Below are 273,923 nucleotides of genomic sequence, written 5' to 3' on the forward strand. Positions count from 1 at the left end.
AGTACAGAAACACTCCACCCTGAATCTCCTAGCTCAAAGACAGCAAAACTTTTGTCTGCTTTGCTCCCTGTTTTACCAGCAGCATCCAAAATAGAGTGACACACAGTGAGCACCTGCTATGTGTCAAATGCTGTGATATGTATGCTGATACAATTTTAAATAAAACTAACAAAGTCCCTGCCCTCATAGCAGGCCCTGTATAGTCTACTGGGAGAGACAGAGAGTAAACAAATAAGCCAATATAAAACTCTAAATTGTGATAAGCACAAAAGTATTATCATTAAAGCAAAAATTTTTTTAAAGATTTATTTATTTATTCATACAAGCACTGGGTACAGTCAGAAGCACGGGAGGGCGAGAGAATTCACCAGAGACGGAGGACACTGCTGAGGGGAGCAGCGGGCGTGGCAGGAGAGGTCTGCCTTGTTGGTGGCCGGGGATCAAACCGGCGCTGCAGAGGCTGCGGGCAGCCTCGCAGCCCAGCGCTCAACCCCCGAGCCACCAGGGAAGCCCAAAGCAAAGTTTTTAAGAATCATGGTTGATGTTTATTGTGGACCCTTGTTAATGGTGCTTCACACTAAGTAAGTGTCATCAGCGAGTCTACTTTGCACAAAGGGATTAAGTAGCTCACCGTCATCTCAAGTAGGATTTGAGCCAGGGGTTCTTATTTTAAAGTCTGTGTTCTTGAACTTTACACATGCTGTTCCTGATAAACAGGAGGAGATAAGATTGAGCCAGGTTTATATATGGACAGCAATATCAGAGGGAAGACTGGACATTACATGATAGGTCATGGAGATTCCAGGGCAGGAGGATATTTGATGAAAATGGAATTTTAAAATAATCTCTCTGCAGTATGAAGGCCTTTTGGGACATGTACTTATTTAGAAGATCTGTGTTGGGAGCCTGATGCCCTAAAGGGATCTGGACCAGGTTTTTGGAGAATACCTGTTTACTCTTCATACGGAGTTCCAGGACGTTGAAGTTCTGCAAACAGAACTTCTTCCCAGAATTGACTCCTGTTCTCTGAGGACATGCTGGCTTGTGCGCATGTTCCCCACTAACCAGGAAAACTTGTTTTCAGCAGTAACTTACTAATCTGAATAAGCAAAAACACAATTGTGTGCTGTTTTCTTGTTCCTTTGTTCATATCTTCAAAAAAAGCTTGGGCTGGGAGAGTGAAAGGCAGAGCTGCTCTTGATGGTTCTCCCCAGCCTCCACCTATTGCAAATGCATTTAGACTCGAGTCTTTGTTAATAGCAGAGAACTTCATCGGCTGGCCTGACCATGACAGATGTGCACATCGAACAATATTCAAAAGGTACACAAGGATATATACGAAAAATGAAGCCCATCCCACCAACCTCCTAACTGCCACGATGCATACACAGACATACACATACATAAATAAATAAATCTACAAAGAGCAGTAAACTACAGCAAAAGCGTCTTAAAAAAAAGACTATAGTCCCTCAAGATTATTTGATGTCAGTATATTTGGAGCCATCTAAATTCTGTTAACCAATTGCATTCTATTCACTTGGATGAAAATAGCATGTAATTTTAAAACAAATCCTCTAGTGATGGACTTTTGTTTCCAGTCTTTTGTGAAGCTAACAAAACAACAATGAATATCCTTGTATATTTGTTATTTGCATATGAGCAAATTATCTACAGGGAAATGTTCTAGCAATATAATAGCTGGTTCAAAAGGCATGTACATGTTAACTGTTAGTAAATTGCCATATATTTCTCAACACAAGTGACTACACAATCTCAGCGTGAATCAAATAGTTCATTATGAGTTTTGCTTTTCTATTCCTATCACATATATCAAAGGTGCCCGCAGTTCTGAATGCAAGCCCCTCAAAAGAAAGCCCCCCAAAAGAAAGGTGTTTCAAATATATTTCACAAGAAAAAGAAGCTCATGCTTTAGCATTTCTGCCAATAGTTGCACATGTCACTGCCTCAACTTTTGGGGTATTCCCCCAGGAGGAGAAATCACCACCACTTCCTCAATTTTAGAGCTTATTTGGTCCCATCACCACATTAGAGATGAAGAGGGGATTTGCCCAAGGTCACAAGGCTGCCTCTAATTGCCCACTTAATGGAACAAAACCTCTTTCCTTTGCAGCCTCCTCACTGATCCCCAAGATCTTTCTCTTCTAGAAAATTCAGTCTCAAGAAGGCCCACCAAATTCCTTTGTTAAGGCTTATTGCCAAATATGACAAAATTATAAGAATCTAGCTCCCTCTGCTGGTCACACACAAGGCCTAAAACTGCTGGGAGGGCGAATGCATTTGTGGAAAAACTAGGCACACCTAAGAGTGAGATTTAGGGGAGGTCTGATAGCCTCAATCACCATTCTGCAACTAAGACTCAGAGAATGGGCTTGAAGAAGAATGTATGCACAGTAAATATAATTAGAGATTTAACAAGAAAAAAATCCTTCATTAGTTGTATTTCAGAAAAAGAATTTGAGCGGCCAGTGAAAGATCCATGTGGAGATGCCAATTAAAAACCTAACTGTATGAATTGGAGACACCAGGATATCTCAGGGCTGGAAAACAACTTTGGAAGCCTTTAGTGTCCAGTGAGTGGTTTTCACATGCGCATATAGATACAAACAGTGGACTGTGGACAGACCTAGAGATGATCTATAGGACAGGAAGTCAGAGAATTGGTAAGCATATCACTTTACTTCCTAAAGACGTAATTTTTAACGCATGCCTACATTTATAATAATAATTAGGGATACAAATTTCAAAATTCCAGGAAACTGTTACTTTAGAAAAAATAATGGCATGCCAAAAATTTGAGGGGAAAAAACCCACATTTGGTCAGGTAACTTGATTATAGCAGCCAAATGCAACACTACAAATGACATGCTTTTAATATTGAACATGCTCATGAGAATAAAAGCACATGGTGTTTGCTTTTCCCCCTCTTTTTGTGTTTTGGGGAAGTAAGGATTAGAGAGGTGAGAATTATAAATCTTTTAATTTAGGCAAGACATCCCAAAATAATAGCAAATCCTTTGAACTCTTATTATGGGCCAACCACTGTTTCACGATTTTCAGCATAGCAATTCGCTTAATCCTTATAACCTACCTTTGTAATAGCTATTATCTTTCTTCATTATTGGGAACACTGAGGCACAGAAACTTTAAGTAACTTACATAAGATCATACAGTTGTTCAAGTTGGAAGTGTCTGGAGTCCAAGACACTTGTATATTGGAGAGGAAAAATCAAAAAGGAACACTGTTTAGGAAGGCAAATAAGTAAGTTTCTCAGTTAATGCTAATATATTTATCCGTCGATAAAGACTCACGAGAACTTCAGTTGTCCAGCTCAAGTGCAAAACTGTTCACTAATGGTAACGTTTTTACCTCACGATCAAGGAAATAAAGTGGTGTTCATAGATGCTTGGAATATCTTTGTAAGTAGTAAATACTGTGATCATTTTCACCCTAACATAAATAATGTTTGCGCATTAGAGGCTATTTCTCATCTTTTGTTGAGATACAGAGGTTTTCAGAATCTTGAAAACTTCAGTTACTTAAAAAAAAGTTCTCCGTAATTGCCTGACCTTAGAAAAGATGGTTCCAAAGAACACACTTTCCGTACTCAAAAGGATGACTTCACACGGACTTCCTCCCATTCAGCAAGAGAAATAACACTTTACCCTTAAGAAAAATGGCAACTTCCTAATTCTTCTGCCCTCTTCAAAGATGGCCTCCTCTACGCTTAAGGGCCAGGGCCTCTCTCCACTTCCGGACTCGACAGTGGGCGGGGTCCATTGAGTAAAGCCTTGCGTGCGGGCGCCCGCGACGGAGGCGCGCTTCAGGGCGCAGGCGCGAGGAGGGGTGGGGGGGAGGAGGGAAAGCGGCGAGTAAGATGGAAGATGAGGAGGTCGCTGAGAGCTGGGAGGAGGCGGCAGACAGCGGGGTAAGGAGGAGCCGCCGCCCCGGGGCAGGGCCGGGCGGGACCTGGCGAGAGGGGAGCCTTCGGGGAGCAGGTCTGGGGATGGTTCTCCCCGAGGAAGGGCCCCACACTCCGGGCCGGAGGTGGAGGAGAGGCCCCCGATCCGTGAACGCCGTGAAGGCCTCTTAAAGGGGCCGCGTTCCATTTCTCCCTCCACCTTTGCCCGGTGCGCCTCCCTCCCTTCCCCTGACGTGCGCGTCACCGGGGCACCCCACCCGCCGCCCGAGGTCTCCTTTCTTGGCCTCCAGGCCCGCTTGCTCGCCCCGGGCCCCCGTGACCCTTCCTTTCACGTCGGACTCTCCCGCCCGAGGCACCATTTTAAAGTTCATGTGCTCCGATGGGCGACACCCCAAGTCGGGGAGCGGGGGGGGCGAAGTTGCGCCGGCCGGGGCGGCATGCCCGGCCCCGCGGGAGAGCTGGAGGGGACGTTGGGGTCTCTGGGGCCCTACACTCTGCTAAAATCCCCCACCGCTCTGCGCCATCCGCCACGGTGGGCCGGGCTGGGGATTTTTCTCGCAGTTTTACTCCGAGCCCTGCGCGGGCGGTCTCCGGGGGACCCCAGCAGAAGTACCCAGAGCCCCTCGGGGAGCCCCTCTCCCCGGGGACCCACCCAACGATCTGAGCCCCGGGGGCGGGTCTCGGGGTGTGTTCGCCGGGGTCGAGGGGGGAGGGGTGCGATATGTAAAGTAGCCGCATTCCTGGAAGGGGAGGGGGAAAGGACCATCGACTGGCTTTGGGGTCTGGTTTACCTCCAGCAGCGGTAGGAAAAGTCTGTCCCAAGCCGAACAGCCAGGTCTATGAGGTTCGTGATTAAGGTGGTCTTTTTAGGGGTCGTGGTTCTGTGGCGAGCCTTGTGAAGATGAGATGGCTCTTGGCCTCCAGGCGCTCGTGTGTGTGCTGTGTCTGGGGAGGAGTAGGGCGTGCAGAGCCGAGGGTACCGAGGCAGAAGAGTTGGGTTTGCCTTCCCCGAGCGCCTTCGGGGGAGTGTTTGTCGGCGCTGGAAGACGCCAAGGAATTAATCCTGGCAGAAGTGGGTCTATCTCTACAGGAATGCAGAGATTTGGCTTTGAGGGTTTTTTCCCGGTGGTTCAGCATGTCTTTCACGGTTTTCATGTTTTCCTTAGCACAATTGAGAATTTGAAGAACTCGCTCAGAAAGGTATTTAGTGCAGTTCCTGTGTGCCTGCCATCTTTCCTGGATTTTGACTTTGAGGGTAAGGAGAGCAGTTTGAAGATTTTATAGGCAGCAACAGGTGTCAGCTGGATATTTATTCATTCAGCAGACATTTTTGAGTGTCTGCTATGTGCTAGGCAGTGTGTTTAGCAGTGACTTTGTGGCAGAGAATGCAAAATTTCCAGTAGAGGCGTACCTGAGTGAATCATTCAGACACCCCTCGTGCCACCCGAAAAAACTTGGCCTGCGATTTGAATGTGACTCAAGTACTGTTTCTTGAGCATTTTGATCTTTGTTTTTCCTCACCCATTTTCGAAGGGACTTGAGTTTCTCATGCCAAAGAAGTAAGAAGAAAATGAAAAGAACAAAAATGAATGTATGATTCAGAAACTAGGGGTTGCTTTTTTAGTTTTTTCAGAATGGGTAAGTCACTTCCATATCAGCTAGCCCTGTCCTGCATTTTACAGCTGTATAAACCCAGAGATGTAGGCTATAACTTAGCTTATTCTAATGTTTGTCCGGTGTTCTTTCTACCATCCTTTAATTTAGTAAAACCGTTTAAAAATGCCAGGAACAGGTATGGAACCCAAATCTTACCTCGCTGTCATGAGCAGTAACTGCCAAAATGCAAGTTCCCTTGTAGATTTTTTTAATTTAATTGACCCATTGAAATAACTGGCTGAGCCATTATCCACCTTTTACATAAAACAAGGAAACTGAGGTCTAAGGGGTTAAACTATCTTGTTCTGGGTCACACAGATAAGTGGGGAATAAGCTGGGATTTGACTCACTCCTGTTTGACTCCAAAGCTGGGTTCTTTCTCTAGCATTTTGCTGCTTCCCTCCCTGGCAACCTGTGGAAATTTGGGGAGTTGAACATTAACTTTCATTTTTTATTTTTTTATTTTATTTTTTTCAAAGATTATTTATTTATACAAGCTCTGGGTACAGTCAGAAGCGCAGGAGGGTGAGAGGTTTCACCAGAGCCAGAGCGGGGAACAAGAACAGGCAGACTGACTGAAATACACTGCTGAGGGGAGCAGCGTGCGCTGCAGGAGAGGTCTGTGCGCCTTGTGGGACTCTCGCCGGGTGGCCGGGGATCGAACTGGCGCTGCAGAGGCTGCAGGCAGCTTCGCAGCCCAGCGCTCAACCGCTGCGCCACCAGGGGAGGCCCCTTAACTTTCATTTTTAATATGTCTCCTCCAGACTTATATTTAAAGACTCTTGAATTTGACTTTTCTAAATTTTACAAGAGTTTTGTAAATGTGCACTTTTGAAAGATGGGAACTGGAAGAGGATGAAGTTCTAGGTTCACTTTGCTGGGAAACCAATCGACTATGTGTCTTTCAGATGTCGGCAGATGCCTATGTAAAAGTCTTATCAGCATCTTCAGGTTACCCTGTTTACAGCTGATACACGGTAATGAGTGTTAGACCACCATCTTCTCCCCCTTTGCAAAAGAGAAAAAACTGGAGAAAAGACTAGGGAATGGGGATCGATTCATTCTTTTTTTTTTTTTTTAATAGAGGCATGTTTTTTTTGTTTGTTTGTTTGTTTGTTTGTTTGTTTTGTTTACACATGCACTGGGTACAGTCAGAAGCTCAGGAGGGTGAGAGAATTCACCAGAGCCAGAGCCGGGAGCAGACCCGGAGTACACTGCTGAGGGGAGCAGTGGGCGGCAGGAGAGGTCTGCGCGCCATGTGGGACCCTCCTCTGGTGGCCGGGAAGCAGCCGGGGATCGAACCGGCGCCGCAGAGGCTGCGGGCAGCTTCGCAACCCAGCGCTCAACCGCTGCGCCACAGGGGAGGCCCTCTATTCATTCTTAAAGTGAACATTCCGACTTTATATAATCCAGAAACAGTTCTAATCCTTGGAAGTAGAGGCTTTTGGTGATCCTGTCCTCTGATAGAACAAAAACATTTTAACATCATGCTAGAAGTCGTACGTGTCAGTACTTCTAAGGTCCCTGTTTTCTTGCATATTTCAGCACACTACTCAATATTGATTCCTCTTGTATCGTTCAGGGGAAGGCTGACTTTGAGAAATACCTCAAATAGGCTGCTTTTTTCTTTTAATTGGAATAGGTGAATATTTATCTCATATAAAATTATTCCTCACCTGTTTCCTCCCAAGGAGCTATGTCCTCTGTGGACAGTTCAAGAAATGTAATTTACCTTCCATTAAGGAAATGCTTCTTTAAAAGTTCTCTACCTTGGGACAAGGGGGGTTGGGTGGCATGGGGAATACATTGCTTTGAGAGAAATGAAAATGTAAAATTGAATTAATGTTCATTCAAATTCTGAATTGTGTCCTTTGTCTCAAGCACATGTCAAGAGACAGAGCATTTTGCAATTAGACGATAACTTTGTGCCCCAAAAGTAGTCAGATCAACAATTGGCTCAATTTCTGATGATTTGAGGTTTTACACTCACTTGTTTAGATAAAAAAACAAAGAAAGAAAAGTTATGGCATGGTCTGTTTTGTTGATAATGAACTAATCAAATCCTAGGGGAAGGCAGGAGGTAACTCTTTGCATATCAAAAGTTATCTTTTTTTCTTTTTCACAAGGGCAGGTTATGTAGCTAGTGGGGAAGAAGTAAGAACAACAACTTGGTCTTCTGGATGAGGAATTCAAAGTCATGTTTACTTTGTATCCTCACCGAATCAGTCCTCTAAGCATTACTGGTGTTTGTGTCTCTAGGAAGGAGTCAGTAAACATTGACTGTCACCTACTGTGCACCAGGCACTGGGCACAGCCCAGTGGAGGAGCCAGCCCCGCCAAGACAGCATTTTCTTTGGAAGAGGTATAGAGGGGGTCTGGGGTCGGTGGTAGCCATATACAGGAGGTGATGCCGAAATTAAGGTTTGAAGGACCAGCTGTCTTGAGTGGTGGGAAGTCAGGGAAAGGAAGGGGGGCCAAGGGGAGGTAGGTATTTGCCATCACAGGATAGGAGGCAGCAAGAAAAAGAGTATGCAGCATTGGAAGAGCTGCAAGTATTTGCTTCTGGCTGGAGGGTAGGGGGTTGGCAGCACTGAGTGGAAAGAGATGAAGCCCGAGAGGTATGCAGGGGCCTCCTCGGACTCCGTGCTGTGGAGCTTGGACTTTGTCCTGGAGGCAGAGGAGAGCTTTGTGGGAATTTTTTTAGCAGAGGAATGACATAATTAGATTTTAATTTAAGAGATAAGAGCTTTGATTTACTTGCCTTTCTCTAACTGTCCTCCCTGAACCGTGGCTGCCACACCTCACTTTGGGGTCCTCAGCGCTTCCTGTAACTGCTGTCATTGTGTAATGTGTATAGTTGGCTGTGGGTGGTGGGCAAATGACAGGTAGTTATTTCAGGACTACCCGATGCTGGTTTCCTTATATCTGTATCAAAAAGCACAAATACAAGTGTGTTGTTCCTGACGGGGCCCTTTCTAAGCTATTCCTGGTCTTTTGGGGGGAGGTGGAGGCTAGGAACTAGGATGTCTCAGAGTGCGTCTGCAAAGCAGTTGGCCAGTTTAGGCATGATTATGCTGAGCAGTCTGTCCCTGGGACTCTGGAAAAAGATCTGTTTCACTGTGGTTTCAAAGAAAGGAGGATAATGAGCTTTTCACCAGTAACTTCTCAGCTCTTTTCATTGAGGTTGATGGGAGGCCTGTTCCCAGCGTGCTCTGGACTTTCAAGAGAGCTGCCATGGTTGCCGAGAGCTGGAAAACCAGGCAATCACAAGCCTCTTGCGTTTCCTTCTACAACAGAAGAGAGCTTAATGTATCTTTCTAAAAGCTTTTGGTAAAATCCTGCCAGAGAAAAGTCACTGTTGGTGAGATCTGAAGACGCAGACGTTCTTGGGCCAGCCCTGTTCTTTCCAGTGTGCGCCGGTCTCTCAGTATTTGGTCTTCACAAGGTGGAGTGTGTTCTCTCCCCCAGGATGATGTGCTTTTTCCTCAGGACAGTTACCGACCTGGTTTTCTGTAAGAAGGTTGAGTGTAGATACATAAACCTATGGCCAAAATACAGAATGAAATGATTTTTTTTTTTAAAGATTTATTTATTTTTATACAAGAGCTGGGGTACAGGCCAGATGTGTGGGAGGGCGAGAGGACCCACCAGAGACAGAGCGGGGAACAGAACAGGCAGACTGACGAAACACTGATGAAACACTGCTGAGAGGAGTAGCGGGCGAGACTGGAGAGGTCTGCTGTGCCATGTGGGACTCTCGCCGGCGGCCGGGATCGAACCTGCGCTGCAGAGGCTGTGGACAACCGCCTGCTCAACCGCCTGCGCCACCAGGGAGGCCCATGAAATGATTTTTTAAAAGTAGTAACCACAGAGGTTTCTTTTCCCGAACAGTTTTAGCTGTATAAGCTTCTGCCAAGCAACCTTCTTTAACATCCAGCTCTATGCAAGATGTTGATGGGAGATGAACCGCCACACAAATTACCAACAAATCCCAACAGAGAATCTTATCCCCCAATGGTAAGACATTTAAAAATGCCCCTCTCAGAAAGTCTACCCCCCCTTGAACTTTTTCCCTTATAAAATGGATGCAGGAAATTACAGTCATTCCTTTCTAAAAGGAATAATAAATATGTGCAGTTAAAGTTGCATCTTCGGGGGCTGTGATGTGATCCTTAGATGAAATTGTGTAGGGCGGTTGTGACGAGTCTGGAAAGGTCAGGACTGTCACCACTCTGCATAGACCCTGAGAGTCACATTTCCAGCCATCGTCCTCCAGTTTTCTTGGCTCCAGCTGTCCATTCTGTTTCTGCTACTAGTTGCATGTCTCACTGGTGGGTGGGCACTGCCCTAAGCCTTCCAGCTCCCAAATTGCACACCTCCTTTTTGGAAGGGCTTCCTAACGTCAGCCCGGGGGGAGTCCATTTCACATTCATTGCCTCACTCCGTCTCTGTGACCTAGAAAGATGAAGCTAGCACTATCCCCAGCTTCCAAAAGAGGAAATCACATGTGCCATTTAGCCCAGACAATTGGCATCCTCAGCCCACGCACTTAGGGTCCTTTTTTTTTTTTTTTTTTTTTTGATAGCTTGTTTACCTTTGTTTCAGCAGATAGTTAACTAGTTATGTACTTTAGGGTACTTAGTTGCCAGTTCCTTTAAAGTATTGTCACTGCTTTCACCTGGGACTGACCTGTAGGTTGTCTCTGAGGAGCCCAGGACCCAAAAGGACAGTGTCGCCACCACTTGTAATACTGAGACCACGACTGGGAGAGGCGGGTTGCCCTCTTGATCGTAAATGGGAAATGACTGTTCAACATCTGGCCAAGTAAAGAAAGTATTTCTGCTCCGCTGTCTTGAGAAATGTAGCCACTCCGGTCTCATAGGACCCTCGCGTATTCAGCCTCTAGATTCTTTAGGGGGTGCACATCACTTTTTAAATATTGAGTGTGAAGGCTTTTGCCTGGGTCTTGGCTACTCTCCGCAGTCCCCAAACCACCTGTTGTGTTACCTGAGGTTGCCCTGCCTGCTTTAACCAGTTATTTTATTGCTTTGGTCCTGCCTTGTGTCACGGTTCTAACTGGCCTTTGGTACCAGCACCCTTGGGTGCATGACTGAACCCTGGTGTGGGGGTGCTAATAGTGACTTTGTTCCATTTCCCAGTTCGTGCGTCCAGCATCCCCTTTGAGAGACAGGCCTTGCCACCTTCACCCACGGCAGCGGAAGTCAGGGACCTGTGTTTAAGTGCTGGGTTGACTTCTGAGTAGATTGCTATCTTCACAGCTTCATCTTTCTTCTCACAGCTTCATCTTTCTTCTCACAGCTTCATCTTCCTCATTTGTAAAATTGGATTTAAAGATCTGCTTTGACTGGTGGGGAGAGCTAAATGAACGTTTTAATAAAGCGTCTCTCAGAAGTGGATGTTGGAGCAGAGAGCGCTGTTGCCCTGGCTCTCCAGTCCTGCCAGTGTGGCCTCTGTCCGGTGACAGTGCTGAGCTCCTAAGACTGGCTGAGGGGCCTCTTTCTAATAAAATGTCTCTTCTGTGAGTTGTTTTGCTTAGTGATATGTGAAACTGAAAGGGAGAAGCAGCAAGGAACGTGAAGAAAGAGGAGCTGGCTAGACTCTACCCCCTTTTATTCCAGGGATAAGGGCTCACCACCTCAACTTCCACCCCAGACTCCTCTGCTCCTTCAAGGTAAAGGACTGAGGGGTACCCTCCGCTGGGGAGCCCATTGAAGAGCACTCAGAGCAGAACAATACTTTGTCCCCAGGTGGTGATGTTTCCTAGGCCTTAAATCTAAGTGGCTGGGCCTGTTCTCTGCTGCAGAATTATTTGTTTTGGGTACTTCTACTGAGATTTAAGATCAGTACCCTGGGACTCAGCCCTGATGTGGTCTGTACTGCTCTGGTCTCTCCTCACAAACCTTGGGCTGGCACTCACCTGGGCTGCGGGCAGGTTGGTGTTCCCTGTCAGCCTGTATCCTCCCTTGGAGCTCCTGCGCCCCCAGCAGCCACTCTTTTGAGCCTTCTTGCTTCCTCCTTGAGGCTTAGGGTTCAGTCCTTTCACTTTAGCACTGAGCATGTAGCAAGGCTGCTGTACAGTCCAGGGGCGGCGGTGACACTTGGAGGTGGCAGAGAAGCACCTAGAGCCTTCTTTGCACATACTGTGTCAGGCACGTGGAGAAGGCTGCTGCCACCACCGCTGGTGAGACGCCCAAGGCGGCCTGAGCTCCTGTTCTGAATATAGGTAGTGCCTTTCTGCAGAGACCCAGTTCACCTTCCGGCCCCACCCCATGCTTGCTTTGAAAACGTGGTTACATTACATAAAAAGACATACATAACCTCTCTATAAGGTGGGGTAAACAGCTCTAAAATACTGCTTAGTGAGATTGTTCATTAATTCATGTGTTGCATACTATTTTATGCCTCCAGACAATTGCAGTGAATGAAGTTCCTGCTCGCATAAAGCTTACTTTCATGTGGAGAAAAAATGGACAGTACATAATGATAAAGTAAAATACACACAATGAAGACAAATAAAACAGATTAGGGGCCATTTTGTAAAAAATGGTCAGAGAGACCTGAAGGAAGAGAGGGAGCCAGCTGTGGGGGGTGGGGGGCGCATTCCAAGCAGAGGCCTTGAAGCTGGATCATGCTTGTTTTCTCTCAAGAACAGTGGGAACCAATGTGGTAGGAGTGGATGAAGGGGAAAGTGGTAGATGAAGTTAGGGCCAGATCCAAAAAAAAGGCTAGTAACCTGTGGTGGATAGCACCTTGAAATAGGGAGCTTTAGGAACTCTGGGTGGAGAGAGTGTTGAGCAGAGGCCTGAGCCATTAGACGACTGGACTTGCTGAGATGCGGTGGATACTCGGAAGGTGGGAGAAGCTGGCGTGGGGGGAGTGGGTAGGATCAAGATTTTGGTTTTGAACATGATAGGTCGAGGTAGCTTTTGAAATCCAAGTGGGTGTGTTTAGTCGGCAGTTATATATCAATGTTTATACAACAGTGGACGTAGATGCGATGACTTAGTCTGCTGTCACAGCTACAGAAGAAGAGAGGTGCAGATTCTCCAGCCTGGAGGGGACAGGAAGGGAAGAAGAGCCTGTCCTGTTATAGAAGTCAAATGCAAAACGTGAGAAGCAGCCACCAGGGAGGTAGAAGGAGACCAGGAGAGTGGTGTCTGGGAGGTCAAGTAAAGAAGATGGTTTAAGGAAGGAGCTTTGAGTAATGGATGCTGCTGAGTGGTTGACTGAAATAAAGATTTGGAACTGTTACTGAATTTGGCATCAGTGAAGGTCATTGGCGACTTTGACAAGAATGGTTTCAGTGGACAGTCGGGCTTAGAGAGCTGGGATGAAGTGAGGCGGCAGATGTTACTCAGAGCATACATTGGACAATAGGTAAGTGCTAGTTGCTGTTGTGCCTGTGAGACAACTAGGACCCACCAGAGTAGCTTTTGCCCATAAACAGCAAGGGCCTTGGGTCCTAAGGTACTCAACTGCTAGCTACTGAGAAATCTACAGGGATCCATCCGTTATGCTAGAGATACACTAATATTAAAGCAGTGTAGTGCACGTAAGCAGTGCATGCCAGCCACACATGTCATCTAAACTTTATTAGAAGTCATATTTTAAAAAGTATAAAACAGGTGGAGTTAATTTTAATATATATATTTTTTGCCTCATAAACAGTTTAAACAATTTATTTCTCACCATTCCGGAGGCTGGAAGTCTGAGTTCTGTCAGCATAGTCAGGTTCTGGTGCAGGCCCTCTTCTGGATTGAAAACTTCAACATTTTTAGCTTAACTCAATATCTGAAATTATGTCATGCCAACATGTAATCAGTGTTGAAAACATCATGCTAACGAGATACCTTACACTCTTCTTGTACTAAGTCTGGGAAATCTGTGTGTCTGGCACTTAGAGCGTAGCATGCCTTGGTTCTGCCTGACCACGTGGCAGGTGCTCACCGTCCACTTTCGGTGTTGGCCACTGTATGGGATGGCGCAGCTAGGGCCAGCTCAGAGGAGTGTGTGCCCGAAGGATTGCCTGTTCCTGGGCAATGTGGCCAGATCCTGAAAGCTGCCGTGAACTTGGGAAAGAAAGCAGGAGGCATTTCCTCTTATAAGCAAGAGGGAACTGTTTGGTCTTCACTCATAGCACTCCAAAGTTCTTTGTGGGGTTCTGGTGTCTTCAATTTCTTCATATTTTGCTGGCCCTAGGAACTAATTCTCTGTAGCAGCTTTTTTTTGAGTATTGAGACCAGCTAATTAATAAAAAACCATTGCTGACTGCAGCTGAGGTAATCTCAGGTGGTTTTCCAGACAACAATTGAAAAAGATGGGTTCAGTGTAAGAGAACTTTCTTATACTAAACACTTCTCAGTTTAGGAAGTCTGTTATTTTGGGTCCCTTCTTTTCTCTTACGCTTTTTTTCTGTGTATGTATTTTCATCTTTCTGCCAGCTTTTTTTTTTTTTTTTTAATTTATTTTATTTTATTTTTTATAGAGGCATGTTTTATTTATTTATTTATTTGTTTGTTTTGTTTATACAAGCACTGGGTACAGTCAGAAGCGTGGGAGGGTGAGAGAATTCACCAGAGCCAGAGCGGGGAGCAGAGCAGGCAGAAGGACCGAAGTACACTGCTGAGGGGAGCAGCGGGCGGCAGGAGAGGTCTGCGCGCCATGTGGGACCCTCCTCCGGTGGCCGGGGAGCAGCTGGGGATCGAACCGGCGCCTCAGAGGCCGTGGGCAGCTTCGCAACCCAGCGCTCAACCGCTGCGCCACCGGGGAGGCCCAGCTTTTTTTTTTTTATGCACCTTGTTTTCTTCTTGAAACTGTAGTTCTTTAAATCTCTGCAGCCTTCCCTGACTTCTTGCGGCAGGATTGCTCCCTTTCTGTTTCTCCTTCCAACTGCATAGCAACTGCATCACATCTGCACTGTTCTAAGCTATCTTCTCCCCCTGCCTGGGCTCTCCTGTTCTCAGGAGGGCCTTCCTCACCTCTGGGTCTCCAGGACCTAGCACCTCTCCTGTTTTAAAGCAGTTCTTCATAAGTGCTTATCAACAGCAGTTTGCTTTTAAAACAGTGTAGCAAAAAGAAAATGGGCTTTGAGATACATTAACAAAGCATAGACTTCCTCTAGGAGGGAATTTTAGAACTATATCCTGTGCCCTCAGTGACCCACTTAATTAAAGTGGAATGTTTTTCCTTGCAGTGGGAGTAGCAGAGGAAGGAGGAATGTTTTGTGGGAAGTGGAACCTTTAAGCCAATTACCTAAATCTGTATTAAAAGGACAATGATGAATTCATGGCTTGGATGTGTACCCTCCCCCAGTTTGTTGTCTCCCAGCTTCTGAATCCTGGCATTTGCTGTGCGTGCACACGTGTGTGTGTGCATTTACCCTATCATGTTTGCCCAGGAGTCACATTAATTATTTGAACCTGACAGTGATCCTGAAGCATCACTGGAGAACCACACCTGGGGGGATAGGGCTTTGGGGACTTCCTTCCATGGTGAGCCAGAGGAGGAATGAGCAGATGCATTGGAGACAGGAAACCCTATTGTGGGGGGACAGTCCCTGCCAGACCACCGAGGCAGAGGAAGAAGGCAGGGATCGCAGAGAGTGATGTGAATGTTGTTTGGAGAAGTCTCTGTGGCTAGTGTACTTCTGAACCTGAAATGGCCGGTGATGCATCCAAACACATATAAGCCTTTTTATACAGCAGTTTCCAGATTTTGCTACTGCTGCCTGTGAATTCTTTGCTTTACTCTTGAGTGACTTTGGGGCCCATATGGGAAGAGTCAGAATTCCATGTGGTATGGGAAACCCAGATGCCTTGCTGGGGAGACTGCTGTCGCAGGATACCCTGACACAGACGACCTCGTAGCCAGGGGAGTGGGTGCCAACACCCTGCCCAAGACTGAAAGATACTAGGCCCAGCATGGCGCTGGCTGCTGTGACGGCGATGCGGGGTCAGAACATGTTGAAAGGTAGTCCTGCTGTCTACTCCTTCGCGGCATCTTTCTCTCTTTGCTTTTTTTCTAAAATGGCATTCTTGTGTTCATCAGGACCTGTCAGGGGCCTCCCCGGTGGCGCAGCAGGTTGAGCGCAGCACTGTGGAGCTGTCCGCAGCCTCTGCAGCACAGGTTGGATCCCAGCTGGCCAGGGAGAATCCCACGTGGCATAGCAGACCTCTCCTGCCTCGCCCGCTGTTCCCCACTCTGTCTCTGGTGAATCCTCTCACTCTCCCACGCTTCTGGCCTGTACCCCAGTTCTTGTATAAAAATAAATCTTTCAAAAAAAAAAAAAAAAAGACCTGTCAGGCTCTGGTCTGAGAGAGACGCTAGCATTTGCAGGGTTCCTGCCTATTCTACTGGTCCTACTAACTGTCCACTTGCAGATGCAAATTCCTCCACTTGGGGTAACTGCACAAGCCGAGCCACGCGCGTAGTGGTTCACAGGGAGCCCAAAGTCAATCATTATACCTTGAATTTGAGAAGAAAGTCAGAAAATGTCATCTTTAGAAATGGAAACTTTGGGGCCTCCCCAGTGGCGCAGCGGTTGAGCGCTGGGCTGCGAAGCTGCCCGCAGCTGCTGCAGCACTGGTTCGATCCACGGATGCTGGCGAGGGTCCCATATGGCGCGCAGACCTCTCCTGCCACGCCCGCTGCTCCCCTCAGCAGTGTATTTCAGTCAGTCTGCCTGTTCTTGTTCCCCGCTCTGGCTCTGGTGAATTCTCTCACCCTCCTGCGCTTCTGACTGTACCCAGTGCTTGTGTAAATAAAAAAAAAAAGAAAAGAAATGGAAACTTTGACAAAGGCAAGTTATCTGAGAAAATTCACTTAAATAGTAACTCTTGCTTATAAAAGGAGGATCTTGAGCCTCCCCTGGTGGCGCAGGCGGTTGAGCGCTGGGCTGCGAAGCTGCTGCAGCCTCTGCAGCGCTGGTTCGATCCCCGGCTGCTCCCCGGCCACTGGAGGAGGGTCCTGCATGGCGCGCAGACCTTTCCTGCCGCCCGCTGCTCCCCTCAGCAGTGTACTTCGGTCCTTCTGCCTGCTCTGCTCCCCGCTCTGGCTCTGGTGAATCCTCTCACCCTCCCACACTTCTGACTGTACCCAGTGCTTGTATAAATAAATAAATAAATCTTTTAAAAATACATAAATAAAATGAGATGAAATAATTTAAAAAATAAATAAATAAAAGTAGGGTCTTTCCTAACTCGGAACCAGGAACCAGGAGCTCCTCTCTGACCTTCTTTTAATCCGTGATGATTGGGATTCTTACAAGTTGTATTGGTGCTCGGAGTCTGGTTATGAGAGTGGGTGCAGTGGTGGAGTGGGACAGTTTGCTGCTTTGGCACCTGGGGGAAAGCCTCTGGGAAGCAGCAGCAGGAGGTGGACACCAGCATGGGCGAGACACCCTCCTCTTGTCCCTGCAGTGTGATCGATGAGGGTCTGGGTGTATTCACTCTCTTGTGTGTGGACAGTTTGCGTCAGTCTACCAGGCTTCACCATCCCCAGGCCACCAATAGTCTGTTCAGATCCAAGACAGTACGGCGGTCATGATGCTGTCCTTGCTGTGCTTTGCACAAAAGCCGCGAATAGCCTGCTTATTTCTCTCCTGGGCCTTTCTTCTTCACCTCTCCCCTTCTCACCTCCTGTTTTCTTTTCTTGTCCGCCTCTTAGTTACAGGAGTGAACCTGTCGTCACCCTCCTCCCCTTGCAGATACATTCCTGTCCTCTTTGTCTCCTTGGTTCTTTTTGGAGACCGGGCCTGTGTGTCACACTGGGCTAGTTGCGGTGTCCCCTTTCCTCCTCTTCGCCTGTGTGCTTCCATCCCCAGCTGTTTGCTGCAGGCACACGCAAGCATAACGATCTCAAGGGAAGGGCATCGGCAGTCAGTGCAGCAGTGCTTCCTCCTCGGTGAGTTGAATTTGCAGACGTTGACATCTGATTTCATTCACCTTGTGGCTGGGGCCTCTCCACAGGCCATAAAGGACCATCCCTGTCCAGAACCACTTGCTTCCCACTGTGCTTCTCATGACATCTGCGTCCACCCTCCTGGATTTGCTTGTTTTCTCAGACCAAGAGCTGTGTGCCTTGTTTTTATGGAGGTGTAGCCTCACAGGGCAAGGGAGGCATGTGCTTGGTAACTGCCGGTCTCTTGCATAGGATTTTGACCCAGAGAGAGGAGGCCACCCCATTTAGGAGAGCATAGAGTGTGTTTTTTTTGATGTCTTCTCAGTGCCACTTGATAAAAAGTAAAGAACCTTTCCAGGAGATTCCATAGGAGAGTAGACTCTTTAGTGTCTTGCCTGTGCTGAGCTTATGTGCTGAAGTTTGCTCCTGCCCTGGTGACCCTTCCTCGTTCAGAGCAGAGGCAGTGTCTGTGAGCTCATAGGCTGCTTTTACTCGCCATGGAGGTTGGGCCTCGGCTTTGGACCAGGGCTTGTGCATCCTTGTAAAAAGAAGGTGCCTTAGGTGATATGGTTCCTTGTTTAGGCCCACATCGAGATGCTTCCACCAACAGCACTTTTAAGACCTGTTTAATTCCACTGGGCTGTTGCATCTCTGGAGGAAGTGCGCATTCTCCTTGTAGCACAACACCCTGTAGGAAAGTTTTGACTGATCCAGCTCATCAGAACATGAGTCTGAGAGTAGATTGGTTGTAAGGCCCTGTCCAAGGAGAGAATGGACTGACTCACGCTGCCTGGACGGACTCCAGAGCGAGCTGCAGTGTCCTCTCCAGCTGCTGGCAGGCCCGCCCTCTCCTGCTTGGACGGCCCTGAGCTTGCTGGTATCCAGCTGACCATCTGGAGGTGCCCAGGATCAACTTTCCAGCTAAGCTGTTGGGTTTCTAGCCCATGCTCTAATCTGATGGAAGAGTTTCTCCTCTGATAAGTCATCCTGCCTGGTGCAGTGGGGTTTGATGGGAATGTTAATTATTGGGACTTCTGGGAGCAGTGTGGGGTTCAGGGGAGATGAGGAGGAGAGGGTCAACATCTAATGCCTTTACAAGCATTTCAGGGAGTTGAGCTATTGGCATGTAGCCTCATGGGGTACGACCTCAAAAGGTCTTGGTCCTACTACCACTGTGTGTGAGTTACTTCTTTGTGACCTTGGCTAAGTCCCCTCCCCTACCTGAGTCCGGTGACCCTCATCTGACAAGAGGGAAAAAAGCAACTTTGTCTATCAGACAGGGTGGGGGTGAGCAGAAAATGAGCATCTGGGAGTGTGTGGACAGCCATAAAGCGTTATATTGATGTAAGGCATTATTTTTTAAAGCCAGTAGTTTTGTATTAATGCCAACTATGCTGTTCATGTTCTAGTTTGCGACAGAGGCACATTCTCAGACACAGCCTGTTGCCCTCTTGAAGGCCTTTTCTCTACCCAGACCCCACTTGTTGGCATTGAGCAGATCTCCTGTCTACCCTAAGACCCTAAGAAAGGAGGAGTAGTGTGTGCTCCCAAGGGGAACCGTGGATGATCAGCCACCTCATGTGTACTTTACCACAGTTTAAAAAAATAAATCAGCTACTGTGTTAGGCCTGTTTGACTTTATGTTTCAAGGCACACACAGTGATGTGAAAGCATGCGTTCGTGTAATAAAGTTTAAAAATTCAGAGCTTTCGCATTGAAATCTTGAACTCGGCTTCTCCGAAAATAGCAGCCCTTGCACTGCCAGCCGAGACCCAGCTGCCTGTCTGCAGGCGGGCATGTGCTAGGTGCTCGCAGCCCACCCTCCACACAGTGCTCCTGAGTGGGGAGGAGCCTGGGACTGGCCTGGCCTGTGGAGATATTTGGTCTGAGTTTGTTTGAAGGGATCTAAACCCCAGTTGGCCTTCTTAATGGGGAAACTTGAATAGGTGGTGGTCTGATTCTCAGATTGGAGCAAAATTACAGTGTGGAAGTTTATAACCATATGTTATTTGTGAAAAGCCCATAAAAGGTAATGAAAGTTAGACGAGTGCAAGACAAGCATTAATCCAGACAATAACACTGGTATTAATCAAAAGAATTTCGAGGAATTACAGTTCTGACACAGATTATGCTATGGGCATAGCTTAGTCTGTCATTCTCAGGAAACAAGCAAATATCCGGGTCATTCACTGCACCTTTTCCCCGTTAGTCATTAAACAGTCATTGGGCACCACCCATGCATGTTCCAACCAGGAGTGAAAGGCTTTTGTTGTAGTGACTTCCTAGCCCCTCCAGGTACCCTCATAATACAGTCTGTTTTGCTCACCTAACTATATGTTGGGTCTTCCATAAAAGCAAAAACTTTAAACACAGCTCAGCACCAATCAGAATGAGTGTCAGACTGGATTTAAATCTAGTTTCATGTCTTTGTCTAGCTTCATAGTGTTCATAAAAGACAAAAATAGGGACATGAAAGGTGAGCAGGAAAAGACAGAGAAGCACATGCCCTAGGGAACATCAACTAAAAGAAAGATGGCAAGACTTTATTAATACTGAACTGTAGATTTTAAGGCAAAACGATCACTTCAAAAGGGTAGTGTTTCATTTACCAGAAAGAAAGATTCTTTTAGTAGGCATAGAGCAAACAAATCAGCAGGAGTTTAGGAGATTTGAGCAGTGTAGTTAATTGGCTTGAGCTGTAGCTATCAACCAGACAAGCACCAGACAGGACACTTGTGAAAGCTGCCCGCACCATGGGCTGTGAAGTGGGTCTCTGCAGTGGTGCTTAACGTTTTGTAAGTAGTGGAAACCCTGTGTATCTCATCAGTCAGAGCTTCTCAGCCTCAGGACTGCTGACATTTGGGACTAGATAATTTAGTTGCAGAGACTTATTCTGGGCAGTGCAGGGTTTTTAGCAGCACCTCCAACTCTACCCAGTAGGTTCTGGTAGCATCTACCTTCTGGTAATCACAACCAGAAGTTTCCAGACCTTGCCGAGTGTCCCCTTGGGGGTCAAGATCCTCCCTAGCTGAGAACCACTGTTCTCAGCTGATCTTCTCTTCAGAGAAATAAATAATTTTGCATAGTTTATTTCCTGCTCCAGCAGCTAGTTGGTCTTGCCCTTGCTAAGACCACTTGAGTGAGTGGGATGTTTTCTAAGGAACAGCAGCAGGAAAGCCATGTTTGGCATTTGCTCTGTGCCCCGCCTTCCCCCGTGGGTGTGTGGACACTCTGCACATGAGTGTGTGCTGGCATCATGGCATCCGGGAGCTGAGGGCCTAGGGGCTCGCACTGCCATCTGGTTCCCTAGCTGTTGCACTTCTGCTCTAGTCTTAAGCCTTTTGCTGGGTGCTTGTCAGAGAGTTCAGCTCATACCAGTAAAAAGTAGACTCTAAAATAAGTGCTCACGAAGGAATGTGAAAGCGAGCACTTATCTCTGTAGAGCAGGCACTAACCGTGTGAGGGGTCAGGGAACACCACGGAGGAGGTGGACATCCAGGCTGGGCTCTGTCGGTTAAATGGGAGCTTGCGGGAGAGGGCTTGGCTGGCGAGTGGAACAGCGTGCAGGCGGGGCTGCCGTGCAAAGCAGAGAGCGAAGGTAAAGGAAGGAATGGGCAAGTCGCGCTGGGGGCTTGGACTTGAAGGAATGCTGTCAGACTTAGTTTAGGACCATGATTGGAGTGGTTCTGCCAGGCAATTTGGAGATCCAGAGGCTAGTTGGAGGCAATGCAATGAACCAGCTGGTGATGGTGAGGTCTCGAACTGTCCCCGCGGCCCTGGGAATGGAGGGAGAGGAACCCGCAAGGCAGTCAGGTCCCCGGCCCCAGAGTATTGTAAAGGCAGGTCCACTTCCTTACCTTGAAGGACACGGTCACGTCCCTGGCCAGAGAGAGAACACTGCCCTTAGCTCCGAAAATAAAGGCGTTAAGTTTTTATTTGAGAGAGATTTTTTTCCACTTTTTATATACATTTTTTTCCTCTAGGAAATAGACAGACGGTTGGAAAAAAAACTGAAGATCACACAAAAGGAGAGGTAAGGCTGCTGTCTGGTCTGAGGTCTCCTGCTCTCGCTGCTCGAGAGCTGCGCAGTCAGTGGTAGCGCCAGCTGGCCGTTAGGTTGAGCAGGTCAGGCCCTGGGGCAGTGAGCCGTCCCTCCAAGGCGGAGACCAGCACTTGGTGACCTGAGGCTTTGGGAGAGAGACTGGGGTGTTGCACCTGCTTCCTGCCTAACACCCTGTGTTAGGTGGTTGGATGGAAAGGGGGGCAGTGACATGTCAGAAGATTTGGATTCTAGGCCTGGTGCTGCTCCTGATTGCTCTGAGGTGTGACACAAGTTGTTTCCCTCTTAGGACATCAGTTTCTTTATTTGTGGCACAAGGAGGTTGGACAGAGGAGTTTTCTGGGCCCTCCATGACTTGGTGGCTTGGGCATTTTGGGGGTGTCCTGGAAAAAAGGATTCTAGGAAATTCTTGAAAGACCTTTAAAGATAGCTTTGTTTCCCACCCAGGCAGCGGAGGGACATGGGTTTCCACAGTAGGTAAAAGTTGACTCTGGCAGTCTGTGGGCTTATGTAACATGTCGGCTCCCCATGGGGACAGGCAGCTGGTAGGGAGAGAGCTCTGGGGTGCCCTGCCCGCCCGCTGGCTTTTCTGGCTCCCTGCCTCTTTGATCAGATTGCTGGCTCCTTGTCTGTCTGCTCGCCTCAGCAACTACACAAACCTGGCTCCAGCCCCCTTGCCATGCCAATCTTGTCCTGCCCAGGACTGGTTCCAGTCCACCCTGACAGCAGCTGAGTTCCTGTAGGCCCTGCCTCTCCCAGCAACCAAGGCTGTGAAAACTGGCTCCTGTGGGCCTATTTGGTTCTGAAGACAAGCTGGTTGACTGCTGTGAGGCGGGTCTTCACGGCTGTCATGGGATGGTCACTCCTGCCTACACCCGTTCTCCTGTGGCTCTTCTCTGTTCTCCTCCTGTGGACGCATCACCCGATGTGCAAACCCACCAGCCTTGGACAATGCTGCTTCTCTGAACATTGCCAAGCACTGTTTCTAGGGCCGTCCCTCGCCTGAGCCCCGCCGTGTGCAACATACTGGAGAGCCCTGGTGATGGAGGTGTGTCTGCTCGGAAGCTTTTTTGAAGGGGTGATCCTGTTGTCTGGTGTTGCTCGTCTCTGGGAGGCATGGGTCACTCCCTCAGAGACTGAGGCAGTTTGGTAAATCCTGTCTTGATGCCAGGCAGTGATGGTGGAGCTGGCTCCTCGGTAGCATTGACTGGTTTGAGCACGTGTGGTGGAAGGCCTTGACGGGAGGGAACACTTCGCTGACCCACAAGCTCAGGGGTCAGCCTATTATTAAACTCTGGTCTGTATAGGGAAGCTGGGTTTTAACTGAAGTCACTGGATTCTGGACATGAAATGTTTTGCCACAGAGGCCAAACAGTGGAAATCACAGAATGAGGTGGTTTTCCAGCCCACTTTGCTGGGGGTTGTTAGGTCTGAGGAGCAGACCTGTGGAGTGCGTGAGCTTGTGGCAAGGTTGCTCTTTTGAGAAAAACTCTTCTTGAGGAGTGAGGGTTTTGATGTCTGGTCAGAGACCAGAGAATAATAACTAGAGTTAGCAAGGGGGAGAGGGGTGACAAGAGGTGGATGTGGGGCATGGATGGGACATCTGGTCAAGGGTAGGACTTGTAAAGCCATGTTTGCTCTTTGTCAGCAGGAAATCCAAATCTCCTCCCAAAGTGCCCATTGTGATTCAGGACGATAGCCTTCCCACGGGGCCCCCTCCACAGATCCGCATCCTCAAGAGGCCTACCAGCAACGGTGTGGTCAGCAGCCCCAACTCCACCAGCAGGCCAGCCCTTCCTGTCAAGTCCCTAGCACAGCGAGAGGCAGAGTACGCTGAAGCCCGGAAGCGGATCCTGGGCAGTGCCAGCCCCGAGGAGGAGCAGGAAAAACCCATCCTCGACAGGTGAGTGCAGCTGGCCGGGTGGCTGCCTTGAGGAGAGTCTGTGGGGAGTTGTGAGGTGCAGGGTCCGGTCTGCTTCACTCTACTGCATTCCCAGTGGCTCTGAAAGCTTTGAGGAGGTTGTGGTTTGGCCTTTGCAGGCACCAGGGGGCAGTATTTAACCTTTTAAATAAAGGTTTAGATTTATTTATGCATAGAAGAACTGGGGTGTAGGCCTGAGGTGCAGGGGCTGAGAGGATCCACCAGAAACAGAGTGGGGAGCAGAACAGGAGGACCTACTGAAATCCACTGCTGAGGGGTGCAGTGGGCAAGACGAGAGGTCTGCACCATGTGGGTCAACCCTCGGCTGGGCGCAGTGGTGAGAGCGTGATAGCACTGAGACTTAGCTCCTATGCCACCAGGGAGCCCCCCTTAAATAAAGGTTTAAAGGTGTGCACTTTGAGTCAAAACCTGCTACAGTTTGAGCCCATTGCTGCTCCTTAACTCCTGTGCCTTCATAGCCTAATCTGAAAAGGTCCAGTGGTAGCACCTGCCTCGTCGAGGCATGCAGTAATGAGCGGACCCTTGCCCAGCACAAGGAAGAGGGCCAGCTCTGTGCTCAGATGTTACCTTCTGGCCTCACAATAGCCCACTGTGATGCGTTTATATATTTTCTAAAAATTTTTTTGCTCCTGACACTGTTTTCCTCCGAAGTCCTAGCGGCTGTATTATGCAAGTTTGTCATCTTCTGGTAAAACTGTTTCAAAGCCTTTTTCTAACTTTGAGGGTTCCCCTTGGGCTTGATGTGCTGGGACTTGAAGAGCTAATCTGTGTTCTTCCTGTCCTTCTCTACTTTTTTCCTGTAATTTCTTTTTTCCTCCACCACACCACCCCATAATCCTTCTGCTTCCCTCCCCCATCCCTACCACCCCCTCCCCTAGTCCCTCTGGTAGCCATTGTCTTCTTTTTGCTGAGTTCAGGGTGTTTTTCCCTTCCCCTTTTGATGGGCATCCATCATCTGACCTCCAAGTCTTTGCTTGGCAGAGCGGGGAAGGTCCTTTTTCTTTCCATCTTCCATAGCACTGTGAGTCAGCGCCAGTCACATGGTTTGGAGCGAAGCGGGAGGGCAGCAAGGCAAGTCCCCTGTTATTTCGTGGAGCTTAGTTCGGGGTCTTCACCTTGGGCTGATGCTGGCGAGTCTGTGCCCATAGCTGTGGAGGGAGCACTCGTGGGCCCTGCCTCTGGGTGGTGAGCCGCTGGCGGGGCTGAGGGTGAATGAGGACCCCGGCCCACAGTGGCCCCCGCAGCGTGAAGGTGCCCTGACTCTTCTCGCCAAAGCAGCAGCTGGTGGGGGTGGCCAGAGTCGCTTGGTAGCTGCCCTGGCTTCTGCCCTGGGTTGCAGTGGCGGTTGGTTTTACGACTTGGAGACATCTGTATTCTTTCTCAGGCCTCCCTCTGATCTTTCTCAGGCCAACCAGGATCTCCCAACCCGAAGACAGCAGGCAGCCCAACAATGTGATCAGACAGCCTTTGGGTCCTGATGGGTCGCAAGGCTTCAAACAGCGCAGATAAACGCGGACGAGAAAGGATGCCGCCGCTGCCACCATCACGCCTCCTGGGTCGTCCGCCACGGGTCGCACTGCCGTGGCTGACAGCTGGACTTGAGCAGAGGGAAAGACCTGACTTACTTGCACTGTGATCCCCTTTGCTCCGCCCACTGTGACCTTGAACCCCATGCACTGTGACCTCCCCCCTTCCCCCCCTTCCTACTGTGATTGGCACGTCTACAAGGGCTGTCCCAAGTCAATGGAAAGGGAAAGGGTGGGGGTTAGGGGAGGGTTGGGGGGACCCACCTAGGACTCAGAGTAGAGAGTCAGGCAGTGCCACTTGGCCACTTGGGGTAAAGCCAGTGCCAGCAATAACAGTTTATCATGCTCATTAATTTGGGATTTCAAAACACAAATGAGAACTCCCACCCACCCACCCCCAAGTGCATGTCTTCATCACTTAGAAGCAAGTTCCATTTGAAAATATCCTTTCTTTTTTTTTTTCCTTCCTATTTTTGTTTGTTTATAGAAATATCTGATTTGCAAGAAAAAGTGCATGGGAGGGGTTTTAGCAGTTTAATGAATTTTTAATTGAGAAAGGGTAGTTTGATAGCCTACTTAAAAATGTTTCTGGGAAATTCACAAGAAACATTAACCAATAGGATTTTGGTGAGCTTAGCTTCTGTATTCCCACTGCCGCCCAAAAAAGGGGCGGGGCTTTGCAGCCCCCAGGACAGATGAGCACCCCATGCCTATATCTCCCTCTCCCAGCTCAGGCCCAGGACATCTTGGCTCTACCTGGAGACTGGGCTAGCTCTGTGGGCTCCAAGAGCCTGGGGAGGGTGCCAACCCCACCTCTAGTATTTTTGGGAGATAGGGAAAGTGAACAGATTTCCCTTCCCATACCCCTCAGGGTAGTTCCCTACCAGCCAGGCTTGCTACTTCTAGAAGAGGGCAGGGAGTGAGACCGCACTCCTGGCTGAGAAGTCAGGGATACGGGATATGTTCAGTATTTTGCTGTCAGCACAAGGGAAACCGCGAGTCTGGTTCCAGGAGGCGGAGCCTTCTGCCTCATGTGGCCAGAAGGTGGCTGGACCTCCCACTCCAGCGGGGCGTGGACTCTCAAGGGTGTGTGGTCATTATTCCTGGTACATTTCCTTTGTGAAATCACTCCTGTGGGAGCAGACCATTCTGAATACATGAGGGAGAAGAAAAGCTTGTGTGTTGCAAGGATTGGTGGCGACAGACTGATTTCCCCATAGGCCTAGGCTGCCCTTCACCCCTTTTTCCAGAGCGAGGCCCTGGAATGAAGGCCGTTTCCCCTCTGTCCCTGGAGCCTGCAGTTTGCTTTGCCTCCTGGAGGCGAAGAGGCTACAAGGGCAGCCACACAGAGCAGCTCTGTGTGTGTACAATCTGGGGCCTCCCAGACTTTCTGGACTCTTCCGTTGCACTGCGCCTTATCCCTCAGCCAGCCAGCCTCCCCACTCAATGGTGGATTTTGGAGTGGTTGGTGTGACGTTTTGTAACTATAGCAGCTCCCAGTGGCCCAGGGGCAAGCTAGGGTTTGCAGGCTCCCTCACCTTTGGTTTGCCTGGCCCTCAGCCTCGCCCCATGGGAAGGAAGGCCAGGCCCGACAAGCCATGTCCCAGTACATCTTCCCTGTGGGAGGAAGGGCAGCTGCCAGTGGAGCGAGCGACTAGTCCACGGCACAGCCTTTGACTGTGCGAACCCAGGAAACTCTGCGAGCAGAGCTGGAACGGGGCTTCAGTCGTTGGGAACCCACAGGGTGTGGAGTTGTCCTAGGGGGAATGACCTCCAGGAGGGGGCAAGGGAGAGGCTGGCTGCTGTCACTCTAGTCCCCTGCCCTGACCAAGTCTCTGCATTCTAAATGTATAGATCTGTCCCTCACCGAACAGTGGTTTCTGGCCGGAAGCGAGACTCCTTGCAGTTGAGAAGGGCGCGAGGTAGGCCAGGTGGGAAGGCCAGAGGTGCTGATAGCTCAGCCATTGGGACCACCTGTTCTTGCCCCCCCTCTAGTGGGAGCGAAGGGAAGGCTGGCTGATGGGTGTCTGGAGTGAGGATGTAGCGGGGTTGGTGTTTCCACCGCCCTGCGGCCAAAGATGGGGCTTTGCCCGCCGTGTGCCTGTCATCACCCACCAGCAGTCACACCCCTAGCCTCCCCGATGGAGAGGCGGCAGGCAAAATAAAAGAAATGAAAACAGGAAACTGTATTGTGTTGGGGGAGGTGGGAGGGAAGGTGGGAGAACGGTTTGCATTGTGTGTGTGTGTGTGTGTGTGTGTGTGGTTTTTCTTTTTGTGTGTGTGTGTTTTTCAGTAGTTGTCTGTAACTTTCCTTAAGTGCGCTTTTTTTTTTTTTTTTTTAAAGTAAGCTGCAGGCTTTGGCTTGGAAACCCCCAGGGGGATGGAAGGCAGAAACCTGAGGCTGCTGCCCCTTTATCTGCCTTCATGGTACTGTCTCCTTCCCCCAGCTCCTCCCTGACCCCGTGAGCCAGGCCTCAGACCTTCCAGCTAACCGCTTCCCATGAGCCACTATTCTGATGTCAGCCTATAACCAAAGGAGCTGGGGGTCCGGACCTGGTGACCAACCCTTCTCAGCCCACTCAATCAGGGTGCTCCCCACCTGCAGGCAGGAGGCAACACCCTATCTGCTACCATCAGCCCCTTCCAGAGCCCACTGCCCCGCTCTGCCCTGACCAGCCCAGCCATACCCTGCTCTGCCCCATCTGGGGATGCTCTGCTCAGGGATGGGCCGGCAGGGTTGCCCCCAGCCTCCCTAGTAAGCAGAGATTCTGGAAACCTCTGGGGTCCTGTTTTCCGGCTGTGTGATCCTATGGGTGCACATGGGCCCCTTGGGTGTCTGAACAGAGGGCATGGGAGGGAGGGCCGCACCCCTGCAGTCTGCTCTGCTGGTCTGGCGGGCAGCTGCCCACCCTACCCCGCACCGCGGGCTCCTGAGTCGGCAGATTAAGCATTTTATAAATTGTATTTTAAATACATGTTTTAAACTTGTCAGAGCCTTGTCCTTATTTCAGTCCCTGACCTCCTAACCTCTTGTGGCTGCTTGTTTGACTGCTGGGGGGCTACCTCTGCTCAGTCCCAGGGAGGTGCTCTCTCTCTGTTAGAGAAGTAGGGCCAAGGTGGTGTGCGGGTTGGGGGGACAAGGACCCACACCCTTAAGCTCCAAGAAGAGAGTACCCCTGGGTCCTGGAGGCTTTATGGTGAGAGCATGGCGGAGACCTCTGCGCTGTGTCTGCCCCTCTCAGGCAAGGTCTTTACCCCAGAACTTCCCTTGTGATCACCACTCCCTTTGAGCAAGTGGGGAGAGAGAGAATTGCTGCCCTGGAGGGGTTCCTACTCCAGAGAGAAACTCACCCATGCTTTGAGTGCACAGGTCAAGACTTGGCACCAGGGCCACCTCTACCGGGAGCCCCCATCCTGGGCAGGGAGGGGTTTGAGATGAGTCTTGCTTCAGGAGCTCCCCAGCCGCAGGGAGGCTGGGGTCCCGCACTCAGAGCCCCTGGAGGGGTGGGGATCTGGGGGGCCTTCCCCGGCACCAGGCAGAGGCTGAGGTTCTTGGTGTTTATTGGCTTACCAGGCCACGAAAGCAAAATCCAGCCGTAGCCCCTGCCCGATGACCCATCTGCAGGCCCGAACCACTGCCCAGGGGCAGGATCTGCAGCAGGCTCAGTGTGTTCGAGCCAGCACAGAGCTGAGCCACTTGCGGCTGTCAGAGCTGTGTTCCCTAGGGAGAGAGGAGGGAAGGGTGGGGGGAAGTGAGCCATGCTCCCTTGCCCAAGGGAAGGGGAGGCCCGACCTGGGAATTGATGGCACATGATGGCAATCAGTGCCCTTTTATCCCAAGGTGCCTGGAAGGGCAACTGCCGCCAACTCTGTTTCCTGCTAGTCCTAACAGGGAGTGAGACTTGGACATGGGAGTTGAGCGTTAAACCCCCTGCGTGGGAAGGCAATTGGTACCAGCCCAAGAGAAGGACAATAGGTGCTTCCGAGGTCTGGGTTCAAGAAGGCGTAAGTACTCTGCCTCAGTCTACCTGGGACACAGGCCCTCAAAGGTGAGTCCCCCCTTCATCCTTTTCCATTTCTCCCTGGAGCAACATCCCAGGCACCATCTCCTGGAAGGATGGATTCCCCTGGGGTTGCACCAGGGGCCTCATGAGAAAAGAGATGCATGAGCCTGGGCTGGGGCACCCACCTGCTTCCTTGAGATCCTGACTGAAAGAGGAAGCTCCGAATGTCAGGCTCCAGGCAGACCGGGGTGAACTGATCCAGAACGTAGTGGCTGCCATGCTTCCGGCGGACCGTCTTCTTTTCCAGCCGTGGGCACAGCGGGATGCAGGGCACCTGGGCATAGGGGCTCTGCAGGTTGGCAGCTGTCAAGGGAAGAGGAGGCAGGAGTGGGGAGGTGTTGCAGCACGCCCAGCCCTGGGAGGCAGGCGGACCAGGAGAAATCCCAGCTTTGCCACATAGTTGCTTCAGCTGGCTGGGTGTGGCCAGTCTCTTCACCTCTCGGTCTGTGAGCTGGAGGTGATTGTGATACACACCTCACAGAGCTAGTGGTGAACTCAAAGGGCTACTCTCAAAGCGCTGGGCTGAATGTTGGGCTGATATTGTCTTCAAAAGGAACAGTTATCTTTGTAATGGGTTTTGGCAAAGTATGGTAGGTGCTACGGACTCTGGAAAGCTCCTAACCCATCACTTGGCACATGCAGGCACCTAATAAATGGGACGATCTTGGGGAGGCACCTTGCTGTGTGAAGGGAGCACAGGTTTTGCAGTGGATCAGAGTATAAACTTAGACACACTAGCGGTGGGGCCTCGGGCAAGTTGCTACAACTTCAGGTTCTCATCTGTAAAGTGGGGTATATATGTGATTTTCAGGATTAAATTCTAGCAGTCTAGACAGTGACTAGACTGCTCTCAGTAAATAATGAGCTAAGATTGCTAATCTCTCTCTTAGTCCAGGCTCTCGGCACAGGCAGGTGGAAAGAGTCTGTGCAGAAGGCCTTTGGCCAGAGACTGCAGCTGGGTGGTGATCAGCCCCTGGGGTTGGCCGTGTGAGGCTTTGGAAAGAGGCCAGGTAGGCTGGAGAGCAGGGCCCCCACCGTGCTCAGGGCCCTCACCATAGTTCTGTTGCTTCAGCCGACTCAAGATCCTGAGGACCCTTCGTTCTGGGACTTCAAAGTTGTCTGCCTGCTGTGGGGTGTAGGGATGCTTCTTCCGGGACCGCAGTTGGCATATGGCTGCTTCCATCTCTCGGGCCTTATAAGTGCCTTCTTTCAGCTTCTTCTGGTAATAGCTGGGGAAGCAGTGCCCACTCAGCTCAGCCTGCTGTGTTTAACTTAGCCACCTCCTCCCTCACCCTTCCTGAGCCCCTGTTCTGTCTGACCAGCTCTGGAACAGGGACACAAGCCCGGGAGTTGGGGGCCTGGGTTTGGTCCCTGCTCTGCCATTTATCTGCTTCCTGTAACCACAGGCAAATCACTGCCCAGCTCTGGGCCTCAGCTACCCCTCTGTGAAAAGGGAGGAAATGGTTATCTGCACCACAAGTCACTGGACTCCTTTGAACTTCAGGCCTCCCCTGGATCAAATGGATAACACCGTTCATGTGCTACAGAGTTAAATACAAATGTTAAATGACAAGACTCATCAATCACTCAGCATGTCTTGGCCGTGGAAAGTGCTTGGTGAATAGTACCTGATTTCTATCACTGATTTTTACTTAGATGTGCAAGAGCTTTGTGAATCATCAGGGCAAGAGCTCCTCATCTTGTAGATTTCGGCTTAAAGGCCACCCCTCCAGGAAGTCGTCTTCTGTAGACTACCTTGGTTATCACTACAGGCCCCCTGAAGGCCTGTTCTTACCCCCATTGTCAACTTATTTTCTTAGCTCATCATTAATCCCCATTAGACTGCATTACCATTCATTCATTCATTCATCTTCAACAAGTACTCAGTGAAAAAAACCACAAGTACTCACTGAGTGTATACTGTGTATATATTCAATTTTCTAATCCCTTGGAAAAGACAGGTGCAGGAGGTACCCATAGAGGGCTCCTGAACCCCCATTTTCCCACCCCCGCTCACTCCAGCCACTGCCCATGGCAACCACTTTGCAGACTTCAGCCTCTTGCCCAGGGACAGCCAGATACAGCCTCACTTAAGCCTGAGCATCTTGACCTGGAGCTACTCTGACATGTAACCCAGAAGTGCAGGGGAATTAGCCACCTGTGGAAGCCACCATTGGCCAAAAGAGGCAGCAGCTGAAGTCCACAGGCTTCTTTCTTCCCCTCCCTTCCCCTTCCCTCTTCCCCTGCTCCTTCCTAAAATTCCGTTTTTTAAATTTTTTAAAAAAGATTTATTTATTTTTATACAAAACCAGGGTACAGGTCAGAGGCACGGGAGGGTGAGAGGATTCACCAGAGACAGGGCGGGGAGCAGAACAGGCAGATGGACCGAAGACACTGCTGACGGGAGCAGTGGGTGAGACAGGAGAGGTCTGCCGCGCCATGTGGGTGTCTCCCTGGCCGGCCGGGAATCGAACCCATGATGCAGAGGCTGCGGACAGCTCCACAGCGCTGCACTCAACCCACAGCACCACCAGGGAGGCCCCCTAAAATTCCTCTTTAAACCAATGACCTAGGGCCTCCCTTGTGGCGCAGGGGTTAAACTCAGCACTATTAAGCTATCGCCAGCCACTGAAGCACAAGTTTGATCCCCGGCCAAGGAGCTGACCCACATGGTGAGCAGACCTCTCTTGTCTCGCCTGCTGGTCCCCTCAGCAGTGTATTTTGGTAAATCTGCCTGTTCTGCACCCCGCTCTGTTTCTGGTGAATCCTCTCACACACCCCCCACCTCTGGCCTACATCCCAGTTCTTCTATGCATAAATAGATAAAATCTTAAAAAAAAAAAAAAAACCTGCTTTGAAGAAGCTTGTCCACCACAGGGATTTTCTCACTGCCTACCACAGCTGGAAACCGAATCCAACCCTGATGTCTATAAGCAGAATGAATATATAGTGAATAATATCTGAATAAATAATAATAGAAAAATAAATATATTATCATACTGCACAATAAATAACATACAACAGTAAAAATGATTCATGATTTCCCACACAAAAACATGCATGAATCACAAAAACTGAAGACTTACAACATGATTCCACTCAATGTTCAAAAATATGGAAACAAAACAAAATAGTCAGGAATACAAACCAATGTAAGTAAAAATGAAAAAGGACCACCACAATAATGAAAATTAAAAAGACCGGCAGTACTAAATTTGCACAAGATGTGGAACGTGTAGAACGCTTACACCGTCGGCGAGAGTGTAAAGTGTACAACAGTTGGAAAAAGAGCTGGTGGTTCCTTCTAAATAAAATACATCTATGCTATGTCCCAGCAATCCCTTTTCTGGATATTTACCCATCAAAAATTAAAATGTGTCCATGAAAAGACTTGTACGAGAATGTGAATAGCGACACCGTTCATTATAACCCAAATTGGGCACAGCCCAGAAGTCCATCAATAAAAGAGTGGATGAATAAATGATGGTCTATTCAGACACTGGTCATGTTATGGCAGAATCCCATCAGGCAAGCAGGCATCACTCAGAGAGGAGGGGGGAAGTTCTTTATTAACATCCGTGGGCTCAGAGATCCTTCTCCAAAGCCTGAGCAATTAGGCAACTGAATATTTATTGCCTAAAGCCGGGTCAGGGGGAGGGAGTTTAAATCATCACTAAAGCCAGCTGAGATACAGAAGCAGGAGATTTCTAAGCGGATGATCTGGGGTGTATGAGTCAGGCGTGTGGCCTAGAGACCTTTTATCAGTAACTCTGGAACTTTCAGTCTACAGTGAGGCTTTGTTTCAACATCACTTCAGACATTTTCCACTTCAGTCACACATTCTTAACGACATTCTGGTCGACCACGGACCCCCCACGTACACGGTGGAGGTCCCAGTGGGCTGGACCATGTCGCCTAGGTGTGCGGTATTACACCCTACGACATCTGAACAGCTTCTCAGAATGTGCCCCCGCTGTGACGCGACACGTGACTACATTCAGCGTGAACTACTGGCGCCCACACCAAGGAGCAACACCAGAAGCATCACGCTGAGTGAGAGAAGCCGGACACCAAAGACACACACTGCATGCGGCAATTTGTCTGAAGCTGTAACACAGACGAAACCAATCTGTGATGGATAAATATTAGAAAAGTGATTGGCTCTGGAGGGGTGGGTACTGGGGAGGATCAGGAGGGCATTTTCTGGGTCATGGTGAAGTTCAATATGTAGAGAAGGGTTCAGGCTGCCTGGTGTGAGCATTTGCTGAGATCTGTGCAGTGATACACTTGACACTTGTGCGCTTCACCAAGGGCAAGCTGCATGTCCAAAGGTGAAAAGAAAAATGCCTTCACTAATAATGGCCATCAATGAATGAGAGGTGTGCTGAAGTGTTAGGAGGGAAATGACTATGGTTTCCTTTGAAATGAATAAAGATAATATGAATTGATGGATAGAGAGAGTTGGCTAAGGGAGGGATAGAGGAAGGCAAAATGAGTGTGGCAAAATGGCAATGATAGAATCTGGATGGTGTGTATACGTGTAAGTGTGCACTGTAACTTTTTTAACCTTTGCCTGTATGTTTGAAAATTTCAAAAAAACAAGGGGAAAGATAAACAATGAAATTTTAAAACAAGAAGGGAATAATGGATAGTTCTTCTTTGGGGAAAGTGTATTGTGATTGGGGTGAGCCAACCAGGGGCTTCAAGATTATTGGAAATAGGTCCTCCCCGGCGGCGCAGCAGTTGGGCGCTGGGTTGCGGGGCTGCCCGCAGCCTCTGCAGTGCCGGTTCGATCCCCGGCTGCTCCCCGGAGGAGGGTCCCCCAGTGTGCGCAGACCTCTCCTGCCGCCCGCTGCTCCCCTCAGCAGTGTCCTTCGGTCCTTCTGCCTGCTCTGCTCCCCGCTCTGGCTCTGGTGAATTCTCTCACCCTCCTGCACTTCTGACTGTACCCAGTGCTTGTATAAATAAATAAAAATAAATCTTTTAAAAAAAAAAAGATTATTGGAAATAATCTATCATTAAACTGGGCACATGGATACCTGGGAACTCGCTTTATTCATTTTCAAATGACACACTTAGGTGATTCAGAGTTGTAGAGAGAGTGATTTATAGCTGCTGGGAGGAGAAAAGATCCCTTGTCTTTGAGGTTGCCAAATGGGCGCTGTCAAAGCAACCTGCAGCCTCTCCTCCCACCCCCTGACCTCAGGCTGAAAGATGAATACGGTAGGAAAAGATGAATTCATCTTCCCAAGCAACAAAACAAGCCTTGGTGTGATGCACAGACAGAGCGGATGGGCCGCTTGCCTTCTGCCTTTTCTTCCGGCCTTGAGTGTTCACGCTGTTTTGAAAACAGCCATCTCTTCCTGAGATAAACACTTGCCTCGCTGGCCCACCTCGAATTATGGAAGGCTTCTGACTCTAGTGTTCTCAGACCCAGGTAAGCTCCATATCACATTCCTTTTCTTTTTTTTCTTTTTATAAAGATTTATTTTATTTATTTATGCATATGAGAACTGGGGTACAGGCCAGAGGTGTGGGGGGGTGAGAGGATTCACCAGAGACAGAGAGGGGATCAGAACAGGCAGACTGACTGAAATCCAGTCCGGGGGGGGGAGCAGCGGGCAAGACAGGAGCGGTCTGCTGCACCGTGTAGGTAGCTCCCTGGCTGGGGATCAAACTCGTGCTGCAGAGGCTGCGAATAGCTTCATGGTGCTGTGCTTAACCCCTTGTGCCACCAGGGAGGCCCCACATTCCTTTTCTGAGCTATAGGTACTGTGAGAAAGAATTTCTTTTGCTCCCAAGGAAACGAAACTAGGGGGGTGTGAGTGTGGGGCCCCCCCGGTTGCCATTCTTTCCACTAGGAAGAGCCCAGCTGAGCTTGAGGCCAAGGTAGAGATGAGCAGGGGAGATAAAGGCTCCATGATGTCACCTGGTCCCAATCCAAGCATTCCTGGGGCCCTGACTAGTTACATTTAGCCCCTTTGGCTAAATCCGGTTTCGCCTGGATTTCTTTCACTTGCAACTAAGCATCCTGACTACCAAGAGTCCTTGGGTGCCAAAACGCTGAGGGTCACGTCTCTGTCCACAGCCTCCCAGGCCAGCCCCACTCACTTGGTGATCTCCTCCAAGGCTGCCTCGGGGAAGGCCAGCATCTCCACCAGCAGGGACAGGATCTCAAAGAGCAGAGTGTGGGGGTTGGACGGAGCCATGTCCATCAGGGCGTTCTGTTCTGGGGACATGGGAGGGTGGCTGCCATTACCACATGGCAGCCCTGGAAGCCCACACTGCCCCCAGCCCCCTGCCCCCGGCTCCAGCTGTGACTTCCCTGGGCTCGGCTCTGCTCACCCACAGAACAGAAGAAGCGCTTGGTGTCTGTCATCACAGCCAGGAAGTCTTTGAAGGTCACACGACCATCTCCTGAGGAGGCAAAGGAATAACAGGTGGGCAGGGGCCTTCCAGAACAGGTCCAAGCATGGCAACCCGGGCAGGGTTAGTAGCACTATTCATTGGGTCTGATTATAAAAGTGACATCTATATATTGCAGAGATTGTGGCAGGAACAAAGAAGGAAATGAAAATGAAAATATCTTGGGTTAGAAGTGGCCGGAACTGGGGCCTCCCTGGTGGCGCAAAGGGTTAAGTCTCAGCACTGTGAAGCTATCCACAGCCACTGCAGCACGAGTTTGATCCCTGCCAGGGAGCTACCCACATGGCGCACCAGACCTTTCCTGACTCACCCGCTGCTCCCCTCAGCAGTGTATTTCAGTGGATCTGCCTGTTCTGCTCCCCACTCTGTCTCTGGTGAATCCTCTCACCCCCCTGCACCTCTGGCCTGTATCCCAGCTCTTGTATGCATAAATAAATCTTTAAAAAAAAAAAAGTTTCCAGAAATTGGGTCCTGGTGGTAACAATCCAGGTCATAGCTCAGGTCCGCTACTTACTCTCCCTACAACCTCAGCAAAGTTTCCTAACCCCACTAAGCCTTAATAATCTCACCTTTATGGTGAGGGTGACCCTGATGCCTTTCTCCCTAGAGGTAAAAAGCGGGAAAGTGCTTAGAAGAGGGTCATGGATATAACTCATGCTCACTAAATGTCAGCAGTTGCTATTAATACTGTGCGCTCACAAGACTCCCACCTAGACGCTGAGGCCCTGCAGGACCTGCCTATTACCTGTCTCCAAGCTCCCCCAGCACCTTCTCCCTGTGCAGAACTTTTGCACGTGTTGCTCTCTCTTCCTAGAATTCTTGTCACTTTGGCCAAACCCTTCCTTGGAGAAATCAGGCCAGCCCAGGTCAGATGCCCCATCCAACATGCTCACAAAGCCCTTGTCCTTTACATACTCATAAGGTCTGGAATTTAATCAAGATGTGGGAGGCAGGGACTGGGTCTGTTTGGTCTGTGTTTTGTCCTCAGGGTGTAAGACCAGAAGATCTTAGCCAATGTTCTGTAGCCAATGAACTACCTGACAGAGGAATGAATAGTTTCTAATCCTTGAAACACACTCCAGGGAGCTTAATTCTCTAGCGCCAAGATGAGGCATGAAGCTCAGAGAAAAAGAAGGCTATTGCCTTAGGGTCGTGGAGGGGCAAACTGGGCTCAATTCCTGGCTTGCATGTGAGGATTCCTATTTGTGCAGTGATGGAGGACGTGGAGGCCGAGTTTTGGAGAACAGGAACCCGGTCCCCCAAAGCCTGCTGCTCCCCATGCTGTGTGTCTAGCCAACCAAACCAGTAAGTGTCCACTCACCCTGCACCCTCTTCCCTTTGTTTTGGTAATTTCTACCCCCGGGGAGGAACACCCTCCATCCTCTCTCCCTGCCTAACTCCTGATTAATCTTTCACAATGTGACTCAGGCATCACCTACTCCAGGAAGCCTTCCTTCCTGCTCCCTTTCTTCAAGCCACTTTAAGCACTGCCTCCTTTGGTGCACCTGTGTCTCTTCTGTAGTTTCTTTATCACTGTCACTGTGAGTACCTCAAGGGCAGGTTTCATGGGCCCCTACACATCTCTTTATTCTTGGTATTCAGGACAGGGATGGGCACACAATAGGCATTTAATAAATGCTTAGTGGATGATTAATACTAGCAGCCAATGTCTCCTGGGTACATTCTGTGCACCAGGCACTGTGGTCCACACTTTGCCTGGAGTATCTCAGTTAATCTTTGTAGGTGCCTGTGAGATGGGGAAACCGAAGCTTGATGAGCTTCACTGCCTTGTTCAATGCGATAGAGCTGGCAAAAGGGTGACCAAGTCAGGGAGAAAAACTCAGTGACTCAGGAACAAGGACATGGTCTCAGAGGTCACCTACATCTTGGGGTCAGGCGTAGATCTTGTTATCTCTGGATCCCAACAGCCTGGCACTCAGTAAGTGCTTCCAGGGGCCTAGGATCAGCTATTTAACTTGTGGGATCCCCATAGAAAGTGAAAATGCAGGACAGAGCCCCTCATTCACAAAATATTAAAAATCTCTAGACTGTGACAGCAGAGCATTCAACCAAGGCCAGGGCCCTTTAAGTGAGGTGCCACGGTGACTGCGCAGGTCCCCTTTGAAGCTGGCCTGCTCGGGGCTCAGAATGAAGCCCCCCCACTCACCATCAACATCAGCACTTATCAGGGCAGCCTCCACCTGGCCCCGTGTCAGGGAGATGCCCACGAGCAGCAGGATCTTCTCCAGGCTCTGCGCATCCACATGGCCATGGCCACTGAAGAGCTCAAAATAGCTGCGGAAGGCTGGAGTGGATGGCAGGGCGCCGTCAGGTGCGACATCTCATTTCTACTATTTAGTTTATCTCCCCACCGTCCTCCTCCCCAGAATTCTCTGCCAGCCTGGCCTGGTGGAGCAGCAAAGGTTAAGCAAAAGAACAAAAGTAATGTCCCATGAGCTCTTCAGCTCTCTGCTATGAGTCAGGCTCAGGGCTCAGCCACGTAGCAAAATCTAAGCCACTTGGCAACCTTCTCCCAATGCAGCGGGAGCGCCCCCTTGCAGGCACCCCACGTGTATGTGCCAGGGCGGGTGCTAAGCTCTCTCTGGCCAGGTTCTCCTTTAATCCTTACAAGAGCTTGTTAAGAGCAGAATGCTTAGCCCCTCTGTGAGAATGGGGAAACTGAGGCGCAGAGTCTGATGACCAGATAGGTCTTCCTGACTCTAAGTTGTGCCCTTGACTTTGGTGCTCTGTGATCTTTAATCTGGATGGACATGGCTTCTAGCTCAAGTTATATGGACCAGAGCAGAAGGCCAGGGAAGATGCTGGAAAGTCCCAGAGTGGTGTGTGTGGATGCAGAAGCTGCATCCTGGTCTTCATGTGGGTGGGGGCTGGTTTTTCACCCCTCAGCAAAACCCAGGTCATCCACTGACCTAGTCAGACACCAACCGTGCCATTGAATTAGCTGGTTGGCTGTTATGGGGCTGAATTATGTTCCCCGCAAATTCATAGGTGGAAGCCCTAATCCCCCTGTACCTTAGAATGTGACTGTCCTTGGAGACAGGGCCTTCAAAGCAGTGATTAAGCCAAAATGAGGCCATAAGGGTGGCCCCTAATCCAGCCTGACCAGTGTCCTTGTAAGAGGAGGAAATGTGCACACACAGAGGCCCCAGCGAAGAGTGCATGGGGGAGAGGCCGTGTGAGGACAGTGACCTGCCCGCCAGGGAGAGGCCTTGGCAGAGAACTGTTCACACCTGGATCTCGGCCTCTGGCCTCCAGAACTCAGAAAATGTGAAGCCACCCACTTTGTTGTGCTTTGTTATGGCAGCCTGGGCCAGCCCAGCGGGGGGCAGTTGCTGGGGTAATCACTGGGCTCCCCAGCTGTGATTTCTTATCTGAAAGGGGGTGTGACAGTGTGAGCCCTCCGAGAGTGGTCGTATGAAGTCGCTGCCTGGCACCGACCCTACGTCACTGACACGTGGAGCTGAGGTGTGGGGAGGTGGAGGGCTGGGATTAGAACTCAGGAATGGGTGGATACCCTAAAGGCAGGGAAATAAAACCACTTTCAAAAGCAGATGGCATCACCCAAAGTGCATAGTGGCTGGACCCATGGGAGCAGGGCAGCCAGCTCTTTCCCCACGAGAGCAGGCTGAGCATCGTGGTGGGGACCCCAAGTCTCCAAGCCCACGATGCTTGTTGTGCATAGGCTCTGCTCAGGTGGGGGTGGTGAGGGCTGGGTTTGGAGAAGCCCCTTCAAAACTGGCTGGAGAATTTAGATGTTAAAGGGGTAAGCTTCAAGGGTGGAATCATAGAGAGCGGGGTTCGGGGAAGCAGGAAGAGTCACTGTGGCCAAGCAGGTCATGGGTTTGAGAAAATGTTAAGTCACCCAGGGAGGAGGGGATGGGAGGAGACGTCACGCACGCTCCCTTCCCCTGGCCCAAGGGGCAGCTGACTGGGGGGCTCTGGAGCACACAGGGAAGCTGCAGATCGCTCCCCCTCCTTCCCCTCCTGTTCCCCCTGCTCGGGACAAGTGTTCCGAACTTTGCAAATTTTTTGGAGGGGTGAAGGCAGAGGAAGAGGAGCTGTCCAGGACTAGCGGTCATGTGAAATGGTGGGGGGCTCTGGCCAGAGAATGACCCACGAGTGGGCTGGGCTGGGGGAGGCAGAAATGCCTCTAAAACCTGCAGCCCTTTGCAGGACTCGCTCCTTCATTCAGAGAGGTGGTTCTGGAACCAGGAGGAGGACTGGATCCAAAGGGAGGGGCGCCAGCGTGGGCTCTGCTCCCCTACCCCAAGGGGCACGAGCTTGTGTCAGCCTCTACTCTGCACGGTTCCCCTGTCAGACTCCCGTCAGGGCACCCCCACCGGCCTGTGGCAGCACCAGGGCAATGGGGCAATCTGTGAACCCCACAGAACCTAACGGACTGTGGGTCCTGCTGCGGGGGGGTGGGGGGCTTCCCGCCAGCTCTGACCCCACCTTCCTCTTGCTTCAGGGTGAGGTGCTCCTCTGTCCTGTTCTCCCAGTTCTGAAACAACTGCAGCAGGCTGCGCTCCTCCAGCTGGGGCCTGCGGAGGGGAGACCCCACGTCCAGCCTCCCACCTCTGCCCGGGCCACTGCGAGCTGGGGGGAGGGGGAGGCGGGAGACGGAGCCCGTCATGGTAGGGACCCCGGGGGAGGCTCCCTCGGTGGGGTCAGAAAGAGAAAAGGGGTCAGAAATGTGAAGATCAGATGCAGGAGACAGGCGGGAAAGCAGAGGGAGTGGGGACAGCGCCTCCCGGAGAGGGGCCGACGGGCCGGGCCGGGCTCTGGCCTCTGAAGCCTTTCCGGGGCGGCTCCTACCGTGTCTTGCTGTAGCTCAGGGTCCTCTCGCAGGCCGGGTGCAAGAGCTCTGTCCTCCTCCAGCCCAGGTCCGGGGCAGGGCCCGGCAGGCCGGGGACGGGCATTGAGGCCGGGACTGAGGCTCCCACGGGGACAGGAGCCGGCCCAGAGGTCATCGGCCGGATCCAGGACGGGGCCGTGGCAGGGGCCGAGGGAGGGGCCTGAGGCAGGGCCGGAGGCAGGCTTGGCGCTGAGCTGCCCCCGGGGGCTGAGCTGGGCACGGGTGTCAGCGATCTGGGGGACTTCCTGTTTGGCAGGCCTCGGGTCTTGGGGGCCCTCCGAAGCGTGGCCTCCTCCTCCTCCACCGCCAGCAAGCACTTCATGAAGCCCTGCCGGTGACTCCCCAGGTTCTGGGCCCCTGCGGCCAGGGCGGGCTTCTGAGGCTGTTTCTGTGCTTGGTCCGGGTCCCTCCTCTCTCCAATGTCCCTCACCCCCTGGGGACGGGACGGGGGCTCTGGGAGGTCTCTGGACAGCCAGAGTATTCCGCAAAGCTTCTCCCTGTCAGCCGCTCTCTAGGGGCGCCTCACATTGCCCTTTGCTCTTCGGGCCCCTGGGAGATGTCCCCCAAATCTCACACATGGCTCCTACCGCATGCCCTCCCTGCACTAGACCCAAGCTCTGCCACCTCCCAGGTCTCGGAACTCCGATCTTGCTTGAATTACTCGGGGCCCCGGCACTTGTTTATTTCCTTCACTGCAATCAGCGCGGCCTGCAGTGGACTTATCCATGCCTGTGGTTAGTCCACCTGCCCAGAGGTAAGCTCTGTGAGGCAGGACCTGCCTCTTCTGTCCATCTCCATCCAACAACCAGCATGTGATAGGCGTCATAACCTCCCTCTCGCTCACCAGCCGGTCCAGCACTCCTGCATGTGTCCTGCCCCTTAGACGGATGAGCACCCAGAGTCCACCCCGTGGTAGACTAACCGCCTAACCATCCACGCCCAGCCCTTTCTCCCAGCCGCAGAGGTAGCTCCTGCCACACCCCCTCTTCCTAGTATCAGCTCCACTGTCTCCACCAGATTATTCCCACCTGCTCGATGATCTTCCTTTTGAAAAAACACAAAAAGCTCTTTGCCCAACACGACAAAACCCTCCAACCACCACCCCAGTTCTCTGCTCCTTCGAGCAAAATTCCTCGTAAGAATTGACTGCTCCTGGGGGCCTCCCTGGTGGCGCAGGGGTTAAGTCTCACCACCATGAAGATATCGCCAGCCACTGTGGCCTGAGTTCCATCCCCAACCAGGTTGCTGACACACAGGGCACAGCAGACCTCTCCTGTCCAGTTACTGCTCCCCTCAGCAGTGTATTTCAATAGATCTGCCTGTTCTGCTCCCCACTCTGTCTCTGGTGAATCCTCTCACCCCCCCCCACTTCTGGCCTGTACCCCAGTTCTTGCATGCATGCATAAATAAAATAAATCTTAAAAAAAAATTTGACTGCTCCATTTTTAATTTCCTCCCCCCTCCTACCAGGCTTCTGCCAGCTCGTCCCCAGCCAGGCTCTGCCCTCCTAGAATCCACCGCTGAGCAGAGGCAGACACAAGATCATTCCGTGCTTTCGGAATGCTTTCTTCTCCAGATCCTGCTCTCACTGGCTGCTCCCCCCAGCATCCTTCATTGGCCCTTCCTCGCTGTTGCTCCATTTCTAAATGTTGCCTCCTTCCCCAGGGGTCCCACTTGGCTGTTGATACCACCTGGGGCTCAGGACCCAGACTTGGAGGCACTTTTGTTTCTCTAACCAACCTTACCCCCATGCAGCCTATCAGGGAGTCGTGTTGGCATCACCTCAAAGATCTTATGTCAACGCCGTGCACTCACCCCATCTCTTGTGCAGTGCCCTGCCCCGTCTTCCACCCTCCACCCTGCCCAAGTTCATTATTCACCCATCGTGTTTCCAACTTACATCAGCTAGAGGCCCTCTCTTCACTGACTTCAGTTTGACTTAGAATTCATTCCAAACCCCTCACCCTGGCCACCAAGGCCACGTGTGATCTGCCCCCCACTCCTCATGCCTCAGATCTTATAGCCCATCCTCTCCCTGCCCTTCTTCCTTCCTTCAACCTCGGCCTTCTAGCTGGGCCTGGTTCTAACAAGCTCGTTACCAAGGCCTGGCTGCTGCCACTGCTGTCACCTCCTGACAGGTGCTCAGCTGGTGGGTGAAGGGTGATGCCAAGGTCCTGACATCTTTCCTTGAAGTATTTCAGCCCTTCTACATCTGGATTTCTCCTTCTGCCTTTCTTGTGACCCCTTCCACCTCTACCACATGTCCTGTGCATGTTACTGGACTAGCCACTACGTAGCTCTTTTTGGCCACTGTCCTACTAATCCTGAACTTGCAGTGGCTCCCTATGACCATCAGGCCCACCCCTACAATGCATGCTCAGACAGACAGATACAGGATGCCAATCCCCATCCTCGGGGTGCTCCCAGTCCACTATCTATCTTAAGTCTTGTCTGTGCAAAGTATTGCAGGACGTTGGGGTGCCAAGTCCAAGCACCTCTCTCGAGTACTGGAGGCTTATTTTATCAAGACCCACCTAGCTTTCCATCATCTACTCCACTATACCCAACACGCTTGTCCCACATGGTCACCCACGGTCACCCCGAGCTCCAGGGTCATTCCTGTCTCTGCACTTTGCTTGTGCTGGACCTGCTGCCTTGGTGCCTTTTCTCCTCCCTGGTTCTGTCCAAATTCCATCCACCCTGTGTCATCTAACATCAGCCCTCCTCCTCCAAGAAAGCTCCAGGATGACGCCAGGGCTCTTTCCTGAACACCTGCAGTATTTCCTGCTTCCTACAGCTGCTCAGCTGGGGGAGCCACAATTGTCTGGAGCCAGGTGCAGCCCCCTGCTTTCCTGGCCCGTTCCCTCCAAGGGCCAGGGCCTGGCAGCCAAAGACACTCAGGACACACTGCGGGATGGAAATGTACACTCCTCTCCTCTCTGCAGGTGCTGGCCCCTGCTGTGAGTGTGGGAGGGAGGCCAAGAGGACAAAAATGCACCCACAAGGCAGGTTTCCAGTTGTGATCTGACCTCTCACCTTTTCAGAGAGGTACCTCTTATTATCCCCATCCATTTACTGACCCCACTAAGGCATGCCCCGGGCCAGACCTTCTCTCAGTCACAAAGAATAGAAGTGAACCACAGTGGTTGATCTCTTGGGGCTTATGTCCAGACAAAAATGAATTCTCAAACATATGAGATCATGTCAGTTAGAGAAAATAAACAAAACAGAGTGATATGTGAGAGTGACAGGCTGCTGAGATTGTGTGGCCAGGGAAGGCCTTCCGAGAAAGTGATATTGAAGTTGAAACTTAAATCACTCCATGGAGTCAGCCATGAGAATGTCCATGTGGAGAATTACAAGCACAGGGGATAGCAAAGACCCTCATGTAAACTTGGCATAACCCAGGGTGGGAAATGAGACCAGGTGACTGGACCCAGGGCTTGCTGGTGGTGGCATTTGGTTTTTAATATTGTGGGCACTGGGCCTCCAAGGTGGTGCAAAGGGTTAAGACACTGCAGCATGAATTCAATCCCCAGCCAGGGAACTGACCCACATAGCGCAGCAGACCTCTCCTGTCTTGCCCGCTGCTCCCCTCAGCAGTGTATTTCAGTAGATCTGCCTGTTCTGCTCCCCACTCTGTCTCTGGTAAAGCCTCTCACCCCCCACATCTCTGACCTGCACCCCTGCTCTTGTATGCATAAATAAATAAATCTTTAAAAAAATATTGTAGACACTAGCCCACCTCCATATGCTGATGCATGATCATGAAGGAGAGAGGAGGAGGGGGTGACACCTAGTGAATAAGGTGGGGGGACAGCAGTTATGGGGGCAGAAACTACATGGCTTCCATTTTAACCAGGTAAAGGCAAGGGAGGATGGTAGATTTGAGGGCGGGGAAAGGTGGTGTTTCTCTCCTTTCGATGACACGTGAGGACAGACTATCAGTCGAGTTGTAGGGTATGGAGGGGACTCTTGTGACATGACACCTAGAGCAGAGGGGGTGGGTGGCATGGTCCACAGGATATCCAGGAACACCTGACATTAGTGGCCATTGCTTGAAAGTGACCTCATTAGCAGGACAGAGTTTTCCTCCAACAACATTGAACTGGGGAGAGTGATTGGTTTTAGACAGGGCTGGGATTTTGCAGCAAATACAGCAGAAAGCGACAGGGAGGATGATGACTGTGTGTTCACAGGTAGCTCAGTCAAGTCCAAGAACTAGGGTGTGGCAGTGCTGGTGGAGCTGGGAGGGGGTTAGGGCAGCCTCCTGGGTGTCCAAGGAAGCTTTGGGTGATGTCGATGAGGACAAATGGACAGAAGAAAATCATGCACCTCCCTGGTGGTGCAAAGGTTAAGCACAGCACTATGAAGCTGTCCCCAGCCTCTGCAGCATGAGTTTGATCCCCAGCCGGCCAGGGAGCTGACCCACATGGTGCAGCAGACCTCTCCTGCCTTGCCTGCTCCTCCCCTCAGCAGTGCATTTCAGTCAATCCACTGTTCTGCTCCCCACTCTGTCTCTGGTGAATCCTCTCAACCCCCGCACCTCTGGCCTGTACCCCAGTTCTTGTGTGCATAAGTAAATATTGAAAAAAAAAGAAAAAGAAAATCATACTGCTGTGGAAAAGCCACAACCTGGGGTGAACACCTGGAATGTAAGTGCAGCCTTGACTGCCACCCATGGTGCACACAGGCACAGTCACACTTGTAAGCACACCCATGCACACTCACACATGGGAACAGACTCATGCCTTCCCTAGTTTGACTCCAAATAATGTCCCATTTCTGGGTCTGCCCCTTGTTCCTCCTGATTCTCCCCCACATCCCATCCCCCTCCCCACTTATGGCCCAACTTACTGGTGGAGGAACAGACCCCGGTGCTGCCTGGGTCTCCACAGCTGTGCCCCTAAACAATGGAGAAATCCGGGTGGGAGGAGGGTGGCTCAGCTCAAAGCTTGTCCCTTCTACCTGCCTTCTCGAAGCCCTCCAGACTCAGGCTCACCACCCCCAGGGGGTTCCTCATTCCTTTACATCCCCATGTGGGTACATGGTCCTTAAAATATTGATTGACAGAACTAGGAATTTTGGTGTTAAGCGTTATTATACAGATGGGGAAACTGAGGCCGCAAGGGGCATGACTTTGGCCCAAGGTCTTATATCAGGGCAGGCACAGTCAGGACTAGAATTTACCCCATTCATAATTCAGTGGAAGAGCAATGTTGGTGGGTCAGGGAGTGGGGTGGAGTGCCACCAGAGCATAATTTACCTTTCTTGGGGTGATTTAGGTCCTGGTATGGATGGCAGGAGGGGGTTGACTGTCTTTTCCTTCAGTGTTGCCTTGGGCGTTAGGGGCGTTGCTTCCTGGAAACTGTTCTCAAGCTCCCCTGGCTGAGGTGCTAGCAGAGCCTTCTGTGGCCTGATGTGTGGGGTGCCCACCTCCTTGGGGGGCTTGTCTTCCAGTTGCTGTCCACAGCTGTCCAAGGTGCAACAAGGCTCTGCTGGTTGCAAAATGTCTGCCTCATCTGTTGCCTGGTGACCTGGGGTTGGCTTACACTCTTGGTCCTGCTAAGGATAAGGACACCAAGATGGGGACCCCATCCTGTCTCTCCAGTGAACCTCAGCACCCACCTAGACACTAGTGATCACCCATTCTGGTCCACACACTGCAGGCGTCACTTGCTGAGTCTCTCCCAACACTCCTAGTGGGCAGCCCAGTTTCAGCCATTTTGAGGGTTGAGGAAATTAAGCCCAGAGAGTGCTTGGCCCACCCAAGGTCACAATCTGTGCTTCTCTGCAGAGGTACGTGGGAGCCTGGAGAGTGTGAGATGATGCCCTTTAAATGGGATTTCCCGTGGAATGTCTCAGAGAACAAGATTATTCACGGTGTTCCCTAAAAAGCATGTGTGTACACTAGTTGATTTCTTATTACGAAGTTATTATAACATAGTGTGGTGTTAAAATAGGGTAGATAAATAGATGAATGGAATAGAGTGGGGGGTCCAGAAGTAGACTCCCACCTATGTGGTCCATTGATTTTCAACAAAAGTGCAAATCCTGCAGAGAAAGGATAGTCCTCAACAAATAATGCTGGAATGATTTAATAGCCATATGTGAAAAGAAATAAACCTTGATCCCACCATATACAATACTTAATTTGTTTTGGTTTTGCATAGAAGAACTGGGGTGCAGGCCAGAGATGTGGGGGGAGGTGAGAGGATTCACCAGAGACAGAGTGGGGAGCAGATGAGGCAGATCTACTGAAATACGCTGCTGAGGGGAGCAGCAGGCAAGACAAGAGAGGTCTGCTGCGCCATGTGGGTCAGCTCCCTGGCTGAGGGATCGAACTCAGGCCGGAGTGGCGACAGTGCTGAGACTTAACCCCTAGGCCACTAGGGAGGCCCAAAACTTAACTCAATTTGGATCATAAACTTAAATGTTAAGCCTAAAACTCTAAAATTTCTTGAAAAAAACATATGAGAAAATCCTATATGATCATGGATTAAGTAAATATTTGTAAGAAGCCAAAGCACAAAGAGAAAACTGATAAATTGGACTTCATCAAAATTAAGAACATACTGATGTATTATTTGAAAGTCATTGTTAAGAGAATAAAAAAGACAACTCATGAACGGGGAAAAAAACTGCAAATTACATATATGACAAAGGACTAGAATTCAGATCTAGCAAAACTCAATAATAAGAAAACAACATAGTCCAAGTTCTTGCAAGGTCCCTCACGGTACAGTAGCTAACAAAGAGTTTCTAGGCTATTCTAATATAAAGAAACCTGTTTGAACTTTGTTGAACCCTGCATGTCCCAATTTTATTTGTATACAGAAGGCCCTATCTCCTCCTGCTTCCTCGACACACTGTGGGATCACTCTAGAACAAGTTGTAAAGACTGACTGTGCACAAGTAAGAATATCCAGAATATGCTCTGACCCACATGGACTGGGCACTTGACACCCGCAGGACATAGAGAGGACTGGATGTGAGTGAACGGGAATGGGAGGGACAGCAAGAAGGTCTCGCCTCTCTTGTGGGTTCATCGTTGCATCCCCTCCTGCCCAGGTCTCCGTGGACATTACCTGGCAGCTCTTGGGGGCCTGGCCCTCCACCACCTGTCGGTCCTGCTGTCTTCCCTGGTGGTCCTTGGTCTCCCCTGAGTCCTGCTGCTGCAGCCCTTCATATGCTGCAGGGACCTGGGGAGACAGCACCCTCAGCTCACTGGCTGGCTCAACCTGATGCTGGTCTGCTTGCTGCTCCCCAGGCTCCTTTTGGGGTGCCCAAGATGACTGCTTCTTCCTGGGGAAAACAGAAAAAGGAATATCTCAGCTCCTGGCCTGGGCCCCATAGTTTTATATTCTTATATTCTGTGGTTCCCAAGATACTTGCACCATAGGTGCCTACTTAATGTCTAGGCGAATGAATGAAGGACTGATGTGACTTCCCCAAATCACAGACACTTCGATGTCAATGTGTAGGGGAGTTAGGATTTAGTATTTTTTAATTGTGTGTTGTTTTCTAGAAAAGCAAGAAAAATCAGAGAGGACAGAGATTCAGAGAGGTTGAGAGACTCCAGGCTTGGGTTTTAAAGTCGATACAGACAGCTCAGCATTTGATTCTGTGTGAGCCTGAGATTACTTTATATCTGAAACATGTCCTCTAAGCTTCTTCCTATGGATATACATTCTTATTTTGTTTTTTTTTTTTAAGATTTATTTATTTATGCATACAAGAACTGGGGCGCAGGCCAGAGGTGTGTGGGGTGAGAGGATTCACCAGAGACAGAGTAGGGAGCAGAACAGGTGGATCAACTGAAATACACTGCTGAGGGGAGCAGCAGGGGAAACAGGAGAGGTCTGTTGTACCATGTGGGTCACCTCCCTAGCTGAGGATCGAACTCATGCTTCAGTGGCTGGTGATAGCTGAGACTTAACACCTTGTGCCACCAGGGAAGCCCTGTTCCTATTTCGAATGGAAATTTTATAATTACCATCTTCAAATAATTTCCTAATTTCTCATAGTTATATTGAGTATGCAATTTTGTAGTCTTTTTTTTCAAATAACATGATAGCCTAAATTTTTTCTATATCCCAAATCTTTCACAAATGGTCCCTTTTTAACAAAAGCATAAAATTCCATATTTTATAGAGAATCATAATTGATATAACTACTCACCTATTGTGGGCATTTGAGACACATTGACATTTCTAATTTTTTTAGTGTTTAAAATAATGCAGCAGTGAAAATCTTTGAATGTAAAACTTTGCCTGAACCTCCAATTATTCCCTTAAGGCACAGATCAAGCAAGCTGTCAAGTTGTGAAAGCAGATATGTTGGAAATGTTTCCATTTCTGCCCCCAGGCATAGTCCCAGACACTAGGGATTTGAGGTGGAAGAAGAGACACCAATGTCCCTTGAACAAGAAAGACACGTACAAAAAAATTTGCTGCACAGCAGGGGGAGGACAGACAAAAGGTTAACACAGGAAACCAGTGTGATCGCTCTGTGACAGACAAGTGTAGGGCTGTGGTTGGGAGGATCTGGACTCAGATCCGTGTGGGAGTTTTCTCTCCTCTGCCCACTCCCCAGAGCCCGGAAGGTCCTCTGCTGAACTTATTCTCCAGAAGCCCCCAGCTCACGTCTGCTCTGGAGACCTCTGCTCCTGGGTCCTCAGCTCCGGAGACCTCTGCTCTGTTGCATCTCCATGCGCAGCCTCCATCTCTGGTTCTCCTGAGTTGGTTGAGGGCTGCTCCCCATGGCCCACCTCTGCTGCATCTGGAAACCCCACCTGCAACAGCGATGCCTGTGGTCCCTTTGGGGGGACTGGCCCACTCGGCCTGGCTATTCCTGGCCTCAGGGAGAGAGAGGTCCTGTGCCTAACTGGGGAAGGTGTTGGAGAGAGGTAAGGAGGAGATTAGAGGTCTAGAGAGGGAGCGCAGGGCCCAGTCCAGCAGGGAGGCCGTCAGTCAGCATGAACTGGAGTCTGGAAGGGTCCCTGAGTCCAGATGGCCAGGCCAAGGACAGAATGACAGAGCACCCTGGGGACTTGACAACCTCACAGGTCGAGAGAGGCCTTCCTCCATTTCCACAACTTCAGAGCACATGCTCTGGACCTGGGGTGTGGTTACCTGGAGCTGGGTGACCTCAAGTCCCTGAAAAGGGACAACACCAAGCCTCACCTGTGGCAGCAAACACTGAATGATCTGGTTCAACTGATGGAGAATAATTACTGTGACCCAGATGACCTGGCTCAGTTGATTGGTGATAATTACTATAATCCAAGATTCTGACAGGAGCCACACTCCAGGGCACCCACCACCAGGCAAATCTGGGCCAAGTGCCTCCAGGGACTTAACACAGTAGGTCCCCCTGCCAAGACACATGAAACATTGAGGCTCTGGGGGTGGGGCAGGGACGTACCCAAGGTCACGAAGCTGGTTAAGTCACCGGACTGGGAACATAACTATGCTTTTTGATAAAAATGAATGGGTGGTTGAAGGGAGCTCTGAATGTTTGCCCAAGTCTGAAAAACCCCTCCTCACCAGGCTCTCTCCCTGGCCCCAGGGGAAGCCATGATTTATAACAGGCTGCGGGGAGAAGGCAAGGCTTAAGCCAAGGAAATATTGACCTTTTTTTTTTTTAAAGGTGACATCTTTTGGCCCTGGGAAAACTAGACGGGGAGGATGGCCTTCTTTATGCTCTTCAGTTCACACCTTTTCACACTTAAAAAAAAATCGGTGGGAAGAAGCTAAGAGGTGTGATGAAACTGAGAATGCAGACTGGGGCTGAAGGGGGGGAGGCATGGATGGAAACCTGGAGCAACTGTCATGGGAATAAAGGTTATAAAGGGGCCAGAAGGCCACAGAAGGCCCCAGGTAGAGTAAGCAGGAAATTCTTGTTTCGCTCACCTAACATCTATTCTGGGTCAGAAGCCTGACTTCTTTTCATGGAAACCTTCCCTTTTCCATTCAGCATATCAGACTCAGGAGACAACTGAGAAACCACCTTTAGTGCATTGTACCAGGAGATCTAGGCCACTCTGCTGTGCCATGCTGACTGACTCAGGAATGAGCATGTGAGCATAGTGTGGGTCAATGACAGTGAGCCCACAGACTCACTTCAACTATTGCAAAGAGGTTCTCTTCGTACTGGGGATACTGAACCAGGGGGTGAAGAGCCTGGAGTGACCTTGCCAGGAGAACCTGCCTGAGACTGGCACAAAGGAGGGCAGAGCTAAAATATATTCATTTGGCACCTTGATCCAGCCATACCTGAAGTCTCCTTGCAGACTTGTCAGTTACCCAAGCTGATGTGTTCTCATGTCCTACTTCATTCAGTTTGTTTTTCTTTTTTTAAGACTTATTTTATTTATTTATGCATACAAGAGATGGGGTACAGGCCAGAGGTGCAGGGGGTGAGAAGATTCACCAGAGACAGAGTGGGGAGCAGAACAGGCAGATTGACTGAAATACACTGCTGAGGGGAGCAGCAGGCAAGACAGGAGAGGTCTGCTGTGCCATGTGGGTCAGCTCCCTGGCTGGGAATTGAACTTGTGCTGCAGTGGCTGCTGATAGCTCCACAGTGCGGAGACTTAACCCCTTGCACCACCAGGGAGGCCCCCTTTCATTCACTTTGAATTGAGTTTTGTGTCACTTATGATTGAAAGATCTTACTCAAAGCAATTGGGGAGGGAATTAAAGCCTGGGCAAGGAAGCAAAGGTGCCAGCTAGGTGTGGAGTCAGAACAGAAGGTGCAGATCCTACCTGGCTGACTCCTGAGAGAGTGGGGTCAGTACCAGTCTCCTGGGTGGTGGTCCTCAGGTCAGGGCTTGGCTGGGCCTCTGGAGTCTTGATCCTACCCTCCATGGACATCTGGATGCTTCTGTTGTCCATTGTGCTAGGGCCAATGAGGGTACCAAATGAGGAGCATCAGCCCCTGTGCTCCCCCAGGAGAAATCCAATCAAAGCACCACCGTGCCAATTACCTAACGGTCACAGCAGCAGCACACAGAGCCTGTAATGTGAGGAGCCTGGCTCAGGAGGAGGCAGGGCAGGCCCAGCACAGGCAGGGCAGGCAGCAAAACCAGAGAGCAAGTCCCCTGCGACTTACCCACATACTTTCTTAATTCTCACCCGTCTGAGGAGCAGCTATCGGAAGCCAAGTGACTTGCCCGTGCGCCAGCACAGTCTAGGCACAGAGCAGGAACTGAACCAGAGCCTGTTGGAGCCACAAACCCACACACTTTCACCCATGGCAGCATGTCCTAAAAGGTGTTCTTTACAATATGGGTCCCATGAGGTGCACCCCACAAAACACTTTGGGAAGTGCTGAGTTCAGTGAAAGTCTCCCGCGGGATTTCTCAGCATCTTTAACAGATGCCCGAGTATTTTAGAGAGAGCGTAAGAGGTCAGGCTGCTGCTGCATTAGGTGGAAACTCCAAAATCTTCGATGGGGCTAAGGAATGGGACTCGGAGACCTCGAGTGGGCCATATGTACTTCACCAAAGCACCTCAACCTGCCCACGCCACAACCCTTTGTAAAGCCTTTCTCAGTCTCTCCTGAACCCCACCAATCCCCCTTAGCTGCACACCCCCTGCACTCATGCTCTGTTTTAATCTGGGCAAATTCCTGCAACCTGAATCCACAGACCCGCTTTCTGACACCCCCTTCTCTACCCCTCACTCTTCTTCTCCAAGCTGCCAACCACCTCAGCCCTCACTCCAGCTTCTGAATTCTCTGAGGCCACCTCAGCTCCATTCTATGGGTACCTCATGTTAACTAGTTTCTAGTGGTAAATCCCACCCCCCAGAGAGACCATGTGACCTTGAAGATCTTGATGATGCTTCTTCCTTTTAAATGATGGCGGGCCAGCCAACACTCATGGAGGAAACTTCTACTTGCTGGGCACATTAGCAAACAGTATTACTACCCTCTAATGCCAGTGGGTTCAGCCTGATAAGGAAACCGAGGTTCAAAGTAGCCCAGAGTCTTGTCCAATAGCACAGTTAGTCTGCAGAGGAAATGGATCCAGACTTGGGTTTGTCTGACTCCGGGGCTGGCTTGTCTCCCCCTCTTATCTTGCCTCCAAAAATGCTGGAGCCATTCATTCAGTTACACATGCAATCAATTGTTGAACAGACATGGGCCCGTGCTTGGCGCAGTGGTCGGGGCTCGGGGTACACTGGCTGGTCTGGTGGCTCCTGCAGTTTACCATGGGCACAGAGCAAGTGTCCCTAACAGCTGCTGACGCCTCCTTTCTTCCCAACCTTGCTTACCCTCCATCTGTGTCCTTCCTGCAGGTAAGACCACATGCTCACAAGCAAGACCTCAGCTCCCAGGAGGCCCACCACCCCCCAGATGCAACTCCAGTTCCCCAAAGGGCCTGGGCTCTCACTTGGCATGGAGAAGTCAGCGCTGTGGCCAAGTTCCTTTCTCTCAGCTTGGAGCTCCTCTCTTCTCCCTGCTCTCCCCTGAGGGGACCCTACGCATCTCCCTTTCCCTTGAGCCTTCTTGTCCCAGGGTAGAACCCACCCCATCCCTTCAAACACGCCCCCCATTGTCTACTATCTCTGCTTCAGAATTCTCAGGTCCCAATATTCCACAAGTTGAAGTTTGGAGGGAGCAGAGGGCCCAGAGGGGCTCCAGCCCCAGCTTCCTTTTCCATCCCTGTCTGCAGTTTGCAAACTCTGAGAGTCTGGCAAGGAGGGGCAGTCCTGATCCTTGAGGAAGGACAAGGAATCTGAAGACAGAATTGGTGATGGGGCACAAATATATCTTTCAGAGCGCTTTGTCCTTTTTTGATTAACAGTTTCATTAAGATAGGAGATGGAAACAATCCAAAGGTCTCTCAGCAGATGAATGGATAAACAAAATGTGGTCTAGCCATACAGTGGAATATTAGTCAGTCGTTAAAAGGAGTGACCTTTTGATCCATGCTACAACATGAATGAACATAAAAAGCATTATAGTAAGGGCCTCCCTGGTGGCGCAGCGGTTGAGCGCTGGGTTGCGAAGCTGCCCGCAGCCTCTGCAGCGTCAGTTCGATCCCCGGCTGCTCCCTGGCCACCGGAGGAGGGTCCCACATGGCACACAGACCTCTCCTGCCACCCGCTGCTCCCCTCAGCAGCGTACTTCGGTCCTTCTGCCTGCTCTGCTCCCTGCTCTGGCTCTGGTGAATTCTCTCAGCCTCCAGCGCTTCTGACTGTACCCAGTGCTTGTATGTATAAATAAATAAATAAATAAATCTTAAAAAAAAAAAAAGCATTATAGTAAGTGAAAGAAAATAGACCCAAATGAAAATATTGTTAAGATTCCGCTTAAATGAGATATCTAGACTAGATGAATTCACAGGAAGAATAGAGGTTACTAGAAGGTGGGGGGAGTGGGGATTGGGGTATTAAGGCTTATTAGTTATAGAGTTTCGGTTTGGGATGATGAAATGTTCTGAAAATAGTGGTTGTAGCAAATAGCAAATTGTACTTACTTCACTGAATGGGACATTTAAAAATGGTTAAAATGGTAAATTTGGCGCAAGGGGTTAAGCACAGCACTATGAAGCAATCCACAGCCTCTGCAGCACGAGTTCTATCCCAGGCTAGGGAGGTGACCCACATGGTGCAGCAGACCTCTCCTGACTCGCCCGCTGCTCCCCTCGGCAGTGTGTTTCAGTCAGTCGGCCTGCTCTGTCTCTGGTGAATCCGCTCACTCCCTGCACCTCTGGCCTGCACCCCAGTTCTTGTATGCATAAATAAATCTTTTTAAAAAATGATAAATTTTGTTGTGTATACCTTGCCATAAACAGTAAACATTAAGAGTTTATGCTACTGGGAACAGGTCTGGATTCTGCTGCCTGTCACTACCAAGAAGCCAGTAAGTACAGACAGGAATTGAATCTATAAGCACTTTTATTTTTCAGATCTTTGGCCACGGAGCTGAGAGAAGGGCAGGCATAGCACCCTAAGGAAATCGTTTTCCCACCTCCATTGATCTGGGAGAACAGAAGGAACATCTACCATCTCATCTCGAGTTGGCTTTTTTTTTTTTTTAAAGATTTATTTTATGTATACAAGAGCTGGGCTATAGGCCAGATGCGCGGGAGGGTGAGAGGATTCACCGCTGACAGAGCGGGGAACAGAACAGGCAGACTGAGGAAATACACTGCTGAGGGGAGCAGCGGGCGAGACAGGAGAGGTCTGCTGTGCCATGTGGGATTCTCGCCAGCCAGCTGGGATCGAGCCAGCACTGCAGAGGCTGCGGACAGCTTCACAGCGCAGCGCTCAACCACCTGCACCACTAGGGAGGCCCTCGAGTTGGCCTTTTTATAAACAAAAACAATTACTCATAGGCAAACAGTCCATCAGAAGAGCCGGTCGTAGTTGAATCAGTTTATCAGAACAGTCTGTCATAGTTGATGCTCTTGATATTCATCACATTCAGTCCCCAGAGTTTGTCATCAGCTTCTTGGTTATCTTGACCCTGGTACATCTGATGGCGTCAATGTCCACTCATTTGGGCATCATTGGGGTAGGAATCTCAGTTTTATTATTTGTTTAAAGATTTATTTATTTATGCATACAAGAGTTGGGGTACAGGCCAGAGGTGTGGTGGGTGAGAGGACTCACCAGAGACAGAGTGCAGAACAAAACAGGTGGATTGACTGAAATACACTGCTGAGGGGAGCAGTGGGCGAGTCAGGAGAGGTCTGCTGTGCCACGTAGGTAGCTCCCTGGCTGGCCGGGGATCGAACTCGTGCTGCAGAGGTTGCAGACAGCTCCATAGGTTGTGTCTTAACACCTTGTGCCACCAAGGAGGCCCCAGGAGTCTCAGATTTTTTTTTTTAAGATTTATTTATTTATACAAGCACTGGGTACAGTCAGAAGTGCGGGAGGGTGAGAGAATTCACCAGAGCCAGAGCAGGGAACAGAACAGGCAGACTGACGAAATACACTGCTGAGGGGAGCAGCGGGTGCAGCAGGAGAGGTCTGTTGCACCATGTGGGACCCTCACCGGAGGCCGGGGATCGAACCACTGCTGCAGAGGCTGCTGGCAGCTTCACAGCCCAGCGCTCAACCACTACGCCACCAGGGAGGCCCAGGAGTCTCAGTTTTAAATCAAGTTTTAGCTTAAAGAAAACAGATGATTAGTCATATAATATGTATGCAGATTCCTAAGCTAGGCCTGGTGCCCTTCCCTTTCCCCCGCGGCCCCATCACTTAGAGCAATTCTGTGATATGAAGTTTACACACAGTGAGTGAGCACAAGGAGAGAGAGGCGGAGAGCGGGCAGGACAGGGGGTAGAGAAAGTCTGGAGCTGCCAGTAACTTGGAGATTTGGGATCAGCTGAATCTCACGGGGGCCTGGAGGGCATGACGATGGGAGAGGAGAGGGGACTTTGGGAATCAAACTATGATTGGAAATGTCCCCACTAACATTCTGTGAGAAACCCAAGCTCAGACAAAATTCTTTTAAAATTACTTATGTTGCTAAGCTTCGTTTCTTTGAATACAACTCCCCGTGGAGCCGAGGCCACCTGGGTCCTGGGCGAAGGGGGCGAGGTGAGCCTGGCCCTGCAGGGCAGCCCCTTGTCCTGGAGGGTGAGGTGGGGGCTTCTCCAGGAGAGGCCAGGTCCAGTCAGGGGAGTCAGGAGAAGGGAGGCCAAGGAAGGGAGGCAGAGCTGAAGGAGAGACTTCAGGGTGAGCTGCGCACAAGCTAACCACAGTTTTGAAGTTGAGCCAACTGGCCCTTTTAGAGGGAAAAGGCTGTCCTAAAGCTAATTCCATACAGGCTTTGTGGACTCCACCCCCACCCCAGGCCAAAGCCAAAGACACTGGGAACTCCAAATCCCATCACCACCCAAGGGAAGGTGGCTGGGACCTGAGGGAGGGGTTCAGCAGCCAGGGTGGTATAAAGCCAGACACGTGGGCTTTGGGGATCCCCCATTTTGGCTCTCCACCAGCTCACAGCGTCCGGCCAGCTCTGAGAGTGACTTTGGGTTTCCAGGTCGGCGGATCGGGTAGGACGCATTACAGACTTTATTTCCCTATTTTCTCCCTGAGTTGTACATTTTCCTTATTTCCTTGTCCCTTGTCAATAAACCTTTTATGAACCTTTTGTGTGTGTCTGTAGTGGAGTATTCATAAGTCCCTTGTAAGCGCGCGGGTGAGGACCCACAGCCAGGAACCCGTTCAAAATCGGGGCTGCTCTTTAACAGCCCCAGCATAAGAGGCCAAGGGGGTGACCCCGAGGAGAGCCGCCTCAGCGGGGTCTGTTGTGAAGTTTTCTCTGCGGCCCACGACGGCTTGCGGGCGAGAGCGCCCCCTAGCGGCCGCTGGTCCTCAACTCGGCCCCGGGTCCTCCGGCCGCCTGTCTTGAGCCAGAACTTCCAGCAGAGGGCGCGCGGGCAACGAGGCCCCCAGGCCCGCGAGCCGCCGCTCTAGCCCGACCCTCGGGTCATAGAGTCGCGCGGTTTCCGGCCCCGCGGCGGGGGAAGAAACCGGAAGTCCGGCGGGCCCCGGGCGTCGAGATGGAGGAGGGCGAGTACGAGTCGGTGCTGTGTGTCAAACCCGAGGTCCACGTCTACCGCATCCCGCCGCGGGCCACCAACCGCGGCTACAGGTGACCGCCGGCCGCGGGGCCGGGCCAGCCCCAACTTAACCCCTTCCCCGCCGCCGACACACCCACTGTGGCCGCTGAAGACCACCCCGGCGAGTTTCGGGGCGTGGGGGGGGGGCGGGGTCATGCTTCGACTTCTCGGGTTCGAGGTCCGAGCAGGAGGAGACCCAGACTCTCGGCCCTCTCCGCCGGGCGCACGGGGCTCCCAGCGGCGGGAAAGGTTAAAACCACGTCTCGGGTTTGGGGAGCCCCGAGGGCTGCGGGGCGTCCTGACCGGGGTCGGGGCTGGTGGTGGCACAGGCCTTTGCTTGGAGCGCTGCCTGGAAGGGATTCCTGAGAAACCCCAAGGGGAAGGGCCCTGTCACCGGCGGACTCCCCGGGGGGAAGGAAGGCCGTTCAGAACAGGCTCAAAGGATCCCTCCCGGGAGCTTTAAGCAACCCACGTATGCTTGTAAATGGGTCGAGTGTCAGGAAGGCAGCATAAGAGACTGCCCTGAGGGAGGGAGCAGAGGAAGAAGACTTACCGTTCGCCTTTTTGTACTGTCTGTATGTTATTACCATGTGTACGCATTACTAAGCAGAAGGAAACACAAAGTGTTAAAAAGAGATGTACCTAATTCAGACAACCTGGCCTGTGGCTGTCTTGTGCCACTGGGTGGTGGGGGTAGGGTGGGGGTGGCTCTTGAAGACAGTATCTGCCCTAGTTATTTGGAAATACAGGATTGGCATACACCCCAAGAACGATGGCATGCCTGCCTATCTGTCCTTACTTTCCAGTTGTGTTAGCGTGGGCTCACGGTGGATTGTGTAGTGAACAAGTATTTTATCGAAAACCTGTGATGTATTTTAAAGTTGTGAGAGAGCAACAGTACTAATGATAACAAAAACTCAGTTGCTTTCTGTTCATCAGACTGGAGCGAGGCCAGCAAGCCAGGGATGGTCACCTGGGATACAGTGGGGTGGGTTTGGTCCCTTTTGGGCCTCTGAAAGTGAAGTTACAGTTTCAGCACTGGCATTGAGGAAACTGCTGACCCCTGCACTCAGTTTTCTGAGCTCTGCTTAGCTTCAGTCTAAGGCCCGTTGACCCAGTATGAGGAACTGAAACGGAGCCTTCTGACTTGTAAACTGGGAATCTGCGTTTGTGTGGCCTTCAAAATAACCGGCATCCTGGGCCTCCCCTGGTGGCACAGCGGTTGAGCACTGGGCTGCGAAGCTGCCCGTCAGCCACTGCAGCGCCGGTTCAATCCCCGGCTGCTGGTGAGGGTCCCACATGGCGCGCAGACCTCTCCTGCCCTGCCTGCTGCTCCCCTCAACAGTGTACTTCGGTCCTTATGCCTGTTCTGCTCCCGACTCTGGCTCTGGTGAATTCTCTCGCCCTCCCGCGCTTCTGACTGTACCCAGTGCTTGCATAAATAAATAAATAAATCTCTAAAAAAAAAAAAAAAAAAAAAAAAAAAAACCGGCATCCACAGTGGCAGTATCTCTCAGAGTTCTTGAGAGCTGACGTTTATTTAGGGACTTCCAAGAGAGGCCTTCTGGAAACATCCAAGGTTCTTGCTGTTTGGGGTTTTACTGAGCTGCTTCGTTGGACTCAAATGTCAAGTTCGAGCTTTGAAGGAGCCCAGCCAAGCCATTGTTCTAGGTCCATGGTTTCCTGGGTTTCTTTCTACCCAGGCTGCCTTTGCAAATGTATTTCTTAGTCCCCCATTCATTTTTCTCACACGTGCTACGCTCTCTTCTCTTTCTACCACCAGTTGCTCCTTCTGTCCTTTTCCTCCAGGATGGTCTCAGTAAACCCAAACAGTCACTCTGACTGCCACTGCCCAGCAATGTCAACAGGCCCAGCAGCTGATTCCTCTACAGAAACCTGGAAGTCCTACTGCAGAGAAGCCTCTGTAGTCTAGAACTGGGGTTGCAGGCCAATCCACTGTATTTTTGTATAGCTCACAAGCTAAGAATGGCTTTTTTGTTTTTTTCTTAAAGATATATTTATTTATGCATACAAGAACTGGGGTACAAGCCAGAGGTTTTGGGGGGTAAGAGGATTCACCAGAGACAGAGTGGGGAACAGAACAGGAGGAATGACTGAAATACACTGCTGAGAGGAGCAGTGGGCGAGTCTGGAGAGGTCTGCTGTGCCATGTGGGTTGCTCCCTGGCTGAGGATTGAACTCATGCTGCAGTGGCTGCTCATAGCTTCATGGGCTGCATCTTAACCCCTTGCGCCACCAGGGAGGCCCAGTTTCTATGTGTGTGTGTGTGTGTGTGTGTTTTTTTAAAGATTTATTTATTTATGGGCCTCCCCTGTGGCGCAGTGGTTGAGCGCTGGGTTGCGAAGCTGCCCGCTGCCTCTGCGGCGCCGGTTCGATCCCCGGCTGCTCCCCGGCCACCGGAGGAGGGTCCCACATGGTGCGCAGACCTCTCCTGCCGCCCGCTGCTCCCCTCAGCAGTGTACTTCGGTCCTTCTGCCTGCTCTGCTCCCCGCTCTGGCTCTGGTGAATTCTCTCACCCTCCCGCGCTTCTGACTGTACCCAGTGCTTGTATAAACAAAACAAACAAATAAAATAAATAAATAAAGCATGCCTCTATAAAATTAAAAAAAAAAGATTGATTTATTGATACAAGAACTGGGGTACAGGCCAGATTCGCGGGAGGGTGAGAGGATTCACCAGAGACAGAGCGGGGAACAGAACAGGCAGACTGACGAAATACAGAGCAGCGGGGGAGACAGGAGAGGTCTGCCACGCCATATGGGACCCTCACCGGCTGGCCGGGATCCTGCAGAGGCCGTGGACAGCTTCACAGCATGGCACTCAATCACCTGCGCCACGAGGGGAGGCCCACTGGTTTCTATGTTTTTTAATAGGGAAAAATTTAAAGAATATTTCATGCTATGAAAATTATATGGAATTCAAATTTCAGTGTCCACAAAGTTTTACTGAAATGTAGCCATGCTCAGTGGAAAATGCCAAAGTCACTAACACATGTACTGTCTCTGACTGCTTTTGCCCTAGAATGGCAGAGAAGCTGTGACAGGTCAGAAAAAGTTTGCCAGTCCTTGGTCTAGAGCAGACAGCTGGCACGTCCTTCCAATCCTGTCCCTGGCATAGGGTCACATTCCTGCTCTGGGCTGAGGCTCAATGGTTTTGTCCCCGCAGGGCTGCAGAGTGGCAGCTGGACCAGCCATCATGGAGTGGTCGGCTGCGCATCACTGCGAAAGGGCAGGTGGCCTACATCAAGCTGGAGGACAGGACGTCAGGTAAGGCCAGAGAGCCCTGGGTGGGGCTCACTGCATGAAGGCAAGGCCTGGCCAGGCCGGAACCTACCCCAGAAATCAGAGACCAGTTGAATACTGCCTCCATCACCCCCACAGCACATGTAGGAACTGCTGTCCCTGGTGTGGAGTATTCCTGTCAAGGGATCCTTCCTCTTGTGGATGCTTAAGAAGGTACTAATGTTGGAGGCCAAGGGGAGGAGACCTGCAGGCTGGTCCCAAGTAGGAGGCCCAGAGCTTGCCTTGAAGATAAGCTGGTGAAGACGCACAGCCACTGTCGCTGGGCTCCTGTTCTTACCCAGGAATTGTTTATCAGCTAAATGGTGACTCCCCAGAGCTGACCGCGCCCAAAACTGAAAGAGCTAGAAGCGGTCCTACTCAGCAGTTCCTGTAGTGGGAGGATAAGCCAAACCGGACCTTGTGATCAGTTGGCAGACATCTCCTTGAGGAAATCTCCTGAATCCTGTGCTACCAGTGCCTTGGGTGAACTGTGGAGGGCAACACAAGCAGCCCTAGCCCCAGCCCCCAGAGCGGGGATCCGGCACACCTGCTTTGTCAGGTGCTATGGCATCTGGTCGCTTATTTTTTTCTAGGATGTAGAGATTTTCTTTTGTGGGGCGGAACAAAGTGTGAGGATTTGTAGGCAGCATTGGTTGCCCCTTCTCAGAACTGGGTCACTTGAGTCTGAGCTGGGGACCCTGGGCAAGCCACGTAATCTCTGGGGCCTTGGCCTCCTTTTTCTTAAATGGGGATACATGGGCTCCTACTTAATATGATTGTCAGAAATACAAAATGAACAGATGTTGATCCAGTTGCCTTGTGAACTGTAAGGTCTCCCCAAGCTTTGGTTTGTTTGGGAGCCTGGGGTTGCAGGCTGAGTTTTGACTGAGGAGTAGCTGGAGACAGCAGCCCGGGCTAGGTCAGAGGATACTGGCTGTGAGATTGGCTGGGGTGTCCCAGGGAATAACAGCCCCTATTCTTGGGGCGGGGGGCTTCGCAACTGGCTAAGGTGACCACCTAGTGTAACAGCCGCTCTCAAGGTTGAGCCTCATCTGCAGGACTCACCCTAGATCTCAGCCCGTGGGCAGTTCCACTGGGTTGTGTTCGTCTCACTTTTCAGTCACTCTAGGCCAGGGCTTCCTCACCTCAGCACTGGTGACATGTGCGCCCAGGTGAAGACTGTGGGTTGTTGAGTCAAGTTTAGGATATTTAGCAACATCCCTGGCCTCTGCCTACTAGATGCCAGTAGCAACCTCCAAGTTGTAATAACCAAAGTGTCTCCAGACATCACCGGATGTCCCTTGAGAGAAAGGGAAACAAAATCACCCCCCGTTGAGAACCGCTGTTCTAGGCTAAAGGCATCCAGGTGAGTCTCCCATATCACCAGGTACCAAACCAAGGGGCCAGAGAAATGAACAGGAAGCAACAAACTGGGGCCGCTGCTCCTGATTTAGCTCAGCCTTGATTGTGTATTCACCTCTGAGCCACATGAGTCAGTAGAAAATATTGGGTTTAATACTTGAAAGCACCAGTCGAGATCAGCACATGTAAAAATGATGCCAGTCACAGGTGCCCACAAAGCGTGTGTGGCACCACACCATGGAGAGCCACGGCTGGCCATGGGGTGCGTTTCCCGGCGCTCCTTTTACAGCCAGTGACTCTTTGGCCCTGACTTGGGGGTTAAATTAAGTTAGTCTGTTTCGATTCTTCTGTGGGTACAAACACCTCCCTCATCCTTTCCCCAGGGTCACCGGCTCCTCCATGCTGCTGCCTCAGGTGGCAGAGGTGAAGGTGCACTTTACCTGGGCCAGGGCTGGCCTGCCCCAGGGCCCTCAGGGTTCAGGCAGTGGGAATGGGCCCATCCTCGTGGGAGTGGAGCCCCCAGCACTGCCAGTATTTTTCAGTTTTAAGAGCAGTTGGACATTGGATTATTTTCCATGTAATTTGATTTTGAAATGTTCGGCAGTAAACTGAGAGGGATCTGACCTGCAGGCCAGCTCTGACTTACCTTGCCTCGGTTCTTCCCTGTGTCTTCCTTTAGCCAGAGTGGATTTGCCTTGACTCCCAGAGTACGGTCTGCCTGGGTGCCCGGCCGCCTGGCAGGAGAGGCCCCGGTGGGCTGGTGGGCGCCTCAGGCTGCACGGGCTCAGGCTTACTCTCACTTGTGCTTTCAGGGGAGCTTTTTGCCCAGGCCCCGGTGGATCAGTTTCCTGGCACGGCCGTGGAGAGCGTGACGGATTCCAGTCGGTACTTCGTCGTCCGCATCGAGGATGGAAATGGTACGCTCGGGTCTGGGCGCTGTCTCCCCGCGAGAAAGGTCTCCTCCGCCTCGGGAGAGAGGGACTGATGATGTGTTGTCCCCAGGGCGACGGGCGTTTATTGGCATTGGCTTCGGGGACCGAGGAGATGCCTTTGACTTCAACGTTGCTTTGCAGGACCATTTCAAGTGAGTGGCTCCGGGAGCCGTGTGCCCATGTCTCCTCCTGCCTCCGCCCTTCTTGCCCGGGCAGGGTGGTTCCCAGGCGCAGACTCCCAGGCGGTTGTGTGTGATGTGTCTGCCGGCAGAGCCCCGGGAGCACTCGGTTGTCCTTTGGGGCAAGCAGCTCTGTCTTGACTCTGGATTCCCTGCCCCCCAGGGATGCCCTGATGAGCCTTTTCCTCCCTCCGTCCCTTCCTCCCTTTCCTTTCTTCCCTCCTTCCTTCCTTTATTTCATACAAGAGCTGGGGTACAGGCCAGAGGTGCAGGGGGTGAGAGGATTCACCAGAGACAGAGTGGGGAGCAGAACAGGCAGACTGACTGAAATACACAGCGAGGGGAGCAGCGGGCGAGTCAGGGAGGTCTGCTGCGCCATGTAGGTCACCTCCCTGGCCAGGGATCGAACTTGTGCTGCAGTGGCTGTGGACAGCGTCATAGTGCTGCGTCTTAACCCCTTGCACCACCCGGAGGCCCCTGATGGTCCTTTCTTACAGACAGGGCAGGACAGACTGCTCTCCTGCTGTCTCTCTGCCTCCACCTCGGCTGGGCCGCTGTTCACATGGGCGCACCCGACTCGTCCCCGACCTGCTGCCCCTGTGCCGGGTGGTTGCTGGATGGATGTCCTGTGGAGGGCCGGGGGGACCTTTGTGTTTTTTACTTTCTGGGCATCTCTCTTGTCTCACCATCTATCCTATGGACCTTAAGGGTATGTGTGGAGATTGTCTTAGTCCTCATGCCAGATGCCAGGAAGGAGAGCGCCAGGTTCTCAGATTTCCTGAAGACCATTATTACGTCCCTTTACATAAGGGAGCTTGTTGAGTTTTCATAGCATTCTTTAAGATGTCTAGATGGTCATCCCATTTTGCTGATAAGAAAAATGCGCACACAGCTGCTCACGTGTCAGTCAGGATTTGAATTCTGGCCTCACCCCCAAGCCTGCATTCTTTCTTACCATCCCTCCTAAATAAAAACCACGACTTGGACTGGTGATAGGTGGGAATGAAGTGAGCAGATCAGGGCAGCTGGTCTGCTTCCTTACCTTTTTCTTCCTACTCTCCCAGGTGGGTGAAACAGCAGTGTGAATTTGAAAAACAAGCCCAGAACCCAGACCAAGGCCCCAAATTGGACCTAGGCTTCAAGGAGGGCCAGACCATCAAGCTCAACATCGCGGTGAGTTCCACCTTCGTTTAGCTCTACTGACCAGAGTCAGGTCACACTTGTGGCCACCACACCAGGCCAGCCCCGACCAGGCGATCATTTTTCATAATTCAGTTCTGTCAGTTGAGCAGATGTTTGTTCATCAAGCAGCTGCCCTGGGCCAGGTAGTTTGTGGGGCATGAATGAGAAGGCTCTGCTGTGAGGGAGCTCAGAACTGAGCTGAGGTGGTGATTACAGCGTGGCAAGAGGGATTCTATGACCTACAGAGCCCTAGGGAATCTGAAAACCCTGGGAAGAGGGGTCGGAAGATGGCTCAAGCCAAGGGAACACCGTGTGCAGAGGCCTCTGAGATGAGAAGCCGCATCGGCCCACGGCCCGAGCTGGCCTCTGTCCTGTTAGGGTGGGGGCCAGCCTAAGGCCTTGCGCTTTGAGTCAGGAAGATTTGGGATGGCTCTGGGCAGGAAGGCCTGGAGCAGGTCCAGGGCATCATAGGCAGCTTCTGCTGATGGCTGTGTTCTGGCTCCTTGTGGCTTTGTCCTAATGTCCTCCCCTGCCCCACAGCCAGCTCCTGCTGAGACAGAAGATTGGACTGGGTGCCAGGACTTGGCTTTTCGCCTGCCTGCAGGGGTGGTGCTGGAACAACTGGTTGTTTGAAGAAACTTTGTAACACTGAAATAATGCTCTTGCTCATTATTTACTGTCTCTTTCTCCTCTTTTCTGCTTCATGCTGGTGGTGATTCGGGACAACTAGCCTTGACGTTGGCCAGCTGGCCCTTAAGAGAGAACGCAGGTCATGTCCAGTGGACTGGTTGGGATGTGATTCTTCCTCTTGCTTGGAAGAAACTAACATTTAAGACCATCAGCTGTGTGCCAGGTAGTGTTTGTAGGCATTTTCTCATATGAATTAAACATCCTCCTTTGACAGACAGGAAGGAAATCAAGGCTTAGAGAGGTTAGGGAACGCGCCCCGGGTCACAGCGCTAGAAATAGTCGGCCCAGCTGCACTCACACTGAGGTCTTGGAGGATTTTAGCTTCAGGGTGTGGCCTTGGCATTTGATGAAGCTGCTGCTCTCCTCACAAGCAGGGAACCGTGTTGTCTTCATTTTTGTAACTGCTGGTTCCTGGCTCAGCTTTTTCTTCCTTTTTTTGTGTTGGTTCATGTTTTGTCGTAGTATAATATGCATGTGAGAAGTGTACAAATTATAAATGCAGATCTCAATGGATAAAAAAAATCAAACTTACCCACATAAATGACCATGAAATCAAGAAGCAGAGCATCAACACTCTGGAAGCCCCTCTCACTCCTGTTAGTAACTTCCCAGTTCAAGTCACCTCCTCGCGGTCTACCCCGGAGACTCTTCTGTGCGTGACCTCTTTCTTTCACTAATGTAGGACTTGTGAGAGCGTCCATACTGTCGCAGGTCATTTGTGCATCCTTGTTTGGTGGCATGTTCCGTGATGAGACTGTCCCTGTTTAACTGACGGTGGACGTGGCCCCTGGGGCTCTCTTGGTACCATTGCTGTGAGTGGCTGAGTGCCTGTCTTCGCTGCACACATCTGAGTTTCTGTGGGTCTGTATGTGGGAGTGGAATCGAGGGTCATCTGATCATATGGTCAGTTTCAATTGACCTTTCAAACCAGTGTTCAAAGCAGTCCCCAGTCTGGTTGTTCCTGCCCTTGTCAGTGCCCAGTAACCGTTTTAGCGATTCTGGCGGGTGTGTAATCATGGTGTGCCACTGTTTTAATTCACACCTCCCTGATGATTAACGAAGTCAGGTGCTGGGTTTTAAAATTAATTGTATATGTGATTGCTTAACAATCATCACGGTTGAGTAGAGCGCATGATGATGAAAGTGCTGAACAGCTCTCGACCAGCTTGTGGTCATACAGCGTTTGTAACCCAGGCATCACCTTGCAGTAGCAGCACTGACTGGTTTGCATTCCTCTCCTCCCTTTAGAACATAAAGAAGAAGGAAGGAGTACCTGGGACTCCCCGAGCCCGTCCTGCCAGCACAGGAGGACTGAGTCTGCTTCCCCCTCCCCCCGGGGGGAAGACCTCCACCCTGATCCCTCCCCCTGGAGAGCAGTCATCTGGGGGGGCCTCCTGTGTCCAGCCAGCAGTTGCTCCCAGCTCAGGTCAGTGCTTGGTAACTGTACTTCCTAAATCTTCCCCTGTGGCTTGCCCCTTCCCCTTGGCAGCTGGAGCCTCTTGGCCCTCCCACCTTCCCTCACACTGATCCATCTAGATGTGACAGACTGGGAGGTGAGCACCACACAGTTGGTCCTGCCCTTGCTAGCTAGCAGGTTGCTGTCTGCTGACTCCCGCTACCAAGCCCTCGAGGGTGTCTGTCTTCCCCTGACAGGCTGGGGCCATGACTGTTTGTCACTGTGAAATCATCAGCATGAGGGTGCCAGGTTCTTGGAGGCTGCTCAGTGAGGGAGTGGGAGACGTGGGCGCTGCTCACAGGGAGCGTGTGTCTAGTAAGACAGAGGAGTTACAGTCACAAGACCAAATATATGGGGACCGGCCACCGTGCTCTGGGGAGACTTCATGGAAAGGTGGCATTGAACTGGGCTTTAAAGGAAGGAGATTGAGACAGGAGATGCTTGACATTCCAGGGAGGAGAAGAGCACGAAGAAGACTCAGATTTTTTTCATTTCCTTTTATTTCTTTTTTTACATCAAATTTTAATGATTTGCTGCGTGTTTACATAACTGTAATTTTGGAATACAGCTTCACACTTCAGCATGAGTACATTCCTCACCTTCCACCAAAGTGCCAGTGCCAACTCCCTGTCACATCACCCCCTCTTCCCCAGTGGTACCCAGTATATTTTTCACAGAGTCTGAGAGTTATTTTTATGCCAGTTTGTTATTTTTTGGTTATTTATATTCCACAAATGAATGAAACCATCCAGTCATTTTCTTTCATGTTCTGGCTTACTTCAGTTAAAGGCTCAGACTTTTAAATTCCCTATTTAGGGAGTGGGATACAGCCTAAGATATACCAGGGTGAGTGGGAGAAAATAGAGCTGGAGATTTAGTTTGGAGGAAACTCCCCACTGAGAGCATCAGCTTGCTGAGAAGCTGACGGGCACCTCTCCCAGCTGGTATTTGTTTTAGGATATATGAAATGTCTTTTGAAGACTGGGATTCTAGGAGATAGTGCCTCATGATGGCCTCTGTCCATGCTGGGGTGCCACCCCATCCTCTTGATCTCCCTACCCTGCCATCCAGCTGGATGCCCTAGCCTTCCCCAGGTGGGGGATTGTCACCAGCCCACTTTCCCCACACTGCTCTCATGGGGTTCTTAGGGGCAGGATCCAGTCAGGAAACCTGCTTTCTTTCCCTTTTACGAGGCCCTAGACAGTGACTTCCCTATTTGGAGATTGGGCTTCAAACCTCGACCCAATGGGGAGTTCCCAGCCCAGGAGAGCAGTAGGAGAACCAGTCAGCCAACCTGCCCCAGCACCAGGGATCGTTCTTTGGGCTTGGTTTCTCACAATGGGGTCAGGACAGGAACCTGTGCTCTTAGCATTATTTGTAGTCACTGAGGTCTGAGCTTCTGCCTTGGGCCTTCTCTTAGTTGCTGGCACAATTTGAACAGCTGCCGTGGAGCACTTGCTGTGTGCCACGTAGTGGTGTAGGCACCGGGGGGACGGCAATTCCAGCACCAAGTCCATACTCTCAAGGGCTCACGCTCCACCGTGCAAGATGCAGTTAGCATGTCTGCCAACAAGGTGGAGTCCAGTGATAGGAACCAGGACTAGCTGACGTTTACTGAGCACTGACTGCTTGCTCCAAAACCAGACTGGCTGAGGGCAAATTCTGACTTACAGTTGTGTGCTGTTCAGAAGAGCGCCTACCTCTCTGTGCCTCGTGTTCGCGTCTCTTGACTGTGGGCAGCGCCATACCTGCAGCCTAGGTTTCCAGTGAGTGTCCGACAGGCTAGGCTGTGTCCAGCACCTAGAAGTATGCCTGGGACATTGTCTGCACTCCCTGGGCATGAGCTTGTTTTATTAACAGTCTCATCTCTGTGCTCTGGGGCTGTCCTAAGCATTTTGCATTTATTAAGTCTTTTAATCCTCAGACCAGACCTCTGAAACAATTGTTGTGATTGTCCCCATTTTAGAGAGAAGGAAACAGACTTAAGTGACCTGCATAAAGTCACTCAGCTAATCCCAGCCTGTCACCCCCCCAGGGACTGTACAGAGATCATGTACAATGTGTGCTTGAGAAAGTGAAAGACTTAAGCCTTGAGGCTCCAGTTTTATCTGCCTCCCAGGCCAGAGAAGATTAGAAAGAACAAATTGGTAGGAAGGCAAGTGGGTGGCAGGCACAGGGCCTTCAGAAGGGACAGTGGGAGTACAAGGGGAGGTGCCAGAGAAACACAGAAGCAGGTGTGGCAGCCCACTTGTCCCACCCACGTTAGTGAAGAGATGTGCATAGATGCCAGCTTCTGGAAGGTTCCCAGTTTGGCCCCCTGGGCAAGGCACCTCTCTAGCACGTAATTTTCTAAGCTGGTGATCCAGATGCTGGTCTGAGGGCATTTTACGAAGATAACCTTGCTGTCTGGGTGGGTGTTCTCTATTCCAGAAGCCAGGGCAGGAGGTAATAAGAAGTAAACAGATTTGTAACGTAAGTGGTTGAAAACAAGGATGACTTCAGGTGTGAGTGACAGAGACATGGGGCTCCCCTCAGCAGCCCCCTCCCCTCCACCATGAGTGTGACACTGCTTTTTTTCCAAGCGCCCCCAGGGCCCATGAAATGACTGTGGAAATGCAACAGCTCATTAGGGCTTTGTTGCCAGAAACGCGTGCTGGTGCGTGTATGCATGTGTGTCCGTCCTCCTCCTCCACCACCTGGGATCCTGGGAGTCCACTGAGACAACCATAAAATGGTCTCTAACTCCTTCTTCCCTCTCTTCTCTCCCTTCTGTTGGACTTGATGACATCAGCGGGAGGTGCCACTGTATCCTGGCCACAGCCCAAGCCTGCCACTCCTGTGACCGCTGACATCTGGGGAGACTTTACCAAATCCATGGGGTGAGGAGGGTCATGTTCTCTGTGGTGGGGCTGGGATGAGGACTAGTGTCTAAAAACCTGGGGGTGCACCACATGCCTGCCTTGTGACTTTTGGGCAGTGGCTCTATTTGGCCATTTTCAGGCTAACCAGAAGACAGCACCCGAGTGTCTGCTTTGGGTGGCCCCTTCCTCTCTGACAGTTTTCTGCCACTCTCCACTGCTGGGGGCCACTTATACAAGTCTCTGGTTTTTAAACCACTTCACCAAGTGCTTTCACTTGTTCCTCCTCCAAACCTCCCTGTACTCCCCCAAACCTCCCTGTACTGGGTTCAGACTTGACCTGGGTTCCAGCGTTGGCCTGTCCTCACGGGATCTCTGAGGAAGCCCCTTCCCTTCTCCAACTCCATCAAATTTCAAGCTTCTACTTGGGGTCAAGGTGACAAGACTCTTTAAGTGACTCGTGCCCCATTGTGTAGGTGGAGAGGCTGTAGGACAGGGGTCAGCACACATTTGCTATGAAGGAACACACTTTGCAGGCTTTGTGGTCTCTGTTCCAACCACACAGTTCTGCTTTTATTTTTTATTTGTATTTTTAAAAGATTCATTTATTTATACAAGCACTGGCGTATAAGCCAGAGGTGCGGGAGGGTGAGAGAATTCACCAGAGACAGAGTAGGGAAGCAGAACAGGCAGAAAGGAAGGACCAAAATACACTGCTGAGGGGAGCAGTGGGCAACACAGGAGAGGTCTGCCGCGCCATGTGGGAATCTCCCTGGCTGGCTGGGAATCCAACCCACGCTGCAGAAGCTGCGGACAGCTTCACAGCGTTCTGCTCAATCCTCTGCGCCACCAGGGAGGCTCACAGTTCTGCTTTTAAAGCTCATAAGCAGCCACAGATGATATGTAAGTCAGTGAGTATGGCTGTTGACTGTGTACCAATAAAACTTTATTTACAGGGCCTCCCCGGTGGCGCAGAGGTTGAGCGCTGGGTTGCGAAGCTGTCCGCAGCCTCTGCAGCTCTGGTTCGATCCCCTGCTGCTCCCCGGCCACCGGAGGAGGGTCCCACATGGCGCGCAGACCTCTCCTGCCGCCCGCTGCTCCCCTCAGCAGTGTACTTCGGTCCTTCTGCCTGCTCTGCTCCCCGCTCTGACTCTGGTGAATTCTCTCACCCTCCCGCGCTTCTGACTGTACCCAGTGCTTGTATAAATGAATAAATAAATCTTTAAAAAAAAAAAAAAAAACTTTATTAACAAAAGCAGGCAAATGCCTAGATTTGGTCCCTGGGCTGTACTTTGCTGACCCCTGCTCTAGAATGTTCAGGGAGTGACTTCATAGGGCTCTTTCTGCCCAGAGAGATGCCACCTTTTATCTGCTCTGTATTTCCAAACACCTGAACTCTCCCATCCCTCATCTTCCTTTTACAGGTCCACTTCCAGCCAGACTCAGCCCGGCACAGGCTGGGTCCAATTCTGACCTAGTTCCACGCTCCTTTTCCTGTACAACTTCTGGAAAGGAGCTACCTCATCTGGGCCCAACGAAGGAGGATGCAGTCCTCCCTGGCCAGCCTCTGTTTGGGGCATGACTCTCTCTCTCTCCTCCTCGCCTGACTCTTGACAGCCTGGGCATGTTAGGCAGCAAGTTGGCACCATGTCACACTGTCCTGGGATTCAGATTGCCTCCGGAACACAGAGGAAGAAAAGCTCCAGGATCCCCAGTCCTGTCTGTCCTCTTGACATCAGAGAGACTCTGAGGCTGCTTCTGCCATCACCATGACCCGTATTAAATACAAGCCCCCGCTCCTGGAGTGTGCTGCCTGGATTCAGATGAGCCCTTCTCAGGGGTGACAGGTGTCGTGGGGTCACTGTCTGGAAGGGGGGCTTTCTACATTCCCGTTGGCTGGAGCAACTTCAAAGAAGGGATTCCTTCCTGATTTCTAGCAGGTTTATAGGCTTCAGCTTGAACAGACAAGCAGGAGGGGAGTTGGAACTATTAGCCAGCTTCTAAAAAATGTTAATACTTGCTTTGCTAATGAGCTGACCCGCACTAACTCCTCTCTGCAAGGAGGCTGTTCCTGCAATCTGCCCATAGGGGCCTCTGCGAGGTGTCTTGCCATCAGCCCTAGGAGCAGCCCTGAGCTTCAGAAAGTAGTGTTCATCTTGTCCTAGTAGCCTGGAGTCTGCATCTGCCAGGCCAGGTAGGCAGTGCAGGCCTGAGGCAGGAAGCCAGGTGAAAGTGTGGGCGGGGAGTAGAAACTTCTCCCTGGAGGCTTGGGCCTGCCCTCCCGTCCACTGGCAGCTCTCGGGTTCACAGGCTCACAGCGCAGTTCCTGGTGGACCTGGTTTTCTCCATGGTGGTTCCTGAAGTGCCTTGTCTGCAGACAACCTTGACTTTGCTTCTCCTTCCTTCAGAGACTGTACATGACAGACAGAAGGAGCGCAGAGCAAACAGGAAGTCCAAGGTTGCCTGCATTACTGGTTTATCAGAAATGGTATCTGAGCACGCCTCTGAAACTGCTTTCACCGACTGACTTTACCTCTTACTGAGAAATGTCTTTTGTGAAGGGTCAAGACAATGGACTGAAAAGTGTTGGCCTTTTTTTGTGGGACCAGACTTTTAAGATAAAAATAAATATTTTTACTTTCTGTCAGCGTCTGCCGGAGATGAGCATGTTTTTGACACATGACTGCTTAGCCCTCTAGGAGCTGCAGCTGGGTCGGAGGCCGCCTCTCACCACTTGTCACATGACTCATGAAAAGTCCTGGGCCAGGGTGTGAGGGTGGCTGAAAAAAGGGAATTTGGCCCTGTTGCCCTAGGCCACCAGACTCTTCTCTCCTGTGCATGTGGGAGAGGACAATCTCGCTGCCGCTGGGGCCGTTGTGAAAGTGGTTGTTCACATCACTCTGGGGGACTCAGTTCTCCCGTGGAACCTGGGGTGGAAGAGGCTGTGCTGCTGTGCTTGGCCCCCTGCCTCCATCCAAGACCTCTCTGGAAGTTTCTTATAAGACAGGGTGTGCGGGCGTGCAGAGGCCAAAAGATAAAGGTCACAGCGCTTCTCACACCTGAGCGTTCTGTAAGAAAGGACCCCTTCTTGCAGTTTATATCATGGACATAGTCACGCTGGCTAATAAACAGCGTAAAGGGTGGTGGGGAGAAAAAAATTGCAATTGAGCCTTTGCCCACTGAACAAGGATAAGGAAATTGCATCAAAGGAGCCTCAAGAGGAGTAAACATTTTTGTGTCTGTTTCCCATGACTTCCCATGCGTCGAGGAAGCTTCAGCTTAGAGGAACCCCTTAATTAGAAGTGTGAACCTTCAAAGATAAGCGCTGGAATTTTGGAGATAGACCTGAGCTTTGGGTCGCCTGCCTTTTGGTTAGCCGTGTGGCACGGCTCCTTCCTTAGCCCAGATAAGGGATATAAAGCATCAGCAGGTGCCCGTCCTATAGTTTGACTTTAATTACCTTTGTCTGGAATCTAGCACCTAGAATTCATAATGGTGATGAGGAAATAACCTGGAAAGCACCTTCAGGAGGGGTGTCTGGGAAAGCAAGGGAAAGGTTGGTGTGCTCTGTCACCAAGTGGGGTCCCAGCTGCATCTGAGTCCCCAGGGAGAGCCCTGGTACCAAACCAGGAACAGGGAGATACCATGTCCTGTGGGCAGAGTGGGCTGCAGTAGGAGACCAGCTTTTCCTCACTGTAGCTTCAATGTGGATGATTTCATGTTTTCTTCTTGATCAGAGAAAACAAAATATTAATAATCTGTATTAAATTTTAAAGGATTGGGGATAGCTTGATGTCTACATTATCAATTGCTGTGTCACAGTCACCCCAAAATTCAGCAGCTTAAAACAGCACATATGGTCTCAGGTTCTGTGGGTCCAGAATCCAGGTACAGCTTAGCTTATCAGTGTCTCCCACAGCCTCAGCGCATGACAGTGGAACCACAGTGTCACCTGAAGGCTCAGCGGGGTCCACTCACCATTGTTCTTATTGGCTATTGGACACAGGTCACTCCCTTTCCCTCCACAGTCCACAGCTTGGCGGTGCGCCTCATCGCCGGGAAGGGTGAGTGCAGGTGTGAAGGCAGCCCCGGGCTTCATCTGGGACAGTCCGTCACCTTGCTGGGCAAAAGCAAGTCTACTCAGGGCAGGGTGCACAGGGTGTGCACTGGACGCAGGGGTCTCTGTCGGCCCTCTTGGGAGGCTACATCTCGTTTCTAGGGCTACCGTAACCTACCACAAATTGGGGGGCTTAAAACCACAAAATTTTCTCCCGTTCTGGAGGCCACAAGCCTGAAGTGAAGATGTCAGCAGGGCCCTGCTCCTCCCAGAGACTCTGACAAGAGCCTTGCCTCTGCAGCTTCCGGTGACCCGACAGCATTCCCTGGCTTGAAGGAGCGGAACTTCAGTCTCTGTCCCGCCACACTCCCTTCTCCCTGCCCCGGGGTGTGTGCTCGTTCCTGAGAGGACTCCAGTGCTTGGATTATTCTAAATACTGGATGGTTTCATCTCAAAAATTTTAATTACCTCTACAAAGGTCCTAGTTCCAAATAAAGTCACATTCACAGGTATTGGGGATTAGAACTTGAATGCAAATTTGGGGGAGACATAATTCTGCCCAGTACAGTCTATCCACTACCATGACTGTCAGAAGGGGGTGGGTGGCTGATACGAGCGTAGGTGCCTCCATACCTGGAGTATTAGCTCCTTACTGTCTGATAAGGGGTGACAGCGAGGTCCAGCCACAGTGAGAACACAGTGTGTTCTCGTAGCTTCTGTGGCCCTAACATGTTCTCTTTCATAAAAATATGAGGGGAAATATTTTGTGTGCATGGAATATCCCTAGAATGATACACAGGACACAGCTCTCCTGTGACTGCAGGACGAGATTGAGTGACTAGGAGACAGGATGGGGCCAGCTACTTTGACTGTATTAACTGTCTGGACTCTTTGAATTTGAGCCAAGTGAGTGAACCATCTCTTCATAGAAAATTGCGTTCAAAAGGTTGTACCGACACCCAAAGATACGGAGGAGGATGGTTAACAGTTTAGTGTTTTCTTTTTTCCCATTAAGCCTACCTATAAGGAATATCTTCCTTTTTTTTTTTCATAAATATGGTTTATTCCGTCCCGGTCTGAAACCTCTAATATCTTGTAAACATCTCTTCAGTCACGGAATGTTCTGTAACATTTGGAATGACTTCACAGCATTCCACTGACTGCAAAGCCCTGGTTGCTGGACATTTAAGTCTTTCTAAATTTTCTAAATTTAAAGTCAGGCATTATATGGCCTCCTTGGTGGCACAAGGGGTTAAGCACCGCACTATAAAGCAATCCGCAGCCTCTGCAGCACAAGTTCGATCCCTGGCTGGTCAGAGAGCAACCTACATGGTGAAGCAGACCTCTCCTGACTTGCCCGCTGCTCCCCTCAGCAGTGTATTTCAGTCAGTCTGCCTGTTCTGCTCCCCACTCTGTCTCTGGTGAATCCTCTCACCCCCCGCATCTCTGGCCTGTACCCCAGCTCTAGTATGCATAGATAAATAAATCTTTAAAAAAAAAAAAGTCAGGCATTATAGACAGACTGCAAATTAGCTTTGAGTTATCCAGTAAATCCTGTTAACCGGAACAGCCATTCTCTAGCCTCCTGGTTAATGTGGTTTTGCTTAGTGGTGGGCAGAGTCCAACCCAGCCCTGTGCTCAGATTTGGCAGACACTTGGTCCTAGCAACCTGGGGGTGGCAACTCCAGTCACTTGTTTCCCAGTTACCTGAGTTGCTTATTTAGAACCCTCCGCAGTGAGCAGGTGAGTACCTGGCACAGTACCCTTCTGGTGGCTGGTCCTGGGGTCTCTGGTCTGGGCACCACAGTTATGGGATAGAGCGACTGGTGGGCGGCAGCCCTGGGGATTCAAATAACCCAAAAGCCAGGCTGAGCTGAGCAGAGCCACTGAGTCAGCAGGTAAGGACCCAGTTTCCTTCACAGAGAGAGGAGGTTGAGACCTGCAGCAGATCTTGTGGGCTCTGGTGGCAAGAGGGTCATGGAGAGAGGAGCTGCTGTCCTCAATTCACAAGAGGAGGCACCGTGTAGAGAAAAGGGCATGGGGATAAAAGCCACTGAACTAATGCTGTGTGTCCTGGGGCAAATGACTGTACCTCTCTGAGCCTCAGTTTCATTTATAGCAATCTGTAAAATGGAAATAATCCTAGAGGCTGCTTCACAGAAGTGTTCAGAGGGGACAGGACAGAATGAGAAAACATAAGAGGAAGCAGCCAGCACAGTGTGGTTTACAGCCCGTGTGGGCGGCCTGCGAGGTACCAGAACTGGCAACCAAGGGAGAGCTGGTCGAGAGGACCTGGGCAGGGAAGGTCACAGAAGGGGACATGAACCCAGACCCTGGTGCTGTGAGAGGCTCTGGAGTGAGGGCTCCAAGGGGCAGGCAGGATGAGAAATGTACTGGTGGGGCCGTGAGCCTGCCAGGGTAGGGACCCCCCTTTGGAGTAGGGACCCCGCAGGTCTGGGTGATAGGGTTTCACACCCAGGCCATGCTGGGCATCTCAGGGCAGCTGTGTTTACTGGCAGGGGTGAGGCACCCCTCCCTTGGCTGTAACAGGGTCACCTCAGCAAAACTGTTTCCTTCCAGTTTTGCACCTCTTCCAGCCCCAGCCCAGGGGTTGACTGAAATCTCCGTCGATCAATAACCCTCTGCCCTGGTCGGGTCCCAGCCCTGCCTGTGGGATCCCTGGGTCAGCCTGAAGGGCAGGCTGTCAGCCTGGAGGGCGTTTCAGATGTTAAAACCAGGCTCCCCTTGGACAAAGCACCTACTCATCCCCTCCAAATGGAGGGGAGCACAGAACTGTTCTCCAAATAGAAAATCGTAAAATGAAACATGCTTTTTCTAACAAGGCACCCCCCCCCCCACCCCTAGATTCAGACCTGCCTGAATCCAGTGCCTTCCAGACGGGAAGGCTGAGAGCGGGGAATGGACCCAAGGGATTCGTAAGGGACAGAGGACCTTTCCTCTGTGGTCTGACCGCTTCCCGTCTGGGGCATGAGCAGAAGGAACCGGCAGCAGACGGGCTCGGGGTGTCACCATCTCACACACCCCGAGCCCTGTGTCAGGACATCAGGAAAGGACGTTCCCTCACCTGCCAGCCCCCTGCAGCCCAGTCTCGCTACTCAGCCTGCCGGGGCGATGTGAGGCCGGAGCTTAGTAGTTAAGGACCTTTAAGGCCGGGCCGGGGAGGACGAGCCGAGACCTCAGGGGGACCCTTCGATTCTGCCTCTTAGCAGCGGCGACTCCGCGCGACCTGCGCAATCTGCAGTTTCCCGTTTATGCAAGAAGCGAATAATCCCCTTTGCTGGGCTGCCCGGAGCAGTGAGTGCGAGCGTGTGTCCAGCGTGGGCCCGGCACTCGCTCCACAGGCCCGTTCCACGCCCCGCGGCGCCGCCCGGGCCGCCGGGCCCGGCTCCTGGGGTGCGGCCTCCGCCCCCCACCCCCGGCGACGCGGGCACGCGGGCGGGTCGGGCGCGGGCCCCGCCCCTCGCCCCGCCCCCAGCCCAGGCCCCGCCCCGCCCGCCCAGACCCCGCCTCCGGCCCAGGCCCCGCCCCCGGCCCCGCCCAGCCCGGCCCGCTCGGCCCGGGCGGCGGCGGCGCGCAAAGGTAGGGGGCCGGCGGCGCGCGCTCCCGCGGGCGGGGGACTCGGGTGCGCGGGGCGCGCTCCGGCGGAGGAGGCCGCGGGGACGCCCCGGCGCCGGTGGCCGGGCTGGTGTGGCGGCGCGGGCGGCGGGCGGCGGGCGGCGGGCGGCGGGAAGGCGGGCGCCGTCCGGGGTCCTGGGGCCGCCGTCCGGGGTCCCGGGGGCGCTCGGGCGCCCGGCTGCGCCCCGCGGCCGCCTGGCCTGGCCTGGCCGCAGGAGCGCGCGCCCCGGGCCCCGCGGACGTCCTGCCGGCCGCCCCGCCCGCGTCCTCCGGGGTCCGCGCGGGCCGGCGTGGGCGCGGCGAGGCGCGGGCCGGCGGGGTGCAGCGGCCTGCAGGCGCCCCACGGCGCCCCCCACCCGGGCCGAGCTGGGGGGAGGCCCTTCCCCGCAGCCACCGCAGAGAGCCGGCGCCTCACGGTGGCTGCATGCGGGCCCGGCGCGCGCCCTGCCCCTGGGGGAGGCCATTTCGTCTCCCAGCGACCCTGCGCAGTTGCAAGAGGCTCCACTGTCCCGGGGAGAGAATTGGCGCCCAGAGCGGGCAGTTGAGTTGCCTGAGATGGCACAGCCTGTGCAGGGATGTGGGGCCTCCTGGCGCTCCTCAAACCCGGCCCGAGGCTCCCTGGCCCAGTCTCGGGTTGGCATGAATGGGCTCCCTCGTGATTTTTCTGCAAATCCTGGAGGATTCTGGCGGACTCTGCTCCCTTGATGACCGGTCTCCCCAGCTCCCGGGGGAGCCCAGATTTGCCTGGGGGAGGGGCTGTGAGGGTAACTTGTCTGTTGTCATCTGAGATTTCCTTAGCTGAGTTCACAGCAGGTGCTTTAAAATAAATCCTGTGGCAGGAGCAGACCGGAGTCTAGGGGCCAGGTGGGGCTCCTGGGTCAGAAAATGGTTCAGGAATGACCTCAGGAGTCACTGGGGGCTTCCCTGTCTGATCTCGGCTCTCCTGTCTTTCTCTCCAGCCCTGGAGACTAGGCACCCCTCCCACCCTGGAGTCCTTTTTGGGCGATGCTGCCTGCTTTTCGGCAGGGCTGGGTGTGTGTTCACCCTCCATCCTTCTAGCACCTCAGTCTGTGGGTTTGCCCAATGTGACATATACCCTCCCAAAGCCCAGGGCAATGATTTCCCCTTTCTTCCCGTTTTTTTCCCACTTAGTTTCCGCTGTCATTACCTGTCTCTCAGCATGCATTCATTCGGTCAACAGCTGTCCATGATGCTTTGGGCCTTAGGTACTGTGGAGACAGCAGTGAGTAAGGCCAGCTGGGCCCCTGACCTTGGAGGAGATGCAGCGTACATGTTGGAGCAAACAGTGAATGCCTCCTGGCAGGACCACTTTAGTGGAGAGGTCAGGGCTAACTCTCAGAAGGTGATGTTTTTGAATCAAGATCTGATTGACAAGGAGGAGTCAGCTATTCGAACGAAGGGAGAAGAAAAATGGCAGGTGCAAAGGCCCTGGGGTAGGAGCAAGCCTGGTATGTTTGAAACGAATCAAGCCAGCACAGCGTGGCTGGAGCAGGAACAAGGAGGAGACTGGGGGCAAGGCTGGGCAGGACTTTGAATTTGCTTAGGGTGTGATAGGAGCCAGTGGGGTTTGAGCAGAGGAGAGCAGTGGCTTATATAGCACACGCCATCATTGTCGGAGCTTGCGGGCACAGCAAGCGCTGCCTGATGATGGCCGTGTGGTTTCAAACTTTGGCACCAGGCATACCTGGGTCTCAGCATTGGCTTCAACTCTTGGTGGCCGGGCAACTGAGCATGTTGTCACCTGTAAAGTGGGCAGATCAGTATCGGCATCACAGGGCTATAAGGTGAGAACAGATTAGGTACAGATACAGAGTCCTGGTTCGTGATTGCTACAGTCATTTTATTATAATTTTTAGTCAAGCAATCAGACAACAATGAAGGGGTATGCGGTAAAAGCAGCTGGTATGTTTCAGACGGAAGAGTCATCTTTGGGGGACTTTCTAGCTATTCCTACAGCTCAACCTGGCAAATAGCAGGTTTCGAGGGTGGGCACTGGCCAAGCAGGGGTGGGGAAGGAATGGGTTCAAAGGGTGTCTCCTCTGTATTTATTCACTGAACAGCAGCCTCAGGTCTCCTGTGCCAGCTACAAGGTTCTAGATTGGATATTGAGAACCAACGAGACTAATGCTATTAGTGGTAACAGTAATAACAGCCTACACTTATCCACTATTTAATGACGTGCAGTAATTAATACTAGCTGTGTGATAGTGGAACCTGAGTTCTCAGAGACTTGGCACATCAGGTTTATTTCTCAATCGTGAAATATCCTGTGGGGTATTTGGCAGGTGACTTTCTATGCAGTGGCCCACAAACCCCAACTCCCATCTTGTGGTTCTGGCGTCCCCTAGAACTCAGCGTTATTTCCTTCTGGCTGGGGGGCAGGGAAGGAGAGCGACCTAGGAGAACCTTCATGGGAGTGTTGATGGTCTGAAGCTGCACACATTCTTTCTGCCTTAATTCCACTGGCAGCAACTTGATCACATGACCAGATCTGTCTGCAAGGGCATCTGGGGAATAGCTAGGAACCTTTTTCCTAAGAAGAATCAGAAATATTTTATGGTGGACGCATAGGCGTTTCGGCCACACCATATCCAGGCACACAGCTAGGCATGGATCATTTAATTCTGTGTGTAGAAGCATGTACAATTATGATCCCATTTTACAGACGAGGAAGCCAAGGGTCACAGAAGTCACTGGCCCAGGGTCACGCAGCTGGTAGGGAGAAATGGCCAACATTGTGAAAGGTTCAGCGCGGTAAAGGAGAGGAGAGCCAGGCTACATTTCTCAAAGGGAGGGAAAGTTTATTGCGCCCCGGGCGGACCTCACAGACCCAAGGTGGGGGGTCAGTGAAGTCGCGCACGTTGTTGGGGGGAAGCAGGGTTTTATAGGGTGAGGGGAGGTCAGGTGGGTAGTTGGGCTCCTACGGCGGGAAAAGTTTGTAGGGCAGGTAGAGGTTCTTTGTCTGAGACGAGACGGGTAGGGGGAGGGGGAAGGCTCATTGTCTGAGTCCTCCAGGCAGGTATCTGCATTCCTGCCCCCCAGGTGGGCTTCCTGGTTGGCTCCTGCATTCCGGCCTGCTGCATGGACCTTTCACATTGGAGTCCCAGCAGTCAGACACTGACCCTATAACGTCAGAATTTTCCTATGCGCATTTCCATCATTTTTGAGGGTTCGATGGGAGCTGCAGATGTTGGAGAACTCAAGAAGACTCAGGATGTATATGTGGTTTCTTGGGATCTGCAGAGGCCAGTAGGGCTTGGTGGAGAAATATCTGTGGGCAAAACCAAGTGTTGGTATTGTTATAGAGCAGCCCCGATATTAAACGGGTTCCTGGCTGTGGGTCCTCACCCGCGCGCTTTAAAGAGACTTATGAATACTCTACTACAGACACACACAAAAGGGTTAATAAAAGGTTTATTTACAAGAGAAAAAGAAAATAAGGAAAAGGTACAACTCAGGGAGAAAATAGGGAAATAAAGTCTTTAATGCGTCCTACCCGATCCGACGACCTGGAAACCCAAAGTCACTCTCAGAGCTGACCGGACGCTGCAAGCTGGCCGAGAGCCCAAAATGGAGAGCCCCCCAAAGCCCACGTGTCTGCCTTTTGTATCCACCTGGCTGCTTAACCCCACCCTCAGGTCCCAGCCACCTTCCCTTTGGTGGTGATGGGATTTGGAGTTCCCAGTGTCTTTGGCTTTGACCTGGGGTGGGGGTGGAGTCCACAAAGCCTGTATGGAATTTGCTTTGGGACATCCTTTTCCCCCTAACAGTATCACCCATCAGGGTTCTGATGTCCCACCCCCTCCACCCTCACCATCCCTCAGGGCACAGAACAGTTTCAATTCAGTTCACCAAGCACATCGGGATCCCCCTCTCTGCCAACCTGGGCACATAGGGTGGGAGATCTTGGCCTAGGAGTGTTTATTTATACATACGGGAATTGGGATGAAGACCAGAGGTGGGGGGAGGGGGGGTCTGGTGAGATGATCCACCACAGACAGAGTGGGGAGCAGAACAGGAGGATCCACTGAAATACACTGCCAAGGGGAGCTGCACCATGTGGGTAACTCCCCAGCCTGGGATGAACTCATGCCTTTATAGCACCGAGACTTTAACCCCTGCACCACCAGGGAGACCCTATAGCCGGGATTCCTGAAGGCTGCCTGGGGGTAGCCAAAGGGGGTTCCCAGGGCTTGTAGTGGCAGCTCTCTGCCCCTTGCCAAGTTTAGTTTTGTCTGAATCTGGCCTTGGTTGTCATGGCAACTTTGTGATGCTTATCTTTCCAACTTGGTGCACCCTGTTTCCTGGTTTTCCATTTGCAGAACAGATTTCCTACTTGGAGGTGAGGGGCCCAGCACCTGCTGCATTCCTGGGTGGGACCTGGACACCTTGGCGGAGCCTTGAATGGCAGCTGCCCCGACCTTGCCCAAGAGGCACTGTGTGCGGGGTGGTCAGACCCAATGCAGGGAGCTTTAGGTTTCCCGCTCCTGCTGCCTGCCACTTTGGCCTGCTGGGCCTCTGCTTCCTCGCTGAGCCTCCGCTTCCTCATCTGGAAATGGGTGGGGAGTTAATAAGAGAGCATAAATGTGCCTCTTAGGGGACAGGCACTCAGAGCAGAGGGCACCCAGAGGTCGGGGGTGGGGGGGTGGGGGAAGGCGGCAGGAGCCCAGACACATGCCACTGGTGCCATGTGCTACCCACTCCCGGCCACTGTGGTTCTAAGCCACTTCCACCTTTCACCCCATTTAATCCTTGCAGTCACTGTGGGGTCCCTGCAATTGGCCCACATTACAGATGAGGAAACTGAGGCTCGGAAAGAGAACTTGTTCAAGGCCATATTGTCAACAAGTGGCAGAGCTGGGACTCCGGTGCTGACTCCAGAGCTGCGGCCCCAGCCACCAGGCGGGGAAGGAATAGTGCAGGCGGGTGGGCCTTGGAGCCCAGGGCCCTGGGGTGAGGGACTGGCCATTTGTATTCACTGAGTGCCCGCTCAGGGCGTGAGTCACACAGGGTGTTTTGTTTAATCCCTTGGACAACCTCAAACAGGGGGACATTGAGGATCAGGGAGGCAGAGTTGCTTTCCAGGGGCCACAGAGCCAGCGTGGGAGTGAGGATGAGGGGGCGGCTCCCTTTCCAGTCTGGGTGACTCAGCTGGTGTTCTTCTCACCTGAGGTGAGCAAAGGTCATCCCAGCACCCACTAAATACATTCTTAGCCAACCATGTCACCCCCATGTGGGCCAGCAAAGGCGGCCTGGAAGACTGGCCTTCCCAGCTTCCTGGATGCGGACCCACCGCCGGGGTTTGGAGGGCTCTAGGACCCAGCAGCTGGGGAGGGTGGAGAGAGTGCTGGGGGAGGGGTAGACTGGGGGGCTGGAGTGGGGGTGCCTCCTTGCCCCACCCCCCCTTCAGACCTCTTCTCGCCTCAGTTCGCTCCTGCCTTTGCCCCCCCCCCTTTCTTCTCACTCCCCGCTGGTCCCTCGGCCCCTCCCACCTCTGTGGTCACATGGGGGCACCGCCGGATTTAAGCCTAATCTGCCTAGTGCTCTGCACTGAGGTCTGGCGGTGGGGTGGGCGGCTGAGCTGCTCTCTGGAACCCTGGAAAAGGGGCCTTAGGGTTGCCCACAACCTCCCCTCCATGAGCTTGGGGCTAGAGGGGTCGTTGGAGGCCCAGCTGGCACTGGAGACTGTTGTCCAGGTGGGTCCTGGGGACCGTGCCCACTGGCCAGGATGGGCATCCTAGGCCTAGCTGGAAAGTGAGGGGTGGGTGCATCTTGGGGGTCAAAGGGTGGGAGAGGTGTGATGGTGGGGTGCACAAGGGCCTCAGCTTTCAGCTCCCAGTCAGACTGGGGGTAGAGGGGCGCTCAGGGCTCAATTTCTATGGTTCCCTTATCCTAATGCCCTGTGTGGGGAAGGTGGTCCCCACTCCCAGATTTTAGGGTTGGGGTGAACTGCTGGCACAGTGGGATCCTCACTAGAGGTTGGAACCCCCAATAATCTGCTGCTCTGATGGGGTTTGTGAGGAGGCCATTGGGGTTTGGTTCTCTTCTCTGCCCCTGAGCGGGGGGGACCCCATTCCCTGGGCAGGGGGCACCCAAGAGTGACCTTCCAGGGGACTTTTTGTAACACTAGATTCTAGTTCCCAGGCTTCCCTCCCTTACAGGGACTTCCTGAGGGCCTCCTGGGCACCCACATCTTGGGTGGCTGGACTTTGCTCCTCTCCCACCCAGGCTAGGGTGCCCAATGTCCCAGGTCCCCCACAGACCCTCTGTCTTAACCCCCAGACACTGCAAAGCAGCATCCTGGGGTCGGGCCAGGAGAAGGGCCTGGGTGTGCGGGACCCGGCCCAGGACTCTCTGCCTGCCCGCATCAGGGAGATCGTCACCCGCAACCTCTCCCAGCCTGAGAGTCCAGGTACCAACCCCCCCACCCCCCACAAGGGCACTGCCCACAGCTCTCAGCTTGCTTCTCACACCTCGACAGACGTAGCGATGAGTGTGCCCACAGCTTTCCATGTTTGTTCTCGCCGTGAGGCAGGCGCAGCCCTACAGTGGAGGAACCCATCTTACCCATGAGGGATGGAGGCTCAGAGGGGTAACCTGCCCAGACTGGTCTCCCCGTGGGATTCAGCTAGAAGGTGCTAGAAGGTGGTGCTGCAAATCCCCTCCTTGCTTGCCTGTGGCCCGCTGCAGAGACTTAAACTCCAAACCCATATTCCTTCCCAGGGAAGGTGTGAGCTGACTGACCCCGAAGTTACCGCGGGAGGCAGCTCAGCTGAGCCCAGGGCTTTGCAGAGCCTGAGTGCTGGCGCTGCCCATTCCCCTTCTAGTCAGGGAGGCTGAGGGGTCTCTGCCCATCCTGGTGGGCCAGACCACAAAAAGGCCATGTGGCTGAGGGGCGGGGAAGGGCATACTCCATTGCAGCTGGCACGTTTGCAGCTCTCCGTGGTGTTTCTGGTGCTCCTGCTGCAGTACGTGTCCAGCGTCAGTCTCCTTGGAGGACTAGCAATATTGGGGCCCCTGGCAACCCCAGACAGGGAGAGACTTAGAGAATCTTTACCCCAAGCTGGAAGAGCCTAGAGACTTGTGGTGGGTCCAGTTCTCGGCATGGGAGGGGAGCCCAGAAGACAGGGCGACCCTTCCACTTCTGCCTTTATTTCCCTCCTCCTCCTCCTCCTCACTTGGCCTGTGCTGTCTTGAGCCCTTCTGGCTTCAGAAGTTACATGAAGCTCTTCCCTTAAGCGAGGCTCTCGGTCCCTCCTGGCAGGGTTTGTTCCGTCCATTTTAAGGTCAGCAAAACTGAGACCCAGAGAAAAGTAGCAATTAGAGACGAGAGAGCAGGAACTTGGGGCCTGGTCTTCTGATTCCCGGACCAAGCCTCCCTGCTGCACCTCTCGGGCCTCCCTGCTGCACCTCTCGGGCCTCCCCCACTTCAGCATCCTGGTGCCCCCTCTAAGGCTGCTCACCTTTTTGTCCTTTGGCTCTGTTTGTGTGGTCTGGCACCCTCTCCACTCCCACCGGGCCACCTGGGGTCTGGTCCATGCTCCGGCCTGCAGGAACGGGTAGGGCATCTGTACGGGAGGACGTCCGCCTGGATCCAGGTGGAGCCAAGCGTGTGTCCACTCCCTCTGCAGCCCCGCTGCCGGCCCCAGAGATGGCATCGATGCTGTCGCTGCAGGAGGAGAACCAGCTGCTGCAGCAGGAGCTGTCCCGCGTAGAGGACCTGCTGGCCCAGAGCCGAGCCGAGCGCGACGAGCTGGCCATCAAGTACAACGCGGTCAGCGAGAGGGTGGGTGCTGCCTGCGGGATCAGCCCGGACGCCCCTGCTGCAGAGCCCTGGGCTAAGCTGAGCTGCCACGCTGGGCAGTGTGGGCCCTGGTGTCAGGCACCTGGGTTTAAATTGGGGCTCAGCCACCTGAACGGCCTTGAGCAAATGGCTCCACTCTCCTGTCCTGTTTTCTGTCCTGCTAATGTGACGTGGTGTGTGAGGAATCAGTGAGGAAATGGAATAAGATGCTTCCAACCAGAGGTGGTTCATTTCTGGTTGCTCCAGGCCTGCTCGGGGGTATGGGACACAGAAAACGAGAGGACCCTCAAGTCTTTGGGCACCTCCCTATGCTCCCATTTACATGGCTCTTGGGGTTCACCCCAACTGGGGCAGCCTGGGGAGGCACTGGTCCCACTGGATCTGCCTTCACTGTTGTGAGGCTCAGCCAAGGGAGGAAGGAAGAGCCAGGCCTGCCTTTAAGTCCAGCCAGGATTCAGTGCCTTGCCCCACCCCACCCCCACCCCACCTGTACTGCAAACGTCGGAGTCCAGGGTCTAGGGCAGGAGGTGCTGGTTGTTCTCTGTGCACTCTTGCCCTTTGGAGCTCCGGGAGTCGATGGTAGCTGAAAGTTGGTGGGAGAGGTGCGTGAGGGTGGGGTGTGAGTGCAGATGGAAGGTGTGGGGTGGTTGTAACAGTCAGAATAGTGACTGCGGGTTGAGTGCCTACTGCGTGCCAGACACGTGCTGGGTGCTTGACATGTAATGCACCGAGGTCAGGCTCACTGTGACGCTCATTTAACAGAAGAGATATAACAGCTTCAGAGAGGGAAGGTGCTGTTGGGGTCACACAGCCAGTTAAGGCCGGGTATCTTGACCCCAGCCCACTCTGCTGCAATGTCGTTGCCTGGGCTCAGAAGACACTGGTGCTGGGAGTTCCAGGTGGGTGACTCCTGGAATGCTGGAATGACCTCAGACATGACCCTGTGATGTGAGAGAGGGGGTGCTGAGCCCTGGAGATGGAGGCTGACCCAGGGTCCCCGTGTGGTCCTGCAGAGCCTGTGTTATCCGAGGCCCCCTGAACAGGCCTGTCTACCCTGGGTCTTGCCACCGTGTTGGGAAGAGGACTGTGCATTCCTGTGTGTGGTTGTGGGGTGGCCTGTGTCCTGGTATCCGTCCTGGTATCCGCCCCCGACTTGTTGGGACTTGCAGAGAGCCAGGGTGGGGGGCTCTGGTGACCCTTAAGCATTGGGGAGTATACAGAGCTAGTTTTCTCAGGCCTGCAGGGGTGTGAAGGGCGGACTGGCCCCAGTCCCACATTGTCAGTAGTGTTAGGGCCTTGAGCCAGCTCCTCCCTTTAAACCTTTCTTCTCCTGGCCCCGGCACAATGCCAGGCCCCCAGGGTCTGCCTCATAAGTGCCAGCTTCTGACCGTGTGTGTCTCTCTCTCTCTCTCTCTCTCTCTCTCTCACACACACACACACACACACACACACACACACACACACACACTCACACTCCAGGTGGGGAAGGGAAGAAGAGGTGGGAACCGTTTTGTGGTGGGACATAGCTTGTGTGGCTGCACAACATGGGGTCCTGTGTTAGTCTAGAAAATTCTCTTACATGGATCACTGAATAACATGTGGAGGGGGGAGGGATCCCCTGAGATGCGTGAGTGAGGCCCCACCTGGAGATAGGGATTGGACAAGTATGACCTGGACACCTTTCCTGGGTGGGTGGGGTTGGGGACATCACCTTATTACAGATGGAGAAACTGAGGCCCAGAGAGGGCCAGGGTCAGTGGTGGAGCTGGAATGAGCCTCCCGGCCCGGGGCTCAGCAGGCTCTGAGGGCTGTGTCACCGCCACTGCTCACTTGTCCCTGTGGCTGTGAGTGGCAGGGCCTGCCCCTGTGGCCCTGACTGCTCATGGTGGGCTGGCTGGGGGCAGTCAGCGAGGTGGTTCTGACTCTTTCAACCCGTAGCAGCCCTGGGGTGGGGAGTGATGTGGGGTTGGGATCTGTGTCATGTTAATGCCATGAGGGGAAACTGAGGCCGAGGCTCGCAGTGGCTTCCTCTCAGGTCAGAGGGAGGACCTCAGGTGCCTGAGGAGGCCCCCTTCTTCCTGTCCCCGGGAGCAAGTGTGGGGGAGGCAGCAGGGATGGGAGGGAGGGGTGGCCACGCCTGCTCAGCTCCACAGGTCAGACCCCCTGGGCTCCTCCAGTGTCCATGGCAACCTGGACAGAGAATTGAAAAGCGGGTGCTAGGGCTGCCGTTGCTAGGGGAGACAGTAAACTCCTTTCATCCCCAGCAGGGTGGCGGCCTCCTTCTTTTTTGAATTACAAGAAAAATTGAAAGGCTGTTTTGTGAGGGGCCAACTTTGTAGAAAGGGGTGCTGTATGGCCGGGAGCCACTAGATCTGGCTGTGAGCTTGGGGAAGCAGGGGAGCACCTGAAGACCCCCTAAACCCCTAGATCACAGAAGCCAACAGCACCTGGCTCACATAGGTGTAGAACACACACAACACAGGTCACGGCCTGCCGACACCCATGCACGCATGCACGCACATGGTGCAGAAAGCCAGGCCACCGCTGGCTCATGGGCTGGGCACAGAGCAGGATGTGCCCAGGCTGGACACCACACCGTCGACCAGGCACAAAATGTGTCACCCAGGTGCAGTCACCCCACCACGACATACCCACACCACACACCTCACGACACATCTCATACGCACCGCCGGACAAAGATACAACATGCCGGGCACATGGAGTCACTGACACCCCCCAGACACCCCAGGCGCAGAGCCCAGACGCTTGCAGACCAGCCCCTGAATTCGTGCACATGGACACACAACACATGAGCGCACAGGTGCCCCTGACCCACCCTGCACTGTACCACACGTAGAACTGGGGCCACAGATGCCACCCCACCTGGGCAGGTTCCTGTGGCCGGGAAGTCCCCACCACACAGACAGTCTGGGTCCCACGTGGTGGAGACAGATGACAAAACTTCCCCCACCTGCCCCACATGGGCCCCTGCATCCATGCATGTCTCGCGGCCACCACCGCACACACACAGACCAGCCTGCACCCGACTCGGGGACCCAGGCCCATGCTGGCCACAGGCCCTGCATATTTATTGCCTCCTCCCACACCCTAGGACTGTGCCCCCCCACCCCCCGCCACAGCCATCCTGACCCACTGCTGTCCCCAGGAAGCAGGGCGGGGTGCCTGGTGATGTGGTTTTTAGCCTCCAGGCTGCCCTGGCCTGGTTATTAGAGGGTCATGTGTGAATGCCCCCCTCTGCTGCTGGGCTGAGGCTAGGGAGGTGGAGGGTTCCCTGTCTGCTCATCGGCCCAGCTGCCTCCTCCCTCCCCGACAGCTGGAGGAGGCTGAGGCCCCCTGGGACCAGGAGGCGCCTGAGGGGGGTAGGGCATTCCACAGCTGGTGGGGACAGCTAGAGCCCACCTGTGCCCACAGGATCTGATGATGAAGGGGCTGCCAGTTTACTGGGGTGGAGGAAGGGGGTGGCAGCAGAGGCTTCCCATGAGTCAGGGGCTGGTGGGAGTCTGAGGCCAGACTGGAACTGCCAGGGCATTAACCAGGGGGGAGCAGGGGGTGATGTGTGTGTGTGTGTGTGTGTGTGCACCTCGTACAAATCTGAGCACTGTGTGTTTGGGGCGTGGGAGGGGCAGGGAATTCATCTCGTCACCTGGGTATGTTTGAGACCAGCTGCGTCTCCAAGCTCATGTGCATGTACGTATTGAAGCCTGTGTTTTGAATGTATTCATTTGTGCTCATGCCATTAATTCGGGGTAGCAACAAGCACAATGGAGTGGGGAACAGAGCCAGGCTTCCTGAGCTCACGCAGGGTGGGGGATGGGCAGGGATCTGCTAATCACTAACCACAGCAGGCTAGGCTCTGGAGGGGAGCCTCACAGAGCACCCAGGGGCTCTTAGGTTTACCCCCAGGTGCATCTTTGTTTTGCTTGCACCTATTTGTGGGCCCACCTGCACGTGTCCTTGCATGCTGGTCTGTGTGTCCATGCATGCGCTCTGTGGCCATGCATGCCTACCTGTGTCCTTGCTTGGTTGCATTAGCCCATGCACAAGTGCTTTGCATCCTGGGTTTGCCCACATGTGCCTGCAAAGCATTGTGGGTCCTGGTTCTGCCTGGCGCCCCCTGCAGAGGCATGTGTCTGCCTTCCTTGGAGGCCCAGGACTCTCATCCAGGGCTCTTCCCTGCAGCTGGAGCAGGCTGTACGGCTGGAGTCTGGGGAGCTGGCAACGCAGGAGCCCAGGGGGCTGGTGCGGCAGAGCGTGGAGCTGCGGAGGCAGCTGCAGGAGGAGCAGGCCTCCTACCGGCGCAAGCTGCAGGCCTACCAGGAAGGCCAGCAGCGGCAGGCCCAGCTTGTGCAGCGGCTGCAGGCCAAGGTCAGGGCCTCCCACTCCTGCTTCTGCCCACCCTTGTGCTTGCTTTGCCCTGCCCCCGCCTTCCTGGGCTAACCCTCGGCTCCCACCCCCGCCCCCCAGATCCTCCAGTACAAGAAAAAGTGCACGGAGATGGAGCAGCAGGTGCTGGAAAGATCCACAGAGCTGGAACAGCAGCAGCTGAGGGTGGGTGCCAGCGTGGGCAGGGGCGGGTCCTTCCCTCCTCGTGCCCAGCCTGATGCCCTCACGTCTCTCACCCAGGACACAGAGCACAGCCAAGACCTGGAGAGCGCCCTCATCCGCCTGGAGGAGGAGCAGCAGAGGTGGGGCGTGGCGGGGAGAGTGTGTGGTGGGCAGGGCGGTACACCTCTCAGGCACGTGCCCACTGTTCCCTTCTGCTCCCCCAGGAGTGCCAGCTTGGTCCAGGTGAACGCCATGCTCCGAGAACAGCTGGACCAGGCAAACTCAGCTAATCAGGCACTGAGTGAAGACATCCGCAAGGTGACCAGTGACTGGACACACAGCCGCAAGGAACTGGAGCAGCGGGAAGCAGCATGGAGGCGTGAGGAGGAGGTGGGCCCGGGGCCTGGGTGGTCAGCAAGGCCTGTGGGCACAGCCCGACCTGAGGGGAAGGATCCTTGAGAGGCCAGAAGTCAGCTTTGGGGACAGGGGGCACACCCTTTAGGAGGGGTAAGTGGTCGTCCTCGATGGGCACCACATGCCAGGCCTGTGTTTTCTCCCGCATCCTCATGAGAGCTTTGTGGTGGCACCAGTGTCCCCAGCGAAGCAGCCCTCCCACCACTGGGCACAGACAGGTGGCGGGCAGCTGGGGAGCAAACCTCAGCCTCCAGCACTTCCTTGCTGCCTTTTGCAACGAGTGGATCCTGTTCCCTGTGCGAGAGGGAGGCTGGGGAGGCGTAATCATGGCGGTTCCCTGGGCAAGCCCTGGGCTGACCCCTGGGAGCTTACTCCCTGTACAGCAGTGCCCCTGGGCGGTCAGAGCCGGGCAAACTCATCCAGCCCCTCACGCTGCTCATCTTCCCCCCAGTCCTTCAACACCTACTTCAGCAACGAGCACAGTCGCCTGCTCCTCCTCTGGAGGCAGGTGGTGGGGGTGCGACGGCTGGTCAGCGAGGTGAAGATGTCCACTGAGAGGTGAGGCCTGCCTGGTGGAGGGTGTGGCTCGGGGGCAGCAGGAGACACCCCTTTTTAAGTTGAACTCAACTCAGTTGAACTTCAGTCCAACCCAACAGACCTACTGTGTGCCAGGCCCTGTGGAGATGCAGAGGCAACTGGTAACAATGAACTCCTCCCCACCTGTGCAATCAGCATTCACCACCCTAGACTCTCCGTTGTGTTTCATCGACTATCCACAGCATCCCTGTGAAATAGGAACTGTGATAATCGCCATTTTACAGATAAGAACACTGACATTCAGAGAGGTAGAGTGACCATCCCAAGGTCACACAGTAAATGACTGAGTCGGGATTTAAAGCTTTATTTATTGATGCATACAAGAGCTGGGGTACAGGCCAGAGATGTAGGGGGTGAGAGGACTCACCAGAGACAGAGTTGGGAACAGAACAGGCAGACTGACTGAAATACACTGCTGAGGGGAGCAGCGGGCGAGACAGGAGAGGTCTGCTGTGCCATGTGGGTTTCTCTCTGGCTGGTCAGGGATCGAACCCATGCTGCAGAGGCTGAGGATTGCTTCACAGTGCGGTGCTTACCGCCTTGCGCCACCAGGGAGGCCCCCATCTTGGTAGTTCTTGAAGAAGTTTTCTAATTGTTATAATTGGGAGGTGGCTTCATATTGACCCCCCATTCATTTTTCTTGGCTACACAGTATTCCATTGAATGGATGTACCATGATTTATTTTGAAACTGCCCCCTTTAGACAGTCATTAAGGTTGTTACAGGATTTCTGACATCAGCAGTGCTGCACAGGATCACCTTATACACCTTGCCTTGGGGATTTCTGTAGGATAAATTCTTAGTGGTGGAGTTGGTGGATATAAGGGCCCATCCATTTATAATATTCAGAGCTCTTCTTAATTGCTCTTCCTTGTGGTTTCACCCACTTACCCACCCGCCCATAGTGTGAAGAGCCTGTTTCCCTCAGCCTCACCACCTAATGTACCTTTTGGGGCCTACCCCCTTAGCCCATCCACATCTGGTGTTCTCTCCATCAGGGACCTGCTGCAGGTGGGAGGGGAGCTGGCCCGGACCTCCCGAGCTGTCCAGGAGGCGGGCCTGGGGCTGAGCGCAGGCCTGCGGCTAGCTGAGAGCCGGACCCAGGTGGCCCTTGAGAAGCAGGCCCTGCTGCAGGCCCAGGTGGAGGAGCAGCTGCGGGACAAGTTGCTCCAGGAGAAGGACCTGGCCCAGCTACAGGTGCAGAGCAACCTGGACAAGGCTGACCTGAGTGACAGGTGGGTGCCTAGGAAGCTCCATGCAAGGCAGGTGTCCCTGCAGAGTGCCCCTGAGATGCAGGGAGGACGAGTGTTCACCAGGGATGGACCCTCCCCACCATGAGCTCAACCAGCCTTCCCAGGTACTCCCATTTGGCATAGGGAGAGACTGAGGGTCAGAGGGCTCTTCAGGGAATATCACAAGCAGCTCATCCTGTGATGTCAGCTCTTTTGATCCCACTTCCTGTGACCTAGGCAAGTCCCAGATACTTCCCCATGAGATAAAGGGGGTGGTCATCTCGTGGTGGTCATCTCGAGAAGTCCCTGCACAGAGAAGTGTGATTTGCCCAGGGTCACACAGCTAGGGAGATGGATCCTCGGGTCCCTGCCGCAGGTTTGGGGACAGATGAAGGCCACAGGAGCTGCTGGGTTTGAGATGTTGGGGTGGGTCACCCATTCAACTCAGTTTTTACCCCCACCCCCACCCCCACCCCCAGAGTGACAGAGCTGGCCCTGACAGTGGAGCGCCTTCAGAACCAGAATCTGGAGAAGGATCGAGTCAACAAAGCCCTCGTGGAGAAGCTTGAAGCTCTGGTGAGATAGAGTTGCTTGAGATGTGGTCTGGACACAGGCTGGGAGCTGGGCTGCTGGGGCCACCCCCCTCCCATCCCCAAGCGGTATGCTCAGGCTGTCTCACCCTCATTTGTTAAACACCTAGTGTGTGCCAGCCTTAGCAGGAAGCACACTCACCTCCTTTACGCAGGCATCCTCTGCACAGCCCTGCAGCACGAGCCCCATTATATAAACGAGGTAACTGACTGTTAAGGGAAAACACTCATCCAGGGCCCCAGTGAATAAATGGGGGAGACAGGACTTGAATTTGTGTCTGTACCCAGGCTCTTTCTCTTGGAACTCAGCTGCCTGCCCACCAGCAGGACACTCCTCCAGGATACTCCTGGGCTGGCCACCTTCTGTGCGGGCCTTGGCCCAGATTCTATGTCTAGTTCTCCAAAGGCTGTGTGACCCCTGGCAGGACACTGCACTTCTCTGGGCCGAGTCTGTTCAGTGAAGGCACTGGGGCTGCCGTGGGACCCCCCAAGCTGCTGACTGATGCTCACGGTCTTAGAGGCCATCTGATGGGGCCAGGTTTCAGACCAGGGCAGAGACCCTGACCACCTTGTCTTTGTCTTCCCAACATGCGTCCAGGAATCCCTGCGTCTCCGGGAGCAGGTGGCCTTGGAGAACGAGGATGGGGATGGGCTGCAGCAGACCCTGAGGGACCTGGCGCAGGTGTGAGGCGGGAGCCCTGGGCAGGGTCAGGCCAGGCCATCCTGGGCCACCGCGCACTCTGGTACCCTGAGCTGAACTGCAAGTGGGTGGGGTACCTCCCTATCCCACTCTCAGGCCGTCCTGTCAGACGTGGAGAGCGGTGTCCAGCTAAGCAGCTCTGAGCAGACGGCGGATGCATTAGATGGCAGCCTGCGGGGACTCTCGGGCCCTCGGACCCCATCCCCGACGCAGCGGCCCTCCCCGGGACGTGGACGTTCCCCCCGCAGAGGCCCGTCTCCCACCTGTTCGGACTCCTCCACACTTGTGCTGATCCATTCTGCCCTGCACAAGCGCCAGCTGCAGGTTCAGGTATGAAGGGACCGAGATATGGGGGTGGAGCTAGGGTTTGGGGGGAGCTTGGGGACAGAGCCAGGGCCCTAAGGGCAGAGCCGGGTTTCCAGAGGTTGGGGCCTGAGCTTACTAGGGTGGGGAACTGGCCATGGAGAGTCAGGACTCTGGGAGGTGGCTGAGATCTCAGAGGCCTGAATCTGAGCCCGAGGGAGGGGCTTGGGCAACTGGGGGCGGGGCTAGAGTCCTGGTACAGAAAGGGAGTGGAGATTTCTGGATGAACCAGGACTCTGGGAAAGTCCTGGGGGCAGAAATAGGCCTGGAATGGGAAGAGCTGGGGAACTGGGACAGAGAGGACAACTAGGATACAAAGAGGAGGAACTGGGGAGAGGAAGGGGGAGCGTGGGGCTTTGTCTGGCATCTTGGGGGCTTAGGTCTGGGTTGCTGGGGACCCAGAGAGATGGAGGGGGCTCAGAAGGGTGGTGAGGAACAGTGTGGTGGTGGGAGGCCCAGAAATCCCCTGTGGGGAGCTTAGCCTCACTTTCCCGCCCCAGGCCTGGGCCCATAGAGGTGTCTAGTGTGTGTCCCGGGAACCTGTAGGCGGCTCTGGGAGCTTCCTAGGGTTCCCCCAGGCTCACTGATTCCCATGCCCAGGACATGCGTGGGCGCTACGAGGCCAGCCAGGACCTCCTGGGCACTCTGCGGAAGCAGCTTGGTGACAGCGAGGGTGAACGCCGCGCCCTGGAGGGGCAGCTGCAGCGCCTGCGGGACAAAGCCGAGGGGGCGGCCCAGGCCCAGGAGGATGCCCAGCGCGAGGCCCAGCGTCTGCGGAGTGCCCTCGACCTCCTGAGCAGGTGCCCGGGAGGCTGGAGGTGGGGCCTGAGGATGCCAGTGTCTGGATGCTATGCCAGCCCGGGCCGGTACTGTGCATTTGTGCTGATGCGGTGGCCGCTAGCCACGTGGCTCTCTAACACTGAAATTATTTGGAATGTTTAAAAAGTGAAAATGGAGTCCCGCAGTTGCACCAGCCACATTCAAGTGCTCAGTAGCCACAGCGGCTGTTAGAACATTTCTGTCATCTCGAAGAGTTCTGTGTATTGTTTTTCTCTTTGAAAGTGTGATTCATCATAAAAGCTTGAAAAATGGAGGGAAATGAAAGGCAGGCCCTCCTGACCTCCTGCCCTGGCCCTACTGCTTTGCTCCCCAGCAGCACTGAGGCAGCCAGCGTTCCTGGGCTGCTGCCCCGGGTCACGCTCATCGCCACGTTTTTGCAACCCTGTCCCTCCCCTCCCCTGGTGGCCATAATGGCCTGCGGAGCAGGAAGCTGTGGGATCTGGGCAGATGCAGCCGTACTGGGTCTGCTGGAATTGAGGAGCACGGGGTGGTGCTGTATCACATGATCTCGCAGAGCTGGCTGCACAACTGCCCTGGTGTCCCAGGAGCCTGGCTTGGCCTCTTTAATCTGGTGGGGTGTTGGAGAAAATCCCTGTGTCTCCATCCATTCCACTGGGTTTCAGGTTGGGGAAAGAAAGAAGGAAAGGAAAGGAACTGCATTTTCCTCTGTCAGGAAGAATCCACTCTCAGGAGATGTGGCTAAAATGAGGTGGTCATGGGCAGGATCAGGGAAGGCTTCCTGGAGGCAGGTGCCTTAGAGCACCAGGGATGTGGCTTATGGCGAGGCAGCAGCCCCGCAGCCCTTCCAGCCCTTGCTCCTCTCGCCCCCCAGGGAGAAGGACAGCCTGGCCCTCAGCCTAAAGGTGGCCCAGCAGCAGGCTGAGGAGCTGCGGCAGGAGCGGGAGAAGCAGCAGGCGGCACAGGAGGAGCTGCGGCGCCAGCGGGACCAGCTGCGGGAAGAGCGCGAGGACTCGGCGCAGGACAGCGCGCGGACGCGCAGGGAGCTCGAGCGCAGGTGAGGTGCCTTCCTGCCAGGGCCACTCTGGTGGGCCTGGGGGCTCCCGGGTGGGAACTGTGGAACACCTGCTGTGCTCCCCCTACAGTCCTCCTACATTGAGTGCTCCCAGCACCCCTCTGAGGTAGAGTGTTCTAACCCACCTTTTTTGGGAAACTGAGGCTCAGGGAGGTATAATCACCTACTTGGGACAGGGAGCTGGTAGGAGGTAGAATGTGAGTGATAGTAATTAAAATCCCAATCGTGGGCCTCCCTGGTGGTGCAAGGGGTTAAGCACTGCACTATGAAGCAATCCGCAGCCTCTGCAGCATGGGTTCGATCCCCGGCCAGGGAGTAACCCACATGGCGCAGCAGACCTCTCCTGTCTTGCCTGCTGCTCCCCTCAGCAGTGTGTTTCAGTAAATCCACCTGTTATGCTCCCCACTCTGTCTCTGGTGAATCCTTTCACCCTCTGCAACTCTGGCCTATACCCAGCTCTTCTGTGCAAAAATAAATTAAAAATTAATAAACGTAGAGCAATGATATTCATATTACTAAATGCCAGCTGCTGTTTGAAGCAATTAGAGTCTCTTATTTAGCCCTAATGATAACTCTCTGATGTAGGAGGTACCAATGTCCCCATTTTATAGATGGTGAAGCACAGAGAGTTTGTGTAACTTGCCTAAGGTCACACAGCTAGTTAGTGGAAAAGCCATTACTTGAACCCCAGCATTCTGCCTGGGTGAACCTCTTAATCACTGCACTGTTGTCTCTTTTGATAAGTAAATAAGTAAATGGTGGTCCATCTAGGTAGTGGGTATTCTTTATGAAGGCCCTTGGGGAGCTAGGTCAGGGACTATTTTAAGCACTTCAAGTGCAGAAAGTCATGTATCCTTATCGTGACTTCACGATGCAGGTGTTACCCCGTTTTACAGTGAAAAGAGTCACAGAGGCAGGCAGCTCTGGGCCTGGCTGTCCTTGTGGGCGGGGCTCCTGCCTCCAGCCCCCAGCCTGCTCCAGGCCATCTGACTTCGGGGCGCTCTGGGCTGGGAAGTGACATGGGGCCCCGGCCTGCCCTCTGTCCCACAGCCACAGACAGCTCGAGCAGCTGGAAGCCAAGCGCTCGGGACTGGCGAAGGAGCTGGTGGAGGTGAGGGAGGCACTGAGCTGTGCCACGCTGCAGCGGGACATGCTTCAGGCTGAGAAGGCCGAGGTGGCCGAGGCGCTCACCAAGGTGGGTCCCCATTGGCTGCCCCACCATAAACTTACTTCTGCCCTCAGCCCCAGGCCTTCCCACACGGGCCACAGACCGACCCCTGTTTCAGGCTGACTTCTGACCACAGACTTGACCTCTGGCCCCAGCCATAAGTGAATTGACCTCTTCAGTGGTCACATCCCTGTTTTTCCAGATGCTGGGGCCGTGTCTGTAGTATAGGGTCATGCAATCCCAGCTCTGGGATCAGGCTGGCGTCTCTAAAGTTGGGAGACAGTCCTTGGTGGGGCTCTACCCCACTCCCGTAGTCTGGGTCCTGAGTGATACCAGCCCTAGACCCTGTTCTGGGGGACCCCTGTCCTCTGGCCTGCCCTTCAGCATGAGCCAGCGAGATGAGGGCTGCTCTCGCGTGAATCTGCGGCGTGTGCCTTGTAAACAGTTTCACAGGCAGCAGGCTCGCCACAGCGGTTACTTTCTCTCTCATGTTGTGTCTCTGTGTCCCCCCCTCCTCTGAGGGGCCTGTCTCCCTGCTTCCCACCTTCCTACCCTCCGGCCCTGGCCCCATCTCTCCTGTCTTCTCACCACACATCTTTTTCTGTCTCTGTGTCTCCTGCCCTACGTCTCTGGCTCCCCGGTTCCAACCCTGCAGGCTGAGGCCGGCCGCGTCGAACTGGAGCTCTCAACGACCAAGCTGAGGGCAGAGGAGGCCTCTCTGCGGGACTCCTTGTCCAAGTTGGGTGCCCTCAACGAGAGCCTCGCCCAGGACAAGCTGAGCCTGAACCGCCTGGTGGCCCAGGTATGTGCCAGCGGCCACCTGCCGCTCTGACCCATCCTCCCCACTCAGAGACTTCACTGAAGTGTCCAGCCAGTCTCGATCCACACGCCCCACGCCCTGAACCCCTCTGTCCCTGTCCTTGCCCGCCTTGGTGCCTGGCTCTCTTTCTGTCTCTCGTTCTCTCCCTGACTCTGTCTTCTCTCTCGTGGTCGCAGAGAAGAGATGGCTTCCCTTCTCCCCACTTCCCACTACCCCCCCAGGGAGCCTCCCCTGGGCTGGTGGCGATGGGTGGGTGCAGGGCCGGGCTGCTCTCACTCACCCCCAGCCCCGCGCCCCCACAGCTGGAGGAGGAAAGGGCAGCCCTGCTGGGCCGGCAGCGGCAGGTGGAGCAGGCGGCTACCTTGGCGCGGGAGGAGCAGGTGCGGCTGGAGGAGCTGAGGCTGGAGCAGGAGGTGGAGCAGCAGGGCCTGCAGGGCTCCCTGCGGGTGGCCGAGCAGGCGCGGGAGGCCCTGGAGCACCAGCTCCCCGCACTGCGCCAGGAGCGCTGCCGGCTGCAGGAACAGCTGGATCAGGTGGGTGTGGGGTGTGGGGTGTGGGAGGGGCCCAGGTAACTCACAGGCTCAGGAGCCTGATTCTGGGTTCCAGTCTAGCCTGGTCTCTGCTGGCTGGGGACCCTGGGCAAGCTCTCCGACCCTGCTGGCCTGTCTGCTTGTCTGTAACATGGGGCTGCGAGTTGTCATCACGAGGGGTTGCTCCAAAGAGCACGCCTGGGTCTCTAGCTGACAGATCAGCACCTGGTAAAGAGGAAAGATGGGATAATAGGTAGGGGTTTTAGCCCTGGAGCCTGAGCTGGAGGGGACCACAGGCGTCCAGATGGTGTCTGTCCTGGGAGGACAGACGGTTCCCAGGCCCCAAGGCAGAGAGTAGGACTCTGGGTCCCCACTCTGAAGCCCTCAGAGTGGCTCTCCTTTGGTCTGTTTCTCTGTAAGTTTTAGGGTGCATAAAACGTCATTACTCCCCACGCTGAGGACCCTCAGGTTTGCATGCATGTGCGTTACAGGCCCAGAGAAGGCTTTGCTTTGCCCAAGTACACACAGCACATCAGGGCAGAACCTGGGCTCCAACCCAGGTCTTTGTGTGGCAGACCAGGGCTGGGTGAGGTCCAGGGCTGGGGTGCTGCATGATGAGCAGGCTGGGGGGTGGGGGGGTGCTCACGGTGTCCGGGTGGGGGCCAGCTCTCCCGGCAGCTGAGCGGGCGGGAGCAGGAACTGGAACAGGCTCGACGGGAGACGCAACGGCAGGTGGAGGCGTTGGAGCGGTCTGCGCGGGAAAAGGAGGCGCTGGCCAAGGAGCGGGCGGGCCTGGCGGTGCAGCTGGCAGCAGCTGAGCGTGAAGGCCGGGCTCTGTCGGAGGAGGCCACACGGATGCGGTAAGGCCTTGGCTCTGCCCAGCCCACTCTGGGGGGTCTGCTTGGGGCCACCCTGGGACCAGCCATGCCCCCACGTTGGCCCACAGGCCAGTTACTTAGGAGCCGGACTTGCCAACCTAGCTATGCTCAGGTTCCCTAGGGAGCGTGGCCCTGCAGGGCAGGGAGGCTGGCACCCAGCCCACGACTGGCCACGCCCTGGGATCCACAGTTTCCTGGGGCCCAGGAGACTGAGTCCCCAGCCTCAAGGATCGTGTGTGCTGCAGCTTGGAGAAGGAAACCCTGGAGGGCAGCCTGTTTGAGGCGCAGCGGCAGCTAGTACAGCTCGAGGCTCGTCGGGAGCATCTAGAAGCTGAGGCACAGGCTCTGCTGCTGGCCAAGGAGACTCTGACTGGTATGGGGGGACCAAGGGTGGGAGTGGGGAGCACTGGGTTCCAGTCCAGACTCTAAACTGTCAAGTTCTGTTGGGAGCTTTGTATTTGGAGTGTAGAAGACCCAGGTTCGAATCCTCCTGCTGCTGTTTGGATCTGGGCTACCCAGAATGAGCCCCTACCCTGCCTCCCCTGACCGTTAACGGTGGCTGTGCCCACCTTCTGAGGCTGTTGCCAGGCTGAGGCAAGGAGCTCATGTAGCGGTGTTGGCACAGCGCCTGGCTCAGCCCACGGTGCCTATTGTTTATCCTCTTGGGAGCTGGGAGTTCTGAGTTCTCTGCAGAGCCACCGTTGCTTTTTCAGCCCCTCTTCCCCCAACTTGCCCCACCCAAAACCTGGGATTCTTCTCCCTCAGCATGTACTAAGCACCTGCCTGGGTCATAAATTAATTTTCCTGTCACATCTATCTTGGGCGGACAGAATCAGGAGTAGAAAGGCTGGCAGAGTCTCTGGAGGGCTTCTACCCCAGGAGAAGGTTTTGAGGTTGCCCAAGTGGGGTATACCCTCCCCATGCTTACCTCCATCAGTGCTGCCAGCTAATAGTCTTCCAAGTATGTTCATGGCCATCAGTCATTGAAGGGGAGACTGGGGAGCTGTGTACCTCTGGGGGCCACCTCTCTCCCCTGAACCTCATCTTTAAATTGGGGTGAGATCAGCTACCTAGGCATGTTGTGAAGCTGTGATGACAGGAGACCTCCCCTCATCTGTAGATCCCACTCCACCTCTAGGTCTGGCCCAAAGTGAGCACTAATGCTGGTTATAGTTTTGCTGTCATCCCCATTGGGTGCTCTCCTCATCTGTCATGTCATCCCTTGGATTTCCTTCCAGGTGGGGGGAGGGGGACAGGGCTAGTGGGCCTGTGCTGCAGACAGAGAGGGAGTGAAGCTTCTCCAAGGGGACCCAGCCTCAATGCCAGGGGGGCCCTCTCCCCTCTGGGATTTTGACTACCTGGCTCTCTTTGCCTGAGTCTGCTGACCCCCAAAGTCCTAACCTAGCCCCCCTCTCCTCCTGTGCAGGGGAGCTGGCAGGCCTGCGGCAGCAGATAACAACTACAGAGGAGAAGGCAGCTCTGGACAAGGAGCTGATGGCCCAGAAGTTGGTGCAGGCTGAACGGGAGGCCCAGGCCTCGCTACGGGAGCAGAGGGCAGCCCACGAGGAGGACTTGCAGCGGCTCCAGCGTGAGAAGGTTCAGGCAGCTGGTTTGGGATGGGCGGGAGTCTGAGCCACTGTCCTTTGTGACCGCAGATGACTTACCTTTTTCTGCCTCAGTCTTCACGTCTGTGAACTAGAACTTTGTCTCTGTTCTAGAGGCTCTGGGGGAAGCTGGAAGGAACCAGTGGGGATATTTTATCAAAGATACAGATTCCTAAACCCCAAGTGATCCTGGTGATCAGCCCTGGTGATCCTGATATGGGGAGGGATCCACTACCACATTTTGGAAATAATAATGGGATGTATATTAGGAAAGCACTTTCATTGGCTAAAAAGTGCTATTTGCATATGAAGGATCACTGGGACCTAAACACTAGAAGACAGAGCAGAGGTGTCCAAGAGCAATGACCCTGAAGTTATAGTGCCTGGGTTTACAACTAATCTTGGTCACATACTGGTTATGTTACCTGAGGTTTCTGTGCCTTCATTTCCCCATCTGAAACAATGGAGATATTGATAGATATAAGGTATCGTGAGGATGAGGTGAGAAAACTCCTGTAAGGAGTAGAGCAGAGTGACTGGCACTTAGTTGGTGCTCCACAGATGCTAGATATTATCTTACTGGGGACTCTAGAGTGGGCCTCAGCCCAGGGACCTGAGTCACCCATCCTGAATCCTGCTGCCTCCAAAGGACGTTCAGTGGCTGCACAATGGCCGTTCACACTCTTCTCCAGCAGGTGGCACTGAAGCATCTGGCGTGTCCCACAGTTTCTAGAGACCTGCTGGGGCCAGGCACTGTCCCAAGTGGACCCTTCTTTGCCTGTGGGTTCTACTCACCTACTCAGTCCCCAGGGACTCCTTTGCCCTGCCTTTCTCTCCCGGCACTGCCTGACTTGGCCTCTCTTAATGCCATCAAATTTGTGCTCCTTCCTTTAGCTACTCTGCCTGTCCAGCCCCCCCCCGCCCTGCCCCCCGCCCCAAGTCATTCCTCATGGCTGGTCCTTGTCCCCTCGACTCCAACACCCAATCCTAGTTTTGCTTTCCAAGCTTTTAGACAATTCAAAATTGCTCTCCATTGCCCTAAGTCAGGCCCACCCCTCTCCACAGCCCACAGGGCCTCGTCTGGCCTGACCATATCACTCATTATATCCCAATCATATTCCAGGCTCCGGTGACCCTAAATGCAGTGGTTCCCTGGACGTCATGCTTCCTCTTTCCTCCAGGCTCCGCTCTTAGCCTGGCTTCACTTTCTTTTCTCTCTTTACCTGACTGACTGGTGCGCCTCTGACCCCCAGGCCAGGTGGCCGCTGCTCCGGGCTCACAGCCCAGCCCTGGTGTGCCCCCCACCGCCCTCTCATCCACTCCACCTTGTTTGTGGTGCCCCAGCCACCTGGCCTGCTCTCGGGGTCTGGAGCACATGTGGTTCTTGTTGCCCTGGGGTTGGTGAGGGGCTTCCTGGGCCCACTGGGTCACACATACCCGGGCCTGACCCCTAGGAGGTGGCCTGGCGGGAGCTGGAGGTAGAGCGAGCCCAGCTGCAGAGCCAGCTGCAGCGAGAGCGGGAGGAGCTGCTGGCCCGCCTGGAGGCCGAGAAGGAGGAGCTGAGCGAGGAGATCGCTGCCCTGCAGCAGGAGCGGGACGAGGGCCTCCTGCTGGCTGAGAGTGAAAAGCAGCAGGTTTGTGAGCGCTGGTGCGGCCTGAGCCCTTTTCTAGGCTTGTCCTGTTCAACCCTCCGTAGCTGAGACCTAGATGTCCCTGTCTGGACCACAGTTTCCTCACTGCAGGATGGGAGAGTTATGGGGTGTCTGTGAAGTGTCACTGAGACCCACATTCAGGGAGCCCCAGCCTGGCACACAGTGGGAGCTGGCTGGGGGACAGCTACCTTGTGACCCCATGCACTTCAGGAGAGCCGACCACATTCTCCCAACTCTCCTCTCCTCCCGTCCTTCCCCAGGCTGGGCATGGGGTTCCCCTGACTGCCTCTGAGCAGTCCTCACGAGGCCCTCTGCAAAAACAATCAGCTCCTGGCTTTCCCACTGTGTACTGAGAAGGGCAGACTGCCCAGTCTCCCCTCCTTACCAGCTGTGGCAACGTGGGCAAGTCGCTTACCTCTCTGAGCCTCAGTCTCCCTGCCTGTCAAATGGAATGCTGAGGGCGGCTGCTGCAGGGCTGCCGGGGCGCTCAGTGAGATCGGCGAGCTGTATCCATGTCGGGTCCTTTTTGGAGGCTGCAGAGGGAGGGGATGAGCCCAGGGTCTACCTGTGGTGGACCAGTCACACCCCCAGTGGGCACATTTCCCAGGGTGGGGGTGAAAGAAAGACCCCAGCATGCCCTCAGAACCAGCCAACGCCCCAGGCCCCTGGCTCCTGCTCTGCCCAGGCCCTGTCCCTGAAGGAGTCGGAGAAGACGGCGCTGTCAGAGAAGCTGATGGGCACGCGGCACAGCCTGGCCGCCGTCTCCCTGGAGATGGAGAGGCAGAAGCGAGACGCTCAGAACCGCCAGGAGCAGGACCGGGTAGGGTGGGCCTCAGCCTTGCCTGGGGGAGCTCCTCTCTAGGGCGAGGGCTGGCTGTGCCCTGGAGAAGCCTCTAGGCTGCTGGGTAGTTCACGCTTCCCTGGGAGTCCCCATCTGAGGTGGTGGCGCAGCTGGGCCCAACTCTGACAGAATCACCAAATGCGTGGGCAGCCGAGGGTCAGATGTGCCAGCAGGAAGGGGCGGTGGAGTGGACCATTCAGCCAACCCAGTTGGGAGCAGCAGGGCCAGGGCCTGGCAGGCAGGCCTAAGGAGTCTCTCTGCCCCAGAGCACCGTGAATGCCCTGACATCTGAGCTGCGGGACCTGCGGGCCCAGCTTGAGGAGGCTGCTGCGGCTCATGCCCAGGAGGTGAAGAGGCTGCAGGAGCAGGTCCGAGACCTGGCCAGGCAACGGGAGTCCTGCCTCCGTGAGGTGAGATGCTCCCTGGTCTCCACTCAGGAGAGTGTAAGATTTGTCCCTGCACTGGAGGACGTGAGAACAGCCAGCTTAGAAAGGAGGCAGCAAGGATTTCTTAAACCCATGTGGGACTCAGGGCACTCAAAGGGGGCTGGGCAGGGGTTCTGCCCTCTTGGGGACCTCCAGGGGATGATTCTGACTGATGATTAGTTCAGGCTGTTGCCCCACAGACCCCAGCATGCTCACACCCTCAGTGTGAGTCACTGCGCCAGGCTGGCGGCTGTACCCTGTTGCCAGAGCTGTGGGGAAGGGCTGGTTTCCGCCAAGGCCGGCTTGAGTGGGGCCATCCCACCTGTCCACACAGGCAGAGGAGCTCCGGACGCAGCAGCGCCTGCTGGAGGATGCCCGAGATACGCTGCGGCGGGAGCTGCTGGAGGCCCAGCGCAAGGTGCGTGAGGGCCAGGACAGCCGGGAGGCCCAGAGGCAGGAGGCTGCCGAGCTGAGGCGCAGCCTGGGTGAGGGCGCCAAGGAGCGTGAGGCCCTGCGGAGGTCCAATGAGGAGCTGCGGGCTGCCGTGAAGAAGGCTGAGAGCGAGCGCATCAGGTGGGGTGATTTGGGGGCCGTCTCTGTCCTTCACCAGGCCCTGCCCTTCCCAATAAATGTTAGCCCTGGAATCTGACTTAACTGCCAAGATCCTGGGGACATCACACATTTGGGGAGTTTCTGTCTTTAAACCACAGCCTGGCACTTGGGTCATTTTAGGTGAGGGGGCAGTGGGCCAGGCTGGGTGCAGACCCTGTACCCCCAATCTTGCCATCACTCTGCAAACTAATGCACATGATCTCCCCACGCCCACCCCTACTACTCTCCACCTCTCTGAGCTGAGGGCCCCATCTAGGCCTGGTGGCTCAGCTCAGAGGGGCCACATGGCCAGGCAGCCCTTGGAGTAACACCAGGCCAAGCACTGGCCAGATGTGTGCCAGGAATTCAGGGAAGGGGTGTAGCGCCGCACACTGTACTCCGCCCAGGACTTGGGTCTCCCTCTGAACTCTGCTCTCCACCTAATGCCCCCACCCCCTCCAGCCTGAAGCTTGCCAATGAAGACAAGGAGCAGAAGCTGGCACTCCTCGAGGAGGCCCGGGTGGCCGTGGGCAAGGAGGCTGGGGAGCTACGGACAGGGCTGCAGGAGGTCGAGCGTTCACGGCTGGAGGCTCGGAGGGAGCTGCAGGAGCTCCGGAGACAGGTACTCTCCCCAGCCCTGCACCCTCCCCGCGCGGGGCTGCAGGCCCCTGGACCAGTAGCACCCCCGACCATGTAAAACCAGGGGCAGGAACTATAAGAAGCTAACTCTTAGTTAGCTTCGATATTAATCGATGAGCTTTGGGGAGTCCTTGAACCCCTGAAACTATGTACAAAAGTGTGTGTGTGTTTGTGTGCATCCACATTCACTGTTCTCCAAGGAGAAGGTCTGGAGTGCTTGTCCAGTTTTTAAAATTCTGAACAAAAGGTTGAACTAAATTAGGAGCTGCCAAGCCTTTTTGGGAAAAAGCCCAAGAGTAAATATTGCAGCTTTCTGGGCTCTGCAGCCTCTGTTGCAGCTACCCAACTCTGGCGTCGCGACAGGAAAGCTGTCCTCTGTAATTGAGGGGGCGTTCCATGACAACTTGGCTAATGGACACGGAAACTAGATTTTTATATCATTTTTATGTGTTAAGAAACAGAGTTCCTTTGACTTTCTGTCAACCATTTAAAAATGAACCATTTTCAACTCTTTAAAAATGTAAAAAGCCCACAACACGTGCTGGAGAAGATGTGGAGGAGAAGGACCCCCATTACACTGTTCGTAGGAATGTGAAACGGTGCAGCCATTTTGGAAAGCAGTTTGAACTTATCTTAAAAAGCTAAAAATGAGACTACCGTATGACCTAGCAATCCCACGCTTGGGCATCTAGCCAAAGAACATGAGACCATCAACTTGAAAAACCATATATTTTACAGTGTTTATGGCGGCGTTATCTACAACGGCTGGGAAAGGGAAACAACCTAAGTGCCCACCGATAGAGGACTGGATCAAGAAGGAGTGGCATGCTACACAATGGAATACTATTCAGCCATAAAAAATTTACAGCGAATTGGAAGGCATTGGAGGGAATTATGTATAGTAGAGCAAGTCAGTGTGACAGACAGATTTTCAGCATTTACGTAGTTGATGATTTAACAAAGCAAAATGCTTATAAATACGAGGGGCCTGTGTGGGCGATCTGGCTGTGACATCTGGCCCCCCACTGATTATCAGGGTGGGTTTGGCAGATCTGGCTGGTTAGGCAAATGCCCCCTCTGCCCTCAGCACTCTATGGGCTTCCCTCTTGAAGCTGTGTGCTCCGTCGAAGAGCATAGCCGTCCTCAGATAAAAAACTGTTCTCTTGTCAAGGGTTTGCCAGCAGCTGAGCTCCCCTGCTGGACCTCCAAACAAGTTCTCAAGGACCATTTGTAGGTAGTCAGGCTCCCAACGGTCCAGAGGTATCCAAATGAGGCACTGCCTGTGGTCGTCTGCCTTCCAAAAGCCCTCAGTGGACACTAATAAATGAAATGAGGCTTTTGAGGCTAAGAAGGGGGAAGAGAGGGAGCTTTAAAAATAATTTTTAAAAAAGCAAAAAAAAAAAAAAAAAGAGTAGAAGTCATCCTTAGCGCCAAGTCTTATAGAAACAAACAGAAATTGACCTGTGGGCACTAATTTGCCACCCCTGAACTAGATGATTTCCCAAACTCCACAACTGCAAGCGTTTCCTAAGTTTCTGCTGGAATCGAGGCACTGTCCCGGACCCTGGCCTCTGGCTTTCCCATTCCGGAAGCCCTGAAGAGCAAGAAACAGCCCCATTTGGCTCCCAGGTTCTGCTTCACCCAGAATTATCTCAGCCTGAATAGCAGATCCTCTCTACCTCCCACCTCGGGCCCCGTGACCCAGGCCCCGTCCTGATGGGTTGACGTCTTGGGGAATCACAGGAGTCCCTGAGAGGTACTCACGTGTGTGCCAGGTTCATCCCGGGTGCTCTGGATGCTCTGGCATAGTCTCGTGTTCCCATCGCTATAAATAGGGGCTTAGAACACACTGTTAGGTTCCACTTGTCTGAGATCAACTCTCAGTCAGCTGCTTGTGGGCTGTGTGACTTTGGACAAGTCACTTTACCTCTCTGAGCTTCAGTGTTCTCGTCTATTAAGTAGAGATGCTATGAATCCTTACCCCATTTAGAATTGTGTGCAGAGGAAATGAGTGAATATGAGTGAAGTACTAAGAACAGGGCAGGATGCAGGGTAAGCACTCCGTACAAGTGACTCATCATGGGGGAGGTGGGGGTGCAAGGCAACCTAGGGAGTGTGGTTCTTGCCCTCGCAGAGCTTCTGGTTTACTTGGGGTTCAGCCCTTGCGCCCCCTCCCCCCCGCCACCTCCCCAGGACAGAGTTAGGATTAGGCGGTAAACTGAGGTCCTTGGTGCCCAGGTGCCTGGCCTGGCTTAACCTCAGCGGAGTTGTCCGGGGCAGGAGCCCAGAGGGTTTGGGTGGTGCTTGATGCAGGTGTCCCTAGAGCAGTGGGGCCTGAGTGCCCTCTGGGCCAGGCCTAGACTGGGCAGGGTATGGAGCAGACTGAATAGGCTGCCTGAGGGCATTCAAACACCACCCCGGGCTAGAAGGCTGAAGGTACCAAGAATGTGTCTCAAGCCCTCTCTGTGTCCATTCTCTCCCCCAGATGAAGATGCTGGACAGTGAGAATGCCAGGCTGGGCCGGGAGCTGGTGGAACTGCAGGGCCACCTGGCACTGGGCGAGCGGACAGAAAAGGAGAGCCGACGGGAGGCCCTGGGACTCCGACAGAAGTTGCTGAAGGGCGAGGCCAGCCTGGAGGCTGCGAGGCAGGAGGTAACAAAGCTGGGTGGGCAGGCTGTCTGGAGGGGGCGGGTGCTAGGGGGCAGTCAGGCCACTCTGTGCCTCTCTCCTCCCTCCACAAGAGACAGGTGGGGCGTCCAGTGGTGGACTCATCTGAGGAACCACTCCTGGGACTTTTCCCTGTCCCCTGCTCCTTGAGAGTCTTCCTCAGATATAACAGTAACAACAACTACAAGAACTGTGGCAGGGTGCGGTAGGGGGACATCTGTACATATAACTCTGATTTTCCCAACAGCTTATGACGTAGGTACAATTAACTGCATTTTAGGCACTAAAATTAGGCACACACTGAAGCTCAGAGAGGGCAAGGTATCCACCCAAGGTCACACAGCCATGTAGGTCTTTCTGACTCCAATGCCTACTTTCCACCTTGCTTTCTCGTACCATTTCATGGCGTTGGCTCTACTGTGTGACCTTGATGAAGTTACTTAACCTCTCTGTGCTTCAGAGCACTCATGGGATAGGGGATGTGTGCAGGTCCTGTTGCTCGATAGGTGGTGGTTTCCAGTGAAAGGGATGTGTATGAGGATGCTGACGCTAAACCAAAGAGCTGTGTGAGAGAGGAAGCTACACTCCCTCGGTAAATCATTCTTGTTACAAGCCCCTATCATGTGATCCCTTGATAATCATGTGTACCAAGAGGCAGTGTGGCCAAATGTTGAAGAGAACAGCCTCAGGAGCCAGTGTCTGACTTTGAATCCTAGCTCTCAGCTGTGTGGCCTTCCCTTAGGTTGCTTAACTGCTCTGAGCCTCGGCTTCCTCATTTGTAAAATGGAGATGATTCCCAGTGGTAAGGAGAGTTGATATTTTTTGGAAAGTACTTAGTGCCTGGCACTGACAGGTCCTCTCTGTGTTAGCTGTTAGTTCATTATTAACACACGATGTATTGCAAGGCATATACACAGAAGGAAGGGATTAAAAACAGCCTCCTCCCGCACCCCTGGATGTTCCTGCCTCTCCTGCTTGGGTGGGCCCCACATTTGGGCCAGTGGACTCCACACTGGGCCAGGGAGGAGGCGTGCCTGGTTTGCGGGGCCGGGGGCTGACTGCATCTCGGGGCTCCCCTTTCCCCCACCCACGCCCCCCACCAGCTCCAGGGAGCCCAGAGGAAGCTGCAGGAGCAGGAGAGCGAGTTCAGGACCCGCGAGCGAGGCCTCCTGGGGTCCCTGGAGGAGGCGCGCGGCGCCGAGAAGCAGCAGCTGGACCAGACCCACAGCCTGGAGCTGAAGCTGGAGGCGGCGCGGGCCGAGGCTGCGGAGCTGGGCGTGCGGCTGAGCGCGGCCGAGGGCCGGGCGCACGGCCTGGAGGCGGAGCTGGCCCGCGTGGAGGCGCAGCGGCGCGCGGCCGAGGCCCAGCTGGGCGGCCTGCGCTCCGCCCTGCGCCGGGGCCTGGGTCTCGGCCGCACGCCCAGCCCAGGGCCGCTGCCCGCGCCCGGATCCCCCGCGCGCGGCGCGCCCTCCGGAGGTGAGCCCGGCGGCCCCGGGGAGGGAGGCGCGGGGGGCGCCCTGGGCTCGGCTCGGCGGAGAGCGCGCCCGGCGCCTGGCCACGCCCCGCCTTTGATGAGCAGCCGAAGGCCCCGCCCCTTGGCCTAGTCCCGCCCATCAAAGAGACCCGCCCCTCGCCGGGCCACGCCCCTCACGGACCACGCCCCTCTTGAGGCCTCGGCCCCGCCCCCCGCCGAGGCTTCTCCTTGATCTTGCTTTTATTTATTTGTATTTAGTACTGTTTTTTAATTGACGCAGCTTGATGTACATGGTTCCGCGCCCCTCCCTTCGCTTCCTTTTAGTGGAGTAGAGTGCGCTGCTCAATGCCCCTGACTCCGCTGAGTCTTTGAACTTCTATCCTGCCCTCTCTGCTCCAGCCCCCTGTCCCCCTCAGCCCCCTGTCCCCAGCTGCAGATCAGGCATGTGACCCCAACATCTTTCCCGGGCGGATCTATACAGCCCGAGATTCTCCCAGTTTTCCTGCCCCGTAGCCAGGAGAATGAGGCAGGGAAGACCAGGGAGTGAGGATGACCTTTGGGGCCACAATTTCCTGATTCATAGGGCCTAGAAAATAACCCATTCAATGGTAGAACTGGGGAAAATTCACTCTAGAATACTGAGCTGTGGCCTCTTCAGATCTACAGGTTTAACCTCAGGATCCCATTTCTTCATTCAGTTACTCAATGAAGCACCTACTATGTGCTAATTAAGTGCCTACTATGTGCCATAAACAAAACTGATAAAACTGCTTTATGGAGTTGGTAGTTTAGGCATGGGAGTAGTAGACAATATAAATTAAATATAGAATGTCGTGGGTGGTAGTTAGGCATGAAACATTAAGGGAAAGCTAGGTCAAGGGACTTTGCTGGCAGAATGTAAAATGCTATAGCCACTGTGGAAAATAGTTTAGTTCCTCAAAAAGCTAAATTTAGAATTACCATATAAGCCAGCAGCTCCACCCCCAGGAATATGCCCCAAAGAACGGAAAGCTGGGATTCAAAACAGTTTATACCCATGTAAAGTAGTAGTTGTAGTAGGAGTGGTAGAGGTAGTGCTAGTAATCTTCATTCACTGTAAATGTGGAAGCAACCCTGGTGTCCTGGGGGAGATGACTGGCCGAACAAAACGTAGTGTGTGGGTCCCAAAGAAAGACCATCATCTTTATTAGAAAGGGTTTTTTTTTTTTTTTTTTTTAATAGAGGCATGCTTTATTTATTTGTTTGCTGGTTTGTTTGTTTGTTTTGTTTATACATGCACTGGGTACAGTCAGAAGCGCGGGAGGGAGGGTGAGAGAATTCACCAGAGCCAGAGCGGGGAGCAGAGCAGGCAGAAGGACCGAAGTACACTGCTGAGGGGAGCAGCGGGCGGCAGGAGAGGTCTGCGCGCCATGTGGGACCCTCCTCCGGTGGCCGGGGAGCAGCCGGGGATTGAACCGGCGCCGCAGAGGCCACGCGCAGTTTCGCAACCCAGCGCTCAACCGCTGCGCCACCGGGGAGGCCCAAGACCATCATCTTTAAACTGATACATGCTACAAAGAAAAACATAGCCTGCCGCCTTGGCAGAGTGGCAGTGCTGGGAGTGGCATGGGGTGAGGGAAAGATTACTTTAAGTCCAAGCGGGTTGGCGCAATGAGAAGCCTAGAGGGGCTACACCGGAAGTAACGCACAGCCCTATCCGGAGGCATTTCGTATTTATCGGAATCATGTACAAAAGTGGGACAAGCGTGGATGGAGTGTACGTGCTGGGAGTATGCATGCGTGGGGGTGCAGTTATCGGGAGGTGAGTTAGGGTGGAGTGACCAGGGCCTATTGCCTGGGGGGCTCCCTTGTTCCTGCTCATCAAAGCATATTATCTCTAGTCTCTACTCTTACCTAACTTTCTGCTAATCCTTACAAATAAGGAGCTTCAGCTGATCCTGCTAATCTGGCCATAATATCTGCCAGCTGTTTTCAGCAGCTACCGGCTTCCCGGTATGTTCCTCAGACCGGGGCTTTTGTCTTTGGTGAGAGGCCTCCTGCCTGAGTATGCCTAGCTGACCAGCAGGAACTCTGGGTATCAAGACAATAGCCCCGAGAACAAGGAGGGCCGGGGATCCCACAATAAGACAACATTACATGAAGTGAAATAACTCATCACGAAAGGACAAATAGAGTCTGAGTCCACTTAGGAAATATCTAGAATTGACAAACTCAGAGACAGAATGCAGATTAGAAGTGACCCCGGTCTGGGATGGGACCTACTACTTCATAGTTAAGAGTTTCTGTTTGAGTTGTAGTAGTTTGCTAGGCTGCTGTAAGGAAATACCACCGAGTTGTTTAGACAACAGAAATTTATATCTCATGATTGTGGAGGCCTCCCAGAGAGATTGAGGTGTCGACAGGATCTTGCTTCCCCTGAAGGCGCCGGGCAAGGCTGTTCCAGGCTCTCTCCCAGCTTCTGGTGGCTCTTTGGCTGATGGCAGCATAACTCCAGTCTTCACACGGCTGTGTCCAAATCTCCCCTCTTCCTGGGACCCAGTCATGTTGGAGACGGGCCCTGCTCCAGGGTGGCCTCTTAACCACCTGCTTCTGTGGGGACCCTGTTTCCAGATAAGGCTGTATTCTGAGATACCAGGCATTAGGATGTCACCGTGTGAATTTTGAGAGCCAAGCTGGCCTACATTGGAGGTGATGGAAAAGATCGACCTATATCGGGCGGTGATGGAAAATCTCGAGAAGCAGATGGTAGTGATAGCCCATAACAGCGAGGCTGCCATCAGTGCCCCTGAACTGTGCACTTGAAGGTGTTAGAGAGGTCTGTTTTATGTTTTACATGTTTTATCACAATAAAAAAAAAAGTGAAGGTAAGGCAGGGGTGGAGGCTAGGGATATTTGTGTGGGAGTTGGCGAGATCGTCCCTGAGGAGGGGGTAATAAATTAGGGGAGAATGAGATGGTGGAGGGAGCAGCTGGGAAAAGAGGATCTGGGGGCAGGTCCTGACCAAGATGAAGCAAGGTGGAGAGGCATGGGAGGTGACGTGGGGACAAGGGGCCTGCTCAGGTAGTGCTTGACGGCCACTCTGAGGGTGCTGGCTTTCCCTCCAGGGACTGGAGGCCCCGGGCAGTGGGTAGAGATCCTTGTAAGGGCAGGAATGGCTACAGTGCAGGTTTTCTGATCCAGCAGACCGGGTAAAGGAGGAGTCAGAGTCCTCAGTGGCTTTTGCAGGTCTTTTACCAGGCATATGGCAGGCAGGGGTCCTGGGGGGCCGGGAGGCTGGCAGGCCTCCCATCTCCCAGTAAATCCTCACTCTATCTGGGCTCTCTGGCCTTCTCTCTGCTGCTCTTCTTTTCTCCGCTTCCGTTCATTCTTGGCTTCTGCTGGCGTCCCCGTGACGCCGCCCTTATAAACTCAGTCTCTCAGCCCAGGTGTACCCACTCCAGGTGCCCGCCATCAGGCATGCATTCAGGACCACAGGGTTCCCTCATCTATCCTAATGGCGGGAGGGCAGAAAAGCCTGATACCTTTTCCATACCCTACAATCCTGTTCTGGGGACCAGAGCTCAGGCCAGTTTAGGTGTCACTGGCAGAGGCGGGACGGGGCTTGCAGCAGGCTGGCCCCCTGCAGTTCCAGTGTTGACCTCTAGGTGTCGTCCTGTCTGCCCTCTCTCCACCCCCAACCCCAACTCCTCCCATCGTGGGTCTTCCTAGCTGAGTTCAAGGTTATCTGCCAAGAAATCCGGCTAATTGGGTTCACATTCCAGCCCTGAAACTTCCCAGCTTGGAGACCAAGCAAATCGTTAAGCCAGCCCAGCCTCTGAGGGTAATTCCCTCGCTCTTAAGGAATTATCATGGGGGCCTCTGAGGAGATGTGGAAAGCGTCGGTCCAGTTCCCAGCACACAGTGAGCGCTCAGAATGGAGATAGTGACATGATGGGGTGTCCTGGGACTGGGCCCTGGGGACGAAGCCCTCCTGGCACTTGGGCAGGGAGCAGACATCAGAGACCCCTGAGGGACGGATAAGTCCACCTCAGTGTAGCCCAGGGTCAGAGGCCTCTGGGGAGTGAGCTTTACATTTATTTATTTATTTTTTTAAGATTTATTTATTTATACAAGCACTGGGTACAGTCAGAAGCGCGGGAGGGTGAGAGAATTCACCAGAGCCAGAGCGGGGAGCAGAGCAGGCAGAAGGACCGAAGTACACTGCTGAGGGGAGCAGCGGGTGGCAGGAGAGGTCTGTGCGCCATGTGGGACCCTCCTCCGGTGGCCGGGGAGCAGCTGGGGATCGAACTGGCGCTGCAGAGGCTGCGGGCAGCTTCGCAACCCAGCGCTCAACCGCTGCGCCACCGGGGAGGCCCGAGCTTTACATTTAGCCCTAGGTCAGGTAAAGAAAGCCGCTGGGAGAAAAGTGAACCAGTGAAAGCCTGGAACATGGGAGTTGAGGGTGATGTGGAGTGACCAGTTCCAGGGAGGAACAGGGCTTCTGAGCCACACCAGGCAAGGGCGTGACTGAGGGCTGGGGGGCTTGTGATGGTTAAGCTGTGTGCTGTGGGCGCTCACATGGGCGGCCAGGTACAGCAGGGACGAGAGAGGTGTTTGAGGAGCCTGCCCATGCCAGCCGGGCCACAGAGGCCAGTGGCCCCCACGTCCCTGAGCTCCCTCGTCCTTTAGGAAGCAGAGAAGTGCTCGGCAGTCCCAGCCCCTTGGAGCGCAGCCCTGTGTCCGAGCCCTCCTCCCCAGGACCTGCCACCTCCCCGGCACCTCCAGACCTGGACCCAGAGGTGGTGCGGGGGGCCCTCCGGGACTTCCTGCAGGAGCTGCGGAGCGCCCAGAGAGAACGGGTGAGGCGGGTGTGAGTGGCTGGGTGGGGATGAGGTGGCCGAGGGCTGCAGGTTGTCAGAGCAGGGTCTTTTCCCCTACCCTCCCCGCCATGTTGGGGCTACAGGATGAGCTTCGAGTCCAGACAAGTACTCTGAGTCGCCAGCTGGCTGAGATGGAGGCCGAGAGGGACAGTGCAGCCTCGAGGGCAAGGCAGCTGCAGAAGGCTGTGGCCGAGAGTGAGGAAGGTGAGCCTGGCATGCTCACGCTTGCTTTTAGCAACTGAGGTGGGCGGCTGGGGCCTTGGTCTGAGCAGCTTCTACGTCCCTGATCTGGCCGCTGTGACCCAAGTCCTGGCCTCTCCCCTGGGGGACCCTCCTGGTGGACCCCATCCTTTGTCCACACTGTAGCCCCTCGAGGGCCCAGCGCGGCAGGCCCTGTGGTGGGTGGAGTGCTGGCTGGGCATTTTGCGGCCTGGTTTGGGTCTCAGGGCTGGGCCTGGCCAGGCTGACGGAGCTGGGCCCACAGCCCGGCGCAGTGTGGATGGGCGGCTGAGCGGAGCCCAGGCAGAGCTGGCACTGCAGGAGGAGGGTGTGCGACGCAGCGAGCGGGAGCGCCGGGCGGCGCTGGACCAGGTGGCTGCCCTGGAGCGGAGCATGCAGGCCACCGAGAGTGAGCTCCGAGCCAGCCAGGTAGGTGCTGCGGGCGGGCTGGGGGAGAAGGAACTCTCCTGCCTGAGTGGGTGTCTGTAAGTCCTACTGTGTGCTTCTGTCGGCCTGGGTCCCAGCACCCACTGTAGGCACTAGCCTGTGGCTTTCTCCAAAAGTACCTTGGGATTCCATCATTTCGTTCCACACTGAGATCACTAGGCTGTAGAAGAGCAAGCCTGGGTTTGAGTCTTTTCCCTGTGCCTCGTGGCTTGTCTGAGACTCATTTTCCGTAAACGGGGTGAAGAGGGGGACAATACCTGTCTCCCGGAGATGGTGCAGATGCTAACACAGGGGCCGTGCTTTTTCATCTCTGCGCAGCCACATGAGTGGTGCTCTGGAGTTTTCGTGTGTGTCTGGGGGACAGTTGTGTGTATGTGTTTGCGTATGCACATGTGTTCAGTCCAGGGAGCACAGAGCACAGGCCGTGCTGGTGTTAGGCCAGACTCCTGAAGCCTCCAGCCCTTCTCGCAGACACAGATCCCCTCCCTCCTCCCTCCCTCCTTCCCCTGTCCTCCCCTGGCCCTCTGGGCTGCCCCCACGGCCCACCCCCTGCTCTGGCTCCCAGCCGGGCTGGAGCTGGATTGTTGTGTCTGCGGCTCCAGCTCTGGCCTTGGGCCCAGCCGCAGGAAGAGGCCGGGAACAAAGCTGGGCAGGAGCCAGAGTGGGGCTGCCGGCTGTAGACCTGGCAGGACTGGAGCTTTGAGCAGGGCGGGAGAGGGGCCAGATCTGGGGGTGGGGGGTTAATAATGACACCCCTTAACCTGCCCTGTCTCTGGGATGGTAGTAGGAAATGAAAGACCGAAGGCTGTTTTTCTGCCCTACCCCCACCCCAAGCCTCCTCTACTGTCTAACCCCACATGAGGAAGGGAGGAGCATCACCCCCCAAACCTTAGAAGGCCCAGGGCTCCTGCCTGTTCACACATGGCAGCTTCTGGGCCCAACTCTAGAGAGCAAGGCAGTGAGCAGGAGAGGCCCTGGAATCTGCATTTGGACAATCCTCTCCCTAGGGCTCTGAACACGGGGTTGTGGTATCCGTGGGCCAGTCCAGGCCTCCCACTCTACAGAAGTGAAATAGTGCCAGAGAGCAGGAAGGGACAGGCCTGGGTCACACAGCTGGTTAGATGCAGCCAGAACTGGGCAGTGCTCTGGGAGCCTTGGGTCAGCCCATGCTGTGAGCAGTTGGGGAGACTGAGGCCCCAAGAGGGTCCTGGACTTGCCCCAAGTCCCACAGGGAGTGCTTGGACTGCCACTTCGAGGCTACTCCCCACTTCCCTGTCAGGGTCCTAAGGGAGGTGGGCGCTGTGGGTGGGCAGGACAGCTGGGGCCTGAGCTGTCCCCCCCACACAGGAGAGGGTCAGCAAGATGAAGGCCAATGAGGCGAAGCTGGAGAGCGACAAGCGACGCCTGAAGGAGGTACTAGATGCCTCCGAGAGCCGCACCATCAAGCTGGAGCTCCAGCGGCGCTCGCTTGAGGGGGAGCTGCAGCGTAGCCGCTTGGGCCTGAGCGACCGTGAGGCCCAGGCCCAGGCCCTCCAGGACCGGGTGGACTCTCTGCAGAGGCAGGTGGGTACCCTCCGCCGTTGCATCCTCGTCATCTGCAACTCCGGGCCCGGCGCTTTACAGAGACTACACAGCCCTCCCAACAGTGGCGTGAGGCTTATCATCACTGTGAGTGTTATTCCCATTTCACAGATGGACAAATGGAGGTTCAGAGAGGTGATGTCATTGCCCAAGATCACACAGCTAATTAAAGGCAGAATCTTAATTAGAATTTAGGACTGTTTGACAATAGAATATGCACTCATAAAAGGCATATGGGACCAGTTAGAGATTTAACTTTTCCCTTTTTGCTTTGGCCACCAGGAAGCTCAGCTCTCCATGATTTACCCAGTAAAGTAAAGAACATAGAGAATTTGGAGGTTGTTGTTGCTCTTTCTTCTCTATAACACGGAAGAAAGAGGAATGAGAACAGAGAGGAGACCACAGGGTCTGAGACATACCAGGTTAATGGCTCTCTGGATGAGGGTAGTTCACTGACCCAGGGCCGGGCCAGTTTGCAGCAGGTGGAGCCAGTGGAAGCACGTGGGAACAATGAATATCAATGATGAGGGTCCAAAGAGGTGGGAAGGGTTGGGCACAGCTGCTGGAGCTCACGTAGAGCAGGGACACTTAGGTCCTGTCTGTCCTCCTGCCAGGTGGCAGACAGTGAGGTGAAGGCGGGCACACTGCAGCTAACAGTGGAGCGACTGAGTGGGGCCCTGGCCAAGGTGGAGGAGAGTGAGAGGGCCTTGCGGGACAAGGTTCGGGGGCTGACAGAAGCCCTGGCTCAGAACAATGCCAGCCTCACCAGCACCCAGGACAAGAATCTGCACCTACAGAAGACCCTGACCGCCTGTGAACATGACCGCCAAGTGCTCCAAGTATGGGGGCCTCGGGGGCTGCCTGGTGGTGGGCCCAGAGACGTGGGACTCTGACCCAGTCAGTGAGAGCAGCTTAGAGGAACCCTGGTACAGGGCCAAGGGGGCAGAGTCGGGGTCTGAGTCATCCCCACCTCCAGCAGGCCAGTGGATGGGCTGTGAGCCAGGCTGTTGGCTCACTCTCGAGGTGTTTGTGGCCCAGAGATACAGAGTAGAGGACCCCTGTGCAGCAGGGCCCCCAGGCTGACCGCGCCATGGGCCCCACCCCCCAGGAACGGCTGGACGCCGCGCGGCAGGCATTATCTGAGGCCCGGAAGCAGAGCAGCAACCTGGGTGAGCAGGTGCAGACAATGCGGGGCGAGCTGGCGGACCTGGAGGTGCAGCGGGCGGAGGCCGAGGGCCAGCTGCAACAACTGCAGGAGGTAAGGCCAGGGCAGGCCCTGTCTCTCCATCCCCAGGACTGGAGGCCCCTGGATGATGTGGGGACCTTTCACCCACCCTACCCTACCCCAAACCTGTCCCAGCCTCCTAGGAGAGCATGGTTCATTCAGCCCATACCCCCATCATACAGATGGAGATAGTGAGGCCCAGAGGGACTCTGCCCTCAGGTGGCCCCCATGCGGGCCTCACAGTCATCCTGCCTTGGATGAGTGGGCAGGCTAGCACCATCAGCCCCAAGTGTCACATGTACACACAGGCCCGGAGGGCTCAGGGGCTTGCTGGCTTTTCTGCAGGTGTTGCGACAGCGACAGGAGGGCGAGGCCGCGGCCCTGCACGCCGTCCAGAAGCTGCAGGATGAGCGGCAGCGGCTGCAACGTGCCCTGGCGCAGCTGGAAGCCGAGAAGCAGGAGGTGGAGCGGTCGGCATTGCGGCTGGAGAAGGACCGGGTGGCCCTCAAGAAAACTCTGGACAAGGTGGGCTTCCCCCCCAGGGCCCTCCCCTCACTTCCTCTGGATCCCGACCCAGACCCCTCTGGCTGTCCTGGTAGCTTGTGCCCAGGGCCTGGGAGCCTTGGGTCTTTCCTGGCCTCTGCTCCCCCTGCCTCTAACCTAATACCCCTCTCGGAGCTGTTTCCCCTTCGGGGACTGCCCTCCCTCCCCAGGCACTCTCTGTCCTCCCCTGGGCACCCTGATTCCCTCCGGCTGTTCCCACCTAGGTGGAGAGGGAGAAGCTCCGCAGCCACGAGGACACGGTGCGGCTGAGTGCAGAGAAGGGCCGCCTGGACCGCACGCTCACGGGGGCTGAGCTGGAGCTGGCTGAGGCCCAGAGGCAGATCCAGCTGCTGGAGGTAGGCCCTGGACACCCACCCCTGGACACTCCGCCTCTCCCTAGCCCTGGGCCCCTACCCTACTTCTGCCTGGCTGCCCCAGCAGCTGATACAGGTTGGCCAGCCCAGACTCCTCAACCCCCGCAACCCTCGAGCAGACCCTCAGAGAGGGCGGCAGAGGCGGGTCCCAGAGGGAAGCATCTTCCCCAAAGTAGCCTGTCAGCGTGTGGTCATGCACATGGTGGACGTGTGCGTATCCTTGTCCTCGAAGCACGAGTAGGAGCCTAAGTACTAGGAGTCCACATACATGTGTGTGTCTGTGCAGCCCCTTCACGTGGGCAGTATCGGGCTTTTGCACATACATGTGCATCTGTGTGAACGTGGATGAGTGTTCACATGCTTGTCTCTGTGCCTGTATGTATCAGGGCCTGTAGCAATGTTTGAATGTTTCTCTGTGTGTTCTGTTCACACACGCACACACGTGTGAATGGGGGTGCCTGGGCACCCTGACCTAGGATTTGCAGGCCCGAGGGCCAAGGTGAGGGACAACTAGGATCTCTCCTGCAGCCCCTGCCCGCACTCCCCTGCCCGAGGAAGCTTCAGGCACAAACCCCCATACAAGGCCAACCCCCAACTAGCAGCTCCTCCTGCAGGCCCAGGTGCTGGCCCTGGGGCAGAACCACAGCCCGGCCCAGCTGGAGGCAGACGAGCAGCAGCAGCAGCAGCAGCAGCAGCAGCGGCTGGAGCTGCAGCGGGAGGTGGAGCGCCTGCGCAGTGCCCAGGTGCAGACAGAGCGTACCCTGGAGGCGCGGGAGCGGGCCCACCGGCAGAGGGTGCGTGGGCTGGAGGAGCAGGTAGGTAACTGGCTGGCAGGGGCGGCCCCTCCCCAGGGAGTTGTGAGCTGCAGAACCAGCAGGACTCCCTCTCCGGAGGCTGGGCCTGATGGTAGTGGGGAGCTGCAGGAGGGGGACAGGCTGTTCGTGACCTCTGGGTGGTAAGCAGCTGGCGGCCCCCCTGACAGAAACGGTGGCTCCAGAGTGGTATCAACCGAGGCCGGACCTGGGGCTCAGTCCCTTTGCTCTGCTCCATACCTGCAGGCCCTCGCTGGGCAACAGCTCCAGGCTGGGGTTATCTCAACTCAAGACCCTAGAGGAGAGGGGGTTCTTTCCCTGCCCCCCAGCAACAACCAGAGTCCCAGGGATGATCCTTATCTGGCCAGCTTAGGTCATAGGCCAGGCCTGGGGCACAGGTTCGGGTCTGAAGATGACTTGGGGTGCGGTGGACCCCAAAAATGCGCTAAGGAGTCAGAAGACTGCTACAAGGAGCAAACTGAGAAAGGGTGCCCTCATTCTTAGACCCGGTTTTCCTGAAACAGGCAGCACTGGGTCCCTTCTGCAGCTGAGGGGCCCCCCATCAGTCACCCCTCTTTCTCTGCAGTCAGACTGGGGACCTAGGCTGCTCCTACCCCTTCCTTCTCTAGGTGTCCACACTGAAGGGACAGTTGCAGCAGGAGCTTCGAAGGAGCTCTGCGCCTTTCTCCCTGCCGGCCATCTCCCCAGAGAAATGAGCCCCTTCCCGCTGGTGGCCGTGACCAGGACAGGGGGGGCCTCCTCTCCAGCACAATCACCTGCAGCCTGGGCCCGTTGGGGCCCCAGAGCCCGGCTGGGGTGAGGAGCAGCAGAGGCGGCGGTGCTGAGAGCCACGGCCCCAGTGCTACACCCCCACACCCGCAGCGGCTTCCCAGCGCTTCAGAACCCCCGTGATCTGTGAGCCCCTCAGTCCAGGCGCCCTCTAGGACCAGCCCCTCCACACTGTAGAGGAACCCCTGAAGTGACTAGGGAAGCCAGGGGCTGGGGGCCCCTAGCTAACACTGGAATAAGGGGCAGAGGAGGGGCCCGGGCAGGGGTCCAGGCCGGCCTCCTATTTCCCAGAGCCCTCTCTGCCTTTGGCGTGTTCATCAGGAAAGTCCTACGTTCAGAGTCCCTGTATTTTTATACCTTTTTACCGTGTTCATTGAAATTGTTGTTTTGTAACGGGAAACCCACTTTTCTAAAAACCCTTTGTGCAGACTCTTCCTTTGCTATCACTGTGCCCCTCCCCGGTGCTGGAGGGGACACAGGCGCGACTGGGGAGGCTTTAGGGGGGGTCTGTGTGGAGCCGGAAGGAACTGCCCTCTCTCAGGCCGTGGGGAAGACGCCCACCCCAATAGACAGGCCCCCGAGGCTTGGGCTGTGACCCCACCTGCGGGGTCCACGCTTTCCAGGCTACGCTTTCTGCCCCCTCTGGGGCCCTCCCTAAAGACAGGCCGCCCCCTGCAGCAGCAGGCAGGCCTCTGGGCAGGCCTCTTGGTGAACAAGTGTAGGCCTGGGGGGGGTGCAGCGGGAGGGTGAGAGGGAGGTGGCGTCTCGCCCTGGCTCTACTGAGGGTGCGGCTTCATCACCCAGAGCCTCAGTTTGCTCCCCCGTGAAGCCGACCCCTGCTCCGGGGGTCCTGGGTGGCACAGGTGGGAGGTGCTCGCTTCCCAGGAGGAGCTGCGCTCATCCCCGCGTCTACCGAGCCAGGTTCTGCCCCAGCGCTGCCAGTTTGGGCTGTGGGCCCTTGGGCAGGGCACTTAATGTCTCTGGGCTTTCATTCCCCTGCTGTGAGGGGTTTAACTGCACCCTGTGTGGAGCTGAAACACGGCTGTGGGGAGGTGTTATAAGTGGCTCAGCTGCATCTGTCATCTGACCTGAACCAGCCTCCCCCCACCAAGAGTCCTCGACCATCCGCCACCACCCCCAATGCGCTCATGGCTCCACACAGCGGCTGTGAATTTTGGCTTGTACCCCTCTGTTGATGGGGGACTCACGCCCTCACTCAGCAGCCCTGACCATGAGCAAGCCACGTCCCTGAACCTTCTATTTCCGATGGGAGAGAGAGAAAGACACATACACACCCCCCACACCCCCATCCCCCCAGGGTGAGGCAGCAGGGCTGGGGCTACAAAGGCCAGAGCGTGGGTCACCCCAACACACCCTTCTCCCCAGAGGCCGGAGCCTCTCAGCACTGGCAGTGTTGGGGCCGCCTGCCCCCCTCTGCTCTCTCCCCTGAAAAGGTGACTCTGAATCTTTTGTAAAAATGTGTTTTTAATTTTGTATAAAACAAAGGTGGCCTATGCCCAGGGCTGTAGGAAACCCAAGCAGACCAGCTGGGGTGAGGGGCATAGCCTACCTGGGGGGCGGGGGAGGGGGCTGTCCTCAAACGGAGGAGAGGCGCATGAGAGCCCGGGTCCCACAACCAGGCCTGGGGTGCCCCTCACCCAAGGGTGAAGACTGGGTGGGGGGGAGTCCCACTGCCCTGGGGCCAGGCTGGGAGAGGGGCCAGAGGCGACCCCCAGGGCCACAGTCCACTACCTTTTTACAGAATACAAGGAATGTTGGGCTGGGGAGAAAAGCACCAGGTCAGACAGGGCCCAAGGGCCCCAGATCTGAAGAGCGTCCAGGGTTTGGGGTTCCAGCGCCACCCTAGCAGCCCCCGCAGCTCCTGACACAGGAGGCTGCCACGGATTGACACAGGCCACTGCTGGCCATCACGCCGCATTTGGAGAACTTGTCCCGGCATAGGTCAGCTGTTGGGGAGCAGGAAGGAGTTGGGGTCAGGGTGGGGCTCCTTCCCCCGCTGCTGATGGAGGAGGCTCTGAGGATGAAAAGCACCTGGGAGGGGAGCGCAGGAACCCCCCGCCCCCAAGCGCAGGCCCATGAGCATCAGGTGGGTTGTTCATAAGCATCAGGTGGGAGGCCGCAGGGAGTGGGTGGGGGTGGGAGAGGTCCCGGGGTGAGACCTTCCTACCTCGGAGGAGCTCCTCGTGGGCACAGACCGTGCGGACACAGATCTCCCTGTTGACCACGTACACGCGGCGGAGGCTGGGGAGCAGGCCAGGGGCAGCGTCAGCCGCCCGGCCCAGCCCCGCCGGGAGAGCCGGAACAGAGCCTGGCACGGGTGCCCGGAGTCCCCGCCCCCAGCCAGGGCTCCACCTGAGTTGAGTCCGGCTTCAGGGTAGCCTCCCCCACCCCCCACCCGGCGGACTGAGCTGGGCCCGGCCTCCCAGGCGGCCTGTGCTCACCTGTAGAAGCAGATCTCGTTGAGACACTGTTTGCAGGGCTTGTGGATGGAGTAGAGTCGGGTGCAGGGGTACTGCTCCTCGCGGCAATCTGGGTGGCAGGCGGGGTCAGACCAGGGGTCGCAGCTTGGGGCTCAGAGCTGGGGAGCAGCCCACAACCTCCCCCAGGGACTGGCTCTGAGGGTCAGTCCAGGCACCCCCCACCCGCCCACCCCCGCCAACCCAGGCACACACAGCATTGCTGGACCTCCCAGGGCTGCCCACTTTTGCACAGTACTTATGAGTGCACACACCCACAGCCACAGTCAGAAGCGTATATTCAAACACACGTACGTTCAAGCACAAATCCACACCCACCAGTCACACAAGTCCGCAGCAAGCTCAGCAGGTCCGAGCACGCTCAGCGCACACGCGGGCGCCTGCGAGCTCACGGCTCTCGTGCTCTCGGGAGCGGCTGCGCTGGGACGCACAGGGCCCTCAACTGGCCCGGCTTCCTGCCCCTCCTCATTTCGCCAGCCACCAGCACCCCCAGTCCCTCTGGCAGGATGCCTCCAGCACTCTCCCTGGTCCTCCTCGTCCCCCCAGCATGTGGGAGTAGCGGGCCCTCCTGAGGCTGCGGCCAACTCAGCCTCCAGCCAGGCCCAGGGGGCAGGGGCTCTGCCAGAGCTGCCTAGGGGGCCCCGGGGTTGCCAGCTTTAGGCAGGGACACGTCTGCAAGTCCCCACCGCCACCCGCCACAGCTGAGCAAAAGGCCTGGCTCCTCCTGTCCTACCAGCGCTGCACCTACCCTGCCCCAGCTTCTGGGCGGTGCCTCAGTTTCTCCAGTGTCAAGACAGCAAACTTACCAAGAGGCCCAGGCTCCGTGGGCTCCGTCTCTGAGTTTCCTGGTTCTGGCGTTGGATGGCAACAGGCAGAGATTATTGAGAGGGTCTATTCAGGGCTGGGAGGTCACCTCTCCAGCTGCAGCCACACCTCCCCACCCCAGGGTTCAAGGAGCTTGTGGCCTACCTGGGGTGGGGGCCGCAATGACTTCCTGTTGCACTTCTTGCTGGGATTGGAACTGGAACTGCTCCTCGGGAGGCCGAGCAGTCACCTCTGTGACAGGAGATGATAAGGGGGGCTGCCCCCTCCCCTCACCCACCCCTCCGAGATGGCCCCGCCCTTTACCTTGATAATCATAGTAGTCCGGGTTGTCTGAAACAACAAGATGAATGTGGAATTGGTGGGGGTCATTTGCCAGCTCGTGAGTCACGACCGAGTGGGGGACTAGCCTCTGTGATCCCATCACCCCTGCCTGGCCGCTGGCTGAGCCCTGCACATCTGGGAGCCGGGCCTTGGTGATGGGCAGGTGGGGGAGGCCTGGGGGAGGCCAGGTCCTTACCAATCTGGTCGTTGTAATGGGTGTACTGGACGTGGTCCGGGAATGGAGGCAGCGGGTCCAGGTCATACTGGCCCTGAGCCAGCAGGCCTGCAGTCAGGGAGGCAAAGCGTGAGGGGGTACCCTGCAGGGAAGGACAGCAAAGCCCCCAAGCGCTTCTGGGGAGGGTCGGTAGAGGTTCAAGGGCTGTAAAAGCCTAGAATCCTCTAGGGTCCCAGACCACGGGATTCAACTCCTTCCTTCCTGGACCGGACGCCCCTGGGCCCTCACTGACTTCACCCCGCCCCTCTCCCTCTGGCTGGCTCCTGGCTGCTTCAGGAACTCAGCACCCTCCTGCCTGTCCAGGGTGTTTGCACTTGACTCTCCCCGGGCCTGTGCTATCTAATCTACTTTAAGTCTCAACTGAAAGGTCAGGTCTGCTGAGAGGCCCTTGCTGGCCATCCACCCGCACCGTCTCATCCTCGGGTTAATTTCCACTGGAGCACAGCACAGTCTGACATAAATCATGTCTCCTTGATCATATGGACCTCCCTTCCCTAGACTAGCGGTACCGTGAGGGCAGAGATGTGTCTGCCTAGCACAGTGCCTGGCACATAATTGAGCTGAATAAATCTCTGTTAAGTGAATGAACGTGATGTTTCCTCATTTGACCAAGAGGGACTTTGTCAAGGTCAAGTGAAGGGTGCTGGAGTCCAAATGAGTCTAGAGCAGGGATGCCACTGTTGGGGGTGCTGTGGGCAGGGCCCAGGAGGGGTCCTGTGGGAGGGGTTGGCCAGCCACTGTGGTCCAGGAGGCAGGAGGACCTGGGAGCTGCCGGGCAGGTTCTGGCCAATAGGCATGACAGAAGCCCACTGCCCGTTTCCACAAACCCGACTCACACCCCACCTGAGACCCACAGCCCCAGGACCACTTACCAGGCAGGAAGAGCAGGAAGAGGCAGGCAGCTCTCATGGCCACTGGTGAGGCGGCTGGGCTGGTGTCAGAGGACAGCTGGAGGGAGGGGGGTTGCGAGCTGCATCCCAGGCCCACTCCCCCAGGCCTGCAGAGCCCCCCTCGACCCCCCAGCCCCAATTCAGAAAGAGGCACTGGGAATACACACTCTAGAGAGTTGGGGGGCAGGCAGTGGGGGGGCGGGGAACTACTTAGGACGGACATTCGCTGTCCCTGATGGTCCATCTGGGTGCTGGGATTCTGAAGGACAAGATCTCCAACCTGGCTCCAGGGCTGTTCTTGACACATGGGCAAACCCCACTCTGCCCGGCTCACAGAGCAGGCATTTCTAATTCCCCAGCAGCCATGACGGCCTTTCTGGGCTAGCACCTCCCCAGGTGGCAAACCATAGTGGGAATCTCCGACCCGGCTCATCTTCCAGCGTCTCAGCCTGGACTCAGCAGCGTGGCCAAACCCACTACCTGCTCCCAATTAGCCCCTGAGCATCTTGCTCAGCAGGAAAGCACATGCTCACGGGCCCCAGGGGCCCCCGGGGCAGCCAGGCCCGGGCAGGGCTCCCAGCCCCATAAGACTCCTCTCCTGCCAGGCCTCCAGGCCTCCCAAGACCTGGCCGTCTTCATCACACACTCACGAGACTGAGGCCTATTTGTCTGCAGCAGCAGGAAGCACTTAGGGTGGAGCCTGATGAGGGCTTCTCTGGATCCTAGAAGGGCAGCCCTGGAGGGGACCATGATGTCACCCAGCCCGTGGCTCTGAACCCCCTGACACTCTGACAAGTGGTGTGTGTAATTTTCCTTGGAGAGGGCATCGGGCCATAGTGTCCACCAGGCGCTTGAGGCCGGCCAGCCTCTAGTCTGGCTACACAGTGGGCTTGGCAGAAGCGTCTGCTGGGAGGGCTGGGAGAAAGCCCACGGGCTCACCCATCCGGGAGGGTCCCCTCCCTGCCCGCCGAAGCACGTTCTGTAGACAGCTAGCTGCAAAGCTGGCTTGGCCTAGCCCTCGCCCCCAGCCCCACCCAGGGAATCCAGGGAGAGGGGAAGAAACACGGGCACATTCCCTCCTCCCTCCCGGTCCTGAGGCCTGCGTCCTCCACCCCAACCCATGTTCAGCACCTCACTGTCAAGCCTCACCCCAGTGGGAGAGGACTTCGATGTGGGGGGCTGGGCTGGGGAGAGGGACTCAGAACTCAAGCCGCCCACTGCCAGGGAACACCTGGCTCCCCACATCCCTAGAAACCTTTGGCCCCATGACTCAAAGACCTGGGGAGGCTGAAAGACGGGGCGCTCCATCCCTGCTGCTCCTACAGGCCTCCCTCCCCACTTGCTCCAGTCCCCCGAGGCTGAGGCTGGTGGGGTCAGGCTGTTGGGAGCTGTCACTACTCACAAGACCCTGAGCTGGGGCCTCAGAGGTGGGGGGTAGGGATGCCCCTCTGGCCCCAAAGCCCTTTATTGCTGGGCCCTTCAGCAGGTCTGGCCCCCAGGCACGTGTTTATTGAGGGCCGGGGCCCCCAAGACAAGGGGTGGGGATGTAAGAAGAGAGGTGTGGGAGTAGCAGATCCTTCCCAGGGGACGCATCTCCAAGAACTTCTAGAGGAGACTTTTGGGGTTACGAGGGAGGCCAGGAACTGCCTGGGAGGCTGTCCCCGACCTTCCGCGCTGCAGATCCCCCACACCCCCGCAGGTCCGAGGAGGAGGGGGCCGAGCCGGGCCTCCTGGGGGCCCTGCCCCCACGCTCCCGCGGCGGAGGGGGGCCGCGGGGAGCCGCCGCTGGAGGAAACCAGATGTTGCTGCGCCCGCACAGCTGGAAACAATCAGTCACGGAAACTTGCTCGGCCGCCTGCCCCTCGCGCGCTCTCTCTCTCTCTCTCTCTCTCTCTCTCTCTCTCTCTCTCTCTCTCTCTCTCTCTCTCTCTCTCTCTCTCTCGGGCTCTGATCTCTTTCTTTTGTCTCTCCGCGTCTCTGTCCCCGCCGACACCCCCACCCCAGCCGCCACATTCCCGCCGCCCCGGGAGAACAAAAGCCGCCCCCAGCCTCGACGCCCCGCTTCTGGTTCCCTGCAGACTCGCGTTCCCCTCCCTTCCCCACGCGCGCGCTCCCCCGCAAGCGACCCCAAACTTTCCACGCGTCCTCTTAGCATCTGCCCTGACGGCCCCAGCTTCAGGGTCCCGGGCGGCCGCCCCCGGGATGGGGGGCCGCCAAGTCCGGCACCCCACACCCCGCCAAGCCCCTGCGCGCGCGCGATCGGGCCCCCCGCGCCCCCAGCGCTCCTGGCCGGGTCAGGCGGCCAGACCCGCGCCTACCTGTCCCGGTCACTCCGCCGCCCGCTCCGAGTCCGCCCGCCAGAGCCGCCCCTTTGCCCGCTCCGAGCCCCCCTCCGGGCCCCCGACGGGGCGGGCGCCCGCCCTCCAGCCCCGGAGCCGCTGGGTCCTAACGCGAGCGCCCCTGCGGCCGCCGCCAGCCCTCGGGTCTCCCACCCCAGGGCAGCTGGGTCGTCTCGGGTCGTCGCAGGGCGCGCGCGTGCCACCTGGCAGTGCCCTTTCTCACCCTCGCCCGAGCACTTCTGGCCTGCAGGCAGCGTTGCCAGGGGGTTCGTGGCTCCATTTTACAGAGGGGAAGACCAAGGCCGTAAAGGTGATTTGTTCAAATCCACTTAGCTAGAAAGTCAGTCTTGTCCTCCTCGCTGGCGTCTCCCAGCCTCAGGACACCTTCCCTGGCCATTTAGCAGTTCCCGCCCTTAATCCCTTTCCTCTGCCGGCCACAGGACCTTTGCTCAAGCTGTTTCTGCCTCCTGGAACACGGGTCGGGGTCTGCCTCCTTTGGGTTGCAGGTCAAGGCCTCCTGCCTTTCGAGGAGCCTTCCCTTGCTCCCTGCTCAGCTCCTCAGCTCCTTCTGCTTTACTGCCCACAGCTGTCAGGTTCCCGTGTCTGTGCCAGACTCAGCGCTGTCCAGTAAGCATTTGTGGAATGAATGAAGGAGTGGCTGTCCACTCCGTTCTAGTGGGAGAGACTGATGGGGTGGGGTGGGGTGGGGTGGGGTGGGGTGTGCAGGGCCCCTACGTGGCCACAGGTGCCTAGACCTGAGGCTGGGGATCCCTACGGGATGACCAGGGTCGCTATCAGACCTCCTCACCCCCTAGTCATGCCCCCACCCCCAGCTGTCCCTTAGATGCTGAGTCCTATTAGGTAGAAACTAAGTATGCATCGTTTGTTCCCCAGGGCTGGTTTGTCAAATAGCTGAATGAATAAGAAGAATAACTACCTGCCACTCCCCTGTAGTGCCCAGTGCAGCACAGCAGGGACTTTTGTCACAGGGAGGTTAGTGGGCCCTGGGGACTAGTCCAGCCCTCCCTGCCCCCTTAGACCTTCCCTGCTGCCAGGGCAAGCCTGCTGGGATGGGCAAGAGCTGCCCAGAAGAAACCTGTACCCTGCACTTGACAGAAAGGGGAAACAGATCTCCAAGATGGCAATTTGTATCCTGGTTCCAGACCCTCCCTGCTGCTTCTCCCCACTCCCCCGGTCCTAAGGCCCAAGCAGAGACAGCAGCTACTGGGGGAGGGGTGTGGGTGCCCATACACCTTTCGGAGAATGGCTCCTTCCCCGCCCACCTCTCATGCTGGGCTACAAGCTGCAGACAGGCAGAGGCCGTTTTTCCTTCCCGGCTCTAGTTCCTGTGCCCAGCACATGGCTGCCAGGAATACTCTAGATCAGGGGGAGGGAGGAGTTTGAACCCTGGCCTCTCTGAGTCCTCCGTCTCCCCCGCCACCCTGACCCGTGGCTGACCTTTGACTCAGTGCCCAGTGCAAGTCTGTGACTGCGTCTGACCGGTTACTGTCCCGCTACTGTCCCACCCCCACGCCCCTTCTTCCATCACAGCTGCATGTTCACTCAGCTCGCACTGGGGCAGGCCCAGGGCCGGCACCAGGACTTCCCGTAATGAGGTTGGCCGGGGGTTTGGAGAACCACCCCTGCCCGGTATGGAGGGCCTGAAGACCCATCTCTAGAGAAGGGCTTGGCCTGAGTCTGACTAGGGGGATGAAGTCAGAAGCACCCACCCTTCCCCGGGGGATGGCGCACAGGGTTCTGGCTGGGAGAAGCGGGCTCTGTGCCTAGAGTCTTATCTAGCACGCCCTGGGCTGTGGGGGCTGGGGAGATAGGTGCCGCCCCAGTTAAAAGCCTCCTAGGTGCTGGCACGTAGTGGGCACTGGTCTGAGCCAAGTCCCTCTCCCTGCCCTGCCAGGAGGGTAGGAAGGTTGAGTATGGATGCTGGTTCCATCTCTGCCTGCCTGTGTGGCCTCTAAGCCTCAGTTTCCTTGTCTATGAAGTGGGGCGAAGCTCAAGTTGTGGGGATTAAATGACAGTGCACACCAAATGCTGAACGGGTGCCCGGCTGAGGAAACACTGTCACGTGGGGAAACACAGGCCCAGAGAGGGGAGCTGTCCAATGTGACCTGAAAAATCAAGGGGTGCTGGGAGCAGGCAGATGCCAGGGGCTGCCAGCAGGGTACCGGGTCAGTGGCCCCAGGGAGGAGACAGACACGGCCGAACCAGGAAAATATCATGACTTTATTCGCTACAGCGACAGCAGCTCTGGGTGGGGCTGGAGGCTGCTGTCTCTACGTGGGATACTCTGAAGTGGGGACAACAGATTTCCCAGGGTGGGGGCAGGGAAGGCTGGGCCGGTGTGACAACTCCCAGCCTGAGGGCCGTGGGGGTGACGGTGGTGTCGTGGAGAGATGGTCCCAGTTGTGGCTCAGAGGCAGGGAGATCCAGTGTTCAGGGTGCCCGAGCAGGGCCTGCGCTACCTCCCGGGCCGGGTGGGTGGCGGCCAGGGCTGCTCAGCCAGCTCCCGCTCCAGCTGCTTGAAACGCTTCTTGGAGGCCCGTTTGGGCTGGAGCCGCCGCAGGCAGGCCGGGAGGCAGTGGTCCAGCACGCTCTGTGCAGGCAAGGGGGGCGCAGTGGGCAGCTGAGGCCGTGTCCCGCCACAGCCCTCTGCCAGCCCCCGGGGGGGGGGGGGGAGCCCACCTCTAGCATGAAGGCTCCCACCGAGTTGAAGGCGACCAGCCCCAGCAGCAGCAGCTTGAAGCAGGTGTCAGGGATGTTCCTCAGCGCCAGCGGCCCCTGCAGGACGCCGGGGGCCAGGAGGACACCCACCAGCACGGAGCCCAGGAGCGCCAGGGCCACCAGGAAGGGCACTGCGGGCAGTGAGTCCATGAGGCCGGGACACACACGCACCTCCCCTCCATCCTGTGCCCCCCACAGCCCCTCCCTCCCTGTGCCCCCCGCCCCACCGCACAGCAGCACCGTTGGTGTAGAGAGGCCGGCGGAAGGGCGCCCCCTTGGACACGGCCGCGGCCAGGATGAGGTACTGGAAGCCGGACACAGAGAACACCACGGTGTTCTCGTAGTTGGGCAGGTTGTCTGGCGCGGGCACCGTCCTGTTCAGAGGCACAAACCTGGGGGTGCAGGGGCCAGGCGGTCAGGGAACCCGCATGAGGAGCACATGTCAGGGGTGGGCGGGGGCGGCCTCCCCACTCACCAGGGCTGGGTGACGGTCAGGAAGTAGCTCCCCAGCTGCACTCCGGCCACCAGGGCCACCTGCAGCAGGAGGCTGCTCAGCACCGGCACACTGAGCAGTGCCCCCGGCGGCCGCGCCCGCCCCAGTGCCAGCGCCGGCCCCGTGCGGCTCATGAGCACGGCCACCGTGGTGGTGATGACCAGGTCGATGGCCAGGAACTGCACGTCACCCAGGTTGGTGTTGATCTGTCGGCAGGGGAGGGGGGCAGAGGGGAAACTGAGAGCTGACCTAAGTTCAGCGCAGCCCCAGGGGAGCCCCCAGTGTGATATGGGAGGCACAGCTTCCTTGAGAAGACTCTGCCTTGCCTTCAGGGAGCCTCAAGTCTGACCTTGAAAGGCCCAAATCTGATGGGACAGGTCCCCTGTACCCACAGGGGACTCCAAGCCCGCAGGAGAGACTTAGGCTCTGCCTTGTGGACCTCTAAGCTTCTAGGGACACAGCTCCTGGCCTCAGGAAACTCCAAGATTAAAGGTGGACACGGCACAGAAGGAGGCGCCAGATCTGCACCGCCCCATGGCATCATCTGCTTTCGTGGTGTGTGGGGGGCACCATGTGCTCAGAGCAGGGGGAGGGAGCAGGGTGTGAGGGTTTGGCCACGCCCCATGCCTGGGCTCTGCCCCATACCCCCTGCAAGGGCTGTGGTGGTGGGTTTCCTGGAAGGCAGGACAAATCATCAGCACAGGCCAGCTGCTCCCGTTTCTGAGGCCCTACTGTGCACCAGGCTCCGAGCCCAGCGCTTTCACCACTGCGCACAAGCCTTGCCCCCCCAGGCTCAGGAGGCCCTCAAGCCACACAGTCAGAAAGCGACGGAGTCAGGATTTGAAGCCATGCCATCGATTCCAGAACCTCCTAGCCACACTGCTGGGAGTCCGCACCCTGGGCCTGGCACGGGGCCTGCTCCCCAGCATGACTCTGGCTGGCACACGCACACACTCACTGTGTAGAGGAGCAGGACCGAGATGAACTGGGTCAGGCTGTACAGGGCCATGTACTTGAAGACGCTGAACGACGTGTCGAGGGAACAGCGGCCTTCCCTGGGGAGCAGGTCTGGGCGTCAGGGACCCTCACTGGCTGACCAGCCCTGCCCTACCCAGGCCTGCTGCCCCGACTGTCTCACCTGATGACCATGGGCACACACTCGATGCTGGCCATGCTCGAGGTGAAGGGCGAGACCACCGAGGCCTCGGCCTGGGAGAGCGAGATGCCCACGTCAGCCGCCTTCAGGGCCCCGCAGTCATTGGCGCCGTCCCCACACATGCCGACGCAGTACCTGGCGGGGGGGGGGGGCAGGGTGGCCCTGAGCCCGAGAGCGCTGCCTCATGTGTGCTGTAACTCCACCCGCCTCCCGGGCTAGAACTCGGAGGGCTGCGTCCCCACTGTCTGCATGGGCCCGGCACGCAGTAGGTGCTCAGGAAGATGGGTACAGTGACTACCTGGAGCGCAACAACCTGGGGGAACCGCTTGGTTCTCTTAGAGGCTGTGGGCGCTCTACTGCCCGAGGAGGGAGGCGGGGCTCTGAGCAGTTGGCGCCACCCCCACCCCTGGCCCCTGCCATGGGCACTCACTGAAGCTTCTGCAGCTCACACACCAGCTCTGTCTTCTGCTCGGGGGCCATGCGGGCGAAGACAGTGCCCTGGACCAGGACCTGGGGACAGAGGGAGACGGAGGAGGGACTGAGGCAGCCAAAGACCAGACCAGGATGGGGGGAGCCAAGAGGAGGGAGCGAGTCGGGGGAGGCATGGGGTGGCCAGGTGTGTCGGGGGACAGCCCTACCTTGGGCAGCAGCTTGGGGAAGTGCTTCAAAAGGACACCAAAGGTGGACCCACTGAGGGCCAGGTGGCTGGTGCGGGGGTCTGGCTCCACGGTGTAGCTTGCGGCCTGGTCAGGATCCTGGGGGCCCGGGAAGCTCAGCTCAGCATCTCTGACCCACCCAGGGGAGCTAGGGCTGGACTCAGGTGACTCAGGGCTGGGGTCACAGGTGGGGTGTGTGGCTAGAAGGCTGGGTCAGCCTCACCTTGACCCCATTTGTGGTGGCGGGAGGCTCCACGGGTAGGAGCTCCAGGGAGGCAGGCTGGCCCTGCTCAGGGGGGGTGGCGTGGATGATGACCAGACGCTCTTGGGGGTCCACCATGCCGCAGCCCCGGGCCACAGTGACAGCCGTCTGCAGGTTGTCCCCTGGGGGGTGGGTGGAGCAAGGTCAGAGCAAAGCTGCTGTCCAGGGGGCCAACATTTGCAGATGGGAAAACCGAGGCCACCTGCCATGACTGGGGGAGTGACCTTGGGCCTGTGAGTCGCTGGGCCTCCGTGTCCTCATCTGTCACCCCAAGTATCCAAGGAACTGGGACCTGGGCGTGAGCTGCACACACACTACTTGGTGCTGCGGAACTCTGCTGCCAGGTGTGCGTGAGCGTGTGTGCACGCGGGTGGAGGGTTAGGAGAGCAAGGACACAGACCCCAGCCTCATCTTGCTTGGTGAACTTTGAGGCTGACATTTCTCAAGAGGTGGACATTGACCCCTGCAGACCTCACCCAGCAGGGGCGCAGCTAGGCTGGCACCCTAGGATGATGTCGACACCATCCTGGGCTCTTTGGAAGACAATCTACCCCTGTGAGCCTCACTTGCCTCATCTGTCGAATGGGAAACAGTTCCAGTGGGGAGGGATGTTGTCAAGACCCATGGACTGTCTGAAGCAGGACAAAGAAGCCCCAGGAAGGGACAGTGGGTACCTTTCTCTCTGTCTGGGAAGGGGAGGATTCTGCTCCCCTAACGCAAGCCCACGGGCCCCAGGTACCTGTCACCATGACAGTGCGGATGCGGGTTCTGCGCAGAGCCTGGATCACTGGTGTCGTCTGTGGCTTCAACAAGTTCCTCATGACCAGCAGTCCCAGGAGGCTCAGATCCCGCTCCACGGTGTCCCTGGGGGCATGCAGACCCCAGCCAGAGGTCACAGTGTGGCCAAGGTCTCTCCCCTGGCCACTGGGTAGAGATACCTTCCCTGCCACGCCTGAGGCTGCACCCCCAGGGGCTGGGGTGGAGGATGGCCTACCTCGTCACTTGCTGAGCCGCCTCCAGGCTGGAAGCCATGGACAGTGGCTTGCCAGCAAGGGCCACGACACGGTAGCCAGCAGCTGTGTAGCTCTGCAGCATCTGGGCGAAGTTGGTGGGTACTGCCGAGGGGGACAGGTGTCAGCAGGACAAAGAAATGGGGTATGGGGGCAGAGAATGAGGGCCCACCCCACTCTGTGCCAATGCCTGACCGGCAGCCTGTGGGACCCAGCTCCCCTCACCTGTCTTGGGGTCGCAGAGGCCAGCCACCAGCTCAGGGGAGCCCTTGATGTAGGCCTCGGGCTGCGCAGCCCCCGGCCATGCCACCACCACACTCATGCGCTGCAGGGATGACGAGAAGGGGAAGCGGCCGAGGATGCTGACTGGCACGGGAGGCTCCTCCTGCAGGGTAGCAAGCCCAGTGGAGGGGCTGGGCCGTGGAGCCCACCCCCCCACCATTTCCCCCGGCACAGGCACACCCTTGGCTCACCATGTCCTGCCGCTGGAACTCCTGAGGTGGGGGTCTCATCACCGCCAGGACCTGGGTCCCAAATGCCGAGGCTGCAGCGGGCCCCTCCTCTAGAACCTGGGAGGCAGGCAGAGAAGGCTGGCGATCCAGGGTCAGGCCAGGGCTCGGCCGGGGACAGTCAATCCTTGGTCCCAGAGAGGGCAGTGGGAGACGTGGGTCACTCGTGGAGGACCACCTCACAGGGGACTGGCTCGGGCAGTCGAGAGGGTGGGCCGTGCAGCCGGGTGGGTGCAAGCTCAACTCCAGCTTCATCACTTGCAAGTGGCTGGGTGATCTTGGACAAGTAATTCCAAGTCTCCCTCTGTGAAGCAGAGTGAGCCCGGGCACACGGCCCTGGCCAGCGACTACTGATGGCGGGCATAACAAAGGGCACCATGAAAGCCCTAGAATGAAAACGATGTGGGGTTTGTTGGGGCCCAGCTGTCCAAAGGCAGGGGCAGACCTACTAGGCCTCCTCACCCAGCCAGTAGAGTCCACCATCTTAAGGTCCATGGGGTCGCCTACTGGGGTGTCCTGGAGCCGGCTGAGGGCATGGCAGGTGGCCAGTGCTCGGAGCAGGGGCCCCACAGGCAGGCGGCGGGGCTCTGGGACCAGGGGCAGGAATGTCTGTCCTTTCAGGGGCACCACACCCATCACGTCCAAGCCGTCCTCAGTGAGGGTGCCCGTCTGCAAGAGGCAAGAGGGTGGGCTGGTGGGTCCTGGGAGGAGCTGTGCCCTGATCAGGCCCCCGCACCCCAAGTCAGCTGGGTCCCAGGGGAACCCCAGAATCAGAGCTAGAGCCAGAAGTGGTCCCCGCTTGCCTTGGGAGCTCTGCACATGTGGGTCCCTCTGCTGGGCTTACCCGCCCCCTGCCAGCCCCCACTGTCTCTGTCTGGCCTTAGTTCTTCCAGCCAGTCATCCTTAGTCCTATGGTGGGGTCAGGTGGTCCTCGCCTCGGGCTCCCACTGCGGAACCAGGAAGAGGTCTGACCGCGCAGTGGGATCGCTGGATGAGTGACTGAGGGAATGCATGAACGCTGCATTTCCCACCCTACCCCCACTGCCCAGTTACACGTCTGGCCCCGACACCGGCCGGGGAGCCCTGGGAAGCTAATCGTGCTCTGCCCTTTCAGCTTAAAAAACTCCCCGTGGACCTCCCGCCCTCAGAATAATGTCCAAACTCCCCACCAGGCGCACGAGCTTTGCCCCATCAGGGCCCCGTGTCCCCACTGCTTCCCCAGCCCCAGGCACAGGGTCCATTCCTCCAAAGCCAGGAGTCTCCCCCAGCTGCCCCCTCAGGGACCCCAGCCCCCGGGCCCCCCATCATGTACCCACCTCACTCCTTTCTTAAATCCCATCACCATCTGTACTCCTAGGCCTGATAATTCTATGGGGGGACACACACGTGCATGTCCAGCTGAGTCACTGCTGGACCCCAGTGCGGAGAGCAGCAGCGGGTGCAGGGCAGGCCCTCAGGGGCGTTCTAACGCATACATGATTTGGACGTTTCATCTGCCAGACTGAGCTTGAGGGAGGGGAGGTGTGGGGGTGTTGGGGTAGACTCCTGAGGGTTTCCACCCCAGGACAGGACTTGGTCCAGCAGGGGCTTGGTCAACATTGCTGAATGAAGGAGGCAGGTGTGGAGGCCTGGCTGTGCCGCCCCTGCCCTTTCACCCCGGACTGCGCCCTCCCCACCCTGCGGCCCCCACCTTGTCGAAACACACCAGCCTCAGCTTGCCCCCCAGGTTGATGCGCAGAGGGTGGATGCAGAAGATGCCTTGGCTTCGCAGCCGGCTCTGAGCATAGAGCGTGCACACGGTCATGGCGGCTGGCAGGGCGGGCGGCACCACCACTGTCACCAGGTCCAGAGCCCGGATCACGATCTCATTCACAGGCACCTGGTGGGAGCCAGGATGAATGTCAAAGGCTGGACTGGGAGGGCCCGGGACCCCTGAGGACAGCCCCCACCCAGCCTCCAAGGCTCACTCGGTTGCGGTGGAGGATGAAGATGCTGTAGATGGTGCCAAGGAGAGCTGCAGAGACAGGAGGGAGTGGGTGGGACTTGGGAGCGGGCCTCAGGGGCACCAGCAGAGCGGGGTGCCTGAGACACTCACCCAGGATAGAGAGGGCAGCCACAAACTTCATGCTGTGTTTGTAGAACTTGAAATTGATGGGCCGGGGGTGCAGGATGGAGCTCACCAGCCCTCCTTTAGCCGTGCAGAACCCTGGAGGAGATGGGAAAGGAAGGTGAGGGACGCTGAGGGTCAGGACAGGTCTCAACCCCTATCTACCCCACCTGCACTTCTGGGGTGCAGTGTCCAGTCTGGGGTCATCAGTGCAAACTGAATTTACGGAGAGCGTCTACACACTGTGTGGGTTGCTTCAATTTGGACACCTGGCTCTTGCTGAAAAAGACACGTGGTGACACGGTCCTGCTCCCACCTGGCCAGGACCTGCTGGACCAGTATAGTCCCTTTCCAGGGAGTGGGCTCTTTGCTGCTCGCCATCACCCAGTCCACCCCAGCACGGACAAGCCCTGTGGGCTCCAACAGGTTGAGCTGGTCTTGCTCAACATCTCCTCTTTAGTTGGGGAAACTGAGGCCCCAGTGGGGGTAGGACTGGCCGAAGGTGCCACAGGAGGACAGTGGCAGAGATGGCCCTGCCCTGCCCCATGTCAAGGCTCCTTTGGGTGCCGAGCACACCACCCCTTCCCTGCTTCCTGGCTTCCTACCTGTCCGGGTCACCACCGCCAAGACCCGGGATCCCCCAAAGGACCGGGCCTGCAAGACGAGGGTCCCGCAGAAAAGTGAGTGCCGCCGGTGGGTCTCAGGGCTGTAGGGCACCAGCCCCTCTGGCAAGGCCGTCTTCAGCACTGGAACGCTCTCCCCTAGGAGGGAAGAGGCGGAGGTCCGTGAAGGCGGCCGCACCGTTCCAGCCCGCCAAGAAAACTCACTCAGGCACAGAATGGCCTCGCGAGGCCTTGGTCTCATTTCACTCTTGCAAGCATGTGTGAAGGAGAAGTCACTGCCCGTTTTCCAGAGAGGGAGGGTGAGGCCCAGAAAGGGCCTAAGACACAGATAATCCTGGATGGGTGGCAGCCAGTTACCAGGAGCCACCCCGAGAGGGAGCCAGATAGTGGGGGTGCGCGCGCACGCACACACACACACGCACACACACACACACACGCACACACACACACACACACACACACGGCGCAGTGCAGGGAGGGGCTGCAGGAAGACTTTCACCTACTGCGATTATTTTACGACCCACTGTGTAAGTTTCATAATTCAAGTGAATGAAGATACTTCCACAGGAACATCCATCCCCAGAGAAGGGGACCCTGTACCTATCGTGGGACGGGGAAAGGCCACGACAGCGGCGTTGTCACAGCGGCTGAGGACGAGCGGCCGGGGTGCCTGTGAAGGGGCCTGTAGGTGCCATGGAGGGCAGGACTTCACTGATGTAACAGAAAGGGCTACACTGGCATGTCCGCCCCTAGTTACAAACTGCACAGAGTGCCAGAGGGACCCCTTGAAGCCTTCCGGGGCTGCCCCTGGGGAGCGGAGGGGAGGGAGTGTGGGGTTGACGGGGACTCCCCTGTGGGTCTGCTGTCATTATGACCGAGCGCCGATGCCCACAGCGCTCACGTACTCTGGGGCCTTGCTTCACGCTGCTCACACATCTGAGCACTCCACACAGCCCTTTCCAGGAGGAGCTGAGAGCCCCGCTTTACAAAAGAGGAAACTGAGGCACAGAGCGGTGAGACAATACAGCCGATACAGAGCAGGGTGCAGGATTACCACTCGAGAGTGAGCGTAAACTCAAACACAGACACAGAAGGTCCTGACACAAGACGGAGGCCTGGGGGCGGGGACAGGGCTGACCTGTCAGAGAGCTCTCGTTGACCACGCACTCGCCAGCCACCAGGGCGGCATCGCAGGGCATCAGCCCGCCCTCCTGAGGGAGCACCACGCAGTCTCCGGGCACCAGCTCGCTGGAGTCCACCCATTCCTCCTCTGCAGGCAAGTGGCAGACTCAGCAGAGGCACCCCCCACCACCCCTCCCCCAGCCCCCGCCGCCCTGGCTCCTTACCTCCCCCAGGCCGGCACACACACACGCGCATGGACACCTTGACCATGTCCCTCAGAGTCTGGCTTTGCTGTGGGCAGGGGACAAAGGGGCAATGGGTGGATGGAGGCCCCATGGGCCCTGCCCGGCCCCGCCCCGCGCGCCTCACACCACCCACCTTTCTGGTCTTGTACAGCGACAGGCAGATGGAGACGGCGGAGATGAGGAAGATGCACAGGGCGTACCAGTAGTAGTGGTCGGCCAGCCACAGCCCAATGCTGAAGGCCTGGAACCCATAGTAAGGGTTCAGTGCCTGGGGAGGGGCGGGAGGCAGCATCAGGGCCCTTGTCCCTCCAGGCAGCCCGGCCCAGGCCAGGGCTCCTGTGCCCAGCAGGACAGAGGGCCAGGCAGTGCCAAAGGGCCGAAGTCAGGCTCTTCTTCCGGCCAGCCCCGTCCCCCCCACTAGATGCGCCTCAGGTTCCCGGCTCCTCAGCTCTTCAGAGGACACAGGTCCTACCAAGGACTCGGGCACAGACACGCCAGGTCCCTGCTACCCCCCTTCTCTAAGTGTCATACAAGGGTGATGACACTCCACAGGCAAGTGCGGCCATTGGCTCCATTTTACAGAAAAGGAAACTGAGGCACAACAGGCTTAGGTCACCTGCCTAAAACCACAGAGCTCCCAAGTGTCCGAGTGGGGCCTCCACCAGGCCAGACCCCAAACCCTCTCCCTTGCTTGCTCTGTCCAGGCTCAGAGGGCTGCCATGTTAACGCGAATCTACATATGTCCAGGTCCTCTCTGCTCTTTGTCCCTGAGGGCTTGACCATGCCCCTCTGAGGCTTGTGTGCACGGGTGTCCCCACTCCCAGTCTCCCGGGCCACTGGGAGCATGGACGTGGATGATGCTCAGAGAGGTCTGGGCACAGCAGCCGCCGGGCTGTGTGGGCCTGCCTCTTGACTGCTAGTCCCCACTCCCAGGCCGGACTGGAACCTCGAATTCCTTGCCCCGAGCAGGCGGGGGCAGGGTCTTGACAACTCTTCACTATGGAGAAGGGAAGGCAGGTCTGGTCTGCCCCAGTAAAGCGGTCCCAAGAGGGCAAGTCCCTGGCCGAGGTCCCCCAGCCAGCCTGGAGCGGGGGCGAGGCCCAGGGACCACCCTACCTCGTCCACCAGCAGCTGGAGATAGGACTTGACCGGGACACTGATCTCGTTGGGGCCGTAGATGATCTTCCTGTAAGAGAAGTGGCCAGGCCACCGGGGGGAGCGGGCTGTGACAGCTGGACTCTCTGGGGGTGACAGAACTCCCCCTTCCACAGCCAGGGAACGGAGGCCCAGAGAAGGCTGGAAGGCGGAAGAGCCCACCACAGGAGGAGCAAGACGGAGGCCCCGGGTCTCAGGGCAGCATCTACCTCACAGCTTGGTCCTGGAGGCTGAGGCCGGGGCGGGTATGGTGGACTTCGTCACAAGTGCGGCCGTGGTCCAGCAGGCTGGCGAGGGGAGCGGGCGGCGATGAGGGTGACTGGGCCTGAGCTCAGAGTCCCCCCATCCATGAGGTCAGGGAGTTGGGGCTCTGGCCTATTCCCTAACCCTGGGTCTAACCTTCTTGTCTTCCTCTGACTGGGCCCAACCCTCTCACCGAGGAAGGAGAGCAGCACGTGACAGCCTTTCAGTGACAGCTGCGGCTAATATTCAGTGACCACAATATTACATACAATGACAACGCCTCGGCTAAGTCACTTAGCTTCTCATCTGCAAGATGGGGGTGGTGACGGCACCAACCCAGGGGGGATGGAATGAAGACGTCACGCTGAGGGTCTGGACAGTGTCTGGCACTGACTAACAACACACAGGTCAGCAACTCTTGCTGTTCCTACTTAGCAGGAACCGTGGGTGTGTTCACACAGCCGCCCTGTGCAGGCCCAAGGCAGCCGCCAGCCCGTCTGTACCCGAGTGCTACTCCCGGCTGTGTGAGTGCGCTCTGTGCACAGAAGAGCTCATGACCCAGGAGCAGCACCCCCAGCCTCCCAGTTCCTGGGGTCGGCACCTCGAGGTGCATGCTGTCTTCTGGCTCAGAGATTCCCAGGGGACTGAGTTCCAGGTGCCAGATGGCCTGTGCATGGCAGCCCCGCCCCACCTCACTTCCCCAGGCTTCCCGAGACCACGGCCTAGCACCTGCTTCTTGGGGCTCGAATGAAGATGTGTCGTGAGCTCACATCATCAAGCCCTTAGTCGGTGGCAGAGCAGGGATGGGGGCCCAAAGAGAAGGTCTGAATGTGGGGCCCGAGGCCTGATTCACCGTGGGGTGGCATCCGGGCCAGGTGCCGTCAGGGCTTTACATGGGATGGCCGTCATGTGCCACTGAACGATGGGGATACGTTCTGCAAGCTGCGATCTTAGGGGGTTTCCTTGTGTGTGCCCATCACAGAGGGCAGTCACACCCTCGGGGGCAGCCCCCTCACACCTGGCCTGTGCTGCTACATGGATGTGGCGTGACTGCATGCGCTTCTCCCTCAAAGTCACCCTGGAGGCAGGCTCTCTCCCTGCTACAGAGACCCGAGGCTCAGGGACCAACCCCTGGTCACAGGGGCCAAGGCAGAGCTGAGGGGTGCACCCAGGCCAGGCCCCTTCACGTCACGCCTTCTCTATGGGAGGTGGTGTGAGCCATGTAGGCCCTGACGCCTACCTGACATGGCAGAAGGCCTGCTGGGTCTGGATCCAGATGTAGCGCTGGCCTTGGAAGACGTAGTACCGCAGCACCGGCTATGGGGTGGGAGAGGAGACTTGGGCTGGAGGTGGCCCGGGTTTGTGTGTGTGTGTTGGTGTGGTGGGGGCCAGTGTCTTGGAAGCATAAAGGCGGCCAGCCAGCACCCTCGACACGTGGGAGAACAGAACCAGAGGTGTCTGGACAACATGGAGTCCAGTCCCTCCTTCCCCCGCATGGCTGCAGCCCAGAGAGAGCAAGGCTTGTCCCCGTCCCAGCTGCTCACTCACCGCCTCTTCCGTCCCCTGCAGCCGGGCAGTGTCCTTCCACGCACCCTCTGGTACTGCCCCCACTGCCGCCTGGCTGCGGCCGTCCTCTGCCTGGGCCTCTGGGGGCAGCTCCAGGCTGGGGAAGGGATGGGGGTTACTGAGGGGTTCTGGGGGCTTCCCAGCATGGCCCCATCCCCACAGAACCACCTTCCCTTCCTGAACGGGAACTGGCCATGGGGCTGCCTCACCTGCGCTTGCCGACGGCCTCCGTCCGTACCTGCACAGTGTGGAGCTGCCAGGAGCTATCCTGGAACACAGGAGGCTCAGTCAGGAGAGGGCCCTCCACACCGGGCGCCGCCCACAGCCCCCCCAGCCCCCAAGGCAGGGGTCAAAGCTCAAGATGACCGTCTCAGGAATTGCCCAACCTGCCCCTCCTTCCCACTGTCCAGATGGGAAAGGAGGGTCCAGAGCGGGGAGCCTAAGGGCCCACAAAGTCAGCAGTTAGGGGGGCTGAGAAGCCAAGCACCCTCCACCCACCCAGGCCCATGGCCATACCTCCAGCCCCAGGGGGCCGGGCCTGACCCTCACCTCTTTGTCTCTTGTTTCGATGACGAGCGTTTCGGCGCGGGCCAGGGTGCATGGCTGGAGCCGCAGCCGCACCCCCCATCCCGGCTTCCAGCGGAAGAGCAGCAAAGGGATTCCTGCCATCATCCAGACCACGACGTGGTAGCCGATGACCCTCCAGGGACTGCCACAGTAGCCGCTGAGCCTCTGTGGATGCGGGGAGAGGGCCCAAGTGGGGGTGGGGCGGAGGGTGCAGGGGAAGTGGGGTGCAGAGTGGGGGTGGGGGTGCCACATACCACGGATGAAACTGAGGAGCTGAGGGGATCGAGAGACGTCTCTATCGTCAGGGTCCCATAACCGGCCGGCGTGCTGCCCACGAGAGGGCTGCTGTCTGTGGACACAGGAGAGGGGTGCATGGGAGGAGGCGCCCCTCCTTGCGCGCCTTTATACACACAGATGGCGGCTCTGGTGCCCCCCACGGCTCAGGTCTTCCCAGAAGGTCTGGAACCAGCTGCACCGTAGGTTCTCACACTGGTTTCCTTGTTCTGCAGGTGATTTCTGACCCAGTCTAGGCCCAGTACTGGGGGGCAGGGCCTGGGAAGCTATCAGCTTCCTGGGAGCTCTGTACCCCACTTTTCTATCCAGTCCCCACCCTCAGTGCTGGGATCTGGCCTGTGTGTGGGGGGGGGCGGGCAAGCTTGTCATGCAGCCACCCAAGACAAAGCCTCATAAATAAGTCCCCTTGGTTCTTAAACCAGCCACCTGCCCATATGAAGGCTCTGCCTGTCTTTCCCTGCCCGCGCTGGGCATGGCTAGAACGGAGGCGGCTGAGCTGACCTCAGGAGAGAAGCTGCTTCATGGCAGGACCCAGCTGAGCATTTCCCAGGGCTCCTTCTTTACCCCTCTGCGAGGAAGGGCCACCATCACCCCCCCCACCCCCCGAGCAGATGGGAAAGTGAGGCTCCGGGAAGCGCCGTGGTGCCTCTGCTGCAGACTCTCTTTCCCCTCCTGCCTCCCCTGCCGTAGAGCTGGGGTCCTGGCAGGACAGGCAGACAGCAGGTGTTCTGGGGCCCCAGAGGGGGTGGGCTTGCTGCTCCCGCTCTTGGGCAGCCTACTGGGGTTTCTCTAATTGGTCTGGGGCCACTCAGCGCCTGTCAAACATGAACGTGCAAGGCGCTCTCCGGACCCGCTGGAGCATGGGCGGGGCGGGCTCCTGCACATCTCCCAAGAGCTTCTGGAGAAGTTCACTAGGGGGATGGGAATGTTGGGCTCCCCTCCCAGCAGGAAGGGGGCAGCCTGATGAGTTTCTGGGCTCCTGCTCCTTGTCCCCCAAACCAGAGCCCTGCAGAGGCCTGCTCGAAGTTTCCAACAACCAGCCAGAGTGCTGCAGCCAGTTGCCACATCACATCGCCAGCCTCTCGCTGTTGTCCCCAAACACATGGGCTTCTGCAGCCCCCAGGCCAACAGCAACTGTAAGTTTCCAAGGGGGTGTGGCTCTACTCCTGGCCCTTTTTATGTGTTAACACCATAACCCGGCCGCATAACCTTAATTATTATCCCCTTTTTGAGAAGAAAATGAGGCTCAGAGAAGTTAAGTAACTAGCCCAGGATCACACAGCAAGCACACAGCAGTGCCAGCATGCAAGCCCAGGGCTGACTCCAGGGGGGTTTCTAATCCCTCTTCCCCAGCACCTGGGAACACCTTGAGAATTGGAGTCGTGTGCCCCCATCACACCCGTGCTAGTGATGCTAATAAATGCAGCCAACATCTGTAAAGCACTTCTCAGGTGATAAGAGCCGCCTGGGCCTCTGCTGAAAGCCTCCGAGAGAGTCAGCCATTTAACCCTCCAGCAACAGCACAAGCTGGACTCTTATTTTTGCCATTTTACAAGTGAGGGAAGAGGTTCAGAGGCCAGCAAATTGGGGCCTCTCGGCTATGCTTTTGGGCCCGTATGAGAACAGAGAACAGGATATAGGCCCTGCACCTCCCCAGCCCTCTCTCAACCAGAAGACTAAAAAATCTAATTAACTCTCTGGCCAGTCCCTCCCTGTGCACACAGTTGACTCAGAAAACAAACACAGTCTCCAGCTCCAGGAAGGGCCTGGCATTTCTCTCTCTCTCTCTCTCTCTCTCTCTCTCTCACACACACTCACACACACACACACACACACACACACACACACACACACACGGCCTCAGTCTTTGGGGTCTCAGGGCAGAGAAGTAAAGTCTCAAGGCTGGCAGAACAGGAAACCAGGTCAGCCTTCTTCCCTGGGGTTCAGGGATACCCAGCCAGATGTGTCTCTGGCCTTCCTGGCTTTCTGGTCCTGGCACAGCCCAGTCCGGAGTGAGGCTTGTCAGGCTGTCATTTCCTCCTTCCCTGACACAGTCCGTTGACCACAAACAGCAGAGGGCTCATTGTGCTCTGGTGGGACTCACCCAGGCTCCTGGCCTGGGGGGCAGGGGAGCAGGCATTCAGCACAGTCTGGCAGGGTTGGGGTGTCAGGTCCTTGGCCACCAATCAGCCACAGGCCCTGCCTGTCGCCTGAAAGGCTGCTGTCCTGGAGCCCTTTCTCTGCCCTGGACACCTGGTCTCTGGACAGGACAGAAGGGCAGTTTCTCACCCCTTAGGGCTGTTCTCAGGATGTTTCCGGGGTGTCAGGAGTCAAAGCACCTCTTGGTTATGAAGCTGACCCAGGCCACGCACTGTTCCCAGGATCCACATATGTTAATTCGGGTATTCCTTACCACTGTCATCCCTAATTTACAGATTAGGAAACTGAGGCCCGGGGGTGGGGGGTGCAGGAAGTTGCCCAAAGGCCACATGGCCAGTGAGCAGTGGGATCTGGACCCAGGCAGTCTAGTTTCAGGGCCACCATTTATCCACACCATCTTATGATGGATGGTGTTCCTGGTTCTCACAGCAAGCTGTGCCTAGGAAGGCGAGTGCCTTGGCCCCTGTGAGCAACATTTCCCACCTCTAGGATCAAAATCCCCAAGCAGCAGGCTCTCAGGGAAGCGCGAGCAGCAACAACTCTGGAATCCGGCATTCTGGAGTGCCGGTGTCCAGGTGGGCGGTGGCCCTGGCCCTGACCAAGCAGGCGTGGCTTCTGCTCTGACCCATTTCTCAGGCTCCCTCTACCTTCCCATCAGCCTGTGTAAAAAGCCCAAGCTGCGCCACTGCTCCTGGGGTGCAACCCACAGGCCTGCGGGTTGGCTGGAGAACCCCGCAGGTCACTCTGCCATGCTGATCTGATTTGATCTTGCAATACGCCCCCTCCTGCAGACCGCTGAGCCTCAGAGCAGCAGCCTTTCTAAGACTTGCCTCACAGCCTTTCTTAAGTCCTTTCTGCCCACCTCACCCACATCCATTGACACCCATCACTCAGGCTTGTGCAGTGTCCTGTTCATCCTGCTCACAGAGCCTGGCACAAGAGTGGGGCAGGGGAACAGTTTACTGAATGAATGAATTTGCTGACATACCCGCACGGAGGCGATGGTACTAGGAGACACTGAGCTCACCTCCTGCTGCTGGGTCAGTCTGCTGAGAAGTGCAGAGGGGGGAGCCCCTCTTGAAGGGCCCTGCCAGAGACCATCTTGTGCCACTCTTGCCCCAGGATCTAAAATGTTTATTCTGGGAAGTGCCTCTTGTGTCTGTCACACACCCATCATTTCTCCAGGACTCACTCCCAGTTGACCTTGGGAAGAAGCTGGATGAGGCTTTTTCATGTGTGGTGTCTCCCTGCAGGGCCCGGCAGGGCACGCGTCTGCAGGACAGCTGTCCAAACACTCCGAGGTGCTTGTGTACCTCCAGTCATGTCTCCGTCTCCCGGGGAAAGCACAGGGAGGGCAGGGCAGGGTACTCCCCAGCTCAGTGCAGCCCAGAGCTGGCACATGCAGATGAGGACACGTCCACCCTGGTTGTATTGATCTTCATGTATATCCCTGCCAGGGAGGGACTATTAACATCCCCATTTTACAGTTGGGGAAACTGAGGACCAGACTTTTAGAAACCCCATGTCCAGGATCATGCAGCTTGAAAGACCAGAAGCTGGAAATAAGAGGGTCTGAATGAACACATTCCTCTTAGGCCACCCCATGAATGGATGGCATAAAATGAGACACAGAGTCATGAGCACGTTCAACATCACACAGCTATGAGTGGCCCAAACTAGACTTGTACCCAGTTTGTCTCCAGGGCCCTGGGGCAACATGTAGGGGCCAGAGTCAAAGCCATTTGGGACCTCTTGTTTCCTGCGGAAGCTCGGGTTTCCTGCTGTTGATCTGGCAGGGGACCAGCTGCAGAGCTGCTGCCCTAGGGGAGCTCCTCTCATCGGCCAGGCTAGGGTGCGGGGGACAACCTCCCACTAGGACTGTGATCTTAGGATCTGGAGTTCAGAGTCTGCCTTATCTCAGCCTTTTCCCTCCCTCCCCTGGGAAGTGTTCTGGATAGGATGCGAGTGGTGGGGTGGGAAGTGTGGTGGCGGATGGGAAGGGAGATATCTGAACGGAGGGGTCTGCAGCTGCAGGGAAGAAGCCCAAGTCTTGGTGGTCCCTTTGCTAGACGAGGGGTCTCCGTGACCAGCACAGGATGGGATCCCTCTGGATAAGACACATCTACTGACTCATCTGCCACAAGTGGGATTTAAACGAGACTCTGGCGAGGCCCTGGATGCCTGGCCTGCAATGATGCTACATGGAGGGTGTGGTCCTTGGCCTTGGGTGCTGGGCCTGAGGCAGGGAACTGGGAGTGGCTCGGTGCCCCCAGGACACTCTGCCCGGACACAGGAGTCCAGCTGCTCCAGTCTTATTCATTCATCCACCCCATCAAGAGGAATAACCGCCCACTGGCCCCAATGCAGCCGCCTCCAACCTCTTGCCCCAGCTCCACACCTGTCCCCCTGGGAGGCTGTCCAGCGGGCGTGGGGCATCTCCCGGCGCCCCAATTACAATCGGGGCTCCGCAGATCCTCAATTACAGTCTTGCACAGGCTCCAGAAGCTTCCTCGCCCGCGGCAGTAGCCAGGCGGGGTGGGGACGGCGCTGGCCGGCGCGGGCCAGAGTGGGCGCCGCCTTCCCCCTGCACCCCACCCCGAGCTCCGGGCCTCTTCGGGGGAGTCCCGGGCCGACTCCCGGACAAGGGGAGGGGGAAGGGCAGGGACTCCCGCTCCCCGACCCGCGGCTCGGCTGCGGGGAGCCGCTCGCGGGCAGGTGCGACGGGGCGTCCCGGGGCCGCCGGCTGCGGTGGGCCGCGCGGCGCACTCACCTGCGCTCATGCCGGCTCCTCGCGCTCATCGCCGGCCCCGGCGCCGCGGCCCGCGGCCCAGGCCCGGGCGTCGTCGCGCCCCGCGGCGAAGCGCGAGGCGGAAGGCCGGGGGCGCGGGGCCTGCGGGCAGGACGGCGCGGGGCACCTGGAGCAGCGACGCCGGCGCGGCGGGGCAGGTACCGCAGTCCGGCTCTGCGCCGCCGGGCCCGCCCCGCCCCGCCCCGCCCCGCCCCGCCCACTGCGGAGCCACGTCCGCCGCCGCGCCGCGGGGGCTGCTGGGACTTGTAGTCCGAGCGGGCCTCCGCCACACGCGCGGAGGCGGTGCGCATCCCTGGGCATGGGGCCAAGTCTTTCAGGTCCAGGCGCTGATGTAGGAGCCGGGGACTTAGACGTGTCACAGCGGACTCGGAGAGCAGCCGCGATCGGGCAGAGGAAAGCTGTGGTGGAAGGGCTGCCATGAAGGGTAAGGGGCGGTGGATGCCAGAGGGCTAGCAGGGCAGACCTTGAACACATCTGATCCACAGCAAGGACCCAATGAGTATGTTTGGAATTGCTGGTGGATGAGAGGTGGCTGCAGGGATGTGTGGTATCAAACACTCCTACCCTTGTGGAAGCTTCAGGTAGAAAGTTAAGATGAAAGGTCTCGCAGCCAGGGGTGGGTTCAGAATGAATAATTAGCTTTCAACCAAACTGGCGATGGAAGTTTCCAGGAATGTGAGGTGAGGACAGAAAGCACTATCTCTTGGGCCTCCCTGGTGATGCATGAGTTAAGCACTGCACAATGAAGCAATCCGCAGTCTCTGCAGCACGAGTTCGATCCCTGGCCGGCCAGGGAGCAACCCACATGGCGCGGCAGACCTTTCCTGACTCGTCCGCTGCTCCCCTCAGCTGTGTACTTCGTCAGTCTGCCTGTTCTGTTCCCCACTCTGTCTCTGGTAAAACCTCTCAACCCCTCTGCCCGTGTCCCGCATCTCTGGCCTGTACCCCAGCTCTTGTGTGCATAAATAAATAAATCTTAAAAAAAAAATTAAAAAAGCAAGCAAGCACTATCTCTTACCGAGAACCAACCCAAGAGATCCCAATGCAGTAAGTTCCACAGCAATTTCCTTAGTTGAAGAAGGGATCAAAAAAGATTATTGGCCAGAGGTGGGTGCATAGAGAATTATTAGTTATTGAAAACCAGCCCAACCCCCAGGCAATAAATTCTACAAAGGAATAAATCCAGTGAAAGAGAGATGTATATCCGAACACCCCCTCCCTGGGCACCACAGCTCTTGTCTGCTGAGACCACCCACCCGTATCTGTGCAGGTAGAGTCTCTTTCCCTTTCCTTTTGTCCTTAATGAATGTGCTGTGTGCAGGTGAATGGGAATGTCTGCTGAATTCTTTCTTAGAGGGATCCGAGAATGCCACACACTGAACCCTGTCATATGAACCCCAATACCCTTCCCCTCCAGTGTGGTGGCCTGAGCAGCTGGAGACAGTTGAGAGCTGGGGCTGACTACTGCTGGGGCAGCTGACCACCTGGCAGACGTAGAGAACATTTCCAGTGGGGGCCAGGCTACTTCAGGGTTCAATGCCTGGCAGACCCAGGAGAACCCAGACCCATGGCAGGCAGGGTGAGTGGGTCTGGAAAAGGGGCTTACTTAGATGGCTTCACAAGGAGGCTGTGTGGTACAGTGGTGAGGGGTTCGGGCTCCAGGGGACCTGGGTTTGGATGCGCGTCAGTTGCTTTCTTTCTGTGTGAGCTTTAAAAAGTCACTTTCCCTCTCTGAACCCTTTTCCCCATCTGTAAAATGAAAGCTGTTGAGAGCATGAGGTGATGTGGCCAGTGCTTGGGCTGAGCCAGTTGCTTTCTTTAGATCCTGATGCTGGACTAGAAGCTTCATAAAAGCTGGCACTTAGGGATGGCATTGCCAGATTGGTCCCCTCAAGCTTTTTATTGTCGAGGCTGCTTGGCATCAAAGAGGCTCCATCCTCTGAGCGATGGCCCAGGAGCCGCACCTGCTGCACACCCATTGCCTTGCTGGGCAAGAGGCCAGGGGAAGCTTCTTTCCAAACCACAGGATGTGGGGTGGAGGCCCTGACATCTGGCAGGGGTTACCTTTGGGGAAGTGGCTGCCACTGTGTGGTCATCTGGGATCTGTGGGCTGGGCTCCATCAGGTGGGCTGGGACCAGGGGGGGTGGTTCCTTTCTGTGGCTGCTGCTACTTTTTTTGGGGGGGGGCACATAAACGACAAAATATGCCTGATCCAAGTGGCAAAAGACTTGAGAGGTCTCCAGCTTGGACTGGTTTATTCTAGAGCATTGCCCCACTTCTCAGTTTCTCTAGTTCCACTAGATTCTTGCAACAAAAGGGAATTTTATCACCTCTGACAAGTCTCGTGACAAGGTTATGGCTGTCTAGACACATAAAGTGCAGTCTCAGTGCTGTGTCTTGCAGTTTCCTGGACAAGATGGGGAAGAGGCAGGCAGTGAACAGGAATGATGGTGGGAGAGAGCGCCACCCCCAGCCTGCACAGAGTTGCCGGGTGACATGAGAGATGAGAAATGAGGGTTATTAGCCTTGCACAGAAAAATCATCCTCCAATAGGAGACCTCTAACTTTCGCCAATTTGTCAACTGCCCTGCCTGGGCATGAATCACCCTGCAGTCTCTGCAGCATTCAGCAGGCCTTTCACCCAAATGTAGCTTCTAGACAAGTCAGTGAAATTGAGTTTAGGGAGTATTTCCTCTGCTACAGTCTGAACACAGTCACAATATTCTTATTTATTTTGCGTAGAAGAACTGGGGTGTGGCCAGAGGTGCAGGGGGTGAGAGGATTCACCCAAGACAGAGTGGGGAGCAGAACAGGTGGATCTACTGAAATACACTGCTGAGGGGCGCCGTGGGCGAGACAGGAGAGGTCTGCTGCGCCATGTGGGTAGCTCCCTGGCTGGGGATCGAACTTGGGCGGTAGTGGTGATAGCATGGAGACTTAACCCCTAGGCCGCCAGGGAGGCCCAACACATTATTCTTATTTAAGCTGCCACCTTGATTCTGAGAGCTGAATGCTGTTAATTTCCATCTTCTAGACAGAAAACAGAGGCGCTGAGGTTCAACAACGTGCTCCAAGCCAGGTAAGAAGAGATGACTGGCGTCCATCCTAGAGGAAGTCGAAGCATCCCATGAAACTATTTTTGTGTTGCCCGTGTGCTGGCTGAGGAAGCTGACTAGAGCACCAACTCCCGCTTCCCCTCCACCCCCACCCCCTGCCACCGCTCCCGCCAAGGCCTGTGACCTTCCCGGGGCAGCCCCCCATCCTTCCAGTGCAGGCCTGGGGGTCTGTCTGACGATTTTCATTTCTTAATTCTGAATTTTAGTCTTTAACCTCTGAGGCTGTGTCCTGTGCAGTCTTGCTAAGGTGGTGAAGAATTCTGAGAAGCTACTTTTGAGAAACCTGCTTCTTAAATTTCCAGCTGAAATTCAGTTTGTTCTCTCGTCTTTGTGACTTGGGTCATGGTGGGGGGTGGGGGGACAAGACTTTTTCACTTTTACCCCAGCACTTCACCTCTTGCAGTGCCAGAGCCTAGTGCTTTTGAATTGTTCCCCCAACCCTGCCCCGACGCTTTTTTTTTAAAGATTTATTTATTTATGCATAAGATTTATTTTTTAAGATTTATTTATTTATGCATACACCTCTGGTGTAGACCAGAGGTGTGGGGGGTGAGAGGATTCATCAGAGAGAGTGGGGAGCAGAACAGGCAGGTGAGACAGGAGAGGTCTGCTGCGCCATGGGGGTTGCTCCTGGCCGGCTGGGGATCGAACTCGTGCTGCAGAGGCTGTGGATAGCTTGATAGCGCTGTCTTTAACCCCTGCGCCACCAGGGAGGCCCTGAACCATCCCCTTTTAAAACCAGAAATGCTCATTAAGGTTCATTCTTGGTGAGTCAGGCATTTTTCTTAGCTGCCTGCACTGTGATGCAAGAAGTGGGTTTTCTGGGTGACCTCACTGCCACAACTTAAGAAGCAGGCTTGGGGCTGGCTTGGAGTGATAGTCGGGTCCACCTGAATGTAGGTCAGCAGGGGAAGTGGCTAGTAAGTTCTGGATATCTACACACCACAACTACCTCATCTGTACGCGGAGGTGATTAAGAACACTTAGTCTAAGGTTCAAAAGACTGAGATAGAAAATAAATTTTACACACACACACACACACACACACACACACACACACACGTCCTTCAGAGTCCCTTATATATTTTGGGGTCAGAATAAAAAGCTACTATGGTTCACATGGCTGAAGTGTGGAAGCAGCACACATCTTCCTTGAAGGATGGAGAAAATGTGATTCCCCTGCATGATGCTGGAATAATGTCTTAAAAAGGAGGGGTGCGGACACGCACTCCAACACAGGTCCCCGGGAGAACTGCGCCGGGAAGGAAATGTCACAGAAGACTAATGCTGTGACTCCGCCTCTGCGGGGTCGTCAGCAGGATGTAAAGGGTGCTGCTGGGAGTTAGGGGAGCATTGGGGGACTTGTTTTATGGGCATTGCTTCGGTTTTTGCAAGACCAAGAGTTTGGAGGGGGATGGTGGTGAGGTCTGCACAATGTGGATGGACGGAACGGCAACAGACTATTTAAATATGGCTGGTGGGAAATTTTGCTGTATTTTTACCATAGTAAAAAATGAAAGAGTCTCCCTGGTGGCTTAGGGGTTAAGTCTCAGCGCTGTCACCACTAAGGCCTGAGTTCCACTCCTGGCCAGGGAGCTACCCACATGGCGCAGCAGACCCCTCCTGGCTCACCCGCTGCTCCCCTCAGCAGTGTACTTCAGTAGATCTGCCTGTTCTGCTCCCCACTCTGTTTCGGGTGAATCCTCTCACCCCCCCGCACCTCTGGCCTACACCCCAGTTCTTCTATGCATAAATCTGTTTTAAAAAGAAAAGGAGACAGAGCTAATAGCCTGTATCCTACCCTATTTTGAAGGGAAAATACCCAGGCGTTTGGAAGGAGGTGGAGACTGCCAGCTGGGGCTGTGGGACTCTGGAGCTTGGGGGGCTTCTGCTATCGGCCTGACATAATTTCGCACTGACCCTCCCCTGGGCATTACCAGGCTGTGCTGAGCCCTGGCGCCAGGGCACAGAGGTGGGAATTCGCGCTTGGCAGGCAGTCTCTTGAGTTCACAGCTGACCTGGCCGTGCTCTGTGCTGGAGGCATCTCAAACCTTATGCTGGTGAGATAAAAGATGCACCAAGGTTTGCTTTGATGCTACCACTGAAAGCTGCTGAGAGTAGGACACTGTCCCATGACGACTGCCAGCCCTCACTGAGCACTTGCTCTGAGTGCCAGGCGTTTGGGTGAGGCCGGAATGATTGTGACCCCACTTTGCAGACCGGCAGATGGAGGAGCAAAGAGGAGCAGGAACTTGCCTGAGGTGGTGCAGCTGGTGAGTGGCAAAGCTGAAATCCACCCCAGCTGCAGGACCCCAGCTGATGCCTGTACCCCCTCCCAGCACCCCCGCTCTCCAAGGCTCAGTGCTGGAGCCCCGCCCCCTCTTCAAGGTCAAGGACTCCTCTTTCTGGTACCTTCACATCCACTGCAGCAAGTAAAAGGAACAGGCCTGATTTTCTGTTAGTAAAGTAGAATAACATTTATTTTATTTTTTTAAATTTTTATTATACATGCTGTGTGCATGGAAAATCAAGACCTTTGGAGGAACTCAGATTACATATAAATCACGTTCAGCTGGGCTGGCGACCAGTCAGGACAGCATGGAAACAGTTAAGCTGAAGCTTTCTTCTCCTTATAGGTTGCCATCATTTTCTTGATTTCCGCAATAGCTTTCCCTGGATTCAGCCCCTTGAGAAAAGCAGAGAATCAATACCAAGTAACAAGTGACACTGAACAGGGAGAGGTGCCCACGACCATGGGCTTGCAACTCCTTCCCCCGCTGGTACCGTCAAGGCAAGGGAATCATCCCGCCTGCACTTCATGTTTTTAAAGAGACCCTGACTTTTCTTTTTCTGACCATGTGGCTCTGACAAGCCTGCCAGCTGACGGGGCCGGGCCTGGCCCGACCCCAGGCAGTCACTCCCTGGCTCGCCACCCACTCTGGTGTGGGCGCCGTGGAAAGCTGAACTGGGTCGTGACATTCCCTGGAGGAATCTGAGCTGGGAAAGGCTGATGGGGCAGGCAGAAGGTAGAAGCTAAAGGTCAAGGTGAACCAAGAAAACAGGAAGCATAAGCAGGAGACTGAAAGCTAAGAAGCAGGAGCTCTGAGACAGGCACGGGACCAGGTGAGCAGTGGACAGCCGAGGAGGGAATCGCATCCCCTCAGCGGCCGACGTCCTGCGGCTCTCCTCGCGCTGCTACGGAGTCAGGCCGAGCAGGTTCTGGTCAGGGACTCCCTCGGCAGACACCCTCAACACGTGTTCCTAGTAAGCGGCCCTTGCTCCATGCTGACTTGACAGCCCCTCTGGACCCTCTCCGTGGTGAGAGACCTGGGTTGCTCTGTCAACCGCGTGCGCTTGTGACACGTTAGCTCCAGGGCAAGCTGAGGGCCGCCCGCGCCCTACCTTGGGGCAGGTCCTCGTGCAGTTCATGATGGTGTGGCAGCGGTACAGCGAGAACGGGTCCTGCAGCTTGGCCAGGCGCTCCTCCGTGAACTCGTCTCTGGAGTCGATCATCCAACGATAGGCCTAGGAAAAGGGCCGGATCAGCTGAGCTGTCACCCTACTGTTAGCCCTGCCCTGGTTCTCCGCTGCGTGTGCAGAAGGGTGCCCCCTCAGCTCGGAGGCCCTGTCTCCGCTCTCTTTGATTCTTGCCACCCTTTAGGGAAAGGCTCCCGACTCTCCCATCACTCCTCTGGATTAATGATCCCCACAAACCTCTGAATGTCACTGCACCTGGAGCTCTGGCCCTACAGAAGGCTTGGAGCTCTGGCCCTCTGTATCCCGCCAGGCCCCGAATTCCTCATGTTGCTCATCGGCCTCTTCCTTGCGGACCAGGGAAGGTAGGGCCTGTGGCATGTGACCTTCCCCTGTCTTAGCACCCAGCCACTGTCTTTGAGCAAACAGGCGACTTAATAGATGTCTAGAGATAAACATTTGTTCCATCGATTGACAACTTTTTAAGTCTGTCCATCCTGGAAGCCCGAGGTCAGCCAGCTGAAAATGGACTGAACTCATGACCACTGGGCTGCCCCCCAACACGCCTCCCTATTTAATTTTTAACATGGCCAGGAATCAATCTGCTAGCTGGTTCCACAATGACATCGCTTCTCTTTTTGTGGGAAAATGAGAAACGAGAAGTTTGGTTTTTTTTTTTTGAGTTGCTTAAAAATCTGAAAAAAACCTCACCACAATCTGAGAAGCAAAAGCTTTCTGGGAACAAAATGATTTTCTTTGCCGTGAAAAGGGTGAAAGGCAACAGAAAGAATATTCCTTTCTTTCTAGGCGACACCTACTAAGGCCAGGACTCTAAGCTTTCATTAGCCTGGAAACAATTCCCAGGCTTGCAGGGGGTGGTTGCCCCTCAAAGAAATTTCTCTCTCCCCTGCCTGCACATTAAAAACCCTGTGTGGTCAATGGAGAGCCCCCTGATGGGCGGCAGCAGGGGAGGAGGTAAGAGCCAGTACAGGGAATGCCTCTAAAGATGTGCAAGGCGCGGGCTGCCAAGAAGCACACCCCCAGTCCTCGGGAGCCCCTCAGATGAAGCCCCTGACTGAGTGGAAGGCAAGTGAAGACAGAGCCGCCAGTTACCCCGTGGGTCACAGCTGTGGGTGAAGGCGCCCCTCAGAAGGTCTGCTTTCCTATATACTGTCCTCTTGATTTCCGGATGGTTGAGTTTTAAATTTTCTTAAAGCAATTAAGGAACAACTTACCTGCATGAGAACTGCGGGTCCCAGATACTTGTCTCCATTCCACCAGTAGCTGGGGCAGCTGGTGCTGCAGCAGGCACAGAGAATGCACTCGTAGAGCCCGTCCTGTGCGGGGAGAGAGAGGGATCATGAGCGCGGGGCAGGAGAGACTGTCACGTCCTGCGCTGAGCAGATGTGATGTTTGGGTCAGTGTGTGGACGGAGTCCCTGTTTGCTCAAGTTTGTTGGCAAAATCCTAGGGGTAGTTTGCAGAAGTGTATCAGATTTGTAAAAGGATCTTGAAATTGAAATGTCAACACTTGCTGGATTAGCGCCCATGGTTCTTAAGTCTAAGTAGATGTGCTTTTCCGTTAATAAACAATAACCCCTCACTTATCTAAGAAAAATATTTTTTTTCAAACTTAAGTGTGGAAAAAGAAACTGGTATTACCATCTGAATGTAGTCGAGGGGAAATTCAAAGGCCCTGGGTGCCGAGGCATCTAACAGTCTGCACACCTGCTCCTGCCTGGGCAGCGGAGGAGACCTCAGGTTTCCAAAGGAAGCTTCGACCTCGCCCTGAATGTGAGCCAACACGCCCCACGTGCTTCACTGACCTCCCCTCCTTTGATCATCACCATCGTCCTATGGTGTGGCAAGAGTCCCATTTTTTCAGGGGAGGGACTGAGGCTCAGAGAGGTTAGGACATTTGTCTAGGGTCCCACAGCTGGAGCAGCAGAGCCGGATGGACCCCCAGGCAGGCTGAGTCTGGAATCCCTGTTCAACACCTGCCGCTCTGACTCAATCCAGGCAAGCGGTTCAACCAAACTGGACGTTCTGATCTTGGGAGTAGAAACTGATGAAAAGCCTCAGAAGAGAGGGTACGCTGCCGTCTGAAGTGACAGCTGATATTATATGACACTGAGTTTGTGGCCATGACTGTAACCAGCCGTCCTCAAGAGAGTCTATGTTCTGCTCCGGCAGCTGGAAGGGGTGTAAACCGGCTCCACTGTCTAGAACACTTACAGTCACAGGATTAAGAGCCTTAGTGACAGTCATATTTTAGTCTGCTAACAGAAACATCTGTAACAGGAAATTAATTAGGACTTTTGGGATAGAACCAGCAGGATAAAGGAGTTTAGCTTATTCGTGAAAAAACTGGACGGGCTCTCACTGTTCACCAACAGAGGCGAGAGGAGGGTAGACGATGCCAGGGCCCCGCCCGAGCGGGAGGAAACAAGGCTCGAGCTGATGCCGAGGAGCAACTCTCCACAGAGGAAAACGCTCCCAGTAACACGAGGGAGCAAGCAGGACGTGAGAGCGTGTTTATACTCACACCCCAGCGACAGGAACATGTCAGGCAACATACACAAGAAAAACCAAGGTTGTTGCCAATAGTTCTCTTTGGGAGGTGGAATAACTGATGATTAAAAAAATCCTCTATTTTCCAAGGATCTGCAGTGAACATTAGGGCTTTTAAACCACGAAGAGTGTGCTCAGCATGCGAGCAAGCTACGGAAGCGGAAAAAGCTAAATAAATGTGTGGCATCTAAGTGAGTACATTTTGGATATCTAGAACACATGCTCGGGGAGCCCTTCAGTTCACACCCAGGAGACACCACTAGTGTCAAGCTGCCTCCAGGGAATGAGAGGGAGCACGTAGGCCAGAGGGCCAGTTTCTCCTTGGGCCCTGGGGAGTCTGACATGGGGACAGCACTTTGTCCTGAGAACAAGGAACTCTTGAGAGCAGTGCGCTGCTTCCCCCGACTGACATCATCGTCCCCCTGGGCGCACGCTGGACGTTCTCACGAGGGTTGTTTTAGGGGAAAGAGGAGCGGGCTAAATAGCTCCCTATTCAGAGCATTCATTTACACAGCTAGTATTTACTGATAACACATGCCTGGGCCTAGGGATGCAGCAAGGAGTATACAGCTGCCCCCGCGTGGGGCTGGCCTGGCAGTGACACTCTCAGGGTCGGTGCCCGTGAATAGCACGTGTCCGGATCCCGTGCAGGCCGGAGATGGGACCCCTTTCCATCTGGTCTCCTTCCTCCTCCTGTCCCCAAGGACACTAAGTGTGCAGGGAGTGAGTGTGCCAATCAGAGATAGCTTAGAGGCGGTAAAAGTAGTATAAAAGGAGACTAAAATTTGATACTAACTCATGAGTTACAGCTTGTATGCAAAAACAGCCACTCCAAGGGCGCGAGAAGGCTGGTGCCAACTCCCCATGCCATCACTAGGCCGCGGTGTCAGGAAGCACACAGGGCTCTGTCCCAGCTTTGCCATAACTGCTTCATGCCCAGCTGTAAAGTGGGTGGGGCAGCGGGACTACAAATGGCCAGCGTGTGTCCAAGGGCAGTGTTCAAGTCTGCCCAGCGTTCAAGGGCAACTCTGATTGTCTGTGCCCTTTGAACGGTGGGACAGTGCAGCCTCTCACCACACAGCGACATCACTGCAGCGGTCCTGACACAGTCTAGGGGCGCAGGGGCCGCGCCTTCTTGGTCTGTGTGACGCACTGTTACCGCTCACACTACGGCAAACTCGTCTGGCAAAGCATTTCTCAGAATGTGCTCCTGTCACTAGGCGACACATGACTACTGGTTTCTTTGGAAAAGGACCAACAGCTGGCAACATGGGGACACTGCAGAGCACTCCAGGACTTCGGTCCACACCAGGCCCTTTGTGGCTCACACTACCCACCTGGCCCTCTGAGAACGTGTCTCACCCTGGAGAGAGGTTTCTTCCCAGGGGACACTGTATGATCTGCATTATCTCAGGCTACTTCCCTGCCCTCCTGCCACTCCCAGTCACATTTCCTGGCAAGCAGCTTTGCAATGAAATTCCTCAAATCAAGACGCTACAAGGGACCACTGACCAGTTTCTCACGATCCTCGATGGACTGCAGATACTGCTGTTTGCCCTCCTGGGACTCATCCTTCTTCTTCAAGTAAGGCTCAATGGATTTGTACTGAGCGTAGAAGTTGTTTAAGTCCTGAGGTTGGGAGACGAGGAGGAGAAGGGTCAGACTCCACCATCACCCCCGAGTGGGCTTATTTATCCCATTTCTGGGACACAGCCTACTTTTCTGCCCTTTGACAGACAGGAGTCACTCATTGGCACTGCAGGGACATGTGGAAGGATTACAAAAGAAGAAAAGCTCAGTGCTAAGGATGGCTGGGGAATCTCTCCATGCACATGAGAAACTCTTCAATCCCACACACCTTTCTCCCACTTGCCCTGGAAAACACCCTGAAACACAGGGGGGCAGAGAACATCACAACTGATGCTTTCCCTATTGGTATTTTCCACATAATTCTTTGTAGTTCTGGCCAAACTCTTCATTTGTGGGACTGGTCCAACTCTAAAACTGCTATTCCCAAACAGTCCTCACCAAATGACTGGTAGATGATTTTCCAGGCGTGTTATCTCCGCCATTCAAATTCCTTAATTAAAGTCAGACAGAAAAAAGCCCCCCTAGAGAACAGCACAAAATGCGCGCCCTACCTCCCTGCAAGAGGCAAAGGGGGAAAGAGATGCAGAAACTCACAGGGACAAGGTCCTTAATCACATACATATGAGGAAGAGGGTAGATTTTGGAGACTTTGTTGAGGTTGGTGTCAATCCTTCGGGTGCAAGCCAGAGTGTTGCCTCCGTTGATGTTCATTGCACAAGAGCCGCAGATACCTGCGCGAGAAACACAGTCATGTCCTCCCCAGATACAGGGGTCAGTGCTGCCTCGGAGTCTGCGCTGGACTGTCGTCCTCTCCCGGGAGGACAACGAGCGCGCCGAGGGTAAGGGGTCCTGCTGTCTTCCCCGCTTTCCTCCTTCCTGCCTACAAAGTAGGTCCAATGGCCGCAGCTCTAAGATCCATTCTGTGATCATGACACAACCTTGAGGTTGGAAGCCACTTGCTAGGGACGGCACTGGAGAACAGAAGCAGCCTGGCACTACGGGCACACTGGACTTCCAGTCCTAGTGCCACATCTCAGGTATTTTGGGAGAAAAGTCAACCTCTGCTTTTCAGAAGACATTGCTACTTGAATGCAAACCCTGACCAAGTATAAAACCCCAAAACAAACCCATGCTGTCTTGGCCATCTCAAGGTTGAGGGCCCAAATACAGATGATCCAGCGAGTTTGCCACAAAACCAGCAGCACAGAGGTTGCTCTGGAATATGAAACCCATAAGCTGTCTGAGCACTGACTTCTAGAAGAAAGAACTTATGGGAAACCAAGTCAAGCAAAAAGAAAGTGCTGGTCAAGAACCCAAATGAGCAATTTCCTATCCTGGACCGATCTCCGGTATATGGAGATGTCCTAAGTATTTCCGAGTTTGATAATGTCAAACTAATTAAACCCCAAATTCATGTCTCTGAAGCTGTTGCTGGTAATCATCAGGCCAGAGACATGTGAAACCTGACCTGTTTTATCACTTTTATAAGACTATACTCTCCCTCTCTTGTAAATATTAACCAGAGTTGTAAGACAACACCAAGATCTGTCTTTAGCAATTACTCCTAAAGTCCCCCGAGAAAGTAAATATTATTATCAGTGTATTTACGTCTGCCAGTCATCCTACCGGAGCAGAACAATATGCTTTTATAAGAAATGGTATATAGTTTAAAAGATAAATAAATTAAATCTTTTCTTAAAAAGGCTCCCCTGACAATTAGTCTAGATGGGTCACACCTCATGTATTTGGCTCTGAAAGGGCCTTAGGAGGAACGATTTCTGAAAAGCATCCTTTTTCTCTGACTTACATGGGGATGGGTGGGGTTTAATTACAGCGGAGTGTTCCCTGGACAGCAGGACTCAGCCAAACTATCATAATATTTGCAGCATCACTACATTAAATCCAATCCTGTCAGGTTAGCTGAGTCAACAGATGTCTTAGAAGCAGAGCTTTAAAAGCTTGAAATATACAGCAGAACAAAGATAACAAACGATGGGGCAACATATAGTGGAGGATTATTATGGAAGGTTATTTGCATTATCTACGTCCTTCTGAAGCCCCTTAACTTCCCTGGGCCTCGGTTTCTTCATCTGCACGTCAACAGTAAGTAACAGCACTGGATATACAGTGGACAGAGCCTGGAAGACAGTCTGTTTCATCCTGTGGGGTTTCCACTACATCTAAGTGCCACTTGAGTGGTTAATTTTCTTTAAACCAACACATTTTTACTTAAATTCGCATTAAAAAACCACAGGGACTGCCAAATGCAGTAACCGCGAGTTAGAAAACCACACGAGGAAAGCAGACTGAGAAAGCAGAACTTGAAACACAGCTCAAATTCCTGGGACATTTACCCACAAAAAGACACTGATGAGCTGGGTCACCTGGCAGAGCGCTGCAGCTGTTCCCCAGGTATGAGCTGTGGACAGCTCAGGCCTCTTTTGGACACCAGAGCAAAAGTCTAGAGCCTGACAATGAAGGGAATGCTACCTTCTCTGCATGATCTTCGGAAGGTCAAGGTAGAATCCATTTCATTCTTAATCTTGATTAAAGCATCCAACACCATAGGGCCACACCTGACAAAACAAACAAACCAACAAATAAACACACTGGTATTATGTCAAGTTTAACTTCCTTACACTTTGTCACAGTAACTGGGGCATCTTTTTACAATAGCTGCTCTTATCTGCTTGGTCTTTTCAGGTCACAGTCAGAATTTTTTCCAGTTTTATTTCTGCCCCTTCTTACACATTTAAAGTGCAGCAGAGGGCCTCCCCGGTGGCGCAGCAGTTGAGCGCTGGGTTGCGAAGCTGCCCGCAGCCTCTGCAGCGCTGGTTCGATCCCCGGCTGCTCCCCGGCCACCAGAGGAGGGTCCCACATGGCGCGCAGACCTCTCCTGCCGCCCGCTGCTACCCTCAGCAGTGTACTTCGGTCCTTCACCTGCTCTGCTCCCCGCTCTGGCTCTGGTGAATTCTCTCACCCTCCCGTGTTTCTGACAGTACCAGTGCTTGTATAAATAAATAAATCTTTAAAAAAAGAAAAAAAAAAGTGCAGCAGAATTCCCCTTTGATGGCCACACTGCATACCCCCTTTGAGTCTGGCTATGCTGTTTATTCCCTGGCATTTCCTGGGTTTTTAACCTCTCCATACTACCAGTGCCTGCCCTCAGGTAAAAACATGTAAGAGGTTCATTTACCCTGTGACACCCCCTTCTCCCAAGTGTCAGCTCCCTTTCCAGGGTCTGCCTGCATTGGGCATTCTTAGTACCTTCAGGTAGTTGCTCCTTGTGACAGAGGTGACCACCGAGAAGAGCTGCTCTGCCATTTCTAGAAGTGACCATAACCATTCTTTATGCTCTTAAAATCATTAATTATGAAAATATAGTTATGAATTTACCTTTTCCAGTTTTGTCAGATTCTCTAAGTTTTCATTTTTTGACAATAGTTCTATTTATTCCTTGATTATTTAAGAGAGTATCTTTTAATTTTCTTTCTTTTTTTAAAATACTTATTCATTTATACAAGCACTGGGTACAGTCAGAAGCGCAGGAGGGTAAGAGAATTCCTCAGAGCCAAAGTGGGGAACAGAACAGGCAGACTGACGAAGTACACTGCTGAGGGGAGCAGCGGGCGCGGCAGGAGAGGTCTGCATGCCATGTGGGACCCTCGCCGGCGGCCGGGTATCGAACCGGCACTGCAGAAGCTGCAGGCAGCTTTGCAGCCCAGCGCTCAACTGCTGTGCCACCAGGGGAGGCCCTATCTTTTAATTTTCAAGTAGTTTTTTGTTTTAAATGAATTTTTAGTTTCATTGAAGATTCAGCCCACACATTTTCCTTTTCTTTGAATTTTACTAAGGATTCTGGTTGTGGGGCTATTAGATAATTTTGTCTATTTGAGGCCATTTATCAGATGAACTGTATCTCATTATTAGAACTTGCTTGAAACATAACAAAAAAGTATTTAAAACATTAGTAGTTTTCAAACATTTTTTGAGGGGGCCATGAGACTTGTTCAAAAGTAGTAAAATATTTATTTACAAATAAAAGACTAACACAGAACAGCTCTGGCTGTAGACTGGAGGGAGAGGGGTGGGGCAGTGAGAAGACAGAGCCTAGTTCACAGGTCCCTCTGTCCCCCTGGATACTTGTGAGAGAGGAGGGAAGACAGGGGTGAGAGGTACGCCAGGAAGGACTCCACCTGCTGTTGCTCTGGAGATGGGGTCAGAAGTCAGGAACACGACAGCTTCTAAAGGTTGGGAGTGGCCCTCAGCTTACAGCCAAATAGGGACCTTGCTCTTAATTCAATGAGAAGGACCTGAATTTTGCCAAAAGCCCAAAGGAATAGAAGATGGATTCTATCGTGAGTTTCCAGGAAGGAATTCAGCATGCTGACATCTTGGTTTTAGTCTGATGACAGACCTTTACTAGGCCTCTAAGCTAGTAAACTAGATAACTGACACACAGTACGGGTCACTTCTTAATATTTTAACCACACCCCTGTCTTTTCCTGTCACCACTCCAGCTGAGTTTATGTTGCTTCTTGTTATTACAGAATACAAAGGTGCAGATAGATAAAGCAAACATGAAAACAATCAGCCTCTGTAAGCTGGTAATATACTAAGTGACTTCAAATACTATGCATAAAACCAACACTTATCAGTATTCCTTGAAATCTGTCGGACTTTGATTTGAAGAAAGGAAAATAAGTTTACAAAAGTGATTCTCATTGGCATCATTTTTTGAGTCAGGTACCAAATTCTTTGTTTTAAAGAGAGATGATAAATTCTATCTTCTCTGAGTGACCTGTTTTTAACCCTACCAGGGATGTGAAAAGCAGGTCCCTGCATCAGATCAAAAGCTCACCCTCGTTTACCAAATTCCTGGCAGTCACAGAGATACTCACTTATTCAAATCAATTTCATAAGTTTGCATACGAGGTTTATCTCCACTCTTGTCTGGGTCCCATCGGTAGATGGCAAACTTCTTGATTCGAGGAGCTGTGGCTGCAGCTGTCTGGGTCCCTCGGCAGGCCTGATATTTAAAAAAATCACAAGAAAGAAAAACATTATTACAAATGCAAGTTAAATTCAATATCCAACAAACAATACTGAGCACCCATCACAGGCTATATGGTGCTGGGAGCTGAAAGAGCACTTTATTTTTTTAAAGATTTATTTGTACAAGAACTGGGGTACAGTCAGAGGCGCGGGGTGTGTGTGTGTGTGTGTGAGAGAGAGAATTCACCAGAGACAGAGCGGGGAGCAGAACAGGCAGATCGACAGAAACACACTGCTGAGGGGAGCAGCGGGCGAGACAGGAGAGGTCAGCCACGCCATGTGGGTTTCTCCCTGGCTGGCTGGGAATTGGACCCACGCTGCAGAGGCTGCAGACAGCTTCACAGTGCAGTGCTCAACCTGCTGCACCACCGGGGAGGCCCTAAGAGCACTTTAAAACAGACAAAACCACGGCCTCCCCGGTGGCGCAGGAGGTTGAGTGCTGCGCTGTGAAGCTGTCTAGCCTCTGTAGTGCGCGTTTGATTCCCGGCCAGCCAGGGAGCTACCCACACGGCGCGGCAGATCTCTCCTGTCTCACCCACTGTTCCCCTCAGCAGTGCTTTTGGTCAGTCTGCCTGTTCCGCTCCCCACTCTGTCTCTGGTGAAACCTCTCACCCTCCCACGCCTCTGGCCTGTACCCCAGCTCTTGTATAAATAAATAAATCCTCAAAAAAAAAAAAAAAAGACAAAGCCTTTGCCCTCAGAGAACCTGCTTTGTTGTGAGCAAGAGAGGAATGAAGTAGTCACAAAGTATAAAAGAGTTGGGTTGATGGGAAAGTACAGAGGGGTCTAGGAGAACACCGCAGAGATTTACACTAGTGGAAGAAGCCAGGCACTTTCATGAAGTGATGATTAAGCTGAAGTTTGACGTACAGGAATCAAGGGAAGCTGGAAGGGGTGACAGAAGCCAAGGGAAGGATATGTGTCGAGGCCTGGCTGGGAAGGGTATGGGACATCTGTGATGAACTGAGAAAGTCCAGGAGGCAGGGTGGCTTGAGCAAGAATGGAATGGCAGATGTGAGGAAGTCAACACAGACTTTTAAGTTTTGATTTTATTCTAAGAAAACCTTTTCATCAGGTGGGTGTCATAATCATTTTAATTTTAATAAATATGTCACTGGTTATGAAGACAGAATCGTCAAGTGACATTTGGGGAAAGCAAATGGGAAGTGATTAGAGTTGTCAAAACGAGATGCTAGTGTAACCCAGAATGTGTGACAATCTTCTGAGGACCCTGTGACCCAGTTAACTTGACACACAAAATTAGCCATCACAGTGAAGCAGGGTGTATTTTATGTCTCCCCGCATACCTTTTCCAGACCTTTCAAAGTAGCAGTCCAATCCATAGTTAGAAAAGACTGAAGGGCAAAAACTGAGCATTAGACTCATGAAAAGCTAAAAATGTAAGTATCAGTTTAGTATGAAAGAAGAAAACATGAAGAAAATGAAAGTGAAGATGAAAGCTATCATTTCTCCTTAGCACCAAGCTGGTTAAGATCATTAATAAAAGTCATTTCTACAAATCACACTTTTCACTTAGACCCCATTTGGTAAATGACAGGCATATTCTCAGGAAAGGCCGCCTGTGGTATCTGACAGGAAACAGAGGAAGTGAAAAGGAAAGGAAAAATTTCTGTTCAATACCTCCCATCATTTTGTTTTTGTTAAATTATAATTCAATGCAATAAACCTCAATGACTTTAATATATAATTTGGTGATTTCTGATAAAGTCGTGTTCTCCAGTGTTCCTTTTCAATCAGGGCCTTCTAAGGGTGTGAAGAGTGGTTTGTGACGAGCAAAGCAAATGATGTGTTATGAGACATCTATGGGGAGATTTTAAGAATGTAATTGGGTAGCCTTCTGAATGTGGAAATCAGGGGTGTGGTCTGGGCTGGGGACAGATTTGGGAGCTTTTGGCATATACAGGTAGATGGTATCTAAACCTCAAGGGAAAGTCTAGAAAGAAGAGGACTAAGGACTGGGCCCCAATGTGTAATGTTTGGGGCAATGAGATGAAATCAACAAAAAGGAGAGAGAACAGTCCGTATGTGAGGAGAGCCTGGTGGGGGGAATGTCCTGAAGTTTGGGGCGGGGAGGTGGTGTTTGAAGGAGGGAGTGTACAATAGCGACAAATGCTTCGGAGAGAAAAGCATCATGAGAACTGGGAACTGACCATGGGATTTAACAAAGGCAAAGTCGCTGGCAACCTGGATACAAGAAATTTCAGTGAAAAGTCTAGCTGAAATAGATTCTACAGAAAATGGGAGGTGGTGAATTTTGGACAGTGAGCCTAGCCATCTCTTGAGAAGTTTTCCTATAAAGATGAGTAGAGAAATGGATTGCTGGACACTTCACTTTTTAGGATGGGAAAAATCACATCATGCTTTTATGTGGCTGCTGCTGCTAACAGAAAAATAAATGGAGGGAGACAGAGGTTCCTGGAGAGCTACCCTTGAAGAAGCCATGGGATGGGAGGGAGCCAACCCCCCCACAGGAGCAGGGCGATGAGTAGAGATGGGCAGAAGCAGGGAAGGAGGTAAAAATTAGAAGTTTTTCTTCCTTGTTGCCTATTCAGCAATTTACTCTATAAACTCATGGTGGAGGAGAGCCCTTCAAAAGCACTGCTCCCCATCTACAAAACTAATGGAACACTCAAGACTGAGCACACCTTTCTATGAATCTTGGGCAGGATTAACTCCTTAGATTATAATCTAAGGAAGGAAGCAAGATTATCAATATCTGGACTGAGGAGGAGGAGAAGAGTGAATTCTGGATTTTGTCCTAGGCCACTTACTACTCTAGGAAAGCTTCCTTAAGGTTCAGGCTTGGAGCCAGAGAGAGCAGATCAAGACTGCGGTAGGAGAGAAAGGTGTGCGAATGCAGAGGAGGAAGACAAAGAGGTCTGAATAAACTTGAGAACAGGTGTGGGTTTGTTTATGAAACATGGTATTAGTTCAAATCAAGCTCTACGGGTTAGTAGCTAGCTGTGCATTCTGGAGCAAATTACTTAAACCTCTCAGATTCTAGTTCCTCTTTCATATATCAAAATCTACCTCTAAGATTAACTGGAAGGTTAAGCTTCAAATAGCCCTGCAAATAGTTGTTGCTTTTCAATTTTGGCAACATTATCATTTCTTATTATTCTGTAGGAATCCTAAGCCCTGTCAGTGCTGGAAACAATGATTCACAATTGAAAAAAGGAGGTCCCCGCCCTAAGGGAGTTCATAGTCTAGACAAAGCATTGAGGCAATACAGACACAAACAAGAGGAGACACTTTACAGTTAAATAAACAGGCAGAAATGTGGTTCAAACCATTGGCATAAAAGGAATTCAGAAGTGAAAGCCTATCATGTCCTAGAGTTCTAGAAACCCTACAAATAAGACATGAGGCTCACTGGATTCTTTTGAGGGTATGAATACAGTTTCCTACAAGGGCAGGGAGGGCCTCTTCTATTTTTCTGTTCTCAGGAGGCCCTACAGAGGCCTTGCCTGGAGTTACATTAAAACTGACCTATGAAATGAGTTTTCCTAGGATTCATTCTTGGAAGAATGCCCTGAGATTTAGAACTCACTCTCAGTGATGAGGATCTCACAACTTAACTACTTGCTCAGCAACTATGAAAGGAACTAGGAGACACAGTAATTATCAAGCATCAATTTAATGCTCTAAAGGACATTTAGCTGAAGGCTCTGGCCGGCAGTCCTGGTCTGCAGTCCTTTTCCTGCTTTTCAGAAAGACTATAAAATGATATTAACAGCATACTGAAAGAGCTAGGATTAGAGGACTGGTCATATGTACTGTTATGTGGCCAGAAAAGGCGCAGGAAGGGAAAAGGGAACATCTCTTGTACACCTACCGTGTGCCCAGATCTGTGCTAGGATTTTTTCCACTAGCCTGTTAAAAAAAACTGGGTTTAGATCTTGTGCCTACAATTTCTTGGCTGTGGTATTTTGAGCAAATAAAACGATTTTTTTCCTCCCTTGATGCCTGTTTCCAAATCTCAAAAAAAAAGAGGTAAGAATTCCTGCTTGCTCATCTTTCTTTTACAGGGGTTGTCACGGAGACCAGAGGAAAAAGACTTGAATGGGTTTTGTAATCCTTAGTCCCTTATGTAAGCAATGACAATTTTCCTTCCTTTTGTAAATCTGCCCATTTAGGATGCATATCAGAAGTGTGAGGTTTCCCTGACAACATAAGGGGCGTGGGGAAATGCATCGCTGTGCTCTGAATATAGATATACCGGCCGACCTATGTGACCAAGTTCATGCTCTGCGTGGTTGATATTACAACCTTCACAGAGAAGGACGCTGAGAGAATTGATCTTAAATCTTCTGATTTAAGAAACGCAGTCTTTCCCGCAGCCCCCGCAACTAGGGGAATGGTCCAGATCCTTCCAGCGACCGGGGGCATTTCCCTCCCTCTCTCCCCTCCTGCCCTGTCCCCAGCAATCCACCCGCTATTTCCTTACTAATCTGGTCCAGCCCGTCCATCCTGAGTCCTGAACCTTGCACCCGGAGGGGTGACCTCGCTTTCCAGGTCCCAGCCCCTCACACTCCCGGGGTCTGTCTTTTCTACGGGGGCGATGGTTTGGTGGCAGAAGGGAGGGCCAGGAGTCCAAATGTTTGGGTTCGAATTCGCTCCATCAGGCATTCGCTTGCCATGTGACCTTGGGCAATTCAAGTCTCCTCCTTGAACCTCTTCTTATCTCTAAGAAACGGTTTCTCCGCTTTGACCAACACACAGGCCGCGGCGAAGCGCAGGTAACTGACAGGTACATCGCGGCTCTGAAGCAGAGCACCGTGCGGAGGGCAGCGGGTCCTCCCGGCCCCGACGCCTTGCCCTGCGCTCCCTCAGCTCCTCCGAGGCCCCCTCAGCTCCAGGCCGTCTCCGTGACCTTCATGCCTGCTCTCGCCCCACTTCGGCCCCGGAGCTCACCTGGAGGCAGGCCCCGCCGAGTGTTGTCGCCGGAAACCGGCGCCTCAAGGAGATTCCGACCACCGCCGCCATCTTGACTTCTGACGTCGAGCCCCACCCCTAAGCCCCGAGGTCGCGCTCCGCTGGTGTCCCGTCGGGCACCGCGGCTCCGAGCCAGCGCTCACAGAGGACCCGCTAGCCGCGCAGGAGCCACCGAGTGGGAGGCGGCTTCCGGTTTCCCAAGTGGGAGGGAAGAGGGCGGGACAGCCAATGGGAGCGTGCGCAGCTGCAGCGAGCCACGCGCATGCTCAATAGGCTTCCCGCGTTTCTAAGGTGACCTTCCCAGGGGAAGGGGGCGGGGTCTGAGCGGGGGGGCGGAGAGAGCGCGCGAAGGGGCGGGGCCGTCGTTCTGAATCCTGAGCCGATTTAAACCCTGTCTTTGCTGAAAAATTGTCATGTCACTCTTCTCAGCGTCTAAGTGACTTTTTAAAAAAAGATTCATTTATGCATACAAGAGCTGGGGTTCAGGCCAGATGTGGAGGGTGAGAGGATTCACCAGAGACAGAGTGGGGAGCAGAACAGGCAGAACCACTGAAATCCACTGCTGAGGGGCGCAGCGTGCGAGACAGGCGAGGTCTGCCTCACCGTGTGGGTAGCTCCCTGGCCTGCCGGGGATCGAACTCGTGCTGCAGAGGCTGCGGATTGCTTCCTAGTGCAGTGCTTGACCCCTTGCCCCACCAGGGAGGCCCTGTCTTGGTGACTTTTGAAGTCAACCTTTATATCGAGCACAGTGCGATTTCCCCAAACTGTCCAGGTTTCAGCACCGAGAGGCCCGTGTAGCTGGAAATCCCTCGTTCCCCTGCAAATTCAGAGGGTTGGTGGACAAACAGGGTGGATTTCCAAGAGGAGGCGAAGGTGTCATTCATCCTTCATGCACTCAAAAATATGTATGGAGCGCTGCTCTGTGCTGGGCACGAGGATGCTCCACTGGGCGAGTCGTGCGGTGACTGCTCTCACTGCCTTTACCGTAAAGGGTAGCGGCCCCAAAATGAGGACACACTGTGCTTTAAAGTCAGGGAGAGAAGGGCACCCAGTCTCCGGGGCTTAGTTAGCCATTAGCCTCAGAAACCAATTCTCCAACACCTACAGTGTGCCAAACTATGATTCATCATCTTCATCTCACAACAGTCTTGTGAGAGAGTTGTGTGTCCATGTATATATTTTTTCTTTTCTTCTTTTTTAATTTCTCTCCATTATACTTATCTCAGCTGCCCTTTCTAGACTCTTCCATGGATCATCTTGGAACCTGCCTCACTCTGGGCCTGATTACCTCTGTCAGTGGGTGGCCTCAGCCTTCCAATTCACTTGTTCCTTCAATCATCTCAGGTATTTATGTAGGTAGCCAACTTTGCAAGTTGTGTTTCTCAGAATATTTTTCCTTTTCTGCTCCCTTGTCTTTGATGTAGGAAGGGAAGCTTTTGTAGTCCTTGGTTCCTATACTCCCAGTTCATTTAGGTGCTACTGGGGAAATTAAGATGGCCAAACCAATTGGTTGTCTAGGACTAAGTTTCTGGGGTCCTGGGCTGGAGGCTGGGTATGCCAAGTGTGACCTCGTTAAGGAGGTATTCAGTGAAGACACAAGAAACAGCCAGGACCACTGGTCTGATCTTGAATTCTCCTTGAGGCAATGTGACTGTGGTAAGTCCCTCCCCATCTCTGGCCTATACATTTCTTGCCTGTATTATCAGGGTGTGGAACTGGCTAACTCAAGATTCTGTAACTCACATGACTGTCTTGGGGGGCTACCTTGTGGGTAACTGGTGACTGGGCCAAGCTCATTTTGGCTTTTCACTGGGGTTGACCCAGCACTGGAATAGGGCTTTTTGGAGTCTGCCCCAAGGACCCTTTGGGGCCACCCAACTTGGATGAAATCCTGGGGTGACTGTCATTCCCTCTAACTCCTCCTTGCTGAATTGTCTTCTGAGATCAAGGAAGAGTGTACTCTTTCCAGTGGACATTTACCTGGAGAATGGGTCCTCTTGGCATTTTTAAGGCTCTTTCACCCAAAGGCAGATGCCATTTGAAGAGAAGTAACTACCCTTTAACTTTGCCCAGGTCACCTTGGAAAAAACAGGCTGAGGCCAGCAGAAGTGAGACCTTGATTTATGGAAGGGCTCTTGGTGCCAATGGGTCGACGCGCCTTGCAGTCACATCATTCCTGGGCTTCACGGGGATTTGAGAGCTCAGAGTTATGGAGGAACAAATTCCTGGGCGACTGTACCTCCGCCCTGAACTTTAGGATTCCAGAACAGCTGCAGAAGGACTTAGAGATTCTCATGGCCCTGACATATCTTCCCAAGGTGTCCTCGTGGTAAGATCCAAGGTACTTTTGTTTGTTTCCTTTTGTTTAGAGAGTGAAGGATTGCTTTTTGCCATGGCTGTCTGCTAGATATTTTATGTTTATACTGAACCTCATCACTTGCAAATGTGTTGGGATAACACATGAGGCTGTATGGGTATAGCCTTAGTCTTTGAATAATGAGTAAGTAGAGCAATATTGGGTAGGAATCCGGGTATAGAAGCTCTTTCTTCCCCAAGAGCTGAAAGTCAAATGAGAATTAAAAATTCAACAACAAAAAAGCATTATGTTGTGTCAGTTAACTGTGTTAACTGACATTTGGACAATCAGCTATGATAGGTCTAGTGCTTTGTGCCTGGTTTCTCCCCAGCCAGAGAGCGAAGAAGGGTTGGGTTTAGGGGGAAATATCAGGTGATTTTATTGCCTGGGGGATTTATTTACCTCTGAGAAAACTCCACCTAACTCAACTGATCCTTTTGCCGGGACTCAGAGGACTTCTCATCCAAAATTCAGGATTTGATTTGCCTTCGACCAATGGACCCTTTTCATCTCTCTTGCTGATTCTGTCCCTTGGTCCCGCTGTCCCTGGACCAGCTCGATCTGGGTGTCCTGATGGCTTCTTCACCCAGTCTGCCCCTGTACATATGACCTGAGGAGCTTATAGCTCCCTCATTGGCATCTGCCCAGTCTCCAAGCCAGGAATCTGCTTTGGTCCTTGACTCTTTTCCCCACCATGTCCAATCAGCCACTACTGCCCTGTGTGACCTCCCAGGACTCCAGGAGTGCTGCCCCACCCCACTCCAGTCTCATCTCTCCCTGTGATTAAACCTGCGCTGGTCTCTCCCTGTTCCTCAGCGCTATGCCTTGACCCTGGGGTGCCTTTCCTTCTCTCCCACATGGCTAGTTCCTTATCACTTAAGAGTCAAGTCTAACTTTCTCCTCCCTTGGGATATCACCCCTGGACTATCAAAACAACCTCTGTATCTGCGGTCAATGCATATGACACCTGCTTTAAGCATTACCCACTTACATGTCCATCTCCTTAGATGGTGGACAGTTGAGGGCAGCGCCCAGTTACTTGATTTTAATTTCTTTGCAGGACGTATTGCTTTCGGTCAGTGTGTTTTTAGTTCTTTATGAAAGTATTTACTTACTTTTAAAGATTTATTTATTTATGCATACAAGAACTAGGGTACAGGCCAGAGGTGCAGGGGATGATAGGATTCACCAGAGACAGAGTGGGGAGAACAGGTGGATCTACTGAAATACACTGCTGAGGGGAGCAGTGGGCGAGTCAGGAGAGGTCTGTTGAGCCATGTGGGTCAGCTCCCTAGCCAGGGATCAAATTCGTGCTGCAGTGGCTGCAGATGGTCTTAACCTCTTATGACACTAGGGAGACCCCTATGAACTTATTTATTATCTGAACCATGTACGCCAAGAACTCTGTCCTGCTTGCTCTCTTGTCCCCGGGGCCTTGTGACCAGCACACAGCAGGTGGATGATCCATAATTAATAAATGCACAAATTCATCTTTGTTTTCAGAGTAGCTGGCCTGGGACCTATGCATAATAGGGGTGCAGTCAAATTCATTGGTTGAATGGAGGAATAAATAAAAATGTGGGATGCATGTAGAAGTGAGAGGAAAGGTGGTGGTGAAGTGTTTAAGAGAGGGGGAGCCCAGTAGGATCTCAAGCAGCTTTAATCTCAGGACAAGGGCTAGGGCAGAGGGCATGCACGGAATTTAAGAGGGTCAAAAATCTTGGCAACTAAGATAAATGACATTTTAGTGCAACACTTAAAAAAATTAAAATGTAAAAAATTCTGTGATGAAAAAACCCAACATTTTAAGTAAAGACAATTCACCAGTAAAAACTAGGGAACCGAGTCGGTAAAGGGAAGTGGGATTATCACCCTGGTTCCTCTTTGTCCTGGTGAAGAGCAAGGCCTACTCTTCCTGATTAGTTACACTAACTCTATCGTCTCTTAGTCTTGTTCACCCCAGTTTATTTCCCTAGTGCATTAAAGAGCCTGGATGTGACATCAAAGCGGTTGGGTGCTTTTTCAGGCACCAGAGAGGAAGGTTGACTGAAGTGAGGACAGGAGGGAGGGGGTCATGACGACCACAGCCCAAGCCTCTGCATGGTCCATCTCTCGGACCTTCTCTTGGTGCATGGGGAGAGCTGGTGACCCTCAGAGAGAGAGACTGGGCACTGAGTCATGGCAGGAGACAATGCCACCTTGCCTTCCTGCCCTTCAGCTGCAGAAATTCTGCAAGCAGGGCTGCCACCACTGTGATTTTGCAAACATCTGGGCGCTTCCAGATACACCCCAGCTCTCTGCTGGGTATTCATCTTCTAGAGAGCAGTGTGGTCAGGCACTCTGAGGGAGTGCCTAGGGGCTGCAGGGAGAAGAAGAGGTGCAGACAGTCTCCCAGAATTGGAGTAGACATAGTTGGCAAATCAAAATGGTACCTGATCTGATGGCCCCTATTACCCTGGTCCCCGTCCACCCTGCCTGTCCTTGTTCTTGAGAAGATGCTCCCTATGCTGGGTCACTAGGTGCTCATCTTTACTGCTGTTCAAGAAGCTGATGATCGTGATGATAGAGCTGCTGATGCCGGTAGTTTCCATAGTCAGAGGATTTCCTACGTACCAGGCCCCGTGCAGAGCACTTTGGGTGCATTTTCTTTCTCTTAGCATTACAACAATGGCACGAAGTAGGGATTTTTGTCCTTTATTTATAGTTGAGGCAACTGAGGCTCAGAGAGGGTCAGCCACTCACCCTCTGTCACACAGCATCTCATTAGCATCTTGGGTTGGGGAGATGGCTGGCTGTGAACAGGAACCCAGGGCGCCCTGCCAGGCGGTGGTTGCAGCTACTCTGGTGTACCTGCAGAGGGCGCATGCTCCCCACAGAACTGCCCAAGGTTGCCTCACAGCCCTTCCCCACTTGCCCTCCCAAAGGGCTTAGCGAAACCCACTTTTCTGCAAACCCCACCATATAATTAGGCTTCTCAAAATAGTCTCCTAGTGGGATTGGGACAACCACACGCCACAGGTTCTCCAATTTCATGAGCTGCCTCTACGGAACTCCAGGAGCTAAAAGTCCCAAGCTGTCCCCTCTCCAGATGGGGCTGCGTCCCTTCTGGCTGAAGTCAGCTCAGCTGCTGGGACTTTCGGGGACGCAGTTGGACCCCAACACACACATGCATGCACGCACACGCCCCTAGAACTCACCCGCTCTGCTAACCTCTGTCTGACTCCCACCTGCCTGCCACATCACCAACATACTCTCAAGTTAGCAGTTAATTTGGTCGTCTGGCTGTATGTGGGTGTGTGTGCTGCGTGCTGCGTAAATAGTATATGGCACAGGATAAAACTCCCTTTACAGCTGAATCTGAATTTGAGTCCCTCTTTCTAGCAGAGACGGAGGCATGTACATGAATGTAAAATGGGAGTGGTGGTAAATATTCATTTATAGTGGCTGCAGATGAGCTCGCTGGAAACAAAACAAGTCAAACCGAGGGCTGCCTAGTGCTAAAAGCAAGTGGACCTTCTAGAGAGTTAGGGAGGCCGAGTGGTTAGGCTGGCAGGGGGATGGGGGACCTCAAATCCTTGTTATGGCTGTCATTTACTGTGTGACATTGTGCAGGTTACTTCACCTCTCTGCAATTCATTTTCTGTTGTTCACAATGGGGAAAAGGATTAATCAATAGTGACTTGGGGAGGAGCAGGAGGAGGGCGACGAGGCTGCTTGAATCTTTAAGGAGTGAGCTACTAATCTTAAACTGGGGGTGGAATGCCCAGTTGAGGGAAGAAGCGAGGTCCTAGAGAACTGTGGTTTATTTGGGGGAAGTGATTATGCTAATCAGGATGGGAAGCCAAGGGTTTCAGGCAGCTTTAAAATATCATTTAAAATACATATGTAATTAAATTCTCACTATGTACAAATTTCAAGTACCATAGATAAAGTTTAAATCCCTTGAGTCACACTTCTTTCCCAGCCATGATAACTGTTGTCAGTTTCATTGGATTTCTTCCATAGCTTGTCCTTTGCACATATATATCCATGGAAATCCATGGCTTTGCTGGATGTTTCTTTTTTTTTATCTCAAAACCAACATCAAGTGCTCTGTCTTGGAACTCTGTCCATGTTGGTCCATAGAGACGTAGATATGTCTCTTAGTGCTGCAAAGTATTTAAAGCTAGCAATCAGGGCCTCCCCTGTGGTGCAGTGGTTGAGCGCTGGGTTGCGAAGCTGCCCGCGGCCTCTGCAGCGCCGGTTCGATCCCCGGCTGCTCCCCAGCCACCGGAGGAGGGTCCCACATGGCGCGCAGACCTCTCCTGCCGCCCGCTGCTCCCCTCAGCAGTGTACTTCGGTCCTTCTGCCTGCTCTGCTCCCCGCTCTAGCTCTGGTGAATTCTCCCACCCTCCCATGCTTCTGACTGTACCCAATGCATGTATAAACAAAACAAACAAACAAACAAATAAATAAAAGCATGCCTCTATTAAAAAAAATTAAAAAAAATAAAGCTAGCAATCAATGTACCAACATTACTCTTTACTTTCTTTTTTTAAAATAATTTTTTAAAAGATTTATTTATTTATGCATACAAGAGCTGGGGTACAGGCCAGATATGCAGGCATGAGAGAATTCACCAGAGACAGAGTTGGGAAGAGAACAGGCAAACTGACTGAAATACACTGCTGAGAGGAGCAGTGGGCGAGACAGGAGAGGTCTGCCGCGCCATGTTGGTTGCTCTCTGGCCGACTGGGGATTGATCTTGTGCTGGAGAGGCTTTGGATTGCTTCATAGTGCAGTGCTTAACCCCTTGCACCACCAGGGAGGCCCCTCTTTAGTTTCTTAAAACTGGGGGTGGAATGCTTAGCTTAATAGCAATAGAAATATATATGTTACTGCTCTTTCTAAAATATAGGATTGGCCATGTAACCGCAGATACCCCAAACCTAGAGGGGGTTCCTATTACTCAAGCCCCAGTATTTCCAGTATGACTTCAAGCTTTATCTTCACCACTCTAGGGTCATTTCTCAACAATGTCACATGCTTACCCGCCCCTTTGGATCTCTGCTCAGCGCAGCAGCTCTTCCTGCCTTCTCTACCCAGTCACTCTTTCCTCCATTCATCCACATCCACTTAACAATCACGGAGTGAACACTGAGGACTCCCTTTGTCACTCTCCCAATTGGAAATAAATGTGTGTGTGTGTGTTATGTGTCTGTATGTATGTAAACTTACCAGATTTCACAGCTCTTTCTACCTTTTGCCTTCCCCAACCCTGCAAGTGTTTATTCAGTGCCTGTTCCATTTGCCTGCCACTTTGTCTCCCTAGCTTGGCCTGAGATCCTGGAGGAATGAGATTATGGCTCACGAATAGGGTTTCCCAGGAAGAACAGGTATCCTGGTTCGCCTGCATGGTTCCCCTTTCCACCTGCTGATTTGGTGGATTTACTCATGGTGCTCCCTTTGGCTTTGGTTTAGATGAGACATTATATAATCACTCTAGTTTTACAATAGGTGCTTATAGGAAAGCTTAATGGACAAAAAAGAACAAGTGGGTGGCCGAATGACTAAGGTTTGTTTTTCATGATTTATTTATTTATTTCAAGTTTTTTGTTATTGTTGTTTTTTATTTATTTTTAAAGATTTATTTATTTATTTATACAAGCACTGGGTACAGCGCGGGAGGGTGAGAGAATTCACCAGAGCCAGAGCGGGGAGCAGAGCAGGCAGAAGGACCGAGGTACACTGCTGAGGGGAGCAGCGGGCGGCAGGAGAGGTCTGTGCGCCATGTGGGACCCTCCTCCGGTGGCCGGGGAGCAGCAGGGGATGGAACCGGCTCTGCAGAGGCTGCGGGCAGCTTCGCAACCCAGCGCTCAACGGCTGCGCCACCAGGGAGGCCCTGTTTTTCATGATTTAGAAGTGACGTCTCACACTGAACTAAGACCAGAAAGCACAAGTTGCTTTTTGTAGAGGCCACTTCATTCTGGCCTCTGTTGCCTATGAGGGGTTTATACGAACCCTATAATCTCTGGCTATCTTACCTGTAGGTCGTGGGGTTTTCTTAGTGTAATATTCTAATAGGACACGTATGCTAAAAAGTGGTGGTGCAAAGGGCAACATTTCTGAACAAAAGAGTGATGACGTGTTGAACTTGGGTTAGGAAATTGCTTCTAAGATGAAGTAGTGAGGATCAAGTGCTAGCTGGGGGGTCTGGGGGAGACCTCCCAGTGCGAATCTCCACTCTTGGGTCTCAGCTCTGCAATTTCTTCTGTGCTTGTGAAATAATAACATGCATATGTCGGTCTCTGTCCCTGGTTCCTAGCACAGAGCTCCAAAACCTGGGTAAATTTCCATGTGATAAGAACATCTTTTGGTCTAATATTTGTTTTTGACCCTGTCTCTGATACAGCATTCCTAAAACCCTTGTGATTTCCTAAGTGATAATGTTACAGGGCAACCCCAGTATAAAACTGGTTGCCTGACTGTTGGTCCTCACCTGCGTGCTTAAAAGGGACTTAAACTGCAGGCACACACAAAAGGTTAACAAAAGGTTTATTTACAAGGGAAAGGGAAATGAGGAAATATACAACTCAGGGAGAAAAGAGGGAGAAAAATTCTTAAATGAATCCTACCTGTTCTGCTAACCTGGAATTCCAAATGACCCGCCAAGACCAAATGCTGCCTGGCCAAGAGCATGAGCCAAGAGAGTGAGCCCCACTCACATGGGCTGGTTATAAACACAAGCCTGAGAAAATGGCTGCTTAACTCCACCCTCCGGTCCTTGCAACCCTCTCTTTGGGGATCATGGGATTTGTAGTTCCCAGTGTCTTGATGGAGTGGGGGGTGGAGTCCACAAAACCTGTATGGAGTTTGCACAGGACATCCTTTCCCCCTAACAATAAGAGTGCAGAAGTGACTCTTAGTGGTCTCTTGGAGAAGGGCTGCCGGTCCTCAGAAAGACCAAGCCACGCCTAGAAGCTTGGAATTTTTGGCCTTATCCCCCATTCTCCACAGAGGGGAGATGGACTCTAAATGGACTTACTAATTGATTATGTCCATGTGAAGAATCCTCCATAAAATGCCAGTAGTGTGAGGTTTGGGGGGCTTCAGGTGTGTGAGTATATCACACCAGGAGGGTGATGCACCCCAGTTCCACAGGGATAGAAACTGCTGTGCTTGGGTTCCATGTATGTCTTTATTTGGCTATTTCTATCTTTTTCCATATCCTTTTATAGTAAGCTGGTAAAAGTAAGTGTTTCCTTGAGTTCTGGGAGCTGCTTTAGTAAGTGAATGGGATCCAAGGGAGAGTGTTGGAACCCCTGTGTGAGGCAGTCCTGTGGGACTGAGCCCTTAACCCCTGGGATCTGGCAGCCTCTCCAGATAGAGTCAGGATGGAGTTACACTGAAGGGTGCTAACTGTAGCAGAGAATCTCTGGGTGTGGGGAAAAGCCTCCAGATATTTGGACACCAGGTGTGCTATGTGAGAAGGAATAGCATACACTGGAAAGACAGACATTGTAGCAAAGAGCTGGCTTTTCCCTACCTGGAGAAAGGAAAAAACCCGAATTTTTCATTTATAGTGACCTTGAGCTTGGCTTCCTCTCTGAGTCTGTTTCCTTGTCTACGAAGTGGAGCTAATGAGCTCCCAGCCTGTAGAATTAGACGGAATGATGTAGAACACCAGGTTGAATCATGAAATCACCTCTCTTTGACCCTTTTCATTTTCAAAGTGTCATTTCATATCCTTCAGCCTGGCTGGGCCTGGCAGAGAGTCAGGGTTTAGAAGTGGGAACCACCCCACATGGATTTGAGCTCCTGTCTCTGTTCCTATTGCTTGGTTCAGCAGATATTTCATTCAAAACCCATTTGCTGAGCTCTGACTATGTGGCAGGAATCACCACCAGGAGGAAAACAATACAAGCCTTTAACAGACAGAATGTGTCTCTACAACTCTTCAGTAGCCTTGGTGCTTGTAAACAGGCCCCGGAATGCTGGCCAGAGAAGGTCTTTGTAAAATTGTATTTTTTTTAATTGAGGTAATATTAATTTACAACACTGTACATCATTGGGGGTACAGGTGCACACCTCTTCAGATGTATGTGACCACGCTCACCACCAATGCCCACCCCCCCAATCCTGTTCAGTGTGGAAGATTGCAAACCTTGAGATGCCCTTTTGAGAGCCCTGGCCCTATACCCAGAAAGGCAGGATCTGCAGGCCAGGGAGGGTCTGCAGCGCTCCAGATTGTGTTATGAGCAGCAAAAAACATCACGCCAAACGCCACATGATTATTTTATTTTATTGCTGTTTAATTCAGATTTCCCCCCAAACATCTTCCAAGCTCCACCATGGCCTCTTGTACAGAAAGTTGAAACTGTACCCTGCTTCTTGCCATCCTCACAACACCCCTGTCCTCTTATATGCAGTATTTCTAAATGAAGATGGAAACAGGAACTTGGCTGAGTTTTGCACCATGGAAGTGTATTCTGGGCCTACATTTATAGAAAGTGGGGGCAGTCACAAGTGATGAGTCCATGGGGGTGGGGTGATGTTCACACCAAGGCTGCTCACACTGGGCAGTTGAGGTGGGTACAAGTGTCTGAGTTCTGGGGGCACCAGACGCATCAGATGACAGGGATATTAATGACAGGGAGAGCCTTAGAAAAATCTACAAACACACAGGGCTTCCCAGGGGAGACGCTCATTTCCCTTAAGGTAGATTAGCAAACAATGAAAGAAAGTTCCCAACTCACATTAATCAAGCATCTACACTCGACAAACTCTAAGTCTCCAGATAAACACCCTCAAAATAGGCACTTGGAGTCTCTAGCTCTGGGATTGGAGAGATCGGGGGCTTTGGCTCCTAAAGGCATGGGCCATTGTCCCCACAAAAGGACAACAATTTCTGAAGGTTCTGGCCCAGCTGGAAGGGAGGAGGCTGGTTTAAAGAAGAGCCCCACTCCCGTTTCATTGAGACAGTGAGACATTGAGCAGGGAGCTCTGTGTCTTGTGCTTATCCTGAATATAGTGGCCTGGCATTTCTGAAGAAACCCCAAAGAGGCAAATGCTGGCCATTGAAATATGGGTATTGCATGCCAAGAACTGACCGGCTCCATCAAAAAAAGGACCCGGTCCAATTTGCTACGAGACACTGTATTGTCAGAGCCAATGTTGTACCTGGCACTGAGTAGGCACACAACAAATGTTTGTTGAATGAATAAATAAAATTATCTAAGAAGAAAGTTCTGTTCCCCCCAGAATATACATTTATAACCTTTTGACTGGTTATAATTAGTACTTTTTGAAAGTGGAATTAAGATTCACTTATTCTCTTGACATCAGTTAGGCCTAGAAGAACTTTCGTGAATTGAAGCTGAGTCTTTTCAAGTTGGAACCGGGGAATTTTCTGGTTATGTCCAAATCAGAGAGGCACTGGTGAGCGGGATAACCAGTCCGTCTCTATGGTCAGTGGTTTGTCCAGAACTGGCTGGAGGCCAGGCCAGTGTCCTGAGATGTCCAGGGGGGAGGGACAGGTCTTGACATCCTGGGGGAAGGTCTGGGCTGGGCTGGTGAGAAGCAGACCTGGCCTAGCTGCCTGGAGATGGCATCAGGAGTAGGAAGGAATTGGAGGCCGTGAGAGGAGGGAGGTCCAGGACTGGCCATTGTTGAGAAGATGACCTGGCTAAGCTTGGGCTCCCTTTCCACATGCCACCCTGAGGTGGTGAGGAGGCTGGTTTGGGAAGAACCCCCCGAGCATCCGGGAGAACTTGTGCCCATGAGAAAGATGAGGCATAAGGGGCCCCTCAAAATGGTGGTGGCTCTGGTAAAATCTATGTCCAGGGAAGGTTCTAAGCCACTAAATTATTGGCCCCTCAGGGAATGGGGGCTGGCCAATGGTGTCTACACCACAGAGAGAAAGCCAGGGGATGCAGGAGAGGCTGGCAAGCAATGAACAGCAGGTGCCGGCCGCCTGGACACCCCGAGGGAGGTGAATATGAAGTGAAGATGGCAGTTCAGGGTGTGCCGAGGGCCCCAGGGGCTCTTTCCACAAGTTATTCCTAGACCTTCAGGCCCTGGCCAGGAGAACTGGCCATCCCACACCCTGCTTCCCTTCCCCGTCACTCAGTTTTGGACAAGAGGCTGAGGATTCTTTGGGGAATGGTTTGGGTCCATGGTTCTTGGCTTGGTTTTGTTTCTCGCGGCGGGGCTGGCCACCCACGGCCATAGACCCAGCTATTTTCAGGAAAGACGGAGTGGAGGCGCACTGGGGGTGGTGTCAGTGGACGCTGCGGCCCTTCCAAGGGAGGTTGAGGCACAGAGAGCCCAAAGCCCTCCCCCCTTCCCGAAGGTCTCCAGGGGCCTGTCCAGCCTCCCGGGTCAGGCTGGTGCAGGCTCTGGGGGCGTGAGGGGTCTGGAGATGTCAGGGGAGGGGGACGGCTGAGCCCGCGGAAGGTCAGGGCACCATGTGCCACCACTTGAAGGGGAAGGGCTTCCGGCGCACGTTGGTGCCGCAGTGCACCTCCCCCAGGTACTTGTGGTAGGAGGAGATGTCGTCCAGGAAGGTGCAGCTCAGGCCCAGCGGCTCCAGCAGCGCGCGCACGTGCGTCTCCAGGCAGCACACCTCCTCCACCAGCGGCCCGAAGGGCTTGGGGATGCCCAGGTCCTTGTCGAGCACGATCATGTTCACCTGTGAGGGGAGGAGAGAGAGGGGGAGAGGTGTGGAGGGGGAGAGGTGTGGAGGGGGAGGTAGAGCAGTATGGAGGGGGAGGGCAGGGGGACCGGAGTGGGGGCACAGCACCTTTTTAGTCAGCACCTGCTATGTGCCCGCTGGTCTAAGCCCTCTGAACCCTCATACAACCCTATGAAGTAGATACTATGATTAGCCCCACTTTGCAGATTAGGAAACTGAGGCACAGAGGGGGCTAAGCAAGTCAGATATGGCAGGGCTGATGTGGAAATCAAGCATCCAGCCTCAGTATGGACATACGTACATATATGTATGTGCACGTGGCTGTATATGTGCATGTTCACACATTGTGCATTTTGTGATGTGCATGCATGTGTGTGTGTATCTATATATGTGAGTGTGGTCCTAACCCCTTTCTGTCTTGTGGAGACTCCCTTCTATGGTAACCAAATCCCTCCTCTCCATAAAGGCCTTATGATCTTACAAAGCGTTCTCCTGGCTGATTAGGCAGGGGTTCCCCAGTGCTCTGGGAGACAGCTAGGATGAACCTATCACCCTGGGGCATGGGGGGTGAGGTGCCACACAGCTCAGCCAGGACTGGGACCTGGACTTCCTGGGACAGCCTCAGCTCAGAGCTCCTCCTGCATCTGGCTACCCTCTGCTTGGCCTGGATGGGGTTTGGGGTTCGGAGAGCCTCACCATGTTCGGGAAGTAGGCTCGGGCCTGGCGGTCCTCGTCCATCTTGAACAGAGCGGGCAGGTCGATGATGTCCTGCTCTGCCAGGCCCAGCTCCCTCTTGAGGATGTCACGGTTCCAGTCCAGGCAGCGCTGGGCGAGGGGAAGGAAGGGAGGGAGGGCCGGCAGGTGAGGGACACCCTCACTAATTTGGTCAACCTCACTGCTGTCTGAAGCACCAGGCCCGAGTCCGTGGCATTCCAAGGAATACTCCAGGGGGATCTCCAGCACTCACCTAGCACCCCCTTCTAAGCACCCCTCTCTCACCAGGGCTTAGTAACAGTCTCAATAAGGGGAACAACAGCGCAGCTAGCAGAATATTGGCAGGTGTCGCTCCCCGCACACTTGCTGGAGGCCAGAGCTCAGGTACGAATCACCCCAGGAGGTAGACCCACTGCCGTCTCCTTACAGACAAAGAGGGAACCAAAGACAGGGAGTCCTCAGTGAGTGGCTCAAGGCCCTACTGTCAAAATTGGGGGCCATGATATGACTTCAGATCTATCAAGTGTCAAGAAATAAGCATGGAAGAGTAGTTATAATAAAGCCCCCTTTCAAAGAGCCAGGTGAACTCTGGGAACCCTTGGGGTTGCTTCTCCAGCATCCACTCATGCAATACAGTAACAGTTGTTGGGTGGGGGTAACCTCACCCCCACCTCCAGGTGAGACCTAAAGTGGACTCCTGCCTCTACCTCCTTGTCCCAGCGATTGGCTCAGATATGGACAATAATAACCCAGGATTAAACCAATCAGCGTATGGAATTCTTCTGGCCACAGTGATTGGTTCAAGGCGGCTCAATCCGAGTGAATTGCAAGGTTTTTGCTCAATTGTTGGCAGCAAATAAGAGCCCTCTCTTGGTGGTGTGCTGGGTGGATGTGAGACTTTAAACTATTGCAGTTATGCTCCCAAGTCCAGAGAAATGGCTAGAATGCTATAGCCCTGATCAACCTGTGCCTGAAAGCCACACCACGACTGAACTTTCTGCTTATTTTTTTGTTTAAATCAGTATGAGTCTTCTCTTTGTTTTTTTAAACTTGATACTTTAAATATACCCAAGCAAGTAAAGAGAGATTTAACTCAAGTTAATATGACCCTGTTAACTAGTTTCTATTTCTGGATACATTTATGGATTTAATAGACTCAGAAAATGGACTCAATCCATAGATGGAAACCTTCAGGGACCGCTGATCTCCAAAACTAGTGAACTACAGGGCATGCCTATTCATACATACATATTTTCTGGAGAGCGGGTCTGTAGCTTTCATTATATTTTAAAAGGGTGTGTCTCCCCAAGTGTTATCGGCCCTAGCCTTACAGAGCCCTTGGCTCTTTAGCACTGCCTGACAGTCTTCCTTCCCAGGTCTCCTCTCTGCTTCTAGCCTCTGCTGACCCACACACCCCTGCGCTGTCACCCCTTCCTCTCTCCAGCGTTGGCACCGGAGTGAAGCAGGTGTTGGACCCAATGCTCATTGAGCCCTCTCCCGTGTCATGTGCTCTGAACCCCTGCCATCCCCACACAAGCCCTGGGGATAGGAGAGGTGCCATGGGGCACCGCCTCGGCCCTTCCAGGGGACCTCTGCCCAGCCCCCCAGCACCAGGGCCCCTGCCCTGCCTCACCTGGAAGTACAGGTTCTCCTGCACGAGGCTCTCATTGGACAGAATCTTGTTGATGGTGATTCGCTTGCCGCTCATCCCGCCCAAGCCTGTGGGGGTCAGAGGGCACGAGACGTTTTTTGCCTTAGGTACCCAGACTGGTTGCTTCCCTCTGGCAAAGCCCCCCGCCCCCCCTGCCAGCTTCTGTTCTAATAGTGGGCAAGGGGAGGTGGCGCTGGAGCAGAGCTGGGGCGTGGGAGGGCAGCCCCAGGGGAAGCCAGGCCCCGCTCTGCCTGGGGAAGGTAGCACACACGCCTTTCTTCAGGGTCATCCTTGTCACCTGGACTGGGGAAGTGGTGGTGGCTACCTTGCTCTCTCCGGCCAGGAGGGGGGATGGCAGGAGCAGAGGGCTCACCCTGGTCTCCAGATTTGCCTCAGTGCCGGCCCCTGCCGAGGTCTGGGCCTCATCTGCTTCCTGTCCCACCAGGACGGGCCCACACAGCCCCATGAGCACCCACCCACTCTGTGGCAGATGCTTGTAGACATTTTACATGGACTGCTAACTTATGCATCTCCCACACCTCTGCGAGGTACCTGCTAGCGTTACGGGTGAGGGAATAGGCTCAGAGAGGTTACATGACTCGTCCTGGGCCTCAGGGCTAGTGGTCCAGCCGTGTACAGAGCAGGGGCCCTGATTCCAGAGGTTCCGCTATTAACCTTTACTTTGCCTGATCTGGGGGGAGCCTGCTGCTGCTCCACCTGCTGCTGAGGCTCGGAGCTTGTCAGTGCAAAGAGACTGGGTCTCTGAGGTCACGTACCTGAGCTGTCTCTACACTGTCAATTGCACCTATTTGTATACAAAAACAACAGTGCCTGTGTCCCATGGGTGGCTCTGGGGTATGTTTAATCTGGGAAAAAACCTCCAGAAAGTCAAGGCTCCTGCCTGTCAATCCAAGAGCAAATTTCCCATGGGGTAGGGGGGATTAAAAAAGGACAGCGCTTTTAACTGGGCCTTGTCTGTCCTAGACACCAGTCACTATCATGGACACCGCCTTTGGGGATGGAGGGCAGCAACATGTGTGTCAGCCAGCCTCCGGCACACGCACTCTGGGGGTGAGGAAGACAGGAGACACCAACCTGCGAAGTGACAACAACAATTTAAGGAAAACAAACGAAACGTCAGGCCTCTCCTAGCTAGCTCACACTCTCCCGGCTCAGCTGTCTCTCTCTCCATGATTAATTTTAGAGCAAACTTCATCTCAGTCTACCCGGTTACGCGGATGTCTAAAGCCAGCAGGCTGTCTTGCACCCCAGGACCACCCATGATGCTGTCTGGCTTTTACAACCCCTACTTTTCTAAATTGCGTGATACGTATTTTTTGCTCCCTTTCTAGAACACAAGGTCCGTGAATGCTGAGTGCTTGCTAGTTTTGAGCCATAAACTTTGGGTCTGGTGCAATTTAAAGTGCACCCTAGATCGTGAAGAAGCACTTGGCACTGGTGGCCAGCTGCCCAAAGCAAGAGCACCAAGAAGCCAGGCTGCTCCCCAGCATGGTGACCTCAGCCCTGAGAGAGCCAGACACCCAGGGGAGCAAAACTGGGTGCGCAGGTACTAAGTGCTCCTCTGCCCCACCTTCCTGAGGGCCTCGCTGGGGTCCTAGCCCCCCGATACAGCTAGGACCCTGTGACCACTCACCTTTGAACATGATAGCCTCCCCGTGGCCCTCCTTCTGCTTCTCTCGGAAGAGCTTGTAGCAGGCGGAGGTGCTGGCCATGAGCATCCGGAATTGCTGCAGAGAGGCCCAAGGGACAGTGTCAGCAGAGGGGAAGCAACCAGGAGCATGAGGGGCTCCTGCCCCAAGGACCCGGAGTCCTGTCTGCATATCACCCCCAGCCTCCCATGCTGAGTGGCAAAAGCTGCTGGCAGGGCTTTCTCTGTTTGAGAAGAATATTTCTCACCCTTCCTGCACCTCACAACACCGCCAAGACAAAGCTCAGATTCAAAGGTGGCCGTGGACAGAGAGGAGAAGCTTTTCCAAGCTGCTATTTGCACAAAATTTCCAGGTGTGAATTTGCAGCCATTCCTTTCACTTCAGAAAATGTTAAGAACCTCTTTCCACAACCTCTTTCCAAGTGCACGTCCATTTCTCTCTAGAGTGTGACGGTTAATACAGCAACCCCAGCCCCGTGTGACTATGGGACACTGAATTGTGTCCAGTCCGAACTGAGATGTGCTGTAAGTTATATGCCTGATTTTGGAGATTTAGCATGAAAAACAATAGAAAATATCTTAATAATTTTACAGTGATTAATGTTGAAATGCTAATATTTTGGGTATATTGTACTAAAAATTTACCTGCCACAGCGACAACATACAAACCAGCTTCAGCCTACTTCCTTCTTCCTCCACACTGTCCACTTCCTCTGGACTCCGCCCTCCGCTGGTAAAAGCTGGTAGTACATGGATTCTGCACCGCCCTATACATTGTGGCCTCAGGGGCCAGCTTACCTTTGTGCCTGGGATGGGGACGAAGGTCATGAACTCATCCACATGGCCCACAGTCAGCCAGTCTGAGTACAGCTCCACAGGCGCCTGTACCTGCTGGGCCTGCAGGAAGTCCCGTACTACCTTGGTCATCCTCCGGCCACCAGACCTGGGGGTGGGGTTGGGGAGGAGGCAGTTCTTCAGAAGGTTGCCCACAATGCCTGCAGTCTCTGGAACCCTGGGGATCCAGGGTGGCATCGGTAGAGAAGTCACAGGAAGGAGCCTGAGCTACACGCAGAGAGACCTTGGCTCAGGAAGGGGTTTCGAGGCCACAGGGAAAGAAGGAGGTCTTAACTGCAGCCGTGGCCTATGTGAAGGGCATGGAGCTCTACCCCCAAAGATGCCAGTGGGTGTGAGGAGACCAGTTTCTGTGCCCAGGGGTTCTGCCTGGACTGCTGGAGGAGGCTAGGGCAAAGGCATGGTTCCCAAATCTGCCCTAGTCCATGTGCCTCTTTGCTACTTTAACTTCTTCTCAACTTTAATCAATTCAGTGACACCTCCTCCAAGAAGACCTTCCTGACTTCTCAACTCCCCGCAGTCTACAGCCTCCCCATTACCCAAAGAAAATAACTCAAGATCCTCCCGATGGCCTTTCTTTCTGATCTGACCCCTGCCTGGTCTTCCTATCTTATCTCCCTAACTTCTGCTGTTTGCTCAGCCTCCTGCTAAACTTGTTAACGTCCCAAGGCCTTGCCCTTGCTGTTGCTTCTATTTGGAATGTTTTCTCCCTTTGATCTTGTCATGGTTGCCTCCTTTTCATTATCCAAGCTTCAATTTCAAAGTCATGTGCCCCAAACCACCAAAGCTAATGTACCCATGGCCCTGTGGGGCTGGCAATTGGAGGGCAGGCACTGCCAGATAGAGAATCCCATGTGGTGCTGAGGGACTTGGTGCCCAAATCCTGACTGATCTCATATGGGTGGGTTCCTGGCAGTCTTTTTATAGTATGAGCTCCTTCCCCAGCCTGACCAAGGAGGAATCAGGCTCTTTGTTGGCTGGTAGCGGGGACAGGCATTGTGGACAGCCAGGGAGCCAAGGACTCATGCCTCTGGGGCTGGGATCCTTCTCCGAAATCTTTCAGAGGTTGATACTCCTTTTCTGAATTCCTCCATGGTTAATAATCTCATTATATACCCTCTCATTTTGGGAAGAGTTATTTATTTAGTCCTATATTAGATCCTAATTCATACTAAGATGTAACTCGCTTTTCTTTCAAAAGCGTGTGTGTCTTATTGGAGAGTTACAGGAGGGGTTAATTCTCCCAGCCAGTCACTCCATGTATGAGTAACCCAGCTCACCCCTAAAGAGAAACGTGGCCTTCCCACCCCCCTACCCCACCCAGGTGTCTCTTACAGAGGAAAGCTGCTCCCGATGAGGATCCGGCCCAGGGGGTAGGTCTTGCCGTTCACAGTCACTGGGGGGCTGACCTCCAGATTTCCAAAGGAATCAAGGCTGCTGACGGCCTCAGAGGGGGCTTCCCGGGTCACGTAGCCAAAGTCCGGGCCCTGGACAGGGGCAGACACCCATCATTAGTCTCTGAAGCCAGCAGCCCATAGTCCAAACCCCCCACCCTCTGATGACCCCCCTTCACCACCTTCCACCTGGTGTGAACGTGGGGGTGTGTGCATCTGGGTCTCTGCCTATGTCTGTTTCCCAGAGACATAGTGTTGATTTTGGATTAGTCCTCATCTTGTGCTACTGCTGTCCCTGCTCATCTCTTAATTGCTCTGACCCTCAGTTTCCCCATCTGTAAAAGGACTGTTGGATTAAGCAACCTGAGGCAGGAGGGTAGACTGTATTATTATTTCTAGAGACTTGCTATTCATGCTATTCTCATCCCGCTTGTGACTTCTGGTCTCTCCCCGTGGAAGGCAATACGTCCCCGCCTTGAGGCAGACTTTGTCACGAGACATGCTTTGGCCAATGAAATGTGAGCAAAGGGACACATGCCAGTTCAGAGCAGAAGTCAACAGCTGCATGTTGCCTGCCAACTCTCTCTCTCTCTTTCTCTCTTTTTTTAAAGATTTATTTATTTATGCATACAAGAACTGGGGTGCAGGGGTTAAAGACAGCACTATCAAGCTATCAAGCTATGGCCAGTCACTGCAGCACGAGTTTGATCCCCTGCTGGCCAGGGAGCTACCGCCATGGCACAGCAGACCTCTCTTTTTCTTCTCCTTTGCCAGGAGCCTGTTATTTCCCCAGACTGGGGCTGCTCCTGCAGCCTGGGCCCTAGAATGTGTGAACAGACTAAGATGTTCTGGGAATGACTCCTCCTTGGCTTAGCAGGCAGGAGAACAAAGCCATCTCACAGACTTGAAGTCTGTGAAGCAGCTACACAAAATCTGCTGCCTGCAGGTAAAGTCATCTTTCTACCTCCCACGAATGGCCAAGGAGCTGGACAAAGCTGTAACCCTGGGTCCTCAGCCTGAGTGTCTCCACAGCGCATTCTTCAGAAAGGAAGTGATTAAATCCCAGCATTGCCTTCCTCTGGGCACAGATGGCATCAACATGACTTTAGGTCAAAATACCTTAGGACCAGAAGCCTCCCTGTCAACAATAATTACATTTCTAACATCAGTGACTCACTGTTTTTACCTAGACAAACTACATTCAAACCAGCGATGGTTGGAACAACTCTTCCAGGTTCAAATCTCACTTTGATTACCTAAGAAACTTTGTTTTACTATCACTGAGACTTTTATTCCAGTTACCGAGGGAGAAAGGCATGAGGCAGAGAACTGCAGACAACCAACCAGCAGTCAACAGAGTGCAAACAGGAAATGTTGCTTGCACTATTGTCAGTCATAGAGACTTGGGGCTGTTTGTTACTGCAGCCTCACCTAGTGAAAGCTGACTATACACGCAGGAACAGCAGCTATTTACCATAGATGCCATCCCAACCCATTCCCAAACAAACATATTTGTTCACTGAGTCCAGATGCAGCCTCAGAATACTTCTTAGCACAGAGATCCAAGAGATTGGAGAGGGCAATGATACAACTCGAGTCACTGAATTTTAAGGTTCCTTTCATAATGTTTTGGTAAAAAAAGATAGGAGCATAGTTTGGAAGCTTGCATTGGGGCTGGGGCTGGGACTAAGCTGGCCTGACAGAAATCCTTATTTAAAAAACACCATGGAGTGGGAAGACGTGACTTATCCTGCCCCAGCTGAGAGGCAGGAGGCTGGCTGGCAGTGCCAGGTCGGTGGATGGCTGCAGATTAGCGCGTTCTCGCCTGGGAGCCAGCGAGTTGTGGATTTGCTGGAGCCCAGGGCAGCTGGTTTCACAGCCTCACACGGCAGTCAGGCATGTCACACAAAGCACAGCCTGGCCCAGGCCTCTGGGAACAAAGCAGCCGGGGCCTTGGATCTGGGCCAGCCTGGAACACTGCAGGCGGGTGGTGCCCCGGGAGGTAGAAGGAGAGCAGGAGGCAGGAGGCCGTGGTTCTCATATCTCTCTCACACTGGTGGCCAGTTTGACTCCACTTGGCCTGGTGTTGGAGTAAGTGGGCAGTCCTCACTGAGGGCAGTGTCCAGGGCTGTGGGATGATAACCAGCTAATCACAGGTACTTATCAGGTGCAGCATGGATGCCTCATGAGATGCCTTCAGTCTTCAGAACAACAGATCTGTGAGATGGACAGTTTCTATACCCATTTGACAGATGAGTAAACTGAGGCACCAGGAGGTGAAGTTGCTTGGCCAAGGTCACACCTGAGTGGTGGAACCGGCACTCAAGACCAAGTTCCCTGACATTCCAGAGCATAGCTCTCTCCCCATTGGCTCTACCGCTCCCTGCTAAGGGGACCAGGGAATGTTCTCTAGAAGTAGGTGTGAAGCTGGCAAGGGTTTGCCCTGAGTAGCCCTGACGGCTCCCGGCCCCTGGGGAGACTGTCCTCGTGTGACCTGGAGAAGGTCCCTCGCCAAACCCCCTGATCGTGGGGGGAGGAGGCCAAAAGACACTGATTTCGGTTCAACCCTCACTCACATAGCAGTTTATTGATGGAAGTCGAAATGGCCTCCAGAATCCACGGAATCAGATTCATTTAAAAAACTCACACAAGTGTTGAACCAGAACAGCATTTTCTGACAATTGTTTAAAAGTTTTTGCTTTGAAACATATTTTGCTGTGAAGTGGGGGGTGTCTGCCTCTCGTACTTCCCATTCTCCCTGAGAAAACGCTTCAGCGCTTTTGAAAAACATCAGTTATCAGAGTAGAAGGGGCCTCAGTGGTCACTATCCCAATAGAGACCTATTTTGCACATGAGACAACAGAGGCCCTGGGCAACAGGCTAATTTACTAAGGGTGCCCAGGGCCCCCTGACTACTCTGTCCTGTACGAGTCCCCAAAATAACCCCCCTGCTCTCCAAGTGGCCCTGAGCATCTCACCAGGAGCTGCTTGATGGGGAAGTCCTTCAGGTTTCCATCTCGGGGGGAATCCAGCACCACGGGGAAGCCTTTGTGGGGCGCCTCGATGTAGCCAAACTCGATTTCATCCTGTGGGGATACCAGGGAGAGCTGTCAAATGATCACAGGGGGCACCAGTGAAAACCAGCCCACCTGAGTGGGGTGGGGCGGGGCCTGGTAACAGACAGGTCATTTGTACAATGAGCAAACGACTAAAATAGCACAAAAAGGCGCAGCGTGAAAAGTCCATCTCATCCATCCCCTGAACCCTGGTTTCCATTCTCCATCCCACAAGCAAAGGATGGCAGCAGCTTCTCACCTCCCCTTCCACCAATAGTCTCTGCATACCCCCTGCATGTTTACATTCACATGGACCCCATTTTTATGGACATAATTGGCAGCATCCTATATAGATATTATCCTGTAAATAATACCTTATCTTGAAGTACATTCTGTAACTACAGATTGATTTCATTCTTTTAAACTGTTGTATAGTACTCCACATGAAGACCATTCCACTAAATGGTTATTCAGTTTCTCATGGCGGGGCATGTTGTACAGTCTATTGTAAATGCCTTAGATAGTAACATTTCTGTGCCCACATGCATATATGACCTGACAGCAGAATTCCCACAGGAACTCCTTGTCCCAGGTGGAGCTGCTGGATGCCAGGGTTTTTATGTTAAGCCAGCTCCTCTGGCCTGATCCCTGGGCTAGCTCCTTCCTAGTCCAGGCTCCTCACCTGGATCCAGCGGTCGCCTCGGTTCATGTACTGGAAACAGACTTTCAGTTCACAGCTGGTTTTCTCCACCAGGTTCTTTATCTCTTTCAGGAACAAGTAATTGTCCTTCATGCTGAGAAGTGTGGGGAACAGGGGGAGACCAGAGGGGAGGGACAGACAAGGAGCAGCTCACTGAGGTGCTGATATCAGTTGATGCCTCTGGGCCACACTGGGCAGACCAGGCCACATCTATGTTTACAGTCATCTTTGCAAAGATGGCTTGAGTCAAGGCCAAGTACACTCACCTGCTTAGGTGGTGTTTGCTAAGGCCATGAGCCAACAAAAAGAGGAGGAGAATCTTACTCCCGCCCCCAAAGCCTTCAGGGCTGACTCCCCAGATTTCCAAAGAAGAGCTATGCCTAGCACATAGGCCCAGGATCTCAGGGGTCCCTTTTGGTGTGCAGGCATCACCTACAGCACTTCTTTCCCCTGCTTCTTATCTTGTTGTGGCTGGTACCTACTAGGTGTTCAATTTAAAAATTGCTGAATGAGTAAGATGAGCTGAATATCATTGCTTAGGGAGTTTTCAAGCTAAGGCCGAGAATGAAAAAAAAAAAAAACCACAGCAGTTATTTTTAGAGCGCAATCTCTGTGCCAAGACCATGGGTTAATACTTTGCTTGCTTCAAAGTATTAAAGTGACTCTGTGATGTCTGCATTTCTGAGATAAGGAGGCACAGAGAGGCCAAGTGCATTGCCCGAGGTCACACAGCTGGCAAATGATAGAGCTGGGACCTGAACTCAGGTCGGTCTGCCTCCCTGGCCCTTGGCCACGGCCATGCTGCCTCTGGGCACCCCTTACCTGCACACAAACACCGACACAGGGGGCAGGATGTTGGGGGTCATGATCCACGGAGCAATCCGGAATGTCACAGTATCGGTGAAGATGGGTGTCAGGGGAATCTCCTGAGAGTGGGAGAGAAAGTGGAGGGGGGGCATCAAAAAGTCTTGTCAGGGTACTTTCCACTTTTGCCTTCCAAAGGGGGTGAGAGTGATAACAAGAGTACATTTATTAAGCACTTACTGTGTGCCAGTCATGCACGGATTCATTTTTGCCTGACAACAAGCCCGTAAGTAGACACTATTTTAACCCTTGTTTTACAGGCAGGGAGACTGAGTCACAGAACTGCTAGGTAGTGGTCCAAGGTCACATAGTGAGTAAATGGTGGTCCCGCTGCGGAACCCACACTCCAAACTACTGTCTGATCTTACCCCATCAAAGCTCTTTCTGAAATCAGCTCACATGACGGCTGAGCCAGCCCCGATGCCTTCTGATTTTGTTCTGGGCATCTTGTCCTTTCCTACGTGTTAGCAATTTTACATTGTTTTGGGGGAATCTTGCTATGTCCAGATTGTTCTTTGTTTTAAGGAAAGGTTCAGGAAGCAGGCCTGGGACCCGAGAGAAAATGAGATAGGATTTCAGAGTTCCTTTGCGAGGTTGGCTGTGAAAACCACAGCAGACTGGCCCTGGCCTTGGAGGGGAGGAGTCCTGGCTGCTCTTTCCTGCCTGGTCTGCCTTTGGTGTCTGCAGGTGCCTGCTGGAGGGGCCAAGCGGAGAGGCCCTGACGGCCAGGCTGCGGCTCCAGGCCCGTGGGAGCAGAACCCCCTCTTCTGTCCACCCCATCCTGTAACTCTGCCTTTTCCTCCTCCCAGGGAGCTGGAGACGAGGCCGTGGATGAGTCCTTAACAAGGCTGGGTGCTCACAATCCCCCAGGAAGCAGGCGCTTTCGACGTTTCTACTTTACAGATGAGGAAACGAAGGCACAGGGAGTCAGTTTACTCCCCTGATGCCTGTGGACTCGAGCCTGGGCAGTCTGATTCCAGAGCCCAGTCTCATAATCGTAGCTAGACCCAGCCTCACTGGCTGCAGAGCCCGAGGCGTCCTGCCCTGAAGTCGTGCGGGGACGAGAGTGGGTGGAGCCCTCAGTCTGGGAGGGCAGCCGGGCCACCCCATATATAAGCCAGAGGGGTGGGGGGTTCTGGGGCTGGTGTCTCTCTGACAAGAGGGTCTTGTGGACAAGACACACCGAAGCGAGGGGACATCTCTAGTGCGGCAGGTATTCGCTTTCTCATCCAGTTTCCCTCAATCAAGAGCAAAGCCACAGGTTGGGGGCATGACCTGGGACTGGGATTTGGGGTTTGGCTAAAGATAGAGATTGTACAATCCGTGGCTAGGAAGAGGGGTCAATCTGGGGTGACTAGGGAGTACAGGTGATAGGTAAACTTCACAGGTGTGGCCTAGTTTGCCCCTTGCTCTAAACATTTGGGGTCTCTGTGTCTCAGGATAAGGCCCACACCCTTCAGGGAGGAGGGCAGACCCAGGGACAGGCATGGTGACGTCAGAAAACACACCCAGGGGAGCCCTGGGAAATAGGAAGAGCAGGGCCATAGCTCAGAGGATCTGGCAGACTCTGAGTGGGTGGGGGTGGCTGGGGGCATCGTTATCTCTTAGCCTGGACCCCACCTTGGGGCTTTGAAGGGTGTGGGCATAAAGGGGGCTCCAGGGGCCTCCCTTCATGGCGGAGGCCTGAAGCGCTCACCTCGGCCATATATTCCAGCAGGCTGACGTGGATGGAGACCAGGCCTGAGAAGCCCTCGTCGGGGAAGCGGAGGCCTTCCACGAAGAACAGCAGCTCTGCGCAGCCGCCCGTGTACTTGACCACGTGGTAGAGCTTCTTTCGGCCCAGGATGTGGATATAACGCTGGCCAAAGAACGGGTCTGGAGGGAGAGACCAAGGTCAGGCCCCCAGACCTGCCAGGGGAGGTCAGTGGGGCGGGCTCCCCTACCGGGAAGAGATGGCACAAGACTTGTCCTCTAGACACAGAGAAGCACCAGGAGGGCTGCGGCCCGGTCCTGGCCCAGCACTGCTTCATGCTGACCATGGGGTAAGAGACCAGACAACATCTGGCTGCAGGTGTCCTCGTCTGTAAAATGAGTAGCCTCCCAGGCAGGGCACAAGGAAACTACAGCAGGTGATGGCCGAGCAGTTAGTGATGTCAAGGAGCGAGGCTAGTGTTCACCCATTTTACAGATGAGGAAAAGGAGTCTCAAGAAGAGAAATGACTTGTCTGAGGTCACAGAGCCAGTGAGTAGCTGAGCTGGGACTCAAATTCCTGTTTCATTCTAACAGCCCAGCTCCCTCCCCTTTGCATAAACAGAATATTAATGTGCCCATTGGTACCCAAAATTCCTCTCTGCCAGGTTCCTGTGAAGACCCTTGTGTTGGCCCCTGGCTGTACATTTTCATGGCTGGGAGCAAAGGCAGATTTCCCCAGCACTCTTGCTCCTCTGAAACCTGTCAGCGTTCCCTCTGCATGGAACGGTCACCTCCCTCCTCCTGCTGGCCCTGACGCGTGTCCCTCCAGGCAATCCTGCCCAGATTCCTCTCCCCCACCCCAGACCAAGCCAGGGGCTGTGCTTGGAGCTTCTGCGTCCCCCTGTCCTTCCCCATCACAGCGCCTCTAAACCCATGTGACCTCAGTGGTTACTTGTTGGCCCCGAGAGACTGTCACCTGACAGGGACAGAGAGAGCGGTCATGTTTAGTAAATGCTTACTAAATGGATCCATGGCTCCCACTCCACTCCCTATAGGAGAGGCCAAAGGAGACTTTTCAGGACAATTCAGAGCACAGGTGTTGAACTATCACTCTGTGACCAACATGGGAGACAGAGATGGGCAAGATGTGGCATCTCTGTCCCTCGGGGAACAGAAGATAAGACAGTGCAGAGGTGGGAAGCATTACGAAGAGAGAGAGGGAGAGACCCCATTGGGTTACTGGGGTGGGACTGGGGGAGGCAGGTGAGCAGTGGAAGGCAGCTTTTGATGTGCCCTTCGGAGTGCACTGAGGAGAGGAGATACTTGCATTGACAAAGGCATGAACTATGCAGATCCAGAAGGAGTTTCTTTATGCCTTGCAGAGCTGGAAGGGCAGAATCAAGCTTAGTACTTAGTGCTTAGTCAACAATGGTGATGCCTAATGACCGTCCCTCAAGGGTTAGAACACGTAACCAGGACAGTCCTGGCACAAACAGGGTGCTGGGTTAAAAGTGGTGAAATGAACAGAGGGCTTTGTTCTTCCACTCAGGACGGCTTTGCTATGTCATAGGGCAACATGTTCAGCTAGACCTCGGCGTCACCAAGGGCAGGTCGCCTTTGTGTTGTGATTTCCAGACTGCTCTGGCTTTACCAGCCAGACTGCTCTGGCTTTACCGCTGGCTTTACCAGCGGAACCTCAGGGAATTTCCAGAACCTCCCTAAGCCTCAGTTTACTTGTCTGTCAAATGGGGTGATAGCACCTAGGCGATAGGGTCACTGTGAGATAAAACAACACAGCAACCTGAGTAACCACAGTAACTATCCACAAGCCACTGGGACCTGTTGGTTTTACTGTTATGACTACCTGTGAAGGAGCTGGGATGCCCCTTATTGTAAAGTTCATGACATTTTGTTTTAAGGACACAGGACAAGAAATAATACCTCACGCCCCACCCTCTTGAAATAAGGCAGATAGATTTCAGAGACTGGGTGTTCCAAAGAACTCATCACAGCCCCACACAGAAGGATGGCCCTTCTCAGGAAGGACTGTGAACCATGAGCCCTGGGCTGGTCTCCCAGTAGATCCAGCCGGATCTGCATAATTAAATACTCTCCCCAGGCCCACATGCCCCAGGCTGCACTTGAGGTGATGCTCAGGGATGTGACCTCAGGCCTCGCAGCCCACCTGTCCTTGCTGAAAACTCCTCCAGGCCAGAGTGGAGGTGGGGTTACCACCAGTACTGGGGTGGGGGAGGTCTGGCCAGAGTTGCTGGGTCAGGTGGAAGGACACACAGTTTGCTCCCTCCGGTGGCCTGCAATTTACAAATATCTCTTCCGTGCCTCTTTCTGGCCTCTTGGGCCAGCTCTAGGTGGATTGAATGGCAGGAACAATCCAGCATTGTTCCAATGTCCTTCCCACCCTGTCCCCAGCTTGGTGAGGCCCCGGAGTGTGACCGGCTCTCCTGCAACAATGCCCTCTGTGTATCAGCTGTCCTTGGGTCTCAGCTGGGCCTACGGGCTCCCTGACCACTCCCTACCCCCGGCATTGGCCCTGCGGCCAGCGTGTGGAATGGTTTGGCATAACCCCTTTTGGTCACCTCGGAGCAGCTCCACCTCCCTAGGAGGCATCTGCGAGTGTGTCCCTCTGTCCTGGTTTGCCCAGGGCTGAGGGGTTTCCTAGGATGTGGGGTCTTAGCGCTAAAACCTGGGGAAAAGGCCTGGTGAGCCTGGACCAGCTGGTCACCATATCCTTGTAGGAAACTCAGGTCCCAACTTCTGGGGCCCTGGCTGCAGCAAAATCTGAGACTGAAGCATGGGGATGAGGGTGGCCCTAACAGTACCAGTCACTTCTGTCTGCTCTGTGGTTAAAATTAATAATCATCATAATCCTGGCAAAGGCAACAGAGCCTTCCCCAGGTGGGCTGCCTGTCCCTGCCTTCATCCCCACCTCCAAGCCATCTGGCTTCTCAGTGTCCCCATCACAGCACAGACGAGGGGTGCAGCTGGTGAGATTAGAATTGGGCTCTGGGGCACCCTCTCAGAGTCCCTCGACCTCCAGCCCAGCCCCCCTGCTCTCGGGGACACAGGTGATACCGATTAAGGTAACACAGCGCTTCTCACTGACAGGTGTGCTCGGGCTTTGCCAAATCCCCAAAGTGTGTGCATGGAGACAGGGCGCTGCACCACAGCTAGATGAGATTTCATCTCAGATTCCACCTTTGTGGGGTCGTGGACTATTTGAGAGCACGGCTGTGTTAGTCACGCCACCCCTGCGGCCAGCAGCCCAGAGGGAGACAGGACGAATCTCAGAGCGTTTGCACCGCGGTTCCTTTTTCTTGTCTGCTCAGGCCCGTCTTGGAGGGCAGCGACGGGGAGACATGTGCGGATGGGGCCTGACCTCAACCCACTCCCACCAACAAAACAGCCACCTTTTAGGTGCTGTGCTGGTGTCACAGTGAACAGTCAATCTTGTATCACAACTTGGGGTCACTATGGAGAGGCCCTGTGGCCCTCTGGTCCCCGAAGCAGCCCGATTCCCTCGGCATCCCTGGCCTGCCTGGGGTAAACATCAACATCTCCTGCCCCTGGGGGCAGCAAAGTGGCCTGACTCTGGGGACATTCCAACCTGTGTGAGGTCACTGCCCGGGCCCAGGGTGGATCCGGAGGAGAGCTGGCTTTGGGTGGCAGCTGGCCACCTCTGTCCTGGCAAAATCACTCCCCAGGGTGATGGTCCAGGGACCCCATAATGACTCTTCTGGCTACCCTCCTGGTTCCAGCGGGGCCTGTCTGGAGGTGGGCCCCAGAGCTTAGCCCGAGATCCGTCCTCCCCAGACAGCCGGGCGCTTGGGGAAGCTCTGGCTGCACCATGGCAAATTGCAAAGCTAACTATTTTGCTGAGCGAGCTTTTTAATACATAAATCAGATCTTGACAGTCCCTTGCTTAGAACCTTCGAATGATTTTCCACTGCCCTCAGAATAAAATCCAAGCATGCTCTGGCCCCTGCCCAGTCCTCTGACCTTGACTCCTGCCCATCCACCCCCCACCCCTGCCCTTGCTCAGCTCCTCCACACTCCAGTGGCTTCCACCTCCACGGTTCATGTACACTGTCCCCTCGGCTTTGGCACACTCCTCCCGCAGCTCAGGAGTGACGAGTTCCGTCCATTGCTGGCGTGGGTCTCAGCTCAGGTGTCACCTGCTCAGAGGGGCCTTTCTCGGGCACCTAGGCTAGCAGAGCCTCACCCCTGCCTCTGCCACTCCATTACCTGGTCTGGCCATTTGCTCCAATGTGCCACCCGTTATGTCTCCCTCACTGGACTGTCACTCCCCAAGGGCAGGTGGCTGGAGAATTCACTGTAGGAATCCCAGGGGGATCAGCAAGAGCTGATAGAGGGAACCAAGAGTTGATAGAGGGGGTCAGCAAGAGCTGATAGAGGGAACCAAACTGAGCAGGCAGCTGCGAGGATGTGCTTTCCCTGCCTGGTGGGCCCGGGATGCCCTGTCCCCATCAAGAGGAGCAAGGACGGGTCAGCTCCACAGGTGCCCAATGCACCAACAGGTGCTCTTTAAAAGCTGGAGGCAGGTCTCAGTCCGAGAGAGCCAGAGAGGGGCAGAAAGCGCCCGGGGTGGGAGTAGTGGTGGTATCAGCTTCTGATATCATGGAGGTGACATGACCCCAGGAAAGATGGATCTCGAAGGCGGATCTTTCCCCGGTTCACTGGTGAAGGAGGGCCCGTGGATTCTGTATAAGCTGTCAGTACCGACTCCTCCGTGGGGCCTCCTGACCTCACGGGACAGCGGAGGCCCTGGTACCATCACCGGGGGCCAATCCTGACCCTCTCCAGTCACCCACACGGGCAGCAGCCAGACCGCTAAGGGGAGGGTCTGGGGAGTCATAGGGGCTGAGCTGGACTGGGGGGTACTCAGTGAGCAGCATGGTGCTGCTGGAAGGACTGGGGGGGCACTCACTCTCCACGTAGAACACGCCCACTTTGTCCGAGTCCGACATGGAGATGTAGAGAACCATCTCGTAGCCGGCGGGGAGGCGGTCCGGGCCCTTGGTCCGCAGGATCATCTGGGACATGTCCTTGAGGTCTGAGGGGGGACACGGAGGAGGTTAGAAATTGGAGACTGGCTGCCGGAATGCCGGCGACGGATGCCTGCTCCCTTCTTAGTCAGAGAGACCCCAACACGCATGTTGTGGAAACTGCAAAAAAGACAAAAGAGGGCAGAAAACTGGCTGTCATCTTGACACCAGAACCTCTCAGGAATTTCCTTCCAGCCCTTGTCTTAGGTATAGCTAACATTAAAAAAAATGGTTAAAAATACAGATGAACCATATTCATTGTTTTGTCTTCTGCTTTTAGCACACACAGATGTCCCAGTCCACCACCCCTAGGAAGCCCAAGGTCATGCCTGCCTCCACCCCGGCGCAGCCCAGGTCTCAGTGGGATGTTTCCAGGGCCCCACGCTGCCCCCACCCCAGGGTGGGACCCGCTGGCACCTTCCTTGCTGTAGACCTTCTGGTCACTGCAGTCCTCCATGGGCAGCCAGGGCGTGTCTCGGTCACAGTTTACCAGCAGGATGGCACCCTGGCCCTCGGGGCCCCAGCTCCAGGAGGCCTGCATGGCAGGGAGAGAGGTCAGTGCCTTCTTCTCCAGCTTCTGGAAGATTTTCCCAGCCCCAGGGCAGACCCTGCAGGACCCCGGAGACACAGCTCCCAGATGAGAATAAAGAGTAGTCGCCACCATTGGGGCAGCTGTGACCTGGCAAGCAGAGTCACAGTAAGCCCCCCAAGGCAAGCCCAGAAGGGGACGCAGGCACAGGAAGGCTGGCCAGGGCCTCCTTGAGCCTCACACTGGGTACGTGCACCGGGAGGGGGCGCTGATGGAGGCAGTTGCTAGGTACCTTCCGTGGGTTGTTCTTCTCCACCACGCCATCCCGGTCGGCATCCACATCCAGGGAGATCTCTGGGGACAGACATGTGTGAGTTGCTGAGCCTGCCAGGCAAGCAGTGGGGAGACCTGGGGGAATAGGGTGCAGCTCCTCCCGTCGAAGGGGATGGCTCTCTGTGGCCATCTCAACCAACCCCACCTCAGCATCCCACTGCCACGGTGGCTATGAGGGGCTCTGTGCAGACTCTGCAGCTCAGGGGTTCGGAAGGTGCTGTCAGAAGGCGAGAGGCCCTCCCCCGCCACTGCAGTGTTTCTCTGTCAATTCTGGGAGCTGGGTGGGATGTACAGGCCTCGGATTCTGGGTTCAGAGAGGCCAAGGAAGTGCCCTGTCACACAGGTGGCAGATGTGGGCACACATGGCTGTTGGTCTGATTTGAAGCTCATATTTTATTTCATTTTATTATTATTTTTTAAAGATTTATTTTTATTTTTGCATACAAGAACTGGGGTGCAGATCAGAGGTGCAAGTGTGAGAGGATTCACCAGAGATAGAGTAGAGCAGAACAGGAGGATCCACTGAGATACACTGCTGAGGGGAGCAGCGGGCGAGGCAGGAGAGGTCTGCTGAGCCATGTGGGTCAGCTCCCTGGCTGGGGGTCGAAGTTGGCGATAGTGCTGAGACTTTAACCCCTGTGCCACTATGGAGGCCCCGAAACTCACATTTTAAAAGCTGCCTGGCCCAGGAGTCCCTAACTGTGTCTCCCAGGCTGGCCTGGGCATGTGCTCACTCGTGTTTGTGGGTATCTCTCTCCCAGTGCTCCCAGTACCCACAGCCCACCTTCAAGATCTGAGGGAGACATTTTGGGTGGGAAACTGGTCTCCAACCCAGGATCCGGGTCTGGGTCCTGCTTATCTTTTCTCTTAGAGAAGGAACCTTTGTAGGTTACCATGGGGCAGTGAAATGAGCCCAAGATTTAGCACCAGGCAGTTCTGGGTTCTAACCCTGTTTCCTGCTCACAACCCGTGTGGCTTAGGTCAGTTTAGACAGTGTCTCTGAGCCAGTTTCTTTACCTGCAAAGTGGGGCCCTGTAGTGTTAGAGGAGTTGCACCAATTGCAACTGTAGGCACAAGGGACGTTGTGAACTGGGTGATTCTTTGTTGTGGGGGGCTGCCCTGTGCACTATAGGATGTTTAGAGGCTTCCCTAGCTTCTGTGCCCTTGGTGCCAGTACATACCCAGCTGTGACAACCAAGATGACTCCAGAAATTGTCACATGTTCTGGTGTGGGGGGGGTGGGGGGATGGGTAAAGGAGCCCCCTGAGTTTGAGACTAACTCGGTGTGGCCAGGAGTGTCTGGGGAGGTGATGGCAGAGCCAAACAGGATGAGATGAGATGGGTCCAGGCCCTGAGCTGCCCAGGTGGGCTCAGCCTCACTCGACTATCCAAGTTGCGTGTGACTTGGACGGAGGTGGGAGCTGGGTGGGAATGAAGGTGTTCCTGTCAGTCCCCTTGGCAGGTGGGCCCTCTCCTAGGACTGGGTGGGGAGGAAGGACCTGGCACAGGAAGGGCATTGTCGTCACCCTGCCCGGGACGGCTCACCCTGAGTCTGGGGATGACTTCCAAGTCCTCCCTCTGCCTGCAACCAGGCTTTTCTGGGCTTAGGGGGAGGCTTTCAGGGTACCTGGTCCTTGGGCAAGGCAGCACTCCCAGGTGCCTTCTTAGTCACCCTACTGGGGTCTAGGTACTTTCAGGCATAGTTACATAAACTGGTCCCCTGATCCCACTCTACAGACCACTGCTGAGCACCTGTGCTCAGCAATCAGTGCTCAGGGTCCGTGCTCAGAGTCCTCAGTCCGTGCGACAAATATTGTTTCCACTTTCCAGTGAGCAAGCCCAGGCGTAGGGATGTCACCTGCTAACAAGTGTCAGCAGGCCGGGGCAGGATCAGGATTTCGGGGAGAAAGCAGGGAAGGTGCTATTTTTACCAGCTGCTGCTAAGCCTCTGCTGCTGTTAAAGGTGCTGATGGCTCTGTGGAGGAGCAATACTGGTTTTGGCTCCCAGACCTCCTTGAACTTTCCAGTTGGGCGCTCCCCAGTGCACGCTGCCTGTCACGGAGGTTGGCTGCCTGAAGCTCCACGTGGGAGCCTCTCTCTCCCTCTGCTTTTCAAGATGACAGTCACCCTGTACAGACACTTGGCTTTGCCAGTTGTGGAGCCTTGTGACACCAGGAGAGAGGAGTCATCATCCACCCAGCCGCCCCACCTTGCAGAGGAGCAAACAGGCACCCAGCAGGGAAGTGACCACAGAAGTCCCCAGGAGGACAGAGCTGGGCCTCCCACTCGGGCCTCTGACTCCAGACCCTGTTCCCTCCACTGACCCTGGCTGATCTGTACGCTGGGCTGTGTCCACAAGTCAAGGCTGTCTTCAAAGACTCAGGCCTACTCCCCGAAAGTCATGCCCAGAGGAGGGGCCCCTGTGCACCCCTGCAGCCCAGCCTCTCTCCTAGAGGCTCTGCTGGTGTGAATCTCAGGCCTAGGAGAGAAAGGATGCAGGATCCTCTAGTGCTTTACATCATTCTGAAGTTCTTAAACTTGTCCATGCAATATTTGCGCCCAAAGAGAAATCAAATAGTAGCAACAGCTCCTAAAGAAAAAATCACAGATCTCTTTGTCCAGCCTTCTGCTCATCTGCCCCAAGCCACATTTCCTCTGTGCCTGGCGGAGTCTGAAACTTACTATCTTCCTTCTGAAGCAATCTGAGTGCTAAGTCATATGTGCTTTGCTATTTCTTGAATTATTCAATTCAGATAATTTGCACTGACTTCCTGTTAGGAAATTCAGGCAGTGCAAAATAGGGCTCCAGAATCACCCGCCTCCCCCAGCCTCCCACACGATTTCTCCCTCATGACCCATGTCCGGTCTCCTCAGTCAACTGAACTGGCTGCCACTCCCCTCAACCCTGCCTCGGAAACCCCCCTCAAGCTATAAGCCATGCTTGGAGGGCTTTTCCTAATAGCCCCCAAAGCTTCCTCCCAATGTCCAATTTAACCTGATTCCAATGGGCGGTTCCTCTTAAGGACTGGGAACAGGCACCACCTGCTGGGCGCGCTGCCTGCTGGGGCCTCTGCCTTCCTTGGGGGGAGGTGGAGGACGTCTGCTTCAGGGTCTCTAGGTTCCAAAGGCCTGAATCCTACCTAAGCTCCCTGGAGTAGCTCCAAGGTGTCAGGTGGCACCGGAGGTATAGGCAGGTTACGGGAAATGTCACTGGGTTGGGTTCAAGGCAGTTTGCCCTGAGGAGCCAAACATGGCAGCCTCAGCTTCCACACAGACCAAGTGTCTTGGCGGGTCGCCGGCTCCTGGGGGCAGTGGCAGGGCTCCTGGCCTTCTTACCTTACTGGATAGCGGCGGGTGTGGTGGGAGGAGAGATGCTTTCCCACAAGGCCAACTAGGGCAGTTAGCCTAGGCTCTGGGGAAGGGGCACAGGGAGGAGGCCCTTAGGTTGATGCTGGAAATTCTCAAAGCTCTTGTCTATAGATCACTCCTCTCCCACGTTCCCCCCTAATAGGGGGGCTTTGCAAATGTCATGAAAGGTCCTCAAGGATTGTGAGCAAAAAACCTCCTGTTACAACTGGGGAAAGTGAGGTGCAGAGGGGCTGGGTTAATTCAAGGTCACATAGCACATCTTTGGGAGGATTGAGAACAAGTACCAGGCCTGATTTGGTCAAAGGCCCCATGAGCTTGTTCCCAAATCCCAGAAGGAAGATGGAGGGATAATAAGATTCTCCAATCTCACCCAGGGGATGGGTGGCTGCCCTACGAGGAGGGAGAAAAGAAGACAGCTTTGACCAGTGCCTACCCCACCCCAGGCCCTTTGCACATACCACCCCATCAAATCCTTGTGAGCCTGTGCTGTGGGTCCCATTTTGCAGATGAGGAGACTGGAGGCTCAGAGGGGATGATGGTCTCAACGTGGTTGGAGGGGGCAGAGTCAGAACTTGGACTTACTCTGTCTAGTCTGAAGTCAGGGCTCTTTCCACTTAAGGTGGGTTCAGGACAGAAAGGCGGGACAGCCCCTGAACATCTGGGGAGGCTCAGGGTGTTCTTGTCTGCCCAGTGCTACGCAGGAATGATTGCTTAGGACATGAAGTTCAAGGGCCCCTGGGTTAGATGTCCGAGGGGAGGTAAGAACAGGAAGCTTCTGGCAGAGCAGTGGGTCCCAAGGGAAATGAAGTTTTCACCAGGGGTCCTGGTAGGACAGGAAACCTAACTCACCATGGGGTGAGTTTTTCACAAACTTTATGTCTGCAATGTAAATGCCTGTCTTTTGTTCTGAAGTTATGCCCTGCCTACTGTTTAGGTCTTCCAATGATGGTGATAACTGGTGGCAAATTGCTTTATTAATGTCCTTTTTCTTTTTTGGCCAAATGTCAGTGATTTTTTGGGGGTGGGGTGGGGTGGACATTTTCCTGGTCCCTGGAACCTAAACATCTAGAACTTGTGGCAGCTAAATAAATAATTGTTCAATGACAGCACAACCTCATAACCCCAGAGGGGTGAGGCTGGTCAATCCTCCTGGGTGTATCTGGGATCCTTTGGGGGCTTAGCCCTGCAGCTCCCTCTCAGGCATCCTCTGAGCCCAAGCTTTATGGTCTTCCAGGAGAGAGGGAAGGTCCAGTCAGTCCTGCTTCCTTTCTAAAAAAAATTCCTCTTTTATATTTATTTATTTTTTTAAATTTAATTTTTGGATTAAATGTATGACTTCTCCCTTCAGTCCTGCTTCCTTCTAGTGCCTTCCTTTGCCATCTGGCCTATGTCTATCTTGCTTCAATGGTGGAAGTCTCTTTAATAGGGCTCTCAGCCATCTGGGGTCACCCTCGTTTGACAGACCTCTGGCCATACCCTTCCTGCTGATGTCCTCAGGTGTCCCTGTCTCTGTGGGATTGGATTTCCTCAGGAGGCCATCTGGGGCTTTGTGCGCCTGTGAGCTTCACACACACACACCAGCCCTCAGCTGCTGCTCCATTACCGTCTTCCAGACTCCCAGAGGTGGCCCTGGGGACCCTAGCCCAAGGTTGGGCACCTCCATGGTGCAGAAAGAGGGGCAGGTGACCAGCTGCCGGGCTTGTTAGGGAATAAGCTGGAGGCAGCAGAGCCCAGCTGAGCAGCACTCTAGACCGCGATAGCTAAAGGACCCAGCTACTCTGAAACCCAGGCTGCAAAGGAGGCTTGGGAGCTAGTTGCTTTGGGGGGGGAAGTTCTGAGACCCCTGGAGAACTTCAGTCATTGAAGTGACTCGGCACCCCACAAATGCTTTCTAGGGCTGTGGTCTCAGGCAAGGTCTATTTGCTTTCCTTTTGATGAGCCTTGATTTTTTCCATCTGAAAAATGGGGACAATAATAGTGTCTATCCTGGGACAGGGAGGGTAAGGAGGAGCTGGTGTAGACAAGGACAGTTTTTTCCCCCACTTTGAGAGGGAAGCATCCTCCAGGCTGCGGGGGGTGGGAGGCTGGCTTTATTCTTTTAACTCTGTGGCCCATAGAGCCTGTGATGAGGACACTAACATTGGGTGCAGGACAGAAGGACCCAGGCACACGTGGCCTCACTCCTCCGACCTTCATTATTTAGAGGCTCTGAGTGCCAGGTCTGTGTCACTGAGAACTCCCCAAGTGTCCCCGAAAAGGGAACACTTTTAACTCTGGCCCATAGAGCCTGTGATGAGGACACTGACATTGGGTGCAGGACAGAAGGACCCAGGCACACCTGGCCTCACTCCACCGACCTTCATTATTTAGAGGCTCTGAGTGCCAGGTCTGTGTCACTGAGAACTCCCCAAGTGTCCCCGAGAAGGGCAGCAATGCTAGTTCCTGGGGACAAAGGCACTCGGGTTACAGCCACACCAGCTCACCAATGGCCGTGAGGAAGAGCCCAGCCTGGTCGATGGGGGTGCTCCCTTCCTTCTCGTAGTAGCTGACGGTGACCTTGGTGGGGAGCAGGTGCAGTGGGAGGGAGAGAAGAGCAGAGGTCACAGGTCACAAGCAGGAAAATTTGCAGCGACCTCCCTCCCTGCCTTCCACTTCATAGCCTGCAAGTCAACTCCCTCCAAAAACCCACTCTCCTCCAGGAAGCACTCCTGGGTTGGTGGGATGCTTCTCCCAGATTATCAAATGAAATAGGGACTCTCCACCTCTCAGAGGGCAGCAGGGAGTGTCTGCCTCCCTGTGCCCCCTCCTGTGTTGTGCTGCCTGCAGGATGCCCACATCTGCCATGGTGGACTAGGTACCCTGGGCACGGGGCTGAGGTGGTTTTTCTTGCATAGTGCCCAACACCAACGTGGCCATGGGCACATATTCAGGAAACCCCTTAGAGGGGTCTTATCTTGGCTTCATAACAATGGCAAGTCACTTGTCAACTGGGTGTTCAGCACCCTGTTTTATACATGATGAGACCGACCAAGGATGAGCATGGCTGTGCCTTCTGGGGATTCCAATGTGGCATCATTCAGCAGGCCACAATTTTAACCTGGTGTGAAGCCACCGTCCCAGTCTAACACTGAACTAGGTGAGAGAGGAGCCAAGAGCCCTGTGCCTGGGTATCACGGCAGAACGCAAACTGTGTCACTGAACATTTCTTCATATTGACATCACGTCCAAATGGCAATATTTTGATTTACAGGGCTCAGTAGAACACAGTATTAAAGTTAAGTGCACCTGTTTCTTTCCCCTTCTGATGTAACTGCTAGCATTGGGGGTCTCGATGCCCACTGGCCTGGCTCCCGGGGCCTGGTACCTTGTCGCTGCTGGCCTCCGCGCTCGCCTGGCTCATGCTGAGCCGCAGCGTGGTGCTGGGCGACAGGGGCCAGCGCTGCTTGCCATTGGTGGCCACCTCCTCGGCCTGCCCATCATGCACCACCTCCACCTGCACGCACTCCGTGTGCTTCAGGCTGAATGTCTGTGCCCCGGCCGGCGCCGCGCTGTGGGGAGAGAGAGCCAGTTAGGGGGCCCACCGGGACAGGCGGGACAAGGGCCTTCGGGGGGCATCCCTGGAGGAGCAGGGCTGCTGGGCTCTCCCAGGTCGTCTGGTCTGAGGAACCCTGAAGGACCCAGCTGCTCTGCATTTATCTGGTCCTTATGAGGCTGCTAGTTACAAATACAGACTCACTGGGCCCATCTTGTGCTTACTGAGTGATGAGGGGCCTGGGGATCTGCATTCTTCACCAGTTTCCTGGTGCTTCTGGTGGGCAGAAGCCTTGGGAGCCACGAGATGAGGGCGGCAGAGGAGTAGATTTGCTCCAAAGGCAGCGGGCTCGAGACCCAGCCTCCTAGCCCCTGCCCAGCATTGGGGTCGGAGTCCAGGGCAGGAAAATGCCGGGTTTACATGGGGAGAGAGCTTGGAACTTGGGTCCTAAAGGGGACCGGGAGGGCTGGGCTCTGTCACAAAGACCCCTCCTTCTTGCCGTAGTTGCCCGCTCCTGGGAGTCAGCCATTTCTTGGGCTGCAGGGGCAGTTTCCTAAATACATTGGGAATTCTGAGACATCATCTAGCCTGGGGGGCAGAAAATGAACAAGGCCATTGGGGCCGCTAGGGACAGAGGGTGTTTGAATCTCCCTTAAATTCTTATGCTGAACACTTAACTTCCAATGGGATTATTATTTGGGGATAAAGCTTTCAGGAGGTGACTGAGCCGAAACAAAGTCCTGAAGGAGAGATATTAATCAGATAGGGTTGATCCCCTTATAAGACAAGGCTCCAGGGGCAAGCTGGGAAGAGAGCCCTCCCCAGACTCCAGCAGACACCCTGACCTCAGGCTCCAGCCTCCACAACCATGAGTTCATTTCTCCTTTTAAGTCACAGGACCTTTGGTAATTGGTTCTGTCAGCATGGGTGGAAAAAAGAGGCTTAAGGGGAGTTAAGGCAAAGGTCAGGGAGGCTGGGGAGGAAGGTGCCTGGGCTGGCAAAAGTTCCTAAAGTGAAAGAGGGCTGAGAGGGATTTCGGAGGGATCTCATGTGATCTGAGAGAAAGTGTCTGCCTCAAAGCATAGCTGCTGTTTTGAGGGCCCAGGACTCCTGGGTTCTGGATAGTTCTCAACTATGGTGGGGCCTCAGGGTCATCAGGGCGTGCTGTTTAAATATTCAGTTTTTGTAAGGTCACAACTTTGAAGATCTTGGCATTGGCAGAGGTGTGGCTGGGGCAGCTGAAAAAGTGAACGGTGGCCAGACCACTGCTTCTTGAAGTCGGGCAGCAGCTGGACCTGGAGGGGAGACCCCTCCTGAGTCTGGTCTAGAATGGGCCTGGGAACATGGGTGCCCAGCAGGTTTCCAGGAGCTACTGTGGTGCAGGTCTACAGGGTCTTTGAACCACAGGTCTGTCTGTGCTGTTTGGTAGTTAGAGCCCAGGGGATGGAGGTTATGAGTGGGAGTCTATAGAGGCCACCAGGTGGGGTCTCTCCAACTGCAGGGGCTTCCGGTCTTGGGCACTGGCAGGACGTAGTGGGCAAAGGCCTGGCAGCCCATGTTCAGTGCTAGGAATGGAGCTCAACAAAGCAGCTCTGGCCACTCTATCTCTTGTCCACAGCCCCCTTCAGAACTACTTAGCCCATCGAGGGCATCACAGGGACTCTTGCTGGCCGTGGCCTGCTGCCCTCTGTCCACAGCCATCATTAGGAGAGGCAGAGTCTATGCGAAAACCCTGGATACATGTGCCTTAAATCTGGGTTCCAGCCCAATATTGACATCCACTTGTGAAGGGGTCTTAAGTGTGTCCCTTGCACATCCAAGAGTCCACCTGCTGACCCCTAAGACACACAATGACCCCCGCCTGTCCTGTCCCACAGGCCTGTCACTCATCCCCAGGGTGGAGCTGCATCTGGCCTCTTGTCTTTGGATTGTAAACCCCAAGGGCTGGGTCTGGCCGAGCTAGCCTAGCTCCTTGGGCGGGAGGAACATCCCCGACAAAGAGGGTGGAGCCACACAGCTAAGACTTCGTAGGAGGCACGTGGATGATTGATTTAAGAGAAGACTAAGTGGCTCAACTGTGCATAGCGAGGAATAAGGGTTGGCCAGTTCTGGTCAGGACAGCAGAACTCTGTTTAAAGTTATAAGAACAATGGAGTTGATTTGAGAAAAAAGTTAAGTTTTTAATTTTAAGATTTTAAAAATTTAAAAATTTTAAGGACTATAGGTGGAATGTGGTTTTGGTAAAGATCATGAATCAGGGAGATCAAGGGCTGGGGACTGGGACACATCCCTCCAGGGCGAGTCCAGCTTTATCCATCGCCTCCTGGATGGCCTTGGGGAAGGCTTCCCTCAGTTCAAGTGTAAATGAGAGGAGAGGAGAGGTCACAGGCGGCTGGAATCGGGAGCACAGGGGGACACCCTGGGCCAGGGGTGGGCAGGAGGCACTGAAAAAGCAGGGGCTCTCCCTGCCAGATCCCTGCCTCCCACAACCGGCACCACTGTCACCTCATCTGGTTTCATATATTGAGTTTCTGCATGCAATTCTTTCCCCTTCTCTTTTTATGTTGTTTTTTTTTCTTGTGCATACAATTCTATTTAGAAAAAAAGTGCTTTACCAATGCACGGGGCAGGATGCTCTTGGAGGGTGTGAGCTCTTACAAAAGGTGCTGCAATTGATCCATCCTGCTGCTTTCATTCCTCGGGGCCAGTGAGAAACTGGAGGAGGCCCTAGAGGCTCAGAGGGTTAATGCCCGCTGATACTGGCACTACAGGGCCCCACAGCCTCCTACCACCCCCCAACTAGGCAGGCTCTGAGCTGAGCAAACAGCTATTCTTGGATCCAGGCTGGCAGAAGCGACAAAGGCACCCATTGTCCCGGGTGGATCCTGCTGGCAGCTCCCTCCCCAGGAAGAACCTCTCAGAATTCCCGGCAGAAACCCAAAACCGAGAGCCTGGGTTGTGGGCACCTATTGTCCCTAGAGGCTACAGAGAAGGGCCCAAAAAGGTACCCAGGGAAAGAATGGGGTGCTGGGAGTGGCCATGATCTCCTGCTTAAGGGAAAGAGGTTCAAGATGGTGTGTGAGAACTGCATTTTGGGACCTCTCTTCCTGAAGGCCGGGAGAAACTGTCAAATCCCTGCATAAACTAGTGTTAGCACCGGGACCCTAAGGCTCTCCAGGCCTGCGCTGGCCAGAGGCAGCTCCAGGAAGATCAAAATGACAGGAGCCAAGCAGAACCTTGCCAGCAGCCCCAAGGCTGACATATAGACACCAGTTTCCGAGTCAGAACAACCAGAACATTCTGACCCTTCAAAGTCTATGAATGAAAACCAGAAACTGTCATCAACATTGAGTGTAGTGATTGATTTCTGTGTTCCTGGATGTAAGAAAATGACTATTTCCTTCTTTCCTCAAACTCGGGACTGGCGGAGCAATTCCCTGAGAGTGAAATTAGTGGAGTCCTTATTTTATCTAATGTTAGAAATAGAGTTTCCTGGGGTCATCATTTCAACCAACTTTGTACCTAAAGCCTACATCGACCGGATGCCACCGGTTCGCTTTGATCCTATATAGAGTATTTCAACAAAGCCAGCTAAAAATTGCTGTTAGTTATTTCTGCCCTGTGATTTTATGCAAAAAAAAAAATAGGAAAAATGGTTTAAAAGTAGATTTAATTTACAAACTTTTACTATGCTGTTAAAGTTTGGGATCAAGGTTGAGAGAATTCGTTTTTGCATAAGTTGAACTGTAACAGGGTGGTCCCCAGGAAAGGGGGAGGTTCCCTGCCTCACCCAAGGGAGGGTGGAGCTGAGCAGGAAGAGGAGAAGCTACAGAAGAGACTGAGGAAGGAAGCAGGATGGAGCCAGGAGACCTGGAGGAGGCGCATGGAGCCTAGAGACACGTGAAGAAACTGCGCTTGTCTTTTGGACTGGGTGACACAGATGTGGGTGAGACCCGTGGGGAGGTGACAATGGCAGCTTTTATCTTGATGTCGATTTTGCTCTTTTCCTTCCGGGCTTGTCTGGTTGTTTCTGACCCTTTTCTGTGGGTCCCCACTGGAAGATGCTTTAGACTTGTGGCAGGCTTTGGGGCCTTGCTCTGGGCCAGTCCCATTTGGATGGACTTTTACCCACAAGGGGACGGGTAACTTTGGGTGCTTCATTTAGAAACTAGACTCTGCCTTACCTGTATTGTTTCCTAGTTTTATTAAAGTTCCTTCCCCTTAAAGTCTCCTATGTTTTCTGTTGATGCGGCGGATGGCAGAACCCATTTAGAATAGGCAGGTTTGCGGGGTTTGGGCTGCCCCTCTCCCTGTCCTACAACAGAAGGACAGGCTGCTAGGCCCAGGGCCACGTCTGCTCTGCCCACCTTGTTGTCCCAGATCTCGGCCCTTCATCCATTGGGAATAAATGAACACATGAATCCACCCTTTTTGGTTTCCCAAACCGTATTATCAGAGTGATTTAAAAAAAAAAAAAGATTAAAAAAAAAAAAAAGAAATCAGGTCACTCGCCTGCTTGAAAATATTCAGATGACTCAGGGTCTGCTCATACATTGAAACCACTGGAGGGAGGCCGGTGATCGCCAGGGCCTGGAGACACTGCGTGCCTCTCAACTGACTCTCCAGCCTTATCTCCCTCAACAACCCCCACTGTCTCAACTCCCCACATTGTTCCACCTCACTGTATACTTTGCACATGCTGTTCCTTCTGCCTGCAGTACTTTCCCCAGCTTCCCTGCCTGCTAACTGTCCACCTTCCTTGGAGACCCAACTCCATCAGTGTGTCCTGGGTTTGTTTTACCTTGTGGCAGTGAATTCCCTGAAGGAAGGGGTTGTATTTTCCTTTTGTTTCAGTACCTGATCTCGTCTAGGAATACAGTAAGTATAAATGTTTGCTGCAGGAAGGACTGAAAGAGTAGGGATTGCTTATGTGGTCATTTATGCAATATGCATTTATTGAGCACCTCCTGTGTGCCAGGCACAGTTCTAGGTGCTGGGGGAAGACTAGAAAAAATGATAGCATGTTTTCTGGGTCCATGGGGGAAACATTCTGGTGCCAGAGAAAGATGTTCAAGGATCACACGGTTAATTGTATGATCAGAGCTATAAAGAAAAGTCTGAGAGACCATGAGGTCCTGGCCTGGTGGTCAAGGAAGGCTTCCTGGAGGAAGTGGCATTTGGCAGAAGAACTTTACTAGACTTTGAACTCTTAGTGTTAGTGTCAGGATAGACAAGAAAGGGACAGACAAGAATAATTAGACCAGTGGTTCTTAGTTTGGAGTGTACATCGCATTACCTGGGTTACAATGCAGGTTTTTGGCCCAGCCCTAGTTTGATTCAGTTGGTCTGGAGTGGGGTCTGAGAAACTGCATTCCTCACCTACCCCAACTTTACTGAGGAAAAACTGACAAAGAAAATTGCAAACATTTAAAATGAACAACATGGCAATCTGCTATATACATATTGTGGAATGAGAAACTGTATTTCTGACCAGCTTCCAGGCGGTGTTAACGCTGCTGGTTCAGGGACCACAGTGTGAGAAATACTAACTTGGGCAAAATGAGGTGTGGAAGGAGAGCAGAGATTTCCAAGCAGCAAGAACAGCTTGGGTGATGGCCGGAGGCCAGCGTTAGCCCAGCAGGTTCGAGAAAACCAGAAGACAGAGTGGCTGGAATTTGTGTCAGGGGAGGAGAGTGCAGAGCATGCAGAGTCGGCTGTTCTCTTAAGAGCACTGAAGACTTCTCAGAAGGGGGTGTAGACTAGATCGATCACCCAGGTGCAGGCTAGGAAATGGGTTTGAGGAGAGCGACAGTGGGGGACAGCAGTGAGAAGGTGACTACAGCTGTCCAGGGGAGCCATGACGGTGACATGGGACCAGGAAGTGGCCATGGAGATAGACAGAAATGGCTGATTTGTTGGTGTCAATCAAAGGAGGCTTGAGCAAGACAGGAAAGCAGCGTCAGATGTAGAAGAGGGAATTCTGGACTCTGTGACCTAATACCTGCCTGCCCCACTGATGCTGTTTGGCCTTCAGGAAGACAGCCAGCCTCTCTGGTCTCCGCTCCATCAGCGGGGAGGGCTCCAGCTAGGCCCAGTGGGACTGGGGACTCTTCCTCAGTCCCAGACTCAAGGGCATGATGTGTTTGCTCCCAGCTGGCATCTGGCTGTCATCTTGTCCATCAGCCGGACCTTGTTAACACCAGCTGACCCCAGCTCCTGGCAGTCTAGGTGTGACTGCCCTCAGGTCTTTGCAGGAGTCTGAGAAGGGGGGGGGTTCATGGGTATCAGCTTGCATGTACCTGGATGATGAGTACCCGCAAGGACATGGGGGGAGGCCTGGCCTCACACCTGACACAGTGGGGGCTGGAGGCCTGAGATGAGACAGGGAGCAACAGAGGCAAAGCATGACCGCTGCCTTCTGCTGGCCTTTGTCTCCTCCTGGGCAGCTCAGCAGTCTCTCTCACTAGGCAAGAGTGCCTCCAGCTTCTTGGGCCCTCTCCTCGGGGAAGAAACTGTCGAATCTATGTCTCCTTTCCCAGACACCTTCAATGACTCCCCATGGCCTACAGAACAAAGCCAAGTGCCTGGGCTTGGCATTCAATGCTCCAGTTGGAGCTCATCGACCCTTTACCCTACTTCAGGCCACTGAAACTAGGTCCTTTCCACCCCTCTGCATCCCAACTTTGCTGCCAGGCACCTTTGTTCCCACGGGGCAGGCCCTGGTCTCATTGTGAAACCCTGCTCATCCTTAAAGATTCACTTGTTGCTACCTCCTCCAAGAAGCCTTCCCTGATCCCGTCAGCCACAACTCACCTCTTCCCTTTGCCAGTGCCTCAAACAACACTTAACAATTGGTAGCATTTTTCTTTCTCATGAGGGTTATGAGCTCTCTGAGACCATGCCTCATTGTTAATTTTAATATTAGAATAAAACTAATACTAATTCTTGATAATTACTTGGTGAGTATTTATTACTTGCCAGGTGTCATCTTCCCATGAGGACTGTAGCAGATCACCCCATTTTCCAGATAAGCACCCTGAGGCCCACAGCGGGCAAGCACTTGCTCCAAGCCTGCGGGCTGGAATGTCAGAATGGGAGGGGGACTCTTGCTCTGAGCTCTAGGCTTGGCTGCTTCTCTCCTGGGAGTGGATGCGTGGCTCAGAGTCCCCTAAGGGGCCTCCAGGAAGGGACACCTAGCAGGGGTGGGGGGCTGGTCTGGGAGACAGTCAAATGAAAAGTCCTTGGGAACTTCTAGAACCCCTACAGGTGGGAGTCAGAGACCCAGAGGCTGGCTTCTTGCCTGGCCTCATGGGTGTGTGACCATGACAAGCAGGCTGGGCAAAGCCCCTGGGCACAGGCTCTGGCACGGCCAGGCAGGATGGAGTTGCCTCCCACCAAAGTTTAACAGGTGTGCTTGTCCAGCTGAGGAATATGCACTGGGGTGACCCTCTGTTCCCCTGTGGGCAGGAAGAGAAAGCTCGCAGGGACCCCAGCTGTGCAGGGTCCTGTGGGCTGGACACACAGGTTGCCAGGTCCTGCTAAGAGCCCTGCCCTCGGGGGGACTAGCCTGAAACCCGAGTTCTGGAGCAGCTCCTGGCAGGGCCTCCTTTAGGGTTGAGGGCGCTGGGTGTTGTTCTAATTTATGGGGCCACCTGATCTGGCCTGATTCCTCCCACCACCACTCTCTCAAGTCCTGCTCTGGCCAAGCTCAGCCTCATGCCCTTGACCTTCCACGGGCCTTTCCAATGGTGCCTGTCCCTTGAAGCTGGGGGTGGGGAGCTCAGCCCAGTGAAGGGCTGTTGACACGCATCACTGATCACACCCCCTTCATTCATTCACTCAATCAGGGAGCTGCCCATCAACCCGTGGGCTGGAGATGGTGGGGACAAGGAGGGCGGGGAGCTGGCGAGGACGTTCCTATGTATCCCCGAAGGCAGCCGGCAGAGTCGCCAGGGGCCTGGGCTCTGTACCCCTCATGTACCAGCCATGTCAAACATCCCTTCCCTCAGCTTCCCCACACATAGAGAGAGGCCAATAGCAGCGCCTGGCTCCTCGGGTTGTGTGAATGACCTGCGCTGTCCTGGGTTCCCCAGGATTTCACTGTGGATGTGTGGGAACTCCAGGCCTGCTCCCCAGCTTCTGCCAGAGAGTAATGGGCAAGGCCCTGCTGGGAAAATGGCCCGTCAGCCTCTGCCTTGGGGTATCTTGGGGAGGGGGGAGGAGATCACCCCCACCTCCCACCTCATGGCTCATTGTGTGATCAGATGTAACCAGGACACTCTTCTGCAGAGTCCAGAAAGTCCTAATCCCACCCTGACTGCCCAAAGCTCCTGCAGAGCTCAGGTTTCAGGTCCTGACCATGCTGCCCAGGGAGCAGCAGTGGGCACCCGCCTCGTGGATAGCTCTGATCCCCTGGACAGAGACATATCCAAGGGAGGGGGAGGGAAGCTGCCTCCACAGCCTGGTTGGTGGGTCAGTGGGAGAGCTGGGCAGAGCAAGATCACCCCATGACGTTAGCCCCAGGCTCCCTCTCTCATCCCTGCAGTCTCTGGGAGTGACTCTGGTTCTAGTGCAGGGGAAACATGACTGAGGTGAGAGGAAGTGAAACCACCTTGGATGGCACCCACCCTGCGCCTCTCTTTGATGACAAACCAGAATCAGATGGGGGCCTAGGCCAGTCCCAGTGAGGAAGTGGCACAGCCCAGGACCACAGGGGCGTGTGGGGCCACGCCTAAGATAAGTATGTTCGAGAGCAGAAGAAGGAAACAGCGAGTATTTTTTAATAGCTATCGCCAAGTAGATCTCTAGGCAAAAACCTGCCTTCCCTCTCTCTGGGCATCTGCTCCCAGATGACCAGCTCTTGGGGGGCGGGGCTGGCTCAGGGCTAGTCTGGCTGGGAGGAGGTGGGTGGGCCACAGGGCCTGCTGAGGAAGGGGGCAGGGGAGACCCCCGCTGTGTGCAGCTCAGGAAAGTGGGGTCCAGAGCCCTTGGGAAAGGCAGGTGGGTGTTCACTCATCTTTGTGACTCAGGAGGGGGGCCAAGACACCACTCCCTAACTGGGCCAGGACCCTCCAGGCTCATCCCTTGGTGTCTCCTAGAGAGCTTGGAGGCAGGACCTGGGTGGGTGGGGAAGGATGGAGGGTGGCTGCTAGGGGCGGCTAGGGGACAGAAGCCTCATGCTGCTAAACACCCTCCAATGCACAGTGCAGCCCCCCACCATAAAGACTGATCTGGCCCCAAGTGCTCTTGACCTTCGGGGTTCTGGCCACCCGGGCTGCTGAGCACTGGAAATCAGACCGTGCACATTGAGGTGTGCTGTGAATCTAAAATACACAAGTTTCGAGACTCGGTATGAAAAGGAGATGTAAACTATTTCATCTTGTTGATACTTTTTGAATCAATTACCTGTTGAAATGCTAACATTTGGGGTATCTTGGGTTAAAAATTATTAAAATTAATTCCACTTGTTTATTTGAAACCACCCAAAGGTGTGGCTCCTAGAAAATGAAAATTGCCCATGTGGCTCTAGCTGTGACTCCCACCCTCTTTCTGTGGGACTAGACTGCCCTGCTCTGGGGGTGGGGGTGACGGTGGGGTGGGGGCATCAAATGAAGTGCAGGTGTGGGGGGGTGTGGGCCGTGTGGCTGTGGCTGCTTTCTTGAGAGGGACAAAGGGGAGGTCACACCTCTGCCTGGAGGGAGGATGAGTCCACACCTCCCCCATCCCTGTCCCGGCTCAGCCTGGGCCTCTCTGCCAGGACAGAGGGAAAGGGAGGCTGGAGCATGGCCCCCTTCTTTACTCCCCACCCCCACTGGAGGCTGCATCAAAAGCGCCCCAGTGAGCAAACAGGCAGGCGGGTAGAGTGACAGCTGGGGCTTAGAGGCCTGAGAGTCCTGGCTCCCCGCCCACTCCCTGGCAGTGCCCATTTCAGGAATGGGGGTAGGGAGGATGGGCCGCTCTCTGGGCCACTGAGGCCTGGACCCCACTCCATGACCTCCCCCAGTCATTTCCGGGGTTTACAGCTGGGCTCTCAGCCGCGAGTGGATAGGGTCCCGGTCCGTGAAGTGACTGGGCCTTTGCCCTCTGCCTCGGGGAAGGAGGCTGGGGCTTGATGGTATCAGTGTGGCCAGTGCCTGCGGAGGAGGTGGCAGGCAACTGGCTGGGCAGGGCAGCCCGGGCCACTGGAGGTGACGGAGAACTGGCTGGGAGGGTGTGTGGGAAGACAGGGTTGGGGTTTGGTGGGAGCGTGGGGTGGGGCAGGGCGCTCCAGACGACAGAGTGCATTGGGAGCAGTGAACCACATTGGCACCAGCTCAGTTCAGGGCACAGGGAGGTTAGAGGTCCCGTGGAGGTAGGCAGCACAGGGCCCCACTTCAGTCCTGCTTGCTCCCTTCTTTCAGCACGACTCCTCCCACCCCAGCAACGGGGAACATTTCAAATGCTTGCAAGAGAGGGCTTTCTCCACCCCTGCCTTCACACCCAACACCTTCCCAGGCCTGCTCTCCCCTCTCCCCCTGAACCCCCAACACCTGCAGGGAAGTGGATCATTGAACAACCTCTATTCCCCAGCCCACGCATCCTGCTGTCTCAGAAATCCTGCACTCCAACAAAGTTTGAGGCCAGGAGAAGAGGAGGGGGGAACAGTTTTGAATCAGGCTCTTTTCTCAAAGAACCCCCTCATGCCCATCCAGAGTCCCAGGCCCTCGGCGGGGTGGAACGAGGTCATTCCCTGACCCCAGTGTGAAGTTAGGGAAGGCATTTGGGGACAAGGCTCTTGACCAGTGCTCAGGATAGACAACCACCAGAGCCCCCATAGGGTGAAACCAGAGCCTGAGCACCCCCAAAGGCAGGATTCTACCCCAGGAATTTCCCTCTGGTCCTGCCCCTGTCCCCCAGCAAACCCTGGGAAGAAGCTCAGATGATCTTGAGGTGGGTGGTGAGTCAGGAGGTTTGGGGAGGTGTCTTGAGGTCATGAGCAAAAAAACACTAGCACTGTGTCAGCAAAGTGCAAGGGGAGAGGATTTTGGGGGAACCTGGGGGGGGCAGGACAGCGGTAGTGAGGGAGTTGGAGGCTTGTGTCAGTGTATCTGGGAGATTCTCGGGACTTTGGGGGGAATGATACAAGATTTAGGGGTTGTCAGGTTTCTGGGTGAGATTCTTAGTATTTCTGGCGCAGGGGTCCCTGGATGAGGCACAGCTCGGTTTGGAGGAAGGAATCTGCGTCCCCGAGCTCGGGAAGGTCTCCAGGTGGCTAGGGGTGCGATCTCAGGCCCTGCCCCGGGGTCGGCAGAGGGTCTCCAGCCCATGCAGAAGCGCCCCCCTCACCTGTAGACGTCGGTCCAGAGGTGCGTGCCCAGCACATACACCGCCTCGACGCGGCTCCCGTACTGCAGCCTCACGGTGCGCTCGCGCATCTTCCCAGCAGTGCGGGCCCGGCGGCGCCCTTGCCAGCCCAGGTCTGCCAGACGCACCTGCTGCAGGTGAGCCAGCCCAGCGTCCCAGCCGCAGCCCCGCGCGCCCTTATGCAGCCGCCGGCGGGCGGGGCGTGGTCAGTGGGCGGGGCAACGTGGCCTCCCCCCACTAGTGGTCTGCGGGCCCGTCCGTCAAGCGTGACCACGCCCCCCCCGAGGTAGGGGTGATGTAAGCAGCTGCATTTCCTTACCACTGTTGCTTGGTTTTTATTCATTCTTTTCAGCAAGCCAGTGGGCGCCCTGCGGTGGTGCAGCCCGGACAAAGGACCCCTGGCCCAGCCAGCAGGGCAGGCGACGCCGGCTTGCAGCTGCCTGGGGGCAGGGCCGCAGGTGGTGCGAGCCCAGAGGGAGAGGTGCCTTCGCCCAGCCTGGGGTCCCGGAGCTTCTGGAAGCCCGGGTGCCCGGCCCTTCTTGCAGGCCCTTACAGACTAAGGGCAAGGGAGGAGCTGGAGCTGCCAGAGCAAGCCGCGTGGGGGGCAGGGCAGCCTGCTCGCTGCCTTCCCAGCAGTCGGATGGGTATTACCAGAGGGAAAATGGGGGAGGGTGTGAGAGTGGGGGCCCCAGCAGCCTGCAGGACCAGGCTGGCAAACCAAGCCTGGTTTGCCACGGTGAATTGTGGTCAGGCCTGGGGGTGCCAGGGCCATTCAGGCTGCCCGGGATGAAGGTGACCCCCACGGCAGATGAAGAGCTGCTGGGGCTGCCTGGAGGAGGGGGTGCATCTGATGAGTATGTGCCATCTGATGAGATGCGGTGGAGGGGTGGAGGGTCATGTTCTCCCCTGAGCCTCTGGGTGAGGGGGCTGCACCACAGAGGTGGGCAGGAGTGGGGGGCACTTAGTGTGGTTTTCCCAGGCCAGACACTGGCCGGCTGAGCGTTTCACGTGTTTGGATTAGAGGATGATGCCTTCCCCGGAACCCCCCACACTGCTGATGAGGAAAGCGAGTCTCAGGACCGGTGAAGAATCTGCTTTGGTCTCAGACTCCTTTAGGGCCAGGATAGAGACCAAGAGGGAAGGAGAGGTGCCAGGGGCAAGTGGATAGGGCAGAGACGACATGTTGTCTCTTAAGTCAGGGTGAGGAAACCCAAGTTCCAGACCCTGCCCTGCCTTTGGGAGCCCTGGGCAGTACGTCCTGCCCACCAGGGCCTCCTGTTCCTTCTCTTGCAAGAACTGATCACAACCTAGGGGTTGGCATCTTGAGGCCATGAGCAAAAAACACTAGCACTGTGTCTGGCACAGGACAAACCCTCAAACTTTCCTTAAAACACCCAAATGCACCAGCCACCCACACGGGCACCAGGGCTCCTGCCCCTGGTTCAGGGCCCGCAGTGTGGGGCCCCCGGGGCCTGGGCGTTGTGACGCAACCTCCGGGTGCCCAGAGGTTTAAAATAGTTGAAGTGGCCACAGCTGTTGGTGGATTCAGGGCCGGAGGTCTCACACATCAAGGCTGCTCCCACGGCTCCCCGGGGCCCGGAAGAGCCGGGGCGTTTCACTGTGCCTTTTGGGGCCTGCCAGCAAAGGTCAGGTAGCTGGGGTCAGTTCCTGACTCCGACCTGCACCCCACACCCACAATTCCTGCTCCTGCCCAGCTTGGGGCCGGAGAGCCTGGGCTGGGAAGGGCTCCTCTGAGCTGGTTCCCTGATGATCCTTTATTGGGGTCTCTGTGCTTGGCCTTGAAAGAAACTGGGGGTGATTTAGTCATCTCAAGGCTTGCCTTGAAGAGATGGAAAGCTCACTGAGGGCATCATGTGGCAAATATTTGGAAAGAAAGAAGTAGAGCGGTAATACCTGATCGCTGTGAAAAAATAAAATCGGATCAGCGTGGGCCCAGGACCAGAGGTGACCGCGGCTGACGTCGAGTGTGGTCTGGTGGGGCAGCTGGTGCTACTGGGGGAGATGGCGCTTGCTGAGCCCTCCGTGGTGCCAGGAACCCGTTGAGGGATGTCTCAGCTCTTCGCTCACTTAATCCTCCCAACAGCCCTGTGATGTGGGAGTTATTATTATCCTCTGCACAGAGCCCACCATGAGCCTGGCAGTAAAGAATGTGGCCTTTGGACTTGGCAAACCCGGGGTCAAGTTCAGCTCTGCCCCTCAATAGCTGGGGGACATCTCTGGGCCTTGGTGTCTTCCTTGGTATGGGAGATCCTGGTGGTCTGTCCTGGGGGGGCGACAATAGTGAGCTGATGGACAGCCCGGTGCTTGGCCAATCAGAGCGCGGCTCAGCTGGAGTCCAGTAGATGGTAATTATTACATACATGTAAAGTTTTTAGGAAAACAGGCTCCTGATTGTCCATGCTGCTTTACAGCACACTTTTGGAAACCTCAACAATGAGTCTAGAGCCTGCATTTCTAGGGCTTCCTCCTCCTTCATACTGTCCAGAACTTCTGAGTTTGCTAATCAAAGCCAGGTTTGAATTAGCCAAGGGGTCTCAGAGAGACTGAGGGATGGGCAGGCGGCAAGTCCTGCAGCCAGACGGCAAACTGGAGAACACGGGACAAGGAGCGGGTGATGTTTAGTGGGCACGGCTGACCCTGTGCCAGGCTCTGCCACCACCAGGGAGTCTGAGATGAGAAAATAGGCAACCGCAGTGCTGCTGTGACCATTCTCGGACAGGGGAGGACAGGCGCAGCGGAGTCCCTGTGACCCCCACGAGGCCCTCCACATCTACCCAAGCAGGCGGCTGTTGATTAAGGTTCTCCTAGACGGAAGTCTGAAGGGTCACTGAGTTAGGGGGCCCAGAAGAGGACAACAGAGCTGCCATGTGGATTGAAGGGAGGCGATGGGGGTCTGAGGAGAGGCGTGGAGGGTGGGCTGGGGCTGGAGGAGAGCGTGCCCTGCAGAGGGAAGTACATCCCTGGGGGCCTAGTGACTTGCATCCAGCCTGGGTCTGGGGTAGGGAGCAGAGGGGAGAGGCCTGGGATTGGGGGTGGCAAGAGAGGCCTGCATGGCATGGCCGTATCATGTGGAGCCTTGTAAGTTGTGTGACAGATTTTTGACTTTTTCTTAAGGTCGCAGGGGCCTCAGAAACATCTTCAATTGTGGCAATGGCACCCGGTGTACTCTAGGAAATCACTCTGGCTGCCACGTGGAGCTGGATTCTGTGGAACCAAGCTTAGCCGAGGTTTCGCCATTTTGTATATCCTCCACCTTGATATGTTAGTCCTTGTCCAGCCGCTTTCCGGAGATAGTTTCAGCAGTCACAACCCTCACTCCACTTGGTGACGAAAAAACAGACCACCCCCAGCCGCCAATGAGGACAGTCCTATCCATAAATGGGACAGCATCTCTAACCGTCCAATCAGTTTGAAACTAACCGCGCGCGCCAAAATGCCTTTGTAGTAGCCAGTGAGTAATTGCCAGCTTCTTTCAGAGTTCGCGCCACTCGCGACCCTATAAGATACCCCTGCTTCCTCTGTTCGGGGCTCTCGACCTCTGCCGTTGCATCGGTGCGTGTCGAGGGCCCGGACTCGAGCCCGTAATAAACTCCTTTGTGCCCTTGTATCGGTTGTCTGTGTCCTTGGGGGCTGCACTAGTCGACGTTGGGCACAACAGATTCCACTGTGAAAGGTCGGTGCCGGGGCCAGGAATGAGGAAGCCCACATAGAAAAAAACAAGATGGCCCTGATCCAGGACCGCTGATACCAACAAACCGAAACTGAAGCCACAAACAGGAGAAAACAACTCGGCTTCACGAAGAACAACTTTGTTCGGCCTAAGCCTGTTTCCCCACCCCCCCAACCCAGTTTTCCTGCCTAACCTCTCCTCACCCTATGAAAGGACATCTCCCCACACAACAGGCACGACTTCACAGACCCCCACCTTGGGTCCCCGAAGCTCGCCGGGGGCGCAAAAAATTTTCCCTTCCTTTGAGAAAGTTGAGCCTGGCTCTCCTTTTCTTTACCGCCAAACGTTTCAAACGGGAATTCTGAGGGAGGCCTGGGTTGGGAGGGGATGAGGGTCTGGACCTTTGATCCCAAAGCAGCAGCGCTGCTGTGCCCAGGGATAGTCCACCCCCTGCTCAAGAGCACCCCCAGCCCTTTCCTGGCTCTCTCCCACCCCGACTCCATCCCAGCAGAGCCCACACTCTGGTATGTGTTCACTGGAAATAAAACCTCAATAGTTAGACACAGAATTTATTAGATAATCAAAACAAGGACTCAAGCCCAGGAAACAGTCTGGCAGAGTTTATTCTATAAGAATTGGCCTAACAAACACGATTGAATTCCATTATTTCATTTGTATAGGTAGGAACAGTGAGTCACTGCCATTAAAATGCAATTATTCTTGGGGGGGAGTGTGTTTCCGGTTCTAAGTTATTTTGACTTAAAGATACGTTGGTTGATGACATCCATTGTGCCCAGGAAGGCAATGCTGGGGTTTAATTGCTTCCTTTCTGAAGAATGCACTGTGGGGTGCTAAGGCTGGGGACCCAGTATTCATCTTTTTCCAGCTCCTTGGTCATTTGTGGGGGCTGAAAAGATGGTTTTAGCTGCAGGCAGCAGATCTTGCATAACTGCTTCAAACTCATAGTTTATGCAGAGGGTCTTGTCCTTCTGCCACAGTGGGGGGGAGGGTGATTTCCCAAAAATTTTACAGTGAGGTCACATCCCACTCCTAGGAAGGGGTCTCTGGCCAGTCAGTGAAGGAAGGAGGGGTACTGGGTGGGGCATCATCCCACCTCATTCTCAGCCTGGGTCCTGTCAAACTTCACTGTGGGGGAGGGCAGGACTAGCCTGTTATACGAGTGAGGCTATTCAAGCTTTGCAGTTATCCAGTCTCTGTGCAGGTCCTTGAACATCAGAACATTGGTGAGAACAAAGAAATCCCGGCCAGTGTTGGAGGTTATTCTAGGATCTGCTTTTACTATAAGTTATTTTGCTTAAGTCACAGTTTCCAAGAACCAGTCGATGACATTAAGTGAGGACTTACCATAGGTATCAGAATGAGGGAGGAAGGGCAGTATCTTCTGCTCCTTATTCATCCTGCAAAGTCTTCCAGAATTCTGAAATTTGCGAAGCCGGCCAGTAGGCCAGCTAGAATTTTGAACGTATTGATGGTACAGCCTTGAGTAGAGTTTCTATGCTGCAATCTTCAGCTGGGTCTTCTTTGGGAAACCTGATTGAACAAGACCCACCCACATTGCGGAGGGCAGTCTGTTTTACTCCAAGTCTGCGGATTTAAATGTTAATCTCATCTTAAAAAAAAATTACCTTCATAGCAGCATTGAGACTGGCATTTGTCTAAACAATCAGGTGCTAGAACCTAAACAAACTGACAGAAAATTAGCCATCCTAGTGCCAAAGGGTGGGCTAAGGCTTTGGTTGCCTGGGTCGCTCTTGAGGGTGTCACACATCCTTGCTATATAACTCAGAGGTAAGTGCTCTGATAACTTTTACATTTTCAAGAGTAAAATGACTCTCCCAGAGTCCTATCCTCCACTGAGATTCAGTGGGAGACAGAACTTGGATTCTTCACCCTTCTGTGGCCCTAAAACAAAGTTGGAAAAGTGGATCCTGCAGGCGATGATCAGAGTAAGCTCAGCCGTCTGTGGAGAACTGTCTAACAGGACTAGTGAGAAATGCTGCTATCCAAAAGGAGAGATACTGTCAGTACAAAAAGCAGTTATCTAAGAGCAACTGTGCAAACAAGAAGGTCATTTTTTTTTCCAGAATAAAAGTTTTATTTTGCATCTTCTTTTTTATATTTATTTTCTAAAAAAAATATATATATAGATACATATATTTACATCATTGTTGATTTTTGTACAACGTATGTTTGTGTGCTTTGTCCTTTTAGGTGTATTTCCCGTAAAATTCCCACCACCAATTCACCTTGGTGAACCATCACCATAGTCCCTGGTGCTGTTCCCTCCCCTATTTTGATGCCTCTTCCTCCCCCGCCCGCCCTGCCCCACTTTGTTGGGAGCCAGCTGCCCTGCAGGGAGCTGGAGTTTTTGGAGAAGACCTGTTTACTCTGCATAGGGAGTTCCAGGAAGTTAGAAGTTCTGCAAACGGAACTTCTTCCCAGAATTGACTCCTGTTCTCTGAAGATGTGCTGGCTTGTGGGCATGCTCCCTGCTAACCAGGAAAACTTGTTTTCAGCAGTGATTTATTAGCCTGTATAAGCAAATACACAATCGCGCGCTATTTTCTTGTTCCTTTGTTCTTATCTGTAATAAAAGCTTAGGCTGGGAGAGGGAAGGGCAGAGCTCATGATGGCTCTCCCCAGCCTCCCGCAACTGCAAATCATTTAGACTCCGAGTCTTCGTTAATGGCAGAGAACTTCATCGGCTGTCCCGTCCATGGCACTCCCCCACAGAATGTCTCTAATTTATGGTTGCCTGATAATTTTTAAAATTTATTGTTATTGTTATTTTTCCCCTTGATCCTTTATCTGATTCCCCTATAACCCTCCTATAAGTGAAACCATCTGATATTTTTCTTTTTCCTTCTGGCTTATTTCACAGAGCATAATCCCTTCTAGCTCCATCCAGGCTGCTGCGAATGGCATGAGTTTATCTTTTTTGATTGCTGAATAGTATTCCATTGTGTATATAGCCCACATCTCAAGAAGGTAATTAAAAAAAATCAATAGCATGTTGAAACACTATTTTATTGGACCGTTTGGCTATATTGGGTTAAGTGAAATATATTATTAAAATTAGCATCACCTGTTTATTTATTTGTTTATTTTAACATGGCCTCAAAAAATTTTACATGTATGTTGTGTATTTGTGGTTTGCATTATATTTCTATTGGAGCTGCTGGTCTGGACTCTTTCCACCTCACTCACGATCATCTCTTGTGGGCTGGGCTTGGTGTCTGGACACATATTTGGTGTCCAGTCCACGCATATTTGGTGAGGAGAGTAGAAGTGCATGGAGCTCCCGGGGGCTTAGGTAGGTCGACGGCGGGAGATAAGCAAGGAAAAGAAAACATGGTGCACGAGGGGAGGCGCAGTGACCACGAGGTGGCACCACATCCCCATTTTCGAAACCGGGAGGAAGAGCGTTTTCTCCCCTGAGAGGTGCAAAATGCATTTGATCCTGAGAGATCAAGGATGTCTCCTGTCTTCGCCTCACCTTACCCAGCACCTTTGGCTTTTGGAACCTTTCCTCAATGGATGGTTGGAGTCAGTGTTCAGGGATTCCATTTGTGTGCGGTCAGATCCTTTAGAGTGGAAGCTTCTCTCCCACAGAGAGCCAGAGAGGGTCTCTGACCTGACCGGGGTCACACAGCCTGGTGGTAGAGAGCTGCCCTTTGTACCTTATCTATGGGCTGGTCTTGTGAGCCTGGCTGTTGACTCATTTTAATAAGTACCTAATAGCAGTTACTGAGTGAGCATGTGCCAGGCACTGACTGGCAGGAGGAGGACTCAGGTCTCTAAGACACGGTCCATCTTCATGAGCAATCTTGCAGGGGTGACACACACACATATGCCTGCAAATGCACAGACCCCTTTTTAAGAAGAACGCCTCCCAAGTATTCACAATGGCACCTGGGAGGCAGGTGCTATAATTATACTTGCTACACCCCACAAGGTAAATTCCCCATCTCTAGAATCTGTCTGCCTGGGTTTCATCACCAGCCCTGACATATGTTGGCCGAGGAGGCCTTGGACAAGTCATTGCACTTGAGTTTTCTTATTTTTTTTTAATCAGTGCAAGGAATGGCTGCAGGTAGTTGTGAGCTGTTAAAGGAGATAATACATATAAAGGGCCAGATGAGTAGAAAGTGCTTGATTCCTCTTGCCTGTGGTTTTAGTGGTCATCACTCAAGGCCTCTACTGATACCATGGTGGCAAAGGCATCAGCTGAGTGCCTGGGCCAGCGCCCTTAGAGTGGGTCCCCCTGGGAGTGGCCTGCATCAGGAATTCAGCACAAGTTGTTTGAGAGGCAGTCCCAGGAGACACCAATAGGGAGCGGGGAATGGGTCTGGTAAAGTTTGGGGAGTCAATAAGGAGAGTGAGATAAAGCAATTTAGTGCTGTGAGCAACATAGCTTGATCCCACTGGGGTCCTTTGGAGGCATGTGGAGCAGGAACTCAGTTATCCCAGCGGAGGGGTGAGGCTTGAAGGAGCCGGGGCGCTCATCCTCTGGGCTGTTTGTGGTGGCTGTGGGGCTGGGTAGTTCTCAGCGCTCCTGGTTGGCTGGCTGGTGGAGAAAACCTTCAGGCAGAGATGCAGAAGTCTGGTTGGTCTCCATCACCTTTACTTCGACAGAGGAGTTCAAGCTGAGAAAGAAGGGAAGGCTTCATGGAAGAGGTGACTTTTGAGCTCACTTTGGAGGATGGGTAGGAGTTTGACAAACAGAGCTGGGGAAAGCATTCCCTGCAGGAGGTGGAGCATAGCCAAGGAAGGGGAATGCAGCAGCTCAGGGCAGCCAGAGAGTATTCTAGTAGGATCCTTGGGGCAGTAGGGAGGCAGGATCTCTCTCTGGCTGCCTGTGTGGACTCCTGAGACCATATGGGAGCCTGTACTCTAGGTGACAAATGAAGAGGGTTCAGATGGGACAGTGGGACCCACCTTAGAGAGAGTCAAAGTGCAGGTTAAGGCACTTCCTGGGGTGGGTTCTAGAAATCTTGGAGCCTGGAGCTCTTTCTGTCTTGTCTGTATCCTGAGCAGAAACCTCAGGTGAAGCTCCTTTCTGAGGAGTTGTGCCATATGCTCCCCTTCTAGCAGGGGCGCCACTGACAACCTCTTAGTGCTCAAAGGAAGAAGGGCTTTTCTCAGCCGATTAGTTAGCTGGATTCCATTTATAAGAAGGGAGCTTGAAATCTAGCAGGACCTAACCAGGGGAACCTGGATTGAATCCTAGTGCTTTAACTTTCTGTGTATCTTTCTATTTTCCCTCCTATAATATGCGGGAATATGGTTGTTCTATGAGGTGAGATAAAGCATGTGAAGCCTTGGCACATAGTAGGTCTTCAGAAATGGGAGCCGCTGTTGCTGCTGTAGGTGGACAGGGTCTGGACACAGGCACACCCGTGAGGGCTGAGCAGAGGCTGGTGTGTCTGGAGAAGGCTTGCTGAGGATGTCTAGTCCTTCTAGAAAAGATTCTTCAGAATCTCCTTCTGTTTTCAAAAATGAAATTCAATTGACTATAGTTCCAAATTCAATGATTCCAGGTCAGTTGTTAAGTGCAGGTTAATAATCTTTCATGAATATAGCAACATTTAAGATAATGTTTAAGGGGCATTGGTTGAGTGTTTACAATCTTGGTTAAACAAGTTGAAACATTTTAAACTGCACTTATACATTTCACATGTCCGTTTCTTGTTGAAAATACTTCACTTGTGTTAATCACTAACAAAACTTTCTCAAGGACTTAAATTGTTCTTAGAAACCTAGTAGTTTACATTGATAAATATGAATTTAAATGTAAATGAAATGTATAAATATGAATTTGAATTCTTGTAACTCTTCTTAAACTGTTGAGAAACTTAGTAAGAGTTCAACTTCAAAACCACAACTTCACAACCACAAGTATAATCAATGATTTGTGCATTTTAATTTAGAATCTTATGGCTGATCTGCTCTTCACAAAGGCCATATTCTCTTAAGTGTTACAAATACTTCACATTCTAAATATACACCCATTTGTTATGAACACGAATATGTTATTACACGTTTGATTTTCTTGAATTTTTTTTATTCAATTCTTATCAAACTTCAGAGATGTGGGCCCACGAAGGCAACTATTTTGTCACCTCAAACAGATTTTGGGGTTTTCTGTTAAATAATAAAAATCTCCAATTCAGAGATCTAATTGACTTTATTTGGATTGGGCAGCATCACTCTAGATACTTCAAGGGATTGTACGAAACGAGGGTGTTTATAGACCGAAAGAGGGTGGGACAAGGTTATTAATGGAGGAAAAGATTATTGCAGGTAAAACTCCTGGGGGGAGGGGATGTGTCTTCTGCACCTCGCTGGTGCAGAGGAAGAAAGTCCTGATTAGTTTAGGGTTACATTTTGGGGAAAGGTTGCAATGACATTAGGTATAAGTCCTGGTGGTCTCCAGCACCCATGGCCTTTGGGCCTGTTCTTTCTAATTTCCAACTCTTATGGGGCTGGTTTGGCGTTATCACCACTAAGATTCCTTCATTCTTTATAGAAACCTCAGGCTTGGGCATCCTCATGAACTTGTTGGGACACGAGTCCTATTTATAGTCACCTGAGTAGGATTTCATGTCCCCTGAAGGGGCCTGATTCTGTAGCCTGTGGATCTATGGAGCCTTTCTGTGGGGTCCCCCTCTGCATACCCAATTCTCAAGTTTGGGTCAACTGACGGATTTACTGCTTGATTCTATTCTGAAGTCTGTTCAAATATTTCCTATGGGAACCACCTCCTTGTGATATTTAAATGACCCTCAATTGAATGGGCTTTTGTCTGGCTCCTAGGCATAATTCTAAGATTTTTATGATGTCAATGAATTGCAGCTTAAGAAACTAGGAAGCAGCTAAAGAAACCAGGAATCCGTGAGGGTGGAGGCAAAGTCTGTGGTGGGGTCTTCCTCTTATCTTTCCTGCCTCAGTTTCCCTCACCAGCCAGGCTAAAGTAAACTTACCCTCATCCTCTCTCCACCATACCAACCACCTCAGCGTCTCCTCAGATTGTCACCAACTGAAAATGTCTTCCCCAGACAAAACACAAGACACTGAGTTACATCCGAATTTCAGATAAACAATGAATAATTAACCCCCACCCCCGATATTGTTTGGGGCATAGAAAATTATTTGTTGTTTATTTAAAATCCAAATGTAGCGGGGTGTGCTGGGGTTTACCTGCTTATTTGTGTTGATAATTGCTTGTCCTGCACACCACTTCTCCCCCCCAACTCTGCCATCAGGCTTGGGGCTTCAGTTTCCACTGCTGTGTTCCTGGAGTCCAGCACAAGACCCAGCTCACGGCAGGTACCATTGACCCCTATAGATTCTTCTAGGCTGGAAACAATGAAATAACTATCACACAGATTGACAAGAGAAGAGACCAAAGAGAGGTTTAATAGTGAAACGTGTGCTTCTTATGTACCTGGCGAGACTGGGTCATAGGTATCGATGCTGCAAGGACCTGGGCTGATCAAGTAGGGCAATTAAGCTGTCAGTTGAAAAGCAAGCTCTTGTTTACGACATGGTAAACAGACATGAAAAGCAGATTAAAATCCTGGCCCCGCCTGACCTCAAGTTAACAGGTAGTGCTGACAACAAGCCTCTGAAAAATGGTATCAATATAGTCACCAGGTTTGAGGCCATTTGAAACGCGTTTGGGTTCAAATTGGGTCCCTGTTCAGACCCACTGTGGCCCTGAAAAGTGGCCATTCCCCTCCTGCAGAGGGACGACACTCACTCTGTCACCAGACGCCCACTCTGCCAAGAGGTTCATTAACTTCTCCCCTGTGCTGCTAATTGAGTCGTATGTTTATGTTGTCCTAAGGTGGGGCCCCTCGAATAAAGGCACGTTGTGGTTAATTGCACTTGGCTTGAGTGTTTTTTTTTTTTTTTAAGATTTATTTATTCATGCCTACAAGACCCAGGGTACAGGTACAGGATAGATGCGCGGGAGGTTGAGAGGATTCACCAGAGAGAGTGGGGAGCAGAACAGGCAGACTGACTGAAACACACTGCTGAGGGGAGCAGCAGGCGAGAGAGGAGAGGTCTGCCGTGCCATGTGGGATTCTCGTCAGGCCGGCTGGGATCGAACCTGCGCTGCAGAGGCTGTGGACAGCTTAACAGCGCTGCGCTCAACCACCTGCGCCACCAGGGAAGCCCCGGCTTGAGTCTTAAGTGAAACCTTCCTGTTAGCACTTTAGAGATGCCAAAGCTGATAAAACACCTAGTAAAACTGAGTAACTCAACTAAAGGACTTAAGTCACCACCCTAAGTAACTGCAGCTAGCGAGAAAGAATGTTGGGGAGAGGCAGGTCACCTTTGGGAGGTTCCCCGGGAAAGGCAAGCCAGGCCCCCATGGAGATTCCTGTTCTTCCTTCTCCACCGATAGGAGTTAAAAGGATTTGTTCTCAGGGCACAGTGAGGCGGGGAGGGGCCCTTACAAAGGTTTTCCTTTACAGGCTTAAATGTCTTTTACAAAAGGAGGACCTCGAGCCAGCCTCAGAGCCCCTCCTATAAATCACAGTCCTTATGCCAAGGTGACATATTTTGGGGGTGGCAGATTTGGTTCCCCTAAGTCCTGGGTGAATGAAAGAATCCAAGAGTTGGGAGAGGCTTGTCCAGATGGCAGGGCAGGGGGAGGCAGGCCCGTGGGTTGGGGTGGCAGGGAGGTGGGTGTTGCCTTACCCTGAGGAGAGTGCTACGAGGGATCAGAGCCTCGTCCCGTCCCCAGGTTCAACTCTGCGTGCACAGATACACTGACACACACTCCCAGACACGCACACGCGTGTGCACACATACTATCTTCCTCACTCGCTCACCCCCACTCGGAGTCCTCACACACAAGCCTTTCCCCCAGCCCCATGAACACTACCAGGCTGGATGACTCAGCACCCATTCCTCTCTCTAACCTGTCACTCACTCCAATGTTGGCGTGTCCTCATTTGACCTTTATCTGTCCATGATCATCTAAGTGGTTCCTGGCAAAGCCGGCCCCTCCTCCTCTAGGGAGTCTTCCTGGATGTGCATCTCCCTCCGGGCACACGCTTCCTGTCTTCCTGGGTTCAGGCACAGCACCTGGCTCATTGACTCTATTTGCCCCCAGAGCCCATGCCTCGTGCACTCAGCTGGGGCGCTGGAGCCAGAGAGGCCCCTGAGATCTCCAGCAAACAACTTGTCTGGCATTGGCCGTGCTTACTGTGTTTGTTCATTTTCACCCAAGACAACCCTGTGAGGGGCACTTGGTTCTTCCCATTTTGCAGATGTTGAGACTGGGAATCATGGTGACTTGTGGGCTACAGGTGAAGCCAAGGCTAGAAGAGCTGCGACCTTCACTGGGGGAGCACAGGGGCACCTCCCCGTGGAGCCTGTGAACCTCAGACATAAGCAGCCAGTCGTGTCACCAGCAGAATGGGTTTACTTGGAAACAGCAACACGAAAGCAGTTTGGAAAGTGCAGTCTCCTGGTGAGACACCTGGACACCCCAAGCTGGCTCCCCTGTGGGCCTTTGAGGGGCTGCTCCTGGGGGAGGATGCCCCCTCTTCCTTCTGCTGGGGCTGAGGTGGCATCACCTCCCATTGGGGATGCGAGTGATCTGGGTCCTGTCGTTTGCTGAGTGCACACGCGCGGGTCTCCCGCTTGTCTCCTGCCCAGATTAAATAGGGGTTCTGTCCAGTAGATGAATTCTCACAGGGGACTTTGGGGAGACCTGTTGGCTAGTGGCTAAGCTGTCAACAGGGAGAGGGGAGAGGTGGGAAGTAAAGAGAGAGGGAGAGGGCGAACTGGGGAGAGGAGGCCGTGGGGGCCAGGCTTGAAGACACCAACAGCCCTGGGTGTCTCTGGGAGAATGTGAGCCCTTGGGACAAGGGTGAGGGGGTGCGCTGAGGACAGGATCTCAGCAGCCAGGAGGCTCAGTGTGACTGGACAAGAGACCCTGGGACCAGAATCGGGCAGGGAGAGGAAGCCTGCGGCGGTTGGAAACCCCCCAGGCAAGAAGCGGCTTCCTGTACATCTAGAAGTTTCCTTCTACCCGCAACACTGATATTCTGTTTTCCTAAGAACCCATGGCTTAACATGGTTAAATAAGTCCACTCTTTAACATTTTTTATTCTTAACAATTTAACACTCCAAGCTTCCCAAATCCTCCCATATGAACACCCAATACCTGCATTTCTTTCACTTTAAGCACCTACTACTGACAAAAGAGCTTAAAGCTTGGGTGTTCTGTAACTCACTCATGCTGAGAAGCCTTTGCATCTCAGATTCTGTAATTTGAAGAATCTATGATTAGTTTCAGGAAGATGCGGCGCGTGTGGGTGGGGAGGGCAGGGGCAGGTCCCCCTCCTCCAGCATCCGCTCCTCAAGGGCTGGGTCCAGAAGAGGAATCAGGAAATATTTACAGAATGACTGAATGTTTGGGCAAGAAAGGACAGGGCTGGCTTGGGGGTGAGGGTGGGAGCGGGGGTGGTTGCGGCCAGGTGCAGGACTTGAGTTGGCAGTGAGGAAGAGAGGGTCAAGTGTGTTTCTGGGAAGCCTACACACAGTTGCAGACAAAAGCCTGGGCATTTGAGCTTGCGTTTGAAATGGGAACCGTGCTGGGGGTGGCGGGTGATGAGCTCAGCCTGCCGTGCAGCCCAGGGCAGCTTGAAGCCAGGATAAAACAAGATGGTGGGCAAAGCTGGGGGAGGGGGGTGGCATCAACCTTTTCTATAGATGGCACATTGTAAATATCTTAATTAACACAGGGCTTTTCTAATTCCATAGCAAAATAACACACACTCACTGTGTGAGTGGATAAACAAATAGTATCATATGCAAACAATGGGGCAGTTAGCCTCCTGAAAGAGAATTCTGAATCTTGCCAACATGGGCAGACCTGCAGGGTAGATGCTCAGTTAAATCAACCAGTTTCCAAAGGACAAATAAGGTCTATTTCCACTTGGATGTGAAGCCCGGGAGGGGTCTACTTGAATAGAGACAGAAAGTAGAATGGGGGTGCGTGCCAGGGGCTTTGGGGAGGGGGCTGGGGAGCTACTGTTTCACAGGGTTAGCATTTGGGTGCTTGAGATGCAGACTCTGGGGATGGAGGGTGGCTGTGGCTGCCCAGCAGTGAGAAGCTACTTCCTGCTGCTGAACTGGACACTTTAAACATGGTTAGGATGGTAAGTCTGTTTTGTCTGTCTCGCCACAAGAAAGAAAAGTGAGTGGTTCAAAGTTCACTTTTCTTGTTTTGACGTGGTGGGTATGCACTGGCAGCAAAGAAAGAAACTCTGCAGTAGGTGCTGGGTGGGTCCCTGGGTTACTAAGCCGGAGAGGCCACCCAGTGGGAGAGCAGGAGACTCCGGGGCCCCTCACTGCTGCGGGGCGGATGGAAGCGCCAGGGACCTGACAGCTGGTCCTGCTTATGTGCCAAAGAAATGCTATTCCAGACACTGAAATGGAATCTGATTGAATTCTCATGGATAACGGAATAGTCTTCTGATTTCCCCATACCGTCAAAAAATGTTAGGCCATCCTTACCTTGTGGACTGTTCAAAAGCAAGTGTGGGCGGATTTGGCCCCCGGGGGGTTTCTGCTGACCCCTCGCCTAAAACCTCAAATTTCTCAATAATTCAGCCAAAAGCTTCCCTGGAGGATCGATGGTTTGGCGAATCAGTTTCTGGTCCCTTGACTATTGGTGCGACGTTCAAGCCAGTGGGGGTGCATCCAGGCTACCACCAAGGTGACATTACCCAACCACTCTCTCTGGAAGCGGTGCTCCTGCAGTTCTGAATATCTGGCCAGTGGCCCCAGTAAGCTCCCTGGGGGAGGCAGGCAGTGGATTTCAGGACTGCATCCCAAGGAGGAGCCTGTCACCAATTACAGTCCTGGGAGTTGGGGCGCAGAGCCCCCTGGTACCCTCACAGCTGCTGTAGCCTTGATCTGTCTTTGCCAATTCCATCTGCTGTGAAATGGGGCCAGGGAGTGTTCACTGTTTGGGGGAGGTCCTATGTTTGTTGTTCAAGCAGATAACTTCTTAGCGAGGTCAAAATGGGCACTCATGGGCCTGCACGTTGAAGACAGTTAGAGGTAGGGTGGGGGACTCAAGGCCCCCACCCCATAACAACGACCTCCATCATGTAGAGCTGAATTCCACCATGCCCCTGTCATCCCCCAATCTCAGATATGTTCCCCAACTTTCCAATTTTTTGCCATGTCCACAGTCTACTTGAATTATTACTGACTTAATAGTTTGTCTTTAAGTTAATTCATTCTTTAGACTTAAGGTTATTTAAGAAGGAACATTTGTATTGCCGTTGTAAGTAGAAAGTCCCTGTCACTTGCCCTTGATGGATTTCTAGAACATACATACAAGGAAAATAAATCATTTTGTTAAAGGCAAACCAGAGACATTAGCCTGGCAGGGAGGGAGGCGGGACAGTGTTACAGCCCAAACTAGTCCCAGCCTGAGACTTCTTAGTTGAGGTAAAAGAAGGAATGACAGAGAATTCCAAACAGAAGAACTCATCCCAAGGGGATTCGTGCTCCTTAATGCTGCATCTGGGGTACCAGGGCATTTTTGACACTGCGGGGAACAGTGGATGAAGCCCGGACACTGACTTCACACGTCAGTAACTCAGGGCCAGGTTACTCCAGAAGCATTGGCAGAGGTGGGCACCTCAGAGTAGATGTTATCCTGGCTCCTCGTTATGAGAGCTGCTTGGGTGAAAGGAGGAGGAGGGATGGTCCTAGATGGGATCAGTTTAGATGGGGAAGCCCTCGGTACCAGGGTGGGTGAAGGGGCCCAAAGGAAGTCGGAGGGGCCCCCACATCCGGGGAGAAACACTGCGCTCGAGGATGCACTGCTTGTATAGCAAGCGGAAGCAAACCACTCCTCGCCCGGCAGAGCCTTGACCTCAGCCCTCCAGGTTGCCATGGCCCTGGGAAACGGCTGGGTGGGCAGGCAGAGCTTTGTACCTGGGGCGTGCCCAGCAAGGTGGGGAGTGCATGTTGCCTGTCCCGGGGTGGACCAGATCTCCCTGGGAAGAGACCAGGGGACCTCGCTCCTGCTCTGGAGCTATGGGAGAATTTCAGGTCTGCTTTTCAGGGCCACTTCCACCCATCCCTTTGAGATTACAGCTAATCATTCTTATCGAGACACATTTGTTCACTCGCTGGCACTCGCTGGGCACCTGCTATCTGCTGGACACCATGCTGAGCCCTGGGGAAGCACCTACTATGTGCAGGGTACTGTGCTGGCTGTTGGGTGGATGCTCTGAAGGTTCTGGGGTCTAGCCTGACCTGGAGCTAACGTGCTACCTGCTACAGTCTCAGGAACACTGACACTGCGTGGGACTGGGTGATTCAGAGATAATGAGAGACAGGTTCTGGCCTCCAGAAGTGCCAACCTGGGCATCCATACAGGTTTCAACTCAGTACCTGCTGTGGCAGAGAAGGAGCGCCAAGGAAGAAATGATGGGCGGGAGTCTAGGAAGCTTCCCAGAGGAGGTGGTGCTTGAACTGGATCCTGAAGGGCAGACAGGAGTGTTTCTGGCAGAGGCCTGGTATGTGCTATCTGCAGTGTAAGAGATCCAGAATGTTCCAAGGAGTGGGCCTGGCATTGGGCCCTGGGTCCAGAATCCTGCTCAGATATCCACTAGCTTATTCAGTCACAGCATCTGTGGAGAGTGGGGGCAGGTGAGAGTCCAGGGGAGAAGGCTGGGAGACCCTGGACTTGAGGAAGCACATATTCTACCCCGCTCAACTCCCAGGGAGGGGCAGGAGGAAGAACTGGTTGGGGAACACTTCCCAGAGGAAGTACACTGTTCATTTATTAAAATTCAAAAATTTTATTATAAAGACCATATCTGTTTGTTGTAAAAATGTCAGACAAGAAAGAACTATATAATGGAAAAAAAGGAAAGCTCACCCACCCCTGCACGCTTTCCCAGAGGTGACCTCTCCTAGCTGTTTGATGTGAATCTTTCTAGAGAAGTCCTGAGTGGTATAAGCACATGTGTAAATTTTTGGAAAATGGGATCGTGCCAATACTGTGGATCTTACTCTGCCACTTGCATTTGTTTACTATTACCAACTAATCATTCAACAAATATTTACTGAGTGCCTACTGTATGCAGGACACAGTGTTAGGTTCTGGAATGAAAACAAAGAACAGGTCAAGCAAGGTCACTGCTCAGCTAGAGTTCACCTTGTACAATGGGACAGATGATAAACAAGCAAACAGATGTATAAATAAAATAATACTAAAAATGCTGCAAAGGAATTAACAGGATGTGGTCACAGAAAAAATAGGAGCGATCAGGGTGATCAGGGAAGGCTCCTCAGAGGAGGTGGAAGGAGCATTCTAGGCAGGCAGAGAGGAGAGAAACAGAAAGTGTTGATGCCGGAACATGTTGCCTGAGTCTAGTCATGAGGAAACATCAGACAAACACAAGCTAAGGGGCATTCCACGGAAAGACTTGCCTGGACTCTTCAAAATAGTCAATGTTGCGGAATACCAAGAGCCTGAGGAACTAACTATTCTGGGTTAGAGATAGGGCACTGGGTCCAGCATGTAATCTTGGAGTTTCTTTGGCTACAACAAACATTGTTTTGACGATTGGTGAAATTCCAGTAAGATTTGTGGATTAGATTGTAGTATTAATGCTAATTTTCCGATTTTCACAATCACATGGTGGTTCTGGAAGAGAATCCCATGCTTTGAGGACATGCTATGATGATCAAAGGACATTATGCCTGCAACTTACTACTTAGCAGTTGGGTAAATAAGTGAATAAAATATAGTATATAAATATACATAGAAAGTATGTATAGAGCCTCCTTGGTGGTGCAAGGGGTTAAGATGCAACCTGTGAAGCTGTCCGCAGCCACAGCAGCATGAGTTCTATCCCCCGGCCGGCCAGGGAGCTACCCACATGGCGCAGCAGACCTCTCCTGTCTCGCCCGCCGCTCCCCTCAGCAGTGTGTTTCAGTACATCTGCCTGTTCTGTTCCCCACTCTGTCTCTGGTGAATCCTCTCACCCCCAAACCTCTGGCCTGTGCCCCAGTTCTTGTGTGCATAAATAAATAAATCTTAAAAAAAAAAAAGAAAGTATGTATAAACAGGTCAACAGGGAGGGGGCAGAGAAACACTCATGTAGATGTCACTGTTTGGGGGAACCTAGGTCACGCAGATGAGGGCACCTGGGGAGACTTGGTGTTACCCTTGCAACTTTTCTATACATCAGGAATTATGTCAATATAATAAGTCTAGGACAAAGCAGAGCATCGCTTGTTCATTTATCTACTGGGGGACATTGAGAGGCACCATTTATCTTTCTCACTAGCAGCAAGTGAAAGTCCTTGTTTTCCTGCTTCTACATTAACGGTGACTATTATTAATCGGTTGATTCTGACATTGTGATAGATCAAAATATAGCTCATTGGTATTTCTTTGATTGCAACTGGGGCCAAGCATGTTTTTCCTGGTGCACTGGCCTTTTCCCTGTTTTCTTCTGTTTTCCCTGTTTTCTTCTTCTTCTACTTCAGGAAGCGGAGGGGCCAGGAGCTGAGCCTGGGCCCTTCCACATCTGGAGAAGGAGCAGAGGCAGAGACAGTGGTGTTGGTGATGCCAAGAAAGAAAATTCTTCCAGAAGGAGGGAGGCCAGCTGTGTCCGAGGCTGCTGGGAGGGCAGTGAGACGAGGCAAGGGGTTCTCAGGGTTAGGTGGCAGGGCCCAGTCACAGTGGTGTGTGGGATGGGGCCTAATTACAGTGGGCGGAGAGGGATGGAGAGCCATCGAAGAGACTGAGTACCAACTCTTTCAGGAATGCTGCTCTGGAGGGGAGCAGGGAATCGGGGTGGGAGGTGGGCCCAGGGAGGGTGACACTCCTTGTATTTGCTTATGGGGATGATTCAGAAGAGAGAGAACTTGGCACAGGAGAGAGCGGAGACACCAGGAAGAATGAAGTCCTTCCAAGGAAGGGAGGGGACTTGGCATTCCCCTTAGGTGACCTGAGGTTCCAGGGTATAATTCCAGATAGACACAGTGACTCCCAAACTCAGGCTCTCCCTCGACCTCAGCTGGCCCCCAGAGTCCCAGCTGCACCCATGGGTGGTCAAAAGAGCACTTGGGGCACATACACACTGCTGCCATGTAGAGTACAGAGGCTGGGGATGTTGCTAAATGTCCTACGATGTACAAGACGGTCCCACAACAAAGAGTCATCTGAGCCCAAATTTCCATAGTCCTGAGACTGGGAAGCCCTGATGTAGCCCTGCGCCAGGCACACAGGAAAAACTCAACTAATGTTCACTATTATTATTATTTTCAAACTTCTGTCCAAATCAGCACCTGCCCCCCAATTCCATGCCCCCTCAGTCATTTTTCCCATTCAAGAAAAAGTGCCACCATCTACCCAGCTGTTCAAGGAAACTATATACAGGGTCCTTGACTCCTTTCACCTCTCATGCCCAAATCTAGTCCATTATTAGCAAATTCTATCGATTACCCCACAAGTATCCCAGCCCCTTACCCCATGCTCCCATCCTCCCCCAGTGCATTCCCCTGGCTCTAAGCCCTCATCCATTCTGTCCTGAGGGATGCAGGAGCCCCCTTAACTGGACTCTCTGCTTCTGCTTGGGCTTCAGCTCTCCTCACTGCAGCCAAAGTAATCTTGGAAAATGCAACCAGATCTGCTGAAAACCTCCTGACCATTCCCACCTCAGAGATGGACTCTCCCTGGCTCACAGCGCTGCACGACTGGCTCTCCTGTCCTCTGAGCTTTCCTCTTGGCCCACTTCCCTGGATCTCTTCTACTTGGCGAGCGTACTACCTCGTTGGCTCCTAAGTTGGTGCACATCGCCCCTCCCTCCCGCCCCCCCTCCCCCATTGCCTGGCTGGCCTGTTCTTGTCATTCAGATATCAGCACTTCCCTGAGAGAGACCTTTCCTCACCCACTGTCAGTAGCTCTGTTACCTCTATTAAATTGCCCTAATTTACTTTGCTGCATGTTGCTTATTTCCACCTGCTGCATGAAATAGATAAGCCGTTGGTTTGTCATTGATTATTTCCCCTCGCCAGGTCATTCCATGATGGCGGGGACCTCGTCTTGTTTATCATGTACCTCCGATGTCTAGAATGGTGTCTGGCACACAGTATTTGCCCAATCAATAATCATTGAATTGATTTAAAATTTTGTAGCTTGCCTCTTCATGACTTTTACCTATTTTTCAAATGAGTTATTACTCTTGTTTGTAAGAACTCGTTGTTTATTAAGGATATTAGTACTTTGTCTTTTTGATTTCTAAAAAGTGTTTTGCTGAAACAAATGGTGCACATTTTTGACTATGGTAGTGTGAGTAGCTCTCACCACTTGGATTAACTCTGCTAGCCTCAGAAAATAAACTGTAAACAAACAGTAATGGATACCCAGGGCTGGCCAACTCACATACAGCATCAAAGGGAGGAACCTCTTCCCCTCTTGGAATGCTGGGGAGCTAGGACACCCAGATCCTTACTCTGACTTAGCTAGTAGCACAAGCAGGTGATTTTTCCGCATGTCTCTTTGCCTGAGCTGAGTCACCTGCAAATTGGGGATAATGATATTTGTTTCTGGCTCATCAGCTTGGGGTGTTTTTAAACTTTTCAGGTGGTAGGGCTGGGTTGGAACAAAATGTCCTCTGTGCCAAGGTCCTGATGGAATAAGACATAGTTCTGCCTTCAAGAAATTTAAAAGCAAACAAATCACTATTGTGGCTATAGGAGATGCGGCTATAGGCAAGCACAAAGCACAGACATCATAGCCAAGAAGAGGGCAAGTGTCTAAAGGGATGTGGAAGGCCTCCAAAAGAGATGATATATGAATAGGGTTTGAAGGAATGAATAGGAGTTTATGAGACAGACAAGGGGGCAGGATAGCTATAGCAGAGGGAACAGTCTGTGCAAAGGTTTGGAGGGACCCAATCACATGAAGACTATGGGCAAATACAATTCTGTGGATGACTTCTCACTTGTTGGTGATCCCAAAACTTCCATTACTTCTTTCCTTTCTCAGTGTTGGCCTGAGCCAGTGTGGTCTTGGTGGGGAGGTGGCTGATGTCTGATTGCAGGAGTACTGAGTCTCTTCAGGGAGGGTTGGAAGTAGCCCTGTTAGGAGGTGCTGCTTGGGGGAACAGGTCTCTTAGGGGGCTTGCCCAGTCTCCTTCCTCCAAACATCAGGCAAGTTAGTTCTGCCTGTCACTTACTGGCTTGGCCCAGCAGTCTCATCCATCATGAGGGAGGATCCTTTCCAGGAGCAGAGAAACCAAAGGGTTGAGGATTCTGGGGAAACTGGAGGACATTGACCAAGGAGGGAAAACGGTTTCATCTTCTCTGGTACCTCTATCCTTGGTGCTGCCTGGAGTTATATATTGAGGCTGAGATCTGTTTCAGCAGGAAAGTGTGCTGTGATCCATTAGTGATGTCTGCCATGAGGGCCGGAAGGGTAAGGAGGGTCTTGTATGCTATCTTGCCCTCTTTGGCTTAGTCAGATGCTCTCATATTACAGATTGAGAGAATAAGGAGCAGAGAGTGAAGTGTCTTATTTGTTGTTTTATCCCAGTCTTAGGACAGTTTCTGTCACACCATGTGGGGAAAAGTCTGCCTGAGACTAACAGCCCGGTTCACCTGAGTCTCAGTTTTGTGTTTTCTCCACTAAAACTGGACAAATGCATGTTTGTCACACAAACTCTTGCGTGATTCTTGGGAGATTTTCTGTAAAGGAAGACGAAAATGGGGAGTATGGACAGTGCCTCCTCCTGGCAGCTATGGTTGACCTAGGCAGAGTCTGGGCACAGAATCAGGTACCAGGTCACAGGAGAAATGACTTTGCCCATTTCAAAAATACCAAATATCACAGTACAGTCCCTCAAAAACTTATAGCTCAATTCAGTTGGAGAAAAGCACCTGGGTTCAACCGTCAGCTCTTGCTCTTTCTGGCTGTGTGACCTAGGGTAAAAGACCTAACCTCTCTGATTCCATTTCATTTCCTCCTCCAAAAACCAAGGACAATATAATCTCTAGCTCAAAGAACTAAATGAAACAAGCAAGCAAATTTCAGCCTAGTGCTCGATACTGACAATAGGAGTTTCTGCTTCACAAAGCAAAAGGACAAAAAAGGGAGAGAAAAACAGACAAATTCTGGTCCCAAAGACATTAGTGTCCCTGTCTGTAGGGACATATAAAATAGGCACATTTTCCTGGTTTATATGCACTTTCAAGAATATTCCACCCCTTTACTCCTCACACTTGTTTGCAGACCTGGGTCTTATTTTCCCATCCATTAAACGTGGAGTCCTGCGATGACCTCAAAGGCCCAGCCTCCTTCAACTCAAGCTACTATGTGGGGGTGGGGGTTGGGGGGGTTGGGGGGGGGTGCTGGCCTGGCCTAAGTCCGAGGGCCCCCTGAGGTTAGTCTCCCTGGGAACAGGCACTTGACAAGTCAGGTGACCAGAACTTGCTTCCACAGGGAAGTCCAGTTCTGCTGGCCCTGGGCAAGCAACTTCCTGCTTGCTGAGCCTTGATTTCCCCATCTGCGACATGGGAGTGTGAACAAGGGCTCTTCTGCTGAGGTCTGGGGGGGCAGGGTGGGGGGCAGGGTGGGGGGCATGGTTACTAGCTGCCATTGGGGGTCTGGGGATGAGAAGGGGTGAACCGCGCGGCATGGGCAAGAGAGGCGTCCCCGGCCGCCCTTTGACCCGTGACAGCCCGGCCCTGCCCCCGAGCAAGCCCGCAGCTAGGGCTTAGCGAGCATTATCCGGGGATTAGGGCGGGTGGCGAGCGCCTTAGTGACTAAGCCCGCGCAGAGCCGGAGCCGGGAGCCCCGGGCGCCGGGCCGCGGCGGGGCCGGCGGCGCTCTCCTCCAATCACAGGCCGCGTCCCTACCCGCCGCCGGGGCGCCGAAGAAACGCAGCAGCCCATTGGCTGGCGGAGCTGCACCGCCTGTTTGACAAAGCAGGTGCCCCTGGTCCCGCAGACCGCTCACCTGTGCCGGCTCCAGCCGAATCCTGCGCGCCACAAAGCGAGTTCTGGCGGCCCCAAAGAGAGCTCCTCGTTGCGGGTGGCCCCGGGCTTTGTTCCCTCTCCAGGCAGCCTGCAGTGAGGGTGCAGTCGTGAGCCCTGGGCTCAGATCCCACCTTTGCTGTTTGCCTGCGCCGTGACCTTGGCAGGTGAAGCTCTCCGAGCTCCCACTTGGCTTACAGGAGGGGCCGTGGCGAAACTCATTATTAGTAATAACAATGGCGAGCACTCACCAGGAGGCGCTAATGTTAAGAGCCTTGGGGCGCCAATGTGCCCCCTGGACCGGCAGCGCCAGAGTTTCTAGGGAACTTGTTAGAAATGCGGCGCTGCCCACCCCTCCACCCCCAGCCGGGTCTGCTGAGCCAGACCGCCTAGAGGAGGTCCCTGGGAGAGGGGAGTGGGCTTAAGTCAGAGGACCGGGTAACTCTGGGCAGGTTACTCTGGGGAGCAGTTTCCACTTCTATGTGATGGGATAATAGTAAGCTTTAGAGCCCCGTTGGAAGGTCAAGCAACCCCCAACTTAAAACTCTTACAGTGCCTGGTACACAGCAAGGGCTCCACTCCGGACGTCTCACACAAGCGGCTCCCGCACTCGCCTCTGCGGCGTCTCCAACTCCAGGCCCATCTGCTGTCCCCTGCCAGAAAGTGGTCTGGCCACAGCCCCACCCCACCAGGTCTCAAACCCCCTCCCTCCTGGCAGAGAAGCCTTCTCCGGCTCTTCGATCTTCCTAGACTCAGAACCAGGTCGCCCAGCACCAGATCGCCCAGCGTGGAAAGCACTGGAATCTCCCAGCTTCTACCATCCTATCCTAGGGCCCTTGCACACAGTAGGTCGTGAATAAGCACTTGCACAATGGATGGGGCTCATCCCTCTCCCCCTTTGATGCTCTGCGTGGGTTGGGGGTGGGGTTGAAAGGGAATATGTTAACCTTTATTAATATAACCTTACTGTGTTTCTAATCCTTGCTAAATACTTTACGTGATTATTCATTTCGTGCTTAACAAACAGCTCCTAGGAGTTTGGTCGGCCCCTTCATTATCCCCACTTTTCTGATGAGGAAATGGAAGCATGAAGTCATTGGCACAAGTTCCCACAGCTGGCATGTGGCTCAGCTGGGCTTTGCTTTTATCTTTCTGCCTCACTGTGACACGGAAGCCTCCTTGTTAAGTCTCTGGGGACAAAGGACTGTGACTGGACTGGGGAGACGGACCTCACCTGGATCTGGGTTGAGGTGGGGGTCAGAGGTTCTCTCCTTTGCTTGCACCCTGGGAAAAGAACCAGCTGTGGTGTAAGATAGCAGGGGGTAGGAAGGAAGATAATGGGAACTGGCTAAGAGCTATTTCTAGAACTCTTCCCCCTTTCCAGAGGACTGAGGTTCAGAGAGATTAGGTGCCTTTTCTGACAGTCGGAAGCTGATGGCTCCCACTGAGTTGAGCCTTTGAGTGCTGCTTCCTCCCTGCCAACACTTGGGCTGCACTTGACATCTGGGTCAGGACCTGGCCCTGCCCCTGCTCCTTCCGCCCCTCCCGAGACTCTCCCTTAATCCTTACTGCTACTGCTCTGGCCTGGCCAGGTGAGGCAGCTCAAGATCAAAGGTCCGAAAGGAGGCTTGGGTGGTGCCGAGTCATGCTGCCTCACAGAGGTAGGAGACCGGCTTTCCAGGGCCAAGCAGAGGGCTGAGCCCCTCAGCCCACCTGGCTAGAGAGGCGCTGGACGCCATGCAAATCCACCTTGGACTGCGGAATCAGGACCAAGTGCTTCCATCAAGTTCCTGCAGGATTCCCTGGAAGTGGGTGCTGTCACCTGTTTCCCAAAGGAGAAATCATATGTAAAGAGTGTGTGACTAATCAATGAGGCTCAGCGTCTGTGTTCCTTTCCTACGGCCGCTGGGGCGACTTGCTGCAAATGTGGTGGTGGAATAATTTATTATAGTTTTGGAGAACAGTTCTGACTTGGGTTAGTATCAGTGTCAGGATGTTGCATTCCCTTCAGGGGGTTCATGGAAACGTTCAATGTTGTATCTCTCTGACCCATTTTCTGTAGGCAAGTCAGCCAGGGAAAGTTCTCCACTTTGAAGGACTCATGAGTAGATTGAGCCCATCTAGAATCCAGGATGATCTTCTCATCTCGAAATCTTTACCGTCAGTCAATCCATGTTCACAGGTTCTGGGGATAAGGATGTGGTCTCTTTAAGGGACCATATTTTGCCTAACGCAGAGGGGTTGAGTGATCTTCCCAAAGCCACACAGCACAGAAGCAGCAGAATCAGGACTTGAACCCAGGTCCTGGTGATCTCTCCTACCTCATGTTTCTGTTACCCTGGTTCTGACTCCTACGGACAGGGCGAGGTTCACTCTAAGGTTTCAGGAAACCTCTAAGTTATAAATCTGATAAGTGACAATGTCTCTGTAGGGAGATCAGGGAGGTGTTTGATAGGTCTGATTTGTTGGAGGACAGAAATGACAAGCATGGAGAATCTGAACTGCCTATGGGTCACCGCTGCCCATAGAAAGCGGGTATCTCTATAAGACTGGCCGATACTCAGGTTGGGAATGAATCTTGGGCAGTGTGGTACCTTTCAGAGGGAGATGGGGAGAATGGCCTGCCCCCCATCCCCACCAGAGTCCTGCACAGTGGGCACTTTAGCACTTACCTAACAGCCTCCCTGGCTTTACTCTAGATTTGCATTTGGGGTGATAACCTTGCATCATTATTTAGCAAAAACTGTGGTGTGAAGTGCCAGTATGGATGGATCTGGAAGATGAGTGGCCACACTCCCATCCTGGTCTCCTACACGTAATCAAACAGTTGCCATGTTTATTGTGGGGTATTGTGGAAGTGGCTTATATTTGCTAGGTTACTTTCCAAGTTATAGAAAATAATTTCAACTAATAAAAATAATTGATTGGTTCAAGGTAAAGAAAGCCAGAGGAAGGTAAATCTTCAGGTATAGCTTGATCCAGCAGCTCATGCCTACTTAATTCCAGAGCCTCAACATTATCTCCATTCTCAGTCAGATTCTCCCTTTGTGTTCCTTAGATAGCTTAAGAGATTTCTGGGACTCTGTGTTCCTAGATTCAAATGCAGAAGAGCGAAAGTTCCCCAGAAGTTCAAAAAAGTTCTAGAATGGGTTCTTATTGGCCCTGGTTGACCTGTCTTGGATCATCTCTCCATCTCCCAATCAATAACTGGCCAGAAATAGGGGACATGTTAATTGGCTTAAGCGAACTGGCACCTGCCTCTGAAGCTGAAGGTAGGGTCAATTCTTTCTAAAGTCCTAGGTTGACAAATTTGGGGTTCCATTAGGAAGGGAGAATGGTTGCTGGGGAGTCTAGTCTTCTAGTCATCAGCTTTGTCCTTTGTAAGGCACATGACTTTGCAATGTGTGACAACCTGAGAAAAGAACATATTTGTACTTTTGTATGTGTGTGTGTGGGGTGTGTGTGTGTGTATCCAAATGGAAAAGAAATTAGGGAGAAGAGAAAATAAAGGTCAAAGAGGACAGAGCCTAGGGGAAGTAGCATGAAGAGGTTAATGTCACAGGTTTGTACTTTGTCCCAGTCTCTGAGCCTTATTTTCTCATCTCTGAATAGGGATGCTAACTCTAGTATCATAAAATTAAATGAGAAAGAGTTTATAAAGTCTGTGTAAATAAAAAGGGGTGGCCATCTAATTATCCAACAATCATTAAGCACCTATTGTGTGCCAAGCTTGGTGCTGGGGATCTGAGAACCAGCAAGGGAGACGTGATATCTGACCCAAAGTGTCCAGAGTTTCCAAGAGTGGAAGTTGTTGATGGTACCATTAAAAGACTCACCCAGAGGGGCCTCCCCAGCTAGTCACAGGTGGGTTCTGACGTTCCCAAGGCCATAGAGTGGCCCAGCTCGGACTTGAACCGGCAGCCTCCAGCTCTCCCTGCTGAGACCCAGCCCCACCTTCCCCACACAGTCTCTCTTCCTGGTTAAGGTGCCAGACTTCTTGGTGCATTTAGAAGCTGCGTTTGATGTTGCTCTTCCTGGCTCCAGGAACAGATAGGCCCTCCTCAAATTACTACAGGTAATTGGGGTGGAGAATTAATCACAGCTTTGTGGTTCCACTTTCCCCGCGGGGCAGCTGGGCACTGCTGCCCAGAAAGGGAAGCAGCGTGGAGTGCCAAGTGATGATTTTCATGCTCTGGGATGAGGCCACTGGGAGGAGGTTAGGCCAGCTTTATGCTGGGTGCATGCACCTCTGGGTGCTCACGCTGGGTGCACGCACCTCTGGTGTGCACACTGTGTGTGTGTGTATGTGTGTGTGTGTTGGGGGGCTGCCATGCTGGGCTAAGGCTTGGTTCCACGGCTCCCTAGCTGGGCCCTTCACATAAAACAGGCCATAGTCCTCGTCTTCCTCAAGAGAAATTTGTGAACAAATAAGACATGAGAGGGGCCACCCTGGTGGTGCAGGGGTTAAAAACAGCGCTATCAAGCTATCACCAGCCACTGCAGCACAAGTTCGATCCCTGGCTGGCCAGGGAGCTACCCACATGGTGCAGCAGACCTTTCCTATCTCTCCTGCTGTCCCCCTCAGCAGTGTATTTCAGTGGATCTGCCTGTTCTGCTCCCCGCTCTCTCTGGTGAATCCTCTCACCCCCTGCACCTCTGGCTTACACCCCAGTTCTTGTATGCATAAATTAATAAATCTTGAGGAAAAAAAAGACATGAGGACAGAACGGGATGAGTTAAGGGGAGGCACCTCAGAGACACGGTGGCCTGTGGTTGGGATGCAGACGGCCCCTGCTCCAGCCAGCTCCTTGTGTGCTAGCCAAGTGATCCCCCTTTACCTCTGTTTCCTTACCTGCAAAATGGGGAGACCATGACAAGGAGCCAAAGGTCACCAAATCTAAGATTTTCACCCATTGCCTGACATCAATATTTCATGTGCCATAAATAAAGAAAAAAGATCACTGACTTAACTTGGGTGCAAAGCTTCTCACCGCGTGGAGATTTGTTTTTAGATTCCTACTGTGAGAGTCTTCTAGGCAACGTCCTTGATCACAGGTCAGTCTTGTGCAAACATAAAGAAGGAAAAGTAAGTGAGGGGTAAGAGAGTCTTTTCATGTCTCCACCAGCAGAGTCTGACTTTTCCAATCACTTTTCAGCTCAAACTTGCCTGGACCATGTTTCCCACAGTTGTGTCCTCTATGCCAGCAGGGGTGTGGCGGGAGGGGTGGGCAGCCTCTGGGACAAGAGGATGTGTCCTGCCGGGCACTTTTCAGCCCCTTGACCCTCCTGCATTCAGACCTAGATTCCAGGCGCTCTTGTCTCCAGAGCAGCAAAACTGTGCTGTTAAGTAAGGCCGAGAGTCTAGAAGAAACTGACAGGTGCGTCCCTGCTCAGAGGACAGGGGAGGAGGCAACAGAAGTGTGGGGGAGGACATGGGTCTGAGAATGGAGAGGACATGGGTCTGAAGCCTGGGAACAGCAAAGATGGGGCCTGCCACCTCAGCTGGGGCGCAGGGCTGCTGAGGCTTCCAAGGACGGTGCCAGTGGTGGGCCATGCTAAAACCGCCGAGACCCCACGGTTGAAAACCAGGTATGGGACAGATGATTCAGAAGGGGCATGAGCGACAAGGCAGCCTTTGGCTCTACCCAAATGCCAGAAGGTTCCGGCTTCAGTCAGCGACATTGTGATGCTGTACTTGAGTCATTAGCTGGAATTTAAAAGCTACTGGTGAAGGGGTGAGGCGGGAGGGAATGGTGAGAGATAGGAAAGAAGAACCCTAAATTTTGACAGAACTCACCCTGTTTTGCTCATGGCAAACGTAATCTAATGGGTTGCAATGCATCAGATTACCCACTGGCCATTTTAGGTTGCTATTGGCAAGAAACAAGAAACTTGAGATATAAGTGACATTTATTTGCAGAAAAATAACTGTATTTCTTGCATACCTGAGTCTGTGGCCTGCAAGTCCATACCTACTACATCGTCAAATCCACCTTCCTCCATAAAGAGATGAATATTCATAAATATGTTGATATCTGCCAAAAAAAGGATTGTCACCAGGGCCCCCTCTCGGTGGGGCTACCCAGGTTTGTATCAGTTGGCACACAGTTTTGGCAGCTGTAATAAAGGCCAGGAAAGCAGGGGCTTCCACAGAGAAAAGAACCGGCAGAACACAGGCATCTGGGAGTGATGCCGACCTTCTTGCTCCACCCTCCTCCTTGTTCCACCCGCACCTCATGATCTGATCTGGCTGCCTAGTTCCTGCCATCATATCCGCATTCCATCTACTGAGAAGGGAGGAAGCGAGGGCAGGTTTCTTTCTTTGCTTCAAGGGCATAATCCCAGCTTGTGCTCATCACTTCCTCTCATGTAGGGTGGACATATCCTGGTCCCATGGGCACCCTGTTTGCAAGGGATGCTGGGAAATGGGGTCCAGGTGGGCAGCCAGGTGTCTGGTAAAAGAGCTGATGTGGAGGATAATGCGGTGGTTTCCAGTGTTCCTTTTACGCTTGCACAATCCTTGCAGTCACCGTGCCCTGAATTGCTGATTTTATTTTAGTGTGTTTTATCCTTGCTTGATGGATGGCGGTGCGATGGGTGACATAGAGTGACATAGAGAAAGAGTGACATAGAGCAAGTTGAGTGACATAGAGCATAGAGCAAGAAAGGGTGACATAGAGCAAGTTGTATAAACCCTTTGTGGTGGATGCTGCTGCCCAGATGACCCCTAGCTCCCCCACCACCCAAAAAATCCCTGAAGCTCAGTTCTGGAGAATTTTGGTGACTGATAGGTAAGCTCAGGGAAGCCTTTCCCTGCTCCCTCCCTCCTCTAGGAATTACCTTAGCCACGCCCAAGCCTTCTCCTGGGACAGCCCAGAACCAGGGCCTTGCCAGTGGGGTACAGAGCCCCACCCCTTGCTTCAGTATAGGCTGTTTCTAAAGGACATTCCAGTCAACGGGTGGGTGGCTGATGCCCCACGGCTTCTCCCTCTGCCCAGTCCAGCTGCCCCCTCCTCCCACCCACAGCTGCTGTTCTGACAGCCCCCCAGGGAATCCCTCACACAAATCTCGCAGTTCCCTTGGTAGGCAAACTCAATGCTCAAAATGGATATTTTAAGTGAAACACCCAGTACATAATAGGCACTCAGCAGATAATGATTTTAGGGAACACTTCAATGGGTAGCACTGACTGTGCCTTCCACATGCATCACTCTTTGCAACAGCCCATGACAGAGGGGCTACTGCCTGTTACACCCATTTTACAGATGAGGGGACTGAGGCTCAGAGAGGTTCAGGAATGTGCTCCAGGCATCCAGCCTGTAAACCTCGGATGTGGCACAGATCTTTATCAGTGGGCGGGTCAGGAGCCAGGAGGACAGACTTGGTGGCTCTGGGCAGGGGCCTGGACCTCTGGGGACTCTGCTGAGGCCTCCCACCGTGGCACCTCACTGGCTCCTTCCAGGCTCTCATGAGACCACGGATGAAAGTGCTTTGTAAACGGTAGAGCGCCGGGTGCCTCAGAGGTGTGGTCGTCTCTCGTGATTCTTTTTATAACGACGATAATAGCACCCATTTGGGGTGCACTCACGATGTGCCAGCCCCACTTTAAACACTTGACAAACATGATGTCACTTACTTCTCACCCACCCAGGAGGCTGGTGCTGTCCCTGACTGTGCTTCATTGAGGAGGCAACAGAGGTTTGGGGACGTTAAGTAAATTGCCTTAGGTCCAGGGCTGGGAGGTGGCGACAAGGGAGACCCACCTCCAAGGTCCCTGTGAGTCTGGAGATTGTCTGTCACCCGGGGGCCTACATCTGGGTGAGATCCCCCAGCAGCTGCCCCCCAATAGCCACTCATCTGATTGTGTTTGCCTGTGTCTAAGTAGAGAGGGGTGGGTCCCCCAAGGCTGGCCAGTTTCCCAGAGCAGGGAGTCTAGGGAGTTCCTAAGAGGTAGGGGACACAGGTCCACCCTGGAGAAGACCTCATTTGATGGGAAGGCTCAGCTTTTGCCCCCCTGAACTGCTAGGGGGGCTCCTGGCATGGTCCGGCCTCAGAGCAGACCACAGTCTAATGCAGGAGGCTCAGCCCCTGCCCCTGCTCGCCACCCGTGGGGAGCTCAGCTGTCAGCAGAGGCCCCAGGAGAGAAAGAATGGTGGGAACAGGTCAGGGAAGGGGAGAGGTGGGAGCAGAGAGCTGGCCAGAGGCCAAGACCAGGCCTGTCTCTCCTGCCTCACCCCTCCCCATCTGTTCCAGCCTCTGTAATAAGCCTGTGAGTAACTGCCCGGTGTCTGGGCAGCTGGTCATGAGACCATGATGGAGCCTTGTGAGGAAGCCACATAGCCTGGCTGTGGGACCTGGTGACTCAGGAGCCACCCACAGGGCTGTGCGTGGGCTGGCTGCCCGTGGGCTGACTGCTCAGCTGCTCCCCCCCCCCCCCCACCTACCCCGCTGTGTTGGCTGGGGGCAAATCCTCTCCGGGCCTCCGTTTCCCCATCTGTCACTAGGGGCTTGGCTGGATAGTCTGTCCCTCCATGGCTTATGTCCCTCAATCATCTCAGGCTACCCCCCAGTAGCCTAGTCCCCCCGTTTGAGAAGCATGCTCTGGAGACCCCCCTCTGGCTCCCAGCTCCCTTCCTCACATCTTCTCAGCCTCAGTGGCTGTGGCTGCGTGACCTGCACCCTCCCTGGGCTGAGTGAGAAGGTGGATTCTGCTCCCCTCCCGCTGCTCTGCCTGCCACTGGTGGGGTGCAGGGGCCGAGGGACACGCAGCAAGTCGCTGCTGTCCCTCTGAAAGCAGCTCAGGGGTGCTTGTCCAGCTGCTCTTCAGACTTCCCCGGCCTGTCCCCAGCGGCCCCACAGGGATGCTGCTCACTGCTCTCCCCGGCTCTGGTCTGGCCGTCCGCAGTCATGTCCCCCTCCCCTTGTCATTAGTGAAGCCTCTGCGTATTGCCTTGCCTAGGGGGGGCTCATGTCTGGGGCCCAAAGCCAGACGCCCCTCAGACAGTGTGTTGAGTGCAGAGCTGTAGAGCAATGATCGTTCGATGGAGAAATCGTCCCTTCTGGAACCTCAGTGCTGGGCTCCAGTCCTGCACGTCGTAGGTGTTCAATACACACCTGTAGACTCAGTGGGTGCAATACACGCAGCAAAACGGTCTCACCTCTGCCGCCGGGATGCTTTCGGCTCTGCCTCCTTCAGGGTGCTGGAGAGGGATGGGCTTGCCTGTGGGCTCAGCAGTGTCCGGCAGGTGGTGTGTTGTGGGCGAGGTCACGGTGACTGTCGCTGTCTCCAGCTGCATTTGGAAGGACAGATGTGTGCTTGCACGGTCACACTGCCAGCTTCTTGGGGCTTTGAGTCTGATTCCTGGAATGAGGCTGGCATCTGATGAAGGACCTCAGTCCCCCTGGTCTCAGGCTCTAGTTCCCACGGCCACGCAGACCCCAGTGTCTTTGTCAGCCAGTGCCCACACCAGTAACTGCAGGTGGTCAGCAGCCTCTCGGGAGGATCCTGCCTGAGTGAACTGAGCAGAGGCAGGACCCCACAGAGCGGGAGACTGCTGGGCTCGAGCCAGCTGTGCCTCAGGCTCTGGCTCTTGCTACCAAGCACCTATGGAGCGTGGTGCTGTCTGACAGACTTGGGGTCTAATCCTAACTGGGCAATGGTGGAAGAGTCCTTTTACCTCTCTGAATCTCCATTTCCTGAAGTTGCAAGCTGATTGGAAGGACTAAGTGAGCACAGAGCAAAGCCTGGTCTGGCCAGACTGCTAGGCACAGTATTCGGCATTCTGAAAACAGCACCTGCCCTTTTCACTTAATTACAGGCAATGGTCTTGGTTCTTGGTCCTACATTCCAGCTGAGGAGCCAAGGCTGGTCCAAAGCAAGCTAGGAGTCCATAATTTCAGCGATGGTGTGGGTCCCAAGTGATGGGCAACTGGAAGTGTTAAGCGCTCATCTGGATTAGAGTTATCCAGGAGGGCTTTCTGGAGGAGGGGGTCTCTGAGCCAAGGGTAAGGGAGAAACAGAATGTGGACAGGTAGATAGGAGAAATGGAGAGCATCCAGTCAGGGAAACAAGGTGCAGGGGCTGTGATGTTGGGTTCCACACACTTGTGGAACCTGGGCACAGGACTGCCAAAGACACTTTTGGGGCTTCACAAGAACAGGGTGGGCGCAGGCTCATGGTTTTCTGGGGGCAAGTGGAGGTTGCTGAGTGGATCTGGTTTAAGGAAGGTTTATCTCATCTGTACTCAGCAAGGTTGAGTTAGGTTTAGCTGCTGAGGGGCGAGAAGAGGGGGCTGAAACCTCCTGCTGCCTTCAGGGTCAGTCCGAGCCCCTTAGCCTAGACTCCAAGGTCTTTTGTGATCTGGCCTATTTCCACCTCTCCAATCCAAGCTTCCCTACCATGACCCCCTAGCCTTGCTAAACCACATCCTGCCCCTCAACATGCTTCCGGGCTTATATTTCACTGTCCTTGTCTGGCATGCCCTTTCCTGGTTTAAAAGTCACCTCCTCAGTGAAGCCTTCCTTGATCTGTCCAGAAGGAAGGGGCTTCTTTCTTCTGTATCCCCCTCAGGACCCCCTACCTTCACCCATCTTAGCAAATGCATTCTGCCCTGCTGATAACTGACTGTGTTTAGTAACTGCACATGTTATTAAATGTTTCAGTGCCTCAGTTTCCTCATCTGTAAAATAAGGGCAATCATAGGATCTGCCTTGAATGTGTTAACACTTGTAAAGCATTTAGAACTGTGCCTAATAAGTCGTAAGTGTTACCCATGATTAAAATAATTACTGTTACCTCATAGGGTTGCTATGAAGATTGCATGGGTTAAAGCATGTCAAGCTCCGAGCACAGAGCTGGGCACACCGGGAGCCTTCCATGCTTAGGACATGTCATGTCCATTGTCACCACTGCCACCATCTATGTGTCTATCTGCCTCCCCCTGAATGTGGATCCCAACACACAGCTATGCCCTGCCTATCTTTGAGCTAGTGGCCAGCTCAGAACCAGGCACACAATAGGTGCTCAGTTAAGTGCTTGGGAGAATGAAGGAAGCGGGGCCCTGGCCTGGAGGTGTGGAGGAGGGAAAAAATATGAGTGAGGTTTTGGCGGGAGAGCTGTCATCAGCAGCCCCAGTGACTGTGGGTGTGGCCGTGAGGAAAGTGCTAGCTTGGCAGTCAGTGGGTGCAGCTGGTACTGGGGCTCTGTCCTCTGCAAAGCCACTCCAGAACTCTTTGGATCTAGAGTTGCAGCCTCTACTGATGCAGGGGAGCATTGAGAGGAATTTGGGAAAAAACAGAACTGCTCTGAAGTCAGCTTGTCCTCAGCCTCTCATTTTAGGGAGTCCCCAGCCTTGGACTTGATCTTCAGCTGAAGCTGCTGATCCCACAGATATAGGGGTAACTCTGAGTGAGGAGTGTGAATGAAGCTCCAGGAAAGTTTTCTTGTCAGCAGAGAGGTGGATGGGAGAGGAAGAACCCTGGGAAGTAAGCTGGGGTGGGGGTGGGGGTAATTATGGAAGGCTTCCTGGAAGAGGTGCTTGGAGTAGGGAAATAAACCCAGAGGAGAGGTCAGTGGCACCAGCAGTCAGCAGAGAGTTAGGGAGAAACCAGCCCTGAGTCTCTAGGGGTTCTCGCCACCTTGCTGTCCCTGCTCTGTTCTGGGTCTCTGCATCCCCGTTTCCTGTCCTGCCTCCCTAGAGTCCACGCCCTGCCCAGACCCCTGCACTGATGTCCCCCTTTTTCTTGGTCAAAGCCAAAGTACTCAGCTGGCTGCCAAGACAGTATGGTCCAGTGCCCGCCTGTTACTCCATCTTCTACCCCAGCCTTACTTCCCGCATCTTCCCACAGAACTACCCTTGCAATTTCCTAGACTCGCCCTTTTCCACCCCAGGACCTTTGCACAAGCTGTTCCATCTGCCTGGAATATTCTACTCCTGACAATGTCTGGAGACTTCTCATCACAAAGTTTTGGTTTAAATGTTGCCCCCGTCTATGAGATTTCTCAAATCTCTTTGTTTGATTCCTTTATAGACCTAAGCACAGGTTGCAATTATCTTTACTGATTTAAAAACTGTTTCTTACTTCTTCCCTCCACTAGAAAGTCAGGCAGGAACTAGTCTGTCTCCTTCACTGCCACATCCCAAGAAGCTCAGTCAGTGTCTGGTGTCTAATAAGCCTTCATTGTGCTATAGCTATGAGACATGGCTCCTGTGCTTTAGGAAGAAGAAGGTGGGGGAGTCAAGGAAGGCTCCCTGGAGGAGGTGTTAATATTTGTGAAACAGAGAAAGGGTGGGTGGTTGACTGTGAGGATAGGGTAGAGGTGCTCAGAACAGATGGAGAGTATCCAAGGGAACCACTTAGCTCTCCTTGGAATATTTTAAAACTAGACCCACATGAATGTGGAAACTTCTGTCAAGTGTGAACTTCCTCCAGCCTAGGAGACTTTGGAGTCAGGCATATCCAATTTTGCAATTTTGTAGTTGTATGACAATGGGCCAGCCACTTAACAACCCTGGGCCTCAGTTTCCTCACCTGTTAAATGGGTTGTTAATAACCATGGCCAACATTCACCGAGCAGCAGCTGGTGCCAAGTGCTTAATAGTAGTGTTCTCACGGCCACCCCATTAGACAGGCACCGGCAGGATCCCACGTGGTAATTCGGGGAGGGACTTATGCCTGTCTGGCCTGGGGACCATTCAGAGGTGAGGGTGGCTAGTGCAACTGGGACTGTGGGCACAGGCCTGGCTCCTTCTGGATGCTGACTGGGACAGGACAGACCCATCCTCAAGTTCTGCACCTCAATGCCTGCCCAGACGAGGGGACACCAGCTCATCTCCAGGTCTTTCTCAGAGCCTGGTCCGGCGCCTGCCCCTTGGGCTGCCCTGCCTGCACCCGCAGCCATGTGTGAGTCATGAGGAGCCGCCTCCCTGGCGGCGGCCCAGCCAGCTGCCTGCTGTGCCTCACATTCTTATGTCAGTTAATTACAACCATTATTGTCATTATGAAAAAGTTATGTGATCTCCCGGTCCTGGAAGCCCTAAAGAGCCTGGGGGAGCAGCTCTTCATGGACACAGGGACACAGCTCTCCATGGACACCCCACAGTAGAGGTGGAGTGTCTCCCTCACTAGGTGGGTGCTCTGGACAAAAGAACCCATAGAACCTCTTAAAATGCTCTACTGTGCTGGCAAGAAAAGAGAGACGGCCCCCAGAAGCTCAACAAACAAACACACCAATAAATAAGAATGTATATAGTCAAGAGTGACCTTGAGCTGGCAGGTGTCCAGAGCTTTGCTGGCTTTTAGAGGCCACATCTACACAGGGTAAAAATTCATCTTTTAAATTAAGTAAATTTATTTAAATGAAATTCAATAAAGTCCTGTGAGTTTTGACAAATGTAGAGAGTTGTGCACTCCCCACTGCAGGTTCTCATGTCCCCCCACCACAGGGTCCCCCTCTTTCAGGTCCCCTGTAGTCCCCTCTTTTCTCATCTCCAGCCTCTGGCACGTGCTGTTCTGTTTTCTGTCCCTGTGGGGCACAGTTTCTTCCCCCTTCCATCCAAAATCAAAAGCCAAGATTTTTCTCGCCATCTGCTTTTGGAAGACAGTTATTTTTTCAAGTTCTCCTTTCACTAAAGAAGCTTCCAGCAGAGTTTCTCCAGGATGTCATACCTTCTCCAGGATGTCATACAAGGGGACCATTCGCTATCTCTCATGTGTCTGCCTCTTTATACTTAACATGATACTTTCAAGATTCATCTGTGCTGTCTTATATATCTGCAGTTTTTGTCGTTGTGTGGACATGGCAGGCAGAAAGACACTGGGGTCATGTGCTGTTTTTAGCAATCGTGAATAAAGATGCAGAGACATTTGCATACAAGTGATGGTGTGAATGTAGGTTTCCTTTCCTTTAATCAAAGGGCTAGGCGTGAGAGCTCTGGGTTGAATGCTAAGTATATGCTGGACTTTGTAAGAAACTGAGAAATTGTTTTCCAAAGCAGCTGTGTCATTCTGCACCTCCTTCTACAGAAAATGTGGAGTTTTGCCTTTAACAGTGTACATGAGGGCCTCCCCGGTGGCGCAGCGGTTGAGCGCTGGGTTGCGAAGCTGCCCGCGGCCTCTGCGGCGCCGGTTCGATCCCCGGCTGCTCCCCGACCACCGGAGGAGGGTCCCACATGGTGCGCAGACCTCTCCTGCCGCCCGCTGCTCCCCTCAGCAGTGTACTTCGGTCCTTCTGCCTGCTCTGCTCCCTGCTCTGGCTCTGGTGAATTCTCTCACCCTCCCGCGCTTCTGACTGTACCCAGTGCATGTATAAACAAAAAACAAACAAATAAAGAAAGAAAGAAAGAAAACATGCCTCTATATAAAAAAAAAAAAAAAAAAAAAACAGTGTACATGAGATGGGAGACAGAGTCCAAGACTGGACCAGGTTGAAAGTTGGAGCCGACATGCACCAGAAGGTCAGAAGCTCTGCAGGCAGCTTCTTTAGTGAAAGTAGAAACTTGAAAAAAATACCTCTCTTCCAAAAGAAGATGTCGAGAAAAATCTTGGCTTTGATTTCTCTTAGGCAGCCCTCAGGTGCTCAAATTCCTGCTTTTTAATAGGTCCGGAGGCCTTGAGAATTTAAAGCAGGTATCCCCTCGTGGGTAAGGCTGCCAGGTGTCCAACAAGAAATAAGCTAAAATCCTTCCTGGAGGAAAACACGTCAGTCAAACCCTTATAAATTCCCTACAGGTAGAGACCTAGTAATCATGAGCTTACAGAGAAAAAATTTAAACACACAAAAACAAGATTCCACAAACAAGTTTTAATATAAACAGAAGTCACACGTCAGCCCTGCAAACACTTCAGGTACTGGAATTAGAGCATTTAATGTATTTTTTTTTTTTTTTTTTGTGGGACCCTCGCTGGTGGCCAGGGAATGAACCAGTGCTGCAGAGGCTGCGGGCAGCCTCGCAGCCCAGCGCTCAACCGCTGCACCACCAGGGAAGGCCCGCATTTAATGTATTTTTAATGAATTTAAAATTTTGATGAGTAAAAGAAAGCAATGAAGTTCATGTTGAATGTAGGAATCCATAACAAGGGACTATGGAAATTGACTAGGTAGGCACAGTTTCTTAAAAATAAAATTTCCCTTTCTCCACCCCCCAAAAGAAATAAAATTGAAGCGTATATATGGCATTTGAGCCAACAATTCCACATCGAGGTATTTGCCAAAGAAGAATGAAAACACATATCCTGGAAAAGACTTGTGAATGGAAGCTCAGAATAGTTTATAATAGCCCCAAACTGGAAACAACATGGATCTCCATCAACAGCCAAACGGAGAAACGTTAGCCACTGAAAGGGAGAGACCACAATTCTTTCAGCTTCCTGAATGAATCTTAGAAACTTTATGGGGAGAGAAAGAAATCAGATACAAAAAATACAAACTGTAGTTTAATGTTTATTAACTCTTTGCACTGGCAAAAATTAATCTACAGCAACAGGTTAGAGAATGATGCAGATCAATGGTTGCTTAGGGCTGAGAGTGGAGAAGGGGATGGATGACAATAGGATCCCAGAGAACTTTTTTGGATGATAAAATGTCCTGTATCTTGATGGTCTGTATCTTGTTTACATGAGTGGATACATTTTTCAAAATGCCAGCAAACTGTACACTTAAAATAGATGCCTCTATTGAATGCAGATTATATGCAATGTAACTATAATCAGTAAATTGTACTTTAAGATGTTAATTTAAAAAGGCGATTGTCAGGCTATCTGAAAAAGACTTAAATTGAGCTTCTGAGATAAAATATATGAAATTGAAGAAGAAATCACAATAGAGAGGGGGAATAGCAGGTTGACTCAGCTGGAAAGAGAATTAATGAAGTGAAAGACTATTGAATAGATACCCAGATTACATCACAGACAAACAGAGAGATGGAAATAATGAAAAGGAGGTTAAGAGATGTGAAGGATGAAATGAAAGTTTCTAAAGGAAGTTGATTCAGAATTCTTAAAAGGACAATGGGAGAATAAAGGAGGAACCTTTTTTCCAAAGGGACAAAGGCTGTGAATTTTCCAGAATTAATGAGAGATGAATCCTCAAATTCAGAAACCTAAGCAGAGAAAAGAAAAAGAAATATATATATCTTGGCCATTATGTTGAAATTTCAAAACACCAAGGATAGAGAGATCTCAAAAGCTGTTAGAAAAGTTACATCACCTGAAAGAATAACAAGCTCAGAGCTGCCTTTTCATCAGAGATGGCGGAAGCCAGAGGCAGTAGAATGACCTTCAGTGCTGAGAAAAATACCTGTGGACCAGAACTCCACACTTAGTGCAACGATCTTGAAAATGAGGGGGAGTTTAAGGCATTCAAACCAAGAAAAGCATATCATTTAGTTCCAAATGAGACACAGTAGAGGAAAACATAAAGGATGTTTTCACAAAGAAAGAAAATCATTTTAGGAGGACAATCTAAGACACAGATGGAAATGTGAGTAATAAACACAGAAAATGTGGCTAAATATGACAAAACACCAAATCTATATTTAGTGGCAGTAATTTTTTTTCAAAGACTTAAAAAAATGTTGTGAAAATGCCAAACTATAGTAGCATATTAAATCAAGAGGGGGCTGCCAGATATAAAGTTTCCTAATGCTGCTGAATTATTCTGGAGGAGAGTAAGGTGGTGATTCATTTGTGTATGCTTTAGGAAAGAGTTCAGCCAAATTTGCCCAGTGTCTGTTTTTATTATTTAAAAAAAAATTATTTATTTATTTATGGATTTATTTATTTATACAAGCACTGGAGTACAGGCCAGAGGTGCGGGAGGGTGAGAGAATTCACCAGAGACAGAGCAGGGAGCAGAACAGACAGAAGGACTGAAGTACACTGCTGAGGGGAGCAGTGGGCGAGACAGGAGAGTTCTGCCTCACCATGTGGGAATCTCCCTGGCGGGCCAGGAATCAACCGGCGCTCTAGAGGCTGCGGACAGCTTCACGGTGCTGTGCTCAACACGCTGCACCACAGGGGAGGCCCCAGTGTCTGTTTTTATAAATAAAGTTTTATTGGAACACAGTCAGGCCTGTATGCTGGTTCCTTCATGGACTCTTTATGGCTTTTGTCATGCTACCACAGAGTTGCTGAGCTTGCAAAAGCCTAAAAGATTCACTATTGGACACTTTATAGGTAATGTTTGCTAATACCTGTTTTAGGGTAACTACTGACAGAATGGAAATAGAGGATTTTACATTTAAACAAATGAGGCTGGGAAAGGAATAGAATGAGGAACAAACTCCATCCAAATGACAAGGACAATGGAGAGAAAAGGAAGATTAAAAAACGAAGATGGTGGGGCCTCCCCTGTGTTGCAGCGGGTTGAGCGCCAGGCTGTGAAGTTGTCTGCAGCCTCTAGGGCACGGGTTTGATTCCCGGCTGGCCAGGGAGAAACCCACATGATGTGGCAGACCTCTCCTGCCTCGCCGGCTGTTCCCCTCAGCAGTGTATTTCAATCCTTCTGTCTGTTTTGCTCCCTGCTCTGTCTCTGGTGAATCTTCTCACCCTTCCACGACTCTGACCTGTGCCCCAGTTCTTGTATAAATAAATAAATCTTTAAAAAAAAATGAAGATGATGATAGTACAAAACAAAGTAAGATGGCAAAAGTAAATGCAAATGCTTTTAGACATTTCCCCATTCTCTGCTTCCACTGCAGCAAAACTGCAAAGGTGGATGTGTGCACAGCTCCACCCTTGCCTCTTCTCTCCCCAGCACAGCTCCCCGGCGAGGCACTGGTCCCGGAGACCCACTGGCCCAGCTCTGTGGTCTCCATATTGAGCCCGTCATGCTTTCTGACCGCTTTATCGTGCTGGGAAGGATCCTTGTTGCCCAGGTGTGGGTTTGCTCAGCTCTCAAGGTACTGGGTAAGGCCTGGGGTGTCTAGAGACCCAGGTTGGTCACCTTCTTCTTGAGCAGCTTGTGTGTTCCCCTGGGGATCCCACAAATATTGGCATTTTCTCAGTGTGTGATAAAATGGAAACGTTTAGGAGCCCTGGCAGGGTCAATTTTCAGTGCTTTCCTTTAACTCATGCAGCATTTCACACAGCTGCTCATGCCCCTGCTGGAGACACCGGCTCTTCTGGGACACCCCACTTTCTCTTGGTTTTCTTCCAGCCTCCCTCATGTTCCTTCTCACGCTCCTTTGTTCTCCCCAATTTCTAATCACGGGAGAGCCCCAGGGCATTTTCTTTGGGCCTTCCCTCTCTCCTGTCTACACACCCAGTTCCTGCCTGCCAGCTCCCGCATCATATCTCCAGGCCAGCCCTTATCTCTGAATTCCGCAGTGGGATTACTCAGTCTCTTAAACAAATGACCTTTTGGGGGGTATAATCGGCACCTCAGTCTCAACACCTGCAAAATCATCCTCCTACTTCCAGCCCTACCAACTTGCCCCTCCCCCACACCACCCTAAACTTGGAGTCATCTTTGTTCCTCTCTCACACCCCACATTTGATCTATCAGTGAACCCTGTCGGAGCTACCTCCAAAGAATATTTCAACCTGACTACTTTTATTTAACCTGCTCCACTGCTTTTTTCTTGCTGGGATTATTATCTTTGTTTCTAACTAGTCTTCTGGCTTCCACCCTTGCCTCCCTATAATCTGTGGTCAGTAAAGCAGCCAGAGGGATTCTGAGGAACCGTGGCCAGTCTCTCTTTTGCTTCATCCATCCATTGACGTCTCCTCTCGCTCAGGTGAGTGAGACCCTTCCTTCAGCTTTCAAGGTCAACACATTGCTACTTCCCACCTTTCCAAGCACAACTCCCTTTCCCCCTCCCACATCTCAGTCATGCTGGCCTCCCAGCAGGTCCTTGAACCTGTCAGTCAAGCTCCTGTCCTGTGGCTTTGCATATTCTGTTCCTCTTCCTGGCACTCGGGTCTCCCACATATCCCCATAGCTTGTTCCTTTGCTTTCTGAGGTCTCTACTCAACTGTCTCTCTGTTAGAGAGGAGGCTTCCCAACCCCTGAGTAAACCAGTCATGTTGCCCTGCACTACGGTGTTAATCACCATATCTTACCACTCTTTTTTTTATTAAAAAAAAGATTTATTTATGCAGACAAGATCTGGGATACAGGCCAGAGATACAGGGGGTGAAAGGATTTACCGGAGACAGAGTAGGGAACAGAACAGGCAGATTGACATAAATACACTGCTGAGGGGAGCAGCAGGCGAGTCAGGAGAGGTCTGCTGCACCATGTGGGTAGCTCCCTGGCCAGGGATTGAACTCTTGCTGCAGTGGCTGTGGTTAGCTTCATAGGTTGCGTCTTAATCCCTTGCACCACCAGGGAGGCCCCATATGTTACCACTCTAGATGTTAACCTTGATCATCAGCTGAGGGTTGGTCAGTTTTCTCCATGGGCATATGTTGAAGTCCTAGACCCCAATGCCTCAGAATGTGACTTTATCTAAAGAAAGTCCTTTATAGAGGTAATCAATTAAAGTGGGTCACTGGGTGGGCCCTGGTTCAATATGACTGCTGTCTTAATTATAAAGGGGCAATTTAGAGACAGACACATGTACAGAGAGATACTGTGCAAATGTGCACATGGCCATTTACAAGCCAGGGAGAGAGGCCTGGATGAGATCTCTTCCTCACAACTCTCTGAAAGAATCAATCCTGCTAATATCTCAGTTTTGGGCTTCTAGCTTCCAGAACTTGAGAGAGTACTTTCGTTGGTATTTTGTTACAGCAACCCTAGCAAATTAATCCAGGGCTATAAAACCACTCTCCCCTAACCCCCTTTCCCTGCTCTACTCTTTGGAAAGAAGCCATGTGCAGCTCCCACTTAAGCTCCTTGAGGGGAAAGTATCTACATAAATTATCTGGAATTCTTACTAATACACAAATATGTTTTAGCCATTCGTTTATTGTCTGTTACCCTCAACCCAACTCTAATTCCCCAGAACGTGGATTTTGGCTTTTTGAGTCATATCCTAGCCCCTGGAACAGTGCCTGGCACATAGTAGGCACTTAAATATTTGTATGAACAAAACCAATGAGGCAGCAATGATAATAATTGGAAATGGAATTTATCATTTAACTTAAAGACATACTGTCAGAATGGATGAAATAAACACGAGTTTATGTTAAGAGACCCCCAAAATATTAAATCACAAATAACCTGGAAAGTAAAAGAATAGAAGAAGACATACCAAAAGCAATACCAACCCAAAGGAAGTTGATGTGGTTTTAATAATCATGGATAAAAAATTATTGGGAAACAAAAATGTAATTGCTCATAATAATATGTTAATATATTTTTATTAATGTGCACTAATTAAATTAACATATATTAATTGTTAACATACTAATTACATTACTAATATATACTAATAAATAAATATACTATAGTTTGTTAATAGATATAATAATGAAGGAGTTAGTACATAATGCAAAATTGGAACCTGGATCAATTCTGAATGTTATAGTCTAATAACATAAGTTCAAAATACATAAAGCTGAATTGCCCAGATTTTCTTTTTTGTATATCCAATACTGTAGAAGCCAGCAGCCTGGAAACATCAGACAAAAAAATATAGATATAAAATACTCCATTAAATTTGGCTCTCTCTAGCCAAATGTCCAGGAAAGACATACTCAAGCAAGACAGGAAATTTTAAATAATAACCACTTTATTCCAGTCAAACACTACAGGAAAAACAGGTTCAGGGTTAAAAGAGGAAAACCCTATATTCACAAAAATATCTTCTAGGAAGGAAGTACAATTAAGACATTCTCAGATGAGGAAAAATGAAGAGAATTTGTTGCCAGCAGACATCCTAAAAGATGTCATCTAAACAGAAAGGGAATGATAAATATCTATTTTGAAACACCAGGAAGGAAGACAGTACAATAGAAAGATCAAAATTATGATAAATACAATAGACTTTCATTCTACTTTTGAGCTTTCTGAATTTCTACTTTTGAATGCTGGTTAATAACCAGCATTATAAAAAAAATTGTGATGGTGTTTGATGTGATTCTCAATGTTTGATAAAATATTAAGGACGATTATATTATAAATGGGGAAAATGGAATGATGAAAAGGGAGGTAAAGTTTCTATATACCACTAGAATGAGTAAAATGATACCACCACTAGATTTTGATAAATTATGTATATATAATATAATACCTATAGCACCCATTAAACTAGCTATGAGTTATGCACTCAAAAATAGTATGGATAAGCCAAAATGGAATTCTAAAAAAATATTGAAATTACCCACAGGTTAGTAGGAAAAATAAAATAGAAAAACAAGATAAAATGGCAGACCTGAGACTTAATATAGCAATAATTTCATTAAATATTAATGGTCTAGATAAACCAATAAGAAGACAGAGATTGGCAGAGAGGACAAAAAAAATCATGTAGTTTTATGCTATGTACAACAAATTAATTTCAAATAAAATGTGTAATATTTGAAAGTAAAAGGATAAAGAAATCTACACCAAGTCAACATCAATAAAAGAAAGCAGAAGTGACTTTATGAATATTAGGTAACATGGACTTCAAAGCATAGAAATTACAGGGACCAAGAAGGACATCACCCAATGATAAAAAGGTCATTTCAACAGGAAAAAAAATAGAGATCCTAAATATATGTTGCCCAATCAAAAGAAATACAAAATATATGAAGCAAAACTGATAGATTTCTATTCTCTGAATAGAGAAATCCACAATTATTATCAAAGACTTTAACACCTTTTCAGCAATTGATAAAAGAAATAGAAATTGGTAGTTACAGATAAACTCAATGTTATCATCAAGAGGATCTAATTTTTATTTTCAGAACACCTAGCTCAACTAAAACAGAATACACATTCTTTTGAAGGACCTATGGAACATATGCCAAGATAGACCTTCTCTTGGGTCATAAAACAAAACTGAAAATAAAAAAATTGAAATCAGCCATAGTTTGCTCTCTGATTACAATGAAATTTAAATAAAGAACAATGACATAAAGATAACAAGATAATCTCCCAAAGCTCGGAAACAAAATAGTACACTTCTGATACATGGGTCAAAGAGGAAGTCCTTCATGGTATGGAATAAAAATTGAAATACATCATATCAAAATTTAAGGGACTCAGTGGAAGCAGTGCTGAGAGGAAAACCTAAACTACTAACTACCTACATTAAAAAAGAGGAAAAGGGACCTCTCTGGTGGTGCAAGGGGTTAAGATACAACCTATGAAGCTGTCCACAGCCACTGCAGCACGAGTTCCATCCCTGGCCAGGGAGCTACCCACATGGCACAGCAGACCTCTCCTGACTTGCCCACTGCTCCCCTCAGCAGTGTATTTCAGTCAGTCTGCCTGTTCTGTTCCTCACTCTGTCTCTGGTGAATCCTCTTACCGCCCCCCCACCCGCCAACCTCTGGCCTATACCCCAGTTCTTGTATGCATAAATAAATAAATCTTTAAAAAAATAAAAAAAGAGGGCCTCCCCGGTGGCGCAGAGGTTGAGCGCTGGGTTGCGAAGCTGCCCGAAGCCTCTGCAGCGCCGGTTTGATCCCCGGCCACCGGCGAGGGTCCCCCATGGCCCACAGACCTCTCCTGCCACCCGCTGCTCCCCTCAGCAGTGTACTTCGGTCCTTCTGCCTGCTCTGCTCCCCGCTCTGGCTCTGGTGAATTCTCTCACCCTCCAGCGCTTCTGATTGTACCCAGTGCTTGTATAAATAAATAAATAAATCTTAAAAAAAAAAAAAGAACACAATTTAAAAAAAAATAAAAAATAAAAAAATAAAAAAAGAGGAAAAGTCTCATATCTGTATTCTAAGCACCCACCTTAAGAAATTAAAAAAAAAGAGCAAAAGGAAACCAAAGCAAGATGAAGGAAGGAAATAATAAAGGTAAGAGAAAAAAAATCAATGGAATCAAAATAGACAAACAATGAAGACAATGAAATAAAAACTGATCTTTTAAAAAGATCAACTGACAAAGAAAAAAAAGAAGACACAAATTATCAACATCAGGAGTGAAACTAGGGATATTAATATAGACTATAAAAAAATTCTATATAAAAAAAATTCTAAGAAAATACCACAAGCAATTCTATACATATGTATTTGACAACTTAGATGAAATGGATGTCTTAATCGAAAAACAGCCAAAGTCTATGTTTCCCCCAAATTAAATCAATAATTTGAATAGTCTTGTACCTATCAAAGAAGGTGAAATCACAACTTAAATATTCCTGAAAAAGAAATACCCAGTTCCAGATATTTTCACTGGAGAATCCTCCCATATGTTCAAATGTTTAAAGAATTAACACCAATTGTACACAAGTCCATCCAGAAAACACAGGAGTGGTTCTTTGTCCAGTCTTTTAATGAAATTAGTATTAAAATATATTACTACATATTAGAATATAGGAAGTAAAACTTGATTAAGCTCTGAGAGTTGGGACAAATCTACTGTTTGAGTGGAAGGATTTAACATCTCACTAAGTAATGAGGCAGACCAAAAAATCAATGGTCAATAAAGATTTGACAAGCGCAAATAGCAAGCCCCACACAAACAACATGTATGTGTAGCCATGCATCAGCCATGAATACACTGTCTTTTCAGGCCAGGGAACATATATGAAAACTGACTGTGGATATCAGCCATAAAACAAGTCTCACCAAAAATAACTAACTTCTATCACCCGACCACATCATCTGACTCTACTACAATTAGCCAATGAAAGTGGGAATTGATGAAAAAGAGAGGATTTAAGAAATCCAAAGTTGGTTCTTGGAGAAAAGGAATTAAATTGATTAACTTTTGGCAAGATTCATTATGGGGAAAGAGGAGAGCATGAGTAAATGAGTTAATTTGCGAGGCACAAGCGATTATGAAATGTACAGTAAGAAGCTCTAGGAAGCCATGTTTGTGTGTGGAGGGGACAGGTACTTTTTCAGATCTACTGGCCTTTGAAGGACCCCAAGAAGGAGGGACACCTACCTTCTGCAATCTTTTGGGGGGTCCAAACCTTCGCCTCTGGGCATTTCACCCTTCCACCTACAAACAAAGGGGTCAGGTCTCCTGAGATGTGTCTGCTTCTAGCTTGTCTTCACTTTTTTGGAAGCCATCCTAATGGGTGTGAGGTGGTATTTCCCTACTGGAGAGACCTGTGCCAATAGGAAGATACCTCCTTCCTGTGCCAATGACCAATTGTACATCTTTGAAGAAACATCTATTCAAATTCTCTGTCCATTTAGTAACTGGGTTGTCTTTTTAATGTTGAGTTATAAGAGGACTCTATATTCTGAATGCAAGACCCTTATCAGATACATGACTTGTAAATATTTTCTCCTATTCTGTGGATAGTCTTTTCAGTTTCTTTTCAGTTTCAGTGTATTTTTTCTTTAGCTGCTAATAATAGATTAGATGAAAAGAAAATATAGGCTAACAAATGTGAAAACTTAGATGAAATGGACAGATTTCTAGAAAAATATATTTCAGCCATAAAGCCAGGGGTGTGCTGATCAATGCTTAATAACATAAACAACACGCAGGCACACAAGCCAAACTTCCTCCTCTGTGGCATTAACAATTTCCATGGTGTAAATATTCCCCTGTGGTCAGTATCAAGACACTGAGGCAACAGCACTACACACGGAGGTGGGAGATTTGTACACGGAGGTGGGAGATATGCGCACGGCGGCTCTGCAGAGCCATCCTCCGGCAGCCGCACCAGAAGTGGAAACTTGCCATGTCTTCCTGCAAATGAGGCCCCACCAACGTCACACAGCAGGTCGTAGTAGAGTTCAGCTTGAACCAAGCCTCTGAACCCCCATCCTAGCCTTGGAACTGTGCAAATTTGAATCCAGTCCATGAGGCCTTGGGGTCTTTTGTTGCCCTGTGCTGGCCTGGGGAGTCCCAAGAGGCCAAGCACACCCCAAGTCTGGCTCTGTCTGCCCCATTGCTGCTTCCAGGAAACTCCCCTGGGCTACAGTGGGACAGTGGGGGTAGCAAGGCCAGCTCTGAGCTGGGGGTAGAGCCCAGCCCCCCCAGAACCAAGTCACCTGGGTGAGGTTGTCTGGAGGCTCTGGGCACTCCCCAGAGGAGGCGGGCATCCCCTGGGGCCCTTCCGGAGGCTGCGGGTGCAGTGGAGAAATAAAGCGTGGGCTTTGGAAGCAGAGCCGGCCTGGCGGTCGGTCCAGCTCCTCATATAAGTTCTCGTGACCTTGGACAGAGTGTCTCAGCTTCTTTGAAGCTCTATTTCCTCTAATCAAGGTACCCAGCCTTGTACTGGTGGTGAAACTGGGTGAGGTAGTGATCTGGGGCTCTGCTCCTGGCCGGCGCACAGGGGTGCTCAGTGAGCAGTGAGCTCCTCTCCTTCCCCTGCTGTCTCAGGGGGCCTTTCCCTGCTTAGGGGGTCCTGGTAGTTGCCAGGGTGTGGCTGGGGCAGGGGGCTGTGACCCTGTATGTTCCCTACCCCATCTTGGCAAGTTCTTACCATGGCTACCATCTGGGGTGATTGCCTCAGGGGGTGCTTAGTGGGGGTCTGGGGGAGGGCAATGAAGAGCCAAGAGAGGATCTAGCACCACAGAAGGCAAATTCCTAACTACCCCCAATAGATCATTTTGACATCCTGAACTGTCCCTGCGAGGTCCGTTAGAGGTGAAGAGCTGTCCCCAGGACCCCTACGCTGGGGAAAGACCGGGCTAGTGAGTGGGTTCTGGCCCTGTGTCAGGTCTGGTTTCTGCTGCTCATGTGCTGTGTGACCTTGGACAAGTCATTGTCCTTCTCTGGTCCATATTTCAGGAAAAGGTAGGGTCGGGCCAGCTCTGACTGCTGGAGATGTCCAGCCTCCACCTAGCCATGGCTTTTCAAGAAACAGTGGCCAGGACTGAAGCCCGGCAGGTGTTTCCCTGGGCTCACGAAGAAGCTGTGCCCCAGGCTCCCCGAACCAGACCCATAAACTTGCTCATAAATGCCTGATGGGCCAGCAGGCCTCCCTCCAATAAAAGCATTTTCCAAACAGGTTTGAGAAAGGCCAGCTCTAGGCAGCCCTGACTCAGGCCATCTTAGGGCACTGGGGTAGGGGGTGACCAGCGAGGGGAGACGTCCCTAGCCAAAGGCGTGGAGAAGCAATGCCCTTAGTCATCTCTCCTTCCCTCTGGAGGTAAACGTGAGCTGCTGTCCTACCTCACTGTGTGACCGATCTTGGCCCCACAAGTCTCCTTTTGGGGCCTGCTTCCCCATCTGCCATGCAGGGAAAGAGGCCCCTGCTGCCTCCTGGATGCTGGTGTGGCCAGGGAGGGTGGCGTGATATGGCCTTTCGCCAGAGGTGAGAGAGCAGGTCCCTTCCGCAGACAGGAAAGGAGTTTCCCGAGGACTCTTCCATCAAACTAGAGAGTCCCCCAGGACGGGGGCTGCACCTCCCCCATTAGATCACAAGTTTACAAAGGAGGGGGAGGGGGGCTTTGCCTGACCCTTAACTATCAGGTAAGAGCAGTTCCCCACCTGACTAGGTGACCGTGTGGCCAGGGACTGTGCCCCCTCTGTCAGAGAGGAAGCCCTGAGGACAAGCAGGTGATCACTATACTCAGTGTGGGGGTCCCACCGGCATGGGGCCTCCCCCTCAGACTGGGGGCTCTCACTGTCCTTTCTCCATCACTGCCAGTGCTGCGGCGACTGCTGTGTGTGTGGCTGGGACTTGGGGACCAGTGCTGGAGATCAGGGAGAAAGGAGGCTGCTCGTGGACTCAGGGCAAGTGAGCAGGAGGCAGCTACTAGGGAAAAGCAGTGACTTGGAGCGAGGTGCCCACCCAGCCGGGCCACCTGACCCCGCTCCAGGGCAGAGGCCAGGTCTGGGCTGGGTGATTCAGGCCTGGCTGGGGCTGGTTGGCTCTCAGACTCATCCTGATCCTAACTGACCTTACCGTGGGTTACTTTGGGGGCTTCCTAAGGCTGGAGGCCCTGGGGGGCATCCCAGTATATGGGGGCACAAGGTGTGTGTGTGCAGAGGGAAAGGGGCTGCAGAGGGAGTGGCACAGAGTGTGGCAACTTGGGGAGCCCAGGGAGCGGGGGGTTTGGGCTGGATGAGTGTCCTGCGGCCTGTGGGACCCTGGGAGGCTGCTTCTCTCGGACCCGTGATCTGTTTACTGCGTGACGTGACCACGTGACGTGCTAGAGGCCACAGGGGCCTCGGCGGCGGGTGCTCAGGGCCCTGGCCTGGTGCCTGTCCTGCCTTCCTTTCACCAGGAGGACGAGCATTTTGGGGAGGACTTGGGGAGCCACCTGCTTCTTGTCAGTCATGCATGAACATCCAAGTTGGGGAGCAGGAATGGAAGAGGTGGAGGTGCCACAGTGAGGGCCCACCCTGGGGGGAGAAGATAAGTCTGGGCGGTCCCAGATCACCCTTCCCAGAAAGGACGGGAGGCAGGTGGAAGAGAAGGACGTGGTGGGGGGTGTTGACAGCTTCTAGGGAGTTGGTCCCTGCCCATCTGATAAGATCTGCAGCCCTCTTGCCAAAGACTTAATGAGATTTACTTTGTTTTCTTTGGGAGGCGGGCAAGGTGCCAGGAGAGCTGCTTCCAGCTTTTGCTCCGTGGCTGGCTGCTGTGTGACCCAGAGCCAGTCATCGGCCCTCGCTGAGCCTCAATGTCCCTGTCCATGACCTTTCCGCTCGCACCTCAGCAGTGGTGGCAGATCCAGGTTAATTGGCTGAGTCACCCGACGGCTCCCAGCCTCAGTTTCTTCATCTGCACGGTGACTTCCTGGGAGTGTCACCAGGAGCGTGTCCCCAGCACCCAGGCCACGTAGAAGGGAAGTGATTGATACGTGTGCGGTGGTGGCTTTGCCCTGTTCCTCCCTCCCACTGTCCTCGGAACAGGGGGCTTGGAGAAAGGCCAAAGGGAGAGGGGAGCTGAGAAGAGACCCAGCGGGCTCTTCTGCTGTGCCCTGTGCCCCTGGCGCTCTCTCCTGTCCCCCTGAGGGTCTCTGACTCTTTTCATTCTCTGTGTCCACCTGTCCCTCCCTCTGGCTTTCAGTCCGTCTCTCTCTGTCTCACTCTCCTCTCCCTGCTTTCTCTGCATTTGCACCTTTTTCAGCCTCTCCCTTTTTCTCTGCCTCTCTCTGTTTCTCTTTCCTCTGCCTCTGTCGAGCTGCCCCTCCCCCCAGCCCCTCTGGCTTCCCTGAATCACAGGTTCAGGCAGGGTGGGGAGAAGCACGAGCTTTGTGCCCGCATGACATCTGGCGCCCCGAGGCAGCAGCTGCAGGGACAGGGACACGGAGCCCAAGGGTTCTGTCTGTCCAGGGGTGGCTGGAACCTCACCCTGGGGAACTCGGGGGCTGCTGGCCAGCTAAGGTGGGTAGCCGAGAACACTCACACCACTGTGAGTCTAGATTTTTAAGTTTAAGCCAGTTTTCTGAGCCCCTGGGGCTTAAGACCTTGTCCCTGCCCCTGGAATATGCAGTCTTGCCAGAGTGATGAGGGAAATGCCATTAATGGACAGAGCTTGTGGGGGCTGCTTAGAGAAAGAACACTTTCAGGGAGCCAGAGCCATCTAAGAGGGCTTCCCGGAGGAGGTGGACTATAGGGAAGCAGGATCTAACAGGTATGAATGCCGTATACTTTGTGGACATCACCTCAGCTTCTTTATCTGCAGAGAGGGAATAAGCGCAGTCACCACCTGGGAGATGTCCAAGGGGACGTGTTGTAAAGTGTAGCGTCTGGACCAGGTGCTGATAGCAGGTCCCATTTTGCGGTGCCCAAAGCAGCCCCAGAAGGGTCAAGTGACCCCGGTGGTCACACAGCCAGTGAATGAAGGGCTTGGGGTGGACCTGCCTGCTGGACCCTGTTCTGTCTACTGTTGGTACAGCCCACCAGGCTGCTGACCCCCTAGCCCCCCAATTCCCTTTCTTACCCCCCCAAGCTTAGGGGGGAAAGTGCTGTGTGGCCTTGGGTCAGTTGCTTGCCCTCTCTGGGCTCATTATCAGTGATAAAGCAGGCAGGTGGCTTTCCGAGAGAATCTGTGGGCTGCAGGAACAGCTGGAGAGGGAAGGGGCGAGCAGGAAAGCTCTGAGTCCCTACCCACTTGGTCCTTAGCAGGACTTTGGGTGATGCTAGGGCCTCCTCTTTCCCTCCCTTTCTGGGGTTACCATGCCCCTCTCCCCTACCCAGGCCACTTGGGTGGAAACTGAGGTGATATCTGTCCCCAGGCTAGCCCCCAACCTCAGGACTCAGGCCAGGCCGATACTAGCAGGAACTGGGTGGTGCAGGCCCATGTCCCAGGAGGCTCCAGGGCTTAAATGGGCACCAGAGTGAGGGCGTTGGGCTGCTGGGGCCTGAAGCACCTGAAGGGGTGAGGCAGCTAGAAGCTGGGTGACTCTTGAGTCCTGATGTCTTGGGGCCTCACTGTGGAGGAGCTGCCGGGGGCCAGCAGGCCACACACAGAGCTCTCTTGCCTTTCCCAGGGTGGGGCGGAAGTTGGAGGTGCATGTTGATAACAGCGGGGCCCAGGCCCATGAGCACCTGAGCATCCACGGCACTCGAGGCAGCTTCACCTCCACAGAGGCAGGAGAAGGTAGTGACATAAGCCCTGAGCCCCAGGGGCTGGGGTCTTGGCTCTGCCTCCTCCTCATTAGCAGGAGACCTTGGCCACATCACTGAAAGTTCTTGAGACTAGATCTCCTCCTTGTAAATTGAGGCAGTAGCGAGCTCACCTCCTAGGTTTGCTCAAGAATGGAAGACAACACTGGCAAAGTGTTAGAGGTGAACTGGCATGCTAAGTGCTCCGCAAACACTAGTCCATTGTCACCAGCCACCCACCCCGGGGGGGGGGGGGGGGGGGACGGGGACGTGTCCCAGCCCCACACGTCCCCTTACTGTGGCTCTTAACAACAACCTAGTCCCACCTCCACCTGCCCTCTTGTAAGGCAGGTGAGACCAGGTGCTGATGTCACTGCCTGGCTGGCGGTAGGTGTCCAGGAAATGTTTGTTGAATAAATTGGGTGATGTGGGGGAAATGTTGGCAGACATCCTGTCCGCAGTGCAGGTGGTGAGAGCAGCGGATGGACAGGCTGGAGCTAGATCCAGTGTCCCGTGGCTGGTGTCCTGGTGGAAAGAAGAATTTTTCAAGAAACCATGGAATTTGACCCTGGAATCTGAGTTTCTAATGTTGAACGTAGAGTCTCTTCTACCCCGATTGCTTCTATCTGGCTGTGTGTTTTGAGGCAAGTTGCTTCCCCTTTCTGGGCCTTTTTCCATGTGTTCCATGAAGCAGGTGGGCCAAGTTTCCTATAGGGCCTGCCATGTTGCCCAGCCCACCTCCTTTCTAGGCATGAACCCCCAACGTTGAGTGAGTCAGTAGAAGGTACAATTCCTGGTGATTCAGCTGGAAATCCATTGTAGCCAGATTGACACTGGAGGACATCAGATCTCTGTTCTAGGACTTCAAGGAAGAGTCAACATCAGGGAGGGTACCCCCCAATTCCCTGCCACTCCCTATTTAATCAAAGGTTTGGATAAAACAAAGAATACTCATGGAGAAGAGTTTGAATGACACAAAGCACATTTTTCTACAATGCCTCATCCCAAAATATAGCCATGGATCAAGCCAGACCAAACCATAGGATGTGTGGGTCACTTAGTATAATATCCGACATTCACCCCCTTTACTACACCCTGCCCAGTGGAGGGGGGCGGATTTCTCTACCTTTCTTGGGGACTGGAATTGCTGCATGTATCTTCCTCAACTGTTTTAAGTTTTAATTTGTGAGCACAATGATTCATAGAATTGATTATATTGCCCTTTTTTCCTGGGCCACCAGGGAACTCACAACTAAATCTACTAACCAGAAAGACTGTCCATCCTGTCTTTTTCTTTCTTTCTTTCTCAACTCTGACTTGATTGTCTCACTTAAAAAAAAAGTCTTAAACGGGGTGTATTTGTAAGCTGTCTCAAATCCTTTTTATTGGAAAGTGGATATAAATCCATAGAAGTGGGAGGGTTGAGACTTTCTATGGAGGGGATGTTGGAAGAAGAGAGGCCCAAGTGGGGGAGGGAGGGAGGCAGAAAGATTAGTCATAAGCAAAGATTCATGGGCACCTCCCCAACCTGCCCTCAGGTTAGGGAGCAAACTCCCAGAGGCATTGGGAGGTCCGGCACAGGTCAGGGGTTGGATACTGCATGAAGGAGGGGTTTTGAAGGGCCTTGAATGCCAGGATACATTTACTATTTTTTGAGAATCTACTATATCCCCGGCACCTTATATCCATCTACATGATTCCAGAGTTTGAGAATTAGGTAAGCCTCGGAGAAGTTAAGTTACTTGTCCACAGTCCTGAAATCTAAGGAATGGCTTAGCCCTGATTGGAACCTGGACGGTCGGGTTCAGAATCTAGGCTTCATCCAATGGCCGCCCCTATCACCCTGGCTGCCAGGGAGACTGAGCAGATTTTCCAGGGGAAGGATGTGAGCCCATGCCTGTTTCAGATGATTGGGGTGAGACTGTGACTGGGAGACTATGACAGATGAGACTGTGACTGGGAGACCAGGAGGCTGCTTGGGCCTCTGCTGAGAGGGGGTGGTGGCTGGCACCAGGGTGGGGGTGGGAGCAGAGGGGGTTTGGGGCCAGGAGAAGTCTTGGAGGTAGAGCTGATGGGTCCGATGGCGTGACTGCTGGGTGTTTAGGGTGAGGGAGGGGAAGGCCAAAGAGGTTGCTTGGGTCTCTACTTGGGTACATGTGGAGGCAGCAGAGTTGGCTGAGATGGGAGAGAGCCAGCTAGGGCCAGGGAAGGTGGCAAAGAGCTTTCCAGGTTGCTGAGTTGGCCACCTGTGGGGTGGGGCTGACTCTGCTGACCATGAGCCCCCCCTGGGCCCACACGGCACTCAGCCCAGCCCTGCACATGGGGTCATTAGAGCTGCTGACACTGCCACACTGGTTCTCGGGCGCCCCAGAGCCGAGGAAGGAGACGGTGATTCCTGATGATCTGGTGTCTGGTGGAGATTGGGTCTGGGATTTGGGTGCTGAGGGGACAGCGTGGATTGAGTTGGGTGACTCAGGGCCCTCACCACTTCCTGCCATTAAAACCACTGGCCCCAAGTCATCTGGCCTCATGAAGGCTCAGCCAGAACCCCACTGGGGGGTCCCCTCTTCACCCACTGGAGGTCCAGCATCCTGCCCAGGGTGTCACGGGCACAGGAAGGAAGGGGTCCACCTGGGAAATCTCAGAGGGGTGAGGATGCTGACATCTAGAACAGCACTAATATACCGAACGTACCCGGGAGACATTTTCTCGATGAATTAATGAATGAGTGAGTGAGTGAGAGTGTGAAATCCTTGAATCCTTGAAGACTTGGCTTCTTGTGGCTTTACAGTGGCATCTCAGACATATCATTGCTCTTCCCTGAGCCTTGATTTACCCTGTGGGAAATTTAAGAGGCCGGACTGAGGATCTCTGGGATTCTTTCAGCTTGAAACTGGGGACTCTGGAGAGCTGGTGGGGCTGTCTCTGTGGTGCTGAGGGCCACTGAGGGTGGGGTCCAGAGATCCTGGCTTGGTGATCTTCCCTCCCTGCTCCTCACCCCCCTCCCTACTTCTCTCCCTCCACACTGTCCTAGATAAGTTGAGGCACAGGCTGTGTGTGTCCTGGGAAAGGGGTCCCCCAGAGTGGAAGAGTCCATAGCTGCCTCAGCAGTCCTGGGAGCAGCCCAGAACCCATGCTGACTGGTCACAAAGCCCGAGGCAGCTGGAATCCATGCCTGATGGCCAAAGCCTCACCTGGGCCCAGGTAGCTTATCTTTGTGGGCATCAAATAACTTCCCCAGACAGTCATTTCCTCCACCACCTTCCTTATCCACTTATCCATAAATAGTCAATGTTGGGGTATCAAGTTAATGGCCCAAGGACCATGTCTAACACAAAGCAGTTTTTCTTGACTTGTTGTGTTCTATTCTTTTTTTTTTTTAATATTTTTTTTAAAGAGGCATGTATTTTTATTTATGTATTTATTTATTTATTTGTTTGTTTGTACATGCATTGGGTACAGTCAGAAGCGCGGGAGGGTGAGAGAATTCACCAGAGCCAGAGCGGGGAGCAGAGCAGGCAGAAGGACCGAGGTACACTGCTGAGGGGAGCAGCGGGCGGCAGGAGAGGTCTGCGCGCCATGTGGGACCCTCCTCTGGTGGCCGGGGAGCAGCTGGGGATTGAACCAGCGCCGCAGAGGCCGCGGGCAGCTTCGCAACCCAGCGCTCAACCGCTGCGCCACCGGGGAGGCCCGTTGTGTTCTATTCTTAAGAAATGTTGAAGTTAATGTTTTAAGTAGACTCTATTCCCTTTGCCACAGTTGCCCCTCTTCCCTATTGCCTTGTATCCAACAGCTTCATACATTCATGTCATCTGTCTACACATGTTTGGTGCTCAAAAAATTGGGAAATAAAGCCCTGGACATGGTTATAAAGTGATAAACACCCCTTTGACTATAGACAGTGTCCTTGGTTGTTCAAGAGACATTTTGGAATTGTAGAGGCCCAGGATTCCTCCAGCAGCTGGCAGGGCATTTCCCCCTACTTGGGGGGGCATGCGAGACTAACCAGAGCAGGTCCTCCCAGGTGAAGTAGCCACTTGCCAGAGGGGAGAGTGGGCAATTATGTCACCTAGTTCCCCTACCCTTGCTCCTCCCAAATCTGACCAACTGAGCTTGGAATCCCGAGTTCAAAGAGACCACAGAATAAAAGTGCTGGGTGTACCTTTTGTGTGTTTTGGGCAGGGCAGGGACTGGGGCAAGTCATGGTGTCTTAAAAAGAATGTTCTTAGAACAGAAGGAAAGAGGAAG

General features: G+C 53.1%; 8 protein-coding genes across 11 annotated transcripts; 3 read left to right on the plus strand and 5 right to left on the minus strand.

The window, feature by feature from the left end:
- Positions 1–3,899: 3,899 nt before the first annotated feature.
- Positions 3,900–25,030, plus strand: SZRD1 (SUZ RNA binding domain containing 1; the record flags this gene model as incomplete). Of its 2 annotated transcripts, none has more annotated exons than XM_084242869.1 (4): positions 3,900–3,950; positions 21,503–21,552; positions 23,228–23,482; positions 24,928–25,030. In XM_084242869.1, the coding sequence occupies 4 exons, from the start codon at positions 3,900–3,902 to the stop codon at positions 25,028–25,030; spliced, it is 459 nt and encodes a 152-aa protein (XP_084098995.1). The 2 variants fall into 2 exon arrangements, with proteins under 2 accessions (XP_084098995.1, XP_084098996.1); XM_084242870.1 differs by having other exon boundaries at positions 23,231–23,482.
- A 3,445-nt stretch (positions 25,031–28,475) lies between these two features.
- Positions 28,476–51,311, minus strand: SPATA21 (spermatogenesis associated 21; the record flags this gene model as incomplete). Its single annotated transcript, XM_084244087.1, has 13 exons — positions 28,476–28,768; positions 29,237–29,414; positions 30,165–30,340; positions 35,223–35,340; positions 35,457–35,528; positions 37,705–37,842; positions 40,011–40,099; positions 40,374–40,846; positions 44,159–44,209; positions 45,751–45,978; positions 47,502–47,615; positions 49,479–49,571; positions 51,183–51,311. 13 exons carry the CDS (start codon positions 51,309–51,311, stop codon positions 28,711–28,713), a joined length of 1,917 nt encoding a protein of 638 aa, XP_084100213.1. The 3' UTR covers positions 28,476–28,710.
- Positions 51,312–56,941: 5,630 nt separating this feature from the next.
- Positions 56,942–70,683, plus strand: NECAP2 (NECAP endocytosis associated 2; the record flags this gene model as incomplete). 2 transcript variants are annotated; one of them, XM_084243125.1, is made up of 8 exons in its annotated part: positions 56,942–57,033; positions 60,188–60,288; positions 62,478–62,582; positions 62,668–62,749; positions 63,841–63,949; positions 65,897–66,074; positions 68,896–68,983; positions 70,387–70,435. In XM_084243125.1, 8 exons carry the CDS (start codon positions 56,942–56,944, stop codon positions 70,433–70,435), a joined length of 804 nt encoding a protein of 267 aa, XP_084099251.1. The 2 variants fall into 2 exon arrangements, with proteins under 2 accessions (XP_084099251.1, XP_084099250.1); XM_084243124.1 differs by lacking the exon at positions 68,896–68,983 and having other exon boundaries at positions 70,387–70,683.
- An 11,629-nt stretch (positions 70,684–82,312) lies between these two features.
- CROCC (ciliary rootlet coiled-coil, rootletin) lies at positions 82,313–118,881 on the plus strand (the record flags this gene model as incomplete). Of its 2 annotated transcripts, XM_084242871.1 has the most annotated exons (37): positions 82,313–82,372; positions 82,959–83,088; positions 84,308–84,462; positions 88,681–88,866; positions 88,966–89,049; positions 89,125–89,186; positions 89,271–89,436; positions 89,912–90,018; positions 91,056–91,292; positions 91,769–91,865; positions 92,478–92,561; positions 92,676–92,909; positions 93,543–93,742; positions 94,615–94,797; positions 95,866–96,010; positions 96,639–96,785; positions 97,106–97,336; positions 98,000–98,193; positions 98,457–98,584; positions 99,638–99,807; positions 101,270–101,449; positions 102,153–102,287; positions 102,575–102,718; positions 103,068–103,306; positions 103,787–103,946; positions 106,449–106,616; positions 107,735–108,107; positions 112,774–112,943; positions 113,048–113,168; positions 113,449–113,612; positions 114,978–115,193; positions 115,826–116,050; positions 116,320–116,469; positions 116,782–116,961; positions 117,204–117,335; positions 117,968–118,168; positions 118,795–118,881. In XM_084242871.1, 37 exons carry the CDS (start codon positions 82,313–82,315, stop codon positions 118,879–118,881), a joined length of 6,045 nt encoding a protein of 2,014 aa, XP_084098997.1. The 2 variants fall into 2 exon arrangements, with proteins under 2 accessions (XP_084098997.1, XP_084098998.1); XM_084242872.1 differs by lacking the exons at positions 82,313–82,372; positions 82,959–83,088; positions 88,681–88,866; positions 88,966–89,049 and having other exon boundaries at positions 84,328–84,462.
- A 1,936-nt stretch (positions 118,882–120,817) lies between these two features.
- Positions 120,818–123,742, minus strand: MFAP2 (microfibril associated protein 2; the record flags this gene model as incomplete). The annotated part of the gene is made up of 8 exons (XM_084243005.1): positions 120,818–120,921; positions 121,143–121,216; positions 121,417–121,504; positions 122,259–122,303; positions 122,422–122,508; positions 122,581–122,607; positions 122,795–122,881; positions 123,706–123,742. The coding sequence occupies 8 exons, from the start codon at positions 123,740–123,742 to the stop codon at positions 120,818–120,820; spliced, it is 549 nt and encodes a 182-aa protein (XP_084099131.1).
- A 4,542-nt stretch (positions 123,743–128,284) lies between these two features.
- Positions 128,285–145,749, minus strand: ATP13A2 (ATPase cation transporting 13A2; the record flags this gene model as incomplete). Its single annotated transcript, XM_084244088.1, has 29 exons — positions 128,285–128,673; positions 128,763–128,932; positions 129,042–129,193; positions 129,277–129,500; positions 130,253–130,349; positions 130,433–130,585; positions 130,881–130,960; positions 131,089–131,205; positions 131,330–131,490; positions 132,108–132,232; positions 132,363–132,483; positions 132,604–132,763; positions 132,852–132,947; positions 133,350–133,556; positions 134,578–134,766; positions 134,855–134,901; positions 134,983–135,093; positions 135,600–135,755; positions 136,756–136,887; positions 136,964–137,030; positions 137,118–137,252; positions 138,101–138,170; positions 138,349–138,426; positions 139,623–139,699; positions 139,931–140,045; positions 140,158–140,216; positions 140,498–140,680; positions 140,770–140,864; positions 145,740–145,749. 29 exons carry the CDS (start codon positions 145,747–145,749, stop codon positions 128,539–128,541), a joined length of 3,522 nt encoding a protein of 1,173 aa, XP_084100214.1. The 3' UTR covers positions 128,285–128,538.
- A 5,624-nt stretch (positions 145,750–151,373) lies between these two features.
- Positions 151,374–166,591, minus strand: SDHB (succinate dehydrogenase complex iron sulfur subunit B; the record flags this gene model as incomplete). Its single annotated transcript, XM_084243710.1, has 8 exons — positions 151,374–151,581; positions 152,298–152,420; positions 153,605–153,706; positions 156,452–156,568; positions 157,124–157,260; positions 159,020–159,105; positions 161,431–161,558; positions 166,520–166,591. The coding sequence occupies 8 exons, from the start codon at positions 166,589–166,591 to the stop codon at positions 151,504–151,506; spliced, it is 843 nt and encodes a 280-aa protein (XP_084099836.1). The 3' UTR covers positions 151,374–151,503.
- A 12,740-nt stretch (positions 166,592–179,331) lies between these two features.
- Positions 179,332–217,533, minus strand: PADI2 (peptidyl arginine deiminase 2; the record flags this gene model as incomplete). The annotated part of the gene is made up of 17 exons (XM_084244089.1): positions 179,332–179,565; positions 180,265–180,393; positions 181,916–182,001; positions 183,588–183,681; positions 184,401–184,545; positions 185,790–185,941; positions 188,827–188,934; positions 189,587–189,698; positions 190,427–190,530; positions 192,165–192,343; positions 197,128–197,253; positions 197,663–197,780; positions 198,067–198,128; positions 203,960–204,032; positions 204,841–205,024; positions 216,334–216,482; positions 217,402–217,533. 17 exons carry the CDS (start codon positions 217,531–217,533, stop codon positions 179,332–179,334), a joined length of 2,187 nt encoding a protein of 728 aa, XP_084100215.1.
- Between the last annotated feature and the right edge of the window lie 56,390 nt (positions 217,534–273,923).

Source organism: Talpa europaea (genome assembly GCF_964194135.1).
Source record: "Talpa europaea genome assembly, chromosome: 9".
In the NCBI taxonomy this organism is placed as follows: domain Eukaryota; kingdom Metazoa; phylum Chordata; class Mammalia; order Eulipotyphla; family Talpidae; genus Talpa; species Talpa europaea.